The sequence below is a fragment of the Stegostoma tigrinum genome, chromosome 3 (assembly GCF_030684315.1).
Source record: "Stegostoma tigrinum isolate sSteTig4 chromosome 3, sSteTig4.hap1, whole genome shotgun sequence".
Lineage (NCBI taxonomy): Eukaryota > Metazoa > Chordata > Chondrichthyes > Orectolobiformes > Stegostomatidae > Stegostoma > Stegostoma tigrinum.
Window position 1 is genome coordinate 46,791,946 of NC_081356.1, and position 244,015 is coordinate 47,035,960.

At 41.2% G+C, this 244,015-nt stretch overlaps 1 protein-coding gene across 4 annotated transcripts; it reads right to left on the reverse strand.

Moving 5' to 3' along the window:
* Nucleotides 1-14,638: 14,638 nt before the first annotated feature.
* Nucleotides 14,639-241,853, reverse strand: LOC125451281 (multiple PDZ domain protein). Of its 4 annotated transcripts, none has more exons than XM_059644577.1 (38): nucleotides 241,653-241,853; nucleotides 236,536-236,650; nucleotides 221,200-221,288; nucleotides 219,685-219,880; nucleotides 219,202-219,303; nucleotides 218,413-218,492; nucleotides 216,339-216,485; nucleotides 209,229-209,399; nucleotides 207,697-207,780; nucleotides 204,146-204,331; nucleotides 199,668-199,877; nucleotides 186,426-186,590; nucleotides 171,857-171,983; nucleotides 161,743-161,941; nucleotides 149,359-149,463; nucleotides 133,517-133,603; nucleotides 132,998-133,175; nucleotides 128,792-128,902; nucleotides 124,908-125,012; nucleotides 108,027-108,201; nucleotides 98,322-98,518; nucleotides 92,585-92,676; nucleotides 84,985-85,069; nucleotides 84,126-84,206; nucleotides 73,722-73,814; nucleotides 66,133-66,304; nucleotides 63,487-63,632; nucleotides 61,007-61,090; nucleotides 56,388-56,581; nucleotides 47,639-47,786; nucleotides 46,011-46,097; nucleotides 43,761-43,863; nucleotides 40,183-40,223; nucleotides 31,160-31,282; nucleotides 29,945-30,049; nucleotides 29,634-29,746; nucleotides 22,396-22,519; nucleotides 14,639-16,750 (listed from the first exon to the last, which is right to left on the reverse strand). In XM_059644577.1, the coding sequence occupies exons 1-38, from the start codon at nucleotides 241,797-241,799 to the stop codon at nucleotides 16,604-16,606; spliced, it is 4,914 nt and encodes a 1,637-aa protein (XP_059500560.1). In that variant the 5' UTR covers nucleotides 241,800-241,853; the 3' UTR covers nucleotides 14,639-16,603. The 4 variants fall into 4 exon arrangements, with proteins under 4 accessions (XP_059500560.1, XP_048384201.1, XP_059500561.1 ...); XM_048528244.2 differs by lacking the exons at nucleotides 236,536-236,650; nucleotides 241,653-241,853 and adding exons at nucleotides 70,883-70,957; nucleotides 228,911-229,383; XM_059644578.1 differs by lacking the exon at nucleotides 124,908-125,012 and adding an exon at nucleotides 70,883-70,957 and having other exon boundaries at nucleotides 14,640-16,750.
* Between the last annotated feature and the right edge of the window lie 2,162 nt (nucleotides 241,854-244,015).

Here is a 244,015-nt window from a genome sequence, read left to right on the forward strand (position 1 = left end):
TAGGGATGTGGAATGCATTGCCGGACAGGGTAGTGGAATCGTCCTCATTAGGGACTTTTAAGCAGCTATTGGATAGGCATATTGATGATAGTATAAGGTAGAGGTGGAGGCTAGATGGACCTTAGTTTTAGAGTAAACATTCGGCACAACACTGTGGGCCTAAGGGCCTGTACTGTGCTGTACTGTTCTCTGTTCTGTGTGTTTCGTTTTAAAGAGGACTGATAAAGACATAAACACAGAAAGTTACACCTGAAGGAACCTTCTAAGAGATGGACTTAAAACTGTAAACTGAGCTGTAGTGTCCTGGCAATTATCTCAGATTGCACCATGACTGGAGCAAGGGCAGCAGACTGAGCAAGTGACATTTTTGAGTCTTCTTCTTTCAAGAATAACAAGAACATGGGTCAAAAGTGAGTTTAATGCTTGTCTCTATATACTAGGGAAGTAATGTGTGCCAGAGTGCCCAGATACACATGGGGTACCAGCCTGGGTTCAAACGCTAGAGTGCTATGACGATCATAGTTGAAGAATTATTCACTAGTTACTTCTGCATTGCAGGTAAATGATTCTTTAACTCTGGGTGCTATAATCGAGCTAAATCCATGATTAAAGAAGGAGAGCCAGTACTGCCTGAAAAGCTTGATAATTTGCAGTTTCCTGTCTAGAATCACAATAACGTGAGTAACATTATGCGGGGATTGTTGTTCACTGAAATAGAAAAGTAGTCTGCCGTTGCCTACTGAGTGCGTGCAAGGGATACACACAGACCAAAAAAAAATCTAAAACTCATTTTGTCAGAGTGTGGGAGTGTGGACTGTGGAAGCATGATGCATAAATGCTCTTGGAAAACATCCTGAAATACCATGGGAAGCTGAGTTTAAGGAACGTGTATGTTTTTGCTTTTGAAGCTTGAGTAATAGTGAGTTTATTTTACAGTTTGCTTTGGGTCTCTGAGGGAGTAATAGCTGAAAAAAAAAGCATCTGGAGAATGCACAGCAATTTTCCAGAAGAAAAGCATGTTTTGTCAGCCTGAAAAAGATGTCTCGGTGTGGAGATATTGATAAAATTTCATTGGGGTTTCGTTGTTTGCAAGGATATTGTTAGGATACAAGGAACAGTATCTGTTTAAATTCTTTTGCTGGCCTTCTTCTGAAGTCATTCCAACTAAGTGCTGTATGTTTCAGTTTATATGTTTTACTTGTTTAACAGATGTTTATTCTTGTTTATATCACATACAGGCTTCGATTAAAAAAATTGAAATAAAGCAATACCAAGCCATGTCATATCATAGAAACCAGACAGTGTGGAAGCAAGCCATTTGACCAATGGTGTCTACACAGACCCTCTGAAGAGCATCCTACCCAGATCCACCCCACTGCCCTATCCCTGTAACTTCCCATGGCTAACCCACCTATCCTGCACATCCCTAAATACAATGAGCAATTCTAGCATGACTAATCCACTTCACCTGCATATCTTTGAGCTATGGGACAAAACTGGGGCACCCAAAGGAAACTCACACAGACAGCTGCATGAGGGTGGAGTCCGACCCAGGTCCTTGGTACTGTGAGGCAGCAGTGTTAACCACTGAGCCACCATTCTGTGCTCCCGTGGGATCTGACTTATCCAGTATTAACATTGGCTGGGATCATCACAGAATGCCCAACTGTTTGATCTCACAGCATTTAGCTTCTAATATTTCTTAAGAGGCATATAGTACTAATTCAATTGGCAGCCCAGCAAATGTGGACAAAATGTGAGATGGTCAGAAATCCATCTGTTGACTTCTAATCTGAGGAGTCAGGTGAACATATAGTTGGTTGGACAGCTGTTTTACACCATACAGTGATGCCAATAGTAGGAGTTAAATTCGTGCACCGACTGAGGATACCATGAAGGAGTCTCCTTCTCAATCTCTCCCATCACCTGAGGCATGGTGGCCCTCAGGTTTAAACCATAACCAGTCATCTTGAGACATCTCTAGCAGCCCGATGGTTTCAGAAATAGTAGGAACTGCAGATGCTGGAGAATCTGAGAGAACAAGGTGTAGAGCTGGATGAGCGCAGCAGGCCAAGCAGCATCAGAGCATCCCTCTGATGCTACTTGGACTGCTGGGTTCATCCAGCTCTACAACTTGTTATCTCTTTTATCAGCAGCCCTAGGGTCATCTGGAACTTTGATGACTTTACCTTTTTACCATGCAGAAGCACAAAGGCAGCAGATACATGTGAACATCACCACCTGCAAGTTTCCCTCCAAGCTATTTACCATCCTTACTTAGAAACATGCTGTCAATTCCTCAGTATCACTGGGTTAAAATCCTGGAAATCACTCACTAAGGGCATTATGGGTCTTCCTATAGCACGTAGACTTTAGCGGTTCAAGAAGGTGGCTCACAACCACTTTCTCAAGGGCAACCAGAAAATAGTAATAAATGCTGGCCAACCAGTGATGCCCACATTCCACAAGTGAATTAAAGAAAAACACTGACCATTAACGGTTAGCACTGCTGCCTCACAGCGCCAGGAACCCAGGTTTGATTCCACCCTCAGGCAACTATCTGTGTGGAGTTTGCACATTCTCCCCGTGTCTATGGGTTTCCTCCAAGTGCTCCGGTTTTCTCCCAAAGTCCAAAGATGTGCAGGCTAGATGAATTGTCCATACTAAATTGCCCAAAGTGTTCAGGGATGTGTTGAACAGATAGGTTACAGGGGGATGGGTCTGGGCAGGATTCTCTGAGGGTTGGTGTGGACTTCTGGGGCTGAAGGGTCTGTTTCCACACTGTAGGGATTCTATGATGATTAACTCTATGAACTATGACTGTGTGAAGTTTGCAGGTTCTCCCTGTGTCTTTGTAGGCTTCCTCCAGGTGCTATGGTTACCTCCCACACATTGAAGATGTGCAAATTAGGTGGATTGGTACATGTTAAATTTCCCATAGTGTCCAGGAATGTGCAGTCAGGGTGGATTACTCATGGGAGTTACAGCGATGTGGAGGGTCTGGGTGGGATGCTCTCCAGAGGGTTGGCCTGCTTCAACACTCTGGGGATTCTTTAAATCCAGTTGAGGCAGTGGTTCAATGTTGGCACTATAGAATTTGTTATTTACCATGCCTTCTGGTCCAGCTTTCCACAACTACCAAATGTAAGGGTCAACCTCCAAGATTCTTCCTAAACAATGAGAACAGAAGACCATTTCCCCAACCCCTACAATGAGATCTTTCAATCTTCTTATTTTATCCATTTGCCTCTTTCCCATTTTATTGCTTTCATCTCTCCCCTTCAGGCATTGTGTACCTCAATAACTACTGAACTATTGCTAAGAATATAATCTTCACTTTAACATCCAGAGTTCAGACTTGGAATCGACACTGAACAAAGACTGGCCTAAAGTTGCATCTGATCTTCATTTCAGAAGGTTTCACCAGCTTAAAGAGCCTATTACATCAACTCACCAATCACAGAAAATTAGTTTGGGACCATGTCCCTCTTTAACAGAGACTCTGGGCCTTACTTCTTTGGCTCCTAAACAAAATTTTAAACTTCTGTCTTTGAGTTGCAGAAGACAGTTGCTGGCCTTATCAATTTCTAGGAAATCTGTTGGTGCTAGGATGAGTCCTGTTGTTATCTTCAGCACAGTTTCCCTAATGTGACCTAAAATTATTGACAAATGCTCAGTGTTTTGGGTAATAATTAATGCCAGTATGGTGTTGGATATTTTTCAGATTGACAGGGTAACACTTAACTATTACGCTTTTTTTGTTCCATCCAGACAATTGAGCAAGAACAATGATTTTCTACACCATTGTTTTTGATCCTGGAGTCCTCAGTAATCATGCCTTCTGAAAGAGGAGCACAAGTGGTTATTTCTGTGTTTGTTTTGTGCTTTACTTGTGCAAATTGATTTAAAAAGAATTGAAAGTATTCTTTTCCTTCAAGAGCCTGTGGTTGAAAGTTATATCCATGAGACAATTGGAAGTTTGGAGCTCCATGTGAGTATTATTTTTGATTTCCTACAATGTTTCAACATGTTGAAAATTATCTCCGTATGATGCCCTGCATTTTAAACTACCTACTCTTCCAGATCTCCCTCCTTTGTGTTTAGATATTCCATCGTAAGTAAAGAGAGCTGCCTATCTTCTCGATGTGAAAATCTTTAAGTCCTGACTTAAACTGGGATGAATCTAAACAGTGGCTGAGAGTTAAACAGCAGGAATTACAAATACAGGTGCTAACCAAACACACTTGAGGAATATCTGGTTCAAAAGCAAGTCACATGGGCAGGCAGTCCTCCAGTTAACATAATTTTCATTGAATCCCTAGAGGATGAAAGTAATCTATTTGGCCCATCAAGTCCTCAACAATCCTACAAACAGCATCCTACTCAGAACCATCCCTCTTCCATATCCTTGCAACCCTGCATTTCCCATGGCTAATCCAACTAATCTGCATGCCTTTGAATACCAAAAAGAAACCAAGTAGACACACGGAGAACATGCAAACTCTACAGATAGTCACCCAAGGCTGCAATTGAATCTGGGTTCCTGACGCTGTGAGGCAGTCGTGCTAACCACTGAGCCACCATGCTGCTGTTTGTTGTGTGAAGACAAACTGCACAATCAAGCAAAGCCACTTTTAACTTTATCTGACTGCTCCCAATGTCTTTCAAAATTTGGACTTTAAACTTCTTTTGCTGCTTTAATAGGGACTGTTATAGCTACAACTGATTATACAAAATATTAAAACAATATTAGATTTGTGCTTGCTGTGGGAATTACAAAATGTAGTATATAAATAATTGTTCCAGCCTCATAGAAAACAAAGCTAAATAAATCTTAAACAAGAAACAAACACAGAAGTTGCTGGAAAATCTCAGCTGATTTGGCAGCATCTGTGATGAAAAAAGATCAGAGTTAAAGTTTCAGGTCCAGTGACCTTTCCTCAGAATCTTAATGCACACAATGACATTTGACTATGTTCCAGTTCTCAGTTTGAGATTTACAATGCATTAGGAAGGTCCTGCCTACCACAGTCCATTTACACTTATATTTCAAAGAATAAATTCTTTTATACAACATGATTCATATTCTCTGGTTATTCCAAAGTGTTCCTTCAATTAATTACTTTTGAACTGTGGTCGCTTTTGTTACGTAGGCAGTGCGCTGAATGTTTCACCCATTGATTTGATGGTGTTGCATGAAGAATTAATGCTGGCTAGCGCACTAGGAAAAAGTGGAGGAAACAAGTTTAGCTTTTTGATAGGTAGCACAATGGGATCTACTGTTTCCTTGAGGTAAATCTGACTTAGTGTCTTGTACAGAAGGATTTCACACTGACTATTACAATAAATGCTGGATTTTCCAACAGCCAGGTGATCAGGTCTGAGTTTTGATGAGAAATGTACATTGGGATCCTGCGAATCCCTGAAATAGTGCTTCGGAATTTTTTGCTGGGCAATTTGTCTGTGCTTGGAACAGTCCAAGTATCCGCTTAAATTAGAGAATTCAGATGGTTCCAAACAGTTAAAACAATAATCACCCAAGAGTTCTGAGGAAAGGTCACTTGACCTGAAATGTTAACACCGAATTCTCTCCACAGAAGCCATCAGATCTGCTGAGCTTTCCAGCAACTTCTGTTTTAACTACCCAGAAAATGTTAAGACTATAAAAACCTAATCTAACTATTGAATATTAAACTGACACTTCACTTACCAACTAAACCTGCCTCAGGCCTAGACCCTCAGCTGACACTGTCTACTGCCAGGGACCCAAAAAAAACCCAGAACCAGATATGACACCCTACCCCCTATCCTCTGTGTCTCTGACCCAACACACCTCTCCTCCCAAGCCAAGATGTTGCCGTATCATCAGATCTGACAACTCTGTTCCCCAGGACACAACACCCCTCCACTGTTCATCGCCTGGCATTCCCCTCCACACCACTTCAGGCCCAAACACCCGAACATCCCCACCACTGGATCCAAAATGCCCCCTCCCCATCTCGGACATGGTCCCCTCTGTCTCTCTCTGTCTAACATATACCATCTTGGATGGCTGCAATCTGGTAACCCCTTCATCACATCAGACCTGTCAAGATTTGTGCCCCGGCACCTTACTTAAATGGTACCTTATCCTTCTGATACCCTGAGCTCACATTGCTTACTTATCCTTTCACTGAAGCTGTAAACACAGCTAACCGTGATGCTGCACATTTAAAATTCAGAATACGGCAATTAACTACTGTGAAAAATGGAATATGACTATCATGCACTATGTCTGGTGTATTAGTTTTGAATTACATTGAACCATAGAATCCCTACTGTGCGGAAACGGGTCATTCGGCCCAAAAAGTTCACACTGCCCTTCTGAAGAGCACCCAGACCTATTCCCCTATCCTTTCCTTGTAACTTGGCATTTCCCATGTCTAATCCACCTAATTTACACACCCCAGGCGCTACTGTCAATTTAGCATGGTCAATCCACCTAATCTGCACATCTTTGGACTAAGGGAGAAAACCCACACAGACATGGGGTGAATGTGCAAACTCCACACAGACAGTTGCCCGAGGGTGGAAGTGAACTTGGATCCGTGGCTATGTGAGGCAGCAGTGCTAACCATTGAGCCACTATGCTGTGAACTGATGGAGTCTGAAGTCTGACTCTGAGGGAGTCCTGATTGGAATCTTCTGTAAGCGAAATGTAACTCTTTCTTGACATCTAAAAGATGGAGCAGAGTAGCAATCTGATTATTACTTCTCAGGAAATCCAGGCCCAGACCCTCACTTGACATCAAGGGCAGAGCAGCAGAGGCAGGGGTTTGCACATATACAGTTGATATAACAGTCTTAATTTTTACATTCCTCATGAGGTTGCTTTTGGTTAAACAGGTAAAGGAGCAGCAATGGAACAAATACAGCCATATTTACGAGGAGACCAAACAGGTGAGATTTTTTCCAATGGCATTATTAAAAGTGCTCACCTGTGGGCTTCTTTACATAATCACATTGCCAGCATAAATCATAATTCCTTCAACTATGATCATCAACTGTGGCTTGTTTTGACAGCTGCTATAATGTTATTATATTTAGCCAATATTTCATTTTCTCCGATCAAGAAGCTGTTTGCCTGAGTACAGGGGCTACCTTGAACACAAAGATCTATCTCTGGATCCCATGTTTAGCAACAGAACTGTACAACAACCAGATCTGCGGTGTTAATTTGACCATTAATTAAACAGACTATTGAGTTTCTTAAGGCACAATTCTGCTGTCCGGGGAGACCAGTATCTTTCTCCACTATGGCTTATAAAAATGGCCTCGTGATAGTCAGAGATAGTAAGAACTGCAGGTTCTGCAGTCAGAAATAAGACAGTGTGGATCTGGAGGATCACAGCAGACCAGGCAGCCTCAGAGGAGCAGGAAAGTTAACGTTTCGGGTCGGGACACTTCTTCAGAATTCCAAGAGGGTTAAAGGCCTGCTAATGTGGCTGAATCCAAGATGCATTTACCCTGTGACCGTCTACATTATTGTTTTGGGACTTCACAAATGCACTACGGGATTGTTGGTTAGTCACAGGATCACCTACAATAGTCTCATAAGCCTCTCGATCCATTCCAACATTAAGGTCATTTGGTCTTCAGTGGAATCCATGGAGTCCTTCACAGGTCTGGTGGGATACTCTGAGGATCGGTGTGGACTTGTTGGGCTGAGGGGCCTGCTTCCACACTGTAGGGATTCTATGATTCTAGAACCATGAAATAGCCACCTGCCTGTAATGCAAAGTTTCCACTGTTTAGATTATTCAAGGGATCCCTGCTGTACACAGACAAAACAATACAATATTTTTGAATGTTGCAGTTCTGACAGTCCCGTTAGCTCCTGGGATCTGGAGGCTAACTAGATAGAGATAGGAGAAGGAGGAATAGGAGAAAGAGAGACCACATCCATTACTTACAAGTGAAAAGAAGATGATGAGGCATTACTTCAGTTGAAGTTATTTTAGATTTCTTTGTGATAAAATCCCACCAACTGTAGCCATTCAATACAGGCCAAATCGTTCATTCGACAGCTTTATCCAACAGCATATCAAATATACAAAACAGAAATTAGCATCCTTGTGCTTTCTATTAGTACCATTGTATGCTGTCCTTATCTCATGCTCCTGATCATTGGCTGGTTATTGGAAGATGTTTACTGAGTACCATTGCAGAATAGAATCCCTTCAGTGTGGAAACAGGGCATTTGGCCCAATGGGTCATGCACTGAGCCTCTGAAGAACATCCCTCCCAGATCCAGACCCTTCCCTATCCCTGTAACTCATGGCTATGCACCTAATCTACACATCACTGAATACTATGGGCAATTTAGCATGGCCAGTTTACCTTACTTGCACATTTTTGTGACTGTGGGAGAAAACCATTGCACCCAGCAGAAACCCATATAGACATGGGGAAAATGTGCAAACTCCACACACATTGTTGCCCAAGGGTGGAATTGAACCAATTCCCTGGCGCTGTGATGCAGCAGTGCTAACCACTGAGCCGCTGTGCTGTCCATTTAAACCAATTCAAGGAAACTTGACCATTTATTGTGCATGCATGTGTATGTCTGTCTATGTGCGTTTTTTTATTCATTCATGGAACGAAGGCATCACTGGTTAGGAGTATTTATTGCTCAACTGCTCTCTGGGCAATTAGGGATAAGGGTCAACCACATTGCTATCAATCTGGAGTCACATGTAAGTCAGACCAGGTAAGGGTGGCAGTGTCTTTCCCTGAACGGTATTAGTGAACCAGGTAGTTTTTCCAAAATTGTCAATGCTGTGAATCCCACCATCAGCCAGATCCCCAGAACATTACCTAGGTCTCGGAATTAAAAATCCAGCAATAATACTACTAGGTCATTGCCTATTTGATGGCTTTATAAGGTGCACTTGAGCAGCTCTCAGTGTCAATGCCTTTGGAGTGCAGCTACTTGACAGAGGCACAAGAATCTGGTCTCATTGCCTGAAAAGTAACAATTAGAGGACTAACAGAATACCACTTATGGACACACACTTGCTGACATCCACACTGAGGGCAAATGGTTTGGGATCCACAGTGTTACTGATGGCTCCCAGAGGGCAAGACACTAGCATTCCCTTTTTACTTGCTGGAACAATGATGGCTTGGTTGCCTGCATACCCTATTAAAAACAGGGATTATCATCTGCCTTGGCAATTACTTGTGTCGGATGGCATAAGCTTGAGATTGGGTGCAGCAACAGTCAAAGTATGCCAGAGATAGTACATAGCACTTATCCATTAACCAATCTCTCGCCATGTCACAGTGGGAGCTAGCAAACACTGCAACGTGGCTCAGGGGATGCCATGGATATTGCCAAATGGTAGAAATGCTGGGGAAAGAGAGCTCTGCACAACACCCTGTGCCGCAGTAGCATTTCAATGTTAGTGCTGGAGGCTATCTTACAATGCGTGAGCATCACATACAGTTCCCTCTTGTAGTCCATCCCATCAAGGTTCTCTTCAAAGTCCCTCACACGTCCCCTCTCTTGACTGCAGTCCACCAGTGCTGATAAGGACCTTGGGTTTGTACTGACCCCTAAGAAAACGTTGGCCCACTGTTTGATCGGATGGCTCCAAGTGTAAAGTGGAGACATTGTACATCTTCCACAGAGGTATGTGCTTGCTATCCTCAGTCTTCCAGCTAAGTATATAAAAACATAATTGCAGTATCAGAGGGAGGGGAGCGAGAGGTTCATGATCACCTTGCCTTTTACCTTGTGGCCCCTTTTGGAATGAGGATGAGTGTGGAAGATGCACGTGACAAAAATGTTCAGGATGACATTGGCAGTGGCAGGTGTTATCATCTCCGAGGAATAGTTGCTGACAATTCTACAGATCATGTCCTCCAGAGACTGAAGAGGTGCTAGTTGCATTGTGTACTGTCAGCTTCCTCCAATTGCATCTCAGTTTTGCCCCAAGGGTTAAAAAGAATGGGCAGTATGTCATAGTCATCAGCATGGAAATAGACCCTTCGGTTCAACTCACCCATACCGACGAGGCATCCTAAACTGAACTAGTCCCATTAGCCTGCGTTTGGCTTATGTCCCTCGAGACTTTTCTTACTCGTGCACATATCCAAATGTCTTTTAAGTGTTGTAAATTCTACTCACCTCTACCACTTCTTCTGAAAGCTCATTCCATGAAGGAACCACTCTGTGTGAAAACATTGCCCCTCTGGTCCTTTTTAAATTTTTCCACTCTTACCTTAAGTCTGTGGCCTCCACATTTGGACTGCCTTGCCTCTCATGATTTTATAAACCATTATAAGGTCACCCCTCAGCTTTCTACGCATGAGGGGAAAAAAAATTCCAGCCCATACAGACTGTCCCTGTAACCCAAAGCCTCCAGGCTAGGTAACATGCTTGGAATTTTTTCTGTATGCCATACTCTAAAAAGTGGCCTCACCAATGTCTTGTGCAGCCACTACATGGCATCCCAACTATTATACTCATTGCTCTGATAATGAAGGCAAGCATGCCAAATGCCTTCTTCACCACCCTGTCTAGCTGTCACACCACTTTCAAGAATTACATACCTATACCACTAGATATCTCTGTTCAACAACACTCTCCAGGGCCTTACCATTGACTGTGTAAGTCCTCTCTTGGTTTGTCTTACCAAAATGCAACAACTTGAATTTATCTAAATCAAACTCCTTGGCACACTGGCCCAGCTGATCAAGATTTCATTGTGCTCTGAGATAACCTTCTTCAATGTCCACACTATCACCAATTTTGGTGTGATCCACAAACTTACTAACCATGCCTCCTTCATTCTTATCCAAAGAATTTATATAACTGACAGACAACAGTGGACATAGCACCAATCCTTGCAGCAAACCGCTGGTCACAGGCTCTCAGTCTGAACAACAACCTTCTACTATCACCCTGTTTCCTACCATCAAGCCAATTTTGTATCCAACATGCTAACTCTACCTGGTTGCAATATGATCTGACCTTATTAACTAGTCTATCATGTGAAACTGAGTCAAAGGCCTTGTTAAAGTCCAAGTCGACAACATATACCACTCTGCCTTCATTACCTTCTTGGTGAGCTCTTCAACAATTCAATCAAGTTTGAGACATGATTTCCTACGCACAAAGCCATGCTGACCAATGCTTATCAGTCATTGCTTTTCTAAATGCATGCAAATCCTGTCTCTCAGAACCCCCTCCAACAATTTACCCACCACCCACCATGTCAAGCTCATGGATCTATTGTTTGCTGGCTTTTCCTTGCAGCCTTTCTTAAACAATTAGCCATCCTCCAGTTTTCCAGCACCTCACTCAAAGCTGTCGATGATACAAATATCTTTGGTATGGCCCCTGCAATTTCTTCCTTGGTTTCCCACAATTTCCTGGATACAATTGATCAGATCCCAGAGCTTTGTTTACCTTTATGCTTTAAGACTTCGTGACGTGGGCTGTTTTCAAGGCAACACTCTATGTCCCCCAGTTCCCTAGCTTCTATGTCTTTCTCCACGATAAACACTGACATGAAATACTTGTTTCTCCTGTGGTTCCATACATAGAAGGCCTTGTTGATTTTTGTAGGGTCCCATTCTCTCCCGAGATACTCTTTTGCCCTCAAGGTACTTGTAGAATCTCTTTGGATTTTCTTTAACCTTATCTACCAAAGCCATCTCACATCCCCTTTTTGCCCTTCTGATTTCCCTCTTAAGCATACTCCTTTTCCCCTGTACTCAAGCGATTCACTTGGTTTCCGCTGTCTATAACTGACATATGCGTCTTTCTTTTTCTTGATTGGAACCTCAATACCTTGAGTCATCTCTAATTCCTTAATCCGACTAGCCTTGTCCTTCACAATAATAGGAACATACAGTCTCTGAACTCTTGCTGTCTCACTTTTGAAAGCCGGCCACGTGCTAATTGTCCCTTTTCTAGTGTACAGCCTCCCCCAGTCAACTTTTGAAAATTCCTGTCTATTACTGTCAAAATTGGCCTTGCTCCAATTTAGAACTTTAACCTTTAGACAAGGTCTGTCCTTTTCGGACCCTGTGTGGGCAGATGGGATTAGTTTAGAATACCATCAAGGTTCATTTAGACATGGTGGGCTGAAGGCCCTGTTGCTCTGCTGTACTCTTCCATGTTCTATGTTCTAAAGGACTCTCTCTCAATTTGAATGCGAGAATTCAATCACAGTCAAAAAGGATACCGACTTCAATCAGTCTATGAAACCAAAAATATCAAATTTTGCCAGAATCAGAAAATCAAAATGACATTATTCTATGAATGCAATCCCAACATTTTCCCTGAAGGTCTGCGTTTATACAGCAGCACACCAGTCATGGGCATTTAATACAATGTCTGTAGCAGCTTTTGGAAAATCAATCTTGAAGCTGTTCTGTGTTTATTAGTGTTCAAACATTTAATAAATTTACATGTTGATTAGTTCCTTAGTAATAAAAATACTACTGTGGATGCTGAAAATCTAGAATAAAAGGAGGAAATACTATAAATACTTGCCTGCTGTAATAACAATTGGAGTGAGAGATAAAATCAATGTTTCAAGGCAGTAATATTTTGCCAGAATCAGAAAAGTTTAGATCTTGTTCAGATTTTGTGCCACCACGGGGCAGCAAGGGAGTGGTGGAAGGAAACAATAAAAGTGAAACCAGTTGATAGCATGGAAAACAGGAATGAATAAATGGCAAAAGGGGTTCTGGTGGAATAGGGCTGATAATAGGGCGAGTATTGAAATGAAAGCTGCATCTAAAAGGGCTGAAGTGTCAAATTAGGAACTGTTACCTTTAACTGCTGTCCAAACTGCTCCCTCGTACAGCAACCAATGCCTCTTTCCAGAGTTCACTTGCCACAAAGCAGTGTTGTCCCCTTTGAGAATTGGTATTCTTGTGATTCTTCCCTGATGAAGACAGCATGTCTTTTTACTTTTAATCCAGTATTAGTATTGCTATAAATTAATATTAAATTGCTTGGACTATAGATCTCAGATGCAATGGGAATAAAATTTGAGTCTACAACACTGTTTGTGTCAATGCTACTGAAAACTGAAACTTAAAATCTTCTGACATGATATGCTTGAAAGAAGACAGACACGTGAGCCACAAAGATGCAGTGGGCACAGTGTGGTGTCAAACAGCATCTAGCACTGCTTTGATGCAGAAACTGCCATTTTTGACCTCAAAGTTGATGAAACACGCTCTTAAATTGTAGGCAGACACGCTTTCAATGCCACACGACTGCTGTTTAAAGGCACTACCTTGGAACTTCCAGGAGAAATGTTTCTGACTTTCACTTCTTTCCTCAAATTGTATGAAAGGAGGACCAAGTGGATGACAGCAAAACAGAGGAACTGGTTTGTGTCTCTTTTTCCTACATTGAGGGTTTAATGTGCACACAAGCTATATTTTTAAACAACAGTTGCTATGTTGCCACAGCTAACATCCTGTTTTAATACTTATTTAAAAAAAACATCAGCAAGTGCTTTCAGTAGAAGATTGTATCCATTAAGGGTCTTTGGAGGTGTCTTGGAATGTGACAAGGTCAAGTGAATTACAAATTAAATTCATCATCTCATTCTTAAGTTCCTTCAGTTTCTGCGCTTGTATTGTAGACATAATGACACCAAAACAGAGTTCCTGGAGTTTGGTCATATGGCAATCCCCTTGTTAATGATGGGCACGCTTGTTATTTTGCTATTGTTGTGTCTGCAGTTTAAGTCTCCTTATCTGAGAGGGATGTTCTTGCTATACAGGGAGTGTAAAAAAGGTTTACCAAATTTCCTGGGATGACAGAATTGATGCATGAAAAAAAGCTGGATTGTTTAGGACTGTATTCACCAGAGTTTCGAAGAATAAGAGGGTATCTCATAGAAACCTATAAAATTATAGCAGAGCTAGACCTGAAAAACACAAGTTCTAATGTTCTAATGAAAAGGGAATCCACAATCGGGGTAACAGTCTAAGGATATGTGGTATTCTCCGTCACAGAAGGTTGAGGCCACAACATTGAATATTTTCAAGAAGGAATTAGATATAGTTATTAGAGCTAAAGGGATCAAAGGGTTATGGGGAGCACTGGGAACAGGGTATGGAGTTAGATTATCAGTCATGATCATATTGACTGGGAAAACAGGGCTGAAAAGGGCTACTTTCTTCATTTTTCACGTTGCTTTTTGGAATCCCCATGTGCAAACTGGCTGCTATATTTGTTTACATAGCAAGAGATGGTGAACGTCAAAGCTAATTAATTTTGTGGATTACACTTCAACACCTTAAAGCTTTAGGAGCCAAATGTGTTCAAGTATGGATGTGAATTGTAATCTTTGAGTACTGAACTGTAGCAAATAGGTAAGTGATTGATGCAAGGAAAGTTTAAAAACTGATGACTGTAGAGTGGAAGATTTGAATGGCTTTCTATCATTCCTACAGTAAAGTTTTTAATGAGCATACAGCAACATAGTGCTGTATATGTTTTAAAACTATTAATATTATATTTGTCACAGGTAATTTCTTCTTTCACTTATTTTGAAAATAGAAATCAAGTAAAAAGTGGATCTTTAGAACGTGTTTATTCGAAAAGCAATGCCATGTTGGTTTATAAATGCTAAAAACTGCAAATCTTTATAATAACCAACAGTCATTAACAGAAGGATACCTGTACATTACTTTAAAATCAAAATAGATACATTTCAGAGCAAACTAAAGCAAAATATTCTAAAATTATGTATGAGTTTAGATTAACAATGTACTGGCTAATATAGTTTCTTTTTTTGTTAAAATTAGCATTGCTAACTCAAACAAACAATACAGTTCACTCATCCAAGAACACTGATCAAATGATTGTAAAGACAACTGTAACATTTACTTTTGGGTCTATATAGAGTTAAATACACTTGGTTAGACTGAAAATGGCATATGTACCAAAATACACAATTCTAAACCAAACACAACATTTAAGTTGAGCTATAATACTGTTAAGATAAAAAGAATAGATTTTCGCCTTCACTTGCTTATTTTAAATTGGCAAAAACAGATACCTTTCAAGGAATCTGTATGGGTCTTATTCCATTGAAGTGAAAGGAATGACAATTGCTGAAGAACAATTTACGAAGGGTGGGTGATCCACTATGCCGGATTACCTAACTAATTGCAAAGTGAATAATCCACCCCTTATGGGTGAACATACTTCTCTACTGAAATGGCTTGTTAAGTGCAGTCTTAACACACTATTCCAGCTACTCGATGTGCTTGGTAAGCACAGACGTGGGCTTAAGAATTACTATCCCATACATTTCCAAGAATTCATAAGGAAGTACACTCAACTGATCATTACTTTAATATTTAGCCAAAATGCATTGTACACAGTTAGTTTCAGTTCAGTTTTACCCTTTCTTCAAAAAGAAATGAATTGATCACAAAATTCAATGCTGTTTACAGGATCTTGTTCTATGAATAATGGCTGTTCAGTGGTTATTTACTGTAATTACTTTCAGAAGAGTCAGAGTGACATAAGCTTATCAGCACTTGGTTTCAGGTTGGAGGAGAGGATAGAGGTGTATTCTGCACCTGAAAAAACAGGAGATCTAAGGCAGGTCTGAAATTGAGTTAAGGCCTCATTGATATTAATTAGTCAAGGTGCAGGAGCCTTCATGGGCAACTTGATCATTTGATGAAATTAATTTTCAGTCACTTTGCAGTCAAAGACAGCAAACAGTACTTCATTATCATTCTCTGATACAGGGCTAAGGTAACTATGGCTCGGTAAGTAAATCCGAGTCAGTAAACTTAAATTTCCATGCAATTCTACCATCATTTCAGCTATTTCTGATAATTCAACACCATTGCTCCCAATGATGGTGTTCTTTGACATTCATCATGCATAACGATAGGGGATGTGTGATTTAAGAACTCTGTTCAAGAAATATATCAATTTTTAACCAGTGAATTTGCATTACAATCAGCTATTTCAAGAAAACTCAGAGTTTCACAGAGAAACACTGCTAATGAGCTATAAAACGCAAAAATCTAAAGCAGTTAAATTGCATTTATCTTTTAATTGAAACTGATCAATAGCAGTATTATTAAAGTATAATACTTTATTGCATCACCAACCAGCTATTCAACTTGAAAATGATTGGTAACAATTTAAAAGCAGAAAATAATAGAAGCTAGACAGTAATTCTGGAACTATTTTCCAGACATAAAATGGGCAAAATATAGAAGTTTGAAAATAATGTTAAAAATAATGTTGCATCTGAAGAAAAATGCCATTGACTACACTGTGAGCAATCAAAAGCTTTTACAATTGAGACCCTGTGTGGGAATACAATGGCAGCCTGTTTGCTGTGTTTAAATTTATTTAATTTTGCAACCCACTGTCTAAAACCTAAAATTCTCTTGGTATGACATTAAACATTTCATTTTCTCAATTCTCAAATGACTATTTCAGTTCCTAATTCATATGTTTGAAAGTATGCATAAATTCACTTCAATTCTCATCAGTAAAGTCCAAATAAAGAATCACATTGAGCTTCAGTGTCTTCATCTAGAATAACATACATTAGGAAAGTACTGTTAGTGTAACAGTCCCTTTTGTGCGCTTCAGGATACCAACAGCTTCTTCATGTGTCACGCCCTCAAGGCTTTGTCCATTGACAGCAATTATTTGATCCCCACGTTTCAGGTGCCCATCTTCAGCAGCTGCTCCCTAAAAGTTACAACATCTTTAGATTTAACAGTGACAGTATGCTAATAAATAACAACATGGTACCTGGGAGATTTTTGCTGTATCCAGCTTAACTTTTGTTCCATAAGACCAGAAGACATAGGAGTAAAAGTAAAGCCATTCAGCCCATCAAGTCCACTCCGCCATTTAAATCATGGCTGATGGGCATTTCAAGTCCACTTCCCTGCATGCTCCCCGTAGCCCTTGATTCCTTGTGAGATCAAGAATTTGTCGATCTCTGCCTTGGAGGCATCTAATGTCCCGGCCTCCACTGCACTCCGTGGCAATGAATTCCACAAGCCCACAACTCTCTGGCTGAAGAAATATCATCTCATTTCCATTTTAAAATTTACCCCCTCTAATTTTAAGGCTGTGCCCACGGGTCCTAGTCTCCCCGCCTAACAGAATCAACTTCCCAGCGTCCACCCCTTCTAAGCCATACATTATCTTGTAAGTTTCTATTAGATCTCCCGTCAACCTTCTAAACTCTAATGAATACAATCCCAGGATCCTTAGCCGTTCATCATACGTTAAACCTACCATTCCAGGGATCATCCGTGTGAATCTCCGCTGGACACTCTCCAGGGCTAGTATGTCCTTCCTGAGGTGTGAGGCCCAAAATTGGACAGAGTATTCTAAATGGGGCCTAATTAGAGTTTTATAAAGTCTCAGAAACACATCGCTGCTTTTATATTCCAACCCTCTTGAGATAAATGACAACATTACATTCGCTTTCTTAATCACAGACTCTACCTGCAAGTTAACTTTTAGAGAATCCTGGACCAACACTCCCAGATCCCTTTGTACTTCTGCTTTACGAATTTTCTCACCATTTAGAAAATAGTTCATGCCTGTATTCTTTTTTTCCAAAGTGCAAAACCTCACATTTACTCACATTGAATTTCATTAGCCATTTCCTGGACCACTCTCCTAAACTGTCTAAATCTTTCTGCAACTTTCCCACCTCCTCAGTACTACCTGCCTGTCCACTTATCTTCGTATCATCGGCAAACTTTGCCAGAATGCCCCCAGTCCCTTCATCCAAATCATTAATATATAAGGTGAACAGCTGCGGCCCCAACACTGAACCCTGCGGGACACCACTCGTCACCAGTTGCCATTCCGAAAAAGAGCCTTTTATCCTAACTCTCTGCCTTCTGTCAGACAACCAATCCTCAATCCAAGCGAGTAGCTCACTTCGAACACCATGGGCCCTCAGCTTGCTCAGCAGCCTCCCGTGAGGCACCGTATCAAAGGCCTTTTGGAAGTCTAGATAGATAACATCTACTGGGTTTCCCTCTTCAAAGAATTCTAACAGGTTTGTCAGGCACAACCTCCCCTTACTAAAACCATGCTGACTTGTTCTAATCTAACCCTGCACTTCCAGGAATTTAGAAATCTCATCCTTGACAATGGATTCTAGAATTTTACCAACTACCGAGGTTAGGCTAATTGGCCGATAATTTTCCATCTTTTGCCTTGATCCTTTCTTAAACAAAGGGGTTACAACAGCAATTTTCCAATCATCTGGTACTTTCCCTGACTCCAGTGACTTTTGAAAGATCACAACCAAAGCCTCTGCTATTTCCTCAACCACCTCCCTCAGAATTCCAGGATGTAGCTCATCGGGGCCAGGAGATTTATCAATTTTTAGACCTTTTAGCTTTTCTAGCACTTTCTCTTTTGTAATGCCTACCACACTCAACTCTGCCCCCTGAATCTCCCTCATTGTTGGCATGCTACTCATGTCTTCCACTGTGAAGACAGACGCAAAATACTTACTAAGTTCTTCTGCTATTTCCTTATCTCCCATCACTAGCCTTCCAGCATCAATTTGGAGTGGCCCAATGTCTACTTTTGCCTCTCGTTTGTTTCTTATGTATTGAAAGAAGCTTTTACTATAATTTCTAATATTATTAGCTAGCCTACCTTCATATTTGATCCTCTCCTTCCTTATTTCTCTCTTTGTTATCCTCTGTTTGTTTTCGTAGCCATCCCAATCTTCTGATTTCCCAGTCTCTTGGCCACTTTATAGGCTGTCTCTTTTTCTTTGATATATTTCCTGACTTCCTTTGTCAGCCATGGCTGTCCAATCCCACCCTGGATAATCCTTCTTTTCTTTGGGATGAACCTCGGTACTGTGTCCTCAATTACACCCAGAAACTCCTGCCATTGTTGCCCTACTGTCTTCCCTGCCAGGCTCTGCTTCCAGTTGATTTTCGTCAATTCCTCTCTCATGCCCCTGTAATTACTTTTATTTAACTGGAGCACCATTACATCCGATTTTGCCTTCTCTCTTTCAAACTGCAGACTGAACCCTACCATATTATGATCGCTGCCTCTTAAGTGTTCCCTTACTTTAAGATCTTTTATAAAGTCTGGCTCATTACACAGCACCACAACCAGAATAGCCTGCTCCCTTGTGGGCTCCATCACAAGCTGTTCCAAAAAGCCATCCTGCAAACATTCCATGACTTCCCTTTCTTTGGATCCACCAGCAACATTATTCACCCAGTCCACCTGCATACTGAAGTCCCCCATGATCACCGTGACCTTGCCTTTCTGACATGCCCTATCTATTTCCCGGTGCATCTTGCGCCCCTGTCCTGATCACTGTTAGGAGGTCTGTACATAACTCCCGTTATGGTTTTTTTGCCTTTGTGGTTCCTCAACTCCACCCACACAGACTCCCTATCCTCTGACCTTATGTCATTCAGTGCCGTAGATTTAATTTCATTCTTAACTAACAAGGCAACCCCGCCCCCTCTGCCCACCTCCCTGTCTTTTCGATATGTTGTGAATCCTTGGATGTTTAACTGCCAGTCCTGAACTCCCTGCAACCATGTCTCTGTGATGCCCACCACATCATAATCATTCAAGAGGATTTGTGCTGTTAATTCATCTACTTTGTTGCGAATACTACGAGCATTTAGATAAAGTGCCTTAATGCTAGCTTTCTTATCATTATTAGAGCGCTTGGAAATCCTAAAATGTCCTCAGCTATCCTTCCTTTTTGCTGCATTCCTAGCCTGCCTGGAGCTTAAACCCACCTGTACACATGCTATCCTGTTGTTTATCTTTCCACTTAACTCCATGCTCCCTGTCTCTTTCACTTTCCCTTCCCCCCGACTTAGAAATTTAAAGTCCTACTGACCACCCTATTTATCCTTTTCGCTGGAACACTGGTTCCAGATCGGTTCAGGTGGAGACCGTCCCAACGGTACAGAGCCCCCCGGTTCCAAAACTGATGCCAATGCCCCATGAAATGGAATCCCTCTTTCCCACAACAATCCCTTAGCCACGTGTTTACTTCCCTACCTTTCTTTTCCCTATGCCAATTGGCACGTGGCTCAGGCAGTGATCCGGAGATTATGACCCTTGAGGGCCTGTACTTCAATTTCTTTCCTAGTGATTCATTATCCCTGAACAAGTCCTCAACCCTAGCTTTGCCAATGTTGTTAGTCTCAACTTGGACCACAACAACTGGATCCTCTCCCTCCCGCTCCAATATCCTTTCAAGCCGGTCGGAGATGTCCTGCACCCTGGCACTGGGCAGCCAACACACCATGCGGGACTTCCGATCTGGCTTGCATAGGATACTAACTGTCTCCCTAATAATAGAATCCCCTATAACTACTACCTGTCTTTTTGCTCCCCCCTCTTGAATGGCCTTCTGCACCACGGTACCGTGGTCAGCTGGCTCATCCTGTCCACAGTCCTTTCCCTCATCCGTACAGGGAGCAAGAATCTCATACCTGTTGGTCAAGGTCAAGGGCTGAGGCTCCTGCACTCCTGAGCTCAGAATCCCTCTACCTGCCTCACTTACAGTCACACCTTATTCCTGAACACTTTTTGAATTTGAATTATTTAATCTACTGTGTGTGACTGCCTCCTGAAACAAAGTGTCCAGGTAACTCTTCCCCTAATTAAGAAACAAACTTCTGCAAGTACCGTTTCATAGTGCTAGATTACTCCAGAACCATTCCCACATAATTAGCCACTATATCTGTGCCTGACAGTGAGCACTGACAAGCAATTTGAACCTACAGGACATTAACACACTCTACCTTCCGTTCCCCTCCAAAACCATACTTTCAAGTTAATTGAACTGCAATAGAAATGGAATTCCTCGCTGATTCCTTCACCAGCCATCACCACTAACGGAATCCAGGAACATTAAGAAAGCTAATCTTGATCTTAATCACTGCTTTAGAGATTAAAGTCAGCTGCCTCTGCAATCCCCTGCTCCAGGTCTTTGACTTGGAGATCCTGCTGCAGGATCTCTGCAACTGATGTGAGGGCATATTTGCCACAGATAGGTGGGGAATGAGAGGTCAGCCTCTTCATGAAATAGGCCAATTAAGTGAGCAACAGGAGTGTGGTCCCTAACATCGAGTGTGCTCGCTGGGAAGAAATATGTCACACTTGTTGAGGGTGCCAAGCTCCATAAACTCACTTGCTCAGCACTTTCCTGCACAATATCCCTCACTGCATCTCACATTGCAATTCCACTAATTTCCTTCTCCAGACACCATCTTACATCTCCATCTAATTATTGTACAAATTTGTCTTCTCACTTGCATGTCTCACAGTCGCCCTTCACAAAACCATTCATTCATTCTCTAATTTTTTAACACTCACAACCTCTGCTCCCTCTCAGTGAAGGAAGTGCAGATGCGAATGGACAGGCAGAAAGCTGGGAGAAAGGTTTTGATGCAGGTGCGGCTCCTGTGATAACATTAACGATCACTGCCAACGTGTGGTCTGCAGACAAACAGGCCTTGCTTCAGGGAGCTGCATGTTTCAGCAGTGATCTGCTGAAAAAACCTGAGCCTCACAATGCAGTGGTGTTCAGATAAGCTGACATGCTATGCACTGATACTCTGCCTGTAGACCCTGTGTTGGAATCGTGCTTCTGTTAAGTTAGAGCTCGGTTCCTCCCATCTATCCTGTGAAGTGGAATCAAACTGAGGAGATAGCAACTGGCATTGCAGCTGGTGTTGCTTCTGTTGCTGTTGCTGCTTGCTTAGCTTTCCAGATGTCCAAGATGGAGCTGCATAATTCTGTAGTGAAGGGTTACAGCAGGAAATGACAGATCAAGGTGACTGAAGACAAGGGAAAGTGACTTCCAAGACATTGGAAATCATCTTTTAATTAATGAAGGCTTTCTCTCATATCAGTCTGCCAGTTCGTGTAGCTGCAGCTGTTCAGTTTCACTGGAGGAGTGCTTCCAGTTACACACTTAGCTGATTGGCTCCAGAGAAGTTCCCTATATTTTGAGGAAGAAATTACTAGCTATCATAGCCACAATGCTGGGTCAATTTCTTTCTAAACTGAAACAATTTGCCCTACAGCTCCACAGGGATTTCCAGCTTGCCTGCAAACCTGCCTAGGCTAAACCCAGAAATGAGGGAATCCTGTCAGGTTTATTGCTCAATGTCACATTTTAAAGACTTTAACTCCCTGTCTAAAACTGAACTCATCTCTTGCTGGTAGTTGAAATCCTGACCTGAGCTTCGGTTTAATGATAAACTGAATTAAATAAACATTCTCCGAAGCCGTACGACAGACATATATGCATTCGACAAGAGTTTAAAGAAAATCAGACATCTTCGCTGTCTCATTACCTTCACAAATACTGTCTTCACATAAATAGGAAGGTCTCCATGAGGACTGCCATATCCACCAACAATACTAAAGCCCAGTCCATCAGCACCTCTGTCCAAAGTAATTGTTTTATATTGTGGAGGCCTGAAGGATAACAGAAACAATGATATTCAGTACTGTATAATTTTCCCATGGCCTCCTGCTTGCCCCCACCCCATTACCTCCAAACCTAATTTATAAAATTTCATAATTTTATGCCTTTTAGCCACTATATCTGTGCCTGACAGTGAGCACTGACAAGCAATTTGAACCTACAGGACATTAACACACTTTACCTTCCGTTCCCCTCCTAAACCATACTTTTATACCCATTTCTTGAGAAGGATTTTTGCTATAATCAAATTCAAATAAATATCAATAAGAATCAAATGCTTTAAGTTCCCAGTAAATCCTCGTCACTGAATCCATCCTCTCCCTAGAATAGGGGTTTCCAAACCATGACCTAACAATTCACTATGTAGACTCACACAATTCTTGGCTCTGAGGGCTCGACTTCAAAAGAATTGCACCCACTCAACAACATGCTCCTCCATCCCTGTTCAACTCTCTCCTTCCTACAAGCTCGAATCACTCGTAGTTGAATATATTTTCATGTACTAAAATTAGGTCACAATGGAAAACAATTCAGAAGCCACTAGCCTAGAAACAGGCCGAGGCTGAAGGTCGCCTGCAACGTTGGTATTTTGGTGACATCAGGCTCCAGCCTGGGCCCCTGGTTTATGAGTTCAGTAAATTACCACTATCCAACCACTTCCCCTAAGAATGACTGAAACAGAGTTAAAGTTTCAAGATATCTGCACTGGACCTGAAACCTTTTGTTTTCTAGATTCATTCATAGGAAAGTGGGCATTGTCAGCTAGGTCAAGCATTTACTGCCCATTCCCAAATCCTTGAGAAACTGGAGGTAGTGAGCTGCTTTTGTGAAATCCTGCAATTCATGCGGTGTAGATACACCTACAATGATGTTAGGAAGGTTTGGAATTTTGACTGAACATTACTGTATACAGCATCATAGGAGCAGGAGAGCAGACGTTTCGGGCCTAGACCCCCCCACTTCTTCAGAAATGGCAAAGGGGAAGGAGGGTCTGAAATAAATTGGGACAGAGAGGGAGGCGGATAGAAGATGGACAGAGGAGAAGATAGGTGAAGAGGAGACAGACTGGTCAAAGAGGCAGGGATGGAGCCAGTAAAGGTGAGTGTAGGACGGGAGGTAGGGAGGAGATAGGTCAGTCCAGGGAGGATGGACAGGTCCGGGGAGTGGGGGGGGGGGGGGGGGGGGGGGGGGGGGGGGGAGAATGATGAGGTTAGTAGGTAGGAGATGGGGGTGGGGCTTGAGGTTGGAGGAGGGGATAGGTAGGACAGGTTAGGGAGGCGGTGATGAGCTGGGCTGGTTTTGAGATGCGCTGGGGCAAGGGGAGATTTTGAAGCTTGTGAAGTCCACATTGATACCATTGGGCTGCAGGGTTCCCAAGCGGAATATGAGTTGCTGTTCTTGCAACCTTAGAGTAGCATCGCTATGGCACTGCAGGAGGCCCAGGATGGACATGTCATCTACGGAATGGGAGGGGGAGTAGAAATGGTTCGCGACTAGAAGGTGCAGTTGTTTAGTGCAAACCGAGCATAGATGTTCTGCAAAGCAGTCCCCAAGCCTCCACTAGGTTTCCCCGATGTAGAGGAGGCCACAACAGGAACAGCAAATGCAGTATATCACATTAGCAGGTGAACATCTGCTTGATGTGGAAAGTCTTCTTGGGGCATGGAATGAGGGGAGGGAAGTTGTAGGGGCAGGTGTAGCACTTCCTGCAGTTGCAGGGAAAAATGCCGGGTGTGGTGGGGCTGGAGGAGAGTGTGGAGTGGACAAGGGAGTCATGGAGAGAGTCATTCCTCAGGAAGGTAGATAAGGGTGGGGACGGAAAAATGTCTTTGGTGGTGAGGTCGGATTACAGATGGCGGAAGTGTCGGAGTATGATGTGTTGGATCCGGAGGTTGGTGGGGTGGTACATGAGGATGAGGGGGAATTCTGTTTTGGGTTTTACGGCAGAGAGGGGATGTGAGGGATGAGTTGCGGGAAATGTGGGAGACAAGGTCATTGAATGGACCTGACAGAAAAGAACAGAGACAAAGTTGCCAGAAAAGCTCAGCAGGTCTGGCAGCATCTGTGAAGGAAAAAACAAAGTTAATGTTTTGGGTCTGATGACCCTTCCCCAGTTCTGAGAAACTTTGTTTTTGTTCCTGATTTACAGCATCTGCAAACGAAAATAAACGAGAACAGATGAACTTGGGGAATAAATAGAATACTCTAAAAATAAGCCTAAGAAATAGTGTTTTTGAACTGCTTCTCCAGTACTTCTCCCATCACCTGTAACACCAATGTATTTTTTAATCTGTCATCTCTGTCTGTCTGCATGCACTGACAGTTTTAGAAGGAGTAAATGAAAATAAGAAACATGATGATGAATGCTTAAGGAAATCAAGCTGTGACTGATGAGTCACTTCAAAAGGTTTTAGTTGACCAACTAGATTGTACATCTGCCCTTGTGTGGATCATCCAAACAAAGAATACTATATATATTCCATTTTAGTCTATGGTAGAGAGCCAAAACTGCCTTTGATAATGAAAGAACATCATGTAGTCTTAAAAGAGAAAACAATTAGCTCCCTCTTTGAGACTGGGAGTTGCATATAGCAAAACAGCATCACTTGTGAAGCAGACAGCAAGGATTGTGCATCAAGGCAGCTGTATGTGAAGCTGTCTGGGAGGGGTGTGCAGCAAGTCAGCGCCACTTGAGGAGCAGCTTGGAGAAGGTACTTGTCAGAAAAGGAAAAATGTACTTATGACAGAAGGACAGAGTGGCTGGAGACAGAAACTGGGTGAGGAGAGCCGTTTCAAATACTAGTGCCCATCAGAACCAAAGCATGAGGTCACAGGAAAACCAATAACTGATTTGTAGGTATTCATTCCACATCTCTTTCAACTGGAAAATTGACTTAAATCAGAAGATGCTATTACAGCTGCAATATGAAGGTAAGAAATTCACTTAAAATATTTAACATCTAAATTAATTAATTAAACAGAGATAGTTGAGTAGGACAGATGTGGCAGCTATAGATTACGGGAGCTGATGGACACTGAAGCGATCCAGCCAGCAAGTGCTGGCTGCTTGAGGAATGTAACTCAGGACTGATGAGCTGCAGTCTCAGCTGTGGATGTGATGACCGTTCAGGGCAAGGAAAAGGGCATAGAGTCACAGAGCTCTACAGCACAGAAACAGTCCCTTTGGCCCAATTCATCCATGACAACCAGATATCCTAAATTAATCTAGTCCCATTTGCCAGCATTTGGCCCATATCCCTCTACACCCTTCTTATTCATATATGGACCCGGATGCTTTTTAAATGTTGTAGTTACTTCAGCCTCCACCACTCCCTTTAGAAATTCATTCCAAGTATATGGGCACTGTTTCTGGAGACACACACTCCTTAGATTATACATATCAAATTTGGTCGATGGTCAGAGACAGGAGGGTGTGACTGCAAGTGAGGCAGTTCCAGAGTTTAGCTTTGGACAAGCCTCAGTCAGTGAGCCTTTGCAATAGACAAAAGGTTCTTGTTACCAGTATGGATGAGAGCACAGACTGGAGGGTGGGTGAGCAAACTGACCAATGTGCTATGGAACAGAAAGTTTGGCATGATAGCTGTATCTTTAACACACTTGTTGCAGAAACAAGGTGGTATGGTCAGCAGAATGAAGATCCATCTTTGACATTCTGGAGGCAATCTTAATAAATGAACCAGCATTGGCAAGCAATACTTGTCGTTTCCAGACCCTTCAAAATTTGATATTAGTGATTTGTGGCATGGGTGCTGTTTGTCACGAGATAATGAGTTAGAAACAAGAGAAGCATTGAGGTCCATAGCCACAGAAAAAGGTCCTTCGGCCTATCAAGTAATCTCATTTTCCAGAACTTGGTTCACAGCCTTGTATACTTTGGCATCACAAGTGTATATCGAAATACTTATTAAATGTTATGAAGGTTTCTGACTCTTACCACCCTTATAGGCAGAAAGTTCCAGATACACACCAGCATCTGGGTGAAAAGAAATTCCTCACATCCTCTCTAAATCTCCTGCCTCGTACCTTAAATCTTAGAAAAACAAAGGAATCACAAGCAATTTGCCTTACTCACTCGTGCCTAGTGGCTTTGACCTCCATAATCTTGAAGTGCTTCGAGAGGCTGGTGGTCATGGCCCACATCAACTCAAGCCTCCCAGCCTGACTCGATCCCCTTCAATTTGCCTACTGATGTAACAGATGCACAGAAGACACTATTTCCCTAGCCCCGCACTCATCACTGCAACATATGGACAACAAGGATACCTTTGCAAGACTCTTACTCATCGACTATAGCTCTGCCTTCAACACCATAATCCCCTCCGGACTCATCTCAAAACTCCAAGATTTAGGTCTCAACTCCATCCTCTGCAATTGGATCTTCAGTTTCCTTACCACTGACCACAATTAGTGAGGATAGACAACTGCACCTCCTCCACAATAGCCCTCAACACTGGAGCCCGCCCAAGGATGCATTCTCAGCCTCCTTACTTCCTGTACATCCACGACTGTGCAGCCAAAATCTGAATGGCTGCCGTCTACAAATTTGCTGATGACACCACTGTGGTAGGACAAATATCGAACAACGAATCATAATACAGAAAGGAGATAGAGGGCTTGGTGTCGTGGTGCAATGATTACAAACTTTCTCTCAATGTCAGCAAAATAAAAGAACTGATCATTGACTTTAGAAAAGGAGGAGGAGAACAGGCCCTCATTTACATCAATGGAGCAGAGGTTGAGAGGGTTGACAGCAAGAAATTCCTAGGACTGATGATAATTGATAACCTTTCCTGGACTTCCCACATAGGTACAATGGTCAAAGCGGCACAACAACGCCCCTTCTTCCTCAAGCAGCTTAGGAAATTTGGCAGCCTTTAAAGATGCAGTACTATCCGGGTGCATAACGGCCTGGTACGGCAACTGCTCTGCCTATGACCATAAGAAACTACAGAAGGACAGATGCACAGCCCAGGCCATCACCGAAGCCAACTTTCCATCCATGGGCTCCATCTACACTTCTTGTCATCGCAGAAAGGCTGATGTCAAAGACCCCTCCCACCCTGGCAATGCTCTCCTGCAAAGTTTTCCCTCAGGTAGAAGATATAGAAGCTTGAACGCATGCACCAACAGCTATGAGAATTGCTTCTTCCCTGCTGTTATTCGATTGGTGAACTTCAAATAATGTTGATTTTGAAATCTGTATGTTTCACTCTAAGTACCCTATGGATTGTGTGTCCTTACTTGCTGTAATCTGCCTGTACTGTTCACAAACAAAGCTTTCACTGTACTTAAGTACATGTGACTACAATAAATTAAATCAGTCAATTAAATCTATGCCCCCAGTCATGGATTCCTCCACCATGGGGAAAAATGTCCATTTCTCTCTACATTATATTCCTCATAATAAATCTCAATCATGACCTCCAACTTAGTCTCTTCTGCTCCAAAGAAATGACCTTCTAATAACAGCAAGCACACAACATGCCTTCTTAACCACTTTACCTACCTGTCCTGCTACCCTAGGGGACTGGTGGACATACACACCAAGGTTCATCAGATCCTTGGTGCTTCTCAGGGTTGTTAATCATGTGTTCCCTTGTCTCGTCTGGCCTATCCAAGTGTATCACCTGATGCTTATTCAGACTGAATTCCATTTGCCACTGAGCAGCTCATTTGACTAATCTGTCCATATCCCGCTGTAATCCAAGGTTATTTTCACTATTTGTTACTCCACCAAATTTCATATGATCCACAAACTTACTGATCAACCTTCCTAAATTCAAGTCTAAATCATTTACATAAACCACAAACAGGAAAGTCCCAATACTGATCCCTGTGAACTGGAACAGAATGTTGGTCCTTATTTCAAGAAAGTTGGAGTACAAGAGTAGGGACGTCTTATCTCAGTACTGTGAGTAGTTGTAGTCCCCTTATTTAAGGAAAAATATCATTTAAATGATGGCATTTTAGTGAAGGTTCACTCATATAGAGGGACGGTCTTTTGACTAAGGCTAAACAGGTGAAGACCCAATGGAGTCTAGAAGAATGACAGGTGGTCTCTTTGAAACATATAGGATTGTTAAGGGGCCTGACAGGGAAAAGGCTGACAGGATGTTTCCCCTTAAGGGAGCATGTGAGATCAGAGGGCATAGTCTCAGAATAAAAGGGTGCCAATTTAAAACTGAGATGAAGAGGGATTTCTTGTCTCAGAGGGTTGAGTATCTTTGGAACTGCTTGTCACAGAGCTGTGGGGGCATTGATCTTGTGTATATTTAAGATTGAGATAGATAGATTCTTAAACAGTAGTGGAATAAGGGTTATGGGGAAAAGGCAGGAAAGCGGATATGAGGAATGTTGGATCAGTCATGATCGTATAAAATGGCAGGGCAGGCTCACGGGCTAAGGGGCAACTTTTTCACCCAGAGAGTGGTGCATGTATGGAATCAGCTACCAGAGGAATTGGAGGAGGCTGGTACAATTACAACATTTAAAAGGCACGTCTAGGACTCTATGACTCAATGGTCTACTCCTGTTCCTATTTCTTACGGAACCCAACTGGTCACAGACTTTCAGTCACAAAAACACATCTCGACCATTGTATTTGCTGTTCAAATTTATCACCTGACATTTCTCTGGATTGAATTCTATTTGCCACTGTTCAGCCCATGAGACACTTCCAGTGGGAAAAAACATCCCTCAACAATCACCCCCTGCTTCCTGTCACTCAGCCAATTGTGGATCCAATTTTCCAAATCTCCTTAAGATCCTGAAGGCTCTTACCTTTGTTATCAGTGTTCCACACAGAAACTGATCCAAAGTCTTGCTGAAGTCCAAGAAAATGTCAATTTCATTGCCCTTGCCTATACTTTTGAAAAGTTCCATCAAAATAAATGTCCTGCCGAAATTTTCAATTTCTCAGGCAATTCCCTCAGAATCAGGCTGTACATTGTCCTAACATGCAACTCCAATCTATTTGCAGTGACCATCTGGCCATTGGAATACCTGGGTCCTTGTATTATATTTTCAGATAATAATCCTCCTTTTAAAAGGTATACTGTGTACAGTAAATCCAAATAAACTCACCCTAGGTCATCATGAAGGATGCTACTTGCTGTCAAACCTGAGACAGGAAGTGTAGTTGTAGTGTGCTCCTGTTGCTGATTAATCATCACACTAACATCACCGCCGGCAACCACCTGGAAACAATAGTTTATAACTGGTTTCAGATTGCACAGCGATACACGAGAATTTTAAAGATACAACTGCTGAAATTAATGCAAGAATATTTTGACAGATCAGAATCAGAAATTAAGTAGATGAATTCACCAATCAAGACTGAACAAAACATTAACAAATGGCAAGTTTCCACAGAATCATATGATGCTTTGTCATACCTGTAATTCAACACGACCTGAAACATTCTTCAGCATGCTGACAGCCTGGGAATGAGTCAAGCCCTCTGCAGGTTTCCCATAAATACTTACAATTCTGTCCCCAATCTATAATTAACAACACAGGAGTAAAACTAGTTGCTTTGTCAGGTAACTGGCATATCTGTTGCACTGAAGGTATACGAAAGATGCATATCGCAAACTGCTATCTAATGTGTTTAAAGTACCATCAGAATACCAGAATTGCACGATCAGTTGCCCGAACACCAAGGTTAGTAATAACAAAGTTCTACACATCGACTTGGATTAATTTTTAGTGTTCAAAGATTGTAACAGCACTATTCAATTTCTCTTGGTACAAAACTACAAACCTATTTATCACATTCTCATTAGGCTCCTGGTCACTTTCAAGATGATGCAGAAAGGCAATGGAAGGCCACTGTTGGAGGTGATCTTAAATCATTAATGTGTTTGGTGATCTAATTCTGAAGTTAATAACTATTTTCAAGTCAAAGCACACCTGGAATGATCAAGCGTCAACTTGAACAATATTATAAATCAGGTTAGCCTACTGCAAACTGTTAATGCTAACTAATCAATTTGAATGATTTTATTGAATACATACGTCCACTTATGGTTGACTTTTATGCACTGAAATTCAGTTGCAGAATTTTAGGGGAGGAAGTTGTACTGCAAAGTATTTACTCTGAAATATTTTAATTCATCTCGATAATGCTATTTATATAAAGGTACAAGAGTCTGAAAAGGTTAATTCTGAGAAATAGCTTAAGCACCCTCATTATGACTACGTTAGATAGGCTTTTGGGAAGAACAGTTCAGGATTTCGAAAGAGTAAGGTCCTCCTTAAAGTCTGTCTGGGAACAGTTATCACATCATTGTAATCTGTAACTAGTTGCTTATAAGTTTCCTCTTGTTCAATACAAGAGTGTCTTCTAATTAGACTAGTAACTGGCTTCCGTTTATAGTACTACACCAAACAGACCCTGTAGATAATTACACTTAGGAGAATGGTGACAGCAAATACATTACATGATGAAATACAGATTTAGGTTGATTGTGAATGTACAGCAGACAATTACTTTACTGAACACTACTCTTTATGATAGAGGTTCTTATCAAAGATATTTATCAATAAATACAGAATGGAATCTCCTGAATAATTTCTTAACAAGTAATCAGTCAAAATTACAAACTTACCCGCAGCTTCTGGGTCTGGGCTGCTACTCCATTTGGCTGCATCATTGCAATAAAAATGGGGACATCTCCAAGAGGACTACCTACTCCTCCTGCAATGCTGATTCCCAGTGAATCAGTCGGCCCCTGTGGTCAATAACACGACATGAATTATAATTCCAAGGAAATAAAAAGATAATGTATTTTTCTCTGCAGGTTTAAAATGGCTTGCAATGTTATTATGCTGGATTGCTCTTGCTTTGTAGCAGGGTTAAGGCTTGCAGGTCACATTCGACAACGATCCCTGTTCTCTCACCTATTATAAATCTTCTGAATTTTTCTTCATGTACTTTCACTTGTACTATTACTATCACAATACTTTCGACTGCAATGTACATTCATATTGCTCCTTCACAGGAGCAAGAAAAAATTGGGAAACAAAAACAGAAGTTACTGGAAAAGCTCAGCAAGTCTGGCAGCATCTGTGAAGAAAAGGAAAAATCATCTTCACAGTTGCTGCCAGACCTGCTGAGCTTTTTCAACAACTTCTGTTTTTGTTCCTGATTTACAGCATCTGCAGTTCTTTCGGTTTTGAAGAAAAATTTGAGGGCAAATGAGTAGAGTTAAAAGTTCACTGAAAGTCAGAAGCATTCAAGGTTTTTTTTGGAAAGATTTGTAGCTGGATTGTTGAGACAGTTGTTGACTCGCTCGCCGAGCTGGTAAGTTTGTTTGCTGATGTTTTATCACCACACTAGGCAACATCATCAGTGCGTCTCCGGTGAAGCGATGTTCTGTCCCACTCGTTATTTCTGTGTCTTGTCGACTGGGGTGGGTTACGTCACATCCACATTTGTTTCTAAGTAGTCAGAATATATAGGATCCAGCTCTACATATGTGTTAATGGAACTCCAGTTGGAGGGCCAGGCCTCCAGGAATTCTCGTGTGTCTTTGGTTGGCTTGTCCTAGGATGTCTACAATGTCCTAGTCGAACTGGTGGCCCTCTTTCTCCATGTGTATTGAAATTAGTGATAGGTGGTCATGTCTCTTGGTCACCAGTTGGTTTTCATGGATCCTGATAGCTAGTTTCCTTGCGGTTTGCCCATGTAATGTTTTTGGCAGTCTTTGCATGATATCTTGTAAATAACTGGTTCTGTTACTTGTGATTGTTGGATCCTTTATTCTCGTTAGTATCTGTCGTAGTGTAGCTATTGGTTTGTGGGCTACCATGATTCCTAGGGGGAGGAGTAATCTGATGGCCATTTCAGATATATCTTTAATGTATGGTAGGGTGGCAAGTGTCTCTGGACGTGTTGTGTCTTCCTGTTGTGTAGCTATCAGTGGACAACACTTTCTGGGTAACAGTTGTTTCTAAAGATGTTGTTCTTCCTCGACTCTGCGCAGCTACGGGATGCTGTAGTGTGTTGTGGCTCACTTGAACACTGTTTTGATGCAGCTCTGTTTGTGGCCATTGGGATGATTCTATTGTACTTCAGTACCTTATCCGTATGGGTGGCCTTCTTGCATACGCTGGTCTGGAGCTTGCCATCAACCTTACGTTCAACTATTTCTTCCAGGAAGGGAAGTCTGTTGTTGCTCTCCTCGTCTCTGGTGAATTTCATACTGGTGAGAATGTTGTTTATGAGTAGATGGGTTTCCTTCTGTTCAGATCGTTTGATAAGGACAAAGGTGTCACCCACAGAGCAAATCCATAGTTTTGGTTGGACGGTAGGATGGGCTGTCCACTCCAGTCTTTGCATTATGGCTTCCGCTATTAATCCTGATATCAGTGATCCCATGGGAGTTCTGTTGATCTGTCCATATATATGGCTAAAGAAAGTGAAATGGGTTGTAAGGCACACATCCAGTAGTTTGAGGGTGCCGTCTTTGCTGATGGTGTTGGTGCTGGTATTATCAGTTGTCTGTATCCCTAGTCTGTCTAGCAGCGAGGCTAGTGTTTCCTTAGCTAGCATGATGCTTATGGAGGTAAACAGTGCAGTCACACTGAAGGAATCTCGTCCTCATCTGTTCTGCCGTCCTTGGTGATGTTGAGGAATTCTTGGACAGAGTAGATGGAGCAGTTTGAGCCATCTACTAAGTGTTTCAGTCTCCTTTGGAGTTCTTTTGCTAGTCTGTATGTCAGTGTATCTGAAAGTGAGATCGTAGGTATGGGAGGAACCTCTGGTTTGTGTACCTTGGGGAGTCCACAGAAGTGGTGTGTGTTTGATCAGTCTGGTCTCATTCTCTGGTAATCAAATTTCCTAATTTCCCAATTTCCTAATTTTGTGTAGATTCCTCAGGGTGGTGAAAATATAATTTTTCAATTGTGGTGTTGGGTCTGTTGCCATCTGTTGTTAGGTGTCAGTATCCGCGAATAAAGTGTTAGCTTTGTTGATGTACTGTGTTCTGTTCAATATGACAATTATGTCCACCAGTTGGATCACAATGTTCCTTTCTCTCGAGTCCTCGTAGGGCTTTCTTTGCTACTGTGTTGAACATGTTCCCTTCACTCCTTCGGCTTAATGCTGGGTCTACTACCTGTATGGCAGTTGCTTAGGTTTCTTCGATGGATCTGTTGCTTTTTAAAGTGGATTCCAGCGCAGTCAGGAAGTTAGTTTTGTTAGCATCCCTGTGATTGCAGTTTAGTCTGCGTACCAGATCGGCTTTTTTGGTGCCTGAGTGTGGCCAATCAGATAAGTTCCTTATCCAAGTGCCTGCCCTGTGTGTTGTTGCGGGTAAGTTTTGTCAGTTCTTCCGGTCGGGCTTGACGTTTCTTGGTCTTTGTCTTCTGTTGTTTCATGGTAATGGATCGTTTGAGTGTTACAGTCCATTCTTGCTGGTTGGGCAAGTTTTATGGCGCTCAGAAGAAACTTTGCATTCAAACTCGACAGCTGGCTGCTCTGAAACACTCAACAGATTGCTCAAACTGCTCCATCCACTCTGCCCAAGAATTCCTCAAACTCATCAAGATCAGCAAAATAGATGAGGACAAGATCATGGTCTCCTTTGATGTGACTGCACTATTTACCTCCATAAACATCCTGCTAGCTAAGGAAACACTAGCCTCGCCACTCGACAGACCAGGGATACTGACGCCCGATAACACCAACACCATTCAGCAAAATGGTACCTTTGAATTACTGGATCTGTGCCTTACAACTCACTTCATTTTCAATGGCAAGGTATACAGACAAATCAACAGAACACCCATGACATCACCGATATCAGGATTAATAGCAGAAGCCATAATGTAAAGACTGGAACGGACAGCCCTCCCACTATTCAACCAAAATTATAGATCCGCTATGTGGATGACACCTTTGTCATTATCAAACATTCTAAACTGGAGGGAACCCATGTACTCATAAATAACATCATCACAGTCATAGCATTCACCAGAGGAGAGGAGGAGAAAACAACAGGCTTCCCTTCCTGGAACAAATGGTAGAACGCAAGGCCAATCCTAAGCTCCAGGCCAGCATACACAGGAAGGCCACCTACAAGGATCAAGTACTCAACTACAATGTCAATCATCCCAATACCCACAAACAGAGGACAGAACACTCTAAATTAAAAAGTTCCAAGTTGGAAGAGTGCCATCTTTACTACGAGGGGAATTTGCCAAGGTAGGATCGAAAAGGACAAACAAACAATGGATGATCTTTGAAAGGAAATGTTTTAGATCCAGACAAGAAGGTAAGGAACAAAAACCAAAGGTTTTTGGATACAGAAGCAGACAAAATGTTATCAAACAAAAAGTGTATGATGTATGTTAAATGACTTCTTCAAGCAAGAACCAAATCAGATGTAATAAGTTGAAAGGGTAAGAGAAATGGAAAGCAGGCCTGGGAAACAGAAAATGAGAATAGAATGGCAGGTCACATAAAAGGCAACTCAAACATACTCATGTAAATGGTATGTACATTGTATGTAGGTGGAAATAGGAAGGATGAGAAGCATAGGGGCAAGCAAAGGCTAGAACGAGCACCTTGTATCATCTTTTACAAAGAAAGAAGATGCTGAAAACTATATTGGAATAAGTAGAGATGTTGAAGCCATGGAAGGGGTGAAAATGGTAAGATATACTGAAAAGGCTGGCTGTGCTTCGACTAGATAATTTGCCTAATCCTTATGGTTTGCTGTCCAGATTGCTAAGAGAAGTAGGGGTGGAGATAACTGAAGGACTTGCTATAAATTCCATTCCTGACTAGATAGGTGAGATAGGCCAATGAGAATTGTGGCATGCTTGTCTAAGAAAGGATGCAAGGATATTCCGAGTAACATCAATGCTGAGAAAGATTTCAGAAATAAGAATCACAGGGGGGGAAAAAAGAGACATTTGGAGAGATTTGAATAAATTAAGGACAGCTAGCATATACTTAAGGAAGACAGATTGGGCTGAATCTCAAGGCTGTTTAGTCTAACTGAGTTATGTCAATCATTTTAGAGGGATTTCCCTCACAAGGCTTAGTGAGATTTCTCGCCATATTTTATCAAACATGCCTTATTAACTACCTATCCTGACATCCTACCTAACTCTTGCAGCCTTGTGTGAAGTCACCACCTAGGTCAGCACCATCCTTGCTGTCTGGTGAAATGGCCAGTGCTGTGACAGAGTCAATAAACTTCTCTGCTATGTAAGATAGTGCCACACTCTTCTCTCTGATATTTCCTGCTCTGTTTCTGCTATTGCAGCCAAGATTCATACTCCCTCACTCATCCTGCCCCCAAACCACTAACTCTGTATGGCCTCTTCACTGCCTCCTCACTCCCTCTGAACATCTTCCACACTTCACAGAACTGCACCAGGTGCAACAGACATGTCACCAGCTTTCATCTCATTTAATCCCTCCTCTCTCATTACAGGAGAAGACAATGTGTCTAAAGAGAACTTGTACAGCTGGAGGGGCATCAGACATGAAATTCCTCGTTCGAGGAAAGAATCCTGGCCCTCACAAGAGGAGACCAGTGCTGCTCCCGCAGGAATGTCAAGACATCCATGTGCCACCCAATTGATTAAGTACCATGCTCCATTCCACTGCGACTCACACATCAAACCCACAGTCAAAAGACAGAGTCAGAGAATTCCTACTGTGCACTAAGAGGCCATTTAGTCCAGACAGTCTGCACTGAGCCTCCTAAGGGTATTCCACACCCTTGTTTTCTGGCATCCCAGCATATCTATCACCTTGGCAGTGATGCATCTGACTATTTCAGGAGACTTCTCGAAGTCTGAAGACAGAAGTACTGCGCCCTTAGAGGAAGCCTCAGAAAGGCTGCTTTCTCTATCCATCACCAACTCCTATGACGATATCTTGGTATAAATACAAGACGTAGCTTTTCTGACATTCGACAAAGGGTTCAATTTTTTACTGAATGCAGATTTCACCATCAGGTGATCAAATGGGCCAATGATCTGAGGAGTGGCATATGGAGTGTAACTGAAACAATAAATGTGAGGTGCTGCACTTTGGAAAGGTAAATCAGGACAGGACTTAGACACTTAATAGTAATGTCCTGGGGAGTGCTGCTAAACAGAGGCTTTGGAGTTCAGGTTCATAGTTCCTTGAGAGTGGAGTCGCAGGTAGTCAGTAAGCAAAGGTGGAATTCGGTATGCTTGCCATGGAGATCATGTTGCAGCTGTGCAGGACGTTGGTTAGGCCACTTTTGGAATACTGTGTTCAATGTTGGTCTCCCTGCTATAAAAAAAGATACTGCAAAACTTGAAAGAGTTCAGAAAAGATTTACAAGAACGTTGCCAGGTGAGTAAGTTTTGACCTATAGGGAGATGCTGAATAGGCTAGGGCTATTTTCACTGAAGCGTCAGAGGCTGATGGGTGATCTTACAGAGGTTTACAAAATCATAAGGGGCATGGATAAGGTGAATAGCTAAGATCTTTTCCCCAGTGTGGGGGAGTCCAAAACTACATGTCATAGGTTTAAAGTGAGAGGAAAGATTTAAAAGAGATCTAAGTGGCAACCTTTTCACACAGAGGGTGAAGCATGGATGGACCAAGTGTCAGGAAAAGTGTTGGGTGGCTGGTAAAATTATAACATGTAAAAAGCATCTGGATGGGTATACGAATTGAAAGGGTTGAAGGGCAAAATGCTGACAAATGGGTCTAGATTAATTCAGGATATCTGGTCAGCACAGATGAGTTGAGCCGAAGGGTCTGTTTCCTTGCTATACCGCTCTGACTCTATAACATCTAAAGGTAAGTGCCAAAATTGGGACAACTGTTTCACAGACCAGTTCAGCAATTGCCTGACATAGTCATGCTCAAAGATTCCTACTTTGCAGACAATGTCCCAGACACCACTGTTACCATCCCTGGATTTGTCCTGTCCCACCACAGGACAGGGTGCCCCAATGGAATACAGTTGGGAGGGAGTTGCCCTAAGAATCCTCAATATTGATTTGAGGCCCCATGAAGTCTAATGGTTTCACGTTATACCAGGGCAAGGTAACGTGCTGCTGATTACCGTGCACCATTTTTCCTCTGCTGATGAATCAGTACTCCTTCATGTTGAACAACACTTGAAGGAAGCAGTGAGGATGGCAAGGTCACTAATGTACACTGGGTGGGGGATTTTCATATCCACTACCAAGAGTGGCTGGCAGCAGTACTACTGATTGAGCTGGTCGGATCTGAAAGGATATTGCTGCTAGATTGGGTCTGCAGCAGGTGATGGGGGAACCAACAAGAGGGAAAAATATTCCTGACCTCATCCTTGTCAATCTGTCAATTGCAGATGCATCTGTCCATGATAGTATCGGTAAGATTGACCACTGCACACAATCTTGTGGAGATTAAGTCCCACTTTCACACTGAAAATAACCAAGCTCCATTGTGTTTTGTGACACTACCACCAAACTAAACAGGGCAGGCTTCGAACAGATCTAACAACTCAAGACAGGGCATCCATGAGGCACAGTGGGCCCTCAAAAGCATTAGAATTGTCTTCCAATACAATCTGTAACCTCAGGCCCAGTATATTCTTCAGCCAACTATTAACATCAAGTCAGGGGATCAATCATTGTTCAAGGAGACTGCAGTAGGGCATGCCAAGAGTAACACCTGGCATACCCTAAAATACGGTGCTAACGCATTGACTAAACAGGACTACTTGCATGCCAAATAGCATTAGCAACAAATGATAGACAGAGCTAAGCGAACTACAACCAATGGATCAGATCGAAGCCCTGCAGTCCTGCCTCATCCTGGTGGACAATTAAATAACACACTGGAAGTGGCGGTTCCTCAAACATTTCCATCCTCAATTACGGATGGGCTCAACATCAGTGCAAAAGACAAGGCTGAAAGTATTTGCAGCGATCTTCAGAGGAAGTGCCGGCTGGATAATTTATCTCCACCTCCTCTAGTGGTCCCCAGCATCCTAGATACCAGTATTGAGCCAATTCAATTCACTCTATGTGATATCAGAAACAGACATAAATGCTGGATATAGCAAAGTTGATGGGCCCTGATAACATTCCAGCAATAGTACTGTAGGCTTGTGTTCTGAAACTTGACGCTCCCCTAGCCAAGCTCTTCTAGTACCGTTACAACACTGTAAATCTACCCAACAATGTAGAAAATTGCTCTCCACCCGAGTGCTCGCTAGCAGAAGCATGAACTATCCTCAAGATAAAATGCAGAAATTCAAAGGTGCTTTGGCAGCACCTTCCAAACTCTCAATCACTTCCATCCAGAAGTACAAGGGAAGCAGATACATGGGATCACCACCACCTTCAAGTCTCCCTCCCAGCGACTCACCAACATGACTTGGAAATACATCACTATTCCTTCCACATTGCTGGGTCAAAATCTTGAATTCTCTCCCTCGCCCCAAGCACCATTGTTAGGGAGCTGCTGAGAAGCTACAGAGGAGATTTACTAGAATGGTTATAGGGGCGTGGTATTTTAGCTATGAAGTTAGATTGAAGACTCTAATGTTCTTCTCATGAAAGCTAAGGAATTGGAGTGGCCATCTGTCAGAGAAGTTCAAGATAATGTGGACAGAGATGCTGTTCTCATTAGCAGGTGGCACAAGGCCTAAGGAATACAGATTTCAAGTTCTGGATTAGAGATGCAATGAAAATGTGAGGGTGACACAGACAGATGATCAATGATTCACAAAAAATGCAGAGCTTTAGGGATAGAGTGCGGGGAATGGAACAGAACAAATTGCTTGTGGCAATCCAACATAGACCTGATGGGGATGCTGAATGGTCTCTGTCTGTGGAGTAATATCTCCACGACTGCACTCGAGTTTGGCGTCGATCACAGGCTCGCTCTTGCCTCAGAGTTAGAAATGTGGGTTCACATCCCTCTCCAGAGACTAGGGAACAAAATCAAGCTAAATTAGCATTGTAATACTGAGGGAGTGCAGCTATTGTAGATACTGTTTTTGGCTGAAACATTAATCTGAGGCCCCAGCGTCATCTCATACACCTGTTGAAGATCACACAATATATTTTGCAGAAGATGTGCTGAGCTGGCCAATGTTTATCGCTAGCGGTCATCAAAGCAAAATACTACAGATGGTAAAAATACTGCGCAAGATCTGACAGTCACTCTGAAGACAGAAAAACAGTCATTATTTTAGACCTGTCATTGCTCTAATGAACAGTCGCAGACGTGAAAAGCAATCAGTGTTTCTCTCTCCACAGACGTTCCCAGAGCTGAGAATTTCTGAGACTTTCTGCCAAATGGTTATCATTATTTTTCTGTCCATCGTTTTTCATGCAAATTGGCTAATGTATTTCCTTCAGTGTCTACCCTTCAAAAGACACCAGTGAAAAGTGTTGTGGAATATCCTGGGATTGTGAAAGGCACCACAGTGCAAAATTCTCTTTCTAAATAAGAATTAGTTGACTATCAAATTTAACTGGATTAACAAGATTTTTACTTCAACCCTCAATTTTATAGTGCATATTCACCATTATTATATACTGGAATGGTTGATGCACTTTTTAAGACTGAATTTTTAAAAACAAATTGTCAGTTGCAGCTTACTGTGGAATTCGGACACCAGTTACCACTCACCTTATTAAACTCCACGGTTCTTAGCCCTTGGATCTCAGTCCCTTCATGAAAAAAAGTGAAAAGGGAGCATATTATGAACAAACTTTGTTTTGCAACATAGGAGCAAATTACTGCGGATGCTGGAATCTGTACTGAAAACAAAAAAAAAATGCTGGAGATCACAGCGGGTGTCAGGCAGCATCCATGGAAAGACAGCAAGCTACATTCCAAGAGTTTTCATTTCGTAATTTGTTAGTAGAATAGAGAATATATGATGCTGCCTACAGGACTCTACAATCTTACACATTTTTAAATTTCATGGAAGAACTTACTAAGTTGTTTGGCAACCGCACAGAAGTTATTAATGTAGCATTTGTCCCTTTGAAGCAAAAACTGTAGTAGTATGAACACAGATTTTCTACTACTGTGAGTGCTCTCACAATGATTGATCTGCCTGACTCACTTCGAAACTGAATAGAATCAAACCTTACACACTGCGGCATGCTAAATTACTCTGAGGTGTGAGATTGTAATTAACAGAAAACCTGGGCTAATTAACCAAATAACACTTAACAGTAAGAGATAACAAGGTGTAGAACTGTATGAACACAGCAGGCTAAGCAGCATTAGAGGAGCAGGAAGAGCAAAGTTTCAAGCCTTGAACCTTCTTCAGGAATCTGAAGAATGGTCTAGGCCCGAACCATCAGCCTTCTTGCTCCTCTGATACTGCTTGGCCTGCTGTGTTCATCCAGCTCTACACATTGTTATCTCAGAGATTCTCCAGCATCTGCAGTTCCCACTATCTCTGAAACACTTAACAGTATTTATGTTTAGACCAAAACTAGGAAAAATGATCAATTAACTGATTCTTTTCAAAAGGATACTTTCAGTGTTACTCAAAGTTAATTTTAAATATGCATATGCATGAGATACTGAATCTGGACAAAAACAGGAGTTATATTCATTAAGAATTCATTTTTCAGAGAAGATTTCTGGGAATTATTAAATTCTTCACCAACTTAGGTTCCCTGCATATTATCCAGCTGGGAAAAACCAATGCGGGAAAGACCAATGCAGGAATTCACAAAAAAGACCTGGATTTCAGGCAGAGATAGTAATGACTGCCAATGCTGGAATCAGAGATAACACTGTGTGGAGCTGGAGGAGCACAGCTGGCCAGGCAGCATCAGAGGAGCAGGAAAGTTGACGTTTCAGGTCAGGACCCTGTTCTGAAATTGGGGTGGGGGGGGGGGGGGGAGTGTCAAAATAAATAGAGGAGGAGTGGGAATGAGGAAGGTAGATGGGATGGTGATAGGTGAGTGCAGGTAAGCAGTGCTGGGGATTGGTCAGTGAGGTGGGTGGAGTGGAAAGGTGGGAGAGAAGATGGACAAATTGTGCCAGGTCAAGAAACCGGGGATACGAAGGAGTGTTGGACATGGGACGAGGCCAGGAGTGGGGAGATTTTGAAACTGGTAAAGTCCACATTGAGATCAATGGGTTGTAGGCTTCTAAGGAGGAATATGAGGTGCTGCTCCTCCAGTGTCCAGGTGGCATCATTATGACATTATGAGGAGGCCCAGGATGGACATGTCATCCAGGGAGTGGGAGTGGGAGTTGAAATGGTTACGAAGGCGTTGTCGTTTGTCATGTACAGAGCGCAGTTCCTCCTCAAAGCGGTCTCTGAGCCTCTGTTCGGTCTCACTCATGTACAGGAGGTCACATTGGGAGCAGTGGATGCAGTAGGCCACAGTAATGGATGTGCAGGTGAACCACTGTCTGATGTGAAAGGTTTGTCTGGTGCCTTGGATGGAGGTGAGGGGGGAGGTATAGGGGCAGGTGTAGCACTTCCTGAGGTTGCAGGGAAAAGTGCCGGGGGTGGTGGGGCTAGTGGGGAGGACAAGGAAGTCGCAGAGAGAGTGGTCTCTATAGAATGCAGATAGGGGTGGGGAGGGAAACATATCTTTGGTTGTTGGGTCGATAATTGAGAATGATACGTTAAACACGGAGGTTAGTGGGGTGATGTGCGAGAACAACGGGAGTTCTGTTTTAATTTTTGTTGTGGGGGGGAATGTGAGGGCACAGGTGCAGGAAGCATGAGAGTCGCTCTTGACCACATTTCTTGCATTTCCTGCAAGACAAAACCTTCCGGTCGCGAACCATTTCAACTCCCAATCCCACGGCGACACGTCCATCCTGGGGTTCCTCCACTGTCACAATGACGTCACCTGGAAACTGAAGGAGCATGACATCATATTCCATCTTGGGAGCCTACAATCCAATGGTCTCAATGTGGGCTTTACCAGTTCAAAATCTCCCCACCCCTGGCCTCATCCCATGACGACCACTCCCTCTCATTCCCGCTTCGTTGACCTGACACAACCTGTCCATCTTCTCTCTCATCTATCTGCTCCTCCCACCTCATTGACCAATCCCCATCACTATCTACCTGCACTCACTTATCACCATCCCACCTACATTCCTCAGTCCCACCCCCTCCTCTATTTACTTCGGAGCTCCCTTTCCCTTCCCCCTTTTCTGAAGAAGGGTCCCGACCCAAAATGTCAACTTTTCTGCTCCTCTTACGCTGCTTGGCCTGAATTTCAGGCATCGTCTTTTAGGCAAAGAGGGAGGGAGGGTAAGAACAGAAAAACATGTAACAGCAGATCTGGAAGGCATTCTCTCTCTTGCCTTTTGTTTCTTTCAGTCTCTTGGATGACAAAGACTGGTAAAAAGCAAATGGGAGAAATATAGATTCATTGAGAGCTTCAAGCTATCTGCATTTACAATCGCTGAAGCTAAAAGTCATTAATTAAACTATTGTGCTCTCAGGTTAAACTTAATACCTCAAGGGCCTTTGAAATTACAGGTAAGTAATCTATATTTTTGCAGTCTCCCCTTTTTAAACATTTTATCTGTGTATGATTGATGTTGCACTTTGTTATTTTTCTTAGGATTGGTAAATAATATGATCCCTTTCTCTCTCTCACAAGAAAACCCAGCAATTGGTGTCTTTGTTTTGATATGGTGAACATGTTTTAATTGAAGTTGTGATACAGCTGCAAGCTAAAAGAAATTTTAAGTTGTTGCAGCGAACTGAGGGAATTCAAAAGACATGAGCTCATCCAACCCTCTTCACCTGGTCGTAACGAACAAAATGCTAGTTACTGGAATTGATAAACTGCTTACTGCCAACTTAGGTTATGCTTACTAAGGCAACGGTAAAATTAATTTGTGGGATGACATAGCCTAACTATTCTTGGCGCTAAACAAATCAGAGCTTTTCATGGTAATTTACTAACACATTCACGGCAATGGAATAACATATGATGAAAAACATGTTTCTATTTTTATAATAAATGTTAATTCTAATTTAAGTATTACATTTTTTTTGCAAATTTAGAAGTGAGACATTATGACTAGAACAGAGACAGGGTCATCTTAGCTTTTAAGGCTAACTGAAACATGTATAAATAATGCACTGCAACATTTTCCCAGGCTGATGTGTATTCCAGCCCTTTAGGAATAAATACTTGTGTCACATTTTAATAAGAATCAAGTAGAATACTCAACATTAACCCACAAGACTGAATAGCTCTTACAGGCAGGTGTTCTGTACCCAGTTTCATGTAGATCAGCTTGGGTAGATCCAGATGTAGCAGAATAGAACGTGGTCAATCCGCCACTACTACTCCCTTCACTGACCTGAGAGAATAGTCACAATTAGCATGACTGCGATTATAAAATTAATATGTCTGAACATTGCTTTGAGTATTCAGAATACAGGTTTTTCTGATAATAATGTCATGTATAACTTGGTATTAATCTTTTCAGTATCACGATATTTGTGTAAGTTTATAAGTTTTTAGTCTCAGCCCTAAAGTACAAAAAATAGGATTTGTACATTTTCTAGAGAGAAGAAAGCAGGTAAATTTGCACGTCATTTGCCGAAAAAACTTCCTTTTGGTAATCAAAATCATTATGTCATCTACCCTAGACCACAAGTATCACAAAAATACAAATTGTTGTTTTATTAGTTGGAACTTTTTTGAAGAATCCTCAAGGTCCTTTTTTGAGAATTTTAGCTAGTGACACAAATACAGGAGTAAGATAACCATAAAAAGGATTATCTATACGCTTGGGAATTTATGATGCAATTAATCCCTCAACAATCCCTTAGATTAACGCTGCAAAATATTATTAACGATTCAACTATTAATAATGCTGAAATACTACTCCAGAACTAAATCAAGACATTTTAAATGATCAACACTACACAAACTACAAATTTTTCTCATAAATCTATGACAGTATTCTATCAACAATCATTAATACTGCAGCTGTTTTGCAATATTCTGATTTTCCATCGCTGAAACAAGCGTAAGGTTCTAGTAACTAGCAGGAAATAGAGAAGTCACAAACAGGAATGAAAAACTTGTGAATGGAAAAGTTTCCAGAAGATTTTGTTAATATGAATTCTAGTATATTGCAACGGCAATGTAATGAGTTGATAAAAATTACTTATGAGCTCTTCCTTTATTTAAAATTTTATAACACAAACATTTCAGGCTTGATTGCCTGTAAAAGCAGTAGACTCGCCAACTTTAAGGGGCATTGAAATAGTCACTGGATAAACATATAGATGATAATGGAATAGAGTAGATTAGATGGGCTTCAGATTGGTTTCACAGTCAGTGCAATTTCGAGGGCCAAAGGGCCTCTGGTGCGCTGTAATGTTCTATGCTCTATGATGTTAGATATTGTTAGATGATGTTAGATGTTAAATTTGCAGACTTTCTAATGCTGATGTTCCTTTTACCAATTTAAATAGATTGCTGTTGACGAAAATCAGAACAAAAATAATGATACTATAATTGCGATGACCACCTTTACAAGAATAAGTAAGGAAGGCCGAGAGCATTGACCTTATCAGGAATGTTTGCATGAAAGATAAACCAATTCCAAGTAACATAAAATAAGCTGCTTGGAGCTTTCTATTTTCACAGGTTCCGTTATCAGTTGAGCAACAAACTGTGCCATCTGTCCCAAAAAATGCAAACATAAAACTGGCCAAGATAAACTTTATAGTTTAAGACAAAGTCCTATGTTTCAGACTGTAGACCAGTTCTGTACTGGAAGTGGTGGTGGTCAGAATGGACAATGGGAGAGGTGGAGTATTAAAAGCATTACTTCACCATTAACTTTTTTTCTAAAACCTTTATCATACATACATTTTAAAACACTGGCAATTTTAAAAAATCCATAAGTTAGCCAAAAAACATTGGAGATAGATGACACGAAGCAATATTTATGAACACTCTTCAAAGCTAATTAGCCTTCAGTTTCATCTGTGTATTGAAAATCATTTCCTCAAAAAAAGTTAATATGACACCAAATCATATTGGGAAATTAAAACAGGCAACACCTGAGAGATCTTTACTGTCTGTACGTACTTGAAGACTTATTCTCAGAAATTTAATTAGGAATTATCCCTACTCCACAAACATGATAAATCCAAGATTAATAACAATCCATGTTCGAAATTCAATCCAGTAAAATGACTACATTGTACCCCTTTTGTAAATAAGATCATTAAAAATCACAAACTTTAGAGTTATTTGGTGTCAACTAAAAATGTAAAGAATATACGGCAGTTACTAACATTAGATTCATAATTTGATTTTACATCATGTGCTTCCAGCATCAGTTAGCTGCACTTGACTAAAATAATCATTGCTCCATCTGCTTATAATTTACATAAACAGTAAAAGAGATGAATAATATCCAGCCCTACAAATCAACTTAATTTATTTTCTTGTGGAAAGCTCAAATATCAGCTTAGAGATACAAACCTGGCTACTTTGGGAACCTCTTCTATCAGGTGAGAATGATCCAGCCTTTAACCTGCCAACCTCTAATCTCACTGTGCCTTGTGCACACTAAAACAAAGAACAGAAAGATTACTTTATCTATTAAATATCTGAGAACATTTCAATCTGTACAAATGGAGAGTATGAGTTAACTTGTCAGGAACTTCTACATTTTGAATTACATCACCTAAAATCATGGAATACTCTACATGTCAGACCAAACTGCTCTCTGGCTACTCTATGCTACTGAACTGACACAGAAAATGAAACACATGCTCACAGAGAGGAGTTCTTTAGGAAACCACTTTGTCACAAGTACCAGAGAACAGGAAAAGAGAACTAATTTTCTTTGATTTTGAATCTGGGAAAGGAACATTTCTAAAGTGTCCACTTAGAAACAAAAGGTGGAGACGTGGATCACAGAATTCCAATGCGAAAAAAAAGGTCTGTGCCACCCTGCACTTGAATAAGGTCATGAAAGCAACTAATTTTTAAAAATAGCATGGGACATTCAGACATAATGTCATGTCGGAAAAATCTAATGAAGTGGCTTGATTGAAATGTCCACAGGCGGGTTAGGGGTCTGTAGGTCTCCTCTAAAGAAACTAGAGTTTGATAAAAGTTCTGTGGAACACACATAAATAGCTTAGGACAGGAAAATAGGGACAATTACAGTAGTAGACAGATACAAGGCCTTAGTGTGTTATAAGACAATATAACTCCTTTATTCCCGAATCACTTGTCGCCATTTTAATTATTTCTTTCTATGTTTATACAAGTTATTGCTATCTCATTTTATATTATCTGTTCCTAGCATGAGTAAACTTCCATTTTCACCTCCACAATACACTTTCCACTTTATCCATTACTTTCTCTTCCATTTTTAGCCCAGAATCTGTTCAGGCTAAAATTTGGCTTTAAGTTCTATATTTATGCAAGGCATTATGCTATTTGTTTTCCCTTAAAGGATACATCATCCAACTCACAGAATCTCTACAGTGTGAAAACAGGCCATTTGGCCCAACAAGTCCACACCATCCCTCCAAAGAGCATGCCATCCAAACCCATTCCCCTTCCCTGTAGCCCAGCATTTCCCACGTCTAATTCGCCTAATTCAAACAACCCTGGACACTCAGGCAATTTAGCATGGCCAAATCACCTAACCTGACATCTTTAGACTCAGAGGGAACGGGAGGAAACCCACGCAGACAAGGGAGAATGTGCAAACTCCACACAGACAAGGAAGAATGTGCAAACTCCACACAGACAGTTCCCCGAGGGTGGAATCAAACCATGGTTCGTGGCGCTGTGAGGCAGCAGTGCCAACCCTGCTGATTGGTCATCCGGATTACTAACTTCTTGGCTGAATTAGGTTTGGCCAGAACCCTTATCCTTTGGTTTCAACAAGGCTAAAATGAAAGTCCTGTAGCAAAAATTGTATTTCTCACTTAGTTTTGTACAACTTATGGAACAAATGACTAGCTGTGTCCATTATGAGAATATATCAATATCAAAATACTTAAATTTTTCCACTGTCGAAATTAATAAGTCTTGGTCACATTTACTGTTTCTAAGTCCTTGCCAAATCATAATTTATGCATTAGTCAGACCTTCAGCATAGCAGCAACGGTCTCCTGAGTTGCGCTTCGAACGTCCTCTCCATTCACAGACAGTATTTGGTCCCCTTGCACAAGGCTCCCATCCAGATCTACTATTCCTCCTTTCACAATGTCTGACACAAAGACCCCAGTATCATTTCTATTGAAAACAAGTACAGATATAAATTAGGTGTGATAAATACTGGGGAGATGCTGCGTTCCGCGTGGTGTGGTGGTGGTGGGGTTGGAGAGGAGGAGAACATGCTCCTTAACATATGTTCTCAAGCTAGTAAGGATGATTTAAGTCATCTGGATTTGGTGAAATATATTCCATAATGTCTTAGGTGAAATTGTTTATGGATCTATACCAGGAACATTGTATTGCCTGCATAGTGGAAAAACTAGGAACACTAAACTATATGCCCATATATGGCAATGTATTTGTGTTTTTATGTATAAATGGAAAGGAAAATCAGATGGGAGTTTTGTTTTACAAACATGCAGACTGATCTTAATTTTCACTGCATTCTAGAGTTATGGACCTGATCAGGCCCCCTCAAAATATATTAAGAAGGTAGCCTATACCCTAATATTTTCTGATTTCAAAAGGTAAATGTCAGGTGCTGTGTTCCAACTGCAATTTTATGGGTTAAACTACTTGACATTAAGCAAAACACAATTTATTCAAAAGTTGTAGTTAAAATACAACAAAAGAAAGAAGAATGTAGAATAACTTACTCTACTGAAAACTTAACAGAATACTAGATATATTAACTATTACTAAATTAACTGTTCCAATATAGGAAAAAGGCAAATTCAGAAAACAAATACGGACCCAGGAAAATCTCACCTCATCTGCAAGATGTGCATGAGCTATAACGTGGAACATACTAATTACAAGACATTTAGAAATAAGAACAGTTGAAAATGATTTAATCTAGTGACAGAGATGATGGGAACTGCAGATGCTGGAGAATTCCAAGATAATAAAATGTGAGGCTGGATGAACACAGCAGGCCAAGCAGCATCTCAGGAGCACAAAAGCTGACGTTTCAGGCCTAGACCCTTCATCAGAAAGGGGGATGGGGAGAGGGAACTGGAATAAATAGGGAGAGAGGGGGAGGCGGACCGAAGATGGAGAGTAAAGAAGATAGGTGGAGAGAGTGTAGGTGGGGAGGTAGGGAGGGGATAGGTCAGTCCAGGGAAGACGGACAGGTCAAGGAGGTGGGATGAGGTTAGTAGGTAGCTGGGGGTGCGGCTTGGGGTGGGAGGAAGGGATGGGTGAGAGGAAGAACCGGTTAGGGAGGCAGAGACAGGTTGGACTGGTTTTGGGATGCAGTGGGTGGGGGGGGAAGAGCTGGGCTGGTTGTGTGGTGCAGTGGGGGGAGGGGACGAACTGGGCTGGTTTAGGGATGCAGTAGGGGAGGGGGAGATTTTGAAACTGGTGAAGTCCACATTGATACCATACGGCTGCAGGGTTCCCAGGCGGAATATGAGTTGCTGTTCCTGCAACCTTCGGGTGGCATCATTGTGGCAGTGCAGGAGGCCCATGATGGACATGTCATCTAGAGAATGGGAGGGGGAGTGGAAATGGTTTGCGACTGGGAGGTGCAGTTGTTTGTTGCGAACTGAGCGGAGGTGTTCTGCAAAGCGGTCCCCAAGCTTTCCAGAGAGACCACTCTCTCCGTGACTCCCTTGTTCGCTCCACACTGCCCTCCAACCCCACCACACCCGGCACCTTCCCCTGCAACTGCAGGAAATGCTACACTTGTCCCCACACCTCCTCCCTCACCCCCATCCCAGGCCCCAAGATGACATTCCACATTAAGCAGAGGTTCACCTGCACATCTGCCAATGTGGTATACTGCATCCACTGTACCCGGTGCGGCTTCCTCTACATTGGGGAAACCAAGCGGAGGCTTGGGGACCGCTTTGCAGAACACCTCCGCTCAGTTCGCAACAAACAACTGCACCTCCCAGTCGCAAACCATTTCCACTCCCGCTCCCATTCTCTAGATGACATGTCCATCATGGGCCTCCTGCACTGCCACAATGATGCCACCCGAAGGTTGCAGGAACAGCAACTCATATTCCGCCTGGGAACCCTGCAGCCGTATGGTATCAATGTGGACTTCACCAGTTTCAAAATCTCCCCCTCCCCTACTGCATCCCTAAACCAGCCCAGTTCGTCCCCTCCCCCCACTGCACCACACAACCAGCCCAGCTCTTCCCCCCCACCCACTGCATCCCAAAACCAGTCCAACCTGTCTCTGCCTCCCTAACCGGTTCTTCCTCTCACCCATCCCTTCCTCCCACCCCAAGCCGCACCCCCAGCTACCTACTAACCTCATCCCACCTCCTTGACCTGTCCGTCTTCCCTGGACTGACCTATCCCCTCCCTACCTCCCCACCTACACTCTCTCCACCTATCTTCTTTACTCTCCATCTTCGGTCCGCCTCCCCCTCTCTCCCTATTTATTCCAGTTCCCTCTCCCCATCCCCCTCTCTGATGAAGGGTCTAGGCCCGAAACGTCAGCTTTTGTGCTCCTGAGATGCTGCTTGGCCTGCTGTGTTCATCCAGCCTCACATTTTATTATCTTAATCTAGTGACACATGTCTTATCTGGGACTAGTTTAGGCTGAATAGTGACAACTATGTAGACGGTTCAAACACCTGCTACAGGTTATCTCAGCTTGCAAAACACATTATTTGCATTTAATCTGCATGTGATTTTCAGAAGTCCCTGCTACCAACTACTCTGGCCAAAATCAAAGGCAAGTTTATACTGATCCCACTTCTATACAATCCTCTAAAATACACACCAAGCATCAAATTAATAGCCTGCTTTATTAATTCTTGCACTTATTCTTATCTTTTATTGTGAGGCTGTCTTTGCCAGACAGGCAGCCAGAAAATCTTGGGTGTCTGAAAGCAGAAAAGCACAGTAAAAGGATTCTAATCCTAACCCCTAAGAGGGTGGCAGAACTGAAGGTAGTTGGAAAATGATGACTGCCGAGGCAATAATTTGGAATGTTCTCTCTTAGGTGTTCAGGAGTTGCAGTTATGTCAGTGCTATGTCAGGCCTCAGAACATTGTAGCTGTGATAATAAGGGATGGCTCACCCATTGGCCTCGATCCACCATTCAATGGGACCATTGCTGATCTGCAATCTAACTCCATGTACCTGATTTTGCCCCATATCTTTTAATAGTTCTGGATATCAAAACAAAAACCAACCAATCTAGAATTTAAGCTGTGAAATACATAATCATAATTAACTGCCATTTTCAGGAACAGACTTTCCAATTGTGGCATATAATGGATTGTGGGAAGGTGTTGTAACTTTCTTCCAGAAAGACAGGTTCAATTTTTTAAACTTATACCCCTATTCTCAGACATTAAAATCAACATAAATAGTTTCTAATATGTAACTAAAACTGCTCAAAACATATTGCTCACAATAGTTCCTTTTATTGAAAGGTGACAACCAAAAACATTAAGTTTCTCTCTCTCCAGAGATGATGCGTGAACTGCAATTTTTTAAAATCACGTTTCATGAAAATGCACACAATTCTGATGAAAAGTCATTGATATGAAACAGTGAGTCTGTTTCTATCTCCACAAATGCTATTAAACCTGATGTGTACTTCCAATATTTTCTGTCTTTATTTCAGATTTTCAGCAGGCTCTGCAATTTATTTTTTCAAAACCAGGATTAACTAATTCAGCCTAGATGATATAATGAATTTCAGCACCTTAGCTGACAGATGCTGAAAGATACCAAGGGCCCGTTATTAAATAGTAGTCTTCTGTAATTTCCAAATTTGGAAGGTAGGATCAGGAAGCATGAACATGAAACTTGTTGCTATCGTGGCTTAACAATCTGTCATGGTACAAACAGTGATCATTTAGTGAGGTACTAGAAGATGTCCAATTGCTCAATATTGTTAGTCCTTCAGCAGAAGGAAGGAAGATGGCAAAAAAAACTGAGCAAAGTTTCTACTTTTTGTATCAGTACAACCTATGCAGTGCTAAACGGTAGTTTACAATTACTTTTCCTAAACACAGATAAGGCAGAAAGCATTTTATAATCAGTATAAGAGGTATCCATACAGATTAATGAAGAAATCAAAAAGTATGTAGATATGGGGGGGACTGGAGTATTATTTTAACCAGCTGTGCTTCAAAGAAATTTATTGCTCAATTTAATTGATCAGAGGCCAAAAATCTGACAAACTAAGGTCACTAAAATTTCAATCGCAATACAATGGGCTTGAAGTCACACACAGCCTACATTTCCTTTTCTAAAGCACATGAGTGAACCAGATGAGTTTACACAACAGTGATAGCTCTCAATTTCAGATTTTCTTAAGTATATTTAAATCCACCAATTTCCCCAGGGAATTAATCTGATGTACTGGTTATCAAGGTGCCATCAGCACCCCTAATGACTATATTAATACACTCTACATCCTTTCTAATTATTTTCTAAAGAAGTCACAGTATGACATTTACGTTGTTTTCAATGAAGAAACTAAGAATTTTGCTATATTCTACAAGCCATTATTACAATTTATGACGCGAGCACGAAAAATTGCTTCATCATAATTTTGGAATCAGTAGAACCACAAACTTCCTGCATTTGATGTGCGCTCACTTTTCCTATTTAGTCATTTGTGTGTATTCAAACTCCTGGTTGGGCTAATGTTTCCCTTTTTTAAATTGCATGAATTGTACTTTTAAATGTTGGATCTGCCATATATTGAGTCAGAAACGTGGATTTCTCAAATGATATATTCAAATCTCTCACACACTCTGGCCCGCAAGTTTCTTGCTTCCATGACCATAACATCTCCTGCCTCTAGTCTCACTGCAGCCCATCAGTTGCCAACACCCTCAACAAGGCTTTGAGACCTTCAAGTCTGGAGATAACAATGTTCTCCTGGTTAATCTCTAAAACATTAAGCAGTTGTAAAATTCTGCGCCGAATTCCAACTTGCACCAATTCTCACCCTTTTCTTGACCATCTGCATTGGCTTCAGGTTCGACCCTGTAACAAGTTTCACTTTAAAATTCTCAGCTTCATCATTTAGTTCTTTTGCGCAATTGCTCCTTCCCATCCGTATATCTTTTTCTAGCCCAACAATTTCCACCCCACCCCCAGAGTTCTCAAGCTTCTGGTTTCACAAGCATTTCACACACCCACTCCCAGTTCCCCCACTTACCTGGGCCTCATCCTTTCTATTTACCTCCGCTTGGCTCTCTCTCTCTCTCTCTCACAAACATGCTATAAAAAACTTCTTTACATTCACCTCTTTGATCAGGTTTGATCACTCATTCCAATATTTACTTCTTTGGTTTGGCATTCCTTTTATTTTTCATTCTGCTGTGAAGCAGCTCTAGGTTTCTGAATATACTAAAGGTGCTAATTAAATGTAAAGTATCTTTTAAAAGTTTGCGCTAAGTTTTGATGTTTAAATCCACGCAATAATTACCATAATAATGGAGATTTCAGTGTTTGGAACATCTGATTTTATAATTAATTTACATTAGAAACATAAATTTTAGCTTGGAGATTGAAAGATTTAAATGCAAGTTAAACAGAACACTTTAGCTGGCAAGTTCATCAAATGGGTTTGGGTAATTCCAATTCAAAAGGGAATTCTTACTGTGCTGCTGAAACTGCAGCGAGAGTTTTCAGTCAGATCTGGGATTGAAGTGGATACTTTGGATCTCTGGAGAAGTCATTTTGGTTAGAAGCTGGGGTGTAAATACTGGAAGATTTAAAATATTTATCTAGTTTTCCTAGACTAACTAATCTTTGAAAACAATTTATAAATGGGCATTGTTTGATGGAGCCAGTGAGTCTGGTAAGATGGCAGTCATCCCTATCACTGATGTAATTTATGCACATCAGTCCCAAAAATCAAAGGGATACTTTTAAGGTAAAATTTAATTTTATGTCTGGAACGTGCCATACATGCTACGTTCCTATATGTGATGTAGGAAGTATTGGTTGAAATCATGGGTCAATATAACTTGCTTAAGATTTCTTGAGGGCTGCTTTTTAATTTTCAGGTTTACTTTTTCATTCTCACTAACTCTTTTATTAGGTGAGACAGTCACATTGTAACAGTAATTGTGTTGCAACTTGGAGCATTTGAACTCACTGAAACAGAAGTATAAGAATTCATCAATATCATCAATCAACTCACCTTTACAATTAAAGCAACGTTATATACAGAAAGCATTAAGTTCCTAGATACCACAATATTTTAATTGGTACAGGACAAAAGGCATAAATTAACAAAAAATAATCAACACATTTCCAGAAATCAAAGCTATCACCCTTCACACATCTTCCACAAACTAGCAATGCCACACCTAATGCCATTCTACTACATATGCAAAAAGCTGGAAAATTTTAACCAGTTACCATCCTTTTTTACTGCTCCTCAGTTTTCATTTGCAAGGAATCGTTTCCCTCAGTGATTTGAAGTTTTCTTGGAAGATAATTAATTCAGCATTACGTTGTTGACAGTTTTGAAACTGCTTTCTATCTACTGTAGCCATCCTTGCTCTTCACACCTTCTTCCGGCCCACTTTTTCACTTACTTCCACATTACAGCCTCCATCTCTTATCTACAGTCTCTTTTGCTGCCAACACTCCTCTTTACAGCCTTCTCCAATCCAACATGTGGCCACACATAGTGTCCACACATATTCTGGATCCAGCTAAAGGCAGCCTTGATCCCTCCTGCAGAAGATGGACCCTGAGCCTGGCCTTGGCTAAATGCAACCCCCAAGCATGTTGCAACCATAGATGATTCTGGTCTCGGCTAAAGGTAGATCGCTATTCTCTGCCTAAGCAGGAGGTGGTGCCACATATTTGGGTCGCAGATAAAGGTGGAACCCCTCGTGCCAGCCTTGGCTAAAGGAGGCTTCCCCATCTCAGCCTCATGTAAAAGTGGCCTCCCCCATCCTGGTCTTGTCTAAAGACACATCCTTGATCCCAATTGCAGCCAGAAGTAGCCCTGGCTAAATGTATCTCACCAGAACTAATTTTGATCATGGCCAAAAGTGTCATCGATCCTGGCCTCAGCTCAGGTGAAGATCCTGGACTGTACTTATAGCAGGCAGGCTCTGAGATTCAATGATGGGTTTCCACACCGCCCATTACTCCTCTATAATATTTGCTGCCGAAAGATTCACCAGACTCTAGCAGGAGAATTCTTGAGATTAGAAGAGTGGCTCCTTATCATTTTCTTCCATTCTATTCTCTCTGATTTCTCGGCCTTACAAGTCGATATTTTCAGTCAGCAATTTGGGGATGTTTGAGGGTTAGCATGCCTGCTGCCCCATATATTTGGAGGTTTGGTTGGAATTCTGGAAATAGCAAGATATAGCCTGGAATTGGCCCAGAATAGAACTGTCAAAGTGATGCAGAGCAGCTGAAACCATGTTAGATAGTTATCAGAAACCAAGGGGAGTATGATTTAAAGACCACTCATCAAGATTGTGAGCGAGACCTATCCTTGATCTGGACAATTCCTAAACCTTGAGCTGTTGAATGACCCCAAGAGATCTGCCAACTGAGTGAATAGCTGGAATATCAAGGAGAAATCAAAGTGAATTGTAAAATGCTGTGGTAAACTTTGGTGACTAAACCTTCCAAACCCTGTCATGAATAGTGGAACTATAACATGGAGCTAAAAGCAGAAAGGGGTTAAAACGTCAGTGTTTGTTGAGATTTTCCAATCTGAAGCAGATGTACCTATAAACTATGCTGTTAGTAATTCAGTGATAATGGGAACTGCAGATGCTGGAGAATCCATGATAATAAAATGTGAGGCTGGATGAACACAGCAGGCCCTGCAGCATCTCAGGAGCACAAAAGCTGATGTTTCGGGCCTCGACCCTTCATCAGACAGGGGGATGGGGTGAGGGTTCTGGAATAAATAGAGAGAGGGGGGGAGGCGGACCGAAGATGGAGAGAAAAGGAAATAGGTGGAGAGGACAGTATAGGTGGGGAGGTAGGGAGGGGATAGGTCAGTCCAGTGCCACAATGATGTCACCCGAAGGTTGCAGGAACAGCAACTCATATTCCGCTTGGGAACCCTGCAGCCCAACGGAATCAATGTGGACTTCACTAGCTTCAAAATCTCCCCTTCCCCCACCACATCCCAAAACCAGCCCAGCTCTTCCCCTCCACCCACTGCATCCCAAAACAAGTCCAGCCTGTCTCTGCCTCCCTAATCTGTTCTTCCTCTCAACCATCCCTTCCTCCCACCCCAAGCCGCACCTCCATCTCCTACCTACTAACCGCATCCCACCTCCTTGACCTGTCCGTCTTCCCTGGACTGACCTATCCCCTCCCTATCTCCCACCCTATACTCTCCTCTCCACCTATCTTCTTTTCTCTCCATCTTCGGTCCGCCTCCCCCTCTCTCCCTATTTATTCCAGAACCCTCACCGATGAAGGGTCTAGGCCCGAAACGTCAGCTTTTGTGCTCCTGAGATGCTGCTGGGCTTGCAGTGTTCATCCAGCCTCACATTTTATTACTGTTAGTAATTCAGTTTTATTTAACGCTCATACAGTGAAGTAATTTCTGTTGGAAACATGAAATCTCGTGTCGTTTTTTTCAGTTTATATAGGAAGTGTGAATTTCTCCTTAAACATTGTTAGTCTCTGTGAAGATTATCATACAAGATTATTTTCCACAATCAGTTTTGAATCTAATGAACAGAACTTTTTTGATACCTTTTTCCAACAATACTCAGTCCAAGACCTTTCCCTGGTTTCTTGTGCAATTCAACAATCAGCAAATCATACATATCTTCCTCCTTGTAATGACCTTCATCCCTGTAGACAGTCAGGCGTACTTTTTGTGGAGTTTGTCTCAGAACATTTATTGCTTCATCATGAGTGGCAACTCTCAAATCAATTCCATTAACCTACAGAAATGTAACAGAATGTGAAATAGAGAGATCCTTATCATATTAAAAGAAAGACCTGAAATGTCTGCTAATGGCACAATTGTGAAAACATGCTGACTTTGCCAAGGTGAAATAACGGCCATGTTTCTTCGTATATAAAATCTCCCAAGTGGGAAAATTTCTTCATGTCTACCCTACCTATCCCTCTCAAAATACAGTAATAATCACATAGTATATTATTAAAAAATCAGGTGTTAGAATTAGGTCAGACTAGCGTCTGACCAATGATCATCGTCAGGACCTGAACTAAATTGCAACCTGGAGCTGGGATGGGGATGTGTGACAAAACACAGACTGAGTCAGTTTCTTTGTAAGGCTTTACACGTGAAGAACCAGATTCTGGATCAGAAGTTAAGTTTGATATTTGTTATTAAGCTTTTCTTGAGAACATGGAGGGTAAGTAGAATTCTTCACTGCCTCAGAAGGGAGCATTGGCTATTTTTTTGTGCACCAGTTTAACCTGCAAATCCCAATCTCTGACATGTTAGCTCTGCAGCCTCCTGTTTAAAATGGCAATCATGATGCTCCACCCTTATCCACTCCCGAATGTAACACTGACCACTCAGTCTTTCTCCCCGGTCATCAATGTCCCCTGCTCTCCTGAACATAGCTCAACCTCTCACTTCCCCACTGTTAGTTTCTCTAGCTCACAGCCCCAGTCTCGCAACTTCTTGTTTCCAGCCCCAAACTTCTCTCACAACCAACTGTTGGGAACAGTCACCATGACTGCGACCTCCAACGACAGTTCACACTTAATCCGACTGGTGCTCAGGTAGGACATTACAACATGTAATTTAAATCATAGAAGCACAGAATCCATACAATATGGAAACAGGCCTTTTGGCCCAACAAGTCCACACCGACCCTTGGAGCATCCCTGAATACTATGGGCAATTTGACATGACAAAATGCGAGCGACTTTCTTTAAGATGGGCAGGAAAACACATACTTGGTCCTGGTAGGTTTTACAGACACAACCTTGCTTCTTAGCACTCTCTTTGTTTATCCATCAATATCGGGGCCATAGTATGAATACTGTATTAGAATACATTTATAGCACTTCAAGCCAGTGCATTAAATGATGGATCTGAACTCAGGGTATGTTTGGCACAGTGTAGCACCACTCAAAGTGCTAAGCATGGGGAAATTTAACTCCCATGTGTCACTTAAATAATGCCTCTTGTCTCTAACTGACAAACACCAGGTGACTGTGCAAACAGAGGGTTAGACATTCAAGGTTCCAAGAGAAGAATCCTCTTCTTTGTCTAATGTTGAGAAAGGGAGTTCATTGCAGATGCTGGGAGGGGGAGGGAAGACTTAAGGTCGTGTGGGCCAGTAACCAATGAAGAAACGGAGTTAGGGGATTAGCAAGTTAGAGACCGGAACTGATATCATCACTAACTGAAATATCATGACAAGCATAAATCATATGCTATATCCAACATAGTTTGAGTACACAAGCTCAGATACACACACATCAGAGGATACAGCAATTTAGACAACTCAGTTGTCACATGATAACCCCCTTGGAGAAAAATTGGAGGTGTTCAACTCTGGTAAGAACGCCTTGATATCTCTGGCATTAAACACTGATAAACATCTCCAAGAAGCAATCAGATATCGTGGGTAGCTGGGTGTATGTTGGCTTATTCCAGTTTTTCCACAGGAAACCATGTGCTCGCTAAGTATTGCTATCAGAAAAATGCAAGGAATTTCATACACATCAAAATACTGGCACGACAGGGTAGGTAAACAGCAGATCTAAGTTGGGGCTTTGCTTGCAGTGCTCCCAGTTCTCATCCCTTTCTTCTCCACTCTCCTCTACAGGATCCTCCTGGCCTTTGGCCATGGCTGCTCCTGTACATGTGTGAGTCTTTGAGGTAACCCTCACAGTTTCCAAAATACAACAGACATTTATCACCCGTGTCTCATCCATCAGTAATAGGGAATTATTAGCCTTGTCGAATCTCCGGTAAAGCCAACAGGGCTGTACCATTTGGGAATAATAAAACAGATGAAAAAACCCTGCTATTTGCACACAGGGATTTACTTGGGTGTGAATAATACATAAACATGCATAATGCCATGACTATTAAATAAATCAAGCAAGTTATTTGAATTCTTGGTTCTTCACATAAAATGAGCTGGTATAAGCTGGAATACACTGTCTGAAAGGGTGTTGTGACAAATTCAACAGTAACTTTCAAAGAGGATGAAGGGCAAAAAGTGAAATTAGTTATCTGTCAGGCAGGATGGGTCAACTAATCTCCATATGTACTACTGGTCTGTCTAGAGATGCAGTTTACTAAATTCTACTACAAGGAATGCTCCTAACAGACAACTTCCAGAGATGATGAGACTGTTACGAGGAGAGACTGTGAAGGCTGAACCTGTCACCTGTCTGGAATTCAAGGCCTGAAAGGACAGATTCAGAGGGATGCTCCTTCTGGCTGGAACAGTTTAGAACCAGGTAATTTAGTCACAACAATAAGGGCTGGCCATTTAGGACTAGGATATTGGTAATGAATCTTTGAAATTCTCTTTACCAGAGGGCTGTAGATTTTCAGTCATTCAGTACATTCAAAACAAAGACTGGTAGATTTCTAGTTACTACTGACATCAAGGGAAAGTGCAGGAAACAGGGGATATTAAAAGAGGTGGCAGCAGATAATGGATGCATTGGTTATGATTTTCCAAAACTCCCCAGATTCTGGAAATGTATCAATGGATTGAAAATATGCTCATATGACACCCTTATTCAAAAACAGAGATAGACAAAAAGTGGTAAACTATAGACCATGCCTCTGTCGTGGAGAAGTTGCTGGAGTCAATCATAAAGGAGGAGATAACTTAAACACATGCAAAAACAAAGCTCAGTTCACCGATAATGGCATGGTTTCATAAAGGATATGTCATGCTTGAAAAAGTTGAACTTCTTTGTAGATGAAACCAACAAGGTAGGTAATGCAGATTCAGTGGATGTGGTATATCTAGACTTCCAGAAAGCATTTGACAAGGTAATGCATAAAAGACTGGTCCATAAAGTTAGATCCCAGGGGTTAAATGTAGACGGAGAATTGGCTGCCTGACAGAAAGCAGGTCAGGATAAATGGGTTCTTCACTCGATGGCAAACTGTAACTAGTGAGGTGCCGCAGGGTTCAGTTCTTGGACCTCAACTATTTACAATCTATATAAATGATCTGCAAGCAGAGACCGAGTGTAACGTAGCAAAGTCCACGGATGATGCTAAAATACGTGGGAAAGTAAGCAGTGTTGACAAGATTTGATAGGCGAACAGAATGGGCCACAATCTGGAGATTAATGTGGGTAAGTGCAAAGTTGTCCAAAAGAAAAATAAAGCAACAAATTATTATTGAAATGGGAAGCAAATTCAAAAAGTGTATTCGTGCAGAGGGATTTGAGTGTCCTTGTGCATGAATTGTGGTAAGTGTGTACGCAAGTACAGCATAAATGAAGAAAGGCAAATGGAATCCTGGCATGTGTTTCAGAGGACTGGATTGTAAAAGTAGTGTTGTTACAGTTGTATAAAATGAAATAGTACTCAACATAAAATGAACAACTTAGACAGGTTGGTGAGATCACATCAGAAATACTGCGTCCAATTTTGGTCTCCTTACTTGAAGGAGGATGTGGTGGTACTAGCAGCAGTTCAGAGTAGGTTCACAAGGGATGAAAAGGTTATCATATGAGGTGGGAGGGTTGAACAGCTCAGACTTGTACTCACTGATTTCAGAAGAATGAGGTATATGAAATGTAAAAGAGGATTGATAAGGTGGATGTTGAATAAATGTTCCCCCTCGTGGGACAATCTTGAGCAAGAGGGTATAAATAGAGTGAGCGAAACTAGGTTCAAAACTGCCTCTCTCAGAGGGTTGTGAATCTGTGGAACTCACTGCCACAGGGTGCAATGGTGGCAGAACCAGGTTCAAAAAAGACGTGTTTCTGATAAAAAGTAGGAAAAAGGGCGATGGGGAGCAGACAGGAACATGGAATTGAGACCAGGATAAGATTAGCCATGATCACGTTAAATGGTGGTGGGGGGCCCAAGGGGCTGAATTGTCCCATTCTGCTTCTATTTCTTATGTTCCTATGAAAATGTCATCGAGGTAGATGATTAATCATGATTCAGATGACAGAATAGGTTCCAGGGGCTGAATTACCCACTCCTGTATTTCATTCAAATATTTTTAATTCCGTTGGTTAATATTTAGTCTTTCTTGAGAATTTGAAGCTTCGACGGAATTTCTGCTCAATTTAAAAATTTAACGATAATCCATGAAAAACACTGCAACGCAACTGTTTGGTTTTCTCAGCCTCAATCTAACGTGAGTAAATTTGATTTCAAAACTATCCTCTTTTACCTCCAATATGTGATCACCAGCCCATAGTCTGCCATCTTTGGCTGCAGATCCTTCTTCATAGACTTCATGAATAATTATGGCACCCTGAAAAAAACAATTCAGATGAAACAGTACCTGACGTAAACCAGACAACTTAGATATGTTTGATACACTGTTGAAGTCTCCAATGTGTTTCTGAAACCTGCTAATATGAACACATTTGCTCCCAAATGCAGATCAGCAGCACAGCTGTTAAAAATACATAAGCAGCATGTAGACACTTTTAAAGAAAGAAAATAGGTGCTGTAGTTGAAAGATATCAGCTATGACACTACTCATGAAACTGCTATAACTCAGTATTAAATATTACAAAGTTTTAAGGAAATTCAGAGTTGTCATTATAAACATGTTGCCCGAGTTCATCCAGTAACTACAATAATCTCTTCAGTGTCACCAAGTTGATTTACTTTGCTCAACATTAACATTAACTCTGCTTTTTCCTTCACAGATGCTGCCAGACCTGCTGAGATTTTCCAGCAACTTTGTTTTTGTTTCTGATTTACAGCATTCACAGTTCTTTTGGTTTTGATTAATTAATTATAAATTCTAAAGAATTACTCAATTTGAACGGACATTATGTAGCCTTGCTTTCAATCTACAGGCAGCTCCCTCACAATGATAGTTTTTCACCAATCTTCTCTCCAGTCTTTAATACTTTTGAGATGAATTCCATCTGGCATTGGAGTAAATGGTATTGAGCCTTCAAGCCTGCCTAAGGCCTTCAACATATTGATGTAAGTAGTTATGTTTACACAGATAATTTCTATCTGCTGATGGCATGTCTTTCTTGTCTTTCCTAGTGAATATATTGAGTAAAGAACCATTCAGAATTCTAACTGTCTTGAGCTCAATCTTTGTTTTACATGATTTATGGGTCTCATTTTCTCTTTGACTGTTCACAATGTGTTCTTTTTTATAGCAAATATCTTTTCAACTTAAGTGCAGGATTGATATGTCACACTGCGTTCCAAACAGTGATTTATATACTTCAGAAGCACCAGGAGGTAGAATCTCAGCTGCAGTTTCAGAATAATGGATATCCATGGGCATTGTTATTAACTTACTTTAACCCTCAAAAACATGTGTTTTGGGATCAGCTGAGATGCTGAAACTTGAAAAATTGTAAAACTGATCCCAACTCACCCATTTCCAATTACAACGGAAAATGGAAAGGTACTGGCAGTGAATCCGTTCCCAGGATGCAGATCATCAATTAAAAAATAACAATGTGGTCACTAGCCTCAAATTTTACCTATTTTGCAGAATTAACTCTGGGCACATGGGTTTCCCAAGATCCTGGCTAACCCAGCAGCAAAACTGAGGAAGGACCAGCCTCACGGTAAAGCTAATGACCTCTACAATACAGCTTGCATTTTAGGAGCTGCTGCATAACCTGAACAACAAGCATGCTACTTGCCTTAGTTTATACTCCTTCACTTAAATACCACCATGCATATGGAATTGGATCCTCATAATGGCTGGTGTTAAGAATTGTGTTTTCCCATAAGTTGGATCAGGAACTGAACCATCTCAGGATCAAACATCAAACTTCACGGATCCATGGTTGAGCCGTTCATAGAACTTAGCACACTATAGCACAGTACAGGCCCTTCGGCCCTTGATGTTGCACTGACCTGTGAAATCAAACTGAAGCCCATCTAACAGTGGAACAGTGTTCCAGAGTGAGTTCCATCCATCTGGCAGTCAATCTTATCATTCAGGCTGATAACTTTGGACAGGAATGCTTGTGGAAAGAACTGCATACAGTGGAGTTAAAACTCCATAACGTGAAGTGAAACCATTTTCTATCCAAAGCTCAGATATCCTGCCTATGCTATCGGCTCCCACGAAAATTGGGTCAGATTTTCTTGTTTCTTGTGCTTTGACATAAAGAATCACCTGAACACAGATATGCCGTCAAACTGGCAGAGATGATCCTGTGCATTTCACAGAAACTATCCAACTTTCCACCCATTTACACTAACAGATAAAATCGGGCAAGCGCTGCTAAATGCATGCAATCTGCCACGGCCAAGCTTCTTCTATGGGCTGTATCCGAGTGACTTTTCACACACAAGCAAAACAGAAGTAATATTTATCCAAGGGCATTTCAAACTCCTGAAGCCTCTATTTTTCTGCGCTTCTTCTGAAAGATTCCATCACAATGCGGATGAGTTGTGTGATTCCAAAACAGTACACAAATACAAAAGAAATTCTGCTAGAACACTTTCTTCTGGGGGGAGGGGGGGGGTTCAGATTAATTACAATCGTTAATGTGCTTTCTTCCCAAATGAGCATACATTACAAATCAATACTTACCAAAGATTTAGCAAAAATATACTTAATGTCAGTGGACCTGTTTCACAAAGTGCACAATAAGAAATGTTTTGAAAACTGTGGATGCTAGAACTTAGAGGATTGAACCCATCAAATATACTCACCAATAATGTGTCGGCTCCTCCAACAATACTTAGCCCAAGTCCAGTGCGTCCTTTTGAAATTTCGATTGTTGTTTCTTGTCCAGGGACAATTGGACAAGATGATATATCGAAAGAAGAACAACCAGGGGATGAAGCTCTGCTCGAGCCTTTAATCATAATGAAAACAAATTCTGTTCTCTTTGTGTGAAATGAGCAGAATACAAGCAATCTGACACAAAAATGTGCTTATTAATAGATACCTGTCAATTTGAGAGGTGGTAAAATAATCTCTTCTGGAAGGCATGAAAAACCTATTTAGCATCTTACTCACAATACACTGAAGACAACTGATGTATCAGAATTCAACCACTGATATTTCGTGGGAATTTCACCTTGGACATAATGATCAGTCACTGTACTCTAATCCCTGGGATTTATAGATAGAACATACTGAGGAGAGACACATTGCCAAGCGGTAAGCATTTTCAAAGGTAAGTTTGGTACAAAAACTGAAAAATTCTCTCATTCAATGGTTTTCCTCAAACCAACTTATAGATTTTTAAAAAATTTTGGTTTGCATCTCCTTTCCACAGGTTTCTTTTACAGTTTAAACTTAAGCAATATTTTGTTAGGTCTGAATTATTGTAAGATAGTATTTTTATACATGTCCTCGTCTGTAGACGTGGATGAGGACATGGGGTTGGATCACCTCAGAGGTATAACTGTTCTACAATGATAGAAGTAGTCTAGTTATTTTGCTCTGCATTAAGAGAAAACATTTCTTCTACATCCTGCAACCTAGCAGTCTGTAGAAGAAAGAAATACAACTGTCGACAAAATACACCAAGACCAGCTAAAGGAGATAAGAAATAGGAGAAAATAATACAATATGATTTGACTATTCTTGGGCACAATGTGACATATACAAAAGTGCTGTTTTTGGCACATGTGGACACCTCTCATTTTGACACAAAAATCATAATCAGCCAGAGCAGAGGATTTTGTCTCATTCCTTAGTAATATGTTTAAGGGGATATTTCGAATTATATAGATCACAATTAAAATTACAGTTGAATGGTGAGAAAAAATTCAAGGAAAGAATCCACTATCCATGATTAACTAGAAATGTCAAAGACAATATCAAACTTAAAGAAAAAACGTAATTGTGCAAAGACAGAAAGCAAGTCAGAAGATTAGATAGATGACAGAATCAGCAAAGAAGAAAAATTAACAATTTCAGCGAAAGCTAGCCAAAAAATAAAAGCATCCGTACAAGTTTCTATATAGAAAGAAGGAACTAGTTAGTGAGCATTGGTACAATAGAAACCGAGACTGGAGAAAGGTGGCACAGTGGTTAGCACTACTGCTTCAGAGTATCAGGGACCCAGATTTGTTTCCGGCCTTGGGCGACTGTCTGTGTAGAGCTTACATGTTCTCCCAGAGTCTGAATGAGTTTCCTCTGGGTACTCTGGTTTCTCCCCACAGTCCAAACATGTGCAGGTTAGATGGACTGGCCATGTTAAATTATCCAATAGTGCCTAGGGATGTGTAGGCTAGGTGAATCAGCCATGTGGGTTTACACGGAGAAGGTGGGTCTGGATGTATGCACTCTGGATGGACAGCGCTGACTCGATGGGCTAATTTGGCCTTTGTCTGCGCTGTAGGCACTCTAGGATTCTGTAATTAGCAATGGAAAATGGCAAATGAATTCAGTAGGTATTGACGTGTTAATTTTAATTTTTCAAAACTCCCCTCGTTCAAGGACAGCGGACGGGGGGTGTGTATGTCTTATAAGGCAAGTCCAAACTAATAGCTCTTCAACCATGACACTCAATGATAGACTTGTGTATTTCTTGCAGAAGGTATGCCACAAAAGCACCCAAAGCTCACTGAATTGCAGGAAGAGCCAGAAATGTAACAAACGTGTCAGAATTTCCAGTATCTTTTGAATGTTATTGGTGGATGGCCCTTGCAAACAAGCATTATTGAGCCCTCTGTCATCGCATTCTCCATGTTACATGGCACAACATATTTTAAGATATGACTTTCAGTAAAACAGGGAACTTATGAATGTAACAATTTTGTAATGTAATACATAAAATTGATTTTAGAAGTGTGACAAGGCTATTGTGCAATGATAAGTTTTGGACATTACATCATTCAGACCTTTTGCCATTACTTCAGGTCATCCAAACTCTCAAATCCATTGAAATCTTCTATTCTCAATTTGTACTCATTCTGTGGACTACAGTGTTCTGTATGGAACTCAAATATTTCATTAGAACTTCAGTCTGCATAAATAAAAGCCTCAGCTGGAACTGCTGACAAAATGTCTTTTCAGGCTGTTAATTTCCAACTGATAAACAACAACTGGTATTTGTAGAATCTCTTAAGACATAAATGTACCAATGTGCTCCCTAGGAATGTTATCAGTTCATATATTTTATAGTGAACCTCATGAGACTTTAAGTAACGTAACCAAAGGTTCACTCAAAGAGGTAGGTTTTCAAGTCCTAAGCAAGAGGAAAATATAGAGTGAGTTAGGGAAGGAATTTCAGATCTCAGTTGAAAGCACAGCCACAAATGGGGAGGCAAAGGGAATCAAGGAATGCATAACAGAGTAAATATACTTTGTGTTCTGAGTGTATGTATTTAAATATTGCTTACCCTTGTTGTTGGAATCTGTATCAGCTGATTCAGCAATATTCTGTATTGAAGCAGACTGAATGCTTTTCGACTCGAATGAAGCAGTGGAAACTGATGGTGCCGGTATAGTCACTTTGTCCAAACTGACGGTTAGTTTCACAGTATTCTTTGCTTTCTTCAGCAAACTTATAACCTAGGAAAATCCCAGCAATTTATGAATGCTCACGTTATTAATATGAATTAATTGCTTTGCATTGAAAATGACATGACACTTGTTTATAAGAAGAGCCAATTTATATCATAGCAATCAACTTTGGATTATCATGCAACAAGCTTAAAACAACCATATAACAAATAAGTAATTTCTCAATGTTGCTGACTTTACATGCTAGCTGCATTGCTGTCACCCATTATTGTATCTACTGGATGCAAAAATTAATTAGCTCAATGCAGACTGCAGTCACGACATGGGACAGACATAAAGAATGCAGTGACTTCCAAAGTGTACCAGTGATAATGGGGACTGCAGATGCTGGAGAATCCAAGATAACAAAGTGTGAAGCTGGATGAACACAGCAGGCCAAGCAGCATCTCAGAAGCACAAAAGCTGACGTTTTGGGCCTAGACCTTTCATCAGAGAGGGGGATGGGGAGAGGGTTTTGGAATTAATAGGGGGAGAGGGGGAGGCGGACCGAAGATGGAGAGAAAAGAAGATAGGTGGAGAGGAGAGTATAGGTGGGGAGATAAGGAGGGGATAGGTCAGTCCTGGGAAGGCAGACAGGTCAAGGAGGCGGGATGAGGTTAGCAGGCAGGAAATGGAGGTGTGGGGGCTTGAGGTGGGAGGAAGGGATAGGTGAGAGGAAGAACAGGTTAGGGAGGCGGGGACAAGCTGGGCTGGTTTTGGGATGCAGTGGGGGGAGGGGACGAGCTGGGCTGGTTTCGGGATGCAGTGGGGGAAGGGGAGATTTTGAAGCTTGTGAAGTCCACATTGATACCATTGGGCTGTAGGGTTCCCAAGCGGAATATGAGTTGCTGTTCCTGCAACCTTCGGGTGGCATCATTGTGGCACTGCAGGAGGCCCACGATGGACATGTCGTCTGAGGAATGGAGGGGGAGTTAAAATGGTTTGCGACTGGCCTCAAGCCGTACCTTCATTTCCTACCTACTAACCTCATCCCGCCTCCTTGACCTGTCCGTCTTCCGTGGACTGACCTATCCCCTCGCTACCTCCCCACCTATACTCTCCTCTCCACCTATCTTTTTTCTCCATCTTCTGTCCGCCTCCCCCCCACTCCCTATTTATTCCAGAACCCTCTCCCCATCTCCCTCTCTGATGAAGGGTCTAGGCCCGAAACGTCAGCTTTTATGCTCCTGAGATGCTGCTTGGCCTGCTGTGTTCATCCAGTTTCACACTTTGTTAACTTCCAAAGTGTACTTTGATCTTGGGCTTAAAATTGTGGTGACAGTTTTCTTTGAAATAAAATTCACACCATAAGTTGGGCTAATATATTTTTATTATGAAACACAACTCCTCTCTGATCAGTGTGTTAAGAACAATAGGCGAAAAAAAAACTCATCTCGACACACATCAATAAATGTAACAGCACAGAAAAATTAGATCAGAGGCACCAATAGGTAACAATGACTTTCATGAAGTTTAGCATGATCTTGAATAAATTACATACTGACATTCAGATATAATACTAAAGTTGAAAATAAACAGATTCAAAAAGATGAGGTGAAATGATTTAACTCTCAAATGATTCTTGACTGAGAGAAAAATGCACTGACTGAGGAACTTTTCTTTTAAGCAGAAGCCCCTCAGTGGTGTGACAGAAAATTTGTTTTACCAAATATTCATCAAGAACAGCAATATGCATACAAAATTGACTGGTGCCTAAGCAAGATCTAATGTGAACAAATATTCATACAGTCACAGAATCATACAGCACAGAAGCAGATCCTTCAGTACTACTTATCCATGCCAACCAAGTTTCCCCTCCCAAACTAAACTAGCCCCATTTGCCTTTGTTTAGCCAATATCTCTCTAAACCTTTACTATTTATGTACTTGTCCAAATGTTTTTTAAATGCTGCAGCTGTAATGCATTTACCATTTCGTCTGACCGTTCGTTCCATATACGTACCACATTACCCCCCAGGTCCCAATTAAATCTTTCCCCTTGCCTTAAAACTATCTCTCAAGCTTTGAACTCCCTTACCCTAGGAAAGGGACCTTGGCTATTCACCTCATCCGTGCCCCCTGGTGATTTTATAAACCTCTATCTTACCCGTCAACCTCTTACACCCCAGGGAAAAATGTCTCAACCTATCCAGCCTCTCCTTATAGCTCAAATCCCGAAGCCCCAGTAACATTCTTGTAAACCTTTTCTGCACTCTTTCCAATTTGATAACATCCTTCCTATAGTAAGCAACCGGAACTCCAAAACTGGCCCTATCAATGTCCCAACTCCGACAGTCAATGCTCTGACCAATGAAGACAAGTGTGCCAAATGCCTTCTTCACTGATGCCACTTTCAGGAACTATGTAACTGAGCTATTAGGTGTCTGTTTGACAACACTGCCCAGGGTCCTACTGTTAACTGTGCAAGTCCTGCCCTGGTTTCTCTTACCAAAATGAACACCTTGCATTTAACTACAATAAACTCCATCTACCAGGTTTTGGCCCAATGGCCCAGCTGGTCAAGATACTATTGACCAACATACTAGATGGCCTTCTTCACTGTGCACCATACCACCAATTTGGGTGTCATCCACAAACTTACTAACCGTGCTTCCTACATGCTTATTCAAATCATTTATATAAATGACAAACAACAGTGGACCCAGCACCGGTGTTTACGGAACACTGCTAGTCACAGGCCTCCAATCTGAAAAAACAATTACCATCCTCTGTCTCCAGTCATCAAACCAATTTTGTATCCAATGTGCTCTCTCTCCCTGGATCCCATGTGATCTAACTCTAATAACCAGTCTACCATGCGGAACCTTGACAAAGGCCTTGCTAAAGTCCACACAGACAATGTCTAATGCTCTGTCTTCAACTAATTTCTTGGTTACGGGGGTTCTGCTATAATATGATCATTGCATTCCTGTGTAAAATCACATTATAGAAAATTGTGCTATAGAAATAATGGGGTGTATGGGGTTAGGAGCAGACCATCAAAAAAAAACAAAAAAAATCAATCAAAAGCCTAACACAAAGGACAGCACAGTTTAAACAAATGTTTAATTCATATCTATGAATGAAATAAAACTAAATTTAACATCTTATCTTGAAAAAGTATCATGATGACTTGTTGGGGGAGTAGGTTTTGAAGTTGCTCTGTTGTTAATGCAGGGGGCTGAAGTTCGTCATTGTCATTACCACCACCTTCAGGTGCGGTTGTGGTTGCAGGGTTAGAGCGAAAAATAGTTAATCCAGAAGTGGATGGCTGTGGTTCATTGTCTTCTGACTGTTTCTTGGGGCTTGACTTAAAAAAGACATCTAGTTTTTGCTGCTTTGCCCTTTTTCTTCTTTCATGAAGAAACTGTTTATCGGATGCCAAATAAGATCTTACTCCACGAACAGCTACCCCGCTCCATTCTGCATTGTAGCCGGTGTCTTCTAAGTGCTGCAACTGCTTCTGAATTTCCCTCAAGAAAGGAGACAAAACAGAAGTGGAAAGCTCTCGTGATGCTGCATCCTGGACTTCTTCATCTACAGCTTCCACTTCCCCCTCCGTGACAAAGTGTTGTAGATCAGCTGTAGACAGGTCTTCACAGCTCTTCAATATCCTTACTCTCCACTTGTTCAAATACAACTTGTCTCGTAAGATCAACACAACATTCTTTGATTCTTGGGAGCTCCTCTGACGGATCAAAGCCTTTAAAATCTTGGAAAGAAGTCTGGGAGAAGCTTCCACCAAACTGCAGCAAGCAATCCTTGCTGAGCATCATCCTAGGCCTCCACAATAATGTCAATTGCATTCTTGATATTAAAGCTCTTCCAAAATTGAAGAACACTCCTTATCCCACTCAGTGGCTACAATCAGCATCATAAATGTGCACATTAAATAAGAAGCTTTAAAAGCTGCTATTGCATCCTGGTCCCTGGTTTGAAGGAGAGGGGTTGGAATCAATGGAATTGTGTTATAGCCAACACAAGTTCACATTTTAGAAGTAGTAATCCCCTATTTGTCAGTCACATTATAGCCAATTCTTGTTACCAAACAACATTGCTGCAGAACACCCTGTATGTTCTCAAAAATCTCAAGTTTGTGAGGTACAATTTCCAATGCACAAAATCATGCTTACCATCCCACATCAGTCCTTATCTCTCAAAATGCCTGTAAATCCTGTCTTAGAATCCCCTCTAGCAACTTACCCAGCACTGACCTCAGACTCACCATCTATAGTTTCTGGGCTTTTCCTTGTAGCCTTTCTTACATAAAAGCACAACAAATACCACTCTCCAGTATTATAGCACCTCACCCTTGATTGTCGATAATTCAAATATCTCTGCTCATGGCCACAGCAATTTCTTACCTAACTTCCAACAACATCCTGGTATCGCTTGATCAGGTATCAGGGACCTATTTACCTTTATGAATGTTAAAGGCCTCAGTGCCTCCTCTTTCGTAATGTGGACTCTTTCTAGACGTCACAATTTATTTCCCTGATTTTACAACAGGAGGGCAACTATTAATTAAATGCAATGTTGAGAGATGATGAGTTAATATGACAGACCAAATAGAATAATATACACATACCTTTTCAACAGGGTGTCCTGCAACAAGTTCATCATCCACAGCCAAGATACGATCCCCAACCTTAACCCTTCCATCCTATGGAAATTGGAATCTATTAGACATTGATTCGAAGGACGACTTTCTTGTTTTACACACACGGTTGCATAGGATGTGTAACACAGGAACAGGCTATTCAGCCCAACCATTTCAAAGTTCTTCTCAACTAAATCTGTCACTCTCTATTTTCATTTTCTTCATACACTTAGCTAGCTTGTCCTCGAAGCGAATGTATCCTATTGGCTTCATGTGAAAGTAAGTTTCATCTCTTTTGATGAAGACGTTTCTTCTGACTTCCATGGTGGATCCCCTGGTGACTATTTTATAGTAAAGGCTTCTAGTTTATGCTCCTCTCTCAAAGAGGACACATTCCCTCCAGACCTATTCCAACATTGTTCCTTCTACGCTCCATGATGCTTAGCCACTCTGATGTTTCATATCCATGATCAGTACACCAATCTTGGCAATGGCTTCCAGTTTGGAAGTTGCTGCCAAACATGGATCTTGAAGTTCCAGATAGCCAGAATGAAAATTAGAGGGAATGCTAATCCACTGTCTCAAAATCTTTCATAATTTTGAAGATCTCTCTCAGGTCACCCCTCAGCCTTCGGTTTTCTTTTATATTATAGAATTATACAGCATGGAAATGGACCCTTCGGTCAAACCAGTCCATGTTGAACATAATTCCAAAGTAAGCTAGTCCCAACTGCCTGCTTCTGGCCCATATACCTCCAAAACTTTCCTTTTCATGCACTTATCCACTGTCTTTTAAGCATTGTCATAGCACTCTCATACACCACTTCCTCAAGAAGTTCATTCCACATGTGAACCATCCTCTGTGTAAAAAAATTGCCCTGTATGTCTTTTTAAAATCTCTCTCCCCTCACCTTAAAGATGTGCCCCCTGTCTTAAAATCCCCTATGCTAGGGAAAAAAAAAACTACCACTAACCCTACCAATACGTCTCATTATTTTATAAACTTCTATAAGGTCGCCTCTCAATCTCCTATGGTCGAGTGAAAGATGTCCTAGCCTATCGAGACTTTCATTATAACTCAAACTTTCCATACCCGGCAACATCTTGGTAAATCTCTTCTGAATCCTCTTCAGCTTAATAACATCCTTCCTATAACTGGCTGACTAGAATTGGGCACAGCATTTCAACAGAACCCTCACCAACATATGTAGTACTCTAGGTTCAGTCTATTCAAAATTCAATATGGCAGTTCTGATCAAGAGAATCAGCAGACTCAAAATGCTAACTTTGTTTTCTCCCCACAGACGCTGGCAGAATTCTGCTGAATTTCTCCAGCAGTTTCTCAAGTTAACTAGCAATCCATTCTGACGCTCATCTTTTCATCTGTACACTCTTGTATGTTACTCTACTATGGCGCATCTTAATCAAGGTCTTTTAAAAATCCAGTTAAATTATATCTACTGAAATCCCATTATCTACTTTTTCTGTTTCTACTTTTATTTCTAGTTGCTTTTTCATTTATTCCCTTTGCAGGGATTCCATTATTGTTCCTACTACCAATGTTACGATGACTGGTCTATAATTCCTTGGACAAGTTCTATTTTCCTTCTCAAACATACGCATTTTCTTAGCTGTCAGCCAGTCCTCTGGTGTTAGCCATTACTAAAGAAAGTTCCTTTGCTACCCTTGACCTAGATTGCTTTAAAATGTATGAATGCGATCCAACTTGTCCAGCGGTCTTATCCTCTTTCAGTTTGTTTTATTTAACACATTCAATTTATATTAAATGCGCTTATGTCATTATTCAGCGCAATGTCATGTTTGCCTGTTCTAGCTCAACAATTAACTATATTTATGTGGCTTCTTTAACCTATAAAATTTCACAAGGTTGTCAGAGAAGTGATAGAAAACAAAGTTTGATACACAAAGAATTATGATGAGATGACATCATTGCTGTTGCGACAATCTGGTCTCCCTGACACACACCAATGCAAAGTAACAACTTAACATTTCCGCTATTGTGCTTGTCCCTTAATGGTCACAATATCACCCTACCTTTACATTATTAAATGGTGTGCAGGCAAAATCTGTCGCTGTTTTGCTTCACTTCCATTGATAATTTAATTTTGCAGTTCCTCCTTTTTAAAAATATTTCTCTCTTAATCTGTCTGCTATCCATATACTTACTTAATGTTTCTTTCCTTACCCTCAATTAATCTTCCATTTTTATACATCTATGGAATCTCGTCAGTATATATAACACTTCATACACCTTCACTCAAAATTAAATTTAGTGCATAATTAAATATGTATGCAGTTATCTGTTCTGAGAACAGAAAGCGGACAATGTTTCAAATTAAATGTCCCACAATGATGAAACTGTGCTGAATGCTCACCATAATTACACTTCTAGTCAGCACAGTCTGAGAAGTTTGTCTATGTAATATTGCAATATATATTATGTATATGCACACACATCAGTAAGACAATAGATTGAATACTTTTAAGGACAACATAAATGGAATTTCAATTGGGTTCGCTAGTGCGTGTTCAAGGGTCAATCGAGAGATTTGAGCACAAAACCTGAACAGCAAGGTTGGATGGGGGTGGTGGTGGTGGGGAGAGCAAGAGAAGAGTCGCCTTGTGAACTCTGAATCACCATCATGAAAGCTGGGAATTTGTTGTTGTCAATTTGGATGCCCAATTTGCCACATTAAAACTGTGAACCCTTCCTAAAATAATTCAATAGATTCTAAAGGCTTTAGGTCATTCTGATGTTGTGCAAAGGTGCTATATAATTGTTAGGTTCTTTCTTATTTGAACTTACTTTTGAAGCTGTACAATTTTCTGTTAAACTTTTAATAATTACACCATCATGTGTACTCTCTTCACTAATTGCAATTCCAAGTCCACCTTGATCCTGTACAAAAAAAAAATCAGAAATTCCGCTAAACTTGTTAATGTATTAAATCAAATATACTAACATAGCACAGCTTGAATTATTAATGGAATTGTGTTGTAAGATGTGTGATATTTAAAACATTATTTGCTTCCAAGTTTGAATTTTGAACTTGAACTTGTGTCAAGTGGGTTTTCTGTGTCTGAAAGGGTTAATACTTGTCGGTATTTCTAAAACCACGACGATTTCTGTAAAACATGAGAGTGCAAGTGAGGCTTCCCAGAGGGTAATAGCATTGTGTGTACATTGGCAGAATTTTACAAGCGAAGTAAACAGTTGTGTCTTAGGTAACAAAGTGTGGAGCTGGATGAACACAGCAGGGCAAGCAGCATCATTTTAGGAACACAAAAGCTGATGTTTCGGGCCTCTCTGATGAAGGGTCTAGGCCCGAAACGTCAGCTTTTGTGCTCCTAAGATGCTGCTTGGCCTGCTGTGCTCATCCAGCTCCACACTTTATTGTCTCGGATTCTCCAACATCTGCAGTTCCCACTATCTCTGACACAATTGTGTATTAGATGACAGTTTCGAAGGTCAGGAATACTTTTCTTTTGGAGAACATATACCCATAAGCTCGGAAAAAAAATGTATCTTTTTATGTTTCAGATTTTAAATGGTCTGTAAGGTCTTGGCTAAAGCTGGGTTAGTCAAAGCAGTTACTTCTGAGAAACAGAGTTAGTCAGAATTGTGAGGAAATAGATTACCTCAGTATAGGTTTAGGAAAAGGTTCAGACCAGAAATGCTTGGTTAAAACTCTACAGAGGTTTGTTTGAAATGGAGCAAGTTTAAGTTCAGTTGTACGAAGTCTCCAGGAACAGGCTATCAGACTTCAAAATAGGATCAATATAATAAATAGCAGGACCCTTAGGATCATTCATATACAGCAGGATCTTGGGGGGGGGGGGGGGGCACGTTGGTGAGACGTGTTGCAGCTGTATAAAATGTTAGTTAGGCCTAATTTGGAGCACTGTGTGCTGTTCTAACTGCCACACTATAGGAAGAGCATAGAGACTTTGGAGGAGGTGCAAAAGAGGTTTACCAGACTGTTTTTGCTACAACCGCGGAGGCTGACCGGCAACCTGATAGAAGTATAGCCTATTACGAGAGGTACGTATAGGGTGGATACTCTGAATCTTTTTCGCTGGGTGGAAATGTCAAATATTAGGGGGCAAAGGTTTAAACTGAGAGGGGAGCAGGTGAAAAGGAGATGTGCAAGGCAAGTGTTTTTTTAAGAGAGTGCTTTGTGACTGGAAAGCACTGCCATGAAAGGTGGCAGAAGCAGATACGACCAATTTGGCCAGACACATAAACAAAAAAGGAATAGAAGGATACAGATGGGATTAGTTTAGAATGGCGCAGTGATTGGCACAGACATTGTGGGCCAAAGGGTTTGTTCCTACACTGTACTATTCCATGTTCTATGAAAGCAGTCTAGGATCGGACTTAACCAGTAATAACATCAAATGACATTACAATAACAATTATTAATTTCACAAGCAATGGTTCCAGGAGGACCGACAGTACATATTCCAGGAATAGCTCAAAGGAATATTCGAGCCATGTGAGAAAATTTTAGAAGGATAATAGGAGACAGACAATTCATTAAAAAATTGAGAAAGACTTAGTAAAGAGCCTTAAAAAACTTAGAAAAATTCTCCTATGGCAGTGCCAATAGACATAAAACAGAAATTCATTATGTCTTGTACATTTCTAAGGGCAGTGTAATGGTATTGGATAATATTAAAAATACATTATAAAAGGATTTGATAGAAAGATTCCAGTAGTCAGATGGTTTACTTGTTCCAGTAATTGTTTTACTGCATGCCAAATTCAAATATTACCAGACGAACCTATCACTTCATGAGATCAGAGATAATGGGAACTGCAGATGCTGGAGAATCCAAGATAACAAAGTGTGATGCTGGATGAACACAGCAGGCCAAGCAGCATCTCAGGAGCACAAAAGCTGACGTTTCGGGCCTAGGCCCTTCACCAGAGAGAGGGATGGGGAGAGGGTTCTGGAATAAATAGGGAGGGGGAGGCGGACTGAAAAGGGAGAGAAAAGAAGGTAGGTGGAGAGGAGAGTATAGATGGGGAGGTAGGGAGGGGATAGGTCAGTCCAGGGAAGACGGACATGTCAAGGAGTTGGGATGAGGTTAGTAGGTAGGAAATGGAGGTGCGGCTTGAGGTGGGAGGAAGGGATGGGTGAGAGGAAGGACAGGTTAGGGAGGCAGAGACAGGCTGGGCTGGTTTTGGGATGCAGTGGGGGGAGGGGATGAACTGGGCTGGTTTTGGGATGCGGTGGGGGAAGGGGAGATTTTGAAGCTGGTGAAGTCCACATTCATACCATTGGGCTGCAGGGTTCCCAAGCGGAATATGAGTTGCTGTTCCTGCAACCTTCGGGTGGCATCATTGTGGCACTGCAGGAGGCCCATGATGGATATGTCGTCTAAAGAATGGGGGGGGGGGTTAAAATGGTTCGCGACTGGGAGGTGCAGTCAGTTATTGCGAACCGACTGGAGGTGTTCTGCAAAGCAGTCCCCAAGCCTCCACTTGGTTTCCTCAATGTAGAGGTAGCCACACTGGGTACAATGGATACAGTATACCACATTGGCAGATGTGCAGGTGAACATCTGCTTAATATGGAAAGTCATCTTGGGGCCTGGGCTGGGGGAGAGAGAGGAGGTGTGGGGGCAAGTGTAGCACTTCCGCGGTTGCCGGGGAAGGTGCTGGGTGTGGTGGGGTTGGAGGTGAGTGTGGAACGAACAAAGGGGTCACGGAGAGAGTGGTCTCTCCGGAAGGCAGACAAGGGTGGGGATGGAAAAATGTCTTGGGTAGTGGAGTCGGTTTGTAGATGGCGGAAGTGTTGGAGGATGACCCTTGACTGCGTCTCCTGCATTTCCCACAACACACCCTGCACACCCCGCCACAACCGCCCCAAGTGGTTCCCCCTTGTTCTCACACACCCCCCCCGACCAAACTCCGGATACAACGCATCATGCTCTGACACTTCCACCATCTACAATCCGACCCCACTACCCAAGACATTTTTCCATCCCCACCCTTGTCTGCCTTCCGGAGAGACCACTCTCTCCGTGACCCCCTTGTTCGCTCCACACTCCCCTCCAACCCCACCACACCCAGCACCTTCCCCGGCAACCGTGGAAGTGCTACACTTGCCCCTACACCTCCTCCCTCACCCCCAGCCCAGGCCCCAAGATGACTTTCCATATTAAGCAGATGTTCACCTCCACATCTGCCAATGTGGTATACTGTATCCATTGTACCCGGTGTGGCTTCCTCTATATTGGGGAAACCAAGTGGAGGCTTGGGGACTGCTTTGCAGAACACCTCCGCTCGGTTTGCAATAAACAACTGCACCTCCCAGTCGCGAATCATTTTAACTCCCGCTCCCATTCTTTAGATGACATGTCCATCATGAGCCTCCTGCAGTGCCACAATGATGCCACCCGAAGGTTGCAGGAACAGCAACTCATATTCCGCTTGGAACCCTGCAGCCCAATGGGATCAAGGTGGACTTCACAGCTTCAAAATCTCCCCTTCCCCCACTGCATCCCCAAACCAGCCCAGCCTGTCTCTGCCTCCCTAACCTGTCCTTCCTCTCACCCATCCCTTCCTCCCACCTCAAGCCGCACCTCCATTTCCTACCTACTAATCTCATCCCACCTCCTTGACCTGTCCGTCTTCCCTGGACTGACCTATCCCCTCCCTACCTCCCCACCTATACTCTCCTCTCCACCTATCTTTTTTCTCCATCTTCTGTCCGCCTCCCCCCCCCTCCCTATTTATTCCAGAACCCTCTCCCCATCTGCCTCTCTGATGAAGGGTCTAGGCCTGAAACGTCAGTTTTTGGGCTCCTGAGATGCTGCTTGGCCTGCTGTATTCATCCAGCTTCACACTTCATGAGATCATTTCAGTTTACACCATAAGACGTTGGAAAAGGGTGAGGTCCTTCAACCACGGCTGATATGTTTCTCAATCTTATTCTTCTGCTGTCTCTCCCTAAACTCTTGATCTCTTTACCAATCAATAACCTATCAATCTCTGTTTAAATACACTCATGGCCTGATGACAACAGCCCTCTGCGACAACGAGGTCAATCGATTCACTACCCTCTGGTTAAGGAAATTCCTCGTCTCTCTTCTAAAGGGCTGTCACATTCCGTTTTTTTTCCAACCGAAGTACATAACCTCACACTTTCTCACAGTGTATTCCATTTGCTAATTTTCCTCACCTGTCCAAGTCCTTCTGTAGCCTCCCTGCTTCCTCCACAATACCTGCCCCTCCGCCTATCCTTGTGTCATCTGCAAGCCTAGCAATAATGCCCTTATTTCCTTCGTCCAGAATGCCGACGTATATCATGAATTGTTGTGGTCCCAATATGGACCACTCCCCACTCCCCACCCCCACCCCCACCTCCCCCCACCACCCCCCGCCGCGGTACTCCTCCAATCACTGACTGCCATCTTGAAAAAGACCTCTTTATCCATTCTCTCTATCTTTTGCCAGTCAGATAATCCTCTATCCATCCCAGTACCATGCCCCAGTATCATGGACTCATCTTACCTAGCAATATCCTCATTGGCACTTTGTCAAAGGCCTTCAAGAAATCCATCTGGATTAAATTGTTTTGATTAACTTGCTTGTTACATTCTTAAAGTTCTGACAGATTTGTTAGGCATGATGTCCCCTTGACAAAAATGTGCTGACTCAGCCCTATGTTTTAAAACACACACACAAGTATCTGCAATCTTTCCCTCAGTAATAGGCTGGTTTCTGGCAACAGCATTTTTGCAGATGCCACAGAGCAATCTGGAAAGGGTGTCCTACTTGTTGAAAGGAACAGTGAGACATCACAGGAAAACTGAGTGGTCTCGCCCGACTGAAGGAGTAGCCACTCCAAGGGAGACAGCTGATTAATAAGTGGGAGATTGGATCTGGTAAATATTTATAACGTTCATTGCTTATAGCTTGTAAGGTCTTTTTACAGTTCATTGCTTCCAAGGGCTGCATTCTGTAGTAAAATGCAACAGGGCAGACTGGCACAGAGAAATTGATGTTATTTGATATTAAGCATCTTTCAAAAGGTTTAAATTAAAGGGGTAATTCTTGGCAGGGGAGATCAAAGCCACATTTTGCTCCTAATGCTCTGCGGGAAGCCAGGTAAACTTCCAGTGCCCAGCTCCAGCATGCACGCTGGAGCTGTCTCCTGCTGCATCGCCTGGAAGCACAGGATTTGAAACCAAAGCAGCAGCTGGGGACAATCCGCAGCATCCGCAAAGCTGACAGAATTGTGCACATTACATACAAAAAGGTGGCCACACTGCAGGCTAATACTCCATATGTAGAAAGGAAATGGTGACCATCGGGAAGAGTAAGAGGACTAGGGAGGCAGAGCAGTCCCCTGTGGCCATTCCTCTGAAAAACATGTATACCACTTTGGAGATCGTAGGAATTGCCGATACTGGAAAATCTGAAATTACAAGGTGTAGAGTTGGATGAACACAGCAGGCCAGGCAGCATCAGAGGATCAGGAAAGCTGATGTTTCTGGTCTGGACCCTTCTTCAGAAATGGGAGAGGAAAAGTGGATTCTGAAATAAATAGAGAGGAGGGTAAGAGGCTGATAGAAGGTGGATACAGGAGCAGATAGGTGGAGAGGAGACGGGCAGGTCAAGGAGGCAGGGATGGTGCCAGTAAAGGTGGGTGCAGGAGTAGACTCAGGATGGGGATCGGTCAGTCCCTTGACTGACCATCAAACCCCTTCCTAACTCACCACTTACATTCACCTTATATCATTTTGGATATTATTCAGGAGAAATCACCTCTCAGGATGAAACAGCCACAGCCAAATTTGTGATATCATGTTGGCTCTGCTGCACAGTGGCAGAGCAAAATGTGTGGAAATGCAATTGTCATGGGCCTTCAACCGCAAAGGGAATAGATAGGCATTTCTAAGACTGGAGTAGACTTGATGGGCCTAATGGCTTACGTCTGCTCCTGTGGTCCACCTTATGGCCAGAAATGAGACTCCAGTTTGGTATTTTGCTTCCCTGGTGCCAGGGTCAAAAACGTCTGAGTGATTACAGGGTGTCCTGAAGGGGTGAGGGTGAACCTGCAGTGGTGGTGGAACACATCGGTACTAATGACATAGGTTCTAATGAGGTTCTAAAAGATGAAGATTCAGAGTCAAAAAGCAAACTGAAAAGTAGGGCCTCAAACACATTGACCTCAGGGTGGCTACTTATGCTAATCGGAGAATATACTGGATGAACATATGGCTAAACAGATGGTGTAAGGGGCAAGTGTTTCAGATTTCCAGGTATTGAGTCCATTTCTGAGGAGGTGAGATCAATTTCAGTCTGAGCAGGTTCAGACTAAAGCCCTGAGGGAAGCATTTACTAGGGTGGTTGGGAAAGCTTTAAAACTAAATTGGCAGAAGAAGGGGATCTCATGCAATGAGTTAGAGAAAGGGAAATCAAGATCAAGAACAAAAGACAAAGGGAAGTATGTGAAGGGCAATGGAATCAAAGGGCCTTTTGTACAGGTAACCCCTGCTTCAGACAAGGTCCTAATGATCTAAGAACCTGAAACTCTGCCCCATCCAACATTTCCTTAGCCATGCATTTATCTGTCCTATCTTGGCATTCCTTGCCTCAGTAGCACATGGCACTAGTAGTAACCGAGAGATTAATGCCCTCAAAGTCCAGCTTTTCAGCCTCTTTTGTAACTTTTTGTACTCATTCCACAGGACCTCATTCCTTTTTCTACCTATGTTGTTGGTACCAACGTGCACAACAACCTCTAGCTACTCATCCACCCCTTTAAGAATTTTGTGCAACCATTCAGAAATGTCCTTAACCCAGCAGCAAGAAGTAACACACCATCCTGGAGTCTTGAACGCAGCTTCAGAAAAGCTTGTCAGTGTCCCTATCTAGCGAGTCTCCTAACAACATCGCTTACTTGGATCTTGCCTGACACTACTTTACAGCAGAGCCGGTTGTGGTGTCACAGGCCTGGTTGCTACTGCTATATTCCCCTGAGAGACTGCACCCCCAACAGCAACCAAAACAGTATACCTGTAGAGAAGGGAATAGCCACAGGACCTGCCTGCCTCTCCTGATGATCACCCAGCTACCTGACTGAACCTGTGTTGTGACCATCTCCCTGTAACTAGTGTCTGTCACACTATCTGGTCCTACAGGCTCCTCAGCATGTCCAGCTGAATTTATCATTGAGATGGAGAATGAGATAACTGATTCAGAGGACAGGGTCCTGAATCTTAATAAGGGAAACTACAACACATGAGGCGTAAGTTGACTGTGATGGATTGAGAAATGTTAATGAAAGGAAAGATAGTGGATGAGCAATGGTAAACATTCAAAGACTAAATGGGTGCACTACAAAAATTCTTTATTCTGGTTTGGTGCAAGAGTGCAAAGAACCTCTTGGTTCCGGAACAGCTCTGTAGCTTATCCATGTCTCTCTGTAACCTACAGCATCCTTCGTCACTATTCACAACTCCACCGACCTTAGTGTCGTCTGCAAATTTACTAACCCATCCTTCTACGCCCTCATCCAGGTCATTTATAAAAATGACAAACAGCAGTGGACCCAAAGCCGACCCTTGCAGTCCACCACTAGTTACTGGTCTCCAGGATGAACATTTCCTATCAACTACCACCTTCTGTCTTCTTTCAGCAAGCCAATTTCCGATCCAAACTGCTATATCTCGCACAATCCCATTCCTCCGCCTTTTGTACAATAGCCTACTGTGGGGAACCTTATCGAACACCTTGCTGAAATCCATATGCACCACATCAACCGGTTTACTCTCATCTACCTGTTTGAGCACCTTCTCAAAGAACTCAATAAGGTTTGGGTTAGTAAGTTTGCAGACGACACTAAGGTCGGTGGAGTTGTGGATAATGACGAAGGATGCTGTAGGTTGCAGAGAGACATAGATAAGCTACAGAGCTGGGCTGAGAGGTGGCAAATGGAGTTTAATGCAGACAAGTGTGAGGTGATGTACTTTGGTAGGAGTAACCGGAAGGCAAAGTACAGGGCTAATGGTAAGATTCTTGATAGTGTAGATGAGCAGAGAGATCTCGGTGTCCATGTACTCAGATCCTTGAAAGTTGCCACCCAGGTTGACAGGGCTGTTTAGAAGGCATACAGTGTTTTAGCTTTTATTAATAGAGGGATCGAGTTCTGGAACCAAAAGGTTATGGTGAAGCTGTACAAAACTCTGGTGCGGCCACACTTGGAGTATTGTGTACAATTCTGGTCACTGCATTATAAGGATGTGGAAGCTTTGGAAAGGGTGCAGAGGAGATTTACTAGGATGTTGCCTGGTATGGAGGGAATGTCTTATGAGGAAAGGCTGAGGGACTTGAGGCTGTTTTCGTTAGAGAGAAGGTTGAGAGGTGACTTAATTGAGACATATAAAATAATCAGAGGGTTAGATAGGGTGGACAGGGAGAGCCTTTTTCCTCGGATGGTGACGGCGAGCATGAGGGGGCATAGCTTTAAATTGAGGGGTGAAGGATATAGGACAGATGTCAGAGGTAGTTTCTTTACTCAGAGAGTAGTAAGGGAATGGAATGCTTTGCCTGTAATGGTAGTAGATCCGCCAATGTTAAGTACATGTAAGTCATCATTGGACAAGCATACGGACGTACATGGAATAGCGTAGGTTAGATGGGCGTCGGATCGGTATGACACGTCGGCACAGCATCGAGGGGCAAAGGGCCTGTATTGTACTGTCATGTTTTGTGTGTGCGCATGTGTGTGTGCGTGTGTGTGCATGTGTGTGCATGTGTGCGCACACGTGCATGCACGTGTACACATGTGCGCGCACGTGTGTGTGCGCGTATGTGCATGTATGTATATATGTGCATGTGTATACGCGTGTATCTATATGTGCACGTACATGCGTGCGTGTGTATATCTATAGATATATATACATACATACATAATATATATAGATAAATATATACGTATATATCTATATATATATGCGTGTGTGAGTGCGTGTGGGGGGGGCGTGCGCGGGGGTGCGCATGTGGGAAAAGAGTAAGATTGCATGTGTGCATGTACGAGTATGGGAGATATTGAGTGACTGTGTGAGAGAGACAGAGTGAGGTTGTGTTTTTCTCTGTGTGTATATTTGTGTGTGTGTATATATACACACGTGTGTGTGTACGTGTGTTTGTGTGTATATATATCTATATATATGTGTGTGCATGTGCGTGCGTGGAGTGGCACGTGTATGTGTGGGGGTGCACATGTGAAAAAAGAGTGAGATTGCATGTGTGCGTGTATGAGTACGGGAGATATTGAGACAGCGAGAGACAGACAGTGTGAGAGAGAGAGCGAGAGAGAGAGGTTGTTTGTTTATCTCTGTGCGTCTGTGTGTGTGTGTGTGTGTGCGCGTGCACGCGAGAGTGAGAGTGAGTTTGTGTGTGTAGGAGAGAGTTGATTTTGTGTCTGTGTGTGGGAGAGGGAGAGTGAGTTTGAGTGTGTGTGTGCGTGCGCGCGTGGAAGAGATAGAGTGTGTTCGTGTGTGGGGGTGTGCGCACGTGTGTGGGGCTGCGTGCGTATGTGTGCGTGCACGTGGGGGTGAGCGTGTGCGCATGGGGGTGAGCGTGTGCGATTCAGGAATTGATCTCAACAGTCAGTCATGGTACTGAATGGCACAGCAGGTAGTCTATTTTGCTTGTACTTTTTTCAGGGAAGAAAATCCACCTCCGTTGCCTGGCTTCCATGTGATTCCAGACCCAGAAAAACGTGACTAACTCTTAACTCTCTCAAATGAATGAGCAAGAAAGTCAGTTCAAGGGCAATTATCGATGGACAACAAATCTTTGCCTTGCCAGCAATAGTCACCTCCCACGAAAGAAGAATAAAGACAAAAAAGTGCTGTAGTGTCTAAAATCTAGTCACCCAATTTATTGGGTTTCCTGAACAACCTGCTCTCTCCTACTCACAAAGTTAACCTAGCCAGGAGAGGCTAAACAGTTGTACTCTTCAAGAGAGTACTTTAACCAACTGAACTATATTGATAGCTCACGTCTCAAGATCTTCGGCCAAGGACTGCTTAACAGCATTTTCACTTGTCTAATTGAACAAAATGCAGTTTGATTAAACATGTCCATGAACTTTACATACATCTACTGAAAATGTCTACATTATTTTTTTCTATAAATGAACTACAGGTTCTGAAGGTATAATTTATACTTACTCAATAAATTTACCTTAGCAAGTAGAATATGTTGCGTATTTTTAAACAAGGTCAGATCCTTTCCAGTTTGGGATAATGATGTACTTGGCTCTTTCTTGAAAAATCAAGTCACAAAGCATAATTTCATCTACTAATAACTGCCAACAATTACTGTAGTAAAGTTTATGTTATTATTGTAACATCATGACTTGAGAGATTGATGGTAAATTAAGATTTTTTTAAAATCTTGGAATCATAGAGACCTTGCCTTGTTTCTCCTAACAGCTAATATAAAATTGCACAACAATTCAAACCAAAACCTTCTCTCTCTAGGTTGTTCCTGTCAGCTAACTACAGCATAATAAGCTGCAATATTGTTTTTTAGGGGTATGCGCTGCAGGGAACTTTAACAGGAGGGTTGGTGATAATATATTTATAAGAAATGATACAACTGTTCAAGAATGCACAAATTTATGATCAAAAATATATACTTTATATTGAATCATCATAGAATTAGGCAAGATAATCAAACTTCATAAATGGAGAAATGTTTATCGTTTTTTAGCCAGGTTCAAATCTCCAAAAAGTTGTATAACTTTAAAGAGTTAATAGAATAATGTTTACGTACAGGTGAATGAGAGTTGTGCTTAATCAGTTCTCTTGTGTTGATTTCCAACATAAAGTCAATTCTTTCCCATTAACTTTTTTAAACCATAAAATGTCTATACAGTGAGCTTTAATTGCCTACACACTATGGAGTTACATTTTTTCAATAATCTGCAGTGGAATGAATTGCATATTTTTCATTCGCACAACAGTATGCCTCTTTGTAGAATGTAAATCAAGAAGTGTTTACCTAAAGACAAAGAGATTAATGTTACTTAATCATATACCTCCTGGTGGGCTCCTGAAGTAGCTGTGATTATATCAGCCAATTTTGCGGGACTGACCGCCATTTGATTGACTGCATCTGTGCTTCTGGAAAAGAAATACAAATGCTGGTGATGAAAAAGAAGAATTTATTTTGCTCTGAACATCTACGCGGTTCCCACTGCCTTAACAAATGATATATTGTCCAAGCTTTACCAATTAGATCTGTTGTGTGAGAAATTTCAGAACAGTAGATACAAAATGCAAGCAGTGAAAAGATCTGTTGAATAGAATTTGGAAAATAACTTTACTGTCCCTGTTAGGCAGGGAGATGCTGAAAAAGAATGCAGGGTCAAATACATACCATGCACAAATATTATAAAAATGTTACATTGTACTAATAAAGAGATGATGGACATAGTGGTGTTTAAGGATCAAAGGAAACACCATAAGCTATTGTTACGACATGCCCATCTTTTCAAATGCTCTGTAGAACGTTAAGTACTTTGTGTGATTTTTTAAACTCAATTTATGGAATAGAAAAGGCAGAAATCATCATTAAGTTCAGAGAATGTACAAAACTGTGCACCTAAATTTATAGACAGAAATTAGATTAGGCAAGGAAATAAATGATTTGCACAATACACCATCTTTGGGATCTAAAGTAGACCAAATTATGCAATGAATGATAAAATTACATTTCGTTTTGGTCAGGAGACATTTGACAGTCCTTGAAACAGGTGAAGAGATCACAATGTGATCCATCTGCACACATTGACGAAAGGCAGATAGCATATTGCCTTTGAGCTGCCAGATGGCAGCATGATTGCTGCAAGATACCAGTGCTAACTTTTGTGTTTATTGACTGCATGTATCATCAGCAGCAAACCCAAAATTGTAACTTCCCAGCATCGCTTAAAGCTAGCTTTCACTACATAAAGATAGCTCCTGCTCTAGTCATAAAGTACGCTATCACCTACAAAGTGAGTCTGAATTCAGAAGCATGACATACAGGGAGTCAGGATGACCCTCTATCAAACTCTCAGGCAGGCAGGGAGAGCAGAAAAGTATGCTAGGAGGCCAGCTCTGAGTACATGGATGCCAAAAGAATTTAAATGATTTCAAACATGTGGTTAAGGTCAATAAGTAAATCTTTAAATGGACTGATAACTGCACAATTGGCCTCATACATTTTACAATTTAGCACAACCTTATATGCAAGTAAAAATTCTGTCAATCAAGTCACTTACTTCGTGCTTGGCTTCAGCCATAAAATTCTAGAATTGTTGCAAACATTGAACCTACATTTCACAGCATGTATACACTACTAATTTTTCAACCATAACAGCCATAACACTTACTTACAAATCCATCCCAATGGCAGTAGTACAAGGTGCGCTTAAACAAAGACAGCAAGAGTTGGAGATCTATGGCACAGAAAAAGGCTCTTTGACCCATCAAGTCCATATCGGTCAAAAATAAGTTAACTACTGTAATTTCATTTTCCAGCACTTGGCCCAGAATCTTGTATGCCTTGACAAGGCAAGTGCACATCTAACTACTTTGTAAATGATATGAGGGTTTATCCCTCTACTACCCTGACATGCAGTGAGTTCTAGACTCCTCCCATCATCTGGGAGAGAAAACATCATCCTGCCCTTTCCTGCAAATCTTACCTTGCCTTAAATTTCACCCCCCACCCCCATCATTGATTCCTCCATCAAGGGGAAACATTTATTCTTGTCTACCCCATGAATGCCCATCAATTTTGTATCTCTCAAATCATGTCTCCCATCTCAATCTCCTTTGCTCCAAGGAAAACAACGCCTGTTTGTCCAATTTCTCTTCATAACTGATACCCTTTAGACCAGACAACATCCTTCTGACTCTATTTACAAATTTGCTGACCACACTGTTGTTCTCGATCAGATCTCAAACAAACAACCATGAGATGGAGTAAGGAAGGAGATAGAATGCTTAACAGCATGGTGTAAAGACAACAATCTCTCCATCAACACCAGCAAAACGAAGAAGGTGGTCACTGACTTCAGGAAACAGAGTGGAGGGCACCTCCATTTGCATCAGTGGTGCTGAGGTGAAGACGGTCAAGTGTGCCAAGTTCCTGAGAGTGACGATCATCAACAATCTGTCCTGGTCCACCCATGTTGACACTCCCGTCAAGAAAGCACAGAAATGCCTCCACGTCCTCAGGAGGCTAAGGAAATTTGACATGCCCATAAAGACTCTTACAATATTTTGACAGATGCACTATGAAAGGCATCCGATCTGGATGCATCATAGCGTGGTCTGGCAAATGCTCTTCCCAAGACCAAAAGAAACATCAATGAGTTGCGAGCACAGCCCGGTCCATCATGTAAATTAGCATCCCAATCCAATGACTTTCATCCATATTTCCCGATACCTTGGGAAAGCGACTAACCTAATCAAAGACCCCTTCCACCCTGGTTAGAATCTTTTCCACCGTCCTTCGTCAGCCAGAAGATACAAAAGTTTATATGCACCTATGAACAACTTCTTCCCCACTTTTATCAGACTTTTGAATGGACCTTTAATGTTAGTATTGATCTTGCTCTGCATATTCTCAGCAGCTGTAAACATTGTATCTTGCACTCTGTCTGTTACCCTGATGATCTCATATAGTGCTATCGGCCTGTGAAGCACATACGACACCACTTTTCACTGTACATCAGTACATGAGACAGTGATAAATCTAGAACTGCGTACAATACTCTACCTGTGGCCTAAACAACATTTTATACAGTTCCAGCAATAAGCTCCCTATTCTTAAACTCTGAGCTTCAGCTAATAAAACAACTGTACCATATGCTTCTTTAACCACATTATCAACCTGTACTGACACCTTAAGAAACTGGTGTAAATGCACACCAAGGTCCCTCTGAACCTCTGTGCTTCCCAGGGTATGATCATTTATCATGTTTACCATGTGTATTTCAGGAGTGGAGATGGGTGGGACTTTTTGCCCTCAACTCCATGGAGTAAACAATATTGATCGTTGGTGGATCTATCACTCATGTCATTGTCGACCACTGGCTGAATTGAATAAGTTAAAAGAACATGGTAAGACCTAAGAGCAGGAGTAGGCAATTCAGTTCCTTGGGCATCCTCTACCATTTAATATGATCATGGCTAATTTAATCTCAGCCTCAGATCTATTTTCCAGCGTGGGTCCCCATAACTCCTTAATCCGTTACTAATTAAAACTCTGTTTCTTCCTCAAATTAGTTCAGTACTTCGGTGTCCACAGATTCATGACCCTTTAAGGGGAATTATTCCTCATCTTGTTTTTGATTGCCCCACACGGATAAACATCTGCTGTATGACTATTTTGTCAATTGCCTTTATCTTACACACTTCACTTTGATCTCCTCTCATTCTTCTAAATTCTAGTGGACGTAAACTGTCCTCAATCGCTCTTCATTATACAAGTCTTTCTTCTCAGGAATTAATCTAGTGCACCTTCGCTGAATTGCTTTTAATACAATTATATCCTTCCTGAAGGAAAGGGACCAAAACCATACTCAGTAATCCAGATGCAGTCTCACCAATGCCATGTGCTATCGCAACAACACTTCCCTACTTTTATATTCTGTTACTTTAGCAATAAATGCCAAAATTCCATTTGCTTATTATCTGCTATTCTTGCAAATTAGCTTTCTGCAATTCATGCATTAGGACACCAAGGTCTATCTATATCACAATATTTAGGATTTTCTCTCCACTTAGATAATATGTTGTCTTTTCATTCTACTGCCCAAAACGGAGAACATCAGTTATCCACGTTAATCTCCATCTGTTAAATTTTAGCTCATTCACCCAACTTCTCCATATTCATCTCTGAATTTCTTATTTCTTCATTGCAATTTCCTTTCCCACTCAACTATTGAGGACTAAACTTCCTTTCCTGGTTCCAATATAAACTGGCATTGTGAACTGTTCTCTCGACACAATATTCAACAATACACCACAGGTACAAGCCCTTTGGCCTACCATGTCTGTACCAAGCAGAATACCATTCTAAACTAATCCCGTCTGCCTGCACAAGGTCTGTATCCCTCAGTTCCCTAACTGTTCATGTGATGGTCTAAATGCCTCTTAAACACTGCCATCATGTGTGCCTTTACCACTTTCCCTTGCAGTGCCTTCCAGGTGCATTTAAAAAAGACTTTCCTCTCATGCTTTGCAAAGTTCGGGGAGAAACTACAGAGCTCCTAGCAGAAATGTTTGTTTCATCTATTACCATTGGTGAGGCGTTAGGGAACTGGAGAGTGGCTAATGTTGTGCCATTATTTGAGAAAGGCTATAAGGAGAAACCTGGAAAATACAGATCTGTGAGGCTGACATCGCTGAAGAAGTTTCTGGAAGATAGGTTTTACATGCATTTGGAAATGCAAGGATTGATTAGGGATAGGGATCATGGTTTTATGCAAGGGAAAAGTGCCTTACAAACTTTGTTAAGTTTTTCGAGGAAATAACCAAAAAGACCGATGAGGGCAGAGACATTGTTTATGTGGATTTTAATACAGTCTTTGATAAGGTTCTGCACGATAGACTAATTAGTAAAGTTAGATCACATGGGATTCAGGGTGAGCTTGCCAAACGGATACAAAGTTGACTTCGTGGTCTGGGGGTTTGTGACTAGCAGTATTCCACAGGGATTGACATCGGGTGCACTTTAGTTTGTCATTTATATAAATGATTTGATTGAGAGTATAGAAGGCATGGTTAGTAAGTTTGCGAATGACACCAAGACTGGTGGTAAGGTGAACAGCGAAGGTGGTTTTCTGAGATTACAAAGAGATTTTGATCAATTGGGACAATGGGCTGAGCAGTGGCAGATAAAGTTTAATTTGGATAAATGCGAGATAATGCATTTTTGTAAAACAAGGACAGAACTTATACAATTAATGAAAGGGTCCTGTGTAGTGTTGTGGAACAGAGTGGCTGATGGGTTTAGGTACATAATTCTGAAATTTGCATCACAGGTAGATACGGTGGTTAAAACAGCACTTTGCACACGTGCCTTCACTGCTCAAATCTTTGAGTATAGGAATTAGGACATCTTGTTGAGGTTGTACTGGATATTGTTAAGGCCTTTCTGGAGTAATGTGTGTAGTTCTGGTCACCCTGATATACGAAAAATATTATTAAACTTGAGAGAGCTTAGAAAAGACTTACCAGGATGTTGCTGGGAATGGAGGGTTTGAGTTATGAAAATAGGCTGGATAAACTGGGATTTTTTTAAAACTGCAGCAGAGGAGGTTGACAGGTGACCTTACAGCGATTTATAAAATCATGAGGAGCTGATAAAGGTGGATAGCAAGAATTGTTTTCCTTAGGGTGGAGGATTTCAAAACTAGACGGCATACTTTCAAGATGAGAGGAAGATATTTTAAAAAGCACGAGGGACAACTTTTACACACAGAGTGGTTCGTGTGTGGAATGAACTGCCAGAGGAAATAGTGGATGCAGGTATAGTTACAACGTTTAAAAGACATTTGGATAAGTACATGAATATGAAAGGTTTGGATGGATATGGGCCAAATGCAGGCAAGTGCAACGAGTTTAGTTTGGGAACACGGCTGACATGGACTAGGCTGCTCTCGCCTCAAAACTATGCCCCCGTTATTTGACAATTCCACCCCGAGAGAAGGACTCTAACTATCCATCCCACTGTACCTCTCATAATTTGATATACCTCCATTAGGTCACCTCTGAGCTTCCGATATTCTGGCAAAGACAATCTAAGTTTGTCCAACATCTCCTGCAAGCTATTATACACCAATCCAGATGACATCCTCGTTTGCAGCACCCCCTCCCCCCCACCACTACATGACCTCCAAATCCTTCCTGTAGTGTGGTGATCCGAACTGCACACAGTACTCCCAAATATGGCCTAACTAAAATTTTACACAGTTGCAACATGACTCGCCAACTTTTATACTCAAGGCCTGGACTGATGAAGGCAAGCATGTCATATGCCTTCTTGATCACCTTATCCACTTGTGTTGCCACTTTCAGAGAGCTATGGCCCTGCATCCAAGATTCCTCTGTATCCAATGCTCCTAAAGGTCCTGCCATTTACTGTATATTTTCCTCTTGCGTTTGACCACCAAAATGCATCATCTCACACTTGCCAGATTAACCTTCACTGGCCTTTTCTCCACCCAACTCTCCAACTGATCTATATTGTGCTGTATCCTTTGATGGTGACCCTCATTATCGATATCTCCATCATTTCTTTTGTTGTCTTCAAATGTATAATTATACCACCTACATTTTCATCCAAATCATTTATGCAAATATAAATATACATTAAAGTATATCATACAAACAACACAAATCTCAGCACCGATCCTTGTGGAACAGCACTGATTGCAGAAAAAAAAATCACCCTCAAGTATCCTCTGTCTTCTATGATCAATACAATTTTGTATCCAACTTGCCAATTGCCATGGATGCCATGTGGCTTAATCTTTTGGACTCACCGACCGTGAAAGACCTTGTCAAATGCTTTACTAAAGTCCACATAGACAACATCCACCACTGTACCCCAATCATCTTTGCTACTTCCTCAAAAAATTCAGTGAAGTTTGTGAAACAAAATCTCCCCCTCATAATGCCATGGGAACTGGGTGGAGAGAAAAGGGTGAGGATTAGAGGTCCTTCTACACAATTGGAATAAAGTCTCAAAGAATCCAAGCAAGCTTTCTAACTAGATTTCCTCAGCAGTCAGCCATATACATGGGCTGCCAATGTTTAGTTCCTATGGATGGTAAGCCTAACATCATCCGATGCCATTGCCTTGCCCTGACATCAACCAACTCCTCAATGAGCAAACATTGTGCCATTTGCAGACCTTTCCATGAAGGTTGGTCTGGAGACTCGGGAAATGTCTTAACTTGAGATATTCATCTAACGGCCGTAGTCAAACTGTGTTAATTTATATCTAGATTCCAAGTACACAAATAGAACTTTATGTGAATGAATTCTGTTTTTTGACTAGTTTCAAAATGGAATTGATGCACTGTCCACTGTAGCAGTATATTGAGAAGCCGGGCTAACAATCAGTGGCATACCTGTTTTGTCACTCAAACGGTATTAAAGCCACAACATGGATTTAAACTTAAATTTAAATCCTAAAATGGTAGTTAGTGACATGTGAACTCAAAGAAAAATTTGGAATTAAAAGCTACCCTAATGGCAACCACTTTCAATTGTGATAAAAGCCACCTGATTCACTAATGTCCTTTAGTGAAGAAATCTGCCACCCTCCTTAATCTATCTCCATGAGATTCCAGACCCACAGCAATATGCTTGATTTTTAATTGCCCTGTCAGCAATTAAGAATGGGCAACAAATATTGGCCTAGCAAGTGACATCTACATCCCATTAACAAATCAATAACAAGTTACATTATTTATTATAGCAACCCCAAAGTACATGGTATTACATGGTAAGAAGAATAACAGATTGATACAATTTTCTTTCAACCATGAGATTTTAAAAAAAATCAGGAAATAAGGTGTTTTCATCTGTTATGCATTTGACAAATGCTAATTTAACAAAAAAAAACGAACGTACCTAATAAAAATAATCTTCACTTTTGGTGGTGCACTTTTGATTATTGATGAAGCATTTTGATGACTGCGACCATATAGTAACTGCCCATTTATCTGAAAATTAGGTAAAATGGGAATATTAAGATTAAAAATATCCAACCTTGACAAGAGATGACATTGTCAACAGCTTAAAATATGTGCTGAAATTGTAAGTTTCTACAAAACCCCATTACGTTTTGATGTTAGAATTTGGGTTTTTCATTTGTTTGCAGAGATTTGTAAATCAGCCTTGTTTAAAAGGAACTTTTTTTTTCCAAATTAAGTACAAGGGACAAAGTCTTGATTTTTTGTGGAAATGCGCTTTTGTGTTGAATTAGTGATTGCAATGCAGGAAAAGGAAAGATAATTTCTTAAAAGAATTTATTTTAATAGCAGGAAATCTCTCCTACTATTGGCCTCCAACAGCATACTGCAACACTGACAAGCAAAGGTGTCAATTAGAGATAACTAACAATATTTTTAAAGTTCTACTAGATGACAAGTACAAAGGTCAGGGAACGTAACACCTGCTCAATCACGGAACAACAGAGCAAATGCAATGACAATTAAAGTATGCATCAGAGACAGAACAAAGTCAGCAATAATTCTTCAACTCTCGTTAGGAATGGCACCTAACGGGATCTCCAAATCAATGAAATGATCCTACTTTGTGATAGGGAAAGAAAGTTTGAATGTGATAATCAATAAAAAAAGAAACTGGGAGATATTAATAGAAGAAATGATTAGCTCTAAAGACCAAGATATGAAATAAGTTTGGGTGAGATAAATAGCAAAGATATAAAGTCACTCATGAGGGCTGTTTCTAGGCCTCCTGACAAATATACTATAAGGAGTACAGCAAGAAATAGTTGGGGTTTGAGAGAAAAGTAAGGTGATATTAATCTACATATAGATTGAATAGAATAGATGAATACGATTGGCAAAGGTTGCCTGAAAAGGGGGTTTTCACCATTTTACAGTGCCAAAAGAGAGCAGGTTGTTCTGGACCTACTGATTTGTGATTGGTTAGGTCAATCTTTGTTGTCTATCCTTAATCGTTTAGATTAGAATCCCTATAGTGTGGAAACAGGCCCTTCGCCCCACAAGTCCACACCGCCCCTTGACGCATCCCACCTAGACCCATTCCCCTATAACCCACACACCCCTGAACACGACAGGCGATTTAGCATGGCCGATCCCCCTAGTCTGCACATCGTCGGACGGTGGGAGGAAACCCACGCAGACAGAGGGAGAATGTGCAAACTCCACACAGACAGTCACCCGAGGGTAGAATCGAACCTGGGTCCCTGGCGCCGTGAGGCTGCAGTGTTAACCACTGAGCCACCGCGCCGCTCTCACAGAGCAATTATAAATCAAATGCTGTGGGTCTAGAATCTTATGTAGGTAGATTATCTTAATTAATAACCTCTTAGAAAAGGAACCTCTCAGTAGTAGGGATCATAACATTTCAAATTCAGTTTGAGGAAGAGAACAGTGGACTTAAGGTTAACCATTTTAGGCTAAAGTAATGGGAATTATAAAGTTCAGTAGAGATGGAATGGAAGACAAGGCAATACAGTAAACCATACCAAATGGCACTCTCCTTTAATCAGAACTTTTAGCATGAATTTGTTTTACAGAAGATAGTCAATTGAGTGCCTAGTTAATAAAAAAAAACAGATTGAACATTTACTAAAGTTGCTATTACCCTTTTCATTTAAATTATTCAACCACTGGGGTGGCATGGTGGCTCAGCGGTTAGCGTTGCTGATTCACAGTGTCAGGGACCCGGGTTCAATTTCACCCTCTGACGACTGTCTGTGTGGCGTTTGCACATTGATTGCGTGATTTCCTCCCACAGTCCAAACATGTGCAGGCTAGGTGGATTGACCATGACAAACTGCCCATAGTGTTCAGGATGTGGCGATTAAGTGGGTTACCACTACCCTCCAACCCTACCACACCCAGCAGCTTCCCCTGCAACCGCAGCAAGTGCTACACTTGCCCCCACACCTCCTCCCTCACCCCTATCCCAGGCCCCAAGATGACTTTCCATATTAAGCAGATGTTCACCTGCACATCTGCCAATGTAATATACTGTATCCACTGTACCTGGTGTGGCTTCCCCTACATTGGGGACACCAAGCGGAGGCTTGGGGACTGCTTTGCAGAACACGTCCGCAGTAAACAACCGCACCTCCCAGTCGTGAACCATTTTAACTCCCCCTCCCATTCCTCAGACGACATGTCCATCATGGGCCTCCTGTAGTGCCACAATAATGCCACCCGAAGGTTGCAGGAACAGCAACTCATATTCCGCTTGGGAACCCTGCAGACCAATGGTATCAATGTGGACTTCACAAGCTTCAAAATCTCCCCCTCCCCCCACTGCATCCCAAATCCAGCCCAGCTCATCCCTGCCTCGCTAACCTGTTCTTCCTCTCACCTATCCCTTCTCCCACCTCAAGCCACACCTCCATTTTCTATCTACTAACCTCATCCCACCTCCTTGACCTGTCCGTCCTCCCCGGACTGACCTATCCGCACCCCTCCACCTATCTTCTCCTCTATCCATCTTCGGTCTGCCTCTCCCTCTCTCCCTATTTATTTCAGAACCCTCTCCCCATTGCCCTCTCTGATGAAGTGTCTAGGCACGAAACATCAGCTTTTGTGCTCCTGAGATGCTGCTTGGCCTGCTGTGTTCATCCAACTTCACACTTTGTTATCTTATACAGGGGAATGGATCTGGGTTAGATACTAAGGAGGTCAGTGTGGGCTTGTTGGACTAAAGGGCTTGTTTCCACACTACAGTGATTTAATCATTATTTCCTGAGCGGAACTACAGCACTACTTGGAGCAACCATCAGTAAAACCAACAGCTTGATTTTTTTTTTAAAGACTGATTTGGAAATGGTGGTATTAGTTGTGGTGTCATTCCTGTGATACCGTGTAGCTTTTAACTTCCCAGTATTTTTGGTTAACTGGCACAACTCATTCCTCAACTAAGCAGAAAAAAAAGTGTTTCCTGTAATTCATTATGCTCAGCAAAGATGCTTTCTGGTGTGAAAGGCAGATTGCGGGAAAAGAACGCATCATTTGATTACAATTAAGGGACACAAAAGATAGCGTTAAATTGAAATAAAAACGTGCATTTCTTGAAGATTGGTATTGCCTGTAATCAACAAAGAACAGCCAAAAAAGAAGAAATTTTAAAAAAACAAGAGAAAGCTAGCTGGAAACATTAAACAAGTAGCAAGATTTTCCACTGGCATTTAGTAATGAAAAGAGTAGCTAAAAGAATGCTAGTTTTCCAGAGTATGTCAGGGGAATTAATAACGAAAAATAAGGACATTCTGTTACTATAGATTAGATATTTTATGTCTGTCTTCACTGTAGACTACAGAAATAACATCCCAGAAATAATTATAAATCCAAAAAAGGGGAATGTAAAACAATTACAATAATCAGGGAAAGGGTATTGAAAAAAGAAATTAGAGCTAAAGGCTGACAAGTCCCCAAGATCCTAATGGGCCGCACTCTAAGGTCTTACCAGAAATGGTTGCTGAAGTGGCAAATGCCTTAGCTGCAACTTTCAAAAATTTCATTGATTTTAATCAGATTACAGTCTTTCAAGAAGGCAGTATATATAACTTCTCTATTTGAGATGTAAAGACCACATCCCTTTATGTTTCTGTATTTCTGACTGTTGACTGAGATAGTAGAAGTCCTATTTTAAAAACCAGGGTTTGCCACACTTCTTAAAAGCAAGTCGTCAGCAGTAATTGTAAAATTTTTGTGCATTGCATTCAAGCAGCAGTGGGCATTTATTACAGACAAGCTGAAGTTGACGATGTGTACAAAGGTAGATTCAGCTGGCAACAAGCAGTTGAGTGGTCTGTACAGTAGTGACCAGGTGCTGATAACAAAATCCTTCTGCCTGACAATTGTGTGAATGCTCCCGTATAGTTTGTCAGTTTGAAAGAGATAGCCAGAAGTTTTCAGCCATTCAAAAGGGAGGTGCTGTCATTCTCTATGCAAAGAAAACACTTAAAGCTAAAGAAAGCCACTTTATTTTCCTTCACCAGTTGGTGCAAGCTGTTGCATTTAACTTGTAAGTCAGATTTATATTTATGAACCAGTTCGTCTGTGCTTCCTGCAGGGAAGCAAGAACACCTAGAGAGTGAGAGAGCAAGAGACAGCGAGAGAGATTGATGAACAGCAAGTCCTAACAGAGCAAGGGCTCATCCATGGATGAAACCTGTAGATATGGTTCACTTGGATTTCCAAAAATGATCCAAAGTGTCACATCAAAGATTATTGAACAAAATGGGCGCTCATAGTATAGGAAAAACATACCAGGATGGATAGACATGAGTTATCCAAGAAGAAACAGACTGATGACTTAAATGAATCATTTCAGGTTGTCAACTGGACTTTTGATGTCAGGATTCCAAGTTTGGCCTTCTACACAATTAAGTTCTCCCTTTCAGAGTAGCACGAGATTTCACCATTTTACAACTTAGCACCCTATCTTTGCGTCATCAGCAAATTTGTCCTTCCACCAAGTCTTTGGCATAATTAATAATTCCGAGCAGGTGGATCACAATGTGGGAAAATGGGATCTTGTCCACTTTGGCAGTTGGGATAGAAAAGCAAATATTTAAAATTAAAAGACAATAGAATTCTGAAGCAGAGAGATCTGTGTGCTCTGGCACATGAAGAACAAAAGATTAGCATGCGATATGGCATTGAGCAGGGAGATAAATGGAATATTAATGCTTATGACAAAGAGAAAGGAATAAAGAAGTAGAAATATTTTGCTGCAATTGCATAGGATGTTGGTGAGACTACATCTGAACTAATGTACACAGTTCAGTCTCCATATTTAAGGAAGGATAGAATTGCCTTAGAAATAGAAGAAAGAATTCACTCAGTTGACTTCTACAATAAAGCAGTTGTATAACAAGGCAATATTAGACAGATTGGTTTGTTTCCATCTAGAGTTCAAAAGCATAAAAAATGATTTTATTTAAGTTATAAGATCTTGAAAAGAATTGACCATTAGATGCCACAAGGATGTTTCCCTTTATGGGAAACTAGAAGTAGAGAAAGTTTAAAATGAAGGGGTTTTCCATTTAAAAGGGGGATGAAACATTTCTTTTCTTCAACTCTCAAAGGGCCATTCATCTGTGGAATTCGCTTCCCTGGAAGCAGTGAGGCACATTGATTTGAGCATTTTTAAGGCCAAATTAGGTAAATTCTTGACTAACAAGGGAATTAAAGCGCATCAGAGGTTGACAAGAAAATAGAGGTCACAATTTAAACAGTCATAATCTTATTAAATGACAGAGGGAGTTTGAGGAGTTGAATCTTTACTCCTGCACTAAATACAGTATATATGTACACAGAGATTAGTTAGTGAAAATAGCTTGCCAACTTCATTGAAGAAGAAACAGGCATTACTAGTGAAAAACTTTTAAATGTTACAAGAATCTTTTTGTTCAAGGTTGTACCTGCATACAGATTATGATATTACTGAATTACTTTATTTATTATCAAGATACAAGATATAACAAAAGGTCACGTAAAATGTCTAGTTTGGCTTCTTTGGAGATAAATGAGCAAGACTTTTGAACACAATTCATTTGATCAATATAAATTGTATGTGCACTTATTTACAGCATCAGTCACGTAAAACATTCACAGTGAATGATACTTGCCTCTAGCAACTCATCTGCAATCTGTATCCTGCCATCTTTACCAGCTGCTCCATTTGCATCGATGCCAACTACAAAAACACTCATTCTGGATCGGTCCTTGTTGCCAGCCAGACTCAGACCTAGCCCACTCTTCCCCTTTTCCAGTTCAATCATATGCAGCTCTCCCATCAAGCTTCCATACCGTTGTTTGATCTTTTCTTCATCGATTGTGCAGATCAGAAAAAATATAAAACATTTACCAAAACTCACCTCAGTTAAATTGTTTGTACAACATACTGTACCAGCTTCAGTACAGATATTTCAGAAAAACAACCATTTATTCCAATTTTTCTAGTCTACAAAAATAAATATTTAAAAATTACCATAAGCATTTTAGTTTTGTTTCCTGCAGTTTTTTTTACCCTAGTAAATATCATTACTCTTAGAGAAACAAAAAGCTGCATCAGTATATATTCACAATTAATTGTAATTATCTTAAATTTCAAGGTTGTTTCATGCAATGTACTCATGTCTCTAATTACAATAAAGACAGATTAATCTTAGTTTGCCTCAAAAAGCAGCATACGATGGTTCACATTAAATGCAGTGGCCAGTTTTTCAATATTTTCTTTTGCCGCGACCAGTCTGAAGTGCAAATTACAACGAAGGTTTTAGCTAATACCCAAAAAACATAAACTACGTGTATGCATATATCTATACTTCGCACTGGAAACATTTGGGATAAGAAATTTATTTCTAATGGAGGCCCCAAAGTAGACACACCAGACTGGTGGTCTGTAATACTGTGCCTGATATTCAGTTTTATTGCAGACAATGAAATTAAATCTTACCCATTGGACAGAACAGGTCGTCGGTCCAATAAAATCTGTTTTGTGCCACCACCTGAGAAGAACTTTCAGCTTCAAGGTGCAAGGAGCATTTCACCCCATTTTAAAGCCAGGTTCGACATGCTACCACAATTACGTCTCACTTGTAACCAAGTCAGAATTTACTTATGCTCCATTAACTAGCAGACAACCTTGGAACAGTACAGTACAGGAGATAGCAATTTAACCAAAGTACATGTTCTGGCTCTCTGAAGTATTTTTGAAATTGGTTTCACTCCTCTGCTCTTGCCCAGAATCTTTCAAATGTGCCCTCTTCAAATAGTTTTCCCAATTTCTTTTTGGGATCTGTTATGGAATCTGCATCCACAACAATTCAGACTATTCATCCATATTGTAGCAATGTGCTAAATGACTATTGTTTCCTATCACCTCTGGTGCTTTGATCAGCATTTTCTGGTTGTAGGAAAATTCTGCAACTGGACACTGTAGCTCCTTACACTCTGAAACACCTTCACGATTTAAACTCACGTGTTTCACCCGATACTTTAAATAATCCACATCCTCTAGGGCCTCAATATTCTTAATAAAATGTGGTGCTAAGAATTAGTCACAGTACTCCAGCTGGGGTCTAATCAGTGGTTTATATAGGCTTGGCAATAAAATCCTTGTTTTTTCACCCCATTCCTTTATTTATAAAGCCAGAAATTCCATATGTCTTTTCAACAGCCTTCTCAACTTGACTCCTCTTCTTCAAAGATTTGCATAAATACAGTGGCATTCACTGTCCAATTAGTGACAGTGGAAGTAGAACAGAAGCAGAACTAAATCAGTGGCAGAGACAAAGTTTGTCTATAAAATACAAGTATAGTCATTGAATCATACAGAACAGAAACAGACCCGTTGGCCTAAGTTGTCCAGTTCGACCAGGTTTCCTAAACTGAACTAGTCTCGCATCCATGCACTTGTCCAATGTCTTTTAAATGTTGTAATTGTGACTGCCACAACAAACTCCCTCTGGCAACTTGTTGACAGGCAGAATGTGGGTTTCTGTGATCAACATATTTTCAACGCAAGGTCTGGTGCTTTCTCCTTAACTGGTGGTTGTCCTAATAAAAATAATTCCAGCAGAAAGGTTTTTAAGAGAGTTCTACAGTAAAGGTTACTTATCATCCCACACTTGGTGCAAGGTTTCTATGTGTGTTTCGCTTGTTTGATTAATACAAGGTTCAGACACAGTTGAAAAAAATATGATTACAATTCACAATTGTCTCATTCTCTCTTGTGGGGTAGGGCTGTAGTTCCTTAGGTCAGTTGGTGCTTAAGGTGAAGTAAAAATCTTGTAGAAGAGGTTTCCTTAGTTAGTTACAAGCATTGTTATAGTCAATTTTCCAGGAGCTTGGTTCTCAGGTGATTGAAGATGGAAGAGATGGAACAGAGTCTTTCACCCACTTCAAAGAAGAGCTATCATCATTGACAATCTTTAGATGCTTATTTATCCATGATCAAATGTTTTTGTTTGTGGGTGCATGTACCTTCTCATCCTTGGAATAATTATAAGAATCCAGCAGTACGTTTCTGTATTTCTAAGTAAAGGCATTTCCTCACACACCTCTTTCAGAAATTAATAAAATGACTCACCCATCCTATTACACACCCAACAAAATTAGGTAGAACAACATAATATAGTAATCCTAAAAAAAGGGAACTCATTCTCTATTTTGTTGAAAAACTGATGTTTTCAAGATAGTCAGAACTGCAGATGCCGGAGAATCTGAGATAACAATGTGTAGAGCTGGATGAACACAGCAGGCCAAGCAGCATCAAAGGAGATGGAAGGCTGATGTTTCGGGCCTAGATCCTTCTTCAGAAGAATTTTTCGAGTTGACTTTCTACTCTGGTTGCAGGGGTGACCTTAGAAATGCACAGATTTTTCAGGCTGACTTAAGAGGTAGTTCAGAAAATGGATGGCATTCTTATTCCCTTTCAAGGTATTGTAGGAAATTACTAGCTGCCTAACTGACAGCATTGGTTAAAGGACTTTTTTAAAAAATACACTTCTTTCACTTTGATGGAACTCAGTCTCTCTGAAGATGTACCTCAAAGTCCGTTTGAATCTCTACAAGGTCTTCTTTAGAGAACAAAGATAACCAGCTTCCCCATTTGATCTGTAACAAATTCCAAATCATAGCCCAAATAAGGTAATGGGTAATTTAGATATTTTCTAACCAGCCCTGTTCAAGGGGGTTATTGCATATTCCTGGAGCAGTTGGAATTTGAACCTGGCCTCATGCTCACAATTAAGTACACTCTCCCTGCACCAGATGAACCCTAAATAAAGAGGTAATAAAGTCTGCAGTTGGTTATTTTACTCACCTGTGGCTTTAAGTGGCTAAAAATTTAGTTTTCATCATGGCAAATCTACATATTTACAATGAAAGCATGGAGGATTTCCCTTATTCCTTGGTTGAAGCACAGAGTTATAATCAAATTAAGGTTTAACTTTGTCTTCTCAGAAGATGGAATAAAAACAACAGAAAAAACTAATTGTTGTCAGGAATCCATCTTGAGAGTCATTAAAAAAAGTCTACTTTTTAAAATATAACTCCAAACATATATAAAATTATGTAAATACTGCTGCACTTTTTTTCCCGTGATAATGGGAACTGCAGATGCTGGAAAATCCAAGATAATGAAATGTGAGGCTGGATGAACACAGCAGGCCCAGCAGCATCTCTGGAGCACAAAAGTTGACGTTTCGGGCCTAGACCCTTCATCAGAGAGGGGGATGGGGTGAGGGTTCTGGAATAAATAGGGAGAGAGGGGGAGGCGGACCGAAGATGGAGAGAAAAGGAAATAGGTGGAGAGGAGAGTATAGGTGGGGAGGTAGGGAGGGGATAGGTCAGTCCAGGGAAGACGGACAGGTCAAGGAGGTGGGATGAGGTTAGAAGGTGGGAGATGGAGGTGCGGCTTGGGGTGGGAGGAAGGGATGGGTGAGAGGAAGAACAGGTTAGGGAGGCAGAGACAGGTTGGACTGGTTTTGGGATGCAGTGGGTGGAGGGGAAGAGCTGGGCTGGTTGTGTGGTGCAGTTGGGGGAGGGGACGAACTGGGCTGGTTTTAGGATGCGGTGGGGGAAGGGGAGATCTTGAAGCTGGTGAAGTCCACATTGATACCATACGGCTGCAGGGTTCCCAAGCGGAATATGAGTTGCTGTTCCTGCAACCTTCGGGTGGCATCATTGTGGCACTGCAGGAGGCCCATGATGGACATATCATCTAAAGAATGGGAGGGGGAGTGGAAATGGTTTGCGACTGGGAGGTGCAGTTGTTTATTGCGAACCGAGCGGAGGTGTTCTGCAAAGCGGTCCCCAAGCCTCCGCTTGGTTTCCCCAATGTAGAGGGAGCCACACCGGGTACAGTGGATGCAGTATAGCACATTGGCAGATGTGCAGGTGAACCCTGCTTAATGTGTAAAGTCATCTTGGGGCCTGGGATAGGGGTGAGAGAGGAGGTGTGGGAGCACCCCACCCCCGCCACAACCGCCCAAAGAGGATCCCCCTCGTTCTCACACACCACCCTACCAACCTCCGGATACAACGCATCATCCTCCGACACATCTGTTATCTACAATCCGACCCCACCACCAAAGACATTTTTCAATCCCCACCCCTGTCTGCTTTCCGGAGAGACCACTCCCTCCATGACTCCCTTGTTCGCTCCACACTCCCCTCCAACCCAACCACACCCGGCACCTTCCCCTGCAACCGCAGGAAATGCTACACTTGCCCCCACACCTCCTCCCTCACCCCTATCCCAGGCCCCGAGATGACATTCCACATTAAGCAGAGGTTCACCTGCACATCTGCCAATGTGGTATACTGCATCCATTGTACCCGGTGTGGCTTCCTCTACATTGGGGAAACCAAGCGGAGGCTTGGGGACCGCTTTGCAGAACACCTCCGCTCGGTTCGCAATAAACAACTGCACCTCCCAGTCGCAAACCATTTCCACTCCCCCTCCCATTCTTTAGATGACATGTCCATCATGGGTCTCCTGCAGTGCCACAATGATGCCACCCGAAGGTTGCAGGAACAGCAACTCATATTCCGCTTGGGAACCCTGCAGCCCAATGGTATCAATGTGGACTTCACCAGGTTCAAGATCTCCCCTTCCCCCACCGCATCCCAAAACCAGCCCAGTTCGTCCCCTCCCCCCACTGCACCACACAACCAGCCCAGCTCTTCCCCTCCACCCACTGCATCCCAAAACCAGTTCAACCTGTCTCTGCCTCCCTAACCTGTTCTTCCTCTCACCCATCCCTTCCTCCCACCCCAAGCCGCACCTCCATCTCCTACCTACTAACCTCATCCCACCTCCTTGACCTGTCCGTCTTCCCTGGACTGACCTATCCCCTCCCTACCTCCCCACCTATACTCTCCTCTCCACCTATCTTCTTTTCTCTCCATCTTCGGTCCGCCTCCCCCTCTCTCCTTATTTATTCCAGAACCCTCACCCCATCCTCCTCTCTGATGAAGGGTCTAGGCCCGAAACGTCAGCTTTTGCACTTTTTTTCCCCTCTGGTTGTGTAGTTGTTTGGCAGCTTTGAGATGGACTCTGCATCTGCAAAGCTGATACTTAGTGTTTTTCTTATCAGTGTGAACGGTTACATTGCTCATTCCCAAATAAACAGAAAGATGAGCTGCCATCAGTATTTTAACTCTTTTGCAGGTTTCCAATTCTTAAAGGAAAGTGATCCATGAATTTCCCAGATATCTGCGAATGTTCATATTTAGTTAGATGCTTGCCCAAGTCTCAGGTTTGTCTACAACTGATGACATCAAAGGCAACATCAATTTAAGCAGGCATTTTATGGTCATTTTCATGCGAACATTTTAAAGTATTGTCTGGAAGTACATCACTTTCTCGTGTAATATCCCAGATTTGGTTTCCTTTCAACACCAAACAAAAATGTATACATTCACCCCTCTTAGATACTTAGGCATTTTCACAGAGTAATTAAGGTACTGCTGAAGTTGTTCTTTCACATTGATCATTTGCTTTTAAATAAAGTGAAAGTTAAATGTTATCTGCCGAATGTCTGTCAAAACTGCACACAAGGGTTCAAGAATGGTCACTAGAAATGTAGTTCCCAATGCAGCTATTGGTTGATGGAGGTTCTGTTTAGCTAGGAAATCCACAGAGCTCCTCTCTCTTTTGTGGCTGCTTTCATGGGACAAAGTTGTCAAATATTACTTTCAGATCCCTGTAAGGAGTCCAGGTTCTCCCCTTACATTATACCATCAATGGTCTTGAACATTCAGGTTCAGGTGAAGTTAAGTTTCAAACCTATGCTGGTCAACTGTGGAGGGGAAGCCCAGTAATACTTGGAAATGAACATACTGGTCATGCTGAACGATTGGTTTTGAGACATCCAAGACTAAGTCAGATCACATGTAGTTAATTCTGTGTTAGCAGCACTTGTACCTTTGTTCCTACTTGCACAAATATGATTTGCTTTAAGGAATAGCTTGCATGTTCAGTAACCTGGATAGCTGTTTAACTTCTATCTGCTTAGCTGTTCACTATTTTTTTTCCTGAGTTAAGCTCTCCTCTTTCAGAAATGCTTTCATATCAGAAACACTTTCATATCAGAAAGAGGCATCCATTTTCAGCAGTTTATTCTCAGCTTTTGCTGTAATCCCATTTCTCTTACTTCAACAATTTTGGCTTAATGATAACTTTCCATTCTCATTCCAATTAGAGTCAAACTTTGGTCATTTGCAATAGAGTCATCCTGAACAGCCACACTCAATTTGTCATAGGCTCAATTTGTGCTCTTTTTTTGTTGCCCAGATACCATGTGTTTTGTATATGAGGTGTGGGTGTTTTCTTACCCTAAGAGTGATTGTTGTAATTTAAATAATTCCAATAGCAATATTTTTCGTGAATTTTAATTAAAGGCTATTTATTATTCAATACTTGCTCTGGTGATTTAAAACACAATATCTCACGCATACACCATCCATACAATATCACTCATGCAAAGATTAGATACAGATAAAAGAAGAAAACAAAGTGTAATGTTCAATTGTTCCACAATGCCTCCAACAACAGTCTGCCTCTCTTACTTGAGGTTTTGAATGAGCGTAGGCCAATGTTTCTTCTTATATTGTGAAGCTTCTTTATAGTTAACTTCCAAAGAAAGTAGTTCTGAAGTGAACTTGAGGTTGGAACAAGCTACAAAGAGTCTGTCTCAAACTTAAGGTTTAGTTGATTACTACTTTGGCTGTGCAGCTATCTGGCTGCCATTCAGGTGATTCTTATTCCTTTAAAAGCAGGTAACAAAGATAGCTGTCTCATCCATGTGATCTGTTAGAAGTCTCTTTTCCGAACCAGTCCTGTGTTTCTGCATTATGGCTTTTCACAACTGGCAAGTCTTGAGGCAGCAAAGGATTTGGATGGTCGGGTATTTGGATGACAGGCTATGCTAACCGAAGAATGGTTGATGAGGGCTTCTTCACATTCGTTTAAGATGCAGAGAGTTTCGCTATGTATTTTGTCCATGGCGAAACAAAAAGACACATTCGCTCAAAAAACTGTACTTCTGATGGGCTGAGAATGTGTATATTTAACGACGTGCTTCCATTTCAGGCTGCAGCTGATAACATCAAAGATCACATGAGTTGCAGTCATATTAATGTTTACTCTTCTTAAATTTTAAGAATCGTCTGAATGTTCATAACATACTGGGACATCACAATTACAAACATTAAAATTCTTTGAGCATGCGAGTTTGGGTCACGGGGACATGCAAAAACAGTGTTATGTATGAACATCAACAAAGAGTGCCGAATGATTCAGGTTTAAGACTGGAAGCAGTCAATTGGTAAATCCACTCCTTTCTCCTTTTTTTTGAAAAGAAATGCAATTCTGATATCCTCTGGTAGCGCTCCTATCTCAAGGTCCGGGGTTGCGAGGTTCTGGCCACGAGCATGAGAATTTAGATCATTAGTTTGCTCAGTGACCTGGGATGGATCGGATTTGAATGAAGTATATTTTCTATTTTGAGCACTGATAACGTGTTTTTCTGTTTTTCATCCCCTTGCATTTCTTTCGAGCTCATCTTCCTTGTGATGTTGGCAGTGTCTTCCCCTTTCATGAAATCAGGTTCAAACCTGTCACTTTGTATCTCAGCCATGTCTCCTGCTTTCTCAAAGATTTCCTGTTTCCAAATCAGTGCAATTCTTCCTATGACTGTCCTTTAACTTAAGCAAACACTAATGTGAATTATTATTATGTATCCTTGCTAATATAAACTTATCCTGACTAATTTGCTGTGTTCACATTCAGAAATCTCAACTCACTTCTAACATTTTTCTTGTTTGTGAAATTGTATATTTGTCAAGTGATTTCAATATCTCTCATTCTCCCTTGCTTGCCTGATTTCTCCACAGACCTGTTTTCCACACTAACTATTTTTGATGCCCACGTATCTTACTCTTCAACTTCAGCTGATCATTTAATCTTAAATGTCACCCTGGTTTGGAACAAAACGTTGCTTTAATCTCAACACCTCCGCTCCCAAAAAAAACCCAGCGATAAACAGGGACATTGATTTGTAAAGATCTCTGCAGTCATAAACAAGACAATGATATTTAAGGATATATTTTGCTTTGGATAGTTGATTTATCAATGCATAAAAAACAATGTGTCTTAAATGTGGAGTCAGAATTTGTTATAAAAACAGACTAATTTTGCTTGGTGTAATGTTGGCGATGCAGAAGTGAGCAATTAATTTGGATTAAGCAACACAGCTTTCTTTATACAACATTGTAAGAATGTGAAACAACTCATGTTTCAAACTGTACAATTCTATTCAAGAAATGATCATAACAGAGCTAAACAAAGACAAGTTACTAACCTACATATGCATGGGCAGAGGAATGCACTTACGCTGCAAAGTATATCTTCCAACTTCTTTAAAGACATGCAACTCTATTGAGAAAGAAAATCTCTGTCCCAATTCTCGGTTTAGCCTCACAGAAACAAAACTGAAGGCTGACCTTGTGAGTAACTGCCACTAACAAAACAAGGTCATGTCCTTGGGGCAGCATGATGGCACAGTGGACAGCACTGCTGCCTCACAGTGCCAGGGACCTGGGCTCGATTTCACCCTCAAGCGACTGTCTGTTTGGTGTTTGCACATTGGACTGTGGGAGGAAACCGAAGCATCTGGAGGAAACCCACGCAGACAAAGATGAGCAGGCTAGGTGGATTGGCCATGCTAATTTGCCCGTAGTGTTCAGGGATGTGCAAATTAGGTGGGTTTATAGGGGGATAGGTCCAGGACGGAAGCTTTAAGAGTCGGTGTGGACTTATTGGGCCGAAGGGCCTGTTTCCACACTGGGATTCTTTGATTCCGTGCAGTGAAGAGGCATAATTTTCTTCATTCTGAATAGTTATGAAGAGCTAGTTATTTTCAAAATCCAATTCTAGCTGCATATGCTGGTATTCATTAAAACATGGCAATCTCATTATTATTAAGAATATTGACAGATATTCACCAATGAAGTGAAGCTTCTCAGAAAATAGTTCTTTGGCAGATTTTAAAATCTAGAATGTTAGGCATCCACAACAAACTTAAAATGAATTTATTTTCAAGAGGCCAAGAGATGCAAACAAGCATTAACTATGGAATCCTTCTAATAAGGTGGTTGGAGTGTTTGCATAAGAATATCTGTATTGAAGATATTGTCTTTTAGGATTTTATACAGATTTAGTAGTAGCACTGTTGCATTTAAAAGAAGATTCACTAAATTTCCATTTCAATGTCTGACACGCCATATTGCAACATTTCAATTTTTTTTCAGAAATTACATACTCCAGCTGTAACCAAATTCATCAACTTCCTCCAATCCATCTTCTGATTTATTGCCCATGTTCTCTTGTGATGACACAATTGAGCTCGTCTCTTGTTCAACAGGTTCAGATGGCAATAGCTGTGGATCTGACAGCGCTGACATAATTTCAGTCGCTATATCTGGCTGGCTGTCAGTCTATATATTAAACACATACAAGCACAATAAGACAGAGCAATATGGTAAAAAAAACATAATATTGTATTTCTACAGCTGAATGCATACATTTATGTTGAAAATTACGTCGTGTTTAATTAACTACATACAAGAACGTACTGCACAATGCCCAAACAAGGTACATTAGTCCAAGCAATATAAAAACAACAGGTAGAAAGTTCAGCAGACAAAAGAAATGGATGCCTGATTTTTATTGATGGACTAGGGACTGGAAAGTCTAATGTATGTTACAAATATATGATTAACTCACAACATACACTTGGTAACTTGCCTTCTGCTAACAAAACTATACAATTCATCACTCAGCTAGACAAGAAATGAATTGACAACTGTAAAACTATTGTGGTGAAAATGATTGGAAAACATTCTTGGGGCAGGCAGTGAAGAGTAGCTATCACCAAGGCTAAATGATCAGCAAATGAAGATTGATATCCACGGATGTGCCAATGAGAAGATCCAAAAAACGCTACAGAATAAAGGTGGAAATAGCATTACTCTGCTGCATCATTTGTAGTTTGACTGGTAGGATATCTCCATTTGCAGGTCGTCAGATCTTGCCCACATCCTGCCATTGATTGAATAAAAGTAGATAGTGGTGCTCGCATGCAAATCCCTCATTTCACTTTCAGTGATAGCTGCCCAGACATTGGTTTTGATCAGCCAAAAAAAAAGACACTGACCTTAGCAAACCTCCAAGGCCTCCACTGTTAATTAACCTTACGGGCCTCTTTAGCATAGCAGAGATTACTTGGGAGCAAACATACAGTAAGGATGCCACTAGAACATAATTATGCCTCAGACCATTAAACCACGATACACTGAAATATAGATTGGCACATATGCAACATTTAGGTCCCAGATTTTTGGCTACTGTATTAGCACAGCACAGTCACATTGACAAATTTTGAAACTAGATTGCCCGGTTTTGTAATATTGCAATTATAAATTTTATTTCGTAATAGTAGAGCTTCAACAAAAGTATTTTCTGCCTTTGTTTGGCTCTTGCTATATTGAAGAAACCAACCATGAAAGCAATTCTACTTATCAGCCTTTGTCAACAGCCATTTGAAGCCAAGCCTAAGGAGATAAAGCAGACACCAGTTTTCCCTTTGATCGCTTACATTTTGTGGAGTTGCAATCAGCATCCACTCAGATCTCTCGTGTGACAAGAAACTTTCAGTTCAATATGTAAAGGGTTTTGACTTGAATAGATTAATGGTAACTTTTAAGGATAAATAGATAAAGCATAGAGGGGATGGGTGACAGATTATATACAAATACTTTTCAGACAACTTTTTCTTCCCCTAGCCCACGTTTTCAAATATGATTACTGTACTGAAATGATTACTGTGCTGAAATACAAAGTTGCTAGTTGTTAGATTCAGCAAGAACAGAAGTAAAAGAAGGTTTGCTTTGTAAAAACAAACTACCAATGTGATAAAATTGCATCAACAGACAGCACAGCAGTCCTATGAGGAACAAAGTGAAGCTGCTTCAAAAATAGAATGCATTGCAATAAATGTTCAATTGCTATTGCAATTCTAACACAAACTATCCCTATGCAGGATCACTGCTCACTTACACTACCTGTGTCAGCGCCTCCATGATGACTCAATATAGTTCGACAGACAAGTACATGATCATTAGTGGTGATGTGGAAAGACTGAGGGAAAGAAAAAGCATTTACCAGTAATTAAATTGTTTGGAGTACTTGTATATTTAAGTTAATGAATATTCCCAAAGTAGTAGTTACAATGGCTTTGAACTTAAAAGTATCACACTTCTCAAACATGAACCTTATACTGGAGGAGTGGTAATGGAATCTAATGAGACAAAAGACTTGTACAGTATTCCCCACTGACCAGAGCTATGGTAGATATACAGTGAGTCCACTTTAAGGGCGAAGATGCAGACACCAATTAGGAGACAATTGGATATATTGATGGCTAGACCAACTAGGGAAGAGGTTTGGGAGCTAATTCAATCCTGATCTAGTTACTGGGGAACAACGTAAAAAAGCATCCAAAGTGTGAGATCTTTTCATGTCAAAGCTGTTATAGGCATCTCATTAGCCTGTAAGTTGAGTGCTGTCTAGTTTTAGTCACTGAGGTCCTTGAAAAATATCCAAGTACAAGCATGAGATAGGACAGTCAGAAAACTGAATCTGAGAAAAAGTTAGAAAATATCAAAATAAATACAGAAAATGGATCAACCTTTTCTTTTAGAAGAAAACGCTATTAAACCTTGAGAAGGGGATTCTAGAAATATACAAGAAACTAAATGGGCTAGGAAGATCAGAAGGGTCGCTGGACTGAAGGTTAACTCTGCTTTCTCTCCTTAGATGTTGCCACACCTGTTGAGTTCCTGCAGCCGTTTCTGTTTTCATTGGGAATGTAACTATTGGTATTAATTCTGGAATTTCCAATTCACATCTACCTGAAGATACACTTTTTGTTTCTTCGCATGTCCCAAAACTAATGCGTCTTTTGCTCTGTATCATCATGCAATTTATATTCTATTTCACTTTGTCACAGATCTTTTACTTTTGATCCCACGACTGTGCCAACTGTAAACTGGTTACTTCATGAACCTTTTACCATTCGGATTAAAAGGTCTGAAATATTAACAACACTTCATAGGCATTGCCAGATCTTAAGAATATTTTCAACATTTTCTATGTTATTTTGCATGAGGAAAATGTTAACCCTAAACAATGTTTGAAAATGAAATGTCGACCAAAGGGACAAAGTAATACATGTCTAACTGATTCATTGCCATTGAGGATCAACAGTTGACACTTTATTGATCTTATTCACTATCCAAATAATTATCTTTGCCAACCAAAACTATGATTTGCAATACCCGAAACTCACCAATTATAAGATGGAGTTGTGACCCCTAGATACAAATGAATGACTGGACAATTGTCTAAATGAAAAATTCATGCTTGTAGGGAGAATGAATCAGACATGCTGTTGTATTCTGTATCATGCACTCTCATTGGAAAGATGGAACCACAGAACTATTTTCAGAATCTAAGAATTAGGAACTAAACTTAAATGCAAATATCAGGCATAATATTCATTTAAATATACTGCTTATTTAATTTTTGATGAGAAGGCCAGGAATATGAAAGCAAAGCCAAATAAATGCAGTAAGTTTGAACTTCTCCTGTTAAAACCAAAGAGCTAAATAGAATCTGAAAAATGCCTAAGTATTATTCAATAATGTGGATTCCACAGAACTCCATACATCTCCATTACGGGGTGGCTGAACCAACATTTGAGAGCTCTGGTCACTGCTCTTAAACTCTATTCCTCGATTAAGAAAGGCAAGCATATAAATGCCTTCTTAGCCAGTTTAACTACTTGCCTCGCTACCTCAAGGTACCTGTGAACATGCACCCTACCATTGTTCTGATCCTCAGTGTTTCCCAGGGTCTTGCCATTCATCACATGTTCCTTTACCTTGTTTGTCCTGCTTAAGTGCGTCACCTCATATTTATCTGGCTAAAATTCTATTTGCCACTGATCAGCACATCTGAACAACCTATCTATATCACTGTTGCAGTAAAAGGCTGTCCTCCTCACTACTTACCACCCCAATGCTTGTATCATCTGCAAACTTACTGAGCAATCCTCCTGTACTCCAGTCTAAATCATTTAAATGAACCACAAACACCAAGAGCCCTGTGAGACCTCACTCAGCACAAACTTCTAATTCGTAACATCCTTCAACCATCACCCTTTGATTTTTGCCACTCAGCCAACTGGGAATTTTGTGCCTGGCAAATTGCTTTGGATCCCTTGGGCTCCTGTCTTTGTATCAGCCTCCCATGCAGCACCTCATCAAAAGCTTGGATGAAGTCCAAGTAAAGTACATCAAAAGCATTGCATCCTTGCATCTATACATCTGGTCACCTCTTTGAGGAATTCAATCAAGTTGGTCAGATATGACCTCACCTTAATAAATCCATGTTATTATTCTTAATTAATCCCTGCCTGTCTAAATGCAGATTAATTCTGTCCCTCAGATTTGCTTCCCATGGTTTCCCCACCAATGAGGTTAGACTGACTGGTCTGCAGTTTCCTAGTTTATCACTTGTCCCCTTCTTGAATAATAGTACTATACTGGCTGTTCTCCAGTCCTCCCACTCTTCTTCTGTGGCTAGACAGCAATTGAAATGTTTTTGCAAGCACCCCTGCTATTTCCTCCCTTACTTACTCTGCAGTAGAGGAGAAGAACAAGCAATGAAACAGGTTTCAATGTACAAAAAAAAAGGTTCAAAAGGGTCTGACAAAAATTCTACAAAGTAACTACAAAGGAAGTAAAACCAGTGTTAGCCCTTCAAGATCTGCTTTTTGAATCATCAAGGAATGTGGTCAGTGGCCTTCCCTGCTAGACCACAGATGTGGCAAAGAGACGAAAACCCTTCTTAATTTGCACAGAATCAGAAAAACAAGAACCTAAAGCCAAATTCCCTTCCCATGGTTTACCCACCATGCCTCAATATCATTAGGGCTGGTCATACATCATTATTCTGTTTATGTCACAAGACAGATCTAATGAAGCCCTAATTCTCCAATATTGAAGACTTATTATGTAATTCAATTGTTATCAAATTTCCTCAAAACGTGATCCAAAGACAACAACCATAAAGCTTCATGCTAGCGAGAACTTTTAAGACTGCACAAGTCATTCCAGCAGTCTCAAACAGTCTTGCATTCAGGACTACAAATACAGCTACCACTAAACCGAAATCCTCTCTCCTAAATAAAGAGAGAACAATTCAAGTTCATAACCCTGGAAGGGGCCTTGATAAGTTGGTGTGTGTGGTCACCATGGTAGGAGGGGTACCCAATGACACTTATGACAGTTCATTGTTTTATACAATTATAAGGAATGCAACATATTTAAGTTGTACTACCAAGGACCAAATTTTCCTGTAAATTCAAATGAAAGGCACTTTGAGATTAGTCCGAACATGTTTATCATGCACCCACAGATTTAGGTAAAAACACACAAAATCTGGAAATATTTTGAGCAATGACAGCCAATAAGGGAAAATTTTGTACCGATGACTTGTTTAGTTTAAAGTGAGCTATTTAAGTTTTATCCTGCAAGATTCCCATATCTCTGTTTTGTTGGCAGAGATCTTTCTTTCAGAATGCTACCTCAGATAACTTTTAATTAAGTTTCAAGCTTCTTTTCCCTATATATGATTTAAACTTCTCTTTCTTGCTGGAAAAGATTAAAGTCTGACTCTCTATCTTTGAGGCTAGAATTCTAAGTTATGCCATTTTCCTGATGTCCACCATTTTCACAATGGGGTAGTGGGGACTGGCTGCAGTTGGGTGTTGAGGCAGGTGAAGGCTGTGGCAGACAGATTAGAGAGCGCCCACTAGCTCCCTGTGGTTATCAGCCGATTTAAGTCAAAATGTATGAGGCCTTGTAACTCACACCCCAGGATCATCTTAAACCGCTATATCCACATGCTCCCTCCATAGCACCCATGTCGACTCACTCACCTTGCAAATCTTCCATTATCACCATATCATGACTCTTGCAGGCACACACTAAAATGCCAAAATCACCCATGTCCATTCGACTAATACACACTATGTACAGAGCCTGAGCCTTATAATAATATTGGGGAAATCTGTTTATTTTGACTTTTTAATGAGCAAATCAAAGTTGTCAAAAAATTAATCCTATAAAACTTCAACATTAATTAACCCTCAATCCCTTTAACAGAAATATCACCAGCCTGTACCCAGTCAAATCTATTAGTGGAATTTAGAATTTTGAACAGCATTCTATTAACAGCCATACTAACAAAACCTCTGGAGCCGAATAAATCAGAACTTTTTAAGTCAGTGGAAGAACTTAGCAATTTGTTCATCCTTAAACCAGGGAAGGGTACATGTCTGAGCTGTCAACCAATGACAAAACTAACTCAAGCAGCCAACAGTCACAGCTGAATACCATTAAAATACAAGAGCACATCCAGTGAATAAAATCTAACAAACACACAAGATCATTAGATATAAAAGGAGTAGATCGCTTGGCCAACCAAGCACACTCTGCTATCAATGTTTCTCAACTACCTGATTGTGGCCTCAACTCTACTTTCCTGTCTATCCCACTTCATCTTCGACGTCTTTGCAGACCGAAAATCTGTCTAGCCTAACTCTGAATATATTCAATGACCAAGCTCCCACTATTCCCTGAGATAGTGAACAAACAACTGTCAGGGCAAAAAGTACTCCTCATTCCACCTTATATAAAGATTATATTTTTAAACTCTGCTCCGAGTTCTTAGAAATAACCTTCCAGAATTTACCACTTTAAGCTTCCTTAAAAAGATCAAATTTTATTCTTCTAAACTCAAGTCTATGCCCAACTGATCACAGAATGATAGAATCCCTGCAGAGTAAAAACAGACCATTTGTTCCAACAAGTCCACAGTGCCCCTCCAAAGAGCATCCCAACCAGACACATTCCCGACCCCTGCATTTCCCATGTCTAACCCACCTAACATAAACAGCCTTGGGCACTATGGGCAATTTAGCATCGCCAATCCACCTACCCTGCACAGAGTTAAGTTGTTCCAAGTTTCTCTCTCTTTTGTTGTATTTTAACTTTAGTACAGGGGGATTGAGTTTAAGAGTCGTGAGATCTTGTTGCAGCTCTATAAAACTTTGGTTAGACCGCACTTGGAATACTGCGTCCAGTTCTGGGCGCCCTATTATAGGAAAGATGTGGATGCTTTGGAGAGGGTTCAGAGGAGGTTTACCAGGATGCTGCCTGGACTGGAGGGCTTATCTTATGAAGAGAGGTTGACTGAGCTCGGTCTCTTTTCATTGGAGAAAAGGAGGAGGAGAGGGGACCTAATTGAGGTATACAAGATAATGAGAGGCATAGATAGAGTCGATAGCCAGAGACTATTTCCCAGGGCAGAAATGGCTAGCACGAGGGGTCATAGTTTTAAGCTGGTTGGTGGAAAGTATAGAGGGGATGTCAGAGGCAGGTTCTTTACGCAGAGAGTTGTGAGAGCATGGAATGCGTTGCCAGCAGCAGTTGTGGAAGCAAGGTCATTGGGGTCATTTAAGAGACTGCTGGACATGCATATGGTCACAGAAATTTGAGGGTGCATCCATGAGGATCAATGGTCGGCACAACATTGTGGGCTGAAGGGCCTGTTCTGTGCTGTACTGTTCTATGTTCTATGTTCTATGTTCTATTTGAATAATTTGTATTTTGTTTAACTTTGAGTAATTTACCAATCAAATTGCATCTGGAGCACAGCACATCATATTTACCTTTAGAAGAAGAAAAAGGTCAGGGTGGAGGTTATTTTCTCAATATATTTTGAGGGGTCTGATCTGATACATAACAAGTTAGGGACTTGTCGGGATCAAAATCACGAATTCCAGGTTGGGTTTAGGAGTACTGGGCTCAAAGTCAGCCAGTGCTCAGTATAGTGTCTTTTATTTTAAAGTACTAAATTCAGTTAGTTTTTAAAAAAAAGTATGCCTTGTATAATAATGGTTCTTTCAGTCATTCAGCATTTCCTGAAGGTGGGAGAAGTCACTCTGGAGGTTTTAGAGGAAGTGAGCAAGGCAAAACTTCTGAATTGGCAAGCAAGCTGAAGTTGGGGTTGCCTTTGTCAGTGAGAAAAGGGGAGACAGTTGTGGCACTTGAGCAGGATTTTCAATGCCAAGAATGCCATTGGAATCTTTGGAAATGGCTAAAATTCAATGGAGATGAAGTGGCGAGAACATGAAACGAAATGAAGTAGTTTGAATTAAGATTAGAACGAGGGGAAAAGAAAAAAGGATAGCACTAGCACAAGAAAAAGAAAGCGAGTTTCTGAACTTCAGAGGTTGGAACTGAGAACTCAAAATTGACTGAAAACGGCAGATGTAGAAGGTAGGCTTAGCGAGAAGGATAGTGATGGCAAGCAAATAGATTGTGGCCAAAGGCTCAGTTGGGATAAAGAGCAAAGAACAAAGAAAATTGAAGCACAGGAACAGGCCCTTCAGCCCTCCAAGCCTGCGCCAATCAAGATCCTCTGTCTAACCTGTCATCTATTTTCTAACGGTCTGTGTCCATTTGCTCCCTGCCCATCCATGTACCTGTCCAAATATATCTTAAAAGACGCTAACGTGTCTGCGTCTACCACCTCCGCTGGCAACGCGTTCCAGGCACCCACCACCCTCTGTGTAAAAAACTTACCACGCATATCTCCCTTAAACTTTCCTCCTCTCACGTTGAACTCATGACCCCATGTAATCGAGTCCCCCACTCTGGGAAAAAGCTTTTTGCTATCCACCCTGTCTATACCCCTCATGATTTTGTAGACCACAAACAGGTCGGCCCTCAATCTCCGTCTTTCTAATGAAAATAATCCTAATCTATTCAACCTCTCTTCACAGCTGGCACCCTCCATACCAGGCAACATCCTGGTGAACCTCCTCTGCAACCTCTCCAAAGCATCCACATCCTTTTGGTAATGTGGCGACCAGAACTGTGCACAGTACTCCAAATGTAGCCGAACCAAAGTCCTATACAACTGCAGAGATAATGGGAACTGCAGATGCTGGAGATTCCAAGATAATAAAATGTGAGGCTGGATGAACACAGCAGGCCAAGCAGCATCTCCTGAGATGCTGCTTGGCCTGCTGTGTTCATCCAGCCTCACATTTTATTATCCTATACAACTGCAATGTGACCTGCCAACTCTTGTACTCAATACTCTGTCCAATGAAGGAAAGCATGCCATATGCCTTCTTGACCACCCTATTGACCTGCGTTGTCACCTTCAGGGAACAATGGACTTGAACACCCAGATCTCTCTGTTCATCAATTTTCCCTAGGACTTTTCCATTTACTGTATAGTTCGCCCTTGAATTTGACCTTCCAAAATGCATCACCTCGCATTTGCCCGGAATGAACTCCATCTGCCATTTATCTGACCAACTCTCCAGTCTATCTATATTCTGCTGTATCTGTGGGATCTGTTTAAATATGGCCAAGTATTGCCTAAGTTCACCAAGAAGGATGTAAAATCCTTTTTCATTTCATTTCAGAAAGTGGCTAAACAAATGAAATGACCGGTGTCAGTGTAGGTATTGTTGATTCAAACAAAGTTGATAAATGAGGTATTTGCATCACTATCAGAGGTGGTGTTTGGGGAGTGTAATGAGGTGAGAAATGCTATCTCAAGCAAAAAATCAACTAGTACCAGAAGCCCAAGGACAATTTAGAAATCTAAGGAGACCACCTGGTCAAACATTATTTGATTCTTTCAAATTCAGTTTAAGTAATTTGATAGCTGAGTAAAGGCATTAAAAATAGATCAAACATATGATGCTCTTAGAAAGATGATTATTTTGGAGGAGTTCAAAAACCCACTTCCTGAAGTAGTAAGAACTCATGTGAAAGAGCAGAGTTAAAACTGCAAGATTAGGAATATAAATGGCAGATGATTACGGGTTGATTAATAAATTAAAGTTTGGTTTTCAGTTTGTGAGGGATAGAAATTGGGGAAAAAGAGAAATCGTCAGGTGGTAAGGGAAAAGGAGATCTCATTGAAGACATTTAAAATAGGTTACCACTGGGTAAAAGGGAAACCCATGAGGGGGCTAGGAAAGTAAGAAAACTCAGGTGTTTTGACTGCAATAAAGTAGGCCACATGAAGTTGCAGTGTTGGTGGTTTGGAGAAAGTACTGGGAAGACAGATATGGGAAAACAGGGTAAGCCAGTTAGTTTTGTTGCAGCAGTAAAGGAAAGCACAGTGGAAGCTAAAAGGTCATGCTGGAGAGTACAACGTGGTCAGGAGTTGGTTGAGAAGAAAATGCCAGATCCTTTTATAGAACTTACTTGCGAGAGTGAGATTTGCTTACATATGGCAGGAAGAATAGGTAAATAGATTAAAATTTGAGATACAGGAATATTTCAATCTTGTATAGTGAGAGGAGATATGTAATTCAGAAGGAATATTGCCAGAAAAAGTGCCAATAGGTGGAATTCATGGTGAGAAGAGCAGTGTTCCATTATATAAAGTGAATCTGGAGAGTCCGGTAAACAGTGGTGGTAGGAAAAGCAAAGAAATTTTCAGTTTCAGGAATACAATTTATCCTTGGTCATGACATAACTGGATCATAGGTGGGGGTGATGCCTACTCTGGTTGAGAAGCCAGTGGAAAAATGAGGCAACTGAGGTGTTACAGGACAAAGCCACAGATTAGATTAGATTAGATTAGATACCCTACAGTGTGGAAACAGGCCCTTCGGCCCAACAAGTCCACACCGCCCCTTGAAGCAGCCCACACACCCCTGAACACTATGGGTAATTTAGCATTGCCAATTGACATAGCCTGCACATCTTTGGACTGTAGGAGGAAACCGGAGCACCTGGAGGAAACCCACGCAGACACAGGGAAAATGTGCAAACGCCACACAGACAGTTGCCCAAGGCTGGAATTGAACCCAGGTCCCTGGTGCTGTGAGGCTGCAGTCCTAACCACTGAGCCACCGTGCCGCCCAAAGCTGATGATTTCTCCTCCTAAGAATAAAGATAAAAAAGTCGAAGTTCATGTGCCAGACATTTTTTTTGCTCAACCATTTGATCAAACATACAGGTGGAGGACAAAGTGGGTGAAAACACAGAAAAGGTGAAAATATAGAAGCAGTTATATCAGAAAGCATATGTGGAAAAATGACTATATCCCAGAATGTTAATATCTTAAAAATGATGTCTTGATATGGAAATGGAGACTATCACAAATTCATGTGATGAGCAATGTGCATAAGTTCATCAAGTTGTATTACCAGTGGGTTACAGAAAGGAAGCATTACAAGTAACATATGAATTACCACCTTTTACAAGAGTCTTAATTGATTGCACAGACCTATATCTAAAACAAAGTGGGAGTCAGTATTCGCTGACCATAATGGACGTGAACATTAGATTTCCAGAGATTTGCAGCAGCACGGCTGAAAGGGTTATTGCTGAATTACTCAATTTTTTTTGGAAACTAGATATAGACTAGCCACAGAGATCACAATCAGATCAAGGGCAAAATTTTACATCAAAATTATTCTTGGTTAGAGAACATTGAGGGAGTAGAAGAGCCAGACATTGGGTTCAATATCATGTTAATGACTTGGATGGGTTGGATTTCTTGAAACGTTTACAGGAGAACCAATTGGCCAAAATGTGCAGCATTCAACAAGGCGAAAAGCTGTCATAGATCTAATTCTTGGAATGATGCTGAACAGGTAGTTCAGGTGGTGATGGGGAAATAACTTAATCATAGTGATTGCAACATAGTACAATTTAAAATTAGCATTGAATCGCACTATCCCTGTACATTACCACAGGTTAATCCACCTAATTTACACATCCCTGAACATTATGGGGCAACTGAGCGTGGCCAATCTACCTAATCTGTACATTTTTAGACTGTGGGAGAAACCAAAACAACCAGTAAAACCAATGCGAACAGAGGCAGAATATTGAAACTCCACAGAGTCACCTCAGGCTAGAACTGATTCCAGATCCGTGACTATGCGAGACAGCAATGCTAAACATTAAGCTATCATGTCACCCTGTGCCTTGTTTTGACAAAGAAATCGATGCATTGCCAGAACAAAATGGATTTAGGGAGAATGGGTCTAAGTAAGGCAGGACTAGGGAGGAAATCTATAGAAGAGTGGGGAGATGGGTGGTGGTGATGGTGGTGAAAAAAGGAAATAGGGCATGTAGAAATCCAACATGTTCCCACTAAAGAGATAGGAAGTGGTAGCAAGCCCAGAGAACAAATGATTAGATTAGATTCCCTACAGTGTGGAAACAGTTTGGCCCAACAAGTCCACACAGCCCCTTGGAGCATCGCACCCAGACCCATCCCCATATAACCTACACACCCCTGAACACTATGGGCAACTTAGCATGGCCGATCCACCTGGCCTGCACATCTTTGGACTGTGAGAGGAAACGGGAGCACCCGGAGGAAATCCACACAGACACAGGGCGAATGTGCAAACTCCACACAGACAGTCGCCCAAGGTTAGAATTGAGCCCAGGTCCCTGGTGCTGTGAGGCTGCTGTGCTAACCACTGAGCCACCATGTCGCCCCTGCAGATGTGCAAGTTAGGTGGATTGGCCATGCTAGGTTGTCCATAATGTCCAAGGATGTGTAGGTTAGGTGCAAGGTAGTGGCCATGTTTTGCAAGACCTTAGAATCACAGAAACACTGCAGTGCAGTAACAGGTCATTTGGCCCACTGAGTCTTCATCAACCTTCCAAACAGTATCCCATCCAAAATCCCCTCCCCATAACACCACATGACTTTATTTAAATCATACTGACCCATCTAACCTGCTAACTGTAATGCCTCTGCTGGCACAACTTCACCAACAAGGAATAGATTAGATCCTAAAGTTGACCTCCACACAACATATATCTCAGCTATTCACACCACGAAGTTGCTAAACCAGAGGTAAAAAGTTACAATAAACAGAATATTTATCACTGCTGGCTATCAATTTCAAATATTGGACATCAACTCCATATAACTTTTCAAAACTTTGTCATAAAATACTCAGATTTAGCTTTTATTAATTAATTTCCATCTAAAACAGAACTGTCTTGGCCATTTTAATTCAATTTTCCACATCACCATTAAGAATCATAATCACGTGTAAATTATTACAGTTACTGTTGATCTGTAAACCCAGTGTGATGAGACAAGCCTTAAATGAATTGATTGCATATGAGTTAGTTGGGAAAGAATGCAGAAAAGTCCTAGCTTGAGATGCAGAAACCAATGGTAACAAAACAGACAGATGGTTGAAATAAGACTGAGACAACCTTCAGATGCGACTGGTGATTTCTGAACATTTAAATCCGAGTTTTAAGAAAAATTTTTTTGAAGTAATCCAGTATAGGTCCCAATCATTAAGTCATTGATCTGAAACTAGGAATTATGATCAGATCAACGGGATTCACTAACCTTGAATTTATTTTCAGGAAATGGGCTTTTGGTCATAGAATAATGGACTTGACACAAGCCCTTATCATCAATTGAAGCTGTAGAGGTCTAATAAAATGCATAAAAGCTTTCAGATGAAAGAATATCCACACAGTCCATTAAAAATAACACTTTATGTAACAGCTCACACTATAAATTAGGATGACAAAAGAAAACATATGGATCTTCAGGGTACTTCTTCAGATGTTTTCTTGGCAAAATATTTAAGTCACACAATAGATGGGGACCACAGTACAGAAGGCAGTGAATCCGAGAAAGGATCACCAGACCCAAAATGTTAACTCTGCTTTTTCCTTCACAGATGCTGCCAGACCTGCTGAGCTTTGCCGGCAACTTTGTTTTTACTCCTGACTTACATCATCCGCAGTTCTTCCGGTTATTATTTAGAAGGCATTGGTATCAGTCTTCCCAACATATCAGAGTATATTTTGACTCAATCAAAAGTGGAATTTTAACAAACAGCATGGCAAGTAAAGTCAGTGAAAGGTACAAAGTGGGCGAGTAATAAACCTTTTCTTAGTACCGCAGAAACGCTCACTTTAATCTCTGCCACAGAGAACAGAACTTTTGATGGCATTGTATGAATGTTATATTGGGCGCAGCTAATTAGCATTCTGAGGATCACGGATAATTAAGAAAAAATGTTTCCATGGGCCTATGGGCCAAGAGAGTTCCAATCGCAATCTGTGTCATGTTAATGAATATCAATGAAAGCAGCAGTCTGGATATTCTGATTTACCTTAATGTCAAGGTAATGGAAAATGAAAAATTGGCCAAGGTTCACGTAGTTGACCACTGTATAGCACCTTAACAGTTGGTCCACATGAAGGGAAGAAACTTTCATAACTGGCCCTTTTTTTTTTAAGAAAACAGACTGCATACATAGGTTTACTGAAGCAGAATAACCATATGGACCAGTTTCAAAGAAGGGCAACAGTGACACCCAGGTAAACGCAACTCATTTTGAGTCAACATCTGAAGCAAGGAGGGGAGAAACTAACAGTGATTTTTAAAAAAAACCTATGATTTTAAAGCTTAAACCAACTAGCCAGCCAAGCTTGCAATTCCAAAACATCACAAACTTTTATCATGTGGAAAACACTCACTTTAAGAATTCCTTCAAAAGATTAAATTTGAAGTTTTTGAGAAGACGTACTTCAACATGAAAATTAGCCTAGCGTTGGTGCTGTTTTTAATCCTTCCTCCTCTTTTGTTTTCATCTCCTTCTTTAGATTCCCACCCCATGCTAACAGGGGAGATAAAAGTAATCAGTTCCTACAGTATGGTCTAAATTTAAGCCAAATTGCAATACGTAACGACGGATTGGTTTCCCTTCCTCATCATGAGGAAACACAACCTCAATTCAGCAGACTGGAATGAAAGAATTACAGAAGAAGCATTTGACATGGATCAGTAATGGATTTGGAATTGCAAACTGAGAATGAATGGATAGTCTCTGCTTTATGGGGTGTGATGAGGTATCTGCTAAGGATTTGGATTGAAGGCTCAACCTTTCACCTTTTACACCAACAAATTAGAAGAAAGAATACTGTTACACATCCAAATTTACTAATGACAAATTAAGAGGATAAAAGCTTTGTGGATGGAAAGAAATTGTAAAAGGACAAAAGTAGCTTAAATTATGAAAGCTATAATAAATTGACTTCAATATGCCAAAGCACAAGTCAAATGTAAGCTAAAATGTTGATTTGCGAAAAGGAATTGAAATATTTTTCCAGGAGGTTCAAAGAAGCAAGAGGTTACAAGAGTCCACGTACTAAAATGAAAGCTAATGCACTCATGAAAATGTTAACGGAATACTGGGCTTTATCTCAAGGAATTGGAATTCAACAGTGACTAAATGTTCAGTTGTACAGAAACTGTGTCATCTGGACTATGTTTAGTGTAGGCTTCAACTTAAAAAATGTCAATATTGATCTGAATGCGTCAACTTGATTTACCAGAATACTACCAACTTATAAACAGTTCATTTATGAAGGGGATTACATAACTACTGTTTACACGCTCAACAGTTTAGAAGATTGTGGGGTAATACAATTAAAGTGCTGAAAATGATCAAGGGTTTGGATGGGGGTCAATGACCAGGAACTACTTCCTCTTGCAAGGATATCTAGAACAATAGCATTAAAATTACTGCTAGACCAGTTAAGAATGAAATAAAAAACACATTTTATTCAAGCAAATGGTACAGAAATTTGGAACTCCATCCGCAAAACGCTGTGTATTCTTGGTAAACAGGATCAACTAATCATTCTCAATGAGGGGACAAAAATAATCTTTCGGCTTCACCATTTTAAATGATTCATACAACAAAAGTATCATCTTTATAACAGTGCTCGAAGGGAGCAGGGTAAGAAGAAAGGAGTGATGAAGAGAGAAATACGAGAAATTCGTACATCATGTTAGTTACCTGATACAATTAACAGCACTGTTGACTGATGATAGCAATCGATCAATCTATTAATTTGTTTACAACTGATCTATGCATGGGGCAAGGTACATCACAATGTCCCAAACCTTGGAAGTCACATATCCAACACAAACTGTTCTTCTCAAGCTCCCTACTTGCTACACCTCAAATTTTACATAAAGCGATTCCCAAAATAGATGGATTTCTTTCAGAATTACTGTAATTTTCCTTTGAATGAATCAACACGATCCCCTTTGGATTTCTGTGCCATGGATTAACTCACTAAAACAAGGTTTTTCAGTTCAATGTTGAATTCATTCAATTATTCTGCGCACTGGTTCCAATTCAACTGGACACGTGAAACAGTTCATCATGGTCTGTATTATCTCGTTCTTTTGGATTCCAAATAGAAGATTTTTTAACACTATTTCTATTTTGAAAAGGAAACTTCCTAGTCTTCTTTCTTAATGGCACCAACATGCAATTTGATTCAATGATTTAGGCTAACAGCAAGCACATTTACATCTACATGCCATGCAAGCTCTGCTAAACTCAGTAATAAATGGCACATACTGCACTAATTGATTTTCTGTAGTATTCCTTTTTAAGGGCTCTCTGCACTAATTTCCAATACAATTAGACTGAGTCGAAGACCTTAACTTAGAACTATTTTGACAAAAACTGAGGAAAGAAAAATGCATCCAAGTATAATCGTTGATTCTGTTAGAAATGAATCATCATTTACAGTCATGAACTTATTCTCCTAGAAATGGACTCATTTAATACAGCATCTTCAGAGCTACTCCGTATTCCAATCCATCAGTTTAGAGTGATAAGAGGCCCTAACAATGAACGGATGAGGTTCTAATCCAGAATCAACCAGGTTCTCTATCAGAAAAAGCTTAAAGTTAGTTGTAAACTATAACTTTTTAAAATATTAAGCTGATTGGCATATGCCAAAAAAAACGACATTTCTCTTATAAATTAGTATTGCATGGTTCAGGCAGAACAGTTTAAATGATAAATTATCTTTCTTAAGGGTAATATATTAAAATATTCAGTTAATGCAATCTTTAAAAATGATAATTAAAAATTGAGAATTTTTACAATTAAACAAAGCAAATTTACGAAAGAAAAAGATTCTTAAGACAAAGAAAAACACAAGCATCATCCAACCTGGCTATTGTGGGTCTGAAAAGAGTCAGCAAATAGGTTAGTACTGTTGCTGCCACTGCTCGATTCAGGCAAGGGGTTAGATTGCAGGAAAGACAAAGGTTGTTTCTGAAACCAAGACAAAGGCAAAGTCATAATCTGGAACAAAAACAAGTTCATAAAGATTGATAAATCCTAACATCAGAAGCTTCAATTAAGAATTTTCCAATTGGAACTGGGGTAAATTCAGCAATCCTGGAGAGCCTAAAAGGATACTGCATTCAGAGAACTGAATCGGAGAATCAGGGTGATGATCTTATAAGGCTGATCTCACCCACTGTTTGTACTGTTTCCTATTAGGCACATTGAATCGCTAAGCTAACAGACAATATGAATTTTTCAGCTCATCTTTAAATTGTTTTTGAAACAAATCAATCTCTTTTTTAATCCACATGTGCAACAAAAACTTGCTTCTGAATTATTAGGTTACAAGAAGATACAAATGGAATGGTCAAATGGGCAGAGAAGTGGCAGATGGAATTCAACCCTGAAAAGAGTGAGGGGATATACTCTGGAAGGAGTAATTTCACAATAAAGTATTCAATGAACCACATCATACTTGGAAACTTCATGGAACAAAGTGACCTTGGAATATTTGTTTACGGGTTTTGAAGGTGGAAGGTCAAATTAGTATGATGATAAAAAAGTCAGATTACAAAAGCAGAGAAGTCATGTTGGTGTTATATAGAACACTGGTGAGACCACAGCCAGAGTACTGACAGCAGTTCTGGTTGCCACATTTCAGCATGGATGTGACTGCACTGGAGGGAGGCAGAGCACATTCATCAGGATGCTGCCTTGGATGGAAATTTTAAGTCTGAGGAAAAGTTGCATATGCTTGGGCTGTTCTTGTTAGAGCAGGGAAGACTGAGGGGCAATCTGGCTGAGTTGTACAAGATTATGAAGCATGAACAGAGTGCATAAGGAGCAGCTGTTCCCTTTATATGAAAAGGTCAGTCACAGGAGTCACGGATTCAAGGTGAGGAGGAGTTTTGGGGTGGGGGGGAAAAAAGGGGAAGAAGGAGGAGAGGACAACTTTTTGACCTAAAAGGGTAACAATGGTCTGGAATGTGCTGCCTGGGAAATGGGAGAGGCAAATTGCCTCACATTCTTGAAAAGTACCTGGACATCATTACATTCAAGCTATGGGCCCAGTGCTGGTCAATGGGATTAGGTTGAAGGTCAAGAGCTGCTCACTTGTCAGTACAAATTTGATGGGCCGAAGGGCATCTTCTGCACTGTATGATTTTATGAACGCTGAATCCAATTGCTCAAAAATGAGTTTAATTGCTGTCACAAATGTGTGCTGTAAATCTCAAACTGTGTTCATACTATACAGAATTGCCGAAACGTCATCATATACTGAGTTACGATTTTATTTAGAGGATAAATTGCATTGATATTTCTAATGCAGGTATTTTCATTGAGATTCGCTTACTTTATAAAAGGGACTATTCACAGAATGATTTGCTATCGGTGGTCTCTTTAGCCAGCTGGAGAGTCAAGAGAGAGACACTTCATTGTCCCTTTTCTGGATGTACTGCCAATCAACTGATCTCGGGCACCAGCAGGTCTTTAGCTGGAATCAAAACCCGTGGGGCTTCAAGTCCAGCCTAACCAATCAGAGGCTGCTATCTCTCATGCTCAGCAGCACCACTGAGTAAGCATCAGAAAGCCACTCCTGAAGTCCTGGGCTGCAGATTAGGGCTTGGAGGCAAGGGCAAGCATTACACCCAGCTGGGGTCTTCTAGACCTAACAAACTGGCTTTAGATGCCATACTCAGCATGGCAACGGGACATTCATCATTGTGTTAGTGTCAGCAGCTTTGAAATGAGGACGTTATTTGATTACTTAAAGGCCTCAATTGGTGGTGGAACAAAAAGGCCAATGATGGACCTTCCTACTCAGAAGTTAATTCTAGCAGATACAGACCACCAGACCAAATTAAATGTCATTCCTGCCTCTAAGCTCACTAATGACAAAGCACAGGATTCTGTCCCATTAGCCAAATAGAGTTCCTGTAAATGCAAGAGGTTTTGAAAGTAGACTTTTTAACACTTATTGCCCTACAAGTTATTTGTTTATTTAAAAAAAAGACTTTTGCATTATCAAAAATTTTTATTTTACAATTTATTCTTTGAACTTAAATTCTGCTCTAAACAAAATTTCAGTATGTTAATGACTAGATACAATGTTTCTAGACAGATTTCTTCACAAAATATGGATTATTACAATCAAACTACACGTAGAATGTAACATGCTATATTTGGTATATCGAAAACAAGATCAGTGGGCAAGTATCAGCTAAATGCAAAGAGATCCATGCTCTGAAAACAACTAAGAGAGAATCATTTAAGAGAAATGCACAATTATTTTGATAAAAGGTCCGAAGCACATGTAGGCAAGAATACGGCTATTTCTGGATCTCAATCTTTAGTTTCAAAGAGGTTGAGAACCCCCAAAATTGGGAGTGAGATCTACATATGCTTGCTTATTTAAATATTTGCAGTCGCCTGGAGTCAACACAGAGAAATAGTAAGTGGGTGTACATCTGAGTAACAGCAGAATCAGGCTACCATAATTAAAAAACTACTCTTCATCTTAAAAGAGAAAGCTCATTTTGGCGGCAGCACAAGCCACAAGTCATTCCAGAAGACAGTTTGGTTTAGGAAAATGCAGGAATGGTACAGTAAGGCAAAAGCAAAAGCCATGACTCAAGATTCTGGCATTGCACTGAAGGCTGTGTTGCAGGAAGTGCAGAGGAGGAGAGTTGTCATCTATCCACAGGCACTATGATAACCATGGTAATCAGAGTTTAATTCCACGGTTCTGGATGAAGTGCTGCACCAAGTTCAATGAACAAACGTGAATGATTAAGGCCAGTGAATCCACTGTCAAGTGCCAAGTTGCACCAACTGCACCATTAGCCTTCACGTACTGCTTAATAGACGTTACCATTCATTCATCCACCAGCAACCTCTATTAGTTACAACTCATGTCCAAAATACATGGCTTCATCACAGCCTCATACACTTAGCTCTGCTGCAAGCCTCATGCTCATGACTCACAGCATGTAAATCATTCCAACCATTCAACCAGAATGCCCAACATAGTTTCATTCAGGCGGAGGCAGAATTATTGAAATATGTTCAGGACACCTTGACTTGGGTCCACCTAGAAAGGAAACACTGCTGGATCTTTTTCTGGAAAAGAACAGTTGGGCCAGTAGGACTGTGGAGCATTAGTTCAGTAAGACTGATCATACCATTACATGGTTAGAACTGTTATACAAAAGAGCACGGATCAATTGGAAATGAGACTGTATAAATCAGAAGAGTGCAAATTTCAAACTTGAGGGATCCAGCTAGAGGAAAACCAATAACTGAATGAATCAACTTTGATTCATATCAGATAAAAGCTTGGATACTCCAACAAGTGGAAAAGGTAAAGGAATCAAATCTTGGTCACCTTGGAATGTAAATGAAATGCAGATTAGGTGAGCAAAAAAAGTGTATGACGCATGAGGTGAATTCTTTTAACAAAACTCAACTCAAATACAATTAGCTGAGAGAGAAAGTAAAGATGAAAATTAGAATGGGAATGAAGGAAGATTAGTACAAATGGCAGGCAACATAAGGGACCCCAAAAATCTTTCACTGGCATGTAAATAGTTAGCAAATAGTAACAGGTGGAGTCTTGTCCTATTTGGAGCAAAGAGGGTGATAACAGTTTTAAAATGTAACACAATAAATGAATGTCTTTTACATACATCAATTTTAGGAATAAGATAACTTAACTCATTTGATAGTATTTCTTTTAAAATGTGTGTGCTCATCAGTTAACATACCCGAGGCCTGGTTATTAAGCTCTGGACTAAAAACACTACAGGATTGCCTGCTTTTCGTATAGCTTCAACGGCCTCTTCATGGCTGGCATCTCGCAAGTCAACCCCATCTACCTGCAAAGGAATAAAAATAAGGTTTTCAGAAAAACGTCTGCACTAGAACAGTCAATGACATGGCATATCATATGTCAAGTTCCAATGACAAATATCGACTAGGTACTCGTAAGACCCTAAAAATTGTTATTAGGAGCAAAGTTGCCACTGCTTCTGTCCCGTCCAAACTATTCTCTTTTCAAGCAACTGACTTGCAATAGGCTAGAATTTCACAGGAACAGTAACTACTCGCACAGCTACTCAAGTGGGGTAATAAAGTGTGAAGCTGGATGAACACAGCAGGCTAAGCAGTATCTCAGGAGCATAAAAGCTGACATTTCGGGCCTAGACCCTTCATCAGAGAGGGGGATGGGGTGAGGGTTCTGGAATAAATAGGGAGAGAGGGGGAGGCGGACCAGAGATGGGGAGAAAAGAAGATAGGTGGAGAGGAGAGTATAGGTGGGGAGGTAGGGAGGGGATAGGTCAGTCCAGGGAAGACGAACAGGTCAAGGAGGTGGGATGAGGTCAGTAGGTAGGAAATGGAGGTGCGGCTTGAGGTGGGAGGAAGGGATGGGTGAGAGGAAGAACAGGTTAGGGAGGTAGAGACAGGCTGGGCTGGTTTTGGGATGCAGTGGGGGGAGGGGATGAGCTAGGCTGGTTGTGTGATGCCGTGGGGTAGGGGACGAACTGGGCTGGTTTTGGGAAGTGGTGGGGGAAGGGGAGATTTTGAAGCTGGTGAAGTCCACATTGATTCCATTGGGCTGCAGGGTTCCCAAGCGGAATACGAGTTGCTGTTCCTGCAACCTTCGAGTGGCATCACTGTGGCAATGCAGGAGGCCCATGATGGACATGTCATCTAAAGAATGGGAGGGTGAGTTGAAATGGTTCGCGACTGGGAGGTGCAGTTGTTTATTGCGAACCAAGCGGAGGTGTTCTGCATCCCAAAACTAGCCCAGTTCGTCCCCTCCCCACCACTGCATCACACAACCAGCCTAGCTCATCCCCTCCCCCCACTGCATCCCAAAGCCAGCCCAGCCTGTCTCCGCCTCCCTAACCTGTTCTTCCTCTCACCCATCCCTTCCTCCCACCTCAAGCCGTACCTCTATTTCCTACCTACTAACCTCATCCCACCTCCTTGATCTGTCTGTCTTCCCTGGACTGACCTATCCCCTCCCTACCTCTCCGCCTATCTTCTTTTCTCTCCATCTCCAGTCCGCCTCCCCCCCCTCCCTATTTATTCCAGAACCCTCACCCCATCCCCCTCTCTGATGAAGGATCCAGGCCCAAAACGTCAGCTTTTGTGCTCCTGAGATGCTGCTTGGCCTGCTGTGTTCATCCACCTTCACACTTTATTATCTTGGATTCTCCAGCATCTGCAGTTCCCATTATCTCTACTCAAGTGGGGTCACTGCTCAGTTGCAGCATAAAAATGACAGACAAGTTACACAATCTTTTGAGTGAAGAAGGAAGCTACAGCTTAGCTTCACTCTTTTATCATGCATATTTTCCCAACAGTCACTGGACAGCAATTAGGAACAGTAAACTATGTTGATCTTCTATGCCCTTCAACACTTATTCGTCAGAGATGAATTATAAAAAAACAAAAGAATGCGAAACTATGTACTATGGGATGGTAATATTGCAATCAATCAATTAGTGCAACTGGACCCTTCAAGTCATGAAGGTGAAAACATAACAAGAGTTAATCTTTGTACAAGCGTTACAAAATCTCTCATGCAATCTACCCAGTTTTAGAACTGGTCACCACCATTATAACCGGAACACGCAAAGCAATTTAGAAATTCAACAATGTTCGAACCAGTAAGAATGCAGGATGTAAGTGCTACCAACGTAGCCATATGCCTTGCATGGTTTGGGGTCATCAGTGAAGAACTTAAATGATAAAAGTCATATGGACTCAAGCATCTGTAATGTAGGAATGCAGTACTGACTTGTAATTTTACTCGCATTTTAACTCAACATGACCCTTCAGTTAATATTCTGTCAACCACTTTCCCATTACATACTGAATTTGTAAATCACATGGCAAAACAGCCCTCCAAATGCAAAGACATTTGTTGAATAAAATACAGCAAACCTTTTATTAATCGATGTATGGGACCAGGACTATACAGGTTGTCCAAGAGGTCTACCGGATCATTGTAAAAACGCACTACACAAAACATGATCATTGTAAAGACACACTATAGCATATACCACTTAACTAATAATGCAACTTTGCCTTAAGTAAAACTTTCCGAAAGAAGCCTTCTCATTTGCACCCTGACCTGACTACTCTGACATTGCAGAGATTACCATAATACAGTAAACTTCTAATATTTGAGGTAAATAATGTTGAGCAGTTTATTAAGAGTACCAGTTCAAACAAAGTTTGCTGAACTGTTACTGCTAACAGAACCACTGGTGTTCTGAAGCACGTTTCTGATTTTTTTCTTCATCTGATTGGGTATGGTTAGGGGAGAAATCGTTGTATGTGATGAGACAACGGCAAGAAACTATGGGAGACGTTACCGAACTTACCAAACACATAAAATTCAAGAAGGCATAAAATGCTATTTGGATTCAACTCACATTTGCTGGTATAGGATCATGTAAAAAATCCTAATCATCTAAAACACTGGGCAAAACCCTGGATTGACGCTGTAGCAAACACAACAGAACCAGCAGAATAAGGATTTCTGTCTGGGACTGTTATCCAGCCTGGAAGTCCAATTTACACCTCTTCCCTAAAAGGACAAACAACCAAAACCAACACACTCTAGCCCGATACAGCTTTGACACCTCGGGCTACACAACACAGACAGTATGGGGCTTATAGAGACACCAGACATTCAATTTCACTCAAAATCCATTCACAGATACTCTTAACAATCGGAAATCAACTGAGTTCAGAAGGAAAGACCAAAAACACAGAGGACAACGCGCATTTGGCACAAAGGGGTCCACAATCAGTAAAACTGGAGACCCCAATCTCACCTGAGTGAGCAATTCCAGGCACATTGACAGCTCCCGAGCAAGAGCTACCAGACACAAGCCAGGAGAACCAATGGCAACTGAACACAACCAACACATCCAAGAACCTACAAACTCTGCAAACCAACGGACTTGGCTGACTTCACATGGTCTCAGACACATCCTGACATGAAACCAGGTCCATGAAACCAGCAGAAAGTTAAAAAAAAAAAGCCACATACTTACCTGATACGCACCTTATTGCATCTATACAGACTTAACCCAAACTGAAAAACCTACTCAGCATGAAGTCTTCAGCCAGGGTCCGGGTTCGGCAAGTGTGAACAGCCAGACATATTTCAAAACTGCGTTTTCTTCAGTCATGAGCTAAAACTCCTGAAACCCCAAAGTTCCATTCCAGTTAGCAGGGAGAGGAAGGTGGGTAGTGACATTGTGTTGGGACCCCCAACGGCAAGAAGCGTGATTAAAGATTCTGTAATTAAAACTGTTGTTTTAGGTTCTAACATGTTTTACCCAGCAAATAGAATGTTTAATAGCGTTATGGTCCTCTGTACAGTTGATTGCGTCTATTTTGTGCTTTATTGCATTTATCTATATACCTTGTGTTATGCTTACCAGTTTGTACTTTAAATAAAAAAAACAGAAATTCTTTTGCCCTGAAACACCCGGTGACTGCCTCCTTCATTTCACATTCCCTAAATAAGTCCAGTGTCTAGAACCAGGTCGGAGTGTGATCGAACCTCCTGACAGATTGCAAACGAGAAATCCACATTGGAAAGCTATTTTTCATTGCACTAATTACCATCCTCATGCAAAGCAATCAGAAATTTACAGCTGTGATTTATTACTTTTTTGATTTTGAAATATTCTGAAGTTATCTCAAAGGCTCCACATCATTGCAAACTTGTAATTTCTACTTGAAATTTATCTTCCACTTCTTATTTTAAGAAAGGAGTGGGAATTATATATTACTATCTCGATTTCTTTCTGGCATCACTCTCAATTTCTTATAACTGTACTTAAATTTTAAATTTTAATTGCAAATCTAATTTGAAAGATGTTTTTTTAAGTTGAAATATGTTTGAGAGGGTTAATATTTCACTGAAGTTGTGAAAAGCATACCTCAACAATTCTGTCCCCAGTTTTTAATGTTCTGTTTCTTCCAGCTGGACTGTCCTCCAGAACATGTTTGATGAATATTCCTCTCATGACCTCTCCAGTACTCAGTCGGCTCCCCATTCCTCTTCCACCAACAATACTGATTCCCAATGACTTTGCAGGTTCTCGCCATAACTCCACTCTAAGATTAAGAATGAAATAATGCATTTCCTTATGTTATTCCGAAATGGACAATGTCGAATTATGGAGAATTAAGAATGGCATAATAGCTGCTAGAATTTCTAAGGTTTCTTTAATATACTTACAAGTGTAACAAGCATTGAATGAATGGCAAAACAGAAGTGCTAGAAAAAGCTATCAAATGCACTGTCAATTTGTTTCATTAAAGCCAAGGACAGTGCTGCAACATGAGCAATAGATTAAAGCCAAAACTGACCAATAACACTAAGCCAGAAACCAGGCACAAAATGTTTCTCTATTGCCTTTTTCATGCCATGTTTGGTGAACAAAATATTAACAAACCGCCGAGCTTGTCTCCAGTTGTTGTAGGATGAATTTGGCAGGTCACTCTCTTCTCCCTCACCTTCTTCCCTCACTGGCAACTCCATGCTAAAACAGAATCATTTGTTGGGGGGGAAAAAAAACGAAGTTAACACTTTACAATCAGTAACAAAACGTCATGTAAATAATTTAACTGCTATTTCTAACATAAAGAAATGGGCAGTGTATGGAAAAATGGAGGCTATAGAAACTAGGCTTTTTTTTAAAAAAAGGAAAAAAGCACATTCACATCTAGCCAAAGCAATGAAGAATATGAGGCATCAAGGGAACATGTTCTAGTTTGAAGCAGTCAGCCACACTTGTCAGGGCTACACAGCTGTGAAATGACCTTGCTAAGGTCATGATTTGACTTTTAATTGTGCAGACATGTTGACTCAATGTCCAGACATCTTTGCGTACAGCACAAGTGGAAAATCTAACTAAAAGTGACAGTTACGTTATATGAAACCGAACAACACAATTTTTGCCAAAATTCAAAAAAATAATAAATACAACAAAATAAATCTATCCTCAGGTCAAATTAGCAACTGTTCAGAAATTGTTTCTACATTTGAAAGATTGAAAAAAGTTTAAGATCAGAGTTGCAGAGAACTCAATGGCTTTTATAGGTTTTGCATCAACTAGCTAATGAAATTTTCAATTTATACAATAAAAATAGATCAGATTTTTGGTCCTGCAGCACAATACTTTAAACTTCACACACTGATAAACATTGTAATGTCCAAGCAGGTACTAGGATGCCATGAGATATGAGACTACACAATAAACAGTACAATGCACACAAGAGTGATTAGATAGGAACGAAGAATCTCTAGTGTGGAAGCAGGCCATTCAACCTACCCAGTCCACACCGACTCCCTCAAGAACATCCCACCCAGTCCCACTTGCCCTGCCTTAACCCTGTAGTAACACTGCATTTCTAATGGCTAATTCACCTACTTTTAGATCCCCGAATACTGTGGGCAATTTAGCATGGCCAATACACCTGCATATTTTAGGACTCTGAAAGGAAATCGAAACATCCAGAGGAAACCCACACTGGCATGGGGAGATTGTGCAAACTCCACACAGACAATTGCATGAGGGCAGAATTAAACCCAAGTCCCTGGCATTGTGAGGCAACAATGCTAAACAATGAGCCATTGTGCCAGCTAGCTTTACTTCCTGATGTGAAAAGTTCCAGAATAAATGATCGCATCAAAACATTACACATTTTCTTACCATAACTAACACAGAACAGCAATGATGGTAACGCAGAACTCAAACTGACTCAGAAACAGAGGTCACTATATGCACAACTGATTATAGCAGCTAAATTAGTTTGTAGATTATTTACTGGTTATATTTTAATGAAATATTTTACTACATTTGCTTGATTAAAACCCAGAAAAGGGTACATAAAAACATGCACCCAAGTTGAGGTGCATAAACACAATATGCCAGCAACAATACTGAAGATTTATGCTCCAAAAGTAGCCCTGTGCCAAACCAATCTGTTTCAGTACATTTACAATACTGATATTTATTCAACAATTTAGAAAACTGATAAGTTATGTCCTGTACATTAATGAAGCAGGACAAATCCAATCCAGCACAATCTGCTTTTTCTTGATCAAAGTGATAGAGGGTGTCAAGCAGCACTTAAACAGCAACTTGTTCACTGATGTCCAGTTTGAGTTTTGCCAAGGTCACTCAGCTCCTGAACTTATTACAGCTTTGATTCCAGCATGGATATAAGGACTGAATTCTCGACAAGAGGTGAGAATTATTCTTGGCTGACATCAAGGCAGTATTTGACTCAGTACGGAAATCAAGGAGCCTAGGAAAGCTTCAGGACTGTGCAATCAGGGAAAAATTCTCTACTGCTTGGAGTCATATCCAGCACAAAACAAGATGGTCGTAGATGTTAAAGGAAAATCATCTCAACCTCAGAAATTATTGCAGGAGTCATGATATTTATTTTCTAATCAATCTATTCAGAGATGTTATTACACAACTCTTAAGCAAGTGGGACGTGAATGTGAACCTTCTGGCTCATAGGTGGGACACTATCATGTCATCATAAGTGCCTTAGTTCCCCAAAGTAGTGCTCTAGCTATAATTACCTTCAGCTGATTCTCCAAAAGTCTTTGCTCTAGGATAAAGTCAGAAGTGAGGATGTATGTAGTGGTCACCGCATTACAGGAAGGATGTGGAAGCAGTGGAAAGGGTACAGAGGAGATTTACCAGGATGTTGCCTGGTATGGAGGGAAGGTCTTACGAGGAAAGGCTGAGGGACTTGAGGCTGTTTTTGTTAGAGAGAATATGGTGAAGAGGTGACTTAATAGAGACATACAAGATGATCAGAGGATTAGATACAGTGGACAGCGAGTGCCTTTATGTTCAAAACTATTTGCAAGTCTGCAGATACTGGAACAGTGTGTTTACATGCGCAGCTAAATCTGGTCACGATTCCGGTTTGGGCTGACAAATGGCAAGTGAAATGTGGACTGTACAAGCACCAGGTAAATGACCATTTGCAACAAGAGAAAACCTAACCATCTTCTCCTGTCACTCAATTGCATTGGTATTACTGAATTCTTATCAACAAGGGAATACTACTGACCAGAAACGGAATTCAACTGAACCTGACATATAAATACTGTGGCTGCAAGGGCAGGTCAGAAGCTAATAATTCTTAGATTTGAGATTCGACTTCTGCTTCCCAATACTCTGCACAAGGCACGTGTTGGAAGTAGGATAGAATAATTCCCTTGCCTGAATAATGCAGCTCCTATAACATTCAAGCAGCTCACTATCATCTAGGATAGAAAAAAAAACTTACTTGGCAACCCATTCATCAACCTAAACACACACTTCCTCTTTGATCACAGTTGCAGCTGTGTATGCCAGTTACAAGATACAATGCAGTAGCTCAGAGGCAGTTTTGACAGTATCTTCAAAACTCTGACCTCTACCGCCCAGAAGGACAAGAGGAGCAGATACATGAGAATAACATCACTTGCAAGTGCTTCTTTAAACCACACACCATTCTGACAACTATCAACATTCTTTCGCTGTCACTGGGTCAAAGTCCAGAGTTGTTTCCTAACGTCAGTGGGTGTTAATACTGTAGCAGTTCAAGAAAGCAACTCACAATTTAAAGATTAATTAGAGATGGTCCACAATCATTAACATGAGTGGTGCCAACATTCCATGAAACAAAAGTAAACCCAGTTTTATAATATGTTCAAGATAATAAAATGTGAGGCTGGATGAACACAGCAGGCCAAGCAGCATCTCAGGAGCACAAAAGCTGACGTTTCGGGCCTAGACCCTTCATCAGAGAGTATGCTTGGCCTGCTGTGTTCATCCAGCCTCACATTTTATTATCTTGGATTCTCCAGCATCTACAGTTCCCATTATCTCTTTTATAATATGTTCATTTATTTTTGGTGCTAAAATTCATGTATAAGCATTCACTCAGTGTGTACATTAACTATTTTTGGCTAAAAAATGCTATATTTGCTTTGCTTCAATTTGGATTGAGTTTAAAAATCCCTGCAGCATTAAATAATCCAAGTAAATATCATTTTAATCTTGTTTGAATCATTGGCATTCTTCCCTCATTTCAAAACATTGTTCTTCAACACTAATAATGACTGTTCATGTTTTATACATCACATACACATTGACTCTTTCTTTTGGGAGGAGGTCAACCTATATGCCATGATCTACCTGTAAGCTATTCAGCCCCTCTCATTTGTTCCACATTAACTTATAACTAGATCTAACTATCTTTTCAACAAATATGCAATATTTGTTGACCTTTCGTAAATGTCTTCCAAGTAAATGGTATGATCGGCCACAGTGAAGAGTCAACCACACTGCTGTGGTTTGGGAGTCACATATAAGCCAAGGCTGGTGAGGCTGGTGATTTTCTAGTATATTGAAAGGTCAGTGAGCCAGCTTGGTTTCAACTACAATCAATGATAGCTGTCACGATCACTATTACTGAAACTAGCTTTAGATTCCAGATTGAGATAATGGGAACGGCAGATGCTGGAGAATCCAAGATAATAAAATGTGAGGCTGGATGAACACAGCAGGCCAAGCAGCATCTCAGGAGCACAAAAGCTGACGTTTCGGGCCTAGACACTTCATCAGAGACAGGGATGGGGTGAGGGTTCTGGAATAAATAGGCAGAGAGGGGGAGGCGGACCGAAGATGGAGAGAAAAGAAGATAGGTGGAGAGGAGAGAATAGGTGGGGAGGTAGGGAGGGGATAGGTCAGTCCAGGGAAGTCAAGGAGGTGGGATGAGGTTAGTAGGTAGATGGGGGTGCAGCTTGGGGTGGGAGGAAGGGATGGGTGAGAGGAAGAACAGGTTAGGGAGGCAGAGACAGATTGGACTGGTTTTGGGATGCAGTGGGTGGAGGGGAAGAGCTGGGCTGGTTGTGTGGTGCAGTGGGGGGAGGGGACGAACTGGGCTGGTTTAGGGATGCGGTGGGAGAAGGGGAGATTTTGAAACTGGTGAAGTCCACATTGATACCATTAGGCTGCAGGGTTCCCAGGCGGAATACGAGTTGCTGTTCCTGCAACCTTCGGGTGGCATCATTGTGGCACTGCAGGAGGCCCATGATGGACATGTCATCTAAAGACTTGGGAGGGGGAGTGGAAATGGTTTGCGACTGGGAGGTGCAGTTGTTTGTTGCGAACTGAGCGGAGGTGTTCTGCAAAGCGGTCCCCAAGCCTCCGCTTGGTTTCCCCAATGTAGAGGCAGCCACACCGGGTACAGTGGATGCAGTATACCACATTGGCAGATGTGCAGGTGAACCTCTGCTTAATGTGGAATGTCAGCTTGGAGCCAGAGATAGGGGTGACCCGCACCCCTATCCCAGGCCCCAAGATGACATTCCACATTAAGCAGAGGTTCATCTGCACATCTGCCAATGTGGTATACTGCATCCACTGTACCCGGTGTGGCTGCCTCTACATTGGGGAAACCAAGCGGAGGCTTGGGGACCGTTTTGCAGAACACCTCCGCTCAGTTCGCAACAAACAACTGCACCTCCCAGGCGCAAACCATTTCCACTCCCCCTCCCATTCTTTAGATGACATGTCCATCATGGGCCTCCTGCAGTGCCACAATGATGCCACCCGAAGGTTGCAGGAACAGCAACTCATATTCCGCCTGGGAACCCTGCAGCCTAATGGTATCAATGTTGACTTCACCAGTTTCAAAATCTCCCCTTCCCCCACCGCATCCCTAAACCAGCCCAGTTCATCCCCTCCCCCCACTGCACCGCACAACCAGCCCAGCTCTTCCCCTCCACCCACTGCATCCCAAAACCAGTCCAACCTGTCTCTGCCTCCCTAACCGGTTCTTCCTCTCACCCATCCCTTCCTCCCACCCCAAGCTGCACCCCCATCTACCTACTAACCTCATCCCACCTCCTTGACCTGTCCGTCTTCCCTGGACTGACCTATCCCCTCCCTACCTCCCCACCTATCTTCTTTTCTCTCCATCTTCGGTCCGCCTCCCCCTCTCTCCCTATTTATTTTAGAGCCCTCACCCCATCACCCTCTCTGATGAAGGGTCTAGGCCCGAAACGTCAGCTTTTGTGCTCCTGAGATGCTGCTTGGCCTGCTGTGTTCATCCAACCCCACATTTTATTATCTTAGATTCCAGACTTTTGCTTTAATGAATTGAAGTTAAACTTTTTTAGTTGCTGTTGTGGGATCAGATCTTGTATCCCCAGCACGTGTCGGGGACACTGGATTATTTGTCCAGTGACAATACCACCATACCAAAGTCTCTTCTCATAAAAAAGGCACATTTAAAATTAATGATTATAAATTATAAAGCAAATAATGATTGGTTTTAGAGTTTATAACACGGCGATTATTCTCCTTGAAGCAGAGAAGATTTAGGGAAAATGTGATTGAGGTGTTCTTGAATATTAAATATTTTGACAGAGTGAATAACATTCCTCTGTCTGATGGCTTAGCAATCAGAGGGTACAGTTATAAGGTCGGGAAAAAATATGTGCACAGATCTAGAATTTGCTCTTTGAAAGATGGTGGAAATTAATTTAGTGGCAACTTTCAACAGGAAATGTACTTTAAAGTGAGGCAGAAAATAATAACTTGGCTACAATATAAAGGCAAGGCACTAAATGGACAGCCCCACCAAGAACTTACACCATTATAGCGGACCAGAGATAATGGCAACTGCAGATGCTGGGGAATCCGAGATAACAAAGTATGTAGCTGAATGAACACAGCAGGCCAAGCAGCATCTCAGGAGAACAAAAGCTGACGTTTTGGGCCTAGACCCTTCATCAGAGAGGGGGATGGGGAGAGGATTCTGAAATAAATAGGGAGAGAGGGGGAGGCGGACCGAAGATGGATAGAGGAGAAGATAGGTGGGGAGGGGATAGGTCAGTCTGGGGAGGATGGACAGGTCAAGAAGACGGGATGAGGTTGGTAGGTGAGAAATAGAGGTGCGGCTTGAGGTGGGAGGAAGGGATAGGTGAGAGGAAGAACAGGTTAGGGAGGCAGGGACGAGCTGGGCTGGTTTGGTGATGCAGTGGGGGGAGGGGATGAACTGGGCTGGTTTTGGGATGCAGTGGGGGAGGGGGAGATTTTGAAGCTTGAGAAGTCCACATTGATACCATTGGGCTGCAGGGTTCCCAAGCAGAATGAGTTGCTGTTCCTGCAACCTTCGGGTGGTATCGTTGTGGCACTGCAGGAGGCCCATGATGGACATGTCATCTAAGGAATGGGAGGGGGAGTTAAAATGGTTCGCGACTGGGAGGTGCAGTTGTTTATTGCAAACCAAGCGTAGGTGTTCTGCAAAGCGGTCCCCAAGCCTCCGCTTGGTTTCCCCAATGTAGAGGCAGCCACACCAGGTACAGTATACAACATTGGCAGATAATAAAATGTGAGGCTGGATGAACACAGCAGGCCAAGCAGCATCTCAGGAGCACAAAAGCTGACGTTTTGGGCCTGGACCCTTCATCAGAGCCTCTGATGAAGGGTCTAGGCCCGAAACGTCAGCTTTTGTGCTCCTGAGATGCTGCTTGGCCTGCTGTGTTCATCCAGCCTCACATTTTATTATCTTGGATTCTCCAGCATCTGCAGTTCCCATTATCTCTGATACTACATTGGCAGATGTGCAGGTGAACATCTGCTTAATATGGAAAGTCATCTTGGGGCCTGGGATGGGGGTGAGGGAGGTGGTGTGGGGGCAAGTGTAGCACTTCCTGCGGTTGCAGGGGAAGGTACCAGGTGTGGTGGCTACAGCGGTATAGCGGACCATATGGCTTCTGTGCTTTTTATTCTTCAAGGAAAAACCAAAGAGAAACTGATTGTCAAATCTCAGCGTTTGCTTAAATAGGCAGAAACAAATCAAGGCTTCACAGACCAAAGCTATGCTTGAAACTATTATGTCATTATTGTTCTGGCAAGGATGACCATTAAATCTAAGTTCAATTCATTACTAAATCCACAGTATTATTCCAAAAAGTGTTCACCGAAGGGAGTTTTCAATGCTGTCGATGGCTATAAACACAAATGTAAACCTTAAAAACACAAAAATTAAAAATACTAAGTCACAATACATGAATACAAGTACAGAAATTATAGTTCATTCATATTTGAAATGTTTATTTTATCATTTAAATGTTCCACTAAATGTTTACAACATGGCATCAATTTTTAAGTCCAGGATGAAACAATTGAGAACGAGTACAACAACTTGACCAGCAGCACACAAAGTTACATGAAGTATGAAAATGTCATACTCCACAATGCAAAAAACTTTTGAGTCCAGCATAACAATACTGGCTCACTATTTAAAGATTACCTTTGCTTACTTTCTGCAATCCATGGAACTGCATGCCTATGAGGCTGTAAGGATGGGAGGATTGAACCAGATTCGTTAAGCATATGTGATCAATAATTAGTTCACCATTCATGCCAGGGGACTCAAATTTTGCAGTCATTACAAGCCAAGTTGGAAGTAATGCATTGAATTGACCAGGCAGACCATAAGGTACAGGAGTAGAATTAAGCCAATTGACCACACCTTAGAGATCCTATGAACTTCTATGAACAACTCTTTCAGATGGCAGTCACTCTCACACCGATTTTCAAATTCCTTCTTCTTTTATACATTTGATGACATTTCAATTTCTTTCAGTAGGATTAGTCCTACATCGTCAAAACCATTAGATTTAAATTTAATTGCTTTTTAGTCTTTAAGTGTCTGGTTTAAATTAATTGGTAAATATTCAAACTGGTTGTCTTGCTTACAAAACAAAACTGCTGCCTGGATTGCTAACCACACAGCCTTTGATACAATGTTTCAATTTTAGAAGCTCTCTGTTAACTGTTAACCCACAAGCTGCCCAGACTTTTCTGAAACCCTAAAGCACATCTTTTAAGAGACCATGCACTCTTTGCCCTTATCATTTTATAAACATCAAGTTTGAACATCCTGCTTTCCAATTCCAACTTCACAACAGTGGACAGCATCCAAGCATAGTATAGGCAACTGCACTTTATACAGCCTTGAGACCTTCTCAATCGGACTTCTACTGCAGCCACACGCCTCCATAATTGAGGGTCAAGTGATAATTCTAGTTCTTCCACAGTTTGAAACATTAGGGAGAAGGTGCACCAAAATGGAAACACATCGAAAGCACGTTGTCTATCTGAAAAGACAGCATGGATCTCCATGCTCAAGGTTTTCCATTAAAGCTTCTGGTTTCTACAACTCACTCTCTATTCTCAATTTCAGTGCTGAGGCTTAGAAATTGCTTGGAAAACATTTAGAAAAATCTCACAATCACTGCTGCTCACAGGGCAGATTTTTTTTAAAACAGCAAAGCCATTTACAAGCACATGAAATAGAGGAAGCAATACATTTTACAACAAACCTAGTCCACCATTCAACAAAATTGACTTGTTTGAATTTCATATTCTCATTTATCCCTGCAAACCTGTGACCCCCTTTCTAATAAGGATAGGATATACCTACTTCTGTCTAAAAATATTTCATGGCCCTCCTCAATCACCTGAAATGGAGCACTCCAAAGTAATTTCACCTTGATACAAAAATACATCCTCATCCGTCTTGAAAGAACAATGCCTAACTTTCAAACAGTATTTCAATTTTGGATTCAGTCTTTCATTGTTCATCTTGTCAAGGCTATTCAGAATCTTATACTCTTCAAATCCGGAATTAACAGTCTACTGATGACCATGAAACCATTGTTGATTGTTGGAAAAATCCATCTAGTCCACTCATGTACTTTAGGGAAGGAAATCTGCCAAGCTCACCTGGGGTGGCCAACATGTGACTCCAGATCAACAGCATATGGTTGACTCCCAATTGCCCTCTGAAATGGTTTAGCAAGTGATTCAGTTGTACCAATCGCTACAAAGTCTCAACAAAATAAAACTGGAATGATCAGCAGGCATCTACCTAGGCATTAGAAAAGACAACGGTAGAAACAGCTCTGTCGGCCTTGTGAAGCCCTACTCACTAACATCTGAGGCTGAAGGCTATTGGCAAGTGCCAATGGCAAAACAGCTGTCTCACAGCCTCGTCATGCAATAACCTGACATAGTCACACTCGTGGAATCATACCTTACAGACAATGTTGCAGACACCACTATCACTGTCCCATGATATGCCCTGTCTCACCAACACCCAGCAAAGGTGACAGCTCAGAGACAGATGGTTGGGAGGGAGTCGTCCCGGGAGTCCTCAACATTGACTCCAGACCCCATGAAACCATGGCTTCAGGATAGACATGGGCAAGGAAACCGCTGCTGATTACCAGATACCAATGAATCCATACTCCTCTGTGTTGGACAACAATTGGACGAAGCACTAAAGATGGCCACGGCGCAAAATGTACTCTGGATAGGGGATTTCAATGCACACAACCAAGAGTGAATCAGTAGCAGTGCTATCATTGAGCTGGTCAGGTCATGAAAGATATAGCTGCTAGATTGGCTCTGTTGCAGGTGGGGGAGGGAACACACAAGATGGAAAATTACTCGACCTCATCCTTAAGAATCTGCTAGCTGCAGATGCATCTGTCCATGATGGTATCAGTAAGAATGAGGACCACACACAGTTCTTGCAAAGGCGAAGTCTCACCTTCATATTGAGAATAACCTCCATTGTGACGTGTGGCACTATCACCATGCTAAATAGGTCAGATTTCACACCAATCTAGCAATTCAAGGCTGGGCATCCATAAGGCGTTGTGGGCCATCAACACCAGAATTGTACTCCAGCACAATCTGTAACCTCATGGCCTAACATACCCCCAACTCAAACATTACCATCAAGCTAAGGGATCAACCCTGGTTCAATGGAGAGCGCAGGAGGGCATGCCAGAAGTAGCATCAGGCACACCTGACGATGAGATGTCAACCTGATGAAGCCACCAAACAGGACTACCTGCAAACCAACAGCATAAGCCACAAAAGATAGACAGAGCTAAGCGATTCTACAACCAACGGACCAGACCTAAACTTTGCAGTCCAGCCATGTCCAGTCATGAAACTTGCTGGAGGAGAAAGTTCCACAAATATCCCCATCCTCAATGACGGAAGAGCCCAGCATTTTAGTGCAAGAAACAAGGCTGAAGCATTCACAGCAATCTTGAGCCAGAATAGCTGAGTGGATGACGCATCTCAGCACCCTCCAGTGGTTCCCAGCATCACAGTTGCCAGTCTTCAACCAATTTGATTCCCTTCACGTGATATCAAGAAATGGTTGGAGACACTGGATACTGCAAAGGTTATGGGCCCTGACAACATTCCAACAATAGTACTGAAGACTTGTGGTTCAGAACTTGCTGCTGTCCTAACCAAGATGCTCCAGTACAGTTATAACACTAGCATCTACCAGACAGACAATGTGGAAAATTGCCCAAGTACATCGCTGTACACAAAAAGCAGGACAAATCCAACCTGGCTAATTGCCACTCCGTCAGTCCACTGTCGATCATCAGTAAAGTGATGGAAGGTACCATGAGTGCTATCAAGCAGCACCTGCTCAGTGATGCCTAGTTTGGGTTCCGCCAAGGCCACTCAGCTCCTGATATCATTTCAGCCTTGGTTTAAAAAATTGACAAAAAAGTTGAATTCCAGAGGTGAGGTGCATTCAACCAAGTGTCACATCACAGAACCCTAGCAAAACTGGAATCAATGGGTATCATAGGGCAAACTCTGTAGGGGCTAGAATCATACTTTATGCACAGAAAGATGGTTGTGGTGATTGGAGGTCAGTCATCTCAGTTCCAGGACATCTCTGCAATACTTCCTCAAGGTAGTGTCCTAGGCCCAACCATTTTCAGCTGCTTCAATGATCTTCCCGCCATCACAAAGTCAGAAGTGGGGATGCATGCCAATGATTGTACCATATTCAGCACTATTCACAACTCCTCAGACACAGAAGCAGTCGGTGTCCAAATGCAACAACATCTGGACAATGCCCAGACTTCAGCTGACAAGTGGAAAATAACATTCATGCCACACAAATGCCAGGCTATGACCACCATGAACAAGAGACAACCTAACCACTGCTCCTTAACATGCAATGGTATTATTATCACTGGATCCTCCACTATCAACATCCTGGGAGTTATCATTGATCAGAGACTCAGCTGGACCCACCACATAAATGCAGTGGCTAAAAGAGCAGGTCAGAGGCCTGGAATACTGTGGCGAGTAACTTACTTCCTGACTCCCCAAAGCCTGTCCACCACCTATATGGTACAAGTCAGGAGCGTGATGGAATGCTCCCCACTTTCCTGGATGAGTGCTGCCCCAACAGTCAAGAAGCCTGACACCATCCAGGACAAAGCAGCCCACTTGATTGGCACTACATCCACAAGCATCCTCTCCCTCCACCACTGACGCTCAGTATCAGCAGTGTGTACTGTCCACAAGATGCAGTGCAGAAATTCACCAAAGATCCTCAGACAGAACCTTCCAAACCCACAACCATGTCGATCTAGGAGGAGATGGGCAAAACATATCTGAGAACACCACCTTCAAGGTCCCCTCCAAGCCATTCACCATCCTGACTCGGAAATATATCATCATCCCGTTATCGTCGCTGGGTCAAAATCCTGGAATTCACTCCCTAATGGCATTGTAGGTCAACCCACATCAGGTGGACAGTAGTGGTTCAAGGCAGCAGCTAACCACCACCTTCTCAAGGACAACAAGGGACAGGCAATAAATGCGGACCAGCCAGTGATGCCCACACCCCACAAAATTAATTTAAAAATAAAATCATTCCCCATTTTTTCTATACTCCAGTGGAAACAAGTCCAGTCAATCCAACCTTGGAGCACAGGACACTAAGTAGGGGAACATATTTGAGATATATAACATTATACAGGCAGCTATGGAGTAAACGGGAAGGAACTTTTCCCCCTTGGTACTGGGGTAAACCACCATAAGGCACAGAATCCCTACAGTGCAGAAGGAGGTCATTTAATCCATCAACTCTGCACAGACCTTCTGAATAGTATCCCACATGGACCCAGTCCCCACCCTTTCCCCATAACCTCAGTCATTTGCCATAACTAATCCACCTCGCCTACACATTCCTTGACACTACAGGGCAACATTACCATGAAAAATCGAAGGAACCTTCAGACTGTGGGAGGATACTTGAACACCCAGTGGAAACACACACCAATGCAGGGATAACTTGCAAATTACAGAGTCATCCAAGGAAAATCAAACCTGGGTACCTATCGCTTTGAGGCACAGTGTTAACCACTAAGCCACTGTGCAGCCCATCAGCCCTGGATATCTGAAATGCCTTTCAGGGTCTTAAAAAGTGATTTGAAAGTTCTTGATTATTTTAAAATAAAGTCTGCAGAGAATTAGAGCACGGGAACAGACCCTTCAGCCCAACTTACCCATGCCGACTAGGTTCCTTAAACTAAACTAGCCCCATTTGCCTGCACTTGGCCACATCCCTCTATGCTTTCCTATCCACCAACAAATCTAAATATCTTTTGAATTTTGTAATGGTATGCGCATCTTTGCCACTTCACCTGGCAGTTCATTCCATACACGCACTACCCTGTTTGAAGATGTTGCCGCTCAGGTCCCTTTGGAGCCTTTCCCCTCCATAACTTAAACATATGCCCTCTAGTTTTGGACTCCCCTACCCTGGGGAAAAGACATTGGCTATTCACTTTAAACCTATGTTCTCCATGATTCAACCTCAAGGTCACCCCTCAGCTTACTGAACTCCAGAGAAAAAAAATCTCAGCTTATCCAGCCTTCCCTTATAACTCAAACCCAGCAGTCTTAGTAACATACATGTAATTTTTTTTGCACTCTTCCCAGTTCAATGGCATTTTCCCTTTTGCAGTGCAACAAGAATTGTACATAGTACTCCAAACGTGACCTCACCAATGTCTTGTACAGCTGTAAATATGACATCCCAATTCCTGTACTCAGTGCTCAGACTTATGAAGGCAAGCATGCCAAATGCCTTTTTCACCACCCTGTTGAACTGTGGCATCACTTCCAACAAACTATATATCTGCATGCCTAGGTGTCTCTGTTTGACAACACTCCCCAGGGCCCTACTATTAACTACACAAGTCATGTTCTGGTTTACCAAAATGCAGCACCTCACATTTAAACTGAACTCCACCTGCCGTTCCTTTGCCAATGACACAGCTTATCAATATGCCATTGTACTCAGGTAACATTCTTCGCTGTCCACTATGTCACTAATTTTAGTGTTGTCCATAAACTTATTAGCCATTTGTCATCCAAATCACTTATATACATGATAAACAATGGTGCACCCAGCACCTATCCTTGCGGAACACCATTGCTCACAGGCCTCCAGTCAAATAAGCAACCCTCAATCACAAACCTCTGTCTCATACCGTCAAGCTAATTTGTATCCAATTGATTAGCTCTATCTGGATCTCATGTGCTCTAATCTTACTAACCAGTCTACCATTCTGAATCTTGTCTAAATTCCATGTAGACAATGTCTTTTGCTTTGCCTTCAACTATCTTCCTCGTCATCTCTGAAAGCACGCAATCAAGTTTGAGAGACATGATTTCCCTTGCACAAAATCATGTTGACTACCCCTAATCAGTCCTTGCCTTTCCAAGTACATGTAATCCTGTCTCTCAGGATCCCCTCTAACAACTTATCCACCACCGGTGACAGGTTCACCAGTCTATCGTGCCATGGCTTTTCTTTACTATCTTTCTTAATTAGTGGCACATTGTCAACCTTCCAGTCTTTTCAATACCACTCATGTGGCTGTTGTTGATTCGAATATCCCTGGTAGGGGCCTCACAATTTCCTCCGTAGCTTTCTTCAATGTTCTATCAGATCACTTTTATGTGTTTTAAGACCTCCAGCACCTCCTGTTCTGTGATGTAGACTCTTTTCAAACTATCACTATTTATTTCCCCAATGTCTACCTTTTGTATCTTTCTTTATAGTAAATATTCATGAGAAATATTAGTTTAGGATCTCACCTAACTCCTGTTGTTCTACACAGATGGTCACGATCTTTAAGGGGCCTTTTTCTCTCCCTAGTTACTCTTTTGCCCTTGATATACTGGTAGAATCTCCTTGGATTCTCATTTACCATATGCTAAAAGTATTTAATGTCTCCTTTTTGCGCTCTTGACTTCCCACTTATGTGTACTCCTACACCTCCTATACTTCAAGGTACTTACTTGATCTCAGCTATCTATACCAGAACTATACCTCCTTCCCTTTCTTGGCTGGAGCCTCAACATCTTGAGCCATCCAGTGTTGCCTACTCCTACCAGCCATGCCCTTCACACTAACAAGAACATGCTTTACCCGAATGTTCATTCGCTCACCTTTGAAAGCTTCCTACTTGCCAGATGTCCCATTGTCTGTGAACAGCCGCCCCCAATCAAGTTTTAAACATTCCTATTCAATACAATCAAAATTAGCCTTTCCCAAATTTAAAAAAAAAATTAACTTATGGAACAGGCCTATCTTCTTCCATAACTACTTTAAAACTAACAGAATTATGGCTTCATCGTCATAGAATCCCTAGTGTGGAAACAGGCCCTTTGGCCCAACATGTCCATACTGATCCAAACAGCATCACACCCAGACCCATCCCCCAAATCTACACATCCCTGAACAGTATAGGCAATTAAGCATGCTAATTCACCTAGCCTGCTCATCTTTGGACTGTGGGAGGAAACCCATGCATACACAGAGAGAATATGCAAAGTCCGCACAGACAGTCACCGAAGGGCGGGACTGAACCTGGGTCCTGTGAGGCAGCAGTGTTAACCACTGAGCCACCGTTCCATCTCTGATCCCAAAATGCTCATCCACTATAACATCCTTGGCCCGTCTTAAATCCCAAGAGGAGACCGAGTTTTGCCCCTTAAAGTATACTCTGCATTTGTTTAGACCTATTATATTTAAAGATAAGAGGCAGGGGTTTGGGGATAACAGAAGAGGAGACAAGCAGTTAGACATACTGGGCTCCATCTCTATATATACGGTCTCCTTTAAACCACACACACCACACACCCCCACATCCCACCAGCCCAGCACCCCCATCTTCAGCATATATACCACCTTTCCCAGCTTCCAATAGTTTTGAAGGGTCACTGGACTTGGAACATGAACTCTGCCTTCTCTCCATAAATGTTGTCAGATTTGCCGAGTTTCTCCAGCAATTACAAAAAAACTTTACTCCAAATTTAAACAAAAACAAAAACAGTGACCTTGACTGAGGACTCACCTGGCAGAGAGTAGTGAAGATACATTGGCTGTGGTGATTCCTTCAAGCTGTCTACTCATGATCATCCTATACTTTTCCAAGTTCTCTGCAGGTACATATGTGATACTGCAACAAAATAATGTAAACATACTTAATAGTTTTAAAAAACATGCAAATCCCACACTTTACTAACATCTTCATGGATTCTAAAAAAATGGCGAAGAAATGACTGCATCAATAGGACCACTAGGGTTATTGGAAATGCCTTTAGGCTCTCAAAAAGGGATTTGGAAATATGATTATTTTAACATAAGGTTTATCTTAAAAGCGTGTGTTGAAGTTGTTCAGATCAAAGTATCTGAATCTTTGAGTACCATATTATGTTTCAACATGCATTTCATACCTACAACTGATAGATTCTACGGCTTAGAGGCATCAAATAGAAAAACGAATGCAAATACACCTCAAACAGTAACAGTAAAATGTTGCAGATGCTGAAGGATCTGAAATAGAACAAAGCGCTGGAGAAACTCAGGCGGTCTGGCGGCATCTGTGCAGAGGGGCAGTGTGAACATTTTTGAGTCTAAACTCTTTTTTGAAAGTCTGTGTTCCAAACAAGAGACATATTAGACTCAAAACGTTGCCTCTTTCTCTTCACAGATACTACTAGACCTGCTGAGTTCCTCCGGCACTCTCCATTTGGAATAGGAAAGTAAAATCATTTTGTTTTTATGCCAGAGTCAAATTCTCTTACACTTCTCATTCATGTGATGCTCTTATTTGGTATTCCATGAGTTTCCACATTCTTTTTTGATGACAAATTTAAGATGAGCTTCCCAAAACAAGACAGTAATAATCATTTACTGAAAATAACAGTAACCAATGGATACATTTCTTTTCTCTAAATCCAACCTGTTACAGTTGCAGAAAATCAAAAAAGTGCCAAAATCCAGCTAATTATTTGATTTTTCTTTCTCTCCACACGCAGATGGGGTCACTTACATAATATCTCAATATGCTATTTATCTTGACTAAATCTGAATCATTCAAATTCTTCTTGAAGCTTTATTTGTATTGTTAGTCAGACAAAGTAATTGTTGATAGTAAGCCAAAAGGAGCAAAGATGAAAATGGGACCATGAGTGAAAATGGATTGGCTGTGCTGAAAGGAGCTCAGATCATGACACGGCCTGGTTGTGGGGACAGATAAAAGGACATAGAAGGTGGTTAGGGTCTAAAATTATTAAACTTAGTGAATCCTGAAGGCTACAGAGTCCTAGGTGGAAAATGAGATGCTGTTGCTCCAGCTTGTGCTGTGTCTCAATAGAGAATATTCTATTTGTGAAATGAGCCTGAGCTTCCAGTTGTTTACAACTTCAACACACCACCATATTGTTGGACAACATCTGTCTCAGGGCTGTTGCAGTGCTCCAGATAAGCTCAATCTATCTACCCTTCCTCATAACTCAAATTTCCCAGCACAGGCAACATCTTGGTAAATCCCCACCGCATCTTCTCCACTACAATCACATCCTTCCTATAATTTAGTGACACGAACTGCACACAGTACTCCAATAATGGTTTAACAAACATGTTGAGTTCAAACACATCCTCTTCGCTCTTCCATTCTATGAATCAGCTAACAAAGGCAAGTCACAAGCCTTCTTTATCACCTCATCCCACTTTCAGATGTCTGTGGGCATGCAGACCAAGGTCCTTCTGATCTTCAATGTATTCATATTCGCTATCATTCATGGTGATCCTTTGACTTGTTAGCCCTCTCCAAATAGAACACTGAACAATTCAGCAGAGAGACATTCCCTTCAGTCCACCACAAGCCTGTGTCAACCACAACACAATTCTAAAATAATCCTGTCTGCTTGTACATAGTCCATATCCAACTATTCTCTGCCTGATCGTGTATCTGTCTAAATGCCCCTTAAAGTTTGCTATTGTATCCACTTCTACCACGTTTCCGGTCAGCTTGTTCCAGGCACCTACTACCTCAAAAAAAACCTTCTTTCCTCACCTTAAACCTACATCCTCTAGTATTTCACATCTCCATCCAACCTTTCCATGCCCCTCATGATTTCAAATATTTCTATCAGATCACACCTCAGCCTCCAAAGTTCAGCAAAAACAATTCAAATTTGTCCAACCTTTTCTTATAGCTAATACACTAATCCAGGCAACATTCGTGTAAATCTCTTCTGCACACTCTTCAAAACCTCCACATCGGATGGTGCAGCCACCAGAACTGCACAACATCTACTCTACTAACCTCATCTATCTTTTTGGTCACCTTTTATAAAAAGGCGTCAGTTCACACTTTTCCAAGTTGAATTTCATATACCACTACTTTGCCCATCTGAGCAGACTGCTGAATCCTCCGGCAGTTTATTGCTATCTTCCTCCAAACCAACTTTCGTGCCATCTGTGAGCCTCTTGAGCATACTGCCTGCATTTTTATCCCAATCATGCATACCATGAACTGCAATGTCCCCAGAACATTGTCCTGTTTCACCAAAAACAGATTTCCAGTCTCGACCTGTTTCCTTCATCTTCAGCAATTCTGGATTCAATGTGCCACTTTGCCTTAGATCCCATGGACTCCTACTTTCTTGATCGGTCTGCACTGATTCACTAATTCAAAATCCTTGCTAAAGTCCATTTAGATCCCATAGAAGAAATAACCCTCAACATTCCTGGATACCTACTGAGAAACTTCAAAATTGTCAAAACACAACTTTCCAATTCCAATGCTTGTTTTTACACCCAATTAAGCACCTGAGAAATGTAAATGGTGCAAATGGGTTTATATGACGGAGTGGCTTTTTATAAAAGCCTACATGCCTACATTAGTTTGAAACTTTATTTAATCTCAGCATGAGTTCTGAGGTATGCTCACAGGGATACAGAATGAGTTGATACGGAAGTTTAGGGGTTTAGAACAGAGTACATTTTATCAGGGTATGCAAAATGCTAAAGAGGATTGACAATGAAGTTGTAGGAAGGGTGTTTCCTGTGGGAAATTCTAGAATGGGAGATCATTGTTTTAGGATAAGGGATAGCATGGATAAACTTCTTCTCTCAGAGGGTCATGAATCTGTGGAATTCACTATTTCATTGTGGTGGATGCTGAGGCATTGAGTAAATGCAAACAGACAATTTTAAATTAGTTACAGGTTGACCAGTTAATAACAGCAGGCAATTAAGTTAAGGCCGATGTGAGATCAACCATGATCAACCAAATTGAGCGCTTGTGTAGGTAAATGGTGGGGGCTGATGGACTGTTTTATGTTTCACTGATTTAAAAAAAAGGTCAAAAAAATGCAGAACACCAAATTCAAGTTTCAGCCCAGCCCACCTGTGCATCAGTTCTGGGGCCACCCAGCCTGAATCCCATGAAACAATCACTCACCCAAAGCAAATATCTGAACTTCCAGTTCAGCTCCTGCATCAGAAGCAAAGGCTCAGTCCTTAGTGCCCAGGTACAAAGAATAATGTGTTTAGGTTAGACGCAGACTACTTACTTCTTTGAAATAAATCTTCCAAAAAGCTCATCCCTTATGGAAAATTGATTTAAATACAGCATTCATTTAACTGCAATAAAGTAGGTCAAAAGCGGAATTTGAGAAGCTGAGACTATAACACGATAGCACCAAGTCACATGGTTCTGAACTGTCAAATGGAAACAGTATTAGTTAATGATTGCAAATGTACTGCTTTAGGTCACTGCTTTATTAAAATAACGCTTTTTGCTTTGTGATGACCAAATATAGGATCAGCTGTTTACTTTCCTGGCTGCTATCTCTGTTAGGGAATGACAAAATAAAACGAGTCACCAGTGGCTTTTTTTTAAACAAAATACTTTCATCCTAACTTGCACTGTGGGGCTGCAGTGCTGACCACTGAGCCACAAAATTTATTCCCTGAAATGGTGAGGTCAAGGCCAGTAAGGGATGTGTTGAGAGATGGGTTTGATGATAGTATAAAGGTAGGGGTGGAGGTTAGATAGACCTTAGGATTGGGGTAAAAGTTTGGCACAACATCGTGGGCCGAAGGGTCTGTACTGTACTATGTTCTAAATATTACAGTGCCTGTAAATTTGGACAGATGAACAAAAGCTTCACCAAAGAGGTAGACACAAAACAGCATGTAAAGGCGATGACTCATGTAGCAAACTGGAAAGATTTAAAGAAATAATTCTAAATATTAGGCCATAGACACAGCCATCAGAGGGGTGATGAGAATTGAAGACAAAATAAAAAGATTTAAATTTTATAAAATCTCAAAATCACAATTATTGTAGAACAGAATGAGGTCATACAGTGAAACATGCTTTCATTGGGTCTATTATTTAATGCCAATCTCTTAATTTTCCCCATATCCCTGCATTTATTGATATCCAAAAAAAAACTACTTGATTGCCACAGTTGAAACTGTCTCCACATTTTCAGGCAACGTATTCTATACCCCAACAGCTTAATGTGAAAAAACACTATTCCAAAATTGCCCTTGTTTCATTTGTACATTAATTTAATGCCCTCTTGTTCTTATTTCTTCAAGAAGCAAAAACAGCTTCACCCTACCTGCTCCAGCTAGCTTGCAAGATTTGGAAAACATCAAATAAGCTCTCTTCCTGGGCTCCTCAACATCAGGAAGATTTCTTTAATCTATTCACATATCTAAAGTTTTGCATAACAGGAACCATTCTAGTGCATCAATTCTGCAGTCTCCTTCTGTATTCAATTTTATATTTTCTTTCACTGTTCTTCCAACTGAAGTGCATCATAGAACATTACATAGAACATTACAGCACAGTACAGGCCCTTCAGCCCTCGATGTTGTGCCAACCTGTCATACCGATCTGAAGCCCATCTAACCTACACTATTCCACGTACGTCCATATGCTTGTCCAATGATGACTTAAATGTACTTAAAGTTGGTGAATCTACTACCGTTGCAGGCAAAGCGTTCCATTCTCTTACTACTCTCTGAGTAAAGAAACTACCTCTGACATCTGTCCTATATCTTTCACCCCTCAATTTAAAGCTATGCCCCCTCATGCTCGCCGTCACCATCCGAGGAAAAAGGCTCTCCCTATCCACCCTATCTAACCCTCTGATTATTTTATATGTCTCAATTAAGTCACCTCTCAACCTTCTTCTCTCTAACGAAAACAGCCTCAAGTCCCTCAGCCTTTCCTCAGAAGACCTTCCCTCCATACCAGGCAACATCCTGGTAAATCTTCTCTGCACCCTTTCCAAAGCTTCCACATCCTTCTTATAATGCGGTGACCAGAACTGTACTCAATACTCCAAGTGTGGCCGCACCAGAGTTTTGTACAGCTGCAGCATAACCTCTTGGTTCCGGAACTCAATCCCTCTATTAATAATACCTAAAACACTGTATGCCTTCTTAACAGCCCCGTCAACCTGGGTGGCAACTTTCAAGGTGACCAAGCAGGTAGATGAGAGTAAACCGGTTGATGTGGTGTATATGGATTTCAGCAAGGCGTTCTATAAGGTTCCCCACAGTAGGCTATTGTACAAAATGCGGAGGAATGGAATTGTGGGAGATATAGCAGTTTGGATCGGAACTCAATCCCTCTATTAGTACACGGACACTGAGATCTCTCTGCTCATCTACACTACCAAGAATCTTACCATTAGCCCAGTACTTTGGTTTCCGGTTACTCCTACCAAAGTGCATCACCTCACACTTGTCCGCATTAAACTCCATTTTCCACCTCTCAGCCCAGCTCTGTAGCTTATCTATGTGTCTCTGTAACCTACAGCATCCTTCGTCACTATCCACAACTCCACCGACCTTCGTGCCGTCTGCAAATTTACTAACCCATCTTTCTACGCCCTCATCCAGGTCATTTATAAAAAAAAATGACAAACAGCAGTGGACCCAATACCGACCCTTGCAGTACGCCACTAGTAACTGGTCTCCAGGATGAACATTTCCCATCAACTACCACCTTCTGTCTTCTTTCAGCAAGCCAATTTCCGATCCAAACTGCTATATCTCCCACTATTCCATTCCTCCGCATTTTGTACAATAGTCTACTGTGGGGAACTTTATAGAATGCCTTGCTGAAATCCATATACACCACATCAACCGGTTTACTCTCATCTACCTGTTTGGTCACCTTCTCAAAGAGCTCAATAAGGTTTGTGAGGCACGACTTACCCTTCACAAAACCGTGCTGACTATCCTGAATCAATTTATTCTTTTCTACACGAATATAAATCCTATCTCTTATAACCTTTTCCAACACTTTACCAACAACTGAGGTAAGGCTCACTGGTCTATAATTACCAGGGTTGTCTCTACTCCCCTTCTTGAACAGGGGAACCACATTTGCTATCCTCTAGTCGTCTGGCACTACTCCTCTAGACAATGACGAGTTAAAGATCAATGCCAAAGGCTCGGCAATCTCCTCCTTGGCTTCCCAGAGGATCCTAGGATAAATCCCATCCGGCCCAGGGGACTTTTCTATCTTCACAATCTGTAGGATTTCTAATACCTCTTCCTTGTGAACCTCAATCCCACCTAGTCTAGTAGCCTGTATCTCAGTATTCTCCTCGACAACATTGTCGTTTTCTAGTGTGAATATTGTGGAAAAATATTCATTTAGTGCTTCCCCATCTCCTCTGACTTCACACACAACTTACCACTAGTATCCTTGATTGATCCTAATCTTACTTTCGTCATTCTTTTATTCCTTAAATACCTATAGAAAGCCTTAGTGTTTACCCGGATCCTATCCGCCAACAACTTCTCATGTCTCCTCCTGGCTCTTCTGAGCTCTCTCTTTAGGTCTCTCCTGGCTATCTCGTAGCCCTCAAGCACCCTAACTGAGCCTTCACATCTCATCCTAACATAAGCCTTCTTCTTCCTCTTGACCAGAGATTCCACTTCTCCGTATTTGGCATGAATCTCACCTGCCACTCATCTGCCCACTTCAACAACCTGTTACTGTCTTTTTGAAGTTCACACTACGTTACAATTTAACAATCTCATTTGAAGTGTGGCACATCTGATTGTACAGCAGTCCCTCAACACTGAAATGAAATGTTTTTGCGTTGCAGTCCTGTTTTGGAACTTGGGAACCAGAGGCCAAAATTGGAGGAGTTCATGCTTACACATAATGATAGCAAGACATCTCCCGGGAAACCACTGGAATAGCCGAGTCTAGACATAATTAAGACATAGAATTTGTTTCACCTACCCCCTTAATCAATAGCATAAAACCCAGCATATTCCCACCTTTTTAATTCAAGTTCTCAAACAATCTTGATTGGACCTGAATTACAATTCTCTGGATTACTCCTGTCATATTACTACACTAGGGGTCAAATAATTGAGAACAGTAAAGTGGGCAGGCGTTAAGAAGAACAAAACTTGTTTGATACAAAATTGAACAACTGAGTCCCAACATCAGCAGAATTGCATATACACCATACAGTCCACTGAAGCTGAACTTTCTCAATGCATTTTTCAGCGTGAATTCTGTGGAGTCCCTTCCAAAGCTTTAGTATCGAGCCCCAGTCAGGTCAGGCCAAATGTCAGGGATAACCCCAAAGTTTGGCAATCTTGGAAATCAATGACACACGGAATAAGGCCAGTTGAGGTAAGTTACTTGCAGATTTCGAGCAGCCACAGTATTTTGATTTATTACTGATGATAACAGATGGATCTTATGTAAGATACTTGATGACTTGAATCCCTGAAAAGGATGAAACTAAAATAACTTCTTTAAAAAACAAAAATCAATACAGACCCCATGGGAAAAGGAGAGGACCCAGCATAAGGAGTTGCTCCAAAAAGTATTGCTTTGTAGGAAGAGAGAGACGTTGACATGACCCAAGTGTACTTATAGGCCAATTTTCTACCTTTACTTGTATAACCAGATGTACCCATTAAATTAGAATGCAAATCAAAGAACAATTGATCAATCCAGAAAAGCCTACAGAAAATCTGCACAAAATCCTAGGTGATGCATCAAGCAATATATGAGAAGATATAACAAAATTGCAAATTTTGAACCTGAATAACATGAAGCAAACAAATACATTATCTTCATGTAACAGAACTATACAGTCTTTCAAATGTATTTTGAATAATCAAATTTTAAAGTTGAAGTAATTTAGTTAAAACTGAAAGATTGAAGCAATGTGTATCTGGCTAAAAGTCACCAGTGAATCAAACATGATTAAATTTTCTGAAGAAGGGTCTAAGCCCAAAACGTCAGCCTTCCTGCTCCTCTGATGCTGCTTGGCTGGCTGTGTTCATCTAGCTTTACACCTTGTTATCTCAGATTCTCCAGCATCTGTAGTTCTGCTATCTCATGATTAAGGCATCTGGTGTTTATTAAAATGACAGTTTATCATTTTATATACTTGCAGCAGTTTCTTAAAACACTAATAATCACACATAAAAAGAGGATTGTTCACCACCAGGTGTATACGGAGATCTAGAATGTGAAAAATATTATGATGCAGCATCTTTTACACTAGTGGCACATTACATGTGAAATTTTCATCAAAGATGCACAGATATTAAAGCCTGGTATGAATTAACAATGAAAATAATGGAGTACTTTGTATGCATTTAATACCACATACAAAATAACTATTTCATTGTGATTTCATATGCAGAATCATTGGGCCCCGGATACATGCATTCTATTCAATGTGGAGTTATCTAACTTTCTTAAGAGTTATCTACTTAATATAGAATCATAAACATTGAATCCTTACAGTGTGAAAGCAGGCCATTTAGTCCACACCAACCCTCCATAGAGTATCCCACCCAGAATCACCCTCTCCTCTATCAACCCTGTGTTTCTCATGACTAATCCACCTCGCCTGCATAGTACCATAGCCCTACAAAGCAGCTCTGTAATTATGTTACTTTTAAAATATGTTATTTTTCTGTTTTGAAAGATTTTACTACATCTGTATTCATTAGCCTTTTAGACAATGAATTTTAGATCAAAATTTATGGAGTAAAAACAATATCCTTAGTATCACTGGCTAATCTGCTGATCTCATTCCTTTTGCCATGGAAGGTGAGTTGAAGTGCTGCTTAGGCCTCTGTTTGTTAGTCTGTTTGTTTGTAAACAACATATTTCAAAAATTTATTGTCAGATTTCACTGGAAATTGAAATACAGGTCGGATACGGCCAACCTAAGTTTAAAAAAAAAGACTGACAGTTTTGGATAAATCATGGATCTGTATGCAGGTCCTGACATTTTAAATTTTAAAAAATGTTCGATTTTCCTTTAGAATGCTGTGGACTGATTTAGAATGTTGTGGATTTTCTCAGTCACAGTCACAGAATTTGTCAAAGCTGTCAAAATATAACAGGAGAGTTTTAGAGCTGAGTGAATGAGATTTGGCTTGAAGTCTCTTCAGTGAGATGGAAACGCTTAATGGAAGTATTAACTAGACATCTGACAGACAGATAGGGCCTTGGTTGAACATCTCATCTGAAATATGGCCGCTTCATCAGTGCACTTTCCTCACTACTGTATTGAAGTTGTATCCTTGGTTTTGATGCGATTGTGTCCTGGAGTGCGACTTGACCCTGGGACATTGTGGGTCAGGGACAAGGAAACTAACTGAGCTATAGATAATAGCATTCCATTGAATTTGCCCTGTACTTTTTAAATCTGTGTCCTCTGGTTACTAGCGTTTCACCTAATGGAAACAGATGTTCCATAAGAGAGAGGATGTAAGCCAGATTTATTTCCCTCAAAAAGGGAAAATAGTTCTTTGTTCATTATCCAATTACTTCTATTTTTCAAAGACCATAACGAACGAAGGAAATATATCATGGGTATGCTCATTTCTCATGTTAAAACTGCAGTTCTTCATCAAAAGTGAAAGCTACAAACTCATTTACAAATAACATAATATCTAAATCAGGTCACACTGACAAACTAAACGTTGCAGTCAACTGAAAGAAAATATGATGAAAATATGAAACACAAATTATGTTTAACATGTCAATTACTTCAAAGCAGAAATAAGTTAACAAAAAGTGCAAAGGGCAAATTAATTTCTAATCTATTGAACAGAATGATCAGCTTTTCAAAAATGATGTATTTAAGAATTAATAGTTAACTTTTTGTTAATTCACAAACTTGGGAATCCTATTGGTGTCAAATATGAAGAGACAAAAGTCAGTGCCTTTTTCTAGAAAAGTCCAATGAGAACAAGTAAATAAAGTTGTATTTTGAAATAGAAGAAAAACAAAAAAAATGTTACCGTGGTTGTATCACTTTATTCATTCCAACAAAAAGGGAGAGATTTCAAATATCCACTTCAATATTTTTGGCTGAGGCTTAATTCTTTATTTGGATCAAGAGCCTAAATATATTGCTCTTTTCTGCGCTAACCTCCCCCCCACCCCAGAGAAATAGTTTAAGGATCTGTTGAACATGGACAGAGGCCATTAGCTTGTCAAGCTATCCTTGGATAAGGACTTTTGAGGAAAATAAACTCTTTCAAAAGAGCTTTAATAGGTTTGATTAAGAATGTACTTCTCTTGATGTGGTCATCATACAAAATCTATGTGACCCTGACAGCAAGCTGAATAATTGACAGGGAGGAAATCCTAAGAACCAAAATTATAAAATTTTTGAGCAAAATCATGGCTAGGATAAACACTTACAAATACCCAAAAACAAAACCTGAGAGGTTCAACACTTCAGATTCTCCAATTGCATCAACATGTCTTTGAAACAGACCGCTAAATTTTATTTTCCTCTTCAAATAGATTGAGATAAGTTAGGGTCAGAATTGCTGCCATTTCCCACGTAATTTTCAAAATGATTAAAATAATCTATTGCCCAAATTTTGGAGCAGCATACCAACAGTGAAACTCTCAACTTTTGCTGTTACTACGTCCCTCTGAACTGACTTCAACTTAAATGATTAGTCCTACTGTACAAAGAAATGAATTACACTTTTTTCAACGAGGTGTAATTATAATATTACAAATTTTAATTGAGTGGCATTTTCAGTTCACTATTACATCAGAACAGACACACTAGCCCTGAAAACATAAATTTAAAGAGTTAAAAGAACAGTACTTTTCCCTGCAACCGCAGGAAGTGCTACACCTGCCTCTACATCTCCCCCCTCACCCCCATCCCAGGCCCCAAGAAGACTTTCCACATCAAGCAGATGTTCACCTGCACAACCGCTACACATTATACCGCATCCACTGTTCCCGTTATGACCTCCTCTACATTGGGGAAACTATGCAGAGGATTGGGGACCACTTTGCAGAATACCCACGCTCGGTTCACACTAATCAACTGCACCTTCCAGTCGTGAACCATTTCAACTACCCCTCCCATTCCGCAGACATGTTCATCCTGTACCTCCTGCAATGCCACAACGATGTTACCCAAAGGTTGCAGGAACAGCAACTCATTCTGCTGGGGAACCCTGCAGCCCAATGGTTTCAATGTGGACTTCACAAGCTTCAAAATCTCCCCTCTCCCTACCGCATCCCAAAACCAGCCCAGCTCGTTCCCGCCTCCCTAACCTGCCCTTCCGCCCACGTATCCCCTCCTCCTACCTCAAGCCCCACCCTCATCTCCTACCTACTAACCTCAACCTGCCCCCTTGACCTGTCCATTCTCCCTGGACTGAACTATCTCCTCCCTACCTCCCCACTACACTCACCTCTACTGGCTCCATCCCTGCCTCTTTTGATCAGTCTGTCTATCTGCCTCCCCTTCTCTCCCTATTTATTTCAGAACCCCCTTCCCCTCCCGCATTTCTGAAGAATGGACTAGGCCCGAAACATCAGCCTTCCTGCTCCTCTGAAGCTGCTTGGCCTGCTGCGTTCATCCAGCTCTACAGCTTGTTAGCACAGTTTATTGTCTGCTTTACTGCGTCAGAACACGTCAAATGTAATCGGCTGCCTATAATGCTTGGTACATCACTTTGGATCCTGGAGATGTCATTGACTCAGTATCGTATTCAAAGTGGCTTCCATAAATTCACACCACATATGTTAGGAAACCTTTCTGGGCAACTTTGAAAGTTAGCGTAAGCATCACTCTGCCACAGACTATGAAACTGCCTTCAGGGCTGTCTACAGGACCATGATGAAAAACTAGTTCAAGTGGTGTAAAAGCAATGAAATAAGGATGGGGTAGGAAATATTTTGTGTGCCTTTCTGCGTTTTAGTGTTCTGTATTATGACTTAAATCTCTATCGTCTGCAAAATGGTTTTAATATATCAACGGTCCCGAGTCCCTATGAAAGCTTCTTCTAGACGGACTTAAACATTAATAGCTTTTCATCTTTATCACCTATCCATCACCGCACTACTAATTATTCAAACTTTAAGTTTTCTTTTGTCGCTTACATTATGTCTGGTCCAGTTAACGAGTATCTTCGAAGCATCGCACGAGACTCAGCATTGGTGAGATCTGTAGTTGGCTCCCCATTGATTGCTAAGATGGAGTCACCAACCCCAATTCGGCCATCACGACTGATGGATCCACCATGAATAATGTTGCGCACTATCATTCCTGATCCATCCTTACTGGCACTCACAGTCATTCCTACAAGTTTAGGAAGATATTCACACATACAACAGAATATTAAAAAATGTGAAATTAAGTTAGCCATTCAACACAAAAAGCCATTTTTCTCACACACTTTTATAATTGCAAATTTCCCAATGTATTTAGTTACCGGAGGAAAATGGCAAAGTTCGAAAGATATTTCAAGAGAAAAACTCAAATTCGTCTGGTCTCTGCAAAGAAGTATTACAAGTGAACTAAAGTAATCAATTTCATTAATTGCTTGCTTCCTTTACCAATACTTCATTAGTCCCAAAAGAACTGGAAACAGTGTTCATCAACAGCAAAACATGAACTTTCAAGACCTTTAATTACATAGCAGTTCCTACAGAACACCAAATAAATTCTTACTCAAAGAAAAATGCCAGCTGTTCCTTTCAAATCTGATAGCTCAATCATTATATTACATCTATTAGAATGGCAACTTAATGTTAACAAAATGACAGACGGTTTTAAAAATATGAATTTTAAACAAAAACAATGTCATTTTTAAAATAAATTTCCTCCACAAACTTAGCTATCTCCCCACTACTATGCAAGATTCAGATTTTGCCATATTGCTTCTACACCAGTAAAAAGTAACACCTACATTTGGGGGAGAGTTTGTACTTTGGAAGCAATCAGTATGATTTTACTAAAAGCAAAGTACTTCCAGCATCCAACTGCCAGAAAAGCTCAGCAAGTTTGGCAGCATCTTTGGAGTTAGAAACAGAGTTAATGTTTCACGAAATATTATTGTTTCAAGTCCACAAATGCTACCAGATCTGCTGAGATTTTTCAACACTATTTCAGCAAGATTTTCCAAATTCGTATAATGGTACCCATAAAGTCATCTATGCAACTGCAATCCTCAATTTTATTATTAAAAATACCGAATGAATTTAAGGGTGGTAATAAAGAGCAATACATAAATAGATCTGAAACGTTTATAAAAATAAAAATAAAACATTTTAATTGAAGTGCCTGTACACTACCAGTGAATAAATACAGACTTCAAATAATTTTAGCAGTAGAAATTACCTTAATGAACTACATAATCATTTAATAATTAAGAGATGATATTGCAACTTCTGCAACATGCTAGTTCACTACACATCCAATTCATGGCTTAAGCTTTCATCTACAGTAGTTCTTTTGGTGGCACAAGTGGGGTTAATCTGGTTAGGTGGGTAGAAATACACATGGGGGCAGCATGGTGGCACAGTGGTTAGCACTGCTGCCTCACAGGGCCAGGGAACCAGGTTCAATTCCAGCCTCCAGCCCTGTCTGCCTGGAGTTTGCACATTCTCCCTGTGTCTGTGTGGGCTTCTTCCGAGTGCCTCGGTTTCCTCCCACAGTCCAAAGATGTGTAGGTTAGGTGGATTGGACATGCTGAATTGCCCCTGCTGTTCAAGTATGTGTAGATTAGGTGGGTTATCAGGGGATGGGTCTAGATGGGATGCTCTGAAGTTCAGTGTGGACTTATTGGGCCGAAGGGCCTATTTCCACACTGTAAGGAGTCAATGATTCTATAGTGGAGCAAGTTAAAAAAGTGTTGAAAATTTTCAGGATGTCAGAAAACCAGAATCCTTCAACTTGAGCGCCATCTGCAACATACAGCAAACACTCTTGTGACAGGTAGGTCAGCGTTTTAAACTTGGGGGCACAGTAATTAGTGGTAATGGGAGGAAGCTGTCATGGAATTTGACAAAACTTGCCAGATCTGTAGGGGCTAATCAGACCTCGCCATAAAAAAAGGCACACTTACAATAAAAATGGAGGACCTCAATACGCAGATGGACTGGAAAAATTGTTGGTAGTGGATCCCACGAAAAAGGGCTTCCTGGAATATCAATGAGACTTCTTTTAAAAAATAAGTAAACAGCAGATTGTGGCACTACAGAACTGATTTTGGTGAAGTGTAATGAGGGAGACTTAATTACGGTGAAGGAACCCCCGAGAGGGCAGTGACCATAACATGATAGAATTCATCCTGCAGTTTGAAGGGGAGAAGCTGGAATCAGAAATAATGGCATTAAGTTGGAGGAAAAGTTAACTACAAAGACACAAGGGAGGAGATGGCCAGAGCCGTCAAAGGTAGGTCATGCCAGGCAAGTCTATTAGTATTCTTTGATAACGTTGCAACAAAGTTAGATAAAGGATAGCAAGAGGATGCAACTTACACGGATTTCCAGAAGGCCTTTGATAAGGTGCCACACAGGGGGCTGCTAAATGAGATAAGATCAGAAGTGATGGTATTAATGGTGTTATAGGCAAGTACTGGCATGGGCAAAGGATTGGCTGACTAGCAGAAAGCAGAGGGACAGCCAGGGACTAGTGGAATTCCAAAGGTCACTGTTGGAACTATACTATTCACATTATACATTCATGAACTGGACAAAAGGAACTGATGGCATTATTGCTAAATTTGCAGGTGTCACAAAGAGATATTGAGGAACACGTAGCATTGAGGAGGTGGAGAGGGTGCAGAAGGACTTGGACAAGATATGATAATGGGTACAGTGTGACAGATAACATACAACATGAGAAAGGAGGAGGTAATGCACTCGAAGAGGCACAGACTTTTCTAAATGGGGAAAGGCCTTGGAAACCTGAAGCATAAGAAAGGACTTGGAAATCCTAGTTCAGAATTCTCAAGGTTAATTTGCAAGTTCAACGGGCAGTTAAGGTGGCTCATGCAATGTTAGCATTCATTTCAAGAGGTTGAGAATACATGAACAGAAAAGTACTGTGAAGGATATATAAGGCTACTGTCAGACTACATTGGGATGCTGAAAGCAACTATGGGTCCCGTATTAAAAAGGAAGATGATGCTGGCCTTGGAGAATCTCCAGGACAGGTTTACAAGAACAATCCCAGGGATAAAGGGCTTGTCATGGATGGAGCTTAGGGTTAGGGGTGGAGTGTGTGCGTGTGCGTGTGCATATAGAATTAGCAGGTGATGCTGACATCCAAAAGGCCTCAGAGTGAAGACATGACCCTTTAGAACTGAGATGAGGAGGAATTTCTTTAGCCACAGATGGCAAGAGAGTCTATAGAACTCATTGTCTCAGGAGGCTGTGCAGAGCAAGTCATTTTGCATCATATTTAAGAGAAGGGATCAAAAATTACACGGAGAAGGCATGAGAACAGAGACTTTTCCAGCCAAGATCGAGGAGCAGTCTTGATGGGTCAAAAGGTTTAAATCTACTCTTATATCTTATGGTCTTATACTCCAGTGTAACAACCAGTTACAATCAGGTAACAATCCAGGAACAATCCAAATTCTCTGTTTTTAGTTCTGAATTAGAGTCATTCACAGAGGATCTTGGGAAGTAGAGAAATTGTCTGTTGGAAGTTCAAACAATATAGAATCCCTACAGTGTGCAAACAGGCCCTTCAGCCCAACATGTCCACACCGAACTTCAGAGAACTCCACCCAGACCCATCCCCCTGTAACCTGCCTAATCTACATACTCCTGAACACTACGGGCAATTTAACATGACCAATTCACCTAAACTGCACATCTTTGGATTGCAAGAGGAAATCAGAGCACCCGGAGAAAGCCCACACATACACAGAGAGAATGTGCAACCTCCAGACAGACAGTTACACGAGGCTTGAATCAAAACTGAGATGCTGGCGCTTTGAGGCAGCAGTGCTAACCACTGAGCTACTGTGCCATCCCTACATCCTGGGCAATTCCTATGTCTGACTCATCTGAGGACTTCTATCAAGTTCTAACCTGCAGCTTGGATCTTGCACTCATCTGAAAATCCAAAGACTGGAAAATCTGGCTCAACAAGTAATGAGCTGCAATGGCAGAGCTGCAGCTACAGACTGCAGATGGCAGCAAGACATGGTAAATTAGATTTGTACATTTTAAATTTTATATGCATTTTCAGTAGCAAAATCCTTAGTTAAACAAAATAAATACTGAAATTAAATGTTGTAAATATTTTAGTAAGAGCAGCAGTTCTGTCATGATTCCAGATTTCCAGCATACAAAGTATAATGCTGCCACTTCAGAGATTAAATACTGGTTTCATACAGGAGCAGAAATTTTATAAATGATACTACAACACAACCACAATGAGCTTTCTATCTGCTTGTGACAATGGTGTCTGTTTCTCTTCTTTCCATTTCTTAGCAAGTCTTTCTTCCTTCAGGTTACTTACTGGGTGCTTTGCCAACATAAAACTTATTTCAACTCCAGTCAGAATATTGGATGGGGTGTGATTGTGAGGATGGGGGTAATAAATAACTCTATAATTTGTGAAGTTATCAACAAATGGCTTTCTATCCTTCTGAGGTCAGAACTATAAACTACTATTTAAAATTAGGTCCATTGTCAGATCATTCATTTCACACAGACTAATGGAAGACTGCAGGTGAAATTTAGAGCTTTCTTTATTTAAGAGCATAGAAACTGCAAGAAGACCACATGGTCTGTCAAGTCTGCTTAGTCACGTAAGATCACACTTGACACCTTCCAATAGGCCTCATTCTTTGAGACTAAAGATCTGAGACTCCCAGCCAGATCTAAATGATGGCATCGCGATATGGTCACTGTGGAAAGAAATTCGAATGCTCACATTGAGGATACTTCCCAGCAATCAATGTGGCACTACCACAGTGCTGAAGGAGTTAGTTTCAAACAAATTTTGCTATTCAAGACAGGACATCCATAACAATGCCATCAGCAGCAGCTGATTCATTTTAAAAGCCATGCACCCTGACAACAGCACTGAAGACTTGTACAACAGAACTTGTCCTCCCCTACAGCTGATCCAGTCCATCTACCTAGGCATCTATCCAGATATAGAGAATTTCAGTTGTTATCGCCAGATACACAAAAAAAAGTCTATTAACAGGTAAAAAAGGTAAAATTGTAATAGTCAAAGAACAAAGGAAGCTAGAGCACAGGAACAGGCCCTTCGGCCCTCCAATCTTGTGCTGATCAAGATCCTCTGTCTAACCTGTCATCTATTTTCTAACGGTCTGTGTCCATTTGCTCCCTGCCCATCCATGTACCTGTCCAAATATATCTTAAAAGACGCTAACGTGTCTGTGTCCACCACCTCCGCTGGCAACGCGTTCCAGGCACCCACCACCCTCTGTGTAAAGAAATTTCCACGCATATCTCCCTCAAACTTTCCTCCTCTTGCTTTGAACTCATGACCCCTAGTAATCGAGTCCCCCACTCTGGGAAAAAGTCCTACCGGACCATACAGCTGCTCTTTCATTGAAGAGAGTTGACTGATGGTTTAACCTGTGAGTCATCACACTTCAGGCAAGGGGAAAGGTAGAGGACAGTCCTTCATGGTAACTTCAACTGGTGCAGAAATTGAATGTATCACTCTGCATCGCCGAGTAGCCATCCAGCCAAAGGAGACAACCAATCCGTTATTATCAATCCAAACTATTAATGCATCAGTATACTCTTAACAAAGAGAAGTGATGGAAGTAAAGTAAGTAAAGAGATGAAAACAATCATTAAAAGTGCTATCAACCAGGATTTGCTTTACAATAACCTGCTAACTGAAGCTCACTTGGGTTCTGTCAAAGCCAGTCAGCTACTGACCTGATTACAGCCTTGGTTTGCGCATGGACAAGACTGACCAGAAAGTGAACTGGACTAGGCATATAAATACAAATGGCCAAAAACAGATCAGAGGCTAGGAACACAGGCAGAGAATAACTCCCCAAAACCTGCCCTCCAACTGCAAAGCAGAAGCACAGTCTGGTGAAAAACTGCCAATATGCCTGGATTAGTGCAGCTCCACCAACACTCAAGAAGCTCAACACCATCCAAGTCAAAGCAGCATACTAGATAATAACGATAACCACAAGCATTCACATTCCCCAACCGCTGATGCATCTATAAGATACACTGCAGCAACCCAACGTTGCTCTGAGAGCAGCTTCCAATCTCAACCACCATCTTAGAAGGCCAAGGACAGTAGTTACAGGAGAACACAATCACCTAAAAGTACCCTTCTCGATAACATTCCATCCTAACTTGAAATTATATTTCTGATACATCATTGTTGCTGGGTCAAAATCCTGGAACTCCCTTCATAACAGCAAGTACCTACAGCAAGCAGGTTACAGAAGTTCAAGAAGCTCTTCTTCTAGCTGGGAGTCACAGTGATGAATAACGATGTTGGCCCAGCCAGCGAACCCCACATGCCCTTTCTGAATTAAAACTCTCTTGGGTAGAAAAGCTGAAGATTCTCATACTTTGAGTGAAGACTTTTCTTCTCATCTCATTACTAAACTATTGGCCCTGTACAAAACTGTGGTCCAGGTCCAATCAGGGAAATAACACCTCTGTCTGTCACAGCACTTCATAACCTTTCTTATTTCAATAAGACAACCTCTTATTCTTCTAGGCTCTAGAGTACACTGACCCTGTTTACATTGTCTTTCATCACTGGTTAATCTTTTCAACAATGGTGCCTACCTACCTTATTCACTCTGCCCACATTTATCTGTATCTCTTCCAATGTAACAGCATACTTCCAAAGTATGATGTAAATGGCACAAAACATTCTAAGCGTGATCACACACCAATGTCCCATACAACCTTGCAAGGTCTCTATTCTCACTCTGCAATCCCTTTGCGATAAAAGGCCATCATGGCACACCTTTTCATTTAAGTCATTAATATAGATTATTAATAGCTGAGGGTTCAGCAAAGACATTTGTGACACTCCACTAGTCACAGCCCGCCAATGTGAAAATGCCCAAATCACCATTCCCAACTTCATGAGCTTTCATCTTGAGTTGCACAACATCTAATGAGTTTTGAAAAACCAAGTACCTATATACATGTTCTGGTTTTCCCCTTAGCCACGAAACTATTTATATCTTTCAAAAGCTAATACATTTGTCAAAACGGATTTCCTTTTCAAAAAAAACCACGCTGACTTATTTTAAGCATATTATGCATTTTTCTGTACACTTGAGATATTTCTTAATAAAATTCAGCAGTCTGATGTCAACCTGACTGGTTTGAAGCTCTTGGTTTGCTCTCTTACCTTGAGTATCAAACAATTGCCAATTTGCTGCAACTGTTCCAATATCCAAGAAGTGGTGGTGCTGGAGTTGGACTGGGGTGGATAAAGTTTTAAAAATCACACACCACCAGGTTATAGTACAACAAATTTGTGAAATCACGAGTTTAGTGTGATGTTTGACAATATCCAGGAAACTCTGGAAAATCATTGCAACATGTTCACTATCTCTGTAGCTATCTCTTTTACATGATAGAATGAAGGTCATTACATGATGGAATTTTGATGAAGTTTTCACTACTACTCTTCTCTGCTGATATTGGTTAGCTCAAATTTTCTCACTCATTAGCACCGATTTCCATCTATTTTGACAAGTAGCTTGTACTTTGTTGTGACAACAGACACACTTTGAGTGTTCAATGCCTCTGCCACTTCCTCACTCCTGATAATTCATCCAATTTTCAGTTTTGTTATTCTTTGTCTTTTCACATATTTGCACAAATTCTTACAATGTTTAAATGATATTCAGTAGTTTACTCATATTCAATTTTATTGCTCACCTAATTGGCACTTGGTGGCTTCGGAATACTGAATCCTCAGATTTCTACTTTTCTTCGCAAAATCCAGTACTATCTACACCTTGCTTGCAAACCACGAATGAATCTTGAGAAGTTTTCCCTTCTCAGTGCAATGTGTTTTGGTTGAAATATTGAATATGTATTTCCCACTATTAATTTACATGCCTTTATATGCTTACATATTCTAACTTGGCTACTGGCACTTTAAAATGGATCATTAAATCAACTTTAAGTAAAAAAAAATCTAGGAGTGATCTTCTGAGCCTTATTTAAATGTGAATTCCTAGATGTTTTAAGAACAAATTAATGAAGATTGTGCAACACCTGAATTTTTAAAATAGAGTTTATTGGAGATAAAAGGCCATAGGATTCAATGGGACCACATTATCTCATCAGGCTTTTGTAAAAAAAAATCTTAAATTTCTGATGTTTGAAAAACAATTGACATCTAATCTCTGCTTTGGAGAGTTCTTTTTCCCCTGAAGAATGTTTTTTCCCCCATCTCCCCCCACCCCCCAACCACCACCCCCGCAACCCCAAGAGAGCGATTTCATTGCAATTTTGTTTTAATTATCCCTTTTAGCCTGTTTACTCAATCAAACTCTTGTTATTACCTGTGCAATTGCCTTTGAAGTAGTTCAGGCTGTTTTTCCTCTGATTGGAATATGACATTTTCAAATTTTATGTAGAAATCAATTGTAGTGATCTATGATTACTAATTAGCCGTGCCTCATCATATAATGACTAAAATAACCTTATTGTTCATTATTTCAGAACACATAGTATCAGAAAACACAGTCACAACAGCAATCAACTTATCTTCCAGACCAATCATTGCTTACTTGAGTTCAGTGCTTACTTGATTTGTCCAGTTACAAGGATTGTCTGTGGATAAATTCATTGTGTTAATTCACTTCAAAGAATATCACCATTCTTTCACTGTCTGTGGATCAAAATCCTGGAACTCACTTCCTATCACATCTGTAGGAGTGCCCTCACTAGATGGGTTACAGCAATTCAAGATGGCAGCATGCCACAACCTTCTGAAGGGCAATTAGTGAACGGCAAAAATGCTGGCATGTTCGTGATACCCACATCCTATGAATATAATTTAACAAGAAAAATGTCCTGCAAGGTATACCATTTTGAATGTGGTTACTTATAATTTTGAGACGTCAGCTTTAGATACACTCAGTCCTCACCGAATGTGGATTGGCTGCCTATGGATCCATGTACTCAAGATCATCTCAGGCCTGTTTACTCCCCCCGTAGTTGACAGGTCCTGAAAGCTAGCCTAATTCTTCGCACTAGATAGAGGATTCTTATTATATCACTATCCACATTTTTCTGTCATCCACAGGAGATCCATATTATCCACAAGGGATGGGAGCAAGGATTTTGTGTCAACAGTATTACTGATCTTAAAAGTTATTTAGAAAGTAACATTGAGTGGCTTTCATTTGTCAAGAGCAAAAATACAATTATTAACCAGAGCTGTAAACAATGAAGACAGGAGGACTGGGATGTAGGCTGACGAATATATGGTGTATATCTCATCACATTAGATCTTATAACACGACTCTGACTACATTGCAAAATTGAGAGTAGCAAATGGCTAAATCCTAAGAAACTGCAAAAAATATTTAAAAACCTACTATTTATGAAAAATTTGTGCAGTTTTGGTTGTCCCATTACCAGAAGGACGTGGAAGCTTTGGAAAGAATGCAGAGAAGGTTTACCAGGATGTTGCCCAGAGTCAAGGGCATTGGCTCAAGGTAAGGTTAAAAAGACAGCTGTTGAGAGAAGACATGATAGAGGTCTACAAAATTATGAGAGGCATACGTTGGGTGGATAGTCAGAGGCTTTTCCCTTATATTGAAGTTTCAATTACAAGGGTGCACAGGTTCAAGGTAAGAGGGCAAAAATTTAAGGGAGATGCGAGAGGAAGATTTTTCACGCAAAAAGTGGTAGGAGCCTGGAATGCACTGCCAGAGGTTGTGGTGGAAGCAGGCATGTTTCCAACATTTAAGAAGCATCTGGATGGTTACATGAATAGGGAGGGAATAGAGAGATGCAGATCAAATAAGGGCAGAAGGCTTGATTTTTAGTTCAGTCAGGGCATGACAATCAGCACAGGCTTGGAGGACCGAAGGGCCTGCTCTTGTGCCATACTTATCTTTTGTTCTTTGAAAATTTTTCATTAACCATTGAAACTATATTGGATAACGACTATGTAAACAACAAATAAAGACTTAAAACATGGCAAAAACACATTACTCCTAGCAATAGGTTTAATAAATCTATATCAGATACATACCCAGACTAGAATTGCCTTTTGCAATGGTAATGGTTTTCTCAAATCCTTTGGCTAAGGACATCTGTTTCTCGTCACTCTCTTCAGTGGAGGACATGCTGCAAGCATGTAAGGAATTTTCTTGTGCATCCTTAAAAGAGTGAAATAATTTTGAAAATATCAAAAAGACATGGCCTTTGAAATAGCTTTGAAATATTCATAACTGAAAGAAGAAAGATGGAGCATTCTAAGAACCTAAAGATTATCATTTCAGCCTGATCCCATTCAAACCACATGCCATATTAATCAGAACATTTGGCCAGCGTAGGAATGCAGCAACTCCTTCCGGATTCCGGACCTCACTCAAATCCTTTTGTACAGAAATCTATGGAAAAGAAAAATAGGGAGAACCTATGCATACAAGTCATATCAACTTAACGCGCATTGGGTTGGGGAGGGTTAAGTCGCAAAGTTATCCAAAGGTTAAGCGAGGATTTTTACGTTTAACATTTTGTCGGTAATGTCCAGGTACAGTTGATGTAATTATTCAAAATCGATCATCTTAGAAGGTCTTAAAGATAGTGGAATCAAGAGTTATGGGGATAAGGCAGGAACAGGATACTGATTGTGGATGATCAGCCATGGTCATAATGAATGGTGGTGCTGGCTCGAAGGGCTGAATGGCCTACTCCTGCACCTATTGTCTATTGTCTACTGTCCTCTGGATCAGGGAACTGAACACAGCTGGAGGTTCAAATGTCCAAACGAATTCTCAGTGAATCAGTATTGGGACATTCAAGAGCTCCAATGCGCAAATCAGATTTCAGATCCCCCACCATCTTGAGGAAAAAAAAAGCCATCTGCAAAGTTACTAATCAAACCAGCTAAAATGGAACTAACAAACATCCCAGCGCTGACCTTTGGAGAACACCACTATTCGCAGACCTCCAGTCAGAAGAATACCCCTCCACAACTACCTTCTGCCTAAGAGTATGCCATTTTCGTATCCAAATTACCAACTCACTGTGAACGCCATTCAATTTAACCTTCTGCACCAGCCTACCAAAAGGGACCTTGTCAAAAGCATTTGACAAGTCCACATGGTCAAAATCCACAGCACTCACCTAAATCATATTCATCGCTTCCTCAAAACACTCAAAGTTGAGAGATAAGACCACCCCTGCACAAAACAATGCTGTCTACATTATTTATCAAATGCAAGCAAATCCTGTTCCTAAGTATTCTCCAATCATTTCGGGCGGCACAGCGGCTCAGTGACTAGCACTGCTGCCTCACAATACCAGGAACCCAGGTTTGATTGCACCCTCTGGTGACTATGCGGTGTTTGCACATTCTTCCCATGTCTGCGTGGGTTTCCTCCAGATTCCTCGCACAGTCCAAGGATGTGTAGGGTGGGTGGACTGGCCATACTAAATTGCCCATTGCCTCCAGGGATGTTTAGGTTAGGGGAGTTAGACATGGAAAATGCAGGGGTAGGGGAGGGAGAGTCAGTATGGACTTGTTGGGCCAAATGGCCTGTTTTCATACTGTATGGGTTCTGTGATTCTGTGACTGCTGCAAGGCTCACCAACCTATTATTTCGTGAATTATCCCTCCTGTCCTTGTTCAACAAACTAACATCATCTGCAATTCTTCAGTCTTATGAGACCTCATCTGTGGCTAAAGATGATACAAAGATCTCTGTCAAGGTCCCAGCAATCTCCACCCTGGCCTCCTTCAGTGCCCTGGAATAGATTCCATCAGGCCTTAGGGGCTATCTACCCTAATGCTTTTAAAAACACCCAACACTTGCTCCTTAATATGAACATGCCCTATAATATCAACATATTCCTCCCTAATCTTATCATCTATATCCTTTTCCTTGGCGAATATGGTTGCAAAATGATGTACTCGTTAAGGACATCATACACTTTTGCTGGCTCCATGCATAAATTTTCATTGTCTCCGAGCGGGTATACCCTTTCCCTAGTTACCCTCGTGCTCCAAATATACAGATCGAAGTTCTTCATAATCTTACACACTTCCATAATCTTACAAGCCAGGACATCTCACAGCTCCTTTCAACTCTCCTATTCCTGGTTTTAGTTCTTTCCTGCTTACTCTATATTCCTCAAAGAACTTTTCTGATTTCAGTTCCTTAAACCTTATATATGCGTCCTTTATGTTTTAGATAAACTTTCAATATCTCTTTTCATCCAGGATTCTTGAACCTTTCCATTCCTATTTTTCCATCTTTGAGCAACACGCTGGTCGTGAACTTGGATCAACTGGCCTTTAAAAGACTCCCATGTGTCAGATGTGGAATTATCCTCAAACAGCTATTCTCAATCTAATTTCTCCAGTTTCTGTCTAACACTGTTGTAATTAGAATTCCTTATCTGATAGGTAACTATCTTAAAACTTACAGAATTATGATCGCTGTTTCCAACATGCTCCCCCAATAAAACACTGATCATGTGGACAAACTCATTTTCCAGTTTTTTTTAATGTAAGTGTAAGGTAGTGTGTTCCAGATGTGATTCAATCGGTTCATTACTAGGCTTTAAGCAAGACACACTTTATTCTTACAACAAAGTACAAACAAAAAATAATTAGCGCAATTTTAACTCTGTTGAATACTTAAAAGTATTAATTAACTACTAATCATTAACTTTTCCAATAACAGCAACATTCCAAAAACATACCTTTCACAAAGGCAAATTCAGCAAAACAGATTTTCCTCACATCTCCTCTCTAGTCTAAGAGAAAAGGAACACAGAAAGCAAGCAAACAAATCTAGCTGCAGAGAGAGAACTCAAGCTTTTTGCAGCAGCAGAGACAGCGCTGTATCTATCAGTTTCTGTAGCCAACTCCAAACCTTAACTGAAAGCAAAACTAAAGCCCTGGCACTATATGAGCCCATCTCCACCCACTCATGGGATAACAGGATGCAGAGCTGGATGAACACAGCAGGCCAAGCAGCATCAGAGGAGGAGTAAGGCTGACATTTCGGGCCTGGACCCTTCTTCAGACCCTTGTTCCACCCACTCATGCTTCTTTTGTCTCAATTTAAAAATACTTAGGGAGCTCAAAAGCAGTTTAACAATTGCTTCTAATGCAGACATGTTGGCACTATGGTGTCAACACTCTTCTTCAAGGGAAGCAGGACAGAACATCCGGTAAAAGGTACAGCACATCATCACACCTTAAAAATATAGACAAATAAAGAAAGGCGGCTTCATTTTCAAAACCTTCAGTGTCATGCCATTGCTATGCTACAATTCAATACAACAGTCCATATCAATCAGTTTCTTCCAAATACACTGTCTTCCATCAAAGTTGAGACAACACATCTGCAAATATGTTTTTCTCACTGTAGCATGTGTGGAATTTTCAAATTGAGTGACTGTAACAATAAACTCAACAAAACAGCCTGTTTTTTTGATCCCTACCTTTTTCCAAAAACATTAAGAGATTATGATCAGTATACACAATTGTCCTCAGATTCATTACTTGCAACCTACATGTTGCAACATTGTAACACCAACACCAAGCTTAAGGTCCCATCCTCTATGTGGAATATTTCTGTTGATGAATATTCAACATTTTTGAGAAATACCCAATAAGTTTTTCTATTCCCTTGGCATCTTCCTTTAAAAGGACAGTACTAACACCCACAACACTCTCATTGACAACTACCTTGAATGGTTTTACATAATTACTTGCTGCTAACACCAGGGCATGATCAAAATAGCATTAGGTTGTCAAATGTCTTCTGACACTCATCTGTCCGCTGAAATCTTCTAGATTTCAAGTCTGTAAATGAAGCACATACACTGCTAAAATTGATAATGAATTTGAGGTTAAAAACCAGTCAGACTCAGGAATCATAGTTCTTTCCTCTTCAATGATAGCTTGGGAAACTCCACAATAACCTTCCGGCTTGAGGTGGGAGGGGGGGGGATAAGTGAGAGGAAGAACAGGCTAGAGAGGCGGGGACAAGCTGGGCTGGTTTTGGAATGCAGTGGGGGAGGGGAGATTTTGAAGTTGGTGAAATCCACATTGATGCCATTGGGCTGCAGGGTTCCCAAGCGGAATATGAGTTGCTGTTCCTGCAACCTTCAGGTGGTATCGTTGTGGCATTGCAGGAGGCCCAGGATGGACATGTCTCTAAGGAATGGGAGGAGCGAGTTAAAATGGTTTGTGACTGAGAGGTACAGTTGTTTATTGCGAACCAAATAGGTGTTCTGCAAAGCAGTCCCTAAGCCTCTGCTTGGTTTCCCCGACGTAAATGTTTATGGGGGCAGGCGTAGCACTTCCTACAACCCATCCTGGTGGTTGCAGGGGAAAGTGCACCTGGACTGTCTCTAATATCTCCCTCACCTTCCTGGACCTCTATCTCCATCTCAAGCAACCATCTAGAAACTGATATCCATTTCGAGCCCACCAACTCCTACAGCTACTTAGAATACACCTCCTCCCACCCACCTTCCCGCAAAAATGCCATCCCCTATTCCCAATTCTTTCGACTCCACCACATCTGCTCCCAGGATGAGGCATTTCACTTTCGTACATCTCTGATGTCCACGTTTTTCAAGGACCGCAAATTCTCCCCCACAGTGGTCAAGAACGCCCTCGACCGGGTCTCCCGCATTTCCCACAACTCATCCCTCACACCCTGTCCCTGCAATAACCACCAAAAGAGAATCCCCCTTGTCCTCATGTACCACCCCACCAACCTCCGGATCCAACACATCATACTCCGATGCCTCCGCCATCTGCAATCTGACCCCACCACCAAAGACATTTTTCCCTCCCCACCCTTGGCTGCTTTCTGGAGGGACCACTCTCTCCGTGACTCCCTTGTCCGCTCCACACTCCCTTCCAGCCGCACCATACCCGGCACTTTCCCCTGCAATCACAGGAAGTGCTACACCTGCCCCTATACCTCCTCCCTCACCCCCATCCCAGGCACCAAGACGACTTTCCAAATCAAGCAGATGTTCACCTGCACATGCGCCAATGTGGTATACATCGGGGAAATCAAGAGGAGGCTTGGGGACCGCTCTGCAGAACACCTATGCACGGTTCGCAATAAGCAACTGCAACTCCCAGTCGCGAACAATTTCAACTCCCCCTCCCATTCCTTAGATGACATGTCCGCCCTGGACCTCCTGCCGTGCCACAGTGATGCCACCCGAAGGTTGCCGGAACAAAAGCTCATATTCCGCTTGGGAACCCTGCAGCCCAATGGTATCAATGTGGATTTCATAAACTTCAAAATCTCCCCCTACTGCATCCCAAAACCAGCCCAGCTGGCCCCCCACTTCCCTAACCTGTCCTTCCTCTCACCTATCCCCTCCTTCCACCTCAAGTCACACCCTCATTTCCTTCCTACTAACCTCATCCCGCCCCCTAGACCTGTCCGTCCTCTCCGGACTGACCTATCCCTCCCTACCTCCCCACCTACACTCACTTCTACTGCCTCCATCCCCACCCTCTTTAACTTGTCTGCCTCCTTTCCACCTATTCTCTCCTTGAACCATCTTCGATCCACTCCCTATTTATTTCAGAGCCCTCTCCCCCTCCCCCATTTCTGATGAAGGGTCAAAGCCTGAAACGTCAGCTTTTGTGCTCCTAAGATGCTACTTGGCCTGTTATGTTCATCCAGCTCTACACTTTGTTATCATTTGGTACCATCTGGTTCACTTTATGTTGTCTGAGTGGGCTTTTAATTTTTTGAAACTGTGCCAATTTTAGACAGTAAAGCCAATCAGATGTTGCTTAATTGGAACTGCATTTCCTATATCTATATCAAGCGAAATTGTATTCAGTTCCGGTCACCTTATTATAGGAAGGATGTGGAAGCTTTAGAGAGGATGCAGAGCAGACTTACCAGGATGCTGCCTGGACTGGAGGGCAGGTCTTATGAGAAAAGGTTGAGGGAGCTGGGCTTTTCTCATTAGAGCGAAGGATGAGAGGTGACTTGATAGAGGCGCACAAGATGATGAGAGGCATAAGAGTGGATAGCCAGAGACCTTTTTCCCAGGGCAGAAATGACTATTGCAAGGGGGCATTATTTTAAGGTGACTGGAGGAAGGTATAAGGGAGATATCAGAGGTAGGTTCTTTACACAGAGTGGTGAGTGTGTGGAATATACTGCCAGCAGTGGTAGCTGGAATCAGATACATTTATGTATATTTAAGCGACACTTGCATAAGCACATCGAAGAGAGTAAAATGTAGGGGATGCAGGCAAGTTTGATCTTAGTAGGATAATAGGTCAGCACAAAATCGTGGACTCAAGGGCCTGCACTATACTGCTCTGTTCTATGTCATAGTTCATAACATCCCAGTTTATTTGCAAACATACCTCCATGTGATTGTAATAACTCTTTCAGGTCATTTTTATTTTTCTCTAAAAGGTAACTCAATTTGTCCCAATTTTTGAGAACTTCTCATTGTCCAACTTAATTTGAGAAATGTCCAATTCAGAATTATCTAGATTTGGTTCTTCACTGTATTATAACCAGTAATACATTCTCCTTTTGCTCTCCTTCCCTATCAAAATGCCATGAGAGCATATTCACATGATACACTTAGAGTTTTCCTTCTATCTGGCATTCTCAAATAGTTTTATTCACCCAATTTCCTTTCAATTTGATAAGGCCTGGCTTTCAAAGATTCAGCTACCAAAGGCAGTAATGCTAACATTATCTTTATTTGCTATAAATTTTCAATCTCTTGTCTGCTTCCTACTTCAAATCACATGCTGTGCTACCTTTGCTGTCTAGCCAACTCACTCACTCTATTTAATCTCACGCTAAAATTTGACAGTCCAAATATATAGTTCTCTAAGCTCTGCATCAGCAATTCTCTCTTAATTTCAGTGGTCCAATCACCTCATGTCCAAAAACTAATTCAAAATGTACTGAATTTAACTGATTCATTAGGTGCACCCCGAACTGCAAACAGTACAAATGGAGTTCCTTTATACCAATCCTTTGGGGGATAGTCTTTCCTACCAGCCCTCAACATGATCTTTAAAGTCGATACCTCTGTTATAAATGTTCCTTTTGATTCTGAATGGTACATAGTTATCTAAATTGTTTCATTCTATGCAATCAATTAAGATCCCTGGACAGGGTCATCAGAAGCTGGAACAGATATTAAGGGTCAGAGAGAATGGGAACTGCAGATGCTGGAGAATCCATGATAACAAAGTGTGAAGCTGGATGAACACAGCAGGCCAAGCAGCATCTCAGGAGCACAAAAGCTGATGTAACACATGAACACTGAAGAAGGGTCTAGGCTCGAAACATCAGCTTTTGTGCTCCTGAGATGCTGCTTGGCCTGCTGTGTTCATCCAGCTTCACACTTTGTTATCACAGATATTAAGTGTACTAGTTTTATTACTGCCTGATGTTTTTCTATTACCTGACATCTCTGGCAAAATTCAGCCACATTTTTATGCTATCTAAGCCAATAAAAATGTATGTTTCATATTGGTAACTTAAGCTGCCCACAATACCACCCCTCTATAATCCACTGATAATAGAACTTGATGACCTTCTGCTCATTTTTCATGCACCCAAGAATGCGAAGGTCTCCATTTCCTCCTCATCAGGCTTCATTTGTAAGATAGCAACATTCTAGGATACATTCCAATTCTTCTTTGGTATATGATTTTTGACACAATTGCTTTATTTTTTCATCTTTCTATCATAACTCTACAACTTCTCAGAACTAAAAATATCCACTTTGTCCCCCATCTACTCTTGTCTTTCCCAACCATTTTATCAAAAATAGTTCCTGATCATTAGTCTCTGTTCTGGAAATACAGTTTTTCTCTATTACTCCTACACCACTTTTCAATGGAGTCTCCAACCTCAATTTATACAATGGCACACTACTCTTCTCACCATGAATTTCAAATATTACCACCTTTTATGGCAATACTCCTTGTGAGTTACACATCTTAATTGCTTACGATTGAAAGACTGACTTGCTTCCGTGTTCCTTCATGCCCTAATTTCTTCATGTGCTCCTCCTGGCACAAAACGAGTAAACCTTACTCACATGAGTAGATTCTTTAAAGAGATCTGGCACTTTTTTCTCAACCAGCCCCTAACCAGGTTGTACATCCTTGTGCAGCTCTTTAGCTATGGCGTGCTTTGCCACTTTTAACAAACCCTTCTGGCTTATCCTGATTCACCACACCTATCTTATCAGTGTTTTTTTTAAATCACCAACACTGTGACTTCATGTCTCCTATTGTATTATAGTAAAAACACCCGAGGCTTTTTTTAAAATCTTCCCTTTCCCTGTCACGGGTTTCCCTTTTAACTTGGAGTAAACTATCTTTATGTTTTCTTAACCACCTGAGGATTTCCCTTTTCCACAATTTTTATACCTCAGAGACAGAACTTGATGACAGAATGCAAACTTTCATTTACGAACCAACTTGTAATCATCTACCATTTCTACTGCTAATCTAGCAGTTCTAACTCTGCTCTTCCACATATTCTCACGACATCAGGAAGTGATTTTGTGAACTGCTCCAAAATAACAGTCTAAGGGCATCGTATGTCTGATATAAGTTACTTTGTTTGATCCTTTCAAACTCTGTACAGTTGACGAGGCTCCTCCTCAGATTCCTAAAACATTATTCATAAGTTTCTGGCACTAGCTCATGTGCACTTAAGATGTTTTTCTCTTCCTCCCACCCCATGGTACTCCCCAGACACCACCTCTGACAGTGATGCAAATACTTCACTTGTTCCATCAACCCAACTTATTTGGAATCAAGAAAACATACATGGTGAGTGGCTATTTCATTTGTTTAGCCATTTTCTCAAAATGAAAAAGGCTTCTTTGTCTTTCTCATTGAACCTTGGCAATGGTTGGATATATTTAAATAGATCCCCAACGGGCCTTTGACTATGATTTATTCATTTTTCATCACTGCCCTCATTGCTACTCCCATTTCACTTTTACTTGCTCTATTCTAAGTCAGCTTTCACTTTTCTGTGCTAGCTTCCAAAGTTCAAAATCTCTCTTTTTTTTCCTTCTTCTGCAAGGCTATTCTATTTCTGTTGCCATTGCCTCCAATTCAAGCTGCTTCATTCGTAATTGAATTTTAATTATTTCCAATGACTTAGACTATAGTTCTGGGAATTAAAATGCTGAGCTTTTGCTGTAATTTGACTCATGGGCACTGGCAACCTCAACTTCAGCTTGTCTGCCAATTCCAACAGCTTGTATTACTCACATTCTGTGAACCACCCCCAGTCTTCCACACCAGGAACCTCTTAGCCATTAAAGGAGCCACTATCCCACAAGGCACAGCCTATTCAAAAACAACCAAATGCAACACTGCAAAAAGAGAACGTCAACATTCACCACTCACTGTCTTTGAGTCCAATAATCCTAAACCCAGCCTACAAATAGAGGTTTTAATCCTGAACCCAAACTGCAAATTTGTTATGGACCAGACCAAACCCTCTAAATATATAATCAAATAAGTAAACTATACTCAAACTTTTTTATTTTGTTCAAATTGAAGTGTGTTCCAGATATGCTTTGATTGGTCCACAACCAGGCGGTAAGCAAAACACACTATTCTCACAACACAGGTAAAACATTAACTAGCACAACTATAACGCTATTGAAATACTTAACAAAATAATATATTACATAACCACTAACTGTTCCAACATAGCTGCATCCCAGAAACACACCCTTGGCAACAGAAAACTCAGAACAGCACACAAGGAAATTCCACTTAGTCACTAATCTAGGAGAAAGGAACACACAAACAATCTAGTATAGAGGCCGACCAAAAGAGACCGACTGAGAGACGGCGTGAGAGAACACGCAAGACAGCGCGAGAGAGCATGACATGCATCTGTCAGCTTCAATAGCCAACTCCAAATCCCAAGTGAAAGCAAAACTAAAACCCTAGTTTTATGAGCCTGACTGCACCATTGACGCTTCTTGTCTTTTTTTTGAAAAAAACACTTGGGGCGTTCACAGATGCTTAATAATTGCTTCTGAAGCAGGCATGGCGGCACCATGGTGTCAACACTCCTCTTCAAGAGAAGTACGGGAGAGCCCCTAAAGGCACTGTATGGTCACAACCAGATATTATCAGCTGCAGAAACAAGACATCAGAATGGTGCAGTTCTCAGGAAGGGTTATCAGGCCCAAAACATTAACTCTGATTTTCTTCTTCATAGATGCTCCTAGACCTGTTGAGCTTTTCCAACAACTTCTGTTTCTCTTCCTAATTTACAGCATCCGTAATTCTCTTAGTTTTTATTTTGTATCAGAATGGTGTGCTGCCTCCCTGTCGCCAGGATCAAGCATATCTTGGAGGGTACAGAGCATTCTCAAAAGGGAGAGGGACCAGCAAGAGGTCGTTGTACACATTCGAACTAAATGACGCAGCAAGAGAAAAGGTTGAGGCTCTGAGGAGAGAATATAGCAAATTAGGCAGAAATTTAAAAATTAGGTCCTCAATCATAGTAATATCTGGATTACTCCCAGTGCCACGAGCTAGTAACAGTACGAATCGGAGAATAGAGCAGATGAACGTGCGGCTGAGGAACTGGTGTAGGGGAGAAGGCTTCACTTTTTTTTAAATCACTGGAATCTCTTCTGGGGTAGAAGTGACATGTATAAAAAGGGATGGGTTACACCTGAATTGAAAGGGGACTGATATATTGGCGGGGAGATTTGCTAGTGCGGCTTGGGAGAATTTCTTAGTAAAGGATGGGGGAGACCCAGGGAGATAGTGAGAAAAGAGATTACTATGAAAGTGGTGCAGTTGGGGAAAGAAGTCAGTCAAACAGTCAAGGGAGGCAGGAACAAAGCAGAGAACAAAGTAGGATTGATAAATTTAACTGCACTTATTTCAATGCAAGAGGTCTAACAGGCACGGAAGATGACTCAGGGCCTGGTTGGGAATATGGGACTGGGATATCACAGCAATTACAGAAACATTGCTCGGGGATAGACAAGATTCGCAGCTTAAATGTTCCTGGGTATAGATGCTATAGGAAGAATAGAAGGACGGGGGCGGGGTGGGGCAAGTGAGGAAGGGGAAATGGTGATTTTGATTAGAGACAACACTACAGCTGTACTTAGGGAGGATATCACTGGGAGTACATCCAGGGAAGGCATTTGGATGGAACTGAGAAATAAGAAAGGAATGGTCATCTTATTGGGATTGTACTATAGGCCTTTCCCTCTGCCAAAACAGTCAGCAGGAAATTGAGAAGTAAATTTGTAAGGAGATCTCAGTTATCTGTAAGAATAACATAGACTTGGAACTGCTGTAAGCATTAAGGGCTTGGATGGTAAGGAATTTGTTAAGTTTGTACAAGAAAATTTTCTGATTCAGTGTGTGGATGTACCTATGAGAGAAGGAGCAAAACTCGACCTACTCTTGGGAAATAAGGCAGAGCAGGTGACTGAAATGTCAGTGGGGAGCACTGTGGAGCCAGTGGTCATAATTCTACCAGTTTCAAAAATGGGAATGGAAAAGGATAGACATGATCTAAAAGTTAAAGTTCTAAGTTGGAGGAAGGCCAATTTTGACAGCACTGGGCAAGAACTTTCAAAGTTTGACTGGGAGGCAGATATTTGCAGGTAAAGAGATGGCGGGAGAGTGGGAAGCCTTCAAAATGAGATTAATGGGAGTCCAGAAACAGTATGTTCCCATTAGGGTGAGGGGCACGGCTGGTAGGTGTAGGGATGCTGGACAACGAGAGAAATTAAGGTTTTGGTCAAGAAAAAGGAGGAAGCATATGTCACGTATAGGCAGCAGAGATTGAATGAATCCCGAGAAGAGAGCATAAAGAAGTAAACTTAAGAGGGAAATTAGGATGGCAAAAAGGAGATGTGGCATTGATTTGGCAAATAGGATTAAGGAGAATCCAAAGGGATTCTACAAATACATTAAGGACAAAAGGGTAACTAGAGAAGAGAACAGGGTCCTTAAAGATCAGCAAATTTGTATAGGTGTGGTAATGCAGGAAGTGGAGAAGATGCTAAATGAGTACTGAGCATCCGTCTTGACTGTACAGAAGGATATGGAAGATATCCAATGTGGGGAAATTAATAGTAATAGCTTGAAAAAATGCCCATATTACAGAGGTGATGGTGCAGGACATCTTAAAATGCATAAAGGCAAATAAATCCCCAGGACCAGATCAGGTGTACCCCACAATTTTTAGGAAGCTAGGGAAGTAATTGCAAGGCCCTTGCTGAGAATATTTGCATCAGTATACCACAGGGGAGGTGTCAGAAGACTGGAGGTTGGCTAATGTAGTGCTACTACTTAAGAAAGGTGATAAGGAAAAGCAAGGGAACTATAGATCAGCGAGCCAGACACCAGTGGTGGGCAAGCTGTTGGAGGGGATCCTAAGGGACAAGATTTACATGTATTTGGAAAGGAAATGGTGAATTAGACATAGTCAACGTGGCTTTGTGCGTGGGAAGTAGTGTCTCACTAACCTGATTGGCCAGATGGAAGAAGTAACAAAGAGGATTGACGAAAGCAGCGTGGTGGATGTGATCTGTATGGACTTCAATAAGGTGTTCAACATGGTAGACTGGTTGGCAAGGTTAGATCACATGGAATACAGGAAGAATTAGCTATTTGGATACTGAACTGGCTTGAAGACAGAAGGTAGTGGGCAGTTACTCTTCTGACTGGAAGCCTGTGACCACTGATGTGCCACAAGGGTCGGTGGTGTTTTTTGCCATCTATATAAATGATATGGGTGTGAACATTGGAGGTATTGTTAATAAGTTTGCAAATGATACCAGAAATGGTGGTGTAGTGGACAGCTAAGAAGGCTGCCTCAGAGTACGACAGGATCTTGATCAGATGGGCGAATAGGCCAAGGAGTAGCAGAGGGAGTTTAATTCAGATAAATGTGACATGTTGCATTTTGGAAAAGCAAATCAAGGCAGGACATACACTTAATGGTAAGGTCTTGGGGAGTGTTCTGAGGAAGGATCACCAGACCTGAAACGTTAACTGATTTTTCTTCTTAGATGTTGTCAGACCTACTGAGCTTTTCCAGCAACTTCTGTTTTTGTTCCTGGTTTACAGCATCCGCAGTTCTTTCAGTTGGGATTTAGCCAAGGTCTTTTGCCCAGGTTAGCGGAATCCAAATCTCACATTGCAGGTTTAAAGGTGAGAAGGGAAAGATTTAAAAGGGACCCAAGGGGCAACATTTTCACACAAAGCGTGGAAGCTGGTACAATTACAATACTTAAAAGCCATCCGGATTTGTACATGACTAGGATGGGTTCAGAGGAATAAGGGCCAAATGCTGGCAAATGGGACTAGATTAATTTAGGATATCCGATTAGTATAGATGAGTCAGACCAAAAAGGTCTGTTTCCATGCTGTATAACTTTATGATGCTATAACTGGTTCAGAAGCAGGGTCATTGGACTCAAGAATGTTAACTGTTCCATCTCCAAAGATGGTACCACACCTACTGAGTTTCTCCAGCAATTACCGTTTTTGTTTCAAATTTCCAGTATCCGCTGTTCTTTATTTCAGAGAATTGGAGCACAAAAATAAAAACAAACCTTGCTGGAATTTTACACAATTTTATTAGATCATAGATAGAACTTTATTCAATTTTAGTCCCCACGTTTGAGAAAGGATACATTCGCACAGGAGGCAGTATAGCAAAGGCTCACTATATTGGTTTCTAGGATGAGTCACCTATGAGGTGAAGTGAACTGGGTCTATTCTCTGATAATAAAATGTGAGGCTGGATGAACACAGCAGGCCAAGCAGCATCTCAGGAGCACAAAAGCTGATGTGCTCCTGAGATGCTGCTTGGCCTGCTGTGTTCATCCAGCCTCACATTTTATTATCTTGGAATTCTCCAGCATCTGCAGTTCCCATTATCTCTGGGTCTATTCTCTGGCATCTAAAAGAATGAGAGGTGATCTCACTGAAACCTTCAAAATTCTCAAAGGAACTTAATAGGATAGATGCTTAGACATTTGTTTCCCATGACTGGGGACTTTAGAACAGTTTCAACGTAAAGGGTCGATCGCTTAGCACTGAAATACTGAAGTCCTTTACTCTGAATCTTTAGAAATTTCTAGCCCAAAGGATAGATATGTTCTACCACGGAATATGCATGACATTGAAATGCAGATTTCTAGTCTGTCATGGAATTAAAAAGATCGGAGCTAGTGGGAAAGTAGAGTCCAAGTTCAAAGATCAGTCACATTTAGACGGTATGCTGGAGCAATTCAACGGATTGTATGGTCTTCTCATGTTCTTATTTTTGATCTTCTTTTTCTCTCCCCAGCCTAAACCTAAATTTTGTGCCTCCCTTCATCACATAACTAATGGCACAGCTATTCTCATCTGTTGAATTCCCCTTTCTAAAATAGCCATTTTAATATGCAAGAGAGTTCATTCAATACCTGAAATGTACAATACTTCCAAGAAGAAATCTGCATCCCCATTCAACTTTAAAGAAACAAACACCACACCAACAATTTACAAACTAGAGAGGCAGTTTAAGTTCAAGTTCAAGTAACTTCATTACCTCGTAAGTCAGTGATGGAATTGACAGGTTAACGTTCAGGTCTAAACTACAAGCACTGCCATGCAGGGCAACAGTTGAAGATTGATGTTCATCCTCTTCCTCAAATGATGATAAGTCCTTGTCAATCGTTTTTCCACCAGCAAAACCTGTTTCAGTTGCTTCCACCTAGAAATGAAACAAGGTTAATTATTGGATTTTATTTAAAAATGTTGCATCATCAAAACCTGCTGTCATTATCTAGATACAGTTCCTATAGTCAATCAGATATCAAGGAGCAAAGCTGCAAAGTAAACACCGCTGTGCGACAAAAATGTTTATAGTTAAACAGGGGCCCAACCCCAGATTAGCTATTTCTATTAGGCTCTGAAACTTAAACTTTTTCTGGCTGATAATACATTTAGTGGAGAAATCATAATTTCAATAATATATTCAAATTTGTCTGTCATCACAGTAGGGTAAGCAGTTTTCTCTATGGTCCTACTTGGTTTCCAATTCCTTTTTATGCAAAATCCAGGGAGAAAATTGTGATTTCCCATTGCCTCATCTCTTCAAAAGGTTGTGGTTCATGTTCCGATAGCTGCCTTTTCAAACAGCATCAAAAATTCAGATGATGGACAGCAATGTCCACTAATATATCTTTGTTGAGCATACCATGCTACACTGAACTGCATGTTCCTCTTAAGACTGCTGCATAGCCATACACATGCATATTTTACAGGAAATTTGGCTGCGCACAGTCTGTTTGTTCCATACACAGCGCATGTCAGACTTCAACTACGTATTTTGTAGGGATTATTGACTATACGATATAAACAGCATGTACAAACTTGTTATCTTTATAGTTGTAGCATCCATTTTGGCAACACAATTAATGAATTATAGGCTTCATCCAGACATGGCAAATTTTTGATAAGGTTAAGAAATAATAAAATCTCATGTCAATGACAGGAATTTTTTTAAAAAATGATATATAGGGAAGGGGCAAGATTATTCAATTCCTCAAGCAAGTCTGCTATTCAGTTCAATCACAGATGATGTCAACCTCAATTCAATTCATCCATTAACCTCAATCCATTTTACCCTTATATTAATATAAATAAGACCATAAAACATAGGAGTGGAAGTAAGGCCATTCGGCCCATCAAGTCCACTCCGCCATTTAAATCATGGCTGATGGGCATCTCAACACCACTTTCCTGCACTTTCTCCGTAGCCCTTGATTCCTTCTGAGATCAAGAATTTGTCGATCTCTGCCTTGAAGGCATCCAACGTCCTGGCCTCCACTGCACTCTGCGGCAATGAATTCCACAAGCCTACCACTCTCTGGCTGAAGAAATGTCGTCTCATTTCAGTTTTAAATTTACCCCCTCTAATTTTAAGGCTGTGCCCACGGGTCCTAGTCTCCCCGCCTAATGGAAACAACTTCCTAGCGTCCACCCCTTCTAAACCATACATTATCTTGTAAGTTTCTATTAGATCTCCCCTCAACCTTCTAAACTCTAATGAGTACAATCCCAGGATCCTTAGCCGTTCATCATACGTTAAACCTACCATTCCAGGGATCATCTGTGTGAATCTCCGCTGGACACGCTCCAGGGCTAATATGACCTTCCTGAGGTACGGGGCCCAAAACTGGACACAGTATTCTAAATGGGGCCTAACTAGAGCCTTTTAAAGCCTCAGAAGCACACCGCTGCTTTTATATTCCAACCCTCATGAGGCAAACGACAACATTACATTCGCTTTCTTAATTACGGACTCTACCTGCAAGTTAAGTGTGTTAATGTCAGTCTTTAAAATTTCAAAACAGTCAGCATCAACAGCCTCTTGGAAAATTTCATACCTGTTATCTTTCGTGTGAAAAATTGCCTACTGAAATGATGGCTGGATGACTTGTTTTAAAGTTGAGTTGCTTGTTATGGATTAGCCCACCACAGGAACAATATTTAGAATTTCCTCATATTGCCAACAGCAGCTTTGGAGAAGATACAGCATATGTATACCAGAATACAAAGGGTTAAGTTATGAAGTTAGATTACATAAACCTGGCTGTATACCCTGAATTAAAATGTTTAAGGGGAGATAAAGTTGTGGCATACTCAAAAGAAAAATAGATCTAACAGACTAAATATGAAAGCTCTGAAAATCAGCCCCTAAACTTCTATAAAGGCGATTAGGAAGCAGGAACACGAATTGTTTAGAGCTTAAGCACTTTAGTATTGCCCCTTGTTGTCAGCATGATTCAGGTAGAGTCCAACTCATCAGAACAGCTCCCTCCTTCGTCAGTAATGGTGCAAACATCCCATGAACTCAAACTCATTTTTCCCACACTAATCTCTACATTGGTACCTACACTCAACATGACGACTGGATCTTTCCCATCTTCTCCCCACTCCAAGTTCCCCTGAACTCAGTTACTAGTAAGGCAACATAGCCTTTGGGATTCTAGAGAACAGTGCTTGTTCCTCTGACTATACTATCCCGATTGCAATTAAATTTCTCTTTTCCCCTCCCCACTAAAAACCCCACTCTCATCCACACAGGGGAAAGAAATCTCATACCTCTTAGGCAAGATCAAGGGCTGAGTCTCCTTCAGCATCATCTCCTGGATTCCTCTCCCTGCCTCGCTGGTAGTCACTCCCTCCTGTCCCTGGCCACTGACCAAATTTGAGACAGTTAATCTGAGGGGTAAGATTTGACTACTCTCAACGTTTGGATATGATAACTTAAGCCTGCATCACATCACTGAACCAAAAGCCAACATGCCCATGCAAGACATGTTGTGGTCTTTGAATTATAGAAACTAGGTCAAATGAGCTGTTTGAGACAGAAACTGACAGAGGCAGACAAATAGAGGTGAATTACAAACACGACCATGACAACGCAATGACAAAAGTAGATGGTATTTTGGATTTCATAAATACAGACTGAATGATAAGCAAAGAAGATACGCTGAACAGTTGAGGTTAGATCATGACAACCTTGCTGGAACAGTACAAGTCTCTGCACTGTAGGATGGACTGTAAAGATCCTTCAGAGGGTAGAGAAGATGACCACAATAGTTTCAGGTATTAATGAATTTTAGCTACACAGTTATGTTGGAGAAGCTCGGGTTGTTCACTTTGGAATAAAAGGTGTTTGAGGGTGATCTGAAAGAGATGCACAAGACTGTCTATCCTATCTGAATTTTTCACAAAGAAATGTAGGCCTCATTAGTGGATACAGTTGTAAGGTTTTGTGCCAGGTATACAAGAAAGATGGACGGAAAGACTTTTATATTCAGTAAGCGTAATTATCTTTAACTCACTGCATGTGAGGGTGGTGGAAGAGTTGACAACGAATAAATTCAAAAAGAAAACTGGATAAGCACCAAAGGAAAATGAAGTTGCAGGTCTGCAGTGATGCAACACATGGGTATGGTTTGCTCTAAAGAGAACCAGCATGGACCAAACTGATCGATTATTCTATGTTGTTATGGCTCTGTGATTCTATAATAAATATGAACATGTAGAAAGGAAAATTTGCTGATAGTGCAATACTCTTGAAACTAAATTGGTCCAAAGTTAGCTGATCCTCACAAGCTAACGACTTTTAGCATCTGTTATATCTCAAATTACTGAGGCACTATACCCCACAACAATATATTCTGATACAAATATTGCTAAATTTTACATATGGTTAATTTTACTAATTGGAAAAGGTCAGTAGGCATGGCAGCATCTGTGGAGAGAAATCAGAGTTAACATTTCGAGTCCAATAACCATTCCTCAGAATGGGTCAGCTTCCAGAATCGGCCTGGCTAGCTCATCAAATTACCATTCTTTCATTGGAATAATATAATAAGATTAATTCTGAATGTTTTTCTTGTAGGTCTACGACATCTCCTCTGGTTTTACAATTTATCGAGTCACAGTCCTGCGGTACAGAAACAGACACTTCAGACCAACTGACCATGCCGAACATAATCCCAAACTGAACAGTCCCAGCTGCTTGCACTTGGCCCACATCCCTGCAAACATTCATGTACTTATCTAAAAGTGTTTTAAACAATTTAATTGTACCAGCTTTCAACACTTCCTCTGGAGGTTCATTCCACATGGTGTAAAACAAAATTGCCATCACATCTTTTTAAAATCTTTCTCTGCTCACATCACATGCTGCTGAGTCTTGAAATCACACAACTTAGGGAAAAGATACCCACCATTAACCCTATCTATACCTTTCATGGTTTTATAAAAACTTCTACAAAAGGTTCCTCAATCTCCTATGCTCCAGCAAAAAAAATCCCAACCGACCCAGCATCTCTTTATAAGCAAACATTCCATTCCTGGTAACATCACGGTAAGTTTCTTCTGAACCGTCTCCAGTTTAATAATATCATTCCTATTACAGGGAAACCAGAACGGGACACCATACTCCAGAAGGAGCCTCACCAATGTCTTCTACAATTTCACATAATGTCCCTACACTTTTGTTTAAACATCTGAGAATTGAAGACAAGGGTGCTAAATGCTTACTTAACCACCCTAATTATACGTGACAAAATTTAAAAAGAATTTTGTGCCTGAACCCCTCTACTCCACAAAACTACCTAAGGCCCAACTTTTAACTGTATTAATCCTGCCCTGGTTTGTTTTAGCAAAAAGCACTACCTTGCATTTATTTAAATTAAACAACATCTGCCGCTCTACATCCCATTGACTCAATCAAGATCTCTTAATTAGATAACCTTCTTTATTGTCCATTATACCACAATTTTGGTGTCATCTGCAAACTTACTAACTATGCATTCTATATTCTTATCTAAATCATTTACGTAAATGACAAACAAAAACTGATCCAGCACCAATCCCTGTGAAACACTGCTGGTAACAGGCCTCCAGTCCAAAAAACAACTTTTAGCATTACTCTGTCTCCTGGTATTCATCCAATTTTGTATCCAATTGGCAAACCCAGCCCAAGGCCCATGGGATCTAACTTTACCAATTAGTCTATAGTGCAGAACCTTGTTTACTTGGGCTTTGGTAAAATTTTGACAATGTCCATTGCTCTACCCTCAATTTTCTGGATTACGTCCTCAAAAAAAACCATAATCAAGTTTGCCAGACACTATTTCCCTCACACTAAACCATGCTGACTATCCCTAATCATTCCTTGCCACTCCAAATGCACATAATTGCTCCCTTTCAGAATTACCTCCAACAGCCTATTCACCATCAAAGTCAGACTCGCAGGTCTACAGTTCCCAGGCTTCTCCTTACATCTCGTATTAAACAAAGGCACAACATTAGCCACTCCCTAATTATCCATCACCTCACCCGTAGTTATAGATGATACAGAAATATTTCTCTAAGAGGTCCCACAACTTCTTCCTCAACTTTCCACAATGTCCTGGGATACACTAGGTCATGTCCCAGCAATCTATCCGCCTTTATATTTTCTAAGACTAAGAGCACTTCCTCTTCTGTAATGTGAACTGTTTTCAAAACATTCATATTTATTTTCCACAGTTGTTTAGCCTCCATTTCTTTCTCCATAGTAACAACTAATGCAAACTATTCACTTAATTTCTCTCCTATCTCCTAATGTTGAACATAAATACAACCACTTTGATACTTCAGCAGTCCTACTCTCTCTCTAGTTGCTCAGTTACTCAATGTACTTGTAGAATCTTTGTGGATTATCCTTAATCTTATCTGCTAAGGCTATCTCGTATCCATTTTTCCACAATAAATTTCAGATGTCACCTATCTGCCTAATTTAAGAATATATTCAAATTCTCTCCTATTTTTGGAGTCTACAAACTTCATTCACCATTGTGTTCTGACTCCTAGCTCCAAGTTAATCTTCAACCTCGAGTCGGAGCCTTTGATAATTGCCACCACACAGACAGAGAACCAATCAGTTCAAGGTAACAAGGTGTAGAGCTGGTTGAACACAGCAGGCCAAGCAGCATCTCAGGAGCAGGAAAGCTCCTGAGATGAACAGTCTAGGCCAGAAACATCAGTTTTCCTGCTCCTGAGATGCTGCTTGGCCTGTTGTGTTCATCCAGCTCTAAACCTTGTTATCTCGGATTCTCCAGCATCTGCAGTTCCTATTATCAGTTCAAGTTAAACTCATTTTGTAGCGTTTGGACCAAGTGTAAAGCATAACAGATTTATGATGCCATTAGACAGACAGCACAGATGACGACGACCACGGATGTGCAGTTCAGAATGAAAACACCAACTAATCAGTGCCAACTCTGCATGAAAAAACAGCATCGGCTGCTGCCTCATCCTCACCACTGTCACAGGACTGATTCGAGTGGAGTAAAGTTTCCTCATTAGTAGGCAAATCTCCCTCCTCTGGAGAGAACTGCTACAACATTGGAATTGAGACAGTATCACAAGCAACCAACATGCAAGATGAATATACATGATACACTACAGTTACTGGGAAAATATCAGCCTACATCCTGTCTACAATGAATAGCCTTCTGTGGTGAAAAAAAAATGAAGCAGCCAGAAATTGCAAGTCCTAGCTCAAACATGGCACTTCTCATTTTGCTTCAGGTGGGAATGAGTTTGGGCCAGGATTTGTATATATGGAATTTATGCAAGCTACTGGTCGTTTAAAAAGTCAGCTACCTTAACTGAGGTAGAATTTCAGTATCCTCAGAGTGATAAAACTGAAATTGACACAGTTGACCTGCTAACTGTATTAGTGAACTTGAACGACAGAAAACACCTTTTCAATCTGGTCCCAGGACATTTTTGAGAGGTGAAGCCCCTTTGGGAGTGTTAAGTGTAGGCATGTATGTGCATAAAAGTCCGAAATGACAGTTACAAGTGATATAGCCCCACTTGAAAGAGGCTATCAATTCTAATGCCTTTGCATGGATCCAGAGGTTTGTACATGACACATACTCAGTGCATGCAAGGGAAAAGGCTGAAGGATGTATTTGACATGAAGCTGTTATGGGTCATTAAGATTGTGTGGATGAGCATGGGTTAGCATAAAGATATGGAGGCTCGTAGGAGAGGATGAGATGCATAGCTTGGCATGGGGAGCATGAACAGTCACTTAGGTTGTGTTTTGAAAGTCACAACCTGACATGGAGGTGGTAAATGGAGGCATTTGCCTTGATGTAAAGGGTGGGAAGCATGGGGAAAACATGGATTTGAATGGGAGTGTGTGGTGCACGAGAGGGCGGAGAGGTGAGAGATGGAGAGAAATTTATTTTCTGGTTTTTATGGTTTATTTTCTGCTTTTACATTTTCAGACAGATTTCTCCATTTGGTTTTCTGACTATCTTGCTTCTGCACCCAGCAGCCGCCTCACTGTCCAGCTTCAGCTAGCGACATCTAACTCAGTTTACCACCCAAGTACTGAAGATTCAACACAAGGGTAGCCATTTTAAAAAGGTCAGGTTTGCAGAGACAGGAATCACAAGAGATATGTAAAAATCCCAGTCTCCCCATTAGTCTGAGAGGGGCAATGTTAAAATTAATTGCATAAGATTTCCAAAATTTTCAGTGATTTGTTATGACAGATCCTTCACAAAGCTAGGGAGGAAAAAAAAATCCCTCAAGATATAACAAAAAACTTGGCTTGTACAGCAACTGCATCTTTCATAATATCAAATGGCCCTGAACAGTAGACATGAAATTATATGTGTTATATTAGTTGAAACATCAAATGTGAGGCCCAACTATCATACATACAGACAGGGAACATTGCTGCTTCTTCATCACATTTTATGTACTTATGCAGTTTAGATCTGAAATTCAAGATATTTCACCATGATGACAGCAAAATGTCCACACATATCCAACTAGCAAGTCGATTGAAATGCAACTTATGCTGACTCTCCAGTGTCTATTCAGACACCTAACAGACACAAACAGTTCAACCCAATTACATCAATCACCCAATTCAAGTCAAAAATAATTGATTAAAAAGTGAACTGACACAAATCAATCTTAGTCCAAATTGAGCTTTCTACTTACTTGCTTCAGAATGCTCAACTAAAAAGTCATATTCAAGGAAGCCACAACATTAAACATGATCTGAATTTTCACATATGTGAATTGTTGAACTTGGTTGGCCCGCCGAGCTGGTTTGTTGTTCCGCAGACCTGTTTCATTACAGTGCTTGGTAACATCCTCAAGTGCAGCCTCTGATGAAGCATCAGTCTGTTTTCCCACCTGGTTTTTAAAACTCTGGGGTCCATGCGATGGATTGCCTCCCTTCTGGGTTTCCTCCACAGTGGAATGTATATGGGGTCGAGTTTAATGCATTTATTGATGGCCTGCTTCGTGGAGTGCCATGCTTCCAGTAATTCTTGGGCTTGTCTCTGCCTAGCCTATCCCAGGATCTTGGTGTTGCCCCAGTCGAAGGCGCGGACATTGAACTCGACCCCGTAGAAATTCCACTACGGAGGAAACCCGGAAGTGAGGCAATCTATCACAACGGACCCCAGAGTTTAAAAACAGGCGGGAAAACACACCGATGCTTCATCAGAGGCTGCACTGAGAATGTTACCAAGCAAGGTTACAAAACGTCTGCGGAACAACAAACCAGCTAGGCAAGCCAACCAACCTCAACACCCACAACTCGAGCTACATATCTACTCCAAAACCTTACAGATGTGAATTATTTGCAAGGCAGTCTTTCAGAATATATATAAAATGAGGTTGAAACAGAACTAAAAGTAATTAAAGCTGAATTAACCAGCTTTTGAAATGCTAGAAGATTGACAGCAGGCTCCTCAATGCATGACAACAAATGTGGATTCTAGTTGCAGCCTCTCAGTGGCTAAGTAATTGCAGTTAACAAAACAGCATTATGTTAAATGGTACCACAATATTAAAAACATAGCACTGGCTATGAAGAAAACATGTCACCGCATGTTAGATTTTTACTTGCCTGTCATATGCAAAACTGAACTGGAACATTTAGATCATAGATCATAGAATCCCTACAGTGTAGAAACAGGCCCTTCGGCCCAACAAGTCTACACTGACTCTCCCAGCAGCTGCCCAAACCCATCCCCCTATAACCCACCTAACCTACACATCCCTGAACACTACAGGCAATTTAACACGGCCAATCCACCTTGCCTGCTCATCTTTGGACAGTGGGAGGAAACCTCCACAGACATGGGAAGAACATGCAAACTCCACACAGTCGCCCGAAGGTGGATTGAACCCAGGTCCCTGACAGTGTGAGGCAGCAGTGCGAACCACTGCGCCACCGTGCCACCCCAAATAATGCTTAATTGGATAAGAGGAGAAAATTACTGTCTAAACTAGAAACAGATTGAAAATACAAATTGTATTTCTCAGGCAATCTTTAGGTTTGGTTGGAGTTCCTAACTCTAATCCTACTCCACTGAAGGGGACAAAGACAGAATAGAACTTGGGGCAGTCTATCTCAAGGGAAACCTGGGAAATGGGATCAAGGAGGATGAATCCTGGTGAAGGAGGGAAATACAGGACTGGGGAGAGTTGAAAGATAAGAGAAACAACAACATGATGGGTGATGACTGCAACAACAATGCAGAAACCATGAAAAGGGAGAATGAATCTCAAGAATTTGTTGCAAATACGTAGTATAAAAGGTGGCCTTGACAAAAAAACAAAGAAAATCATAGCACAGGAGTCGGCCCTTGGCCCTCCACGCCTGCGCCGATCCAGATCTTCTATCTAAACCTGCCGCCTATTCTCCAAGGATACAGAGGCACGAAATTGAGGGAGATTTAGCAGTTTGGATTAGAAACTGGCTTTCTGTAAGAAGGCAACGAGTGGTGGTTGATGGAAAACATTCAGCCTGGAGTCAGGTCACTAGTGGTGTACCTCAAGGATCTGTTTTGGGACCACTGCTGTTTGTCATTTTTATAAATGACTTGGATGCAGGCATAGGTGGAAGGGTTAGTAAGTTTGCAGATGACACTAAAGTCGGTGGAGTGGTGGACAGTCTGGAAGAATGTTGCAGGTTGCAGGGAGACTTGGAAAAACCGCAGAACTGGGCTGAAAGGTGGTAAGTGGAGTTCAATACGGATAAATGTGAGGTGATTCACTTTGGGAAGAATAAGGAAGGCAGAATACTGGGTCAATGGAAAGATTCTTGGTAGTATGGATGTACAGGGAGATCTTGGTGTCCATGTACATAGATCCCTGAAAGTTGCCACCCAGGTTGATGGTGCTGTTTAAAAAGGCTTACAGTGTGTTAAGTTTTACTGGCAGAGGGATTGAGTTCCAGAGCCATGATGTCATGCTGCAACTGTACAAAACACTAGTGCGGCCTCATTTGGAATGTGCAGTTCTGATCGCCCCATTACAGGAAGGAGGTGGAAGCATTGGAAAAGGTGCAGAGGAGACTTACCAGGATGTTGCCTGGTCTAGAGCGCAGGCCTTATGAAGAAAGGCTGAGGGACTTGGGTCTGTTCTCATTGGAGAGAAGGAGGCTAAGAGGGGATTTAATAGAGACATACAAGATGATTTCAAGATTAGATAGAGTGGACAGTGACAGTCTTTTTCTGAGGATGATGGCTTCAGCTTGTACAAGGGGGCATAGCTACAAATTGAGGGGTGATAGATTTAAGACAGATGTCAGAGGCAGGTTCTTTACTCAAGAGAGTGGTAAGGGCGTGGAACGCCCTGCCTGCCAATGTAGTTAACACAGCCACATTAGGGGCATTTAAACAGTCCTTGGATAAGCATATGGATGATGATGGGATAGTGTAGGGGGAGGGTCTTAGATTAGTTCATAGGTCGGCGCAACATCGAGGGCCGAAGGGCCTGTTCTGTGCTGTATTGTTCTATGTTCTATTTGTATCCCTCTGCTCCCTGCTCATTCATGTATCTGTCTGGGTACACTTTAAGTGATGTTATTATGCCTGCCTCTACCACCTCCTTTTAACAGAGAGTGAATAGCGGACAAAAAGGTACAGACATTGGGCATTCAACACTATCTGCCTTCACAAACTCAAATACAAGTCAGAGGATGGAGGATTATGTCCCGAGGAAGAGTGTAAACCCAAAGTGTCGACTTTCTTGCTCCTGTGATGCTGCCTAACCTGCTGTGTTCCTCCACCTCCACTCTGCACTGACTGGAACATTATGCCATTCGTTCATGTTTTGCAGAAGAGGGAGGTAAAAGCAAAACTTTCTCTACAATACTAGCAACCTGATCAACAGTCTCTTTAAAGGCTATTGTAGGATTGGAAAAACTAGTAAAGCTGTTTCATAGTGCAAATTCCGCTTGCACTTTTGCACGTTCACCAAGGAGAGGGACATGACGGACATTGAGGTTAGATGTTTGCTTAGTCTAGGCCAAGTTGACATAAGGAAGGAGGAAGTGTTAGGAATCCTACAAGACATTAAGGTGGACAAGTCCCCAGGTCCGGATGGGACCTATCCCAGGTTACTGAGGGAAGCCAGAGAGGAAATAGCCGGGGCCCTAACAGATATCTTTGCAGTGTCCTTAGACATGGGTGAGGTCCCAGAGGACTGGAGACTTGCTAATGTTGTCCCCTTGTTTAGAAAGGGCAGCAAGGGTAATCCAGGTAATTATCGACTGGTGAGCCTGACGTCAGTGGTAGGGAAGCTACTGGAGAAGATACTGAGGGATAGGATCTATTCCCATTTGGAAGAAAAAGGGCTTATCAGTGATAGGCAACATGGTTTTGTGCAGGGAAGGTCATGTCTTACCAACTTAATAGAATTCTTTGAGGACGTGACAAAGTTGATTGATGAGGGAAAGGCTGTACATGTCATATACATGGATTTCAGTAAGGCGATTGATAAGGTTCCCCATGGCAGGCTGATGGGGAAAGTGAAGTCACATGACACCCAGGGTGTGCTAGCTAGATGGATAAAAAACTGGCTGGGCAACAGGAGGCAGAGGGTAGTAGTAGAAGGGAGTTTCTCAAATTGGAGACCTGTGACCAGTGGTGTTCCACAGGGATCTGTGCTAGGACCACTGTTGTTTGTGATATATGTAAGTGATCTGGAGGAAGGTGTAGGTGGTCTGATCAGCAAGTTTGCTGATGACTCTAAGATTGGTGGAGGAGCTGATAGTGAAGGGGACTGTCAGAAATTACAGCATAATATAGATAGACTGGAGAGTTGGGCAGATAAATAGCAGATGGAGTTCAATCTGGGCAAATGCGAGGTGATGCATTTTGGAAGATCAAATTCAAGGGCGAACTACACAGTAAATGGAAAAGTCCTAGGGAAAATTGATGAACAGAGAGATCTGGGTGTTCAGATCCATTGTTCCCTGAAGGTGACAACGCAGGTCAAAACAGGGTGGTCAAGAAGGTATATGACATGCTTTCCTTCATTGGGAGGGGTATTGAGTACAAGAGTTGGCAGGTCATGTTGCAGTTGTATAGGACTTTGGTTCAGCCACATTTGGAGTACTGTGTACAGTTCTGGTCGCCACATTACCAAAAGGATGTGGATGCTTTGGAGAGGGTGCAGAGGAGGTTCACCAGGATGTTGCCTGGTATGGAGGGTGCTAGCTATGAAGACAGGTTGAATAGATTAGGATTATTTTCATTAGAAAGACGGAGATTGAGGGGGGACCTGATTGAGGTCTACAAAATCATGAGGGGTATAGACAGGGTGGATAGCAAAAAGCTTTTTCCCAGAGTGGGGGACTCAATTACTAGGGGTCATGAGTTCAAAGTGAGAGGAGGAAAGTTTGAGGGAGATATGCGTGGAAAGTTCTTTACACAGAGGGTGGTGGGCGCCTCGAACGCGTTGCCAGCGGAGGTGGTAGACGCAGACACGTTAGCGTCTTTTAAGATATATTTGGACAGGTACATGGATGGGCAGGGAGCAAATGGACAAAGACCGTTAGAAAATAGATGATAGGTTAGCCAGAGGATCTTGATCGGCGCAGGCTTGGAGGGCTGAAGGGCCTGTTCCTGTGCTGTAGGTTTCTTTGTTTCTTGGTTTGTTTTGTTTCTTTTTGACCCAGGAATAGAGACAAAAAAAATCCTCTTTGCATGTTTCAGTCAAGTACAGTCAATAGCCCAGAAATAGTAAGACCAGTTGATTTGGTGCAGATTAGAAACAAGTGCTCATGTGCAGAAATGAGTATACATTTGCCCATGTTATATCCAAAAAAAAGATGAGACACAAACTAATTCCGGTCCCTGCCTGCCCAAATAGCTATGGTTATTGTCACTCACATCAAATGCCAGAATTTTGTGCCAGTCCTACCACAACATTAAAAAACACAACTTACTGGCAAAGGTTTGGCTACTCCAATTCTAACTTTGCCTCTTGATGCACCTTTCAATGCCTGAACTGCTTCTTCAAGAGTAGCATTCTCCAAGTTGACGTTGTTGACAAACATGAGTCGGTCTCCTGGAAGAAGTCGGCCATCTTGTTCTGTCACTCCACTGGGCACTAACGATCGAATTACGATAACTGTTCGCATTGGGTCAGCTGGATCCTGTAGTTTAAAAATGTAAAAGCATCACTAATTTAGAGCTAAAAAAGACAAAAAAAAAATTTAAACTACTATAAATGTAATTTAAAAGTCAAGCACACTAAGTTGTAAGCATCCCCTGGAAGCAAACAAAAAATTAAAAACAATTTAAGTCAATAAATTATAAATTAATCCAAATGAAGAAAGGCTGCTTGGTCCATTAAATTGATGAAAAATGGTAATCTTAATCATGACAAGCTTCTAGACAGTACAGATCCCACAGGATGAAACAAATACAAAGAGCAAAGGCCACAAAGTAGCTTGCAGGAGCAGTTAAAAAGGGTTATAAAAGCAAACTTACAAAGGGCAGAAAAGGCATTAGAGACGATTTTATCATTATATAAAAAGGGAAAGTAGCTGTTTAAGAACATTATTGGCCCACTGACAGCTGAGAATGCAGATATCATCAATGACCACAGGGAAATGACCGTGGGGTGGCATGGTGGCTCAGTGGTTAGCACTGCAGCCTCACAGCACCAGGGACTCGGGTTCGATTCCCACCTCAGGAGACTGTCTGTGTGGAGTTTGCACGTTCTCCCTGTGTCTGCGTGGGTTTCCTCTGGGTTCTCCGGTTTCCTCCCACAGTCCAAAGATGTGCAGGTTAGTTGGATTGGCCATGCTCAATTGCCCATAGTGTTCAGGGGTGTGTGGGTTATAGGGGGATGGGTCTGGGTGGGATGCTTCAAGCGGTGGTGTGGACGTGTTGGGCTGAAGGGCCTGTTTCCACACTGTAGGAAACCTAATCTAATCTGAAAAATAGCAGATATGCTCAATGATTATTTTGCTTCAGTATTCACAGCAAAACAGGAGGCTAGCTTGGCAGAAGTCCCAAAACAACAGAGAGGATCAGGGTATAAATAAAATTATTTTAAGTAATAATCAATAATGGGTAATTAATAGAACTGAAAAGTAATAAATCTTTTGGACCTAACGGTTTCCATCCATTTGGATCAAAAAGACGTAGGAGAGCAATTTTCCGAAGCCCTAACCGTAATTTTTCAGAGTTCCCTGGGTTCAGAAGCTGTTAATCTGGATTGGAAACTTGCTTGTGCTACTTTGCTCTTTGAGAAGAGTGGCAAAGGGAAACCTAGGAATTAGAGACCAATTAGCCCAACATCTATGGTGGGGAAATTAGTGGAGGCTAATATCAGGTATAGAAATGAAAATGTCAGCTAATCAGTGATAGTCAGCATGGATTCATGAAGGGTAGGTCATGACTGACAAACATTAGTTTATTGAAGTGGTGACAAAGGTGGTAGACAGAGTTAAGTTGATGAATATTGTTTATATGGGCATTCAGAAGAGACTTTCAGCTAACTTGGGAGTCCAGGAAATTGAGGGCAAATTACTGACATGGATAGGAAGTTGGTTGACTGGCAGGAAACAAAGTATTAGAATAATGGGTAAGTACTCAAATTAGTAGGATATGAAAAGTAGTGTCCCACACTGATCTGTGCCAGGGCCTTAATTATTCACAATATTCATTAATAGCTGGGATAAATGGCACAAAAAGTCAAATATCTAAATTTGCTGATGAAATTGGACTGCATTGTAGACAGTGTTGACAACAGCATAAAATGGCAGATATTGGGGAATGGACAAAGCTGTGGCAGATATTTTAAAATAAGCAATTGAGATTATCCATTTCAGACTGGAAAAGGATAGTTCAGGCTAATATTTTCTTCAGTAGGCGCAAAGTTAAATATAGCGGATAGCCAATGAAATCTGGGGTTCAGAGGCATAGCTCTTTAAAATGCCATGAATAAGTGCAGTAAATCATCAAGAAAGCTCATGGAATGTTGGCATTAATATCAAAACAGCTGGAGAATAGGGAATAAATAGAGTAAATATATATGCTGCAGTTACACAAAATCCTAGAGTTAGAACCTATTTGGAGTTCGGAAAACAAATCTGGGCATCATGCCTTAGAATGTTTTGGCCCTGGAGGGAGTTCAACACAGGTATACACAAAATGATAATTTAATGTCTGACATCCAGGTATGAGGAGAGATGGTACAAATTAGGCCTTAAGAAGGTTAACAGGTTATTTAACTGAGGTCTTCAGTATATTAACAGGGAAAGACAAGGCTGATAAAAAGTTAATAATTTCTACTCGTTGAAGATTCAAGAGGATACAGTTTAAGAATTAGGACTAAGGTGTTCAGGAGAGATATCAGAAAGAACTTTGACACAAAAAAAAAGAGTAGTGGATGGAATACTCTTCCTCAAAGTGGTGGTTGATGCTAATTGGAGACCAACAAGTTTTTAAGCAAGAGTATCAAGATTGAATTTGCACCTTATCAAAGGCATCACGGGAGGCTGCTGAGTAAGATGAGGGGCCATGGTGTTTGAGGTGATCTACTGGCTGGGATTGAGGATTGGCTGTCCGACAGAAGGCAGAGAGATGGGATAAAAGGTTCTTTTTTGGAATGGCAATCAGTGACAAGTGGTGTCCCGCAGCGTTCAGTGTTGGGGCCGCAGCTGTTCACTTTATATATTAATGATCTGGATGAAGGGACTGGGGGCATTCTGGCGAAGTTTGCCGATGATATGAAGATAGGTGGACAGGCAGGTAGTACTGAGGAGGTAGGGAGGCTGCAGAAAGATTTAGACAGTTTAGGAGAGTGGTCCAGGAAATGGCTGATGAAATTCAACGTGAGCAAATGCGACGTCTTGCACTTTGGAAAAAAGAATACATGCATGGACTATTTTCTAAATGATGAGAAAATTCGTAAAGCAGAAGTACAAAGGGATCTGGGAATGTTGGTCCAGGATTCTCTAAAAGTTAACTTGCAGGTAGAGTCTGTGATTAAGAAAGCGAATGTAATGTTGTCGTTTATCTCAAGAGGGTTGGAATGTAAAAGCAGTGGTGTGCTTCTGAGACATGCTAAAGCTCCAGTTAGGCCCCATTTAAAATACTGTGTTCAATTTTGGGCGCCACACCTAAGGAAGGGGATAGTGGCGCTGGAGCTTGTCCAGCAGAAATTCACACGGATGATCCCTGGAACGGTAGGTTTAATGCACAATGAACGGCTAAGGATCCTGGGATTGTATTCATCAGAGTTTAGAAGGTTGAGGGGAGTTCTAATAGAAACTTACAAGGCAATGCATGGCTTAGAAAGGGTGGACGCTCAGAAGTTGTTTCCGTTAGGAGGGGAGGCTAGGACCCATGGGCACAGCCTTAGAATTACAGGGGGTGAATTTAAAACTGAAATGAGGGGACATTTCTTCAGCCAGAGAGTGGGGGCCTGTAGAATTCATTGCCACGGAGCACAGTGGAGGCCGGAATGTTAAATGTCTTCAAGGCAGAGATCAATAAATTCTTGATCTCACAAGGAATCAAGGGCTACGGGGAGAGTGCAGGGAAGTGGAGTTGAAATGCCCATCAGCCATGATTAAATGGCAGAGTGGACTTGATGGGCCGAAAGGCCTTACTTCCACTCCTATGTCTTATGATCTTATGGCATATGAAGCTAGGCCATAGATCAGCCATGATCTACTGAATGGCCTACTTCCTATATTCCACTTTTAAAGCATTTAATTCACTGAGCTCTTCCGACAGCACCTTGCAAACCCATAACCTCAACCATCTTCGAGGACAAGAGCAACAGATGCTTGAAACCACCGCCACCTGCAAGATTCAAGTCACAGCACGGTAGCTCAGTGGTTAGCATTGCTGCCTCACATCACCAGCAACCCAGGCTCGATTCCATCCTCGGGTGACTGTCGGTGTGGAGTTTGCACATTCTCTCCATGACTTTGTGGGTTTCCTCCAAGTGTTCCACTTTCCTCGCACAGCCCAAAGATTGTGCAGGCAAAGTAAATTGGCCATGCTAAATTGCCCCTAGTGTCAGGGATATGTAGATTAGGTGGGTTACAGGGGAATGGGTCTGGGTGGGATGCCTTGAGGCTCAGTGTGGACTTGTTGGGCTGAAGGGCTTGTTTCCACACTGTAGGAATTTTATGAATATCATCTTGATTTGACAATGTTGCCATTCCTTCACTGTTGCTGGGGTCAAAGCTCTCAAATTCTCTTGGTAATAGCACCGGGAGTGTCATGACCCCTTGGACTGCAGCAGTAGAAACAGGCAGATAATGGCTACCCTGTCTAGGGAAATAGAGGATGGGCAATAAATTATGACTGAGCCAACAATGCCCACATCGCAAGAATAAAACAAACAAAATGACAACTCCATCACAGAACCTCGAAGAAACAGACCAAAATTAAATACCTGATAATCCAGAATGCTGAATCCAAGGCCTGAGCTCCCCTTCTCCAGTTCTATGTTTTGGATTTCTGACTCCCACATTGCCAGAGAACTCTGTGCCTCAACATCACTCTGCTTTCTTTCCATTTCACCCACAACAGCATCATCTATATCAGATGTCGCATTAATCTCATTTAGATTGATGTGACGCTGAAAAGAAATACATTAGTAATGTATTAATATACATTTGGTCTATTAAACTCTTGTTATGTTAAATTCCTAATTATCATAAACCCCTACATGGAGAGCATTTAATTTGATATTTAGCTGGCATGAAACAAAATTAGTCAACATTTAAGGTACAAATGGGTTATAACATTTTGGACTTGGATTTTGACAGTTTGGCCTTGCTCAACAGTCATGGCAAACTGAACAGTTCAATGCCTTTTACCCACCCCATCCCCTCTGTACCTGTGGAAATCAGAAATCTATCAATCTCTACCTTCAACACATTCAAAAGACTGAGCTTCCACAGGCCTCTGTTGTCGAGAATTTCAAAGGTTCACAACCCTGAGTAAAATAATTTCAAGGATAGTTTTCCATTGAAAAGCACTCTTCAAAAGAAAAGTAAGAAGAAGGGCTTTTGAAAGCTCATTAGTGGTTGTCTTCTTAGAGTCAAAATCATACAGAAAAGAAATAGATCCAATGGTCCAACATGTCCATACCACTCAGACATCCTAAACTAACCTAGTTCCATTTGCCAGCATTTGGTCCATATCTCTTAGCCTTTGCTATTCACGTACCTATCCAGATGCACTTGAAATGGTGTAATTGTACCAGCCTCCACCACTTCCTCGGGCAGCTTGTTCCATACACGCTCCACCTTTTATGTGACAGTTGTTCCTCAGATCCCTTTTAAAGCTTTTTCCCTGCTCACCTTAAACCTAAGCCCTTTAGTTTTGGGCTCCCCTGTCATGGGAAAAAGACCGGCCTATTCACCATATCCACCCTATCCATGTCCCTCATGATTTTTTAAATCTCTACAAAGGTTACCCCTCAATCTCCAATACTCCAGGGGAAATAGCCCCAGGCTATTCAGCATCTCACCATAGCTTAAGCCCTTCAATGCCAGCAACATCCTTGTAAATCTTTTCTGCACCCTTTCAAGTTTAACATCTCTCCTCTAGCAGGGAGACAGAAATTAACCAGCAGCAAAAGGCAAAGTCTGCACTGAAGCATCATTTCACATCTGCCATCTTCTGGCAAAACAATTATAGATGGCTAAGTAACTAAACAATCAATGACTGACTGATGATTCTTTATTTGAAGACTTTAAAAACAGATATAAAAACAGCAATCCAAAGAATGTAACTTGTTATATCCACAGTAGCAAGCAGAGTGGAACTTTTGTCCAAAAAACCTATTTTGAAAACTCTGGTAGAACCTGAAGTGCTTCTCATTGCAGTTCAGTGAATCTATCAACATAATGAACACAGCCAAGCTGATGAGTTGTTTGAAAACCATTCGCATAAAAACTAAGAAAATCTTCTGACCCTTTTACCCCTTAAAGAACATGTGGTGAAAATAGCAAAAACAAATTCAAAAAGACATCTGCTTCAGAAGAACAGTCCAACCAAGAAACTTACTTCCGTCGCAACTGATGGTGCGTCAGTTCCATGGTTAGTGGAAATGCGGCCTTTGTTTCACCTGCAAAGCTGATCCCGATTTTCCCTCATGTTAATTACCACAGTACAATCCACCAATGATTAGCAACCTAAGTTACGGAATGTTTTCACTGCCTGCGAAGTGATTCTTCATGCTTGTGAGATAGCTAAGTCAAGGTAAAATCCGGTAATGATTTTTAGATCAAGGCACAGCGACCTTTGGGAACGTGTAAACGGAGGAAAAGAAACACTATCACCTTTTAAAGGGTAATAAAATGGGAGGCTGGATGAACACAGCAGGCCAAGCAGCATCTCAGGAGCTCCTGAGATGCTGCTTGGCCTGCTGTGTTCATCCAGCCTCACATTTTATTATCTTGGAATTCTCCAGCATCTGCAGTTCCCATTATCTCTGACACCTTTTAAAGGGGGTGTTTTGATTCTGTAACATCTCTGATGCAGTGTTCTCCCAAATGACAATAATGGCTACAGGAAGGTCAGGACCAGGAGTTACAATGTCTGGGGCGGGCAGTATTCCAAGCGGATGGTGGAGGAGGGGGAGGCAGAGGTGGGAATGCTTTATTGGTTAAAGATGATATCAAGGCTGTGTAGAGAAATAATATTGGCACTAGGGATCAAAGTGTTGAATCAGTCTGTGTAGGAACAAAAACCAAGAAAAGAAACCCCTTGGTAGGAATAATTTACAGGCCCCTGAACAGTAAAGCCTAAATAGGGTGTGGTACGAACCAGGAAATAATGAGGGCTCGAGAAGGGGGGCTCAAGAAGGGCACAATGGCAATTATGGGTGATTTGAACATGTATATTCATTGACAAGGGTCTCATTAAAGTAAGATTCACAGAGTGTATGAGGGATTGTTTCTTAGAGCAAGATGTCATGGAGCCAACCGCAGAACTGGCTACTTTTGCCTTGATATTATGCAACAAGGAAGGATTGAGAAATGGTCTTGTCGCTCAGCATTTTCTTGGAAGGAGTGCCCACAATGTGCTAGAGTTTCAAAATCAACTTGAAAGAGTGAAGACAGTGTTGCATACGAGCATTTTAGCATTGGGCAAAGTTAAGTATACAGACCTTAGGATTGGCTCAAGAAAACTGGACAAAAATATTAAAGGGGCAAGACTGTTGAGAACAGTGGCAAGTGCTTAGGGAGATTCTATATATCTTTCAATTAAATGTATATTCCTGAGGCAAAGAAGAATTATAAAAAGGTGAAAAATCATCCGTGAGTTAACAAGGAAGTCAAAGATAATAAAAAGGAAAAAACTATGGCATATCACAATGAAAAGAAGTCGGTGGCACTCTGGAGAATTGGGAATACTTTAAACATCAGCAAAAATTCTACAAACAAAACCAAAAGAATTAAGATAAACTACAAAAGAAAACTAAGAAAGCATAAGCACTGCAACCAAAACTTCCATAAGTACTTAAAATGGAAGAAAATAGTGCAAGTGATTGTTGCCATTTTAAAGAGCCATAGTTATAATGGGAAACAGAAATGGCACAGGCACTGAACGAATATTTTGTCTTTTTCAGTGGAAAATAATAGCTTATTCTCTAGAACTGCAGTTACTGCAGAGGAACTTGGTGAAATTGCTATAAACAGGGAGAAGGTATTAAGTAAACTGATGGGGTTAAAGAGATTGCCGGGGCAAGTTGGCCTGAACCTTAGGGTATTAAAGGAGGTGGCAGCAGACACAGTAGATGCATTAGTTATACTTTTCCAAAATTCCCTGGATTTTGGAAAGACACCAGTAGATTGGAAACATGCCAACGCAGCACTCTTATGCAAAAAGAGGAGATCGTCAGAAATAAGAGTGGTCAGATGTGGCCTGAACCAGAGATACACTTAAGTGGATGTTGACAAACTAAAATTATACTCACGCAAAATTCCATACCTGTAAAAATCCATTGGCAACAACTGATTCTGTTTGATCCTCAATCCAAGGTCGAGGCGCCGATGAATGAAGAAATTCCAATGGCTACAAAACAATTGATCATAAATCAGCTGAGCTGGGCATCACAATTATTGTTCCTTATTAACATAATATGCAATCTACAAAAATTAAAAATTTTGCAATTTTAATCAGTCTTCCAAAATATGACTCACTGAATATTGGGACGAAATTATGTAAGGGGATTTGTATTTGAGGCATTCTGTAAGATATGCCTTGTAAGGGAGACAGGACAATATTACAGAAAAGGCTGGGAAATTTCAGGTCAGGCTATGGAGATCAAGTGTCTGCAAAGAGAGGCCTTTACTATGGTCATCAAAATAGAAATGATTACTGCTTCTTTTTCTCCCTCTCTTCCACTCCCTCCCTCCAGATGCTGCCTGACTTGCTGTGTTTCCTTAAAGCGTTTTCTGATCTTATTTCAGATTTCCAAAATCCACTGTATCAAGACATTTGAGTTTAGTTTCTAACTTTATAGTTATAGAATGGGACTCTCACATTTAGAGCAAGAACGAGAGAGAAATTAAAAACATTTTTCCAAATAAAAGTACATTTATGGTTCAAACGTCTCAACAAAGTAGTAAATATTTACTTTCACACAATGTATAATTTTAGACAGGCGGATTATTAAGTCAATTGAGTACCTGAAACTAAAGGTGGCCAAGTAAAACTTTTACGTGCACCCAATAGTGCTTTGTTTATTCACATTAAGACCACTTTAACTGCTGCTCCAATTTGAAGTATGGGTTAAAAACAAACTTCTCTTCCTTTAATGTCAGCAGCAAGCTGGGTCGTTATGGTGCAGGGAGTGCACCGTCCATAAATAACCTCTTAGCACTCAAGACAATGTAGACAATAAATAAATGAGGCAATTCCCTGAAGATTATATAAGCTTCATCTTTTCCAAAATGTGTAAACATAAATCTCTCAATCCGAATAGCTCAATGCCAAATATAGAACTAAAAATCAGTTTTTGAATAAGCACATACACTTAATCCAAATTTGTGAGCAACAGCGCTTTGTGCACAACAGCACTAGATGCAGGGAAACTGAGTTCAAAATCAGCAAAATAATGCTCGATTATCTCATATTTATATTCAGATTACTCATGCAATCAATGCAACCTTTACTCTTCCATTTCATACAATGTTTAGAGTTCGGTGACAAGTGATCTATTCTGAAGCCCGTACAACACACATGAGCGTAAGTAGGCAGTTGTTTTGTAGAAAAGCTGGTCAAGGTATGTTAACAACCACAATGCAAACAGATTAATTATTAGATGCAAAAACAAAGTTGCTGGAAAAGCTCAGTCGGTCTGGAAGCATCTGTGAAGGAAAAAAATTGTTAAGGTCTCAGGTCCAGTGGCCCTTCCTTAGAACTGGAGACTTGCTGAGCTTTTCCAGCAACTTTGTCTTTGTACCTGATTTACAGCATCTACAGTTCTTTAAATCCGTTAGATGCTACCACTAAAATACCTTGTCTATTGACTGAATGGGTTCTTCTATGGGAGCCATATGATCTACATCAGTTTCCTTCTTGGACTTCGGGATCGGGCGGCAGCAGATCATAGTGACACTGACAGGCAAGTCTTTTAGTATACTGACAACATCTTTGTGACTCTGACCAAGGACAGGAATTCCATTCACCTAAAAAAAAACAGGAGAACCAAGTTAATTCCAAAATATACTTGAACTAAAAGCAATAAATGTCAATTGGGATACTGATACTTCTACTTTCATCTTGAATTTATTCAAGAAGTTTCAAATTAAAGAGATTATTATTTAAAACTCTAACACAAACTAATAGCATTAGGAGGGACAAACACTAAACTGAAAAGCATATTGATCATGTGGTTATAAATAGCTGTTCCTTTTAAATTAGAGGGCAGGCTGCTCTACGAAATAAAGACTGTGCTATTTAATTTTTCTGTACCTTTGACTGCAGATTAAAGTGAGAAAAAAAAAGTTTTAAAACTGCCACAAGGATCTGGTCTGGGTCGTCTTCCATTTTTGACTTTTGTAAATGATTTGGATGAAGGAGATGAAGGGTGGATTAGTAAATTCGCGGATGACACAAAGGTGGGTCAAGTTGTAGATAGTGCAGAAAGCTGTTCTAGGTTACAAAGGGACATTGATAGGATGCAGAGCTGGGCTGCGAAGTAGCAGATGGAGTTTAACCCTGAAAAGCGTGAGGTGATTTATTTTGGAAGGACAAACTTGAAAGCAGAATACAGGGTTAATGGAAAGATTCTCAGCTGTGTGGAGGAGCAGAGGGATCTTGGGATTCATGTCCACAGTTCCCTAAAAGCAGCCACCCGGACAGATAAGAGTTGTGAAGGAGATATATGGCGTATTAACTTTCATTAATAGAGGGACTGAGTTCAAGAGCTGTGAAGTTATGCTCCAGCTATACAAAAGCCTGGTTCGGTCACATCTGGAGTATTGTGTCCAGTTCTGGTCGCCTCATTACATGAAAGATGTGGAAGCGTTTGAAAAAGGTGCAGAGAAGATTTACCAGGATGTTTGCCTGGAATGGAGGGAAAGTCTTACGAGGAAAGGTTGATAAAACTAGAGCTTTTCTCCTTAGAACGAAAAAGGATGAGAGGTGACATGATGGAAGCGTACAAAATGGTCAACGGTATAGTTAGAATGGACAACCAGAGGCTTTTTTCCTAGGATGGAGGTGGCTATTACGATGGGCGAATAGTTTTAAAGTGAGTGGAGGTAGATCTCGGGGAGATGTCAGAGGTAGGTTCTTTACTTTTTTTACTCAGAGAGTCATATGGGCGTGGAACGTATTGCTAGAGAGGATAGTGGAGTCGGCATCATTAGGGGCATTTAAGCTGCTATTAGGCAGGTATATGGATGATAGTATAAGATACAAGTGGACATTAGACAAACCTGAGGTTTATGCTAAAAGTGTGGCACAACATAATGGGCCTGTACTGTACTGTTCTATTCTATTCGATTCCAAATTCCAATACAATCTGCAACTACATGGTCCAGCTTATCTCATAGCTCACATTCTTCCATTACCATCAAGCCAGGAGATGAACCCTGGTTCAATGGAGAGTGCTGGGGGGTGGGTGCGGTATGTCAAGAACAACACTAGGTATACCAAAAATATAACGTTAACCTGGTGAAGCTATTAAACAGGTCTACTTGCATGCCAAACAGCATAAACAGCAAGTGGCAGGCGGTGTCAACTGATGTCACAACCAATGGATTAGATCCAAGCTAACAATCTTGACACATCCACTCATGAATGGTAGTAGACATTTAAACACTGGAGAAAGCAGCTCCAAAAATATACCATCCTCAAATAATAGAAGTGCCCAGCACATTAGCGCAAAGAAGGTATTTGCAATAATCTTCAGCCAGCATTGCAGGGTGGATAATTCATCTCAGCTTTCTCCTGGGGACCTAACAGCACAGATGCCAGTCTCAAGCCAATTATGATTCAATATAACATGACAAAGCAGCTATAGGCAATTCATACTGCAAAGACTTTGGGTGCTGAAAACACTCCAGCAGTAGTACTGAAGATGTGAGCTCCAGAACTTGTCATTCCCCTAGCCAAACATGTTCCATTACAGACATCAAGTCAGGAGCAACCCACATGTCATGCACGCAATCCCAGAGCAACCCACATGTCGTGCACATGGCTAAAAAGGGCAATTCGTCAGGCACGGTCGGTCATTGAGCCACTGCATGTTGGCCTCTTAGTGGCTGTGCAGGCAAAGAGACTGCCACGCATCTTGTTCTAAAACGTGGCTTTGCAAAGATGGTGTGGAGAAGGATGTAAATGGTTTTTGCTGAGGTTCATCCCAACAGATCCGTGATACAGATTTGTGTTGTACAGCAGTTCCCTGGGGGAAACCGAAACAAATACCAACTGCGTGTGGAGGATCATCAATTCACCAAAGGATGCTTTTCGGTCTGCTGGAATCTGCTCATCTTCCATAGTCAAGTGTTTACCTCATCCCAGTGTTGCAAACTTTACACAATGCAAGGTCCAGGACTACGTGCTGAGTGAGTCACTAAACCTTGGAGCAGCTGCCACCAAAGGTGCAGTAGGGAAAGGCCATAGTGTGAGGTCTTTCCAGCAAATATAATGAGAGTCTTAAGTTTGAGATAGTCTCATAACATTTATGCAAATACAAACTGCTTGTTTCATAATCAGAAAATGACCTGTCTTTGCAACTAAATTGAATTTAATGAGTCAAAATTCCACATTACTTTCTGCAAAGTCTGTGCCAACCTGTTTCATACTTATTTCTAGATTATGAATAAAGTATATTTCTGAAATAAAAAAGGAGTATTGAGAGAGCTGATTGCTAAGTTCAAGTAATTTTTTTAAAATCGCTTATATTTTATTACGTCTTTTGTGGTTCATAATTTCTAAAGGGCTTAATTTTGTAGTTAAAAAGTAAGCTATAAAAGGGTCCCAGAAAAATTGCTTTTATTTGATAGTCAGCATCTTTCCAAAGGTTTACATTGTGTTACTCCTTTAGTGTGGAGCTGGAGGAACACAGTAGGCCAGGCAGTGTCAGTGGAGCAGGAAAGTTGATGTTTTGGGTCAGGACCCTTCCTCAGAAAAAGAAAGTGGTCCTGACCCAAAACATCAACTTTCCTACTGCTCTGATGCTGCCTGGCCTGCTCTGTTCCTCCAGCTTCACACTTATCTCTGACACCAGCATCAGTTCTTACTATCTGAGTTACATTAAAAGGGGTAAGTCTTGACAGGAGAGCCCTAAACCATGTTTCTCCTGCTCTATGCAGGAAGCCAAATACATTTCCAGTGCTGGACATGTTTGCAGGAAGTGTCTCTGCCTGCAATTCATGTAAGCACATCTTTCAAAGCTGGAGCAGCTGCTGGGGACAGTGTGGAGCATCCACAAAGCTGAGAGGATTACGGACAGCACATACAGAAATGGTCACCATGTAGGATAAGACTTCACAGACAAAAAAAGTGAATAGGTGTCCATCAGGATGAGTAAGAGGACGAGGTAGATGGCTCAGGAATCACCTCTGGCCATTCCCCTGTGCTGCTTTGGATACCACTGTAGGTGACTAGCCCTTAAGATAAAAACTACAACAGCCAAATCTGTGGCACCACAGCTGGCTCTGCTCCACAGGGAATGAACAAAAAAAAGTGCTGAAATCCAGTATGTTCAAGGGATTCAATTTTAAAGGCAACAAACAGGTGTTTATGTGGCTGTAAATGAGACTCCAGTATGGTATGTTGCTTCCATGGTGCTCAGGTCAAGGAGGTCTCAGAGCAGCTCCAGGACATCCTGGAAGAGAAGGGTGAACAGCCAGAAATGTGGTACACAGTGATATCAATAACAGTGATTTTTAAGAAAAGAATGAGGTCCTAAGAGTACAGCAGAGTTAGGAAGCAAGCTAAAATGTAGGATCTCAAGAAAGGTAGTGATGTCAGAATTACTACCAGTGCCATGTGCTGGTAAGAGTAGGAAAAATAGCAGCAGATATCAAACAAAGAATCAGAATCCCTACAGCATGGAAGTAGGTCAATCAACCAATCAAGTGCACAGTGAACCTCCAATGAGCATCCCAACCAGACCCACCCCCTACCCTATCAGGCTGCTGTTCCTATGGCTAATCCACGTAACTGGTACACCCTTGGATACTATGGGAAACATAGCACAGCCAAGAGAAAACCATATGTGAAAAAACCCATTCAGACATGGGGATAATGTCTGTCCATGCAGTCGCAGAGGCTGGAATCGTGTCCTAGGCAGCAATGCTTTACACTGAGCTACTGTGCCACCCTCAGTGAGATGATCACCAGGGCTGAAGAGATAGTGTTAGAGGAGGGTTTCAGACTCTTGGGGTATTGGGAACAGTACAAACTGAGCAGGTTACACCTGGGCAGGATCAGGACCTTGCTATGGTGGCTGGGAAGATTTTAAACCAAATAACAAGGAAAAGGGGAATCCATGCAAGAAGTCAGAGAAAGAGAAAGCAAGGACAATTACAGAAGACAAAGGGAAACAAAATTGATGGGCAGAGGAATCAAAGAAGAGATTTAAACATGGTCACAGTAAACAAAAACCAGTAGGAATGGGACAATATCTTTTATTTAAAAAAGGGCTTAGACTTTGCACCTGATTGCAGGGGACATTTTAGTAGATGAATTAATCATATGTACACATGTAATTGGGTATGAAATGGTTGAGATTAACAAGATATGGCTGCAGAGTGATCAGGGATGGGAACTGATCATCCAAAAGGTATTCAATGTTTGAGGAGGACAGAAAAAAAAAGGGAAAGGTGCAGAGTTGCATTAAAGAGGATAGAAACACAATATTGAGGAATGATATTAGCTCAGACATCATAGACTCTGTCAACAAAATCGAGAAATCAAAAGGCAAATCTTAGTGGGGGTGCGAGATAGATCACCACTTGTATTAACATTGGAAATGACTTCAAACAGGAAACTAGAGACGCACTGGTAAAGGAAAATCTGTAATTATGGGTGACAACAAATCTGCGTATAGACTGGATGCATCAAATCAGTTACATAACACAGGGGAGAAATTCCTAGACAGTGGGGTGGGTTTCTGGACCAGCACACCAGTGAACTAACTGCAGCACATGCCATCTTAGACTAGGTATTATACCATTTTATTCTCTCTCATGGCAACTGAGTTGGGAGAGACCCCTTAGGGATAAGTGGTTGTAATATAATAAAATTCTTCAACAAGCTGGAGATGGAGGTAGTTGACAGTGAGACTAGGTCATGAATCTTATGGGGAACTTACAATATTAAGAGGCATGAGCTTGTTGTGATAGGCCAGCAAGCATCACTGAAAGGAATGGCATTGAACGTTTGCCACTGCCTATCCAAACAGTGAAATCGATGAACTACAAAAATTATTTATTTCTATCTGGCTGAAGAATGCAAAAGCGAATAATGGCCAAACCATGGGTTATGAGTGAGTTGGATGTAGTATTAGAAGGAAAAAAACAACAAATTGGTAACAAAAGAACACTAGATCTGGATGATTTCTGAGAAGTCAGCAAAAGGAAGACCAAAGGGATAGATTAAGGAGGGGGAATATCAAATACGAGAATAAGTTTGCAGGGAACATAAGAACTGACTGCATAAGTTTCTATAGGTACGTAAATGAGAAAAAAAGACTGGTGAAAACTAATGCTTGTGCCTTACCATGAGAAATGAGAGAATTTATAATGGGGAGCAAAGAAACAGCTGACAAAGTAAATTCATACAACACTGCCTTCACAAAGGAGGACATGAATAATATAGCAGAAATGATAAGAAACACAGGATGTAGTGAGAGCAAGGAACTGAAGCAACCCTATTAGTAAAGAAATGGTGTTTGGAGACATTGATCGAATTGAAGACTGATAAATCACCTGGACCTGATAAACGACATCACAGAGAACTCAAGAAAGTGGCCCTACAAATAATAGATTCATTAGTGGTCATCTTCCAAGGTTCTTTAGAATGTGGAATAATTCCTACAGATCAGATGGTAGCTGATATAACATGATTATTTAAGAAGGAAGGAGAGAGAAAACAGAATTATAAGGCAGTGAATCTGACATCAAGAGTGGTCAAGAGTCCATTATCAAGAATTTTGAGGCAGAGCACTTGGGAAACAGTGACAGAATCAATCAGACATGGGCAGCATGGATTTAGAAAAAGGAAATCACGCTTGACATATCTCCTGCAATTCTTCATGTATGTTACCAATTTAGTTGACCGGGGAGTCAGTGGGTGTAGTTTATTTGGACTTTCAGAAGGCTTTTGAAAGAGTGCAAAAGATAAATGCCTAAAATGAAAGTACATAGGATTAAGGAAGTGTATGGAGGTTGGTAGAAAATTAGTTGGTGGACATAAAACAAAGGTAGAATAAATGGGTTTTGTCCTGAATGGAAAGCAGTGATTAGAGGGGTGCTAGGTATTAGGACTATGACCCCAGCTATTCACAATATATGTTCTAATTACAGAGGGAGAGCAACAACGATTTGCCAAAATTGATTCCTGGAATGGCACACTGACATATGAGGAGAGACTGAGTTTGTTCAGGTTGTGTTCACTGGAGATTAGAATAGAAGGTGGGGGGGATCAATTTAATAGAAATCTAAAATTCGAACAGGAATTGGACTATTTAGATGCAGGATGGGTGTTCCCGATTGAGAGAGAGTCCAGAACCAGGGGTCATAGTTTAAATGTAAGGGATAAACCTTTTAAGCTGAAGAGATTTCTTCAGTGGTGAGCTTGTAGAAGTCAGTACCACAGGAAAGCCAAAATGCTGTGTATTTTTAAGGAGGTAGATATTGCTCGTGGCTGAAAGAATCAAGGGAATTTTTTTTTATTTCAAGAGCAGGAGTACATGGAATTAGGTTATTGAGCTCGACATCAGCCCTGATCATACTGAATGGTGCAATTTGTTCGAACAGTTGATCAGCCTACTCCTATACTTATCATTTAAGTTATAAAGTCTTTTTCAGCCGTACTCAAATAAGTATCCGGAATCACAAAACACAAGTAACACAAACAATATCTACTGTGCAAACCAAATTTAAACTTACCTCTAATAGCTCATCTCCACTATATAGTCTCCCATTACAGCCCACGGGTCCCTCAGGGAGAATGGAACGTATATAATGATGCCCAGTGGCAGCTTCCAAACTTATACCAAGGCCACTGCTTTCACTGAACTTTGTTACTTGAGTCACCTGACACATCAAATGTACAGCATAACCTATTATTTTTGATTATCTTTAAAGAAATTCCAAGCCAAAAATGAATGAGTGAAATGCACTAATACTGTTTAAATTCTAACATTTTAGAATAATAGCACAATTAGCTGTCTTTGCTCTAGGTGTCAAAACTTTGATGGCCATAAAGCCAGTTATTTCTTCACTTTTACCTCCTTTATTTTTTTTATCAACTTAACTACATTAACTATGAATAGTAGTTCAAAAAAATTAACGTAAACAGCATACTAGTCTCCAATAACAAGTACTCACATTGTAACATTAATTAAGAGATCTCCAAGATATTTCACAGGAATGTTATCAAAATTGTCTACCAAGTTTTTGACATCCTTTTAAGGAAAATATACCTTCTGAAGGAGGGTCTAGGCCCGAACTGTCAACCTTCCTGCTCCTCTGATGCTGCTTGGCCTGCTGTGTTCATCCAGCTCTACACCTTGTTATCCCTTTTTAAGTCACTTTTTTTTAAAATCCTCTACTATAGCGCATATTTATGTGGCTCAGCATTAAACTCTGGGCTAGGACTTGGGCAATGAAAGACATGTCATCTCTGGTAGAGGGATCGAACTACGAGACGCATAAGAGACTAGATTTGGAGAAGCAAAGGTGTTGCCAGACAGGCAGTCAACTTAGGACAATAAACAAGGCGTAATGGATAAAAGGGTCATGGTGCAAGTTAAAATAGATAAACTTTAACTCTTCCAAAGTTCTATTATGACAGATGGAAGATGGGAGGCAAACCAGAAGAGCACAGTAGTAGGTTTCGGGCCTAGACCCTTCATCAGAGAGGTTGAGGCCCGAAACATCAGCTTTTGTGCTCCTGAGATGCTGCTTGGCCTGCTGTGTTCATCCACCTTCACACTTTATTATCTTGGATTCTCCAGCATCTGCAGTTCCCATTATCACAAGCACAATAGTAGTCAAGTCTAGAAAATGGAAGCAATGATGAGGGATTCACAGAACTGTGGCAGAAATGGAGATACATTATACTATTGAGCTGATTACAGGAAAGCAGGATAATACAGAAGGGGAAAAAAAAGTGATCAGAAGTTCATGTCAGAATCAAGTAGGACACCATGCAAAGTCTGGTTCAGCTTTACACACCGACCAGGGAGAGGGATGGAGCTGTTGGCTGATGGAGGGAATTTGTAGTGGAGACTAAAGTCAATGGGACTGAACGTGGTTTATTGCTGCGGAAAAAAAAAACAGGATTTGGAAGGAATTAGCAAAAAAATTTTCTGTGTCTGATCATAGGGGTTGCTGGACACAAAGGCGGTCTGTATCAAAGGCTAGCCTCAGTGTTAACGCAGTCCCATCCGTATTAAACAAAAACTGATAAAACAACACAGCCCCCATTTCTCCCTCCATCCCACACTGACATTATATCCTATCCATATCAATTCATTCTAATTTATGCCCCCGATTCATTCAAAGTCAAACCTACACATTACTTCACATCATCCATGGCTGCTCATACCCTCCATGCTAACCTATGCCAAAATACCTATATACCCTTTCCCCTCTCATACCCTCCTGAGCAAACCATGCCATTTTATCCATCTCTCCATGGCCCATTTTAGAGACTTATTTTCCAATCAATTTTTGTCTAATGCTTAGCTTGAAATCAAAAAAACTTTGGCAATATTTTTCAAGTCAATGAAAAAGTGGGTGGAAAATCAGCAGCCAATTCACTAAGAGCTTATTTTATGTTGCTGTCATAAACAAATTTTGTATGAAATGCTTCTAAAGAAAATTGATTGATCAGGACTATACTGCATCCGAAAAGGACTTCTCTGAAAATATTTTGTCATAAGGTTATTGCATATAAGCTGACTATGCTCACAAATTCTTAACTGAAATGCAATAGGTACATTTTTCATTTACATACCACAATTTGAGAGTTAGTTCCAAGAATATCCTGCCATTTAACACAAAGTCTTTCCTCTTCTGATGAGCTCAGATGAATGCCTGGAATGAAGAAGGATATATAAAGCAAATTTTATTTTACTTAAGGTTTATATCACCCCATGCATATTAACAAAAAAAAACACTTTCTTTTAAAACTATACGTCGAAAGAATGTATGCGAGTCTGCATTTACTATCTGCTTCTATAAATATTCAGCATTTCAGTCACCAGATTAACAAATTCTTCAATTCAATAAAATTTATCTAGCAAACATTTTCCTCTCTTGCTTGCCACAATGTGCAGTACAATAAATAGGACAGATGGATTTCAACTATAAATGATTCTTCAAGTTAAACAATCAGCAGTTCAATTACAAATCTGAATGACCTGTACAATAAATGAAAAAAGGATCTTACAAGCTCAACTTCAGACAAGAGCAGAATTTATTCTTCATTTTAAAAACTCGGATCTGAATTTTTGGCCTCGAATCTTAAGTACAAAAACTTAACCCCTACTTCCCTATATGATACCTATGCCAACCTCATGCCCCTACTTAATTTGCCAAAATATCTGGGTATAGGGTGGAAGTTCTACCTATTTTAAAATGCTTACTACTCTGCATTTTGTAAAGAAAGCCTATATCTGCCACACATTAATTGCTGGCATTTACAGCAAAGATGTCCAATTATAGTCTTCAGATCATGCTACAGTTTAATCCGGTATCTTCCAACAACTCTCCAAATGAAGCATTCGCTTAGAATAATCTGTACCTGCTGTGAACCTGGTTTCACTTTCAGCTTCAATTCCTTGCTCAGTAACAGATGAAGTATTTGAAACCCAATTCACCAAAGCTGATGAATCTTCAATCATTGCTACAGAGATCATTAACAAGAAGGGAAACAAATGATGTACTTATGTTTAAAATCAGATTACCATGATACATAAAACCCCAAAATTAACAATCAAACTGGTAACATTCAATTTTCATTCCTCAAAAAGACCAGGTTATTGCAAAGTCAACTCTCATTGGTATTTTGCTTTAATCCACATTTACTCACATTTAAATTCTTTCATCTATTTTAAATATACATAAAATGAGAAACAGTTTCTGGCTTTTCAGCTTGGTTATGATGAACACAACTTTAACCAAATTATCTACTTAGAGATCCTAACTGTTTCTAGAACAAAATGAAAACTCAAGCATTGGTTACAACAGCAAATCAAATTCGTGAAGCAGGCAAGGACTAATGTACCTGAAGCATGTTTGTTATCTATTGTGAGGAGATCTCCACATTTTTCAGGTTTTACTTCATCTTTGCATTCAGGCTGTGTCAAAGCTTCTGGTTCAAGTCCCCTCCTCATTAAAATAAGATGCACAGTTTGGCCAGTGTGACGCAACATTTCCACTGCTTGATGGTTAGTGAAACTTTGAATATTTGTTCCATCCACCTAGAATGGAAACCGATTTAGACTACATTGCCCAAATTACAACTAAAATAGTCTGCCATATTGAAATGGTAGTCTCACCAAAAAAAGAATGGGCAAGCTGGCTGATATGGTCATTTTGCTTTTTAAATTTGTAGATTTTGGATTGCACAGTATCAGTCAAGTTAGTTGCATTGGCTATTGGGGCATGAAGAGTGCGCTACCAAAAATCCCCATATGTTAAATATTCTGATTACACATTAGATGACAGTCACAGTTTTGACATGAAAAGGGCAACCTTTACATATATTATATATATATATATATATATATATATATACATACACACACACACACTTCTTTTTTTGATATAACAATGTTATTTAATCAAGATGTTTAAATTTATAAAATATATTTGTTCAAGCAATGTAGTTTTAAATTAAAATAAGATGTATTTACTTCACTTGGCTAGTGAAAGGGATGGCCCACTCAAGGACAAAAAGAATCAGTTAAAGAAATTAGATCACTTTCTCATTATGATGAATGTATACCATACATTCAGAATTTGGAATTTCAAAACTGAGTCAGAGCGAAGCTGCCATTCTGTAGATATTGTTGCTTTTTCAAAAGGTCAGTAATTCATTTGAAACAGTGGCTCAAGTACATAATTTCCAAGGCATGTGATCCAGTGAAGCGTATAGCAGGACGATGGAGATAATGACAGGGGATAAAAACAGAACAAAGGCAACAGTTTAGCTTTTAACTTCAGTTCAAATTAATTAGGAGTTTCGATCAAAAGGGAGAACAGCTTCCTCTTAGCAGGAGGATCATGCTTTCAATTCAAGAGGGCTAGTCATCTTGGCAGAGGGTTTTTACAATGACTGAAACCTCTAAACTGTGAAAACTTTGATAGAAAGTTCAGTTCCGACAACTTCAAAAGAAGGTTTTGGGTAGCAGTCCAAGAACAAGAACTGAAAAGAAATCATAAAGCTGATTCAACAATCTCAAAACCGGACAGTCAGATATTTATAAAATTCAGAGTTAAGATAGGAGTTATACATTCCTGGGATTTGAGCATTTGTAATAGATATTATTGGAAAACGGGTGAAATTCTGTTTTGCTGTTGTAGCCTCACGTGAATGCGCTTTTTGCCCACCAATGATTAATCTTCTCAGTAATCAATTGTCAAAATGAATCTATGATCAATTAAGCCGGGTTTCATTTTGGTGTCAAAATTACCCAGCATGTTAATCAAGCAGAATTGCAACATGGCTAGATTTTATGTAGCTTACTAGGTATCTTAGGAAAATTAGAAGTTTTCTCCATATGAAAATTGTACATACAGCTATAATCTGGTCACCAACATGTATTCTTCCATCCTGTTCAACCGCACTTGCTCGAGTTATGCTTTTCACGAAGATGCCAGAAGGCTCTGTAACCACAAACCCATCCATGCAAATTTTCAAATATACATTCAATCTTTGGAAAACTCAAAAATATTAATGCTTAAATAACAGCAACTACTAATTGACAGGTCATGTTCCATAAGGTCAAAATCAGGTTGTTTACAACTATGTCGCTTGGTTTCATGTAAAAGTCTGCAAGTTTAATTCAGTATCACTAATTCCAGTTTGAATATGATAGGAACACTGAAAAGTCAGCTTGGCAAATAAAGCTAACTCCTTTATTTAAACAAACAGTCATGATTATTTTCAGATTTCATTTTTTTTTCACAAGCAGGTAGTTTCCTTTCTAACCAAATACTGTTTCCACCTATATTTCTCTCTTTGGGAGAAATTATTTTGCAAATGACACTCAATCTCAGGCTTTAAACAAAAAAGTAGATAGTGTCAAATAAAAAGGAAAATGAGATAGAAACAACCTAAAGCTAAAGTTAGATGTAAATAATTCATTAACTTTCATCCAGTGAGTTGACTGTAAAGCTCTGCAGACAAATCACAGCCAAAGCCCTTGACTCCTCCACAAACATCTATGGATACTAAATAATCACTGAAATGTTGCTGTGCAAAAGGAGGATATTCAAAGAACAATACAGCACAGGAACAACACTTCAGCCCTCCAAGCCTGCGCCAACATATTTTGCCTTTCCCAACTGAAACTGTCTTCACTGGCAGGATCCATATTAATCTATTCCCTTTCTAGTCATGTATTCGTCCAGATGCTTCCAGAATGTTGCTACTGGGTCTCCTTTCAACACCAACTCCAGCAGCACATTCCAGGCACTCGCCGTGTACGAAACTTGCCTTGCACATCTCTTTTGAACTTCCCCGCACAACCCCCCCGCACCCCCGACCCCCGCACCTTGAACCTGTTGTGTGGTAACTGATCCTCCACCCTCGGAAAAAGCTTCAATTTCTACTGTATCCATGCCACTCAATCTTATAAATTTCCACCAGGTCGCCGCTCAACCTCCTGCATTCCAAGGAAAACAAACCCAGTCTATCCAACTCTTCTTCATAGCTAAAATCCCCTATACCAGGCAACATTTCTGTAGCCTTTCCAAAACATTCCCATCCTTCTGGTAGTGAGCTGACCAGTGCTGTACATAATATTCCAAATGTAACCTAACAAATGGAGCATAACATGTATATTCTTATACTCAATGCCCCTTCCAATGAAGACAAGCAAGTCATATGCCTTTTTATAAAAAAAATCTACCTGCGCTGCCACATTTAATCATCTGTGGACCTGCACAAGCAGATCCCTGTGCATATTATTACTCCTATGGGTTCTGCCACTCGTTGTATAATATCCACTTGTACCCGACCCTCTAAAAATCACCACCTCATATTTGTCCAGATTAAAATGCATGTGCTATTTTTCTGTCCATGCCTCCAAGTGATCCATATCCTACTGTATCCTCTGATAATCATCACTATCTGCAACTCTACCAATCTTTGTATCATCCACAAACTTACTATTTAGACCGGCTAAGTTTTCCTTAAAAATCATTTATGCAGACCACGAAGAGCAAAGGTCCCAACACTGATCCCTGTGGAACACCACTAGTCACAAGCTCCTATTCCGAATAGCATCCAACAGTACCCTCTCTTCTATGACTAAGCCAGTTGCTTCCATCTTGCCAACTCACTCGGTACCATGTGACTTTCCCTTTTGTGCCAGTCTGCCATGTGGGACCTTGTCAAAGGCTTTAGTGAAGTTCATGTAGACAACATCAACCGCTTTCCCCTCAATCATCTTCATCGCCTCCTCAAAAAACTTGATCAAGCTTGTGAGGCACAACCTCCTCCACACAAAACCATGCTGTCTTTTGCTAATATTCAATTTACTTCTAAATACATATAGATTTTGACCCCAGGAAACTTTTCCAATAATTTCCCCACCACTGACATGAGACTCATTGGCTGGTAATTTCTTGGATTATCCCTGTTATACTTCTTAAACTATGGGACAACACTGGAAATTCTTCAGTCTTCCGAGGTCTCCCCTGTGGCTAAACAGGACATAAAGATGTTTATCAGTGCTCCAATTTGTTCTCTTGCCTCTCTCAAAATTCCAGGATAGATCCCAAGGTCCTAATAGGATCTTTCTATCTTAATACTTGAGGGTGCACAACACCTCATCCTTCTTTAAAAAATCTGTGGCATTGGCACGGTGGCTCAGTGGTTAGCACTGCAGCCTCATAGCGCGAGGGACCCAGGTTCGATTCCTGCCTCGGGGAACTGTCTGTGTTGAGTTTGCACATTCTCCCCGTGCCTGTGTGGGTTTCCTCTGGGTGCTCTGGTTTCCTCCCAGAGTCCAAAGATGTTCAGGCTAGGTGGATTGGCCATGATAAATTGCCCATAGTGTTCAGGGCTGTGTGGGTTATAGGGGGATGGGACTGGGTGGGATGCTGCAAAGGGCAGTGTGGACTTGTTGGTCGGAAGGGCCTGTTACCACACTTTAGATTAGATTCTCTACATCACCCCAACAGAAACTCTACACTCCTTGTCCTTTGGTGAAAATTGACACAAAGCATTTGTTTAGGACCTCAGCTACCTCTTCTGGCTCCAGATTCTTTTTGTCCTTGAGTGGGCCATCCCTTTCACTAGCTATCCTCTTGCTTTTCATATATGTAGAAAAAGCCTTGGGATTCTTTGTAATTCTGTTTGCTAATGACATTTCATGATCCTTTTAGACCTAATTCCTTGTTTAAGTTCTTTCCTACTTATAAACTTCAAGGGCTTTAACCGTTCCCATCCTCCTAGACCTTACATCATGCTTCCTTTTTTGTTGACCAAGGTCATAACATTCCTGGTCATCCAAGATTCATGTAACTTGCCATCCATGTCGTTCATTCTAGTGGGGACATGCCGCCCTCTAACTCTTAACTGCCATTTGAAATACTCCTACATGTCTGATGTAGATTTATCTACAAAAAAAAATTACCTCCAAAAGAACATTCTCCAGTTCCTGCCTAAATATTGTTGTTCACCCAACTTAACACCTTCACCCAAGGACTGCTGGTATCCATAAACATGAATGTTCGGTCAAGTGTTTACAATAGATGTTCAATGAACATTATGACTTGGCCCATGTCCCCACAAACCGAAGCATTATTTCTATTTAAGTAATCTATTGCTCGTGGATGCCTCTGTTCAGCCTGCCTCCACTGCACTTGACACTTCATTTCAGTCTGTAACCATGTGAAAGACATTTTTTCACACTGTTACTTTTATAAGTCACCTTAAAACTACTGTGTCCTCTCTTATTTGATTTTTCTATATGCAAGAACAGTTCCTCCTGATCTATTTGATTCAGACCTCTCAGAATTTTGGAAACTACAATCAAATTTCTTCTTAGCCTTTGTCACACCAATAAAACCAGACTCAATTACTCCAACCTACCTTCATAATTGAAATCTCCCATCCCTGGAACCTTCCTCGTGAATGTCATCCTCACTCTCTTCAATACCTTCACACCATTACTAAAGTGTGTGGCACTTAGTGTTGTACACAATACTCCAGCTGGGTCTTATGCAGAAGCAGCATAACCTCCATGTCATCACATATTCAGCCACTCCAATGTATCAATGCCACTTTGAAGGTTTGCACTGTTCCCTCGGTTTACAAATGTTTCAAAGTTTTACATCATCTAGAAACTCTGAAATTGTCCCTTGTACTCCAAGAAATAGTTTATTAATATAAATGCAGAAAATTCAAGGATTCTGAATACTTAGCCTTGGGAAATTACTACAAACCATCTGCCAGCCTACAAAATACATCCATTAAAACAATACTCTTTTTCCCATCATTAAACAAACTTTGCATGTATGGTTGCTGCCAATTTTATCCTAGAAGCAGTAACTTTTCTGACAAGTCTGCTGTGCGGACAGTACTGTCGTGAATACCTTTTGTAAATCCATGCTCGTCACATCAACATTACCCTCAGCAACCTTCTGTTACCTCTTCAAAAACCTTCAGCAGGTTCAAAGAGATTTTCCATTTGGATCTCCATGCCGAGTTTCTCGAATTAACCCAAATGTATTCCTCGATTAATTCTCTCCCAAATTAATAGAACTAGCAGAACAAACAACAGATGTGACAGTACAGTCAGGGGGCTGGCTCAGGGTCACTTCAATACTGACTCTGGATCCTAAGAGGCCTTACGTATCTAGACAAAGATGAGCAGAAAAGCATTCTGCTGAGGAACATTGATGGCTCTCTGATACTCACATCAAAAACCAATTGAAAGAGGCACTGAAAAGGAAAGGACACAGGATGCAGTCTGGATGAGGACTTCAAAATCCAATACCAACAGCAGCTCAGTAACACTACCATTAACTAAGCCTACACCACACCTGAAGGATAATCTGGCAGGTAAGCTAATGAAAAAGGGAAAAACGGAAAAACCTACTTGACCTTATTCTTACTGTCATGCAGTTACAGACGCAACTGCCCATGGCAACGTTGGTACGAATGACCACCAATAATCCAACAGAGGGAAAAAAAGCCCATCCCATACATACCAGTCTTCAGACAATTTGATTCATGCTTAATTCATGCCTCACATGAGCACATTAAAAGACAGCCAGGACTATCATCCAAGTTACATTCAGGTCATGGTGCTGAAGACATGCTGCAGAATTAGCCATGTCCCAAACAAGCTGTTCCAATACTAGTATTGACACAACATTTTTGAAGATTGCACTAAAAAGACAAATTTAATTCAGCCAATTACCACTCCATATCAATATACTTTCAGTCATCAGCATGACAACAGAAGATAGTGGCAGTGTTACCAAGTGTCACTTACTTGAAAATAACCTGCAAACAATCTCCAAAACGAGTCATCTCCTGACACGACTACAGTATCAACTTAAATATGGACAAAAGAGCTGAATTGCCCTAGAGGCGGGGTTAGATAAGAACGATTGCCCATAGATGTTGATATTGCTGGCTAGGCCAGTATTTCTCGACCATCTGCAATTGTTCTCGAAAAGATGGTGGTCAGCTGTCTTCTTGCTACAGTTCTTGGCCACCGGCCCCTAAATGTTAACAGTTTTCTATCCAGAAATGCTGCAAGACCTATCAAGTTGCTCCAGCAATTTACTTTTGTTTGTTTCAGATCTCCAGCATCTGCAGTTCTTTGTTTTAGTTTAGTCGTTAAAGGCTGGCATTTACCATGTTGGGGGCCTTGAGAGATGAAGGTAGATCCTTGACTTGGAAAAAGCCAAAAGAACTGCAAATACTGTAAACCACAAACAAAATTAGAAATTTCTGGACAAGTTTGGAGAGATGTCACAGTTAATGCTTCAGATCAAGTGACCCAAACTCAGAACAGATGGTAACTAAGATAATGTTGGTTTATATGCAGAAGAAGCAGGGGGGAGGGGTATGGAGTAAATAATAGGTGGGATAGAGTCCTGAGAGAGAGAGAAGAAAAAGTGGACGAATAAAGGAATAGCTAGCGATCTAGCTAGGAGTGATAATAGCTGTTAGTGGCTAGCAAATCAGTTGTGTGTAACAAGAGAGCATGTGATAACAAGGTCTGTTGTGTGGGGGTGGTGGTGGGGCAAGGGAACGGGACAGCTCAAGCCCTGAAGTTACTGAAGTTGATATTGAGTCTGGAAGGCTGCAGGGTACCTAAGTGGAAAATGAGGTGCTGTTCTTCCAGATTGCAGTGAGTTTCACTAGAGAACTGCAGCTTGTCTGAGATAGAGATGTTAGCCAGGGAACATAGTTGTGTGTTGAACTAGCAGGTGACTTGAAGTTCAGGATCTATTTTATAGACAGAACGCAAATGGTCCGTGAAGCGGTCACCCAGTCTACACTTCATTTCCCTAATGTCGTGGGTACCACATTGAAAGTAGCAAATGCAGTCGACTGGATTGTGTAAGGTACAGGTAAAGCAGTGCTTCACCTGGAAGGTGTGTTTGGGCCCTGGGTTACTGAGAAGGGAGGAAGTAAACAGACAGATGATACACCTTCTGTAGCTACTGCAGAAGGTGCCTTGAGGCTGTCTGTGAGGTGGGGGGATGCGGGGTGGGCGGTGGTTTGTTGGGACTGATGGAAGAGTAGATCAGGGTATACTAGAGGGAACAAGAAGGGATGGGCAGGAACAAGTGTTTGCTAGTAGTGACAAGGTAAATATTCGACTTGGCACATCTAACCAGAACTGGATGTAAATAAAAAAAGTCTCTAATGAAGGGTCTAGGCCCGAAACGTCAGCTTTTGTGCTCCTGAGATGCTGCTTGGCCTGCTGTGTTCATCCAGCCTCACATTTTATTATCCTGGATGTAAATACTTCAGCTTTGTCTTTTGCAATCTTGCTGAACTGCCACATTATTAAGGATGAGGTTATTTGTAGCCTCCTTCTGTTGGTTACTTAATTATCCAACATTCTTCATAACTAGATTTGGGAAATCCACAGAGCTTAAATCTGATTCATTGGTTCTAAGATCCTTTTCTTCAGTCAATTGCATGAAGTGCCCACTATGTGTACAGTACTGCAGTTTCACACTTCGTCTTTAGGAATGCCTGGTGATGTCACTGCATATTGTCCGGCACAGTTTGTTGAAAGAAGGTCAATCCACTGGTTTGGTGATGCTAGAGAGTGTGGGATATGCCAGGCCATCAATTACAGATAGAGGTATTATGCCTCACGGATGCCCAGTTTTAAATTGTTGGATGGGTAATAAATCTATCATTTGGTATGCACTGTGACACACAAGATGAGTTGGTCTCCACAAGGACTGTGCAAGATAGATTGGTGAGAACATGGTCAATTAGCTCTTTCCCGCTTGTTGACTCTCTTACCACATGCTACAGGTCGAATCTAGCTACGGCTTTCAAAATTCAGCCTACTCAGCCATTACATTGTGACCTTGCCCACCTCCATTTTATTCCAAAATAAAGTGCTGAACATGGAGGAGTACTGATTCACAAGCTAACGGGGTGGTGATGATAGGCAGTAAGCAGATGTTCTCGCTCCATGCAGGACCTGTGTTGCAGTTGCTGAATTTTCACTATTATTGTTTTATCGATTTTGGTTCAAAGCTATCAACTGGGAATTACTTGTGGACCTTAAAACAGACTGTGGTAAAAAAGGATAAAGAACAGGGCAGCACGGTGGCTCAGCGGTTAGCACTGCAGCCTCACAGCACCAGGGACCCAGGCTCGATTCCAGCCTCGGGCGACTGTCTGTGCAGAGTTTGCACATTCTCCCCGTGTCTGCGTGGGTTTCCGCTGGGTGCTCCGGTTTCCTCCCACTGCCCCAAGGATGTGCACACTAGGTGGATTGGCCATGCTAAATTGTCCGTCGTGTTCGGGGGTATGTGGGTTATAGAGGAATGGGAACGGGTTTGGGTGGCATGCTTCGGGGGGGTTTGGACTTGTTGGGCCAAAAGGGCCTGTTTCCACACTGTAGGTAATCTAATCTAAACAGACAATACAAGCTTCTTTGATTTGAGAGGGCAGCCCTGGAGGCTAGTTGCAGGCTGAATCTTGATTAAAAAAAAGATTCCAACAGACACAACGAAGAACATTATTCTTAAAACAGATAGCAAAAGTCAGTTATTAACAAGATCAGTACCTGGGAACTGTTTTTGGAAGTCTGGAAGAGATGTTGTGCTCAAGCATGTGGCAGTTTTTGAATGGTAACGGAGGTCTTCGGAACACTCAGGGTGGACCCAGAACTGACTTTTCTTCTGAGCTGCGCTTTTCATAGACACAAGCTTGCTGCTGACAAGACAGCACGAAGATTTGGAAGCTCCCTCTCACAAAGTTCAAACAGCAGAAAGCTGAGTTAGAAGTATTCCTACTATTGCCAGTGTGAACTAAGGAGGTGACTCATTGGCAGTACCAGGAAAGCAACATGTGCTTGTGAAACAATGCTTCATAAAAGCCAACTATCTGGCCAATTTGTTAGCTTCTTTTAGTTATCCCTTACCAGTGTCTGTCTGTCTGTCTGTCTATTGTGCGAATGGGGCTGAAAACAAATGTTTTGGGCTTAAATCATGGGCATTAATTAGATTACTATGTCATTTAATTTTTTTGTCTGCTACGTATTTAACAAGTCTTTATTTTAAGCTACAAAACTGGTGTGTGGAAATCAATAAACTGCAGATTAATTATTGGTTATTCAAGAGTCTGGTTAGTAACCATTGGTTTAACTATTTGGGGGTCTACTAAAGTCTAATTTTCCTGTGGTGAAAATAGAGAGGTAGAAAGGCTGATATGATTCAGTTGGCTGGCTGAGTCTTAACACCTGATACCAGCAATAATGCCCCTTCTATCATAAGATCAAAATGGGTATATTCGCTGATACATGTATTGTATTCACAACCAATCAGAAGACCTTAGAACTTTCGGGCGGCACAGTGGCTCAGTGGTTAGCACTACAGCCTCACAGTGCCAAGGACCCGGGTTCGATTCTGTCTGTGCGGAGTTTGCACATTCTCCCTGTGTCTGCGTGAGTTTCCTCCAGGTGTTCTGGTTTCCTCCCACAGTCCAAAGGTGTGCAGCCTAGGTGGATTGGCCATGCTAAATTGTCCGTAGTGTTCAGGGGTGTGAGAATTATAAGCGGATGGGTCTGGGTGGTGATGCTCCAAGGGGCGGTGTGGACTTGTTGGGCCAAAGGACCTGTTTCCACACTGTAGGGAATCTAATCAAACATAAAACAGCTTCTGCCCATGTGTAACAAGAAATGAGCAACATTCAGGATTGGGTTGCATCCTACCACACAAGTGCCAGATACTAGCCATCCCCAACAAGAGAAATTAAATGTCCTAAGCCCAACTACATTCAGCTTGTTCATAAATGACCTTTTCCCCATCGTAAAGTAAGAGATGGGGACGTTTGCCGTAAATTGCATAATGTTCAGCCGCAATCGTGACTCCTCACACACTGAAGCAGTTCGTGTATAGGAGGTTGACAGCGGTTTCTACAATCATGAGGCTTATAGATAACTTGAATGGCAGGGTTTTTTTCTCCCCCGCAGGGTGAGGGATTTAAGTACTAGATGGCATATTTTTAAGGTGAAGTAAAACGATTTGAGAAAGGCACAAGAGGAATTTTGTTTTATTTTTATTTTTGCATGGAGTGGTTTGCGTGTGGAATGAATTTCCAGAGGAAGTAATGGATGTGGCTACAGTTACAATTTTTAAAAAAGAATTCAGGCAAGTGCATGAATAAGAAATATTAGGAAGGATATGGGATAAGCATAGGTAGATAGGACTAGTTTAGTGGGATTATGGACTGATTGGACTGAAGGGTCTGTTTCTAAGCTGTACGGCTGCACAATTCTATGACGTTATCCAAATGCATGATGATCTGGACAAGATTCAGATTAGGACTGATAAGTGGCAAGTAACAATCACGTCACACAAATGCCAAGCTGTGACCATCACTGATAAGAGTCAATCCAATCACCGTCCCTTCACATTCAAACAGATTACTAGCACTGAATCCTCTACCATCAACCAGAAATTCAAACGAACTCAACACAAATACAGTGGCTACAAGATCAGGTCAGAGACTAGGAATATTGGAGAGAGTAACTAACCTCCTGACTCTCTGAAGCCTGTCCAGCACCTACAAGATACACGTCAAGCTTGTGATGGAGTACTTCCCACTTGCCCGAATGGGTTCAGTTCCAACCACATTCAAGAAGCTCGATAACATCCCAGACAAAGCAGCCTACTTGATTAGCACCACATCCACCACCCAATACACATTGCTACTACCATCTACAAGATGCATGGCAGAAATTCACCAAACATTCTCAGGCAGCATCTTCCAAACACACAACCACTTTCATCTAGAAGAACAAAAGCAGCACCTACGCCTTTAAGTCACTAACCATCCCAACTTGAAAATATATCCCATTCCCTTAACACCGCTGGGTCAAAAATCCTGTAATTCCGTGCCTAACAGCGTTCAGCATCAATCCAGAGCAGATGGACTGCAGTGATTCATGAAGGCAGCTCACCATTTTCTCAATGACAACTAGAGATGGGCAATAATTGCTCGCCACTCAGCAACGCACACATTCCATGAATGAAAAAAAACACTGGATAATTAGAAGTGTTGGCAATGCTGAAACCCAACCATCAAGATTTTGATGGTTACTTTTAACTGGGAACTTAACTGGACTATCCATGCTACAAAACCAAAGTTAGGGACTGGAAAGTGTGCAGGAACTCATCACTCGACTTGTCAAAAAACTTTCCACCATCTACAAGACAGTTTAGGAGCGTGATGAGCTATCCTTTACTTGCCTGGATGAAGGCAGCACCAGCACATTCGAGATGCTCAAAATCATCCAGGTCAAAGTAGCCAGCTCCATCAATACCCCAAATCACCACTATATTTGCCTTGCATATCACATATAAGATGCAATGCAGTAACTCACCAAAATTCTACCAACATCCACAGACTTTCACACCCAACCTCTCAAAGCAAGGACAGCAGACACACAAAGACCATCAGCTGCAAGTGCCCTGCAAGTCACACACTATCTAAATTAGATACTTATTGCCATTCTTTGAGTGTTGCCAAGACAAAATCCTGGAACTTCCTCCATTGCAGCACTGTAGGTGTATCTACCAAAAAGAAAAAACAATGAATCACATGCACCATACAGTTATAGAACACGTCAACAGACTCTCCGGTCCAACTACTCCATGTCAAACATAATCCCAAACTAAACTAGTCCCACCTGCCTGTTCCTGGAACATATCCCTCCAAATTTTTTCTATTCATGTATCTATCCAAATGTCTTTTAAATAATTTTATAATTGCATCAGCATCCACCACTTCCTCAGAAATTTCATTCTACACTCAAACCACCTTGCATAAAAATTTTGCCCCCCATGTCTTTTTACAATCTTTCACCTCTGATCTTAAAATTGTGTCCCCTAGTCTTGAAATCCCACAGCATAAGGAAAAGACAACAGCCATTAACTCTATCTATACCCTCATTATTCTATAAGCTTCTATCAGGCCACCTCTCTACCTCTTATGCTCTTAGTGGTAAAAGTCCCAGCCTATCCTGCCTTTCTTTATAACTCAAGCCTTCCATCGAACTGGGAGGTTTGATAGCAGACGTTTCGCCCTCTTATCAGATGACATCCTCAGTGCTGTGGAGCCTCCTGTGAAGCATGGTCTTGTGCTGGTTCAAATGCAAATGGTCTTTTTTGCTGCAACGACTACCAGCATGCTTAACTACCACCAGTTAACAACCCATAAGTCAGAGAAACAGCAAGGCAGAACAGCCGCAAGGTGATACAAGCCATGATCACAGATGCCCATAACAGACTCCACAAGTACAAATCAAGAAATCATGCACTACAGAAAACAAATGACCAAATTTACCAATGACAGAGAAGACAACATGAACAACAAATGATAAGAAACCTCCGCAACAGACAGCTCACCGATACAGAAATAAAAACAGTACTAATCAAAAGACTGAACTACAACCACAGATACTGAAAAAACCCAACTTCCTGGCAGCAATAGAATCCACAAACAAACTAAATGAGGAAACACAACCAACCAGACAGACCACAGTAGGTCAGACCCTACCGCCAAAGGGAATACTAACAAACTGACTTAACAAAGAGGAAAGGGATGCCCTGAAGAACCTCAAAAAGAACAAAAACATCACTGTCGCGCTGATAAATGCAGAATGACTGTGGTAATGAACAAAACAGACTAGATACAAGAACGCTGAAGAATTACTTGCAGATACACAAATCTACCAAAAGAGAGAATGGGACCCCCTACCACAGTGAACAAACAGAATAACCAATACTCTACAGAGCCTATACAAAACAGGACAGATAAAAACAGAATTGCAAAATATGAAACCAGAAGGCAACAACACACCAATATTGTACAGATTGCCTAAAGTACACAAGCCAGGCATGCCCCTCAAACCAACTGTGGCACTACCCGGAACCTCACACAAAATTAGCAAAGTAACTACAACAGAAGCTTAAACATCTAATCAGTAGTTCAAGACATTCAACACAACGATTCCGCGACAACATCAAGAACACAAAAATCAACAAAGCAGCAATGGTCTCATTCGATGTAACAGCATTGTTTACATCAAATCGAAGAAACCTTGCCAAACAAAACCATATCCAACGTTCAGACAAACACAACAGATGACAGGACGAAGAACAGATCAACAAAATCTGCATACTCAAACTACCGGACTTATGCTTAACAACACACTTTACACTCAATGGCAAGATGTATCAGCAGGTCAACAGGACTCCCATGGACTCACCCATCTCCAGATTGGTAGAGGAGGCAGTCATGCAAAGATTGAAACAAGCAGCCCTCCCACAGATCCAACATGTGGACAACACGTCGTAATTATGACAAGAACAGAAACTGAGACATGATGGTGAAAAGAAAAGAGAATAATGGCTTCACTACAAAAGTGCACAGGAAATCCAAACATATTGAACAGGTTTTAAACTATCACAGCAACCACCCCAACTCACACAAGAGTCCAGAACAGAGACGTCAGCTTTCCTGCTCCTGATGCTGCTTGGCCTGCTGTGTTCATCCAGCCCTACACCTTGTTATCTTACACAAGAGGAGCTGTGTTAGGACCCTGTTCAAAAGGGGCCACAATCACTGCAGCATACCTGGTCTGCAGAAGGAAGGAGAACATCTCTTCAAAGTTTTTACCAGGAATGGATACCCCCACAGCTTCATCCACAGATGCCTAGACAACAGACAACACAACTAGGACATGCCAAAACCTGAAACAATAACCACCATGCCAAATATTTAAAAAAACCTCAGAACTGACAGCCAGACTAAACAGACCACTAGGACTTATGACAGCACATAAACCAGCAGCCACACTCATTCAGCACCGACCAGGGTTAAAGACCCAATAGATACCATGGACAGGACGAATGTGGTTTACAAGATACCATGCAGAGGCTGCACAAAACACTACGTGGGACAAACAGGCACACAACTACCAATCCCATCCATAAACGCCAGCCAGTAACTAAACAATACATCCAGATATCTTTGGTTTCAACACACGCAGATGAGGAAAAACCGCACTACCATCATAGGACAAGCCAAACAGAAGACAGCCAGGGAATTCCTGGAGGCTTGGTATTCAGCCACGGACTTCAACAAATACATTATATTAGCCCTAATAAACCGACCACTACAACACACAACCAGAAGCAGCAAAAACCATACCGTATAAATGTGAATCGGCACAAGATAGCACTTCACAGGAGGCTCCACAGCACTGAGGATGTCACCACCCAGGCCAACAAAACACACCAAAATCTACAACGAGCACGTAAGCTACAAATCTTCACGCAAATCCTGAAAACCTTCTACACACAGCAACATCCTGGTAAATCTCTTCTGAACCCTCTCCAGCTTAATATCCTTCCCCTAACTGAATGACCAGACAGCATGCAGTATTCCAGAAGAGGCCTCACCAATGCCCTGTACAACCTCAACATGACTTCCCAACTTCTACACTGAGCAATGAAGGGAAGCGTGCCTAACACCTTTTTAACCACCTTGTCTCTATGTGACACAAATTTCACAGAATTATGTACCAGCAGGCCTAGGTCTCCCTGTTCTACAACATTAACCAAGGCCCTACCATTTATTGTACACTCCCTACCCCTTGTTTGTGGAAGCAAAATACAACACCTCACATTTATCCAGACTGAACTCCATTTGCCACTTCTCAGCCCACTGACCTATTTGATCAAGATCCCCTTGTAATCTCAGAAATCCTTCTTCACTATCCATTATATCATTAATTTGGTGTTGTCCGCAAACTTACTAACCATGCTTTCTGTATTCTCTTCAAAACCATTTATAAATGACAAACAGAGGACCGACTACCAATCGCTGTGGAATACTGCTGGTGATAGGCCTCTAGTCAGAAAAGCAACCATCTCTCACCACTCTGTCTTAATGGCAGGTGACAATTACGTATCCGACTGGCAAGCTCATCCTGAATCTCATGTGATCTAACTTTACTAATTAGCCTATCATGCAGAACCTTGTCAAAGGCTTTACTGAAGCGCACGTAAACAACGTCTAATATTCTGCCTTTAGTCCTTTTGAGTTTTTTTTTGAGGAAGTTACCAATCAAGTTGGAGACACAACTTTCCTTACACAAAACCAGGCTGACTAGCCCATCAATTTTTGCCTCTCTAAATGTCCCACTTTCTAAAGAGATAAATTAGTAAAAGTCAATAAAAGTTGTTAAATGGTTCCCACATTTCTATGAAGGAATAAGGTAAAAAGGTTACAGGCAAGGTGCATTTAATACTCCAAGCATCTGACGGTCTTTACAAAATATATGTCATTTACAAAATAATCTCCAAACCACAAAATAGGAAATACATTTAAAAGTTAGATACATGCTGGCCAAAATGAAGCTATTCATTTTAAACCTAACTTCCAACTCTGGGTCTACAGTTGTGGGTGTTGGCAATTTTTGTATCATCTGAAAAATGTAGGTGATGTAGCTCGGTTAAATCTCAATCACTGATGATTTAAATCTAAGTCTAGACTTTGACACAAAACAGTAAAATGGACCAAGTAGTAACTAGTCGTGAAACTTGGCAGACTCCTTACGATATTGGCAAGTTCCACTTAAAAAACTACCCTACTCTGAATAACTAAATTAACTCAAAACATTAAGTATGAAGTGCTGGAATACTTTTCCTGACTTCAAAGAAAACTATCATAGCAGTGGATTACCATGGAAAAAATAAAAAAAACCCCACAAATTTAGTTATATATTTATTTAAATTCAGGATGAATAATAAGCACAATGTCAAAAACAGACTTGTAAGCCTTGAAAACTCCTAGAGTACAACCTCACAACAGAAGCAATGTTTGCCTGCAACTGAAAAATTAATAGATACTAATGCCCTAAGAAATAAAGATGAAAAATGCTCCACCTTCAATTGACACACCTTATTAATGCAATAATCAACTTCACAAAATACACAAGGTTGACAAAATCACAGTAAAGCTGAGAACTGTAATCACTTACATGTGGGAAAAACAAGATTAGACTTTTTAAATAATGAAATTCAGGACTGAAAATATTCCACTTTTCCCGAAAGTAAACAGAAAATAGAAAGAAAGGAACAGTACAGAATCAGTTAAAAAAAACTGAAGTTATTACAGTACCTAGATTTTTGTCACCAACATAGCCAGCAATAGTTATGCCTAGTCCATGAACATCTTTTGTAAGTTCCACATCGAATATTTCGCCATCAACACCCAGACAACAGATTGGTTCAGGCTAATTAAGATAAAAAAAAGTTACAATATTTATACTCTATCGACCCAGTTCCAACAAAGTATGATTATGCTATAAATACTTCTGTAAGATTCAAAATGCTAGACAATGGAAATCAGAAATTAAAACAGAAAATGCTAAACATCATCAACATCTAGGGTGAGAGAAAAGCAGAGTTATTATACATATTCTGATGGAAGATCATCAAATTGAATGGGCATGATGGAATGTTAGTTTTTGTTAGTTCTGATGAAAAGTCATCAACCTGAAGCTTAATCTTTATTTCTCTGTTTATAGATTCTGCTTGATCTGCTGAGTATTTCCGCCATTTGTATGAGACAAAGAAAGACTGGTCAACGAAAAAGAAATTACTGTTTATAAGCCTAGTGAGACACAGTAAATCACCTCATGCCAAATTATCTTTTAAATTATAGCTACTTAATTTTTTTTTGAAACATTTGTTGACTGCAAGTAATCTTGTCAGGATCAATCCAGGCAGTGACCAGAATTTTGTGATCAGAGATAACAGGAATTGCAGATGCTGGAGAATCCAAGATAACAAAGTGTGAAGCTGGATGAACACAGCAGGCCAAGCAGCATCAGAGGAGCACAAAAGCTGACGTTTTGGGCCTGGACCCTTCAGAGAGGGGGATGGGGAGAGGGTTCTGAAATAAATAGGAAGAGAGGGGGAGGCGGACCGAAGATGGATAGAGGAGAAGATAGGTGGAGAGGAGAGTATAGGTGCGGAGGTAGGGAGAGGCTAGGTCAGTCCGGGGAGGACGGACAGGTTAAGGAGACGGGATGAGGTTAGTAGGTGGGAAATGGAGGTGCGGCTTCACCCTTGTCTGCCTTCCGGAGAGACCACTCTCTCCGGGACTCCCTTGTCTGCTCCACACTCCCCTCCAACCCCACCACACCCGGCACCTCCCCGCAACCACAGGAAGTGCTACACTTGCCCCCATACCTCCTCCCTCACCCCATCCCAGGCCCTAAGATGACTTTCCATATTAAGCAGATAAGCAGATGTTCACCTGCACATCTGCTAATGTGGTAAACTGCATCCACATGTACCCGTTGTGGCTTCTTCTACATTGGGGAAACCAAGCGGAGACTTGGGGACTGCTTTGCAGAACACCTCCGCTCGGTTCACAATAAACAACTGCACCTCCCAGTCGCAAACTATTTTAACTCCTCCTCCCATTCCTCAGACAACATGTCCATCCTGGGCCTCCTGCAGTGCCATAATGATGCCACCCAAAGGTTGCAGGAACAGCAACTCATATTCCGCTTGGGAACCCTGCAGCCCAATGGTATCAATGTGGACTTCACAAGCTTCAAAATCTCCCCTTCCTCCACTACATCCCAAAACCAGTCCAGCTCGTCCCCACCTCCCTAACCTGTTCTTCCTCTCACCTATCCCCTCCTCCCACCTCAAACTGCACCTCCATTTCTCACCTACCAAACTCATCCTGCCTCCTTAACCTATCCGTCCTCCCCGGACTGACCTATCCCATCACTACGTATACTCTCCTATCCACCTATCTTCTCCTCTATCCATCTTCGGTCTGCCTCTCCCTCTCTCCCTATTTATTCCAGAACCCTCTCCCAATCCCCCTCTCTGATGCAGGGTCCAGGCCAGAAATGTCAGCTTTTGTGCTCCTGAGATGCTGCTTGGCCTGCTGCGTTCATCCAGCTTCACACTTGTTATCAGTGACCAGAATTTTATTTGTTTCACCAATGGCAGCCACACAGTCAATGCTAACCTTTGGAATTCCTTCCGTAAATCTGTCTCAAACCCATCTTCTTGTTAGAGATGATCCTTAAAACCTACCCCTTTGGCAAAGCTTTTGGTCTGGAACATAAAACATTACAGCACAGTACAGGCCCTTCAGCCCTCGATGGTTTCACAGGTCGGCACAACAATCTGAAGTCTATCTAACCCACACTATTCCATTATCATCCATATGTTTAACCAATGACCATTTAAACACCCTTAAAGTTGTTGGGTCTACTACTGTTGCAGGCAGGGCATGCCACGCCCTTACTACTGAGTCAAGAATCTACGTCTGACATCTGTCCTATACCTATCACCCCTCAATTTAAAAACTTATGTTCCTTCATGCTAGCCATCACCATCCAAGGAAAAAGGCTCTCACTGTCCACTCTATCTAATCCTCCGATCATCTTGTATGTCTCTGTTATCTCTTAACCTTCCTCACTCTAACAAAAACAGCCTCAAGTCCTTCAGCCTTTCCTCATAAGACCTTCCTTCCATACCAGGCAACATCCTGGTAAATCTCCTCTGCACCCTTTCCAATGTTTCCAAATCCTTCCTATAATGCAGCGACCACAACTATACGCAATACTCCAAATGCAGCCACACTAGTGTTTTGTACAGCTGCAACATGACCTCATGGCTCCAAAAACTCAATTTCTCTACCAATAAAATCTAACACACGATACGCCTTAACAACCTTCTCAACCTGGGTGGCAACGTTCAGGGATCTATGCACATGGACACCGAGATCTCTCTGCTCATCCACACTACCAAGAATCTTACCATTAGCCCAGTACTCTGTATTCCTGTTACTCCTTCCAAAGTGAATCACTCCACTCTTTTCTGCATTAAATTCCATTTGCCACCTCTCAACCTATCTCTGCAGCTTATCTATGTCCCTCTGTAACCTGCAACATCCTTACGCACTATCCGACTTTAGTGTCATCCGCAAATTTACTAACCCATCCTTGTATGCCCTCATCCAGGTCATTTATAAAAATGACAAACAGCAGTGGCGCCAAAACATATCCTTGCAGTACACCACCAGTAACTGAACTCCAGAATGAACATCAACCACCACCCTCTGTCTTCTTCCAAATAGCCAATTTTTGATCCAAACCACTAAAACACCTCAATCCCATGCCTCAGTATTTTGCAATAGGCTACTGTAGTGAATGCTTTACTGAAATGTACACGCCATCAACCGCTTTACCCTGTTTGGTCACCTAATCAACGAACTCAATGAAGGTTTCTGCAGCACGACCTACCCTCCACAAAACCGTGTTGACTATCACTAATCAAATTATCCCTTTCCAGAGGATTATAAATCCTATCTCTGAGAATCCTTTCTGACACTTCACCCACAACCGAAGTAAGGCTCACTGGTCTATAATTACCAGGGTTGTCTCTACTCCCCTTCTTGAACAAGGGGACAACATTTGCTATCCTTCAGTCTTCTGGCACTATTCCTGAAGATAATGACGACATAGAGATCAAAGCCAACGGCTCTGCAATCTCTTTCCTAGCTTCCCAGAGAATCCTAGGATAAATCCCATCCGGCCCAAGGGACTTATCTATTTTCACACTTTCCAAAATTGCTAACACCTCCTCCTTATGAGCCTCAATCCTGTCTAGTCTAATAGCCTGTACCTCAGTATTGTCCTCAACAACATTGTCTTTTTCCGGTGTGAATACTGATGAAAAATATTCATTTAGAGTCTCTCCTATCTCTTCAGACTCCACGCACGACTTCCCGCTCCTGTCCTTGACTAGCCCTATCTTCTCTAGTCATTCTTTTATCCGTGACATACCGATAGAAAGCTTTAGGGTTTTCCTTGACCCTACATGTCAAAGACTTCTCATGTCCCCTACTGGCTGTTATTAGCTCTCTCCTTAGGTCTTCCTGGCCAACTTGTAACTCTCAAGTGCCCTAACTGAGCCTTCACGCCTCATCTTTACATAAGCCTCCTTCTTCCTCTTGACAAGAGATTCAACTTCTTTGGTAAACCACTGTTCCCTCGCTCGACCACTTCCTCCCCTACCTGACAGGTATGTACTCATCAATGACAGGCAGTAACTATTCCTTGAATAAGCTCCACATTTCAATTGTGCCCAGCCCCTGCAGTTTCCTTCCCCATCCTGTGCCTCCTAAATCGCCTCATTATTGCCTTTCCCCAGCTATAATTTTTGCCCTGCGGCATATACACCTATCCCTTTCCATCTCTAAAGGAAACATAACTGAATTGTGGTCACTGTCACCAAAGTGTTCACCTACTTCCAAATCTAACACCTAGCCTGGTTCATCACCCAGTACCAAATCCAATGTCATGTTCTTTTACGGTTGTTTTGATCCTTTTAATAGAATCACTTCAAATGGCAAGACCACAAATAGGAAATCACCACAGTTAAGTATAAGAATATAATTTGCAGATGTGCTATTAATCAAACTATTCTTGCCAAAAAGGTGTGGGGAAAGGGATCTCAAACAATTTTAATTGAGCTGATATGTGTTAAAATACTCTGGCAAAAGGTAGGATGCTATAATCAAATATGATCAGCACTGGTCAATTTCTATTGCAATTGCTTTATAACCTTCAGCTCATACAGTAATGTATACCAAAGTGCACACAACACATCAGCTCTTAACAGTGTCATTCTGGCTTAACTTCAGTGCCCAAAGTACTTTTAAATAAAACACGTTCAAGGCAAATAAAAATCAATACTGTAACAAGTATTCAGCGGTTGGAGTTGATAACTTTGATCGCTCATCCTTTCTCAGAATGGGAAGTGCCAAGAGATATAGCAGTTTTTTTTTTAAAAATGGGCAGTGAAAAGTGAGAAGGAAGAATAAACCAGAAGGACTGCAACATGGGAACACCAATAACTACAAGTTCCACTTGAAGCTGCTTACAATCCTGATTTCAAAATATATTGCTATTCCTCAAGTATTCCTAGGTCTACATGGATACTGCCACACCTGCCAAGTACCTCCAAATATTAGTATTTTTATTTCTAGATTTAAATATCCTTGTTAATTGGTTGCATGTTTAGGTAAAGGCTTTGTTTAAAATTGACAAGAAAGTACAACTTCACTCAGATTTAGGATCAATGCATTCAATTGTGATTGAAAGCCTGCTGGGCAAAAATGTGTTTCTCCCTCCACCAGATCATTAATTAGAAAACGTTTTTCTCGACTGTGTTCAGAAGAAAACCAGGTATCATACTTGCCTCTTCTGCTACAGGAGGTATAGATGGTAAAGCAGGAAGTCCATGAGGGGCAACAGGTAAAGAGTCTTCTGCAGCTCCTCTAGCTATTATCAATTTCACTCGATTTCCACACTGCCTCAGCACCTGAGCCACTTGCTCACTACCCATTCCAAGTAGGTCCGTGTCACCTATCTTTAAAATATGGTCACCACTTTGAAGACGTCCATCCTTTAGCACAAATGAAGAGCAAAAATAAATATTTGTAACAGATACTGATAATCTGAAAGAACCAATTACAAGCAGAGTATTTTTGCTGCTTGTTCAGGATGCCCCCAGTATAAAAGGACAATGTTGATCTCTCCGTACTCATACATTTCAGATACGAAACATAGTGAAAGCCAGGTAAGCACATTTAAATGGATGCTCTTTTGGAAGGGTTCAGGGAACACCATAAACCAACATCAAATGAAAGGTCAATTTAAGAGTGGGAGAGAAAGGACAGAGGGTAGATGGCCACTATGAAAGGAAATAAGAAGAGCAAATACAAAGGGAAAACCAACACACAATTGGGACATTACGAGTAATGTGCTAGGCTAGCCTTGGGTATGCATGCAAGGCAGGCTCTCTCGGCTAATAATTTGCATCTTCATGCCACAGAATGTTAAGCAAAAAGAGTAAGTTATTTAGATACAGTTCTACAATGAGGCGGGTAAATGAGGAGTAGCTCAGTTGATTAGACAGTTAGCACATGGATCAGGCCTATCCTAAAATCACAGAGTTTCATCAGCTTCTTGAGTGAAAGTGCCTGCCCATACTACACATACTTCCTTAAAAAAGGCACTTGACATGGCTCAGTGAATAATTACTAATGGTCTGTTATGGGGCAGAGAAATCAAGAAAAAATTTTCACCATAATACAGCCAAAGCCCAAAATAAATGGGGTGACTGTTAACACTTTAATTGTATTCTGTGATTTAAAACATACAGTTGAGCTGACAAGCACTAGGCATAACAGCAATTTTTAAACACACTCCACACAAGTAATATACATTCCAAGAGTTATAGCAGGCAGCATATTGAGTGACAACAATCCCTAATTTATGACAGATATACACTTGTCCTACAATCACTATAGGTATTTAATTAGTAATAGTTTAGAAGAAAAAGTGAAGTTAGCTTTAGTTACAAATTCTTAACAACGCCACATAAATTATTTGCTGTAAAAATAAAAAAAGATCAAGACACAACATCAATCTGGTGTCATAATACTTGGTTCATGGCATTCGATGGAATAATTTGTCTCTCAGGTACTCGAGGATCTTGCCAGCAATTGAAGAACAGGGCGTCACCACACTACCATAAGGATGTGGATTCTTTGGACAGGATGCAGAAAAGGTTTAGCAGGAGGTTACCTAGTATGGAGGATTTTAGCTATGAATAAAGGTTGGATATAATGAGTTTGCTTTCACAGGAATGCAGGAGGTTGAAAGGCAATCTGATAGAAGTTTAAAAGATTGTGAATGGTATGGATAGAATTGAAAGTCTGAGGCTTTTTCCCCACGGTAAAGGGGTCAATTACTAGAGGAGATAATGGGAACTGCAGATGCTGGAGAATTCCAAGATCATAAAATGTGAGGCTGGATGAACACAGCAGGCCAAGCAGCATCTCAGGAGCACAAAAGCTGACGTTTCGGGCCTAGACCCTTCATCAGAGAGGGGGATGGGGAGAGGGAACTATTTATTCCAGTTCCCTCTCCCCATCCCCCTCTCTGATGAAGGGTCTAGGCCCGAAACGTCAGCTTTTGTGCTCCTGAGAGGCTGCTTGGCCTGCTGTGTTCATCCAGCCTCACATTTTATTATCTCTCAATTACTAGAGGACACAGGTTCAAGGTGCAGGAAACATTTTTCACACAAATTGGGGATGAGTACCTGGAAGATACGGCCAGAGGTGGTGGTGGAAGCAGATACAATAGCAGCATTCAAGAAGCACCTGGACGAACACGTGAATAGGAAGGGAATAGAGGGATACGCATCCTGTAAGTGAAAAGTTTTAATACAGAAGGGCAAAACATGTCGGCACAGGCTTGGAGGGCCAAAGAGCCTGTTCCTGTGCTGTATGGTTCTTTGTACCCATTCTCCACGAATGAGAAAAACAACATGAAGAGCTTTCTCTAAGAGTCAGCTGAAGTCAATCAACAGTTTGTTCACTGTTCTATTGAGGAGACTGTGAATGTCTTTAAAAAAAACAAGACTCCCTCGTCTCTGAATGACCAAGCACTACAACCTGCATAGATCTGAAGAGAAGCAGCCTAAGAACCTTCATTTAATTTAAAATCACATGGAAGAGCATGGGAGCAGGTGTAGGCCATTTAATCCCTTGAGTA

Excerpts from the sequence above, each read along its gene's own strand:
- LOC125451281 (XM_059644577.1), bottom strand. The coding sequence starts at position 241,799 with ATGGGTAGTGAGCAAGTGGCTCAGGTGCTGAGGCAGTGTGGAAATCGA. Across the intron at positions 133,604-149,358 it reads TCTTCACTACTCTCTGCCAG|CATGGAGTTGCCAGTGAGGG; the intron begins GTGAGTCCTCAG and ends ATTCTGTTTTAG. Across the intron at positions 61,091-63,486 it reads GAGGAGCCGACACATTATTG|GGTGCCATAATTATTCATGA; the intron begins GTGAGTATATTT and ends TGTTTTTTTCAG.